We start from the raw sequence: 288358 nt of genomic DNA on the forward strand, positions 1-288358 counted from the left end.
AAGATTGGATAGGCTGGGGTTGTTTTCTTTGGAACAGAGGAGGCTGAGGGTGAGATCAAATTGAGGTGTATAAAATTATGACGGGTCTAGATAGAGTGGATAGGAAGGACCTATTTCCCTTAGCAGCAAGGTCAATAACCAAGGGGCATAGATTTAAAGTAATTGGTCGGAGGTTGAGAGGGGAGTTGAGGAGAAATCTTTTCGCCCAGAGGGTGGTGGGGGTCTGAAACTCACTGCCTGAAAGGGTGGTAGAGGCAGAGACCCTCATCACATTTAAAAAGTACTTGGATATTTACTTGAAGTGCCGTAACCTACAAGGCTACGGACCAAGTGCTGGAAAGTGGGATTAGGGTGGATGGCTCTTTTCGGCCGGTGTGGACAAGATGGGCCGAATGGCCTTCTTCTGTGCTGTAAAATTCTATGATTCAACATTTATATTCTCTTTCGGACTTTCCTACACTTAAAGAAATTTTGGGTATATCTACAGTTTAAGTTACAAGGCCATGTCTCACTGTAGTTTTAGTGTAACTTATTGTTTTCACCTGTCATGCCTTTTTTTCAGGCTGTTTTAAAGTTGATAGTTTTGGGGGGTTTTCTAGGTTGGCATGTATGTGAAAAACAGGAAAGAGGTGGAGGTAAGAGAGGCAGGAACGCAACACTTTTTTCGCCCTGTGAGAAGTCTTGTAGCCAGATGAAAAGAATACACTCCAGAATTCTGCACACCTCCCCAAAATGATAATTAATGGACTGGCTTACCACTCCCACTCTGCAAGACTTCCACAACCCTCTAGCAAGATTACTGGGACCACTTGGCCCCATTTAAATACTGGAACTGGCCCTGGTATTTCCTTGCTCACCCCTCAGCTCTACACATGGTTGTATCTCTGCTCCAAACACCTTACTGTCGATTCACCGGGAGACTTGGGTTTGTCCCCAATTGCCAATCATTATGCACAGTCTTCCAATAAAGGAATCCATGCATTTAGGAATTTATCCTAATGTAAAAGAGGAAATATATCCATCCCTGAACTAATCTATGTTCAGGGTATCTGCATCCAGCAGATTGTGTTGATAATACTGTGGCACCACCAGGCTAGGATCGATTCTCATTAAGTATATAAAAGCTGCTCAATAAGTCAGCCCATGCGTCATCTAAATAACTAATTTTATTAGCCCTTTTTATTATAACCGCAACTTAGACTTCATCCTTCCTCAGCACTGCACAAAGTACCACCCTGGATTATGTGTTCAAGTCTCTGGACTTTACATTGAAGTTTTTTATAAACGACCTAGACTCTGGTGTAGGGAGCAGCATTATAAAGTTTGCACATGATATGAAACTTGGCAAAGTAGTAGATCATGATGAGGATAGTTAGAGGCTTCAGGCTGACATAGACAGGATGGTGAAATGGGCAGAATCATGGCAGATGGAGTTCATTGCGGAGAAGTGTGAAGTGATGCACTTGGTGAGGACTAATATGGAAAGACGGTGGCATAAATGGCATGTTTTTGAAAAATGTAGATGAGCAGAGAAACCTTGGTGTCCATATACACAAATCCTTAAAATGTGGCAGGGCAAGTTGATCAGGTGGTCAAAACCTTGGTTTTATAAAGAGAGGGATAGAATATAAAAGCAAAGAGATCATGCTAGAACTTTATAAATCACAGGTTAGGCCTCAGCTGGAGTATTGTGGATAATTCTGGGCACGACATTTCAGGAAAGCTGTAAGGGTTCAGAGGAGGTTTACCAGGATGTTGCCAGAGATGAGGGACTTCAGTTAGGAGGAGAGGTTGGAAAAGTCAGTCTGTTCTCCTTGGAACAGAGAAGGTTAAGAGGTGACAAAATAGAGGTTTTCAAGATAAGAGGTTTTGATAGAGTAGATAGAGAAAAACACTTCCCTCTGGTGAGTGGATCAATAACTAGAGGTCATAGATTTAATATCAACAAAAGATCTAGAGGGGAGATGAGGAGAAAGGTTTAGAGTTGTCAGGATCTGGATGCTTTACCTGAAAAAGTGGTGGAAGCTGATTCCATAAATTTTAAAAGGGAGTTGGACAGGTACTTAAGGATGAGGAACTTACGGGGTTACAGACAGAAAGCGGGGATGTGGGACTAAGCAGTTCTTTCAAAGAGCCAGCACAGCCACGAAGGGCCGAACGGCATCCTTCTGTGCTGTAAGTTTCTATGAAGCTTGTTGGCCAAAAAAACTGCACAAAGAAATTTGAAAAGGTATCTTTTTAAATCAGTGTTGTAATCCCATGGCATTGCCCTGTGTTGTAACTGAAGTGAATTGGGGACTCGTAATTGGGAATGACACTGGCCAGTTGCATTGCGCTCTCTCTCTCTGGTACCGCCGGCCTGCTGGGGGCGCTGTTTTCACTTGAATTCGCAGCGCGCGCCCAACCGTTAATCGCTGGTTTCCGCCCTGCCCGCGCGCGTCGCGCTCCCGGCGGTTCGTCAGCCGCACGTCATCAGTGTGGGCCATCCGCCGCTGATTGGTCGAGAGCCGTAGCGGGAGGTTACGGCGAAATCCGATCGAAAAAAACGACGCGACTTGAGAAAAAGTGAGGGGGCAGAGAAAGAGAGAAGGTACATACCGACATCTGCAGCAGTATAGGCCGGCCTTCTGTAAACCTACTCAAATCTCAGGATCGGTTGACTTGGGTCAGTCAGTTAGTCCACCAGAGAGCTGCGAGGATCCCGTCTCGCCGTCAGGTGACACGGCATAAAATATACCGACCCTTTCTCACATACACCCTGAGGGAGACATTTGTACGCGGCTGGAAACCCGAGGCAACGTCTGTCAACTGGGGACAATAGGATGGGAGGCATTCTGATCTAGGCGCCTGCCACCTTATTATGTGATTATTTTCCTATTATTACTTTCCTGACCTATTATTATTTGGAGGGTGTTTGGTGACGTCCTGAAATTAAGCCGTCATTGAGGTCACAATAAGCACGGTGCCCTCATCTTTCCCCGTTGATCTCATAATGCGATTTTAGCTCCTCCCCCGGGTCTGTGTTACCCCCAATCACAGGGCAGACAGGGGGAAGGCTTGTGTACAGGTGCCTCACTTTATAACTTTGCAAGTGATAATATTGTATCCGATTATTGTCTTGTAACCACTCCAACTGTAGTCTTATAGAAACATAGACTAAGCTGGGGGGTGCCCGGCGGTGCCGAGGCTTTTTCGAGGGCATGTTGTTGGAAGAGAGAGAGAGCGCGAGAGACTGGGGGTAAGAGAGAGAGCGTGAGAGACTGGGGGTAAGAGAGAGAGCGCGAGAGACTGGGGGTAAGAGAGAGAGCGCGAGAGACTGGGGGTAAGAGAGAGCGCGCGCGAGAGACTGGGGGTAAGAGAGAGCGCGCGAGAGACTGGGGGTAAGAGAGAGCGCGAGAGACTGGGGGTAAGAGAGAGCGCGAGAGACTGGGGGTAAGAGAGAGCGCGAGAGACTGGGGGTAAGAGAGAGCGCGAGAGACTGGGGGTAAGAGAGAGCGCGAGAGACTGGGGGTAAGAGAGAGAGCGAGTGGGGGTAAGAGAGAGCGAGTGGGGGTAAGAGAGAGCGAGTGGGGGTAAGAGAGCGAGTGGGGGTAAGAGAGAGCGAGTGGGGGTAAGAGAGAGCGCGAGTGGGGGTAAGAGAGAGAGCGAGTGGGGGTAAGAGAGAGCGAGTGGGGGTAAGAGAGAGAGCGAGTGGGGGTAAGAGAGAGAGCGAGTGGGGGTAAGAGAGAGAGCGAGTGGGGGTAAGAGCGAGTGGGGGTAAGAGAGAGCGAGTGGGGGTAAGAGAGAGCGAGTGGGGGTAAGAGAGAGCGAGTGGGGGAAGCGAGAGAGCGAGTGGGGGGGGAAGCGAGAGAGCGAGTGGGGGAAGCGAGAGAGCGAGTGGGGGGGGAAGCGAGAGAGCGAGTGGGGGGGAAGCGAGAGAGCGAGTGGGGGGAAGCGAGAGAGCGAGTGGGGGGGGGAGCGAGTGGGGGGGAAGCGAGAGAGCGAGTGGGGGGGGAAGCGAGAGAGCGAGTGGGGGGGGAAGCGAGAGAGCGAGTGGGGGGGGAAGCGAGAGAGCGAGTGGGGGGGAAGCGAGAGAGCGAGTGGGGGGGGAAGCGAGAGAGCGAGTGGGGGGGAAGCGAGAGAGCGAGTGGGGGGGGAAGCGAGAGAGCGAGTGGGGGGGGAAGCGAGAGAGCGAGTGGGGGGGGAAGCGAGAGAGCGAGTGGGGGGGGAAGCGAGAGAGCGAGGGGGGGGGGAAGCGAGAGAGCGAGTGGGGGGGGAAGCGAGAGAGCGAGTGGGGGGGGAAGCGAGAGAGCGAGTGGGGGGGGAAGCGAGAGAGCGAGTGGGGGGGGAAGCGAGAGAGCGAGGGGGGGGGGAAGCGAGAGAGCGAGTGGGGGGGGAAGCGAGAGAGCGAGTGGGGGGGGAAGCGAGAGAGCGAGTGGGGGGGGGAAGCGATGAGAGCGAGTGGGGGGGGAAGCGAGAGAGCGAGTGGGGGGGGAAGCGAGAGAGCGAGTGGGGGGGGGAAGCGAGAGAGCGAGTGGGGGGGGAAGCGAGAGAGCGAGTGGGGGGGGGAAGCGAGAGAGCGAGTGGGGGGGGGAAGAGAGAGAGCACGACGGGGGGGGGGAAAGAGAGAGCGCGACGGGGGGGTAAGAGAGAGAGCGCGACGGGGGGGGAGGTGGCCCGATGGACCCCTGCGAAGGAAGGAAGAAGGTAAGCTCTCCCACCCCCTCACTCTTTCCCTCCGTCCCACCCCTTCACTCTTTCCCTCTCTCTCCCTCCCCCGTCTCTCCCTGCTTTACTCTCCCTCCCCCTCTCCTCACGCTCTCCCTCACCCTCTCTCTCCCTCCCCCGTCTCTCCCTGCTTTACTCTCTCTCTCTCTTCTCCCCCACCCTCTCTCTTCTCCCCCACCCTCTCTCTCTTCTCCCCCACCCTCTCTCTCTTCTCCCCCACCCTCTCTCTCTCCTCCCCCACCCTCTCTCTCTCTCTTCTCCCCCACCCTCTCTCTCTCTCTTCTCCCCCACCCCCTCTCTCTCTCTTCTCCCCCACATCCTCTCTCCCTCTCTTCTCCCCCACCCTCTCTCTCTCTCTCTCTCTTCTCCCCCACCCTCTCTCTCTCTCTCTCTTCTCCCCCACCCTCTCTCTTCTCCCCCACCCTCTCTCTCTCTTCTCCCCCACCCTCTCTCTTCTCCCCCACCCTCTCTCTCTCTTCTCCCCACCCTCTCTCTCTCTTCTCCCCCACCCTCTCTCTCTCTTCTCCCCCACCCTCTCTCTCTCTTCTCCCCCCACCCCCTCTCTCTCTTCTCCCCCACCCTCTCTCTCTCTCTCTTCTCCCCCACCCTCTCTCTCTCCCCCACCCTCTCTCTCTCTGTCCTCCCCCACCCTCTCTCTCTCTGTCCTCCCCCACCCTCTCTCTCTCCCCCACCCTCTCTCTCTCCCCCACCCTCTCTCTCTCCCCCACCCTCTCTCTCTCCCCCACCCTCTCTCCCCCACCCTCTCTCCCCCACCCTCCCTCCCTCCCCCACCCTCTCTCCCTCCCCCACCCTCTCTCCCTCCCCCACCCTCTCTCCCTCCCCACCCTCTCTCCCTCCCCTCCTCACCACCTCCCTACCCCCTCCTCCTCCCTCTCACCACCTCCCTCCCCCCTCCACCTCCCTCCCTCCCTCCCCTCCACCTCCCCCCTCCACCTTCCACCTCCCTCCCTCCTCCCTCCCTCTCCCTCTCCGCTGCCCGAGCCCTCATCCCCCGCTCCAATCCCTCTTTCCGCCCCGGGGCCCGGGCCTCGGCACCTGGATGAACGCGTTCCCTCGGCCGTCACCCTGATGCCGTTGGCCGTGAGGCAAAGACATGGCGCAGCCGAGTCCAGCGCCCCGGTCAGCTGGAGGTCCGCAGTCGTTGTTCGTCCGCAGGCCACAAAGCACCCGAGCCCAGCGCCGGCGATGTCTCCACGGAGCTCCGTGCCGCCCCACGCACTGACATGGCCCCGCCCTCCGAGAGCCCCCGCCCGAGCCGAGCGGGGAACAGAGTGACCTGATGGCTTTGGGTCGGGCTCTGGGGCGGTGCTGTAGACGCCGCAGGGAGGTTTTGTGCGCGGCAGTTGCTGCACGGCCCGCAACTCAAGGCCCAGGCTTACCGGGCTGCTAGGCCGCTCAAAACGGCCGTCAAAGTAGGCGAGCCTCCAGGAGAAGGGCAGGGGATCACTTCAGTTCCTCCTGTTGCTAAAGACAATTTAAAACACAAATAAATTGTTATTTAATTCCCTAACACATCATTAAAATATTTACCTTAGTTCCCTAACACACAGAAAGTGTGGGGGAAAAAATCATGAAAAATCAAGATGGCGGCCACTCACCTCGGTTCAGAAGGATAAGGCCCGCCCACACACGCACCGATTGGTCGACCGGTCAGGTCACCGAAGCGTAGGATTGGTCAATCGTCGAGTCACTTGACACTCAACTGTAGGACGGCACGCGCCAGGAACCCGCCGTCCGATTGGTGGACCGCGACGTCACACGGTCGCTAATGAGATGCTAATGAGCGGAACGCTGAACGTTTTTGGGATACCGCGGGCGGGATTTTTGTCCGGCTGAAACGTAAATACGCCTATGACCGGTCCGGAATCGCAAGCTTTCTTTTGAGGCGACGCGCGCGTCGGTACGCTCTGTAACTTTCAAACGTATAGAGAACGGACAGACAGACATCGGGACAGACAGAAGAGCCGCTTTATATATATAGATAGGAGCAGGAGTAGGCCATTCGGCCCCTCGAGCCTGCTCCGCCATTCAATGCAATCATGGCCCATCATCCAAATTCAGTACCCGATCCCTGCTTTCTCCCCATACCCCTTGATCTGTTTAGCTTTAAGAAATATATCCAACTCCTTCTTGAATATATTTAATGAATTGGCCTCAACTGCCTTCTGTGGTAGAGAATTCCACAGGTTCACCACTCTCTGGGTGAAGAAATTCCTCCTAATTTCTGTCCTAAATGGCCTATCCCTTATCCTTAGACTGTGACCCCTGGTTCTGGACTCCCCGACCATCGGGAACATCCTTCCTGCATCTAGTCTGTTGAGTCCTGTCAGAATTTTGTAAGTTTCAATGAGATCCCCTCTCATTCTTCTAAACTCCAGCGAGTACATCAGCCTGGTGAATCTTCGCTGAACTCCTTCCATGGCAAGAACATCCTTCCTCAGATAAGGCGACCAAAACTGCACACAATACTCAAGATGTGGTCTCACCAAGGCCCTGGACAACTGGAGCAAGACATCCTTGTTCCTGTACTCGAACCCTCTCGCTACGAAGGCCAACATACCATTTGCCTTCTTAACCGCCTGCTGCACCTGCATGCTTACCTTCAGCGACTGGTGCACAAGGACACCCAGGTCTCGTTGCACTTCCCCTTCTCCCAATCTATTGCCATTCAGATAATAATCTGCCTTCCTGTTTTTGCCACCAAAGTGGATAACCTCACATTTATCCACGTTATATTGCATCTGCCATGCTTCTGCCCAATCACCCAACCTGTCCAAATCATCCTGGAGTTTCTCGGCATCCTCCTCACGGCACACACGCCCACCCAGCTTTGTGTCGTCTGTAAATTTGGAGATATTGCATCTAGTTCCCTTGTCTAGATCATTAATATTAATAGGACTGATCCCTGCGGTACCCCACTAGTCACTGCCTACCACTCAGAAAAAGACCCGTTTATTCCAACTCTTTGCTTTCTGTCTGCCAACCAGTTCTCTATCCAAGTCAATACCTTGCCCCCAATCCCATGTGCCTTAACTTTACACGCTAATCTCTTATGCGGGACCTTATCGAAAGCCTTCTGAAAGTCCAAATACACCACATCCACTGGTTCTCCCTTATTTATTTTACCAGTTACATCCTCAAAAAATTCCAGTAGATTAGTCGAGCACGATTTACCTTTTGTAAATCCATGTTGACTTTGTCCGATGCTGTCACTGTTTTCCAAGTGTTCTGCTATTACATCTTTTATAATGGACTCTAGCATTTTTCCCACTACCGATGTCAGGCTTACTGTAATTCCCCGTTTTCTCTCTACCACCTTTTTTGAATAGTGGGGTAACATTAGCTACCCTCCAATCCATGGGTACTGTTCCAGATTCCATCGAATGTTGGAAGATGATCAGCAATGCATCTACTATTTCTAGGGCCACTTCCTTAAGTACCCTAGGATGTAGATTATCCTCTTTAATACATACATGATTGACCCTGTAATTTTCTGTAATTAAAAGCATATGCTCATAAAATTGTTTTTATATGGGCAGTGAAAGGGAAGTTTGTGGGAGGGTGGCAGGCGACAAACCTAGACAATCATCATGGTTTTTAATCTTTGAGTTTCCTGCTTGTTGACAGTAGTTTTGGCGACACCAGCGCCTCCAACTGGGGAGAGCCCGTTCACCTGCTCTGTGCGTGGGAAGGGTTTCACTCAGTCATCCCACCTGCTGAGACTCCGAGTTCACCCTGATGAGAAACCCGTGAAATGTTCTGACTGTGGGAAGAGCTTTAAAAGCTCTAATAGCCTTAAGAGACACCAGCGTGTTCACACTGTTCGTAGAATCTTACAGCACAGAAGGAGGTGATTTGGCTCATCGTGTCTGTGCTCTGTGCACAGTGTCAGCTGTGGCTCAGTGGGTAGCACTCTCGTCTCTGAGTCAGAAGATTCTGGCTTCAAGTCCCACTCCAGGGACTTGAGCGCATAAATCTCGGCTGACACTCCAGCTGCATTGTCGGAGGTGCCGTCTTTTGGATGAGACGTTAAACCAAGGCCCTGTCTGTCTCTCAGGTGGACGTAAAAGATGCCAAGGCACTATTTCGAAGAAGAGCAGGGGAGTTGTCCCCAGTGTCCTGGCCAATATTTATCCCTAATCAACATAACAGAAAAAAAGATTATCAGGTCATTATCACATTGCTGTTTGTGGGAGCGTGCTGTGTGCAAATTGGCTCCCGCGTTTCCCACATTACAACAGTGACTACACTTCAAAAAGTACTTCATTGGCTGTAAAGCGCTTTGAGACGTCTGGTGGCCGTGAAAGGCGCTATAAAAATGTAAGTTTTTCTTTATAACCCTGCAAACTAGTCCTCTTCAAGTACATGTCCACTTGCCTTTTGAAAGTTCCTATGGAATCTGATTCCACCGACCTTTCAGGTGGTGCATTTAAGATCTTAACAACCCTCTCTGTGGAAACAATTCTCATTTCCCCTCTAGTTCTTTTGGCAATTATTCTGAATCTATGACCTCAGATTTCTGCCCTTGCCACAGTACCAAAATGGCTCTCGTCAAAGTCATAAATTGCATCCTTTGTGACTGTGACAAAGGTAAACTGTCCCTTCTCGTCCTTCTTGTCTTGTCTGCAGCCTTTGATACGGTTGATCACTCCATCCTCCTCCAACGCCTCTCCACCGTCGTCCACCTGGTTGGGACTGCACTCACCTGGTTCCATTCTTATCTATCTAATCGTAACCGGAGAATCACCTGCAATGGCTTCTCTTCCCGCTCCCGCATCGTTACCTCTGGTGTTCCCCAAGGATCTATCCTTGGCCCCCCTCCTATTTCTCATCTATATGCTGCCCCTTGGCGACATCATCTGAAAACACAGTTTCCACATGTACGCTGACACCCAGTTCCACCTCACCACCACTTCTCTCGACCCCTCCACGGTCTCTAAATTGTCAGACTGCTTGTCCGACACCCAGTTCTGGATGAGCAGAAATTTTCTTCAATTAAATATTGGGAAGACCGAAGCCATTGTTTTCGGTCCCCACCACAAACTCCGTTCCCTAGCCACTGACTCCATCCCTCTCCCTAACATCTGTCTGAGGCTGAACCACACTGTTCGCAACCTTGGTGTCATATTTGACCCTGAAATGAGCTTCCAACCACATATCCGTGGCATAACTAAGACCGCCTATTTCCATCTCCGTAACATCGCCCGTCTCCGCCCTTGCCTCAGCTCATCCGCTTCTGAAACCCTCATCCATGCCTTTGTTACCTCTAGACTTGACTATTCCAATGCACTCCTTGCTGGCCTTCCACGTTCTACCCTATGTAAACTTGAGGTCATCCAAAACTTGACTACCCGTGTCCCAACTCGCACCAAGTCCGGTTCACCTGTCACCCCTGTGCTCGCTGACCTACATTGGCTCCCGGTTAAGCAACACCTCGATTTCAAAATTCTCATCCTTGTTTTCAAATCCCTCCATGGCCTCTCCCCTCCCTATCTCTGTAATCTCCTTCAGCCCCACAACCCCCGGAGATATCTGCGCTCCACTAATTCTGCTCTCTTGAGCATCCCTGATTATAATCGCTCAACCATTGGTGGCCGTGCCTTCTGTTGCCTAGGCCCTAAGCTCTGGAATTCCCTGCCTAAACATCTCCACCTCTCTACCAGTCTTTCCTCCTTTAAGACACTCCTTAAAACCTACCTCTTTGACTAAGTTTTTGGTAACCTGCCCTAATTTCTCCTTATGTGGCTCGGTGTCAATTTTTTTGTCTTATAATACTCTTGTGAAGCGCCTTGGTACGTTTTACTACGTTAAAGGCACTATATAAATACAAGTTGTTGTTGTTCTTGGTTACCAACCCACTTGCCAGAGGAAACATAGAAACATAGAAGATAGGAGCAGGAGTAGGCCATTCGGCCCTTCGAGCCTGCTCCGCCATTCAATGAGATCATGGCTGATCATCCAAATTCAGTACCCTGTCCCTGCCTTCTCCCCATATCCCTTGATCCCTTTAGCCTTAAGAAATATATCCAACTCCTTTTTGAATATATTTAATGAACTGGCCTCCACCGCCCTCTGTGGCAGAGAATTCTACAGGTTCACCACTCTCTGGGTGAAGAAATTCCTCCTCATTTCAGTCCTAACAGTTTCTTCCTACTTGCTCTATCAAAACCCCCTCATAATTTTGATACAGGTAGACTATCCTTTATCCGCACTTCCGAAAACCTCTAAAAACCGAAAGTTTTTTCGTGGAGCATAAGTCGTGCGCACGACATGACCCGAGTGGCGCCAAACATGACAGGAGTGGTCCGGGAGCTCTGCCTTTCCCTGTGAGCAGGGCAGAGGGTCACAGAGTTCCCTCCTGGGTAGGAGATTGCAGGCCGAGCTGGGCAGTGTGAAGGAGGTACCGGGAGAGTGAACCCAACAATACAGCGGCCCGTCCGATAGCTGCAGCGGCCCGTCTGATAGTCTTTTCTTCCCCCCCCACCCCCCCCGACCTGATTTGCGGGCCAGCTTAGTGTAGGAGTCAGCCGATATCCGGCTTTCCCACAACTGGCGGCGGCAGTCAAGCCCCAGACCCCCGCTAAGTCAAGGAATTCAGATACGGAGCAGGGGGAGCCGGAAACCTCGATCTAACGGCAGAAATCAGCAGCTGTTTTGTTCGTTTTTTTTTCTTCCCGTAGCATTTTTTTAAACAGTTAGGCTGTGGAAAGAGTCTCTGTAGCTTAGCAACAGCTTCAGAGACGCTTCCAAGGCAGGGCCCGAGTGTTTACAAGCTGTTGCTAAGCAACAGTGTTTGTTGTCAGATACGGAGATGAAAACCTTCTGAAATCCGAAAAATTCCGAAAACCGAAACAGCTGGTCCCAAGGTTTTCGGATAAAGGATAGTCTACCTGTACCACTATTAGGTCTCCCCTTAACTTTCACTGCTCTAAGGGAAACAATCCCAGCTTCTCCAATCTCCATGTAACTGAAGTCCCTCATCCCTGGTATCGTCTTGGTAAACCTCCTCTGCACCCTCTCCATGGCCTTGACACCCTTTCTAAAGTGTGGTGCTCAGAATTGAACACAATACTCCAACTGAGGCCTAACCAGTGATTTGTAAAGATTTAGTGTAACTTGTTTTTGTCTTCAATGGCCCTATTTGCAAAGCCAAATGTCCCATATGCTTTCTGAACTGCTTTATCAACTTGCCGTGGCACCTTCAAAGATTTGTGAATATGCACCCCAGGTCCCTCTGCTCTTGCACTCCACTCAAAATAGTACCATTTTGATTATACTGCCTCTCCATGTTGTTTCTCCCAGAGTGCATCACTTCACAGTTATCCGCATTAAATCGCATCAGCCGTGGCTCAGTTGGGAGCACCCTCGCCTCTGAGTCAGAAGGTTGTGGGTTCCCACTCCAGGGACTTGAGCACAAAAATCTAGGCTGACACTCCAGTGAAGTGCTGAGACAGTACTGCACTGTCGGAGGTGCTGTCTTTCGGATGAGGCATTAAACCGAGGCCCCATCTGTCCTCTCGGGTGAATGTAAAAGATCCTATGGCGCTATTTATCCCTCAATCAACATCACTAAAACACATTATCTGGTCATTATCACATTGCTGTTTGTTTGAGCTTGCTGTGTGTAAATTGGCTGCCATGCTTCCTACATTACAATAGTGGTTACACTCCAAAAAGTACTTAATTGGCTGTAAAGCGCTTTGGGACGTCTGGTGGTCGTGAAAGGCGCTATATAAATGCAACTCTTTCTCTTGTCTCCGTACTGATCTACAAAACTGTACTACCAGTTGCATATGTTGCATACTTGGCCTGTACCATGTTTTTCAGAGTTTGGCCAGCTCCACTAGGCCAGTCCAACATTGTGGTGTCCATTAAAAATCTTCCTTTATTTTTTATAAACATTGTGCAGTACTTTGACAAAGTTTCCATCTACGTTTTTTTTAAAGTTTTGCAAAGAGCTGAATTACGTATTGGGATACCTGCAGACATTAGATGTTTCCCATGTTTAATGTTGGAGTGATGTGTTGCCAAAAAATGACGGGTGAATAATCAATTTGCGTGCGGAGCTGACCAAAAACTGCCCTCGTAGCATGTGATCCTTTTTGCACTAATTCATTGTTTGCATTTGCAATAATCATGCTTCGTTATATGCTTAGTACAAAATATTTTAACATTAGTATTCCATTTCAATTTCTCTTTACTACAATATCTATTCAATATTTTCCCATTCCCAAAGTGTTTACTGGGTGTCATCTGCCCTGTCTCTTACGGCCATAATTTGTGAAAATCAGTGAAAATATTGTCAAGAAGACTCTGCTAAACTTTGCTCACCAAAATATCTTGAAGGTGAAATTCCTCCTGTTGATAATTTTAATGTAAAAGTTTGCTTGCTCCAATTTTTTTGATAAAACTACCAATTTGAGGAATTTCAATCCCGGTGGTTCCTCCCTTGCTACTTGTTTCTCTGGAGAATTGGTATAATCAGCTTGCAATCTGCTCCTCCAACCTTAGTCTTGTATGTTTTTTTTCCTAGAATGCTCATTCCTACCAAAACAGAATGTGTATTTTGAGGAGCTTCTGGAATCTCTTATGTTCAGTATATCAAGCACTGTAGACAGTTCCAAAGGAGGTGTACGAAGGTAATAAAAACAGAAAGTAGTGGAAATACTCAGCAGGTTATGCAGCATCTATGGGGAGAGAAACAGAGTTAACGTTTCAGGTCAATGACCTTTCATCAGAACTGGAAAAGTTAAAGATATAAAAAGGTTTTAAGCAAGTACAGAGGCAGGGAAAGGGGGGAGGGGAGGAAAGAACAAAAGGGAAGGTCTGTGATAGGGTGGAAGGCAGGAAAGATTAAATGACAAAAGGTATGATTGTACAAGGCAAAAGGAGATGGTAATGGGACAAGTAAAGAAACAAAAGATGGGTCTAGAAGAGGTGAAAATGGGAATAGCAGAATCATCAACAGCCGCCATCTGAAAATATGGGGGCAGAGGTTCTGATCTGAAATTGTTGAACTCGATGTTGCGTCCAGAAGGCTGTAAAATGCCTAATCGAAAGACGAGGTGCTGTTCCTCGAGCTTAGTTTGAGCTTCATTGGAACAGTGTAGGAGACCGAGAACAGAGAGGTTAGAGTGGGAGTGAAGCGGAGAATTAAAGTGACAGGCGACCGGGAGCTCGGGGTCACGCTAGCGGACTGAACGGAGGTGTTCCGCAAAGCGGTCACCCAATCTGCTTTTGGTCTCCCCAATGTAGAGGAGACCACATCGTGAGCAGCAAATACAGTATATTAAATTGCAAGAAGTACAAGTAAATCGTTGTTTCACCTGGAAAGAGTGTTTGGGGCCCTGGATGGTGAGAAGGAAAGAGGTAAAAGGGCAAGTGTTGCATCTGCTGCGCTTGCACGGGAAGGTGCCGTGGGAAGAGGGGGGTGGTTGTTGGGGGTGATAGAGGAGTGGACCAGGGTGTCGCAGATGGAACAGTCCCTTCTGAATGCTGAAAGAGGAGAGATGGGGAAGATGTGTTTGGTGGTGGGATCATGCTGAAGGTGGCAGAAATGGTGGAGGATGATCCGTTGAAGTTGGAGACTGGTGGGGTGGAAGGTAAGGACAAGGGGAACCCTATCGTGGTTCTGGGAGGGAGGGGAAGGGGTGAGAGCAGAAGTGCGAGAAATGGAATGGACATGGTCAAGGGCGCTGTCAACCACGGTAGAGGGGAATCCTTGGTTGAGGAAAAAGGAAGACATAATGGAAGCATTAGTATGGAAGGTGACATCGTCAGAACAGATGCGATGGAGACAGAAAAACTGGGAGAATGGACTAGAGTCCTTACAGGAAGCAGTGTGGGAGCAAGTGTAGTCAAGTTAGCTGTGGGAGTCAGTGGGCTTATAGTGGATGTTGATCGATAACCTATCCCCAGAAATGGAGACAGAGAAGTCGAGGGAGGGAAGGGAAGAGTCAGAGATGGACCATGTGAAGGCGAGGAAGGTGTGGAAATTGGTAGCAAAGTGAATGAAATTTTTCAGTTCAGGGCGATAGCTGGAAACGACACCGATACAGTCAACAATGTACTGGAAAAAGAGGTGAGGGAGGGTACCTGAGTAGGACTAGAAAAAGAATGTTCAACATATCCCACGAAAAGGCAGGCATAGCTTGGACCCATGCGGGTTCCCATAGCAACACCTTTAATTTGGAGGCAGTGAGTGGAGTCAAAGGAGAAGTTGTTCAATGCGAGAACAAGTTCAGCCGGGTGATGGTGGATGGGGACTGGTTGGGCCTCTGTTCAAGGAAGAAGTGGAGCTCTGTCCTGGTGGGGGATGGAGGTGTAGAGGGATTGGATGTTCATGGTGACGGTTAGGGCCAGGAAACTGTTGAAGTGGCGGAGGGCATCGGAAGAATCGCGGATGTAGGTTGGAAGAGACTGGACAAGGGGAGAAAAAATAGAGCCGAGATAGGAAGAGATAAGTTCCGTGGGGCAAGAACAGGCTGAAACGATGGGGCTACCAGGGCAATCCTATCTGTGGATCTTGGGAAGGAGGTAGAAGTGGGCTGTGCAGGGTTGGGGGACTATTAGGTTGGTGGTCATGGAGGGAAGATCTCCAGAGGAGATGAGGTCAGTGACAGTCTTGGAAATGATGGCTTGATGTTCGGTAGTGGGGTCATGGCCCGGGGGATGTAGGAGGAGGTGTCAGAGAGTTGGCGTTCAGTCTCTGCAAGGTAGAGGTTAGTTCTCCAAAAACAACAGCACCCCCCTTGTCAGCAGGTTTAATGACGATGTTAGAGTTGAATCTGAGAGAACAGAGTGCTGCAAGTTCAGAGGGAGGTAAGTTGGAGTGAGTGAAGGGAGCAGAGAAATTGAGACGGTCGATGTCATGTCGGCAGTTAGCAATGAAAATATCTAGAGAGGGTAAGAGGCCAGAGGGTGGGGTCCAGGTAGAACGAGAATTCTGAAAATGGGAGAAAGGGTCCACTGTGGTGGTGGGGGGGGGGGCGGTGGTGCTAAGACTCCTGGCCAAAAAAGTGAGCACGGAGACGAAGGCGACGGAAAAAGAGCTGTGCATCGTGCCAAGCTCAATTCATTGAGGTTGGTATGTAAGGGGATGAAGCTCAGGCCTTTGCTGAGGACTGATCATTCGGGGTCAGAGAGGGAGAGGTCAGAGGGGATAGTGAAAACACGGCAGGGAGTGGGATTGGAAGAAGGGATGGGGTCAGAGGAAAGTGAAGGGGAAGAAGGTGGGCATTGGCATCCAAGAGTTGTTGAAGTTTGCGATCCTTGATACCTGAAAGGAAGAAAAAAAGTTTTTTGTGTATTAAGGTAGCTATCTCACCCCAGCATTTCTATAGACATAAGTGTCTGCAATCCATATTGTTCTCAGTTTAGTTAACATTTGTTATTCCTATGTAAGTTATGGGGATCAATTTGAAAGTTCCTGTGCTGGGATAAGTCATAAATATGATTTTTGTGAATCTTCCCTTTAGTCATCACAAAAACGTAAAAGACAAGGATGAGGAAAGCTCATCTCCCTAAGCTTCTTGCTGTCCCAGACTAGGATCCAGATGTGTTTTGAGCTTCCCTGAAGATTGTAGCTCTATTACCCTGCCTGGCACATTATTCTAGACATTTGTCATTAACTTCTGGTATCTTATCTAAATTTATTCTTCTCCGGTTTATATTTATGACCTCTGTTGTGCCTATTATTTTGAAGTAATGTTCAGGTTAAAAATATCAACCAAGTTGTACAATGTATTATATACTTCAATGAGGCATATGTGTAGCTGCAGATTATTCCTCAATAAACCCAAAACACTAATGAAATAATTGTTACGAAGAAAGTACAGTCTACTTTTGCCCTAGATTCATAAATGTTATAAAAGGAGATTGATATCTGTAAACTCTCTCAGACCCTCATGTTATCATCATATTTGCTTTAAAACTGCTGCTAGAGTCTCTCAGAACAGAGGTTTTCTGTAGAACTCTACTCCTTTAACATTGTCAAGTTTAACTCCTTTGAGGGACATTGAAGTATGGGCAGCTTTTTTCATTCATGATGTCACTGGAGTCAAACTTTATGTTGTCACAGGAAGGGAGTTCTACATAGAATATCTGTTCCAAAGTAGCTGCAGCCAGCAGTTCTAAAGCATACAACAGGGTAACAAAAGGGTGAGTTGAGAAAATACCGGTAAGTGTAAAAAATATCTATCTCTCTTTCTGACATATAGAATTTTGTGGCATTCAGTCAACTATACCTCCCCTTTAATCCTACTGTGTAAACAGCATGAAATGCAATGACTGATATCTATCTACATTGTAGCCATTACAGAGACATGGTTGCAAGGTGACCAAGGCTTGGGAACTGAATATTCAGGGGTATTTGACATTTTGTAAGGGTAGGCAAAAAGGAAAAGGAGGTGGGGTAGCTCTGTTAATAAAGGATGAGATCACTGCAGTGGTGAGGAATGATACTGGCTCAGAAGTTCAAGATGTAGAATCAGTTTGGATGGAGATAAGAAATAGTAAGGGTAAGAAGTTACTGGTGGGAGTAGTATATAGGCCCCCTAACAGTATCGATACTGTAGGACAGAGTACAAATCAAGAAATAATGGGGGCTTGTAAGAAAGGTACTGCAATAATCATGGGCGATTTTAATCATCATATAGATTGGACAAATCAAATTGGCAAGGGTAGCCTTGAGGATGAGTTCATAGAATGTATTCGGGATAGTTTCTTAGAGCAATACGTTGAGGAACCAACCAGGGAGCTGGCTATTTTAGATTTGGTATTGTGTAATGAGACAGGATTAATTAATGATCTCATAGTATAGGATCCCCTAGGAAAGTGTGATCATAGCATGGTAGAATTTCAAATTCAGTTTGAGGGTAAGAAACTTGGGTCTGAAACTAGTGTCCTAAACTTAAATAAAGGCAATTACAAGGGTATGAGGACAGAGTTGGCTAAAGTGGACTGGGAAAATAGATCAAAGGGTAAGACAGTAGATCAGCAGTGGTAGACATTTAAGGAGATATTTCATAAATCTCAGCAAAGGTATATTCCAGTGAGAAAGAAAGGCTCTACAAGAAGGATGCAGCATCCATGGCTAACTAAGGAAGTTAAGGATGGTATCAAATTGGAAAAAAAAGGCATGCAATGTTGCGAAGATTAGTGGTAGGCCAGAGGATTGGGAAATTTTTAGAAACCAGCAAAGGATGACTAAAAAAATTATAAAGAGGGTGAAGATAGAGTATGAGAGTAAACTAGCAAATAATATAAAAACAGACAGTAAGAGCTTCTACAGGTATATAAAAAGGAAGAGAGTAAACGTTGGTCCCTTAGAGGATGAGACTGGGGAATTAATAGTGGGAAATAGAGAAATGGCAGAGACTAAACGGCAGAGACTAAACAATTATTTTGGATCGGTCTTCACGGTAGAAGACACTAAAAACATCCCAAGAATAATAGATAATCAAACGGCTATAGGGAGGGAGAAACTTAAAACAATCTCTATCACTAGAGAGAAAGTACTAGGCAAACTAATGAGGCTAAGGGCCAACAAGTCCCCTGGACCTGATGACCTGCATCCTAGGGTCTTAAAAGAAGTGGCTGCAGAGATAGTGGATGCATTGGTTGTAATCTACCAAAATTCCCTGGATTCTGGAGCGGTCCCAGCGGATTGGAAAACCGCAAATGTAACGCCACTATTCAAGGAAGGAGGGAGACAGAAAGCAGGAAACTATAGGCCAGTTAGCCTAACATCTGTCATTGGGAAAGTGCTGGAATCCATTATTAAGGAGGTAATAGCAGGACATTTAGAAAATCATAAGACAATCAAGTAGAGTCACCATGGCTTTATGAAAGGGGACTCGTGTTTGACAAATTTGCTAGAGTTCTTTGAGGATGTAACGAGCAGGGTGGATAAAGGGAAACCAGTAGATGTAGTGTATTTGGATTTCCAGAAGGCATTCGATAAAGTGCCACATAAAAGGTTACTGCACAAGATAAGAGCGCACGGGGTTGGGGGTAATGTATTGGCATGGATAGGGGATTGGCTAACTAACAGAAAACAGAGAGTCGGGGTAAATGGGTCATTTTCCGGTTGGCAATCAGTAACTAGTGGGGTGCCACAGGGATCAGTGCTGGGGCCGCAACTATTTACAATCTATATTAATGACTTGGATGAAGGGGCCGAGTGTACTGTAGCCAAATTTGCTGATGACACAAAGATAGGTGGGTTAGCAAGTTGTGAGGAGGACACAGAGAGGCCCAGAAATTCGGGTCCCCACGCGTGAGTACGCACTGGGTACTCGCGTAGGCCCAACGAAAGTGCCGGTTTCGTGCATGCACTGCACATGCGCGGGAAACCGGAACTTCCGTTCCCTTGAAAGAAGGGGTTGACAGGTGGAACGCGTGCGCCGGAGAGGCAGCCCGTGCGCATCGAACTTACATTTTTTTTTGCAGGTTTCTCCGAGAGGGTAAGTCTCCAGCAGTTACACTTTTAAACAGCAGGCACAAGGCCTGCTTTTAACAAGGTAAGTGGCGAATTAATTAAAATTAAAACATTTTTTCCACAGGTTTATTATTTTTAAATACTTTAAAGAAAGGTAAGTTTATTTTTAGCCCCGTTAGAAAATGTAATTATTTTTTTCAAAAATTTAAATTATTGTTTAAAATAGTTATTTCATGTAATTTATAGTTATTTTAAAAATGTGATGTTTTTTTAAAAATTTATTTGAAGTTTTAATTATGTTTTGGGGCTTATAGTATTTATAGGTTTGACAGCTCTTCCCGTCAAATTTATGAATGAAGCATTCCCTGCTACCATTGGCTCTCCATGGCCCACGTGATCCCAGGGGATGATTCGAACTAACTGCAACCCTGGGATACGCAAGCACTGCGCGCCGGCAGTTGGAGTAGGCCCAGGATCGGAATCCCACGCGGGCCCACAGCTCAACGGCTGGCGCGCAAGATAAGTGCAGGTCGGGGGCTTGCACCCGCGGGAAGCCCCCGACCCGAATTTCTGGGCCAAAGAGCCTGCAAAGGGATATAGCTAGGTTAAGTGAGTGGGCAAAAATTTGGCATATGGAGTACAATGTGGGAAAATGTGAGGTTATCCACTTTGGAAGGAAAAATGAAAAAGCAATGAATTATTTAAATGGAGTGAGACTACAAAATGCTGCGGTACAAAGGGGTCTGGGGATACTAGAACCACAAAAAGTTAGCACGCAGGTACAGCAAGTAATTAGGAAGGCTAATGGAATGTTGGCCTTTATTGCAAGGGGTATGGAGTATAAAAGTAGGGAAGTTTTGATGCAACTTTACAGGGCGCTGGTGAGACCGCACTTGGAGTACTGCGTACAGTTTTGGTCTCCATATTTAAATAAGGATATATTTGCATTGGAGGCAGTGCAGAGAAGGTTCACTAGGTTGATTCCTGGGATGAAGGGGTTGACGTATGATGAAAGGTTGAGCAGGTTGGGCCTATACTCATTGGAGTTTAGAAGAATGAGAGGTGATCTTATTGAAACAAATAAGATTCTGAGGGGGATTGACAGGGTGGATGCTGAGAGGATGTTTCCCCTAGTCGGGGTATCTCGAACTAGGGGGCATAGTTTCAGAATAAAGGGTCGCCCATTTAAGATGGAGATGAGGAATTTCTTCTCTCAGAGGGTCGTGAATCTTTGGAATTCTCTACCCCAGAGAGCTGTGGAGGCAGAGTCATTGAATATATTCAAGGCGGAGATTGACAGATTCAAGGCGGAGATTGACATACATTTGAACTACAAGGGGTATGGGGAGAGAGCGGGAAAGTGGTGTTGAGGCCAAGATTGGATCAGCCATGATCTTATTGAATGGCGGCGCAGGCTCGAGGGGCTGATTGGCCTACTCCTGCTCCTGTTTCTTATGTTCTTATGTTGCCTACAGCTGTCAGCAAAAGAACAGTGAAAACTAAATTTTTTAAAACGCATAAAATATTTTTTTTAAATACCAGGGAGGGAATTTAGCGAGTAATCTAACTGAGAGTTCGAATTACATCATAAACCACAAGCTAATCAAATACAGGAAACTTTCAATTTACCGGCACCTAAATAACCGGAAATCTCGGTTAACTGGCAAAATTCAGGAGTAGGTTCAGGTAAGTTTTACTTCATATTGTACTTGCCTTCCTCGATCTGTTGCTGTGCAAGGGTGTGGCTGCAGCTGTTGCTAAGCTACAGAGACACTTGGACCTTGTGGCCATTGTTCTGCACCTGTTGCTAAGCAACAGGGTTTGTTGCTTTATACGGAGCTCTCAGCTCTCCATATCTTTTACTATAGCTCTCGGTTATCCGGAATTTTTGATGAACCGACACCACGTCGATCCCGTCGGTGCTGGATAAAAAAATGTTTCCTGTAATATCTTTGCTTAAAAACTTTCAACATAGCAATAAAGAGAAAACATTTGCCATCTAAACATACTAGTTTGAAACAAACTCTTAAAGTTTACTTTTTTCTGTCAGTGTTGTTTCTGCAATTCACTATGTTGGATCACTTATTTCACACCTAATTTATGTTGCCAGATAAGCGAAGGTGTCTTATACCAACTACATTGCCTCCTCCTCCGAACACAAACAACATGTATTCGTAGTAAAATGTCTCAAGGCGCGTCACAGTAGTGTTATCAAACAAAATTTGACACTGAGCCACATAAGGAGATATTAGGAAAGGAAAGGGGTTGGTTTTAAGGAGCTTCTTAAAGGAGGAGAGAGAGATAGAGAGGCGGAGAGGTTTAGGGAGGGAATTCCAGAGCTTAGAGCCTAGGCAGCTGAAGGCAGGGCTGCCAGTGGTGGAGCGATTAAAATCAGGAATGCACAAGAGGTGCAAGTTAGGATATGGGTAGCAGAGATTCGGATGAGCTCAGGTTTATGGAGGGTCGAAAATGGGAGGCCAGCCAGCAGAGCATTGGAATAGTCACGTCTAGCGGTAACAAAGGCAAGGATCAGGGTTTCAGCAGCTGATGAGCTGAGGCAGGCTCGCAGATGGGCAGTGTTACGGAGGTAGAAGCAGGTTCTTTTGGTGATGGTGTGGCATATGTGGTCAGAAGCTCATCTCAGTGTCAAATGACACCAAGGTTGTGAACGATCTGTTTCACCCTCCAACAGTTGCTAGGGAGACGGATGGAGTCGGTGGCTAGGGAACGGTGTTTGTGGCATAAAAAATGTTAAATTTCAGGCAGACAGCACATCTTTTGTGATGCTGCAAGTCTGATTGAGGCAAACCTTTTTTTCTTTCGGAGTGACTGAACAACATGGCCAAACTGCATCATCGGCGACATTGCAATGACTGTTGACACCACAACCATATTAACAACACGGCCAACCTGCACCACGTCAATAGATGCGTCCTATTTCTGAACACTTAACTCTGAAATCAGAGCTACACCAATTTACTTCCACTTATAATGATTGGAATTGAAGACGTGCATTATAGAAAACACTATCCTGTGTTTGCCTGTATATTTGTCAGTAGCGGTTTCTAACCCTAACTTGAACGACTGATCCCTAACCCCTAATTATAAATCCTAAATTGTGTAGTTTCTAAACCTAGCCCTAACACTCTAACCCCCTAATCCTAAATCGCAGAGTGTCAATGTGCCATCATCGATGGTGCAGGTCGACTGTATTTATACTTTTTTCTCTGCAGATTTAGATACAAACAAAACAGCAAATATGTAATCAGAATACAGAATGTTACTGTCTCTCTTTTCATTATCTGAAAATCAGGACTGTCTTATTTGTCATTACAGAACCAACTGCACGATTTTTAGATTCACATTTATTTCCTTCTAATCTCTATTAATTGCAGTGTTCAAAAAGAAAGTCTCTGGGCAGCTACTAGGCAGCTGTGATCACAGTAGCTTATATTTTTCATATAAGAACACTGTTTAATTGCCTATCTTTAGTGCTTGGAAGTCACATCTGGTCAGCTTTCCAACCCTATTGTTTAAACCTGAGGAGATTCTGCCAGGGCCACTCGGCTCCAGACCTAATTTCAGCCTTGGTCCAAACTTAGACAAAAGAGCTGAATTCCAGAGATAAGGTGAGAGTGACTACCCTTGACATCAAGATACCATTCAAATGAGTATGGCACCAAGGAGCCCTAGTAAAACTGAAGTCAATGGGGATCAGGAGGAAAACTCTCCACTGGCTAGAGTCATACCTGGCACAAAGAAAGATGGTTATGGTTGTTGGAGGCCAATCAACTCAACCCCAGGTCATCGCTGCAGGAGTTAGTCATGTCAGAAGTGGAGCTGTTTGCTGATGATTGCACAGTATTCAGCTCCGTTTGCAATTCCTCAGATAATGAAGCAGTCCATGCCCACGTGCAGCAAGACCTGGACACCATTTAGGCTTGGGCTAATGCATGGCGTGAATGCTACTTGCCACTTAACTGTCAGGCAATGACCATCTCCAACAAGAGATAGCCTAACCACCTCTCCTTGATATTCAATGGAATTACCTTCGACAAGTCTCCCACCATCAACATTCTGGGGGTCACCATTGACCAGAAACTCAACTGGACCAGGCACGTAAATGCTCTGGCTACTAGAGCTGGTCAGAGGCTGGGTATTCTGCAACGAGTAGCTCAGCTCCTGATTCCCCAAAGCCTTTCCACCACCTACAAGGCACAAGTTGGAACTGTAATGGAATAGTCTTCACTTGCTTGGATGGGTGCAGTTACAAAAACATCAAGAAGCTTGGTACTATCCAGGACAAATCAGTCACATGATAGGCACCTCATCCACTAGCTTAAATGTCCACCCACTCTACCACTGGCATACTGTGGCAGCTGTGTGTACTAGCTACAGCAACTCGCCATGGCTTCTTTGGCAGCACCTTCCAAACCCGCAACCTCCACCTCTAGGACAAGGGGGGCAGGTGCATAGGAACATCATCACCTCCCAAGTTCCCCTCCAAGTCACACACCATTCTGACGTGGACATATATCATTGTCCCATCAACCATCGTGGTTGAAAATCCTGGAACTCGCAACCTACCAGCATTGTGGGAGTACCTTCACCACACGGCCTGCAATCAAATAAAGCAAGCATGTTGATAGTCCATTACCAAAGAGTGTGTGCATAACACATCTGGAGAGCAAACGGGCCCAGAAATTGTGGGAGGATTGTTACTTTGTTAAAACAAATCCTGTTTCCATTATAAATTATCAAAAGCATGTTTTAAGCTGGATGGTGCACTGTGCAGAATTTTTGGAACTGACATTCTGACCCATAAAAGTGGTGACTATGAATAATTGTGGGTTGACACTTAGCTTAATTGTGTCAGCCTTGGCTCAGTGGTAGCACTCTCAACTCTGAGTCAGAAGGTCAAGACCAGCCATAGTGTACAGATCATACACCCGTTGACCTCACATATGCATAGTTGCCAACTGTTCACTTTTGGAGCAGACATTCATCTTTTCCAATCCCAGTTTATGTGGGGGGCTGGAAAATAGGTAATTCAGGGGACTACTTTTATACTCAGTGGCTCGCTCACTTCAGCATTGTTATTTTTGTTTTTGCTTCTGGCCAGGCTGCCAATTATCTTGGCTTGTGTGTGTGCGATAGCACAGGACAGGCTTGCACTCTCCTCCCTGCACTGCAATTCCGAGAGCAGCTACATAGGATTACATAGGATATATGGCACAGAAACAGGCCATTCGGCCCAACCAGTCCATGCCGGCTTTTATGCTCCACATGAGCCTCCTCCCGTCTTTCCTCCTCTAAATCTATCAGCATAACCCTCTATTCCCTTTTCTCTCATATGCTTGCCTAGCCTCCCCTTAACTGCATCTATACTATTCACTTCAACCACTCCCTGTGGTAGCGACTTCCACATTCTCACCACTGTCTGGGTAAAGAAGTTTCTTCTGAATTCCCTATTGGATTTCTTGGCGTCAATCTTATATTGATGGCCTCTAGTTATGCTCTTCCCCACAAGTGGAAACATTCTCTTTATATCCACTCTATCAAAACCTTTCATAATTAAAAAAAAACCTCTATTAGGTCACCCCTCAGCCTTTTTTCCAAGAGAAAAGAGACCCAGCCTGTTCATCCTTTCCTGATATGTATACCCTCGCACTTCTGGTATCATCCTTGCAAATGTTCTCTGCACCCTCTCCAGTGCCTCTATATCCTTTTTATAATATGGCGACCAGAACTGTACGCAGTACTCCAAGTGTGGTCTAATCAAGGTTCGATACAGATTTAGCATAACTTCCCTACTTTTCAATTCTATCCCTCTAGAAAGAAACCCTAGTGCTTGGTTTGCTTTTTTTATGGCCTTGCTAACCTGTGTCGCAACTTTTAGTGATTTGTGTATTTGTACTCCGAGGTCCCTTTGTTCCTCTACCCCACCTAGACTCGCACCCTCCAAGTAATAAGTAACCTCCATTAACTTCCTACCAAAATGTAATACCTCACATTTATCTGTGTTGAACTTCATTTGCCAATTATATGCCCATTCTGCAAGTTTATTAATGTCCTCCTGTAATTTGTTGCAGTCCTCCTCAGTATTGACGATCCCTCCCAATTTGGTGTCATCCGCAAATTTAGAAATTGTGTTTTTGATTCCAAAGTCTAAATCGTTAATGTAAATTGTGAACAGCAGTGGTCCCAGCACTGATCCTTGTGGAACACCACAACCCACCTTTTGCCACTGTGAATAGCTACCCTTTACCCCTACTCTCTGCTTTCTGTCTTGAAGCCAGCCAGCAATCCATTCTACTACTTGTCCCCTGACTCCGCGTTCTCTGACCTTGTTCATCAGTATTATGGGGTACCTCATTGAAGGCCTTTTGAAAATCTAGATAAATTACATCTACTGCATTACCATTGTTTACTCTCTCTGTTACCTCTTCAAAAAATTCAGTGAGGTTGGTCAAGCATGATGTTCCTTTCTGAAATCCATGCTGAGTATTCCTTATTATATTTTTGGTTTCTAGATGTTCTTCTGTTTTCTCCTTTAGTAGGGATTCTGTTATTTTTCCTACCACCGATGTTAAGCTGACTGGTCTAGAATTCCCTGGACATGTTCTATCCCCCTTAAATATAGGTATTACGTTAGCTATCTGCCAGTCCTCTGGCACTACACCTTTTTCTAACAAATTATTAAATATGTGTAGTAATGCCCCTGCTATCTCTTCCCTAGATTCTGTTTAAATGCGTGGATGCAATCCCTCCGGACCAGGGGTTTTATCCTCTTTGAGTTTGATTAGTTTATTTAATATATCTCTTTCTTTAATTTTAAAGGCACTTACCTCATTACTCATCACATCATCCAATGTCATGTCCACCTGTTCTATCTCCCTGGTAAATACTGAAGCAAAATAATTATTTAATATATCCCTATCGTTACCTGTGGTCGTTTCCTGTCTATCCCTTAATGGCTGTATTCCCATCCCAACCTTTTTTTTATTGATGTGCCTGTAAAATATTTTACTATTTGTTTTATGTTCCTTGATAATTTAATTGCATAGTTCCTCTTTGCCTCCCTAATTGTTTTTTTGACTTCTCTCCTAATCTTTTCGTATTCTCCCTTATCATGCACTCCCCTGCTGTCTATGTACTTAATGTATGCCTCTTTCCTTACCCTCAATTGTTCCCTTATAGCTTTATTCATCCATGGATTCTCATTATTGTTTAGTTTGGTCTTTCCTTTCAGCGGAATATATTTTTCCTGCACTCTGTTGAACACCATTTTAAATGTTTCCCATAGCTAGTGTGTGTGGGCATGAATGTGACAGAGGGCTGTGCACAGCTACTGTTTGCTTAGGGGGTGCTCTGTAAATCTGGTGGCCACTTGCAACATGATGGATTGAACTGTGCCCATCTCTGCGGTTCTGTGACGGAGAACAACATGGAAGTGATGCGCCCACTCTTTTAATTCATTTTTATGGGATGTAGGCATCGCTGGCAAGGCCAGCATTTATTGCCCATCCCTAATTGCCCTTGAGAAGGTGGTGGTGAACCGCCTTCTTGAACTGCTGCAGTCCGTGTGGTGAAGGTACTCCCACAGTGCTGTTAGGTAGGGTGTTCCACGATTTTGACCCAGCGACGATATACTTTCAATTCGGGATGATGTGTGACTTGGAGGGGAACTTGGAGGTGGTGGTGTTCCCATGCGCCTGCTACCCTTGTCCTTCTAGATGGAAGAGCTTGCAGGTTTGGGAGGTGCTGCCGAAGAAGCCTTGGTGAGTTGCTGTAGTGCATCTTGTAGATGGTACACACTGTAGCCACGGTACGCCAGTGGTAGAGGGAGTTAATTTTTACGGTGGTGGATGGGGTGCCAATCAAGCGGGCTGCTTTGTCCTGGATGGTGTCGAGCTTCTTGAGTGTTGTTGGAGCTGCACTCATCCAGGCAAGTGGAGAGTGTTCCATCACACTCCTTACTTGTGCCTTGTAGATGGTGGAAAGGCTTTGGGGAGTCAGGACGTGAGACACTCGCTGCAAAATACCTAGCCTCTGACCTGCTCCTGTTGCCACAGTAGTTATGTCATAGAGTTATGACAGCACAGAAGGAGGCCATTCGGCCCATCAAGTCCGTGCTAGCTCTCTGTAGAGCAATCCAGTCAGTCCCATTCCTCCGCTCTATCCCTGTAGCCCTGCAAGTTTATTTCTCTCAGTGCCTATCCGGTCTCCCCTTGAAAACATTGAGGCCTAGAAATTCAGTGCCCTTAGCACCGATTTTGCGGCGCTAGAGGGCCTAGCGCTGCAATTGGCGCCGGTTCCTAAATTGCCTGGCGCCCTTCCGCGGCGGTAGACCGGTAGCGCTGCGCCGGCACCGATGACGTCATCGGTGTGCGCAGCGTCCCGGTTGCCGTGGTAACCCGGCCCCAAGCCGAAATTCAGTTGCGGCCGCCTCGCCAGTGGCAGCCGCAACTAAGACTCCGGCAAACGAGTGTTGCCGGAGTCTGCGCCGGCGCTTTAAGGAGGCGCGGCGGCCGGCCGCTTTCCCGCCGGCCGCCTGCCCGCAGCTCCCTCCCCGGACTTCCCCCCCCCCCCCCCCCCCCCCCCCCGCCCGGAACAGATGCAAGCCCGGCACTTGTCCGAGGTGCCGGGCTCATTTTTGATGAGATTTGCGCGGGCCGCGGCCGGGTGCAGGCAGCTCCTCCTTAACGGAAGGAGGAGGCCTGCACTTCCCGAGCCTGCCGCACCGCAGCGGGCGCCGCAATGCGGCGCGTTGCGCCAGTTTTCAGGCGCTAAAACCCTTCAGTAGCGCCGGCAGCCGTTTGGGCGCGGCGCTACTGAATTTTTGGCGCGCGCAAAGGGCTTTAGCGCCGGCGCTAACTTCCGGCGCTAAAGCCCTGGCGCAGCGCAAACTCAATTTCTAGGCCTGAGAGTCTCCATTTCCACCACTTCCGTTGGCAGCGAATTCCAGGTCCTCACCACTCGCTGTGTAAAAAAAGTTTTTCCACATGTCCCCCCTGTATCTCTTGCCCAAAACCTTAAATCTGTGTCCCCTAGTTCTTGTACCATCAACTAGAGAGAACAGCCTTTCGCCATCTAGACTATCCAGATCCGTTATAATCTTGTACACCTCTATCAAATCACCCCTCAAACTCCTTTGCTCTGATGAAATCAAATCCAGCTTCTCCAACATGTCCTTGTAGCTAAGATCCCCCATCCCTGGAACCATTCTGGTAAGTCTCCTCTACACCCTCTCAAGGGCCTTCATATCCTTCCTAAAGTGTGGTGACCAGAACTGGACACAGTGCTCCAGTTGTGGCCTAACCAGCATTTTATAAAGGTTCAGCATAACTTCTCTACTTTTGTACTCAATACCTCTATTTATGAAGCCAAAGATCCCATATGCTTTGTTAACCACCCTCTCAATATGTCCTGCCACCTTCAGGGACCTATGCACATCAACTCCCAGGTCCCTCTGTCCCTGCACACTCTTTAAAACTGTGCCATTAAGTGCATATTGCCTCTCCCTGTTCCTTCTGCCAAAATGCATCACCTCACACTTCTCTGTATTAAATCCCATCTGCCCATTCTGCTAGCCTTTCTATGTCCTGTTGCAGTCGATTGGTTTCATCCTCACTGTTTGCCACACTCCCAAGTTTGGTGTCATCGGCAAATTTAGAAATTCTACTCTGTATTCCAATATCCAGGTCATTTATATATATCAAAAAAGCAGTGGCTCCAGCACTGACCCTTGGGGAACACCACTGTCTACCATCCTCCAGTCTGAAAAACAGCCATTTACCACAACTCGCTGTTTTCTGTCCTTAAGCCAATTCCTTATCCAAGCTGTCGCTGACCCACCTATTCCATGAGCCTCAACTTTGTTAACCAGCCTTCTATGTGGTACTTTGTCAAACGTCTTCTGAAAATCCATGTAGACAACATCCATTGCATTCCCTTCAACAATCCTCTCTGTTACTTCATCAAAAAATTCAATTAGATTAGTCAAACACGATCTGCCTTTTACAAATCCGTGTTGGCTCTCCTTAATTAGCTTAAACGTCTCGTTTCTAAAACTTTACCCACCACTGATGTTGAACTGACTGGCCTGTAGTTACTAGGATTGTCCTTACACCCTTTCTTCTTTACCCACCACTGATGTTGAACTGACCGGCCTGTAGTTACTAGGATTGTTCTTACACCCTTTCTTCTTTACCCACCACTGATGTTGAACTGACCGGCCTGTAGTTACTAGGATTGTCCTTACACCCTTTCTTGAACAATGGTGTCACATTTGCCACTTTCTAATCCTCAGACACCTCCCCCGCATCTAGGGAAGATTGGAAAATTATGGCAAGCCCTTCCACTATCGCCTCCCCCAGTTCCGTTAGCAACCTGGGATGCAAGCCATCTGGACCAGGCGACTTGTCCACTCTAAGCATACCCAGCCTTTCTAGTACATCCTGTCTATCAATTTTCACCCCTTCCATTGCTTCTACCTTTTCCACTTCTGATATTTTGTCAGCATCCACCTCCTTAGTAAATACCGATACAAAGTACTCATTGAGTATTCTAGCCTTTCCCTGCGCCTCTAAGCATATATCACCTTCTTTGTCTCTAATAGGCCCCACCCCGCCTCTTACTACCCGCTTACTGTTTACATGCCGGTAGAAGATTTTTGGGTTCCCTTTTATGTTAACTGCCATTCTACTCTTATATTCTCTCTTTGCCAGTCTTATTTTCATCTTCACACCCCCTCTCAACTTACTGCATTTGGTCTGGTTCTCCCTTGAAGAATTCACCTGACATTCATCATACACCCTCTTTCTTTGTTTCATCATCTTCTCTATCTTCCTCGTCATTGAAGGAGCCCTTGCTTTGGTTCCCTTACCTTTCCCTCTTGTTGGAACGTACCTAGCCTGTACTTGGAACATCTCCTTAAAGATTACCCATTGTTCCGTTACAGTTTTTCTTGTCAATCTTTGGTTCTATTTTACCCTGGCTAGATCCTTTCACATCCCATTGAAGTTAGCCCTATTCCAGTTTAGAAGCTCCAGTCTAGATTGTTTCTTGCTCCTCTCCGTTGCTAATCTAAATCTTACGATACGATGATCACTCGTACCCAAGTGTTCCCCCACAGACACTTGGTCGACCTGGCCGACCTCATTCCCCAGCACCAGATCCAGCAATGCCTCCTTCCTAGTTGGACCAAGAACATATTGATCAAGGAAATTCTCGTGAACACATTTCAGAAATTCCTCCCCCTCCTTTCCCTTTACCCTAGCATTATCCCAATCGATATTTGGGTAATTAAAGTCCCCCAATATCACCACTCTATAGCTCTTGCATATCTCTGCGATTTCCCTGCAGATTTGCTCCTCTATCTCCCTCTCACTATTTGGAGGCCTATAGAATACCCCCAATAGTGTGATCATACCCGTTTTGCTCCTCAACTCTAGCCAAATGGATTCTGTCCTTGTCCCCTCAAGAACATCCTCCCTTTCCAACAATACAATGTCTTCCTTAATCAGCACTGCCACCCCACCTCCCTTTTTTCCTTCCCTATCTTTTCTGAACACCTTGTACCCTTGAATATTAAGTGCCCAGCCCTCACCGTTTTTAAGCCATGTTTCCGTTATTGCCACAACATCATATTGCCACACAGCTAATTGTGCTTGTAGCTCACCAACCTTATTCACCACACTTTGTGCGTTTACGTACATGAATTCTAAACCCATTTTTTGTAGTCTTTCTTTGTCTGCTCCTATCTAATATGGTACTACTTCCGCCTCTAGTACTACTTTCTTCTCTAGTACTATCCAACACGCTCACTCTTTTATGCACCTTATTCCTCTTTTCTGCTCCTATATGCTGGTGCCCACGCTCCTGCTAAGTTAGTTTAAACCCTTCACAACAGCACTAACGAACCTCCCCGCGAGAATATTGGTCCCGGCTCTGTTGAGGTGTAACCCGTCCAGCTTGTACAGGTCCCACCTTCCCCAGAAACGGTCCCAATGCCTCGGGAATCTAAAGCCCTCCCTCCTGCACCATATCTCCAGCCACGCATTCATCTGTTCTATCCTCCTATTCCTGTAATCACTAGCATAGAAACAGAGAAGATAGGAGCAGGAGTAGGCTATTCGGCCCCTCGAGCCTGCTCCGCCATTCAATGAGATCATGGCTGATCATCCAAATTCAGTACCCTGTCCCTGCCTTCTCCCTTTAGCCTTAAGAAATATATCTAACTCCTTCTTGAATATATTTAATGAATTGGCCTCAACTGCCTTCTATGGTAGAGAATTCCACAGGTTCACCACTCTCTGGGTGAAGAAATTCCTCCTCATCTCAGTCCTAAATGGCTTACCCCTTATCCTTAGACTGTGACCCCTGGTTCTGGACCCCCCCCCCCCGCCATCGGGAACATCCTTCCTGCATCTAGTCTGTCTAGTCCTGTTAGAATTTTATAAGTTTCAATGAGATCCCCTCTCATTCTTCTAAACTCCAGCGAGTATAAGCCCAATTGACCCAATCTCTCCTCATACGTCATTCCTGCCATCCTAGGTATCAGCCTGGTGAATCTTCGCTGCACTCCCTCCATGGCAAGCACATCCTTCCTCAGATAAGGCGACCAAAACTGCACACAATACTCAAGGTGTGGTCTCACCAAGGCCCTGTACAACTGCAGCAAGACATCCTTGTTCCTGTACTCGAATCCTCTCGCTACGAAGGCCAACATACCATTTGCCTTCTTAACCGCCTGCTGCACCTGCATGCTTACCTTCAGCGACTGATGCACAAGGACATCCAGGTCTCATTGCACTTCCCCTTCTCCCAATCTATTGCCGTTCAGATAATAATCTGCCTTCCTGTTTTTGCCACCAAAGTGGATAACCTCGCATTTATCCACATTATACTGCACCGGCCACACATCTGCCCAATCACCTAACCTGTCCAAATCATACTGGAGTTTCTCAGCATCCTCCTCACAGCACACACGCCCACCCAGCTTTGTGTCGTCAGCAAATTCCCCATTTTCTCTGTACCACCTTTTTTAAATATTGGTGTTACATTAGCTACCCTCCAATCCATGGGAACTGTTCCAGAGTCTATAGAATTTTGGAAGATGACCAACAATGCATCTACTATTTCTAGGGCCACTTCCTTTACATTATTGTCTGCTACCCTCCTTACCATTCCCACCTCCAGCACTACTGAGATCCATGCAATGTTTTTGCTACCTTGACTCTCCAAAGCCTGCCTCACTTGCCTCTTGAGCTCCACACTATACAAACTCCCGAAGTCAAATTTCCACCACTTAAACTCTGTTCTGTTTGGCTATCTCCCTGTCCTAGCACATTGAATCTGAATGATCATTGTAAGACGTTCAGATTAGAGTCATAGAGAGAGTCATAGAGTAATACAGCACGGATAGAGGCCCTTCGGCCCATCGTGTCCGCGCCGGCCATCAAGCCCTGTCTAATCTAATCCCATATTCCAGCATTTGGCCCGTAGCCTTGTATGCTATGGCATTTCAAGTGCACATCCAAATGCTTCTTAAATGTTGTGAGGGTTTCTGCCTCCACAACCCTTTCAGGCAGTGAGTTCCAGACTCCAACCCACCCTCTGGGTGAAAAAGTTATTTCTCAAATCCCCTCTAAACCTCCCGCCCTTTACCTTGAATCTATGCCCCCTAGTTATTGACCCCTCTACTGAGGGAAAAAGCTCCTCAGCATCCATCCTATCTATGCCCCTCATAATTTTGTACACCTAGATTGTCTGACAATTTATAGAGTTCAGACCCATGGAACAGACAACTCGAAACAAAGGGCAGGATTTTCATTCTGCCGTGGAGTCGGGATTGGAGGCGTGCGGGGGGTTAAAATTCCGAAATCAGGGGTCCCTTTATCTGAATGCATGTAGCATTCATAACAAAATGGACGAGTTAACGGCACAAATAACTACATATGGGTATGATCTTGTGGCCATTACAGAAACATGGCTGCAGGGTGACCATGACTGGGAATTAAACATACCAGGGTATTTAACAATCAGGAAGGACAGGCAGGAAGGAAGGGGAGGTGGGGTGGCTATGTTAATAAAGGAAGGAATCACTGTAATACAGATAAATGATATTGGGTCAAAGGATCAGGATAGTGAAACAGTTTGGGTGGAGATAAGGAATAATAAGGGGAAAAAAACACTAGTGGGCGTAGTCTATAGGCCTCCTAACAGTTGTAACTCTGTTAGACGGAGTATTAATCAGGAAATAGTTGGGGCTTGTAATAAGGGAACAGCTATAATTATGGGGGATTTTAACTATCATATTAACTGGACAAATCAAATTGGGCAGGGCAGCCTTGAGGAAGAGTTCATTGCATGTATTAGGGATGGGTTTCTTGAGCAGTATGTAACTGAACCGACCAGGGGGCAAGCAACCTTAGATCTGGTCCTGTGTAATGAGTCAGGATTAATTAAAAATGTCCTAGTAAAGGATCCCCTTGGAATGAGTGACCATAACATGGTTGAATTCCATATTCAATTAGAGGGTGAGAAGGTTGGATCTCAAACAAGCGTACTGAGCTTGAATAAAGGAGACTATGAAGGTATGAGAGCGGAATTGATTAGAGTGGACTGGGAAAATAGATTTAACGGGTAAGACGGTACATGAGCAGTGGTGTACATTTAAGGAGTTATTTTACAACTTTCAAAAAATATACCACTGAGGAAAAACGGGTGTAAAAGAAATGATAGCCATCCGTGGCTAAGTAAAGTAATTAAGGATAGTATCCGACTAAATACAAGGGCATATAAGGTAGCCAAATCTAGTGGGAGGATAGAAGATTGGGAAGTCTTCAAAAGACAGCAAAAAATAACTAAAAGATTAATTAAGAAAGGGAAGATAGATTATGAAAGTAAATTAGCAAAAAATATAAAAACAGATAGCAAGAGTTTCTATAGTTATATAAAAAGAAAAAGGGTGGCTAAAGTAAATGTTGGTCCCTTAGAGGATGAGACAGGGAAATTAATGGTGGAAAACATGGAGATGGCAAAAACGCTGAACAAATATTTTGTTTCAGTCTTTATGGTAGAGGACACTAAGAATATCCCAACACTGGACAAACAGGGGGCTCTAGGGGGGGAGGAGCTAAATACGATTAAAATCACTAAGGAATTGGTACTCGGTAAAATAATGGGACTCAAGGCAGATAAATCCCCTGGACCTGATGGCTTACATCCTAGTGTCTTGAGGGAAGTGGCGGTAGGGATTGTGGATGCATTGGTAATAATTTTCCAAAACTCCCTGGACTCCGCAAAGGTCCCGGCAGATTGGAAAACTGCTAATGTAACACCCTTATTTAAAAAGGGTAGTAGGCAGAAGGCTGGAAACTATAGACCAGTTAGCCTAACATCTGTGGTTGGTAAAATTTTGCAGTCCATTATTAAGGAGACAGTAACGGGGCATTTGGATAAACATAATCTAATAGGACAAAGTCAGCATGGTTTTATGAAGGGGAAGTCATGTTTGACAAATTTGCTTGAGTTCTTTGAGAACGTAACATACAGGGTGGATAAAGGGGAACCAGTGGACGTAGTGTATTTAGACGTCCAAAAGGCATTTGACAAGGTGCCACACAAAAGATTATTGCTCAAGATAAAAAATCACGGGATTGGGGGTAATGTTCTGGCATGGGTGGAGGATTGGTTATCTAACAGAAAGCAGAGAGTTGGGAGAAATGGTTCATTCTCAGACTGGCAATCAGTAACTAGTGGTGTTCTGCAGGGGTCAGTGCTGGGTCCCCAACTCTTTACAATCTATATTAACGATTTGGAGGAGGGGACCGAGTGTAACATATCAAAGTTTGCAGATGATACAAAGATGGGAGGGAAAGTAGTGAGTGAGGAGGACATAAAAAACCTGCAAAGGGACATCGACAGGCTAAGTAAGTGGGCAGAGATTTGGCAGATGGAATACAATACTGGAAAGTGTGAGGTTATGCACTTTGGCAGGAAAAATCGTAGAGCAAGTTATTATCTTAATGGCAAGAAACTGGAAAGTACTGAAGTACAAAGGGATCTGGGTGTCCTGGTGCACGAAACTCAAAAGGTTAGTATGCAGGTGCAGCAAGTGATTAAGAAGGCCAATGGAATGTTGGCTTTCATTGCTAGGGGGATAGAATATAAAAATAGGGAGGTATTGCTTCAGTTGTACAAGGTATTGGTGAGACCGCACCTGGAATACTGCGTACACTTTTGGTGTCCATACTTAAGAAAAGACATACTTGCTCTCGAGTCAGTACAAAGAAGGTTCACTCGGTTAATCCCGGGGATGAGGGGATGGACATATGAGGAGATGTTGAGTAGATTGGGACTCTACACATTGGAGTTCAGAAGAATGAGAGGCGACCTTATTGAAACATATAAGATTGTGAAGGGGTTGGATCGGGTGGATGCGGGGAGGATGTTCCCGATGATGGGTGAAACTAGAACTAGGGGGCATAGTCTTAGAATAAGGGGCTGCTCTTTCAAAACTGAGATGAGGAGGAACTACTTCATTCAGAGGGTGGTAGGTCCATGGAATATGCTGCCCCAAAAAGCTGTAGAAGCTACATCATTACATAAATTTAAAACAGAAATACACAGTTTCCTAGAAGTAAAGGGAATTAAGGGTTACGGGGAGCGGGCAGGAATTTGGACATGAGTCTAGGTTCGGATCGGTCATGGCCCTGTGGGTAGCGGAGCGGGCCCAGGGGCCGTGTAGACTGATCCTGCTCCTATTTCGTGTGTCTAATTCTGTTAGATTCAGGAGATGGTTCTGTGATAGTAGATTGGCGGTTAGGATCAGATCAGCCATGATCTTATTGAATGGCGGAGCAGGCTCGAGGGGCCGATTGGCCTACTCCTGCTCCTATTTCTTATGTTCTTATTCCCGACGGCTCCAAACCACGCCAAGTTAGAGGAGGCGGGCCGTCGGGTTGAAGGACTTGGAGGGGTCGCGATGTCGGTGTTCAGGTGAGTGATGTGTGCATGAGTGCAAAGGTGAGTGTGTTTGGTGTGTCTAAAGTGATTAAATAAGTTTTACATACCTTTTCTTACCTTTTCAGCCTTCCTTCCTTTAGGTTCCGGGAGTCCCTCATCTCACCGGCACAGAAAGCAGAATGGCTGCGAACTGTCAAAAGTGACAGCTTGCAGCTTTCTGTGCAGGAGAGCTTTCTAACTGAGTCTGTGGAGAAGGACTCGGGTTAGAAGTAAGACTGTCAGTGTTTGACAGCTTCAAACAGCTGTGAAACACTGATATTTCATCTGTCAAAAGCTCTTGACAGATGAAATTTCAGTCTGTGACGTCACCTGTTGCCGGGTGGCCCTTAATTGGCCTGCTGAGCCCGCTAGGCGGGCTCAACAAGGTCAATCAAGTTAAAATCACGTGGATTGGCCGCATCTCGATGGAGGCGGGACAACAACCCCTTAAGTTGTAGTCCCGACTCCTGAGTTAAATTCCTGCCCAAAGATTTCAGGGTAAACTTTTCTTTACTTAAATTAGCAAGAGGTTACACGTAAGTACCAAATACAACCCGTACTCAATTCATTTACTTATTACAAGTAAGCACGCACAAATCTAAATCATTTACTTTAAGCTCAAGTGATCATAAGCAACCACATACATACTAACACCAGTGAGAGGTCAAGTCAGCGATGACTAGACATATGACATTAACTGGCAACTGACCACGTTGCCCTTGACTGCTGCAGCGAGTGGTCAATTTACAGCATCTTTTATACCCCAAAACTTGGCAACTCCTCCACCGCATTCATGTCCCGAACTCTCTGAATAGCGTTCTTTTCACTCTCTCAGTTTGCTATCTGTTTTGACACTTAGTTAACCAAAGCCAGGGGTTGGGAAAAGTCCTTGTTTTTGCATCTGAAGGTTGACTCCTTGTTCTCTCAGAACTTTTCAAGATCTTATCTTTTGGAGGGAAAAATAGCTTGCACATTTATTTTACAAATGTTTAGCCAAGAAGTCTTGCCCTCAAAAGCTTGTCAGTACATCAAATTTGGTCACTTTAGGTTCAGTCAAGTTTACCGTGAATGGTGTATTCTTACATCCTCATTACAAATATCTGCATGCCCTCATTTCCCCTCGACCTCTACAACTTCTCACAACCCATGTTCCTTGATCCTTTTAACTCTGGCACCCTGAGCACAACCTCATTCCCTCCATTCACCATTGATGACAGGACTTTCAGCTGCTTCAGGCCTGTTGTTTGTAATTTTATTACATAGAAATACTAAGAAGTTACAACATGGAAACAGACCACTCGACCCAATCAATCTATTGTGACTGTTTACCCTTCACATGAGAAAATAGCCCTAATCACATATACCCACCCTTTTCCCTTCATTCCAATTTCTTTCATCCATCTATCCAATCTATTTTTGACTGTTGACAAAGTTTGTGCCTCTATCACTAACTCTGGAAGTGAATTCCACAGTCTCATAATGCTGTGTAAAGAAATTTCTCTCGGTTTCTGTTCTAAATCTCTTGCATTTAATCTTATATCTGTGGCCCCTCATTCTTGACCCCTTGAGTACTGGAAATAATCTGCTTCTATCTACCCTGTCCCATTCTTTTATAATTTAAAACACTTCTATCATATCGCCCCATAACCTGCGTTGTTCTCACACAAAAAAAGACCCATTTTTATCATCTTTTCTCGCATTTGTATTTCCTCATACCAGGCAGCATCCCAGTGAATCTGTGTTGTACGCTGTCTGAAGCCTCAATATACTTCCTATAGTGTGGAGCCCAGTACTGCACAGAGTACTTTGAGCCCACAGGTTATATTAAGATCTTCTATCAGCTCATCATTAACTCTTGGCTTTTATATTCTGTATCTCTTGTGATAAAACCTAGAATTCCATTTGTTGTTTTTACAGCCTTAACAACCTTTAAATTCATGTGAGCCTGTACCCCAAATTTCTCTGCTCTTCCATGGCACTGAGCCTATTTCCATTCAGAATATAACTGCTGCTGTTATTTTTTTTCTTGCTAAATGCCATGACCTTACTACCTCTCTTCATCTTTAAAAGCTTCCTCAAAACTTAATTTTGTGATCATACTTTCACTTATCTCTCATAACTCTTCAATTACTGATTGCCATTCTTTACTCCTTTATAAAGTGCCTTAGGATATTTTCTACACTAGAGGTGCTATATAAATGTTATTTCTAGGCCTTTTCTAAATTTGCTTTGGCGTTTCATTATTTACTATTTGGGGAAAAAATTATATGATCCTTGTATTTAGGATGTTCCGAGGTACCTGCATTGTGGCAAAGTAGACCTGGTGTAACAGCACTATATTGTAATTACAAATTCTTTTTGCAGCCCATTGTGATACTGTTACCCTCCCAAAAGTACTTTGTGCCAGTATATGTTATCGAGAACTTACTCATAAATCAAATATTCTATACTGTATTGTGTTACCACAGCTTGTATAAAAGTGCATTTTATTGAAATTTGAAATGTTGAAAATCCTTTTCTCATGGGAACTATTAGAGAAGTCGCATCGTTATCAGTTTAAAAGAACCTTTGTTGTAGTAAGAATAAGATTTCCTTTAAAAAAAAAAATTAAAAAAAATTTTTCCTTCCCATTTCACTCAGTTGGATCTTCTGTACCATTCCCAGCTGAGAGGGTTGACGTATTTCCAGGTAATCATCTATGCCATTGTCAAATTGGTTGTTAGCTGTCCGATGATTTGTTTTCACTCCTTTCCCAGGGACAAACACCTGCCTCTTCAGCACTACCCCAGCTTGATATGGGTGAAAAGTTGTATCATACTGCTATGGTGCAGTGTGCTGACTTTCCAATGCATCAATTTACATTACAAAAAGCTGCATTATTGCAAATTAAAAAGTAATGGGGTAGAGTTTCCGCTTTAGGCACAGTCGGGAAATTGCGGTCAAAATGCGCTGGTGAGGTTAGGCTTCAAGTTTCCGCTAAAATTCATCTGCATAATCACAAATTAAAAATCTTCCATGAACCAGTGCAATCGGGCAGCGTAATAGAATGTAATCATTTCATATTTTTAAATTTCCATTAAAAAGTATTCCTTGTTATATTTAAGAGTGGAAACCTGGTGCAGTGTTATTAATGCAGCTGAAAATGGGTTTATCAACAAAAATAAACATTTTTAATAAGGGTGTGCAGCAGCGTTCCCCTTAAGTTGCATGGTCGCGCAGCGCTCCAGGGATCCCGTGCAGCAACTCACCAAGGCTTCTTCGGCAGCACCTCCCAAACCCGCAACCTCTTCCACCTAGAAGGACAAGGGCAGCAGGCGCATGGGAGCACCACCACCTCCAAGTTCCCCTCCAAGCCACACACCATCCTGACTTAGAAGTATATCGCCGATCCTTCATTGTCGCTGAGTCAAAATCCTGGAACTCCCTACCTAACAGCACTGTGGGAGTACCTTCACCACACGGACTGCAGCGGTTCAAGAAGGCGGCTCCCCACCACCTTCTCAAGGGCAACTAGGGATGGGCAATATATGCTGGCTTTGCCAGCGACACCCACAACCCATAAACGAATTTTTAAAAAAAGCCGGCTTTTCAATGCAAAAACCGTGCATTTGCGATATTTTGAATGGCCCGTGCAGCCCCCGCGGGTTCCAAATAATATTAGAGGGAACATTGGTCTGCAGCCTTCCACCTGTGAGTAACCTGATTTAAAATCACTGAAAATTACTTAAAAAAAACGATACTGAACCATTCGCTAGTTTAATTGGTGTACACGAGCCAGTTTCTTAGTAAATTAAATATTTTTTGATGTGGAAAAACGTTTAAAACATGCTTACTAGTACCTGTGCGCCTAAGAAAATGATTGCAATTTGAAGAGCCTTCCCGAATCAGCAGAATCTCGTAATTTTGACCTGGGGACATGGACAGTTTTCTGGGCAGGGTCTGGTTCAGGCAAATTGAATCTTGAACCAGCGTAAAAGATCGCAGAACACACGAGCGTAAGAGGTTTTGGGCGTAACTCACTTGTGTTTCAATTTCCCCGATCTTTTGTGCTGGTTCAGCTAATTCAGCCTGAATTCAGCTGATATGACCAGCGGAAATTCGATCCCAACAATTTTTAAAATTAGTAGCTACTTCAAACTGGTTTCTCATTAGTGCATTCTCAGTCATAGAGTTATACAGCACAGAAAGAGGCCCATCGCGTCCGCGCTGGCCATCAGGCCCTGTCTAATCTAATCCCATTTTCCAGCATTTGGTCCGTAGCCTTGTATGCTATGGCATTTCAAGTGCTCATCCAAATGCTTCTTGAATGTTGTGAGGGTTCCTGCCTCTACCACCCTTTCAGGCAGTGAATTCCAGATTCCAACCACCCTCTGGGTGAAAAAGTTCTTCCTCAAATCCCCTCTAAACCTCCTGCCCCTTACCTTGAATCTATGCCCCCTGGTTATTGACCCCTCTACTAAGGGAAAAAGTTCCTCTCTACCCTATCTATGCACCTCATAATTTTATACACCTCAATCAGGTCCCCCCTCAGCCTTCTCTGCTCCAAGGAAAACAACCCCAGCCTGTCCAGTCTTTCTTCATAGCTGAAGCGCTCCAGCCCAGGTAACATCCTGGTGAATCTCCTCTGCACCCTCTCCAAAGCAATCACATCCTTCCTATAGTGTGGCGACCAGAACTGCACACAGTACTCCAGCTGCGGCCTAACTAGCATTTTGTACAGCTCCATCATAACCTCCCTGCTCTTATATTCTATGCCTCGGCTAATGAAGGCACGTATCCCATATGCCTTTTTAACCACCTTATCCACCTGTTCTGCTGCCTTCAGGGATCTATGTACATGCACACCAAGGTCCCTCTGATCCTCTGTCTTTCCTAGGGTCTTGCCATTCATTGTGTATTCCCTTGCCTTGTTACTCCCTCCAAAATGCATCACCTCACACTTTTCAGGGTTAAATTCCATTTGCCACTGTTCCGCCCATCTGACCAACCCATCTATATCGTCCTGCAGACTGAGGCTACACTCCTCGCTATTTACCACCCCACCAATTTTCGTGTCATCTGCGAACTTACTGATCATACCTTTTACATTCACATCCAAATCATTAATGTAGACCACAAACAGCAAGGGACCCAGCACCGATCCCTGCGGTACCCCACTGGACACAGGCTTCCAGTCACAAAAACAACCTTCGACCATCACCCTGTGCCTTCTGCCACTAAGCCAGTTTTGTATCCAATGTGCCAAGGCACCCTGGATCCCATGGGCTCTTACCTTCTTGACCAGTCTCCTATGCGGGACTTTATCGAAAGCCTTACTGAAATCCATGTATACCTCATCCACACACCTAGTCACCCCCTCGAAAAATTCAATCAAATTAGTCAGACATGATCTTCCCTTGACAAAGCCATGCTGACCATCCCTGATTAATCATTGCCTCTCCAAGTGGAGACTAATTCTGTCCCTCAGAATTTTTTCCAATAATTTCCCTACCACTGATGTTAGGCTCACTGGCCTGTAATTCCCTGGTTTATCCCTACTACCCTTCTTGAATAATGGTACTATGTTAGCTGTTCTCCAGTCCTCTGGCACATCCCCTGTGGCCAGAGAGGTTCTGAAAATTTGTGTCAGAGCCCCTGCAATCTCCTCCTTTGCCTCACACAGCAGCCTGGGATACATCTCGTCCGGGCCTGGGGATTTATCCACTTTTAAGCCTGCTAAAACCGCTAGTACCTCCTCCCTCTCGATGCTAATATGTTCAAGTATATCACAGTCCCCCTGCCTGATTTCTATGTCTACATTGTCCTTCTCCATAGTGAACACAGATGCAAAAAATTCATTTAAAACCCCACCTACATCTTCTGGCTCCACACACAGATTGCCACTTTGGTCCCTAATGGGCCCTACTCTTTCCCTAGTTATCCTCTTGCCCTTATATACTTATATAAAACACCTTAGGATTTTCCTTTATTTTGCTCGCCAGTGTTATTTCATGGCCCCTCCTCGCTCTCCTAATTTCTTTTTTAAGTACCCCCCTGCACTTTTTATACTCCTCTAGGACTTCCTCTGTCTTTAGTCCTTTGTATCTGCCAAAAGCCCCCCTTTTTTTTTGCTATTCAAAGACTGACGGCGAGACTGTCTTTTAATAGATCACATTGCATCATGCAAAATAATTATCTGAAACTCGTGATTGCATGAAATAAAACTACATTGCCAATCTGATGGTTTAAAATTATTTATTGAAAATTAGTTACCAGCTTATACAAGTAATCAAAGTACACGGGACATTTATTAGTCTTGCCTAATTCTACGTCCATCTTGAGATTTCATAAAGCTTGATTTCTTAATTTTCTACAGTTACAGTATAATACTCTTAAGTATATTATTGATTTATCTGAAAGTAAGAGTGAAGACTCCTTTCTTTGTGTGTGATTTGGACCAGTTCACCAGGGACATTTCATCATGGGAAGAAGTTACGTCATTGGGGAGTACAGTGAGAAGTATCTGAAGAAGCTGAAGGCAGAAGAGCGATATGGGACAACTGGTATTTTATTGGGGCAGGTAAGCAAACCTAACCATATTCTGTTGACATGTTAAAAGTGATTACGTGGTTTTAAAACTCGAATTTATTGAAAGATAGAAAAAGGAATGAGCTTGCATTTATTGTCTAAACAAGATAAACAATTTAAACATATCGTAGTGAGTTTTTAGTTTTCCTTTATGACTAAAAATACTTGGGCTGTACAAACACGATTGTCATGGATACCAGTCCAATAGCCCCTCTGCCCTTTAGAGATGTGCTTCACCAGCTGTATTTAAGTGCATTTGCATGAACCTGTGCTCAGTCTCTGTTCGTATGTATTCCAAATGTCAGTGCTTGAATGAAGGAAAGTAACATTTAAACTTTTTAGATTGGCATTTTTTTAATACTTATACATAAGCAATACTGTATCCGAGTACTTCATTATTTAAAAAAACTGGTGCAGGACAGCAATGTCTTGCAGCTTTCTTCTTATGTCTGACATTGTTGCAAATAGAGTGATTGTAACCTCATTCTGAACACTAATTCTTAAACATACAGTTTTAACCAAATCATTTTGTGGTGATCAAACTGTGTGAAAGCATCATGTGCCTTTATACAAGCCCTTCTAGAATGGCAAAACTGAAACATCTTCAAGCTCCTTCAAGAAGAAATGGAGAGAGAATCGGAATGTTCTGGAAGTTGATTTGGAAGGATTACAGTACAGGTAGACTATCCTTTATCCGAAAACCTCGGGACCAGCCGAGTTTCGGATAAAGGAGAATTTCGGATTTCGGAAGGTGGGTCGGCGGGGGTCCGCGGGGGGGGGGTCGGCGGGGGGTCGTGCGCACGACTTACGCTGACGCTCAGCGTAAGTCACTCGGGGTCGGCGGGGGTCGGGGCCGGCGGGGTACGCGGGGGGGGGGGGTGGGGGCGGTCGGCGGTTGTCGGGGCCGGCGGGGTCCGCGGGGGGGGTCGACGGTTGTCGGGGCCGGCGGGGGGGGTCGGGGCCGGCGGGGTCCGCGGGGGGGTCGGCGGTTGTCGGGGCTGGCGGGGTTGTCGGGGCCGGCGGGGGGTCGTGCGCACGACTTACCCTTTATCCGAACTTCCAAAACTGGAACCCTCTAAAAACCGAAGGTTTTTTCGTTCGTACGCACGACTTACGCTGAACGAAAAAACCTTCGGTTTTTAGAGGGTTTCGGTTTTCGGAAGTCCGGATAAAGGGTAGTCTACCTGTACTTGCAATAATCAACACCCTTTTGTTGGAAATATTTCAAAAAGCTATCAAAAGAAACCATTGTAAAGTCTGTGGGTTGTGCAGTTAATAAATACACAGACTTCAGAAGTAACAAACAAACAGGTCTTTACTATTCGAAGGTCCGGGCGAATCTGCCCCAGCAATCCTGCCACAACACTTATATCCTGGTGTGGTCACTATCGGTATTACAGTATACAGAAGCCAAACAAATAGTGCCACACCTAAAGTAGTTCTCTTAAAGGTGAACGGTTACATTCAATAGTTCCCTTAAAGGTAGACGGGTACATACACTACAATCCTCCCTTTTTAGCTTATTACTTACAGAGTCCCCGTTAAACATACATATCTTCAACTTCCTATAAAACAAATTACAGATATAATCTCGGTGGAGTCAATGTCATATAAAACAATTTACAGATATAATCTCGGTGGAAACAGTTCACAGGTTCAGTCTCTGCGGAAACAGTTCATAGATTTAGTCTCTGATCTTGACTCGTTCTGAACAACATTTCTTTGGTGTAGCCGGTTCACCTGGCTCGCGTGACTCCTCCATAGCCTTTTTCTTGACGTAACAGCTTGGACTTTCGTCCTGTTGAACCAGCAGGGCGGACCTTTACAACCAACTGGCTGTCTTGACATTTTCCAGTTTTTCAACTAATTAGCTCCTTTCGTAATGTCCCGCCTGGGATGGTAGAAGTGCTAATATTTTAGACAGTTATTATCTTCTGCTTCTTCTTTTTCTTTTCTGCCTTTTTGAAACTCTCGGAGCTCCTTTCTCGGCTGCCAGCTGTAGCGCCACCAACTCTCTATGTTCCTTAGACCTTAAGTGCTTCATCCGGATTTCAGCACTTTGGGAGTTTTCATCACAAGCTGGGCAGACCACATCCTCGTAATATTCAGTGTCACTCAACAGGTCATGGTAATATTCGGGTTCGTCCTGAGTTAGGCCAGCGAGAGAGCCTTCTTCTTCCTCCTCACCCGTCTGGACGTTAGCTGACGGTGGTTCCTTCCCTAGACATCTTTCTTGAAAAGACTTCTTCATGCATTCATATTCATCCCACTCTTCCTGGGTTATCTGCCATTCCTTCACGACGGACCTCATTTGTGAGTTCAATACCTTCCCTTCCATCGGGAATTGCGTTATCAGGCTATTTAAACCTTCTACTGAAGTAACGGTTTCCACATTCTTCTGTTCACCTTGACGTGATTCAACGTACTTTTGGCATCCTTGTAAAATTTGTGTTGCCACCTCAGCTATCTCCGTGACTTTTGATAGCTCCGAACTCGTTCCCCCTGAAGATTGAAGCCCGTGTTCAGATTGTTCCCCTTGCAGAGTCTTGTCCTTCAGCATATGAAGGAGTTGGCTGACCGTTAACTCTTCCCTGGGAACACGGTGGATCAGAGTCTTCTCCATTTCATCCACCTCTTTCTCCAATACTTCCACCTTACGTTCCTCTTGAACTTTGGCTTTCAGCGCTAGGAAAAGTTGCGCCCTGATGCTCTCTAGTTCATGTTCAGGGACCATTCTTACAGTCTCTGAGTTTCTTACAGTTTCCTTTTCTTCCACTGCAAGGATTCCCAGTTGAATCTGTTCTTCAAGTTGTTGAACCTCGGTCATTGCCGCCTCATATTTGTCTTGGGTGTCCTTCAATGTTTTTATGAGTTCTTGGACATCCTGTCTTTCATGCTCTGCCATGTTTTTCACCTCTAATTTCTCATCTATGGATGGAACTTCTACCGATGAGTCTGTCTTGGCCTTGAGCTCATCAAGAATTTCCTGCAGCCTTTGGACTTCTTGCTCATGTTCAACCTTTAGTTGTTCATATGCTTCTACTGAAACTAGCTTTTCGGAGGCTGCCGAGTTAACCCCCTCCAGAATTGTAGCCTGGGCCTGTTCATACTGTTCTTTCAACTTCTCACACTCTGCTTGTAAGGAGTCGTAGAGAAGAACTGGAATAAAATCCTGGCTTCCTGAAGATTCCTCTTCCTTTGGTTCATTCTGTAAATATTCTAGTTCCTGAACAGCATCAGGGGAATGTGATTGGTATTTGGCCACGATGGCTCTATGGTCGCTCTCTGCTTGAGCTAGCTGTCTCTGTTGTCTTTCCAGGTTCTCCCATTCGGTGTCCCAGAACTTTTCCATATTTTTCATCTCTTGTACGAGACGGTCACTCAACTGTTCTAATTGTTGTCGTACCTTGACATAAGTTTGCGTCCGAGCTCGGTGTTCTTCCGTCGTGGACGAATCCTTTGCTTGAACAGGCTCAGAATTCTCTGTCAACCTGGAGTTCTGCTCTGCAGCTTTATTCTTCTTGGTACCATAAGTCCTTCTGCATGTCTTCGTTTTCTTCCCCATCGTCGGCAAGTCCCTTTTAGCCTTGTCTTCCATATTCGACTTGGTCTTATCATCATCCATTTCAGAATCTGAGCTAATAGCTTGCACCGAGTCCTCCCTCATTATGCAGAACATTCTGGAGGGGGAGGGGGAACAGCCAGTTGTCGTGATACATGTTGGTACCAACGACGTAGCTAAAAAAAGGGAAGAGGTCCTACAAGTAGAATTTCGGGAGTTAGGAGCCAAGCTAAAAAGTAGGACCTCGAAGGTAGTAAGAGTACAGAGAACAGGATAGTTAGGCTAAATACGTGGCTTGAGCAGTGGTGTAAGAGGGAGGGTTTTAAATTTTTGAGGCATTGGAACCAGTTTTGTGGTAGGTGTGACCTATACAAAAGGGACGGTCTACACCTGTGCAGAGATGGAACTGATGTTCTCGGGGTAATTTTTGATAAAGCAGTTCGGGAGCATTTAAACTAGTATGGCAGGGGGCTAGAAACCTATGTAGTGAAATAGAGGAAAGTGAAAGGCAGACAGAAATAAATGATAAAAGGGTGAGGAACAAAAAACAAAGGGCCAAACTAATTCATAAAAAATGTGAGCATAAAAAAAGCCTGAGGGTTTTATACCTTAATGCGAGAAGCATCAGGAACAAGGTAGATGAATTAGCTGTGGAAATAGAGGTTAATAATTATGACCTAATTGGGATTACGGAAACATGGTTGCAGGGTGAGCAGGGCTGGGAGCTTAACATACAGGGGTATTCAGTATTTAGGAAGGATCGACAAAAAAGAAAGGGAGGAGGGGTAGCATTGCTAGTAAAAGAGGGGATAAATGCAATTGAAAGGAAGGATATTAACTCAGTTAATACAGAATCTATATGGGTGGAGCTAAGAAATAGCGAGGGGCGAAAAACATTAATAGGAGTGGTATATAGGCCTCCAAATAGTAAAATAGAGGTTAGGGAGGGCATCACGAGGGAAATTAGAGAAGCGTGCAATAAGAGCACAGCTGTCATCATAGGTGACTTTAACTTACATATAGATTGGACTAGCCTAATCAGTAAAAATAATGAGGAGGAGGAATTCCTTGAGTGTTTGAGGGATGGTTATCTGGATCAATATGTCGAGGAACCAACTCGGGAACAGGCTATATTGGACTGGGTACTGTGCAATGAGAAGGGACTAATCAGTAATCTTGTTGTACGGGGACCCTTGGGTCAGAGCGATCATAACATGATCGATTTCTCACTCGAAATGGAGAGCGAAGAAATTGACTCAGAGACTAAGGTCCTGAATTTAAACAAGGGGAATTATGATGCCATGAGACGGGAACTGAGTAGGTCTGATTGGACAACGTTCCTGGGAGGACTGGAGGTAGATAAACAATGGCAAACATTTAAAGATAGAATGACAAAATTGCAAAAATTGTTTATACCAATCTGGCATAAAAGGAAATCTAAAAAGGTGACTCAACCGTGGATAACAGGGGAAATTAGAGACAGCATAAAATCCAAAGATAGGGCGTATAAAATAGCCAAAAAAAGCGCCAGAGCGGAAGATTGGGAACAGTTTAAGATAGAGCAAAGGAGGGCAAAGGGCATAATCAAGAGGGGCAAAATAGCTTACGAAAACAAGCTGGCGGAAAATATAAAAACTAACTCCAAAAGCTTTTATAAGTATATCAAAAGGAAAAGACTGGTGAAAACCAAAGTTGGTCCATTGCAGTCAGATACGGGGGAATATATAATGGGAAATAAGGAAATGGCAGATCAACTAAATGCATACTTTGGGTCAGTCTTTACGAAGGAAGACACAAAAAACCTCCCTGGGATATCGGGAAAAATAGGGACATTGGCAAAGGAGGAACTGACGCAAATCAATATCTCTAAGGATATGGTGTTAAGGAAGCTAAAGGGATTGAAGGTGGACAAATCCCCAGGGCCTGATAACATGCATCCTAGGGTACTGAAGGAGGTGGCCCTAGAGATAGCGGATGCACTAAGGATGATTTTTCAGAATTCATTAGACTCGGGAACAGTGCCGATGGATTGGAGGGTAGCTAACGTTACCCCACTATTCAAAAAGGGGGGTAGGGAAAAAGCAGGTAATTACAGACCTGTAAGCCTTACATCAGTTGTGGGCAAAATGCTGGAGTCCATCATTAAGGATGAAATAGCGGAGCACTTAGCAAATGGGGACAGGATAGGACAGAGTCAACATGGATTTACAAAGGGTAAATCGTGCTTGACTAATCTATTGGAATTTTTTGAGGGAGTAACTGGTAGAATAGATGGGGGAGAGCCAGTAGATGTGGTGTACCTGGACTTCCAAAAGGCCTTCGATAAGGTCCCACATAAAAGATTAGCATGGAAAATTGAGGCTCATGGGATAAAGGGGAAAGTTTTGGCGTGGATAGGGAACTGGCTGTCAGATAGAAAACAGAGAGTTGGAATAAACGGCTCATTTTCTGAATGGCAGGCAGTAACAAGTGGGGTACCACAGGGATCTGTCCTGGGCCCCCAGCTGTTCACAATTTACATTAATGACCTGGATCAGGGAGTCGGATGCAGCATTTCCAAATTTGCAGACGACACTAAACTAGGAGGGGGGGTGGGCTCAGAGGAAGAGACCAGGAAGCTCCAGAGCGATTTGGACAGACTGGGCGATTGGGCGGATAAATGGCAGATGCACTATAATGTGGACAAGTGCGAAGTTATCCACCTTGGGTGCAGGAACGGGAGGGCAAATTATTATTTAAATGGCAATAGATTGGGAGAGGGGGAAGTACAGAGAGACCTGGGTGTTCTTGTACACCAGTCACTGAAGGCGAGCATGCAGGTGCAACAGGTGGTCAAGAAGGCAAACGGTATGCTGGCCTTCATAGCAAAAGGGTTAGAATACAGGAACAGGGATACCTTGCTGCAGCTGTACAGGGCACTGGTGAGACCACACCTCGAGTACTGTGTACAGTTTTGGTCGCCTCATCTGAGGAAGGATGTTCTTGCCATGGAGGGGGTGCAGCGGCGATTCACCAGGCTGATACCAGGAATGGCGGGAATGACCTATGAGGAGAGACTATGTAGTTTAGGGATGTACACACTGGAGTTTAGAAGATTGAGAGGGGACCTCATAGAAGTGTATAAAATTCTGACAGGTCTAGACAGACTGGATGCAGAAGGAATGTTTCCCTTGGCGGGTGAGAACAGAACTAGAGGACATAATTTAAGGATAAGGGCTAAACCATTTAGGACAGAGATGAGGGGGAATTTCTTCACTCAGAGAGTGGTGAACCTGTGGAACTCATTGCCACAGAGGGCAGTGTACGCCAGCTCATTAAATATATTTAAGAGGGAATTAGATATATTTCTACGGGCAAAAGGGGTTAAGGGTTACGGAGAGAAGGCGGGGACGGGATACTGAATTAAAGGATCAGCCATGATCTCATCGAATGGCGGAGCAGGCACGAAGGGCCGAATGGCCTACTCCTGCTCCTATCTTCTATGTATCTATGTATCTATGTATTATGGCTTTTAGGTAATGCCATTCCATGTCTATTTTCTTAATCCACTCCCGTCCTAGAAGTGGTGGTCCTCCCTCAGGTAATACGTACAAGTTCATTCTTGGGTGTTCTTTACCCCTATCTCTCACCTTGACTCTTATTTTCCCCACGGGGTATACGTTATGCCCCGTGTATGTCTGTAATACGAACTTGGTATTTCTTAAAGGTATGTGAGAGAATAGCCGGTGGTAGTCCCTTCGGTTGATGACTGATAGAGCTGATCCAGTGTCCAGCTCCATTCTTACTTGGACTCCAGCTATTTTTAGTATGACCCAGATGGTCTGTAGATCCGTTTCTTTACCCACATTGTGGATTCTCAGACTACCCAGCTCCTGGTTGTTTGGGTCTGAGTCTGAATTCTGTTCGTCTGAACTCTTCTCAGCCACCTTGTGTACCTTGTACTTTTCTTGTGGTGGCTTCCTTTGATTGTTGGTCTTTTTCCCGGACCGGCATACCTTCGCGATGTGACCCAGTTTGCCACATTTCCTACACTCTTGGTTCTTAAACCAGCATTGATTCTGGTCATGCGTTGTCTTCCCACAACGGTAGCATTTTGTTGTGCTTGAAGTAATTTGGTCCACCCCGAGTGCCGCCGCCTTTAGTTGCATTTCCGCCGTTCCTTTCGCTGCGGCTTCGTGCGATGCAGCTATAAGGACAGCCCTGTCCAGTGTGAGGTCGTTCTCTTCCAGTAGTCGCTTCTGCGTCCCTTCTTTGGACAATCCGCATACGAACTTGTCCCGCAGCGCTTCTGTCAGATTCCCTCCGAACTGGCAGTATTTCGCTAGCCTACGCAGTTCGACCAAGTATTCCGCATTGCTTTCGTCTTTCTTCTGCGTTCTTGCGTAGAATTTGAATCGTTCAGCCAGCATCAACGGTGTGGGGTTCAAGTGGTCCTTCAGCACAGCCACAATCTCTTCGAAGGTCTGATCCGCTGGTTTATTTGGTGCTATTAGATGCTTCAAGAGCCCGTATGTTTTTGCCCCCATCGTGTTTAGCAATGTTATCGCCTTGTCGTCTTCCTCTATTTTGTTGGCTTCGCAATAGATCTCTATGCGTTCCACGTACGTGGCCCAGTCTTCTATTTCAGAATTAAAGTCGTTAATATTCCCTCGCTTAGGCATCTTTCTTCCCTTGGGAGCAGCACCAGTATTTCTTTAAGTATTCTTATTTATTTGTTTGTTTCTAAGATGGCGGTTTTCCCGCGAAATCGGCAGTTTCCCGCTCTTTCCTTCTCTCCCCGCCCACTTCAATGGCGGTATGTCAGTTAAGATGGCGGTTTTCCCACGAAAATGGCAGTTTCCCGCTCTTCCTTTCTCGCCCCGCCCACTTCAATGGCGGTTTCCCGCTTCTGGCGTCTTCTCCGCCTAATGGCGGCTTCCCGCGTTTCTTCCCGGTGGAAGGGGTACGCTTCCCCCACAGCGGACAGGTTCAGCCGCTGGCTGGCTTCCGCACAGCTCCCCTTACTCGGCTCTGTCTTTTCCTCCCGCCCGCACGGCTCTACCGGCGCTGGGTACACCCCGTTAACGGAGGACAGTTCAGCCGCTGGACTGGCTCTCGCGCAGTCTCTCCGTACCCGGCTCTGTCGCTCTCTCTCCCGCACGTTCGGTGCTACCGGCCCTGGGTACCCCGTTGGTGGAGAACAGTTCAGCCGCTGGACTGGCTCTCGCACAGTCTCTCTCCCCTTGCTCGGCTCTGTCTCTCCCTCTCCCGCACGTTCGGTTCTACCGGCTCTGGGTACCCCGTTGGTGGAGGACAGCTCAGCCGCTGGACTGGTTCTCGCGCAGTCTCTCTCCCCTTGCTCGGCTCTGTCTCTCTCTCCCACCCGCACGGTTCCTGTTCGCCTCCCAGCCCTCTCGCAGACCGGTGTTTCCCTCCCCGGCTGCGGCTGGGTTTCTCTTCCCGCGCCTACTCACAGTCTCAGCGCTGCGGTCGCTGCCCGGTTTTCCCGCCAATCGAGGTCCGACTGTCTCACGACGCCGTTGGACCCGACTTTCTGACCGGCTCCGTTCCCCCCCTCGACCGTGGTCGAGTGCACAGCCCTTATCCTCCGGATATTCTCTACACCTTCCCCTACTCACAGTCTCCGCGGCCGCCTTGATTCCAGCTGATCGGCTCACTCCGCACCGTGGTAGAAGGGTAGTCAGTGCCTGTTGCAGATGGAAGCTTTTATTGCTAAAGTCTTCCTCCTTCCTCCGGCTGCAGCCTCGCGTTTTCTTTCAGCAGCACGCCGAGGGCGGTTGCCTCTCTTTGACGCTCTTCGTTGCTTTGGTAGTCTTGCCGCAGGGTACGATCGGACTCGTCGCCACTGTAAAGTCTGTGGGTTGTGCAGTTAATAAATACACAGACTTCAGAAGTAACAAACAAACAGGTCTTTACTATTCGAAGGTCCGGGCGAATCTGCCCCAGCAATCCTGCCACAACACTTATATCCTGGTGTGGTCACTATCGGTATTACAGTATACAGAAGCCAAACAAATAGTGCCACACCTAAAGTAGTTCTCTTAAAGGTGAACGGTTACATTCAATAGTTCCCTTAAAGGTAGACGGGTACATACACTACAACCATAACTTTACTTGGCCAAGTATATTCCATTGACTGTTCTATAATATTGTGAATTTTTAAAAATTAATCTTAATCGCTTGCCTTAGGCCAAAAATGTGAAGGTAAGAACTATGTGTGTATCCACTAACCCTTTACTTGTACTCAAAAGTGTATTTCAAATGAGAGCACAAGAACATTGGAGCTGGTTTTTTTTGAGGGGTGGAAATCACTATATTCATGGTCAACTGAATAGGATTTTCAGAAATTGTGTGCTTTTATTCGTAAATTAATGAGTAATTGTAAGCAGTGGCCAGATTTAATTCTCATATGGTGATAACCCCGTGCTCCACTCAAGTGAGCAATATAGAGCCCTGATCTGTGAAGTGAAATTACAGAATACCTTTTTATTTCGTAGTTGTGCATTCAGATGCATTTGTGTGACCAGACTTTCTACCATTTTTCAGATTACGCCAATGAAAACCTATATAATATTTGCTGCTCGAACCCCACTTAAAGATCAGGCTGAACTTCCACCAGAAAATCCAAATGAAATGAATGCAAATGACATTGAGTGGGTATCTGAGCATGCTCGACAGGTCAGTGCTACATTAAAATAATTTCTGTTATTTAAAGGGAGTAAAAGGTTCTCAGATTTATATTTAAGCTATTTGATCTCCTGTAATGTTGCATTACAGGACCATGTTTTGTCTTCAGATCAAGCAGGGTTGGGGCGGGAGAAAAGGGGAGAGGGAGGGAGTCAAAGAACAGGGAGAGGAAGGCAGTGGGGGGAGAAGGGGACAAGGAGAGGAAGAGGTGGGTAAGAGGCCAGGGGGGACTATTTCAGTGGAATGAGGGAGAGGGTTGGATAAGTACCCCAGTGGGAGTTTTTAAAAAATACAATGGAAGATCAACTGAACATGTACACTAAGATGGTATGCAAAATGCACCAATTGGAGGTAGATGCCCAAAATCAAGAAAAATAATTTCTTTTAAATGTGGAGAAGCCAGTGAAAACTGGATTTCCTAAATTTGTCTCTCCCAAATTAAACAGGTGACTGTTTGCTTTGGTAGCTGTGTTGTCCCTTAGAGATGGCGTGGGTGTCAGGGAATTCTCTTTTCCTCAAAAGTAATATCAATATTGAATGGTCCCAGAATGGGCTGTGGACTAGAATAACAAATCAGCAGGGAGGGGAATGGCAGTGACTGACAACTGGTCCAAGGCAGGTGGAGAGCAGCAATTGATTTCTGAGGGTGCACTGACAGTGGGCTCTGGAAGCAGAGGCCTATAATGGCTGGAGACAGAAGCGAGTAGGGATTAGAACTGGCCCAGAATGGGCTGGCGGTATTAAATAAATCAAAATAGAGGCTCACCAGAAATTCTGCTGGGAGAAAGATTTACAAGAATGATTCCAGGGATGAGGGACTTCAATTACGTGGATAGACTGGAGAAGCTGGGTTGCTCTCCTTGGAGCAGAGAAAATTGAGAGGAGATTTGATAGAGGTGTTCAAAATCATGAGGGGTCTAGACAGAGTAGATAGAGACAAACTGTTGCCATTGGCAGAACAGTCGATAACCAGAGGACACCGATTTAAGGTGATTGGCAGAAGATCCAAAGGCGACATGAGGGGAAAAAAATGATGCAGCGAGTGGTTATGATCTGGAATGCAATGCCTGAAAGGGTGGTGGAGGCAGATTCAATAGTGGCTTTCAAAAGGGAATTGAATAATTACCTTAAGGAAAAAAAAAATACAGGGCTACGGAGAAAGGGCGGGGGAGTGAGACTAGCTGAAGTGCTCTTGCAGAGAGTCGGCACGGGCTTAATGGGCTGAATGGCCTCCTTCTGTGCTGTAACGATTCTCTGATTCTATCTTGTGGAGAGGGGGAGGGAAGAGGCAAACCTCAGACGTGAAGGCTACATAATTTGCAGCAGCCAGAGCACGTGTCCAGATCAATAGGGGCAGTGGACAAAATACCAACATGCAATGGGCAAGTACCCTTTTTCAATTGAACCTGCAGCAAGAGTGCAAAAGTAACAGGGCAGTATTGTGGAGTAAAATTAGGTGGGGATTCAATCAGATTGCATCAGTCCATTGGGTCAGTACAAAGGGGCTATCACATTGGCCCAGAAATTCAGGTCGGAGGCTTCCCCCGACCTGCACTTACCTTGCGCGCCGGCCGTTGAGCTGTGGGCATCTGGGGCCTGGACCAGCTGCCGGCGCGCAGTGCTTGCGTATCCCAGGGGTGCAGTTAGTTCGATGCGTCCCCATGGATCACGTGGGCCATGGAGAGCCAATCGGAGCAGGGAATGCTCCATTCATAAGTCTGACAGGAAGTGCTGTCAAACTTAGAAATACTATGGGCCCCTTCTTCTTACAAAACATCACTAAATCTTCAAATAATTTTTTTTTTTAAATAAACGATAAATTACATGAAATAACTATTTTAAACAATTTTAATTTTTGAAAAAAATAATTTTATTTTCTAACGGGACTAAAAATAAACTTACCTTGCTTTAAAGTATTTAAAAATAATAAACCTGTGGAAAAAATGTTTTAATTTTAATTAATTCACCACTTACCTTGTAAAAAGCAGGCCTTAGGACTGCTTTTTACATGTCTAACTTCTGCAGACTTACCCTCCCGGGAAAACCTGTTTAAAAAAAAAAAAAAAATGAAGTTCGATGCGCACGCACAGCCTCCCCCGCGCACGCGTTTGACCTCTGAACCCCTTCGTTCAGGGGAACGGAAGTGCCGGTTTCCCGCACATGCGCAATGCATGCAGGAAACCGGCACTTCCATTGGGCCTACGGGTGAGTACCCCGTGTGTACTCACCCGTGGAGACCCGAATTTCTGGACCTATATAATGTTAGCTGCAGCCACTATACTTAATGGCCGAGAAATTGGGTTGGGGCGCCAAAGTGACGCAAAAGTCACCTGAGCGCAGGATTTAGCGCAGCGATCGGAGTAATACCGATCGCCAGAAATTCAGTTCCAGTGCCGCTCGAGGGACACGGGGCGAGGCTCGAGGCGCTCTGCGTACCTCTTAGGGCGCTGAAACTGATTATCGCAGCGCAACGTGCCGCAGCACCACACGCTGCGGCACGGCATGCTGCGGTACTGCAGGCCTTCCTCCCACTGTTAAGGGGGAGGTGCCTGCAACAGCGCGATCCCCGCTTGCGAGTGCCGGCAAATGAGCCCGGCACCAAGGAGAAGTGCTGGGCTCTCGGGAAACAGCCGGCAATGCCGCGGGGGGGAGGGGTGGTTAGGAGGCCGGGGACGGAGGTGCTGGCAGGCGGCCGCCCCGCACCTCCACCTTAACTTGCGCCGCTGCCGGCACAGTAAGGCCCCGTGAACCGGGCGCGGGTAGCGAACGGCGCAACTGCGGCGTTCGCTACCAAATATCGCGAATGGGGCGCTGCGCACACCGATGACGTCATCGGTGGCGGCGCAGCGCAAATGCCTAACGCCACCATTAGCGCCCCTACTGAATATCGTGGGAGACGCAGCCAGTGGCGCTACAACCACTGACTGCCTCTTTAGGCGCTAACAGGTGGCGCTACTCACCCAATGTCTCCCCCAATGAGTCATGTAACATTGCGCTCACAATGCCATCTACAGGTGTGATACCATTAGAATTTTGAGACCACGTACTATTTTATAATATACTATTTGATGTCTCTGGGTGTTACATATGGGTAGGAAAGACCAATTAATTTTTTTAAGCAAAGCAGAGTTAGAGACTAGAGGATAACAGATCTAATGTAGGGGAGAGGAAAGGGGGTGGGTGAGGCAATTAGAAGGGGGAGAGGATGAGAGGTGGTGGGGGGAACAGGAGGAGCAGTGGGAGAGGATTGGAGAGGGAGAGGAAGGGAGTATTGAGAGGAATTTAGATTAGTGGGGGTAGGGAATTGAGGAATTGGGGAAGGAGAAATATAACCCATTCAAGGGGGTGCTGTGGATGGAAAATGCAGGTGGGGGGAGGAGGGGGGGCGTTACTGTAAAAGTGGAAATAAAGCCGGGTAGAGGTAGCCTGTGAAGGGCAACCGCAGCCACTGGGGGATTGGTTTGGAATGGGATTAGCAGTGAGTAGAAGAAATCTTGCTCATTAATGAGGGGAGGGGCTGAAATCTTGCCAGTAGTGGGAGGCCAAAAATTTCCATGTGGGGCGTTGTGTTAGCCTAAGTGTTGCTCAGTGTTTGAGGGGGAGGGGGGATTTATGGCCAAGTCACGTACAGCTGTAATGGTGGAGGTCTAAGGCCGAACTCTACAATACCATTAGAATCTTGAAACCACTCACCGTCTTTAATATATTAAAGATTAACTCAATTACATTGAGGATAACATTGGCACAAAACTTGCTGAAGACACACACCATTCTAATGGCACAAAATTCCCAGGAAAGTATGGTGTAAGTGGCTCACTCCACTATTACGCAGCGCCATAATTTCCTGCAAATTATGTGCCGCTCTGCTGTTTACCCTGCCAAAAAGGTTGGAACAGCAAATGTTCATAGCTCCGCCCCCCCCTTTAAAATCAGTGGTGATCACAAGTTTGCTGAACTAACACCTGCAATTACCACGGCCACTTAGACCGTTAAAGAATGGTGCTGGTGGGCTTTCTAATTTAAACATCTATTGCTATTTCATCTCTATTATTTTCATTCCACTGTGAGTTTAAACTTTAATTACATATAACGCTTTCTAGAATCAACTGAATGAATCAATTAGTTTTCCATTTTAAAATAAGTTTTCCATTTTAAAATAAAACAGTACTCTGTTCACTAATGACCCTTTTTACAATCAGGTATGTTATGTTTTTATTTAAGTAATATAAGAACATAAAATATGGCAACAATGCAGAAGGTGCAATTATGTTTGACCCAGAGACGAGAGGCAACGCAAAAATAAAGCTTAACCTCGAAGACCTGTTCATTAATTTGCCTGTATTTTAATTCAGTGTTTGGTTCAAGAATACATCAGCATTATGGATTTAAAGATCAGGCATGATCTAATGAAATGGCGGAACAGGCTCGAGGGGCTGAATGGCGTACTCCTGTTCCTATGTTCCTAAAGGGATGTCAGTTTTGTGGGTTTTAAGGAGATGTTAGGGATACTTTGTGACTATTCCAACCTGTTATTTCTATAGTATGACTACTCACTATAGGAACAGAAAATAATTTTCCAGTCCAAAGTTCACAAAATATATGAGCAAGCCAGGACTAAATGGCAGCAGATCGATTTTAGCACAAGCCTCAACCTTTTATACAGTTGCTAATTACATGTCTGAAACCAAAGGGAAACTATATTTTTACTCTTCATTAAAGATATAAACAGTTCACATTTAATCAGCATTTTTTAAGCCAGGATCAGGTACCTGGCTAATTTTTTTCAAGCCTTTTGCTGTTAGATTTTTCTTTGCCCAAAAACTAATTTCACTTTCATGTTTTGAAAGTTCTCATACCCGTGCTATTAAATCTTTTAACTATAATTCAATTACTGGGACTATCCATTGGCCGTGCCACTTCTGATTCGCTGTTATGCTTGCTGTTACGTATTCTAATCAGTTCTCCAGCAAATTTTGCCATAAATTTGCCACTAGAAGATAATGAGCACAATGGTCTAACTTATGGCTCTTGTTGCCATTGCAGCAAATTCCAGGTCATTGTCTTTCTTAACTTAATGCACTTTCAGCAGTTTATTGGACACAACAAAAGCAACAACAGGTGTACAATCAGTCGTTTGTCTCACTCACATGCACATAGTCTTTTTTTAATATAAATTTTACCTGATTATGGATTTTAAAATGTGTCCTCTAGTTTTCTTCACATCATTTTGAAGCATATTTGAGCAGAAGCTACTAGACTCTTCCATCAGGACAGCTGATTGATTGTAGTGATGCATTTTGGGAAATATGCACTGCATGCGCCAAATTCAGCTCAGGGTCACAGCTTTAGTCAAGAATAACAAGTCCAAGCCTAGGCTTTTGGGAGAGGCTGAGGTCTTCAAGTGAAAAGTTTAATTAAAGCATTAAAAGACAAGACAAGTCAGTGGATAAACTTAATCATATATCATGGTGAATGTCATTTTTTCATTTTTTTTTCAATTTGGGACTTTAGAAGCTCAGACTGAAAAATAAAATGAATAGTGAAACATTTTTCAGAATGCATTTAAACTATTTGTGGGAACCAGGTAGCCAGATTACCAAAAGGTGATATATTCTCACTATAAAAAAGTGAAATGCCACTAAACCTCAGGGCTGCTATATTTTCATAATTTTAACAAGGCATGCTAGACTATCACCATTTTTCAGTTTACTCAAAAAATCACAAGTTTTATTCTGATTTAAATTAGGACATGGTACCTTCATTGTTTTCAGGATTTTGTTTTTTGCTTTTATTTACATATTTGATTTACTGATAAATATAGAATATATATATAAATATATACATTATCCAATTGTTCCCCATGTACTCCAGACTTCCAGGATGTTGCCAGGAGGGATATTGGTACTTGGAGTGTTTCTTATCAGACCTCCAAAAATGTCAAAAGAGGAAGCTCAGGATATTTTTTGGAAAGTGAGTACAAGGGCCGTAGCCATTTTGTTTTGCTATCATTAGAAGCTTGTATGTGCTTTCTATATTATGGAATGTAGATCGAAGGGAACAAGTGTTCATGACAAAGTTTTCAACTGCAGTATTGCCTGGATATATAAAAAGTGTTTAGCATATTTAGGGAAATATTGTTATAAAAATTCTTCTTTTCGGTATCTTCTATATACTACAGAGATAGGTTAGAATGACCCAGATTCAGTCTTTCTAAGGTGTTTTTGATTTTGTGTGCTGGCATATAACTCCTGTAGGGTTTATGAATATTAACATAAAAATAGCTAACATACAGTGACATAAAATAGTTGATATACAGGAAACTTTCTGGTATCCGGGACCGAGCTGGTGCCGTTAGTTCAAAACTGCCGTAGAAACCAGCGCTAATGTTAAAACATACGGAGCTCAGAGCTCCGTGTGAAGCAACAAACCCTGTTGCTTAGCAACAGCTTCAAAACAGTCGGGGCAGCTTGCAAGCATCTAGCTGAAGCTGTTGCTTAGCTACAGAGACGCTTGCAGAGCCAGGACTGGAGAAAAGAAGCAACGAAAAGAAAAAAAATTATCTGAACCGACTCCTGAATTTTGCCGGTAGATAGAGCTTTCCGGACATTTAACCTCCGGATAAACGAAAGTTTCCTGTATTATGCATTATGTGAAAGTGGAGTTAGCCTAAGTTAGAAATTCAGACATTCAGTGCAGACAGGTTGTCAAGGCAACAATGATGAGACATTTCACAGGATCAGGTACAGGAAACTTTGGTTTATCCGGAGGTTGTATGTCCAGAAACCTCGATCTACTGGCAGAAATCAGGAGCCGTTTTGTTAGGTTTTTTTTCTTCTCGTGGCTTTTTTTCCAACAGTCAAAGTCTGTAAAGTCTCTCTGAAGCTGTTGCTAAGCTACAGAGGTGCATCTAAGGTACGGGCCGACTGTTTAGAAGCTGTTGCTAAGCAACAGTGTTTGTTGTCAGATACGGAGATGAAAACCTCCGTATGCTTCAACATTAACGCTGGTATGTCCGGCAGTTTTGATAGATCAGCAACAGCTCAGTCCCGTCGGTGCCGGATATAACAAAGTTTCCTGTAGTTGGAACATAAAAAGATAAGGAGGAAGAACAGGCTTTCTCTTGTTTTTAACCACAATATAGGCTTAAGCAAGAATTAGTGATAGAATAGATTAGATTATAATATGTGATGTTTATACCCTTAACTGTGAAATTAAGAAATAACATAATTAAGTAGGCAAATTAGTTCAGGGATAATGAGAAAATTACTGAAGGAAAGCAACTGAATACTGCTAGGTATCAAGGAATATGTCTTAAATCACAGATTAGAAAGGTTGCAGTTGTCTTTTGCTAGCTTCCTACCAAAATCCAGCAGAGAAGTGAAATAGATGATCACTACAGGATATAATAAGTGAGGGTATACTGATGTAAATGGGCAGCTTGAACATAAGACACCAAGGAGGAGAAATTCACTATTGAAGTATTTGGGGGAATTAACTTTTAAAAGTTTGAAAAGTTAGCGCCAGGCGCTAACGATTTCAAACTTTTGAAAAATTCGCCGTTTGCACTCCAAGAAGGAAGTGGAGCGCTAAAGCGCTCCACTTCCTTCTTGGAGCGCAATTGACAGCAGGCGGGGCGGAGACTTCAGCAGCGCTGCACACTGGGCTGTGCAGTGCTACCGCGTTCAAAGGCTCCTTCCCTCCCTTAAAGGGAACAAAAGAGCATAAGAAATTAGAGCAGAAGTAGGCCATTTGGCCCTTTGAGCCTGCTTCGCCATTCAGTAAGATCATGGCTGATGTTTTACCTCATCTCCACTTTCCTGAACTATCCCGATATCCCTTGATTCCCTTAATATTCAAGGACCTGTTGATCTCTGTCTTGAATATACTCAACGACTGAGCCTCCTCAGCCCTCTGGGGTAGAGAATTCCAAAGATTCACCACCCTTTGAGTGAAGAAATTTCTCCTCATCTCAGTCCTAAATGGCCGACCCCTTATTCTGAGACTGTAACCCCTGTTTCTAGACTCCCCAGCCAGGGGAAACATCCTCCCTGCATCTACCCTGTCAAGTCCTGTATGGTTTGTATGTTTCAGTGAGATCAACTCTCATTCTTCTAAACTCCAGAGAATATAGGCCTAGTCTACTCCAATCTGTCCTCATAGGACAATCCCCCCATCCCAGGAACCAGTCTGGTGAACCTTCGTTGCACGCCCTCTATGGCAAGTATATCCTTCCTTAGGTAAGGAGACCAAAACTGTACACAGTACTCCAGGGTGTGGTCTCACCAGGGCCCTATATAATTGCAGTAAGACGCCTTTACTCTTATATTCAAATCCTCTTGTAATAAAGGCCAACATACCATTTGCTTGCTGTACCTGCATGTTAACTTTCAGTGATTCGTGTACAAGGACACCCAGGTCCCTCTGAACACCAACATTTCCTAATCTCTTGCCATTTAAAAAATGCTCTGCTTTTCTATTTTTCCTACCAAAGTGGATAACTTCACATTTCTCCACATTATATTCCATTTGCCATGTCCTTGCCCACTTACTTAGCCTGTCTATATCCCCTTGAAGCCTCCTTGCATCCTCCTCACAACTTACATTCCGACCCAGCTTTGTATCATCAGTAAATTTGGATATATTACATTTGGTCCCCTCATCCAAATCATTGATGTAGATTGTGAATAGCTGAGGCCCAAGCACTGATCCTTGCGGTACCCACTAGTTTCAGCCTGCCAACCCGAAAATGACCCGTTTATTCCTACTCTCTGTTTTTTGTCTGTTAACCAAGCCTGAATGCATGCTAGTATATTACCCCCAATCCCATGAGCCCTAATTTTGTTTAATAACCTCTTGTGTGGCACCTTATCGAATGCCTTCTGAAAGGGCCATCGCTGCAGGCTCTGCAATATAAAAAGTACCTACCTGGACCACCAAGGCAGTTGCGATCCGCCCGGCACTCAAATTACATAGATAAACTGAACGCAGATTTTTACTTCAAGGTAAATTAGGCCAGTAAAACAAGAGGCCATAAGTTTAAATTACTGAAAATTAAATTTGAAGATCTTAGAAAAAATGTATGCTCATAAGTGGAATAACCTACTGGGGAAGTTAGTTGAGTTACATATCAGAGGAGTTCATAATGCAGTTGGAGTACTAGAGGGGCAAAGTTGATGGCTGAGTGGTCGTTTGCACTCTTATGATGGCGCTGTGTAGGGTGGATGAAAATGAGTTGACTTCTATATGCACTCCAATGCACTTGTAAGTATGTATACAGGCACATTAGCGTTGTCAGGGTAGAACTTGTAGCATAAGGAGAATGCATTTTCTTTTGATGCCAAGAGCTTCTCTTCTGCTGCATTCGTTATGTTGACATCGACTAACGTATCTAGCTTCCAAGATCAATCTGATCAAATTCAAATTGACATCCTGTATGACCTTTCTGCCTCTTTGACACTATTTATGAATCCATTTTTCTCCACCCACTCGCCTTACAGTTGACCTAGGAGGCATTGCACTCATGTAGTTTCAATGTCTTCACCTCATCTTCTCAAACAGTATTTCCTCTCACACTCACATGGCTGCCTCAGTAGTGTCCCAGGGATCCATTCTTGGTTCACCCCATCCATAATTGGCAAACTATCACGTGGCAACAAAATCTACCAGTATAGAGTCACCTTTCACAGGTATGCCAGTGACACCTAACTCTGCCACAAATGTTGATTCTAGACTGTTGCTGTACTATTGGACTGCCTACCCAAGATCAAGTCCTGAATGAGTTGAAATTTCCGACAGCTCAATGTGGGCAAAGTTGACGTTTTTCTTTTTGGCCAGCACTTACGTGCCTTTAGCTTTAACCCAACAACTTTCCTGGCTGCCCACTCAGTCTGGACTAGGTGGAGTGCAATCTTGCTGTTCGTTTGACCCTGAAGTAAGTTTTCAGCACAGCATATAGTCTGTCATCAAGGTCACCATTTCCCCCCGCACCCCTACCACCACCCCCCCCCCCGCATTGTTGCTGAAATCTCACGAACAGCATCATCACCTTGAGGATCAACTTCTTTAACGCTCTTCTTACTGGCTTCCACTCTTCTGTAAAAGCTTTTATAGATATGTGAAGAGAAAAAGATTGGTGAAGTCAAGCGTAGGTCCCTTGCAGTCAGAATCAGGGGAATTTATAATGGGAAACAAAGAAATGGCAGACCAACTAAATTCATACTTTGGTTCTGTCTTCACAAAGGAGGACACAAATAACCTCCCAGAGATGCCGGGGAACATAGGTCTGATGAAAGGGTGGAACTGAAAGAAATCAGTATTTGTAGGGAAATGGTGTTAGGAAAATTGATGGGACTGAAGGCCGATAAATCCCCAGGGCCTGATAATCTACATCCCAGGGTACTTAAGGAAGTGGCCCTAGAAATAGTAGATGCATTGCTGGTCATCTTCCAGAACTTGATAGACACTGGAACAGTACCCATGGATTGGAGGGTAGCTAATGTTACCCCACTATTCATAAAAGGTGGTAGAGAAAAAGCGGGGAATTATAGACCGGTAAGCCTGACATCGGTAGTGGGGAAAATGCTAGAATCTATTATAAAAGATGTAATAGCAGAGCACTTGGTAAGCAGTGACAGGATCGGACAAAGTCAACATGGATTTACAAAAGGTAAATCATGCTTGACTAATCTACTGGAATTTTTTGAGGATGTAACTGGTAAAATAGATAAGGGAGAACCAGTGGATGTGCTGTATTTGGACTTTCAGAAGGCTTTCGATAAGGTCCCACATAAGAGATTAGCGTGCAAAATTAAGGCACATGGGATTGGGGGCAAGGTATTGACTTGGATAGAGAACTGGTTGGCGGACAGAAAGCAAAGAGTTGGAATAAACGGGTCGTTTTCCGAGTGGCAGGCAGTGACTAGTGAGGTACCGCAAGGATCGGTCCTAGGACCCCAGCTGTTCACAATATATATTAATGATCTGGACGAGGGAATTGGATGTAATATCTCCAAATTTGCAGACGACACAAAGCTGGGTGGGAGGGTAAGCTGTGAGGAGGATGTCGTGAAACTCCAGTACGATTTGGACAGGTTGGGCGATTGGGCAGAAACATGGCAAATGCACTATAATGTGGATAAATGTGAGGTTATCCACTTTGGTAGCAAAAACAGGAAGGCAGATTATTATTTGAATGGCAATAGATTGGGAGAAGGGGAAGTGCAAAGAGACCTGGGTGTTCTTGTGCACCAGTCGCTGAAGGTAAGCAAGCATTGCTGGATCCCTGTGCCCTAGTGAATCAATTTCAAGATCCTCATCCTCATTTTCAAATGCATCCAGTGCCTCATCCCATCTTATTTGAGTAATCTTTACCAGTCAGACATCTGTCCATACCATCTGCTCCAGGAATACTGCTTGTTCCCCACCTTCTGCTGATCTTTGAGCCATCATGCTCCATCCCTCTGGAATTTTCTTCCAAAACTACTCTACCTAAAAATGTGTCTTATTGGCCAGACCTTTAGTCTCCCTATCTGCCTTCTGTTGCCTAGGCCCTAAGCTCTGGAATTCCCTCCCTATACCTCTCCAGCTCTCTACCTCTCTTTACTCCTTTAAGACGCTCCTTAAAACCTATCTCTTTGACCAAGTTTTTGGTCATCTGCCCTAATTTCTCCTTATGTGGTTCGGTGTCAAATTGTTGTCTTATAATACTCCTGTGCGGCGCCTTGGGACATTTTACCACATTAAAGGTGCTATATAAATACAAGTTGTTGTTGTTAAATTGATTCACTTCCTGCATAATATCTGTCCTCTCTAAATCATTCTGAGATATTCTTTTAACTGAAAAGTGCTATATAAATATGTGTTGTTGAGCAACTGAAATGGAAATCCACAGAAAAATCTGGAGTAATAGGCCTCCGATTTTTATTTATATTTATTTGTATTTTTACAAATAAAAAAGATCATAGTATTCCATCTTCCATAGGAAACATTTCATCTATTTCTAATCCAGAAAAAAAAATTAGATTTTAAACATTGGGAACAACCTGTGGTATAAACAGAACATTGTGTAATAGTCTGATAAATATGACCTATGGAGGTGACCTCTACCACCTAAATGTATTACCATGCAGCAATCCTTTACTGATGTGCAGGTTTATACTCTAGCATTCTGTGGTCCATCATGCAACCCACCGTATTATTCCTTGTTGAAAGAAAGAACTAACATTTGCATTGCACTACAGCATGTCTGTCAGTCTATCCTAAAACACTTCACAGCCAATGAATTACTTTGAAGTGCAGTTAACTGTTGTTATGTGGGTAACCATGGCTGGCAATTCAGATGCAATCAGTTCCACACTGTAGTGATGTGGTTGTTCTCATCAACATACAAAATTTTATAACATCAGCAAAACCACTAATGTTCCACAAATCCATACCTCTTTGTTAATGACCTTAAATGATCAGTTACAAACTAAGGGGGAGAAATTCAGTAGAGCCCCGTTTGGGGCGCTAACTTCGCCGGGGCGCTAAAAGTAGTGCCCTGGAAAAATTAGCACCCCCGCGTCGGAAATTGGTCGGTTGTGCCCCAAAGGGAAGCAGGGCGCTACTGGAGGCGCCCCGCCTCCCTCTTGGGGCGCTGCAAGTGAACATCATGGCGCTACGTGCCGCAGCGCCACACGCTGCGGTATTGCAGGCCTTCCTCCCCTTCTTAAAGGGGAGGGGCCTTGTGCAGCGCGATCTGGGTCCCCGGGGATCGGGAGTGCAGGCAAAAGAGCCCGGCACCCAAGAGAATGTGCCGGGCTCTTGGAGCGCAGCCGGCACTCCGCGGTGGGGGGGGTGGGGTTCCGGAGGCCGGGGACAGGAGCGCAGGCAGGTGCTGGCAGGCGGCCAACAACAAAAATGGCCGCCCCGCACCTCGCCTTTAATTTGCGCCTCCCCGGCCGCAGGTACGCCACCCTGACCCTGTCGGACATAGTGTCCGGCGGTAAATCAGGGGGCGCTCCTGAAGATCGTGAGTGGGGCGCTGCGCACACCAATGACGTCATCGCCAGTGGCGCAGCGCTAACGGTTAGCGCCACCACTAACCTCCCGCTGAATTTGGCGGGAGGCGTGGGCAGTGCCGTGCCCGGGCGCTAGTTAGTTTGCGCCCCACTTAGCGCCCTCTTAAGGTGGCGCAACCAACTGAATTTTTCCCCCTAAGTATTTAAAAGGTGAATGTTCATTTTAGCTAAGTAGTATAATTGTTTCTAACTTTTCTGCTACAGTTGGCAACTGCTGTTGAGGCTGCTGTCGCAAAGGAAAGACTCTGGAGCTTTTCAGAGGAGGAACCACCTGAGCGAGTTGTTCTCCAAGTCTATGCTGATTCAAAAAAGTATCCTTTAATGGTTAAACTGAGGGACACAGCATTTTATGTAGTAAAGTGTACTACTGTCACAACATAAGTAAGTAAAACCATACTGAGACAACTTATTTTGCAGGTGCTTCTCGATGCCCATTTTTTAATTTTCAGGAGGGGGTCTTGAGTTTCCTGCCACAGGTTACTGCCATTTTCAGGAGTCCCTGTGTCAGCTGGAACCAAAATAAAATCCCTTTTAAGTGACAGCATGTTGTTCTTATAAGGAAACAGGAAAAAATACAATCGGTAGGGGTAGGGGTAGGAAGAGAAAGGGATTAGCGGAGATCCTCTGGAGGGACAAAAGACAGCTTCCTCGGGGAATGTGTGAGAGGGAGAAGAGATGCTTTGTTGAGGAGAGAGAGAGAACATATAAGGGGAAGAAAGAGAATGACCCTATTCGGGAAAGACAGAGAAGTCCTGCTGATTGGGGAAAGTGATAGTGGGTGAGTCACCACGTTCATTGGGGGAGTGAAGAGAATGGAACAGAATGCTTATTGAGGGGGGAGAGAGAGGAGGAGATACAAACCATTATTAATTTGTGTCCGCCATAGGTACCTTCTCGGGTTTAGTGGCATCAGACTCTGCCAAAAGTGGATTCCACGTTCCAAAATTCACACATACTGCCAATATCTACTTCTATGGTAGTATAACTCAGAGAATGTAACATGTCTCCTTTGACATACAAACTGGATATCATGTCTTTCATATGTGCCCTGAAGTGTGTTTCTGCAGTCTTTCAGGAGGTGGCCTGTTACATTTTAGTGAGATAAGGCCAGAACGAAATGTTAAGTTGTTTGATTTCTCAGACAACATGTGAACATATAGAGAAACACCTATGATTGGACTCACTTAATTCAATCAGGACAACTTGCCCTCATATGATAATGCAAAATAATGAACATGTGATGCATGCCCAGGTCAGCTTGAATTAAACTCAATGAAATCAAACCAGCCTCCTGCATCCTATCCTTCTGACTCTGGGTGAAAACTTTCTTCTTAAAAACCCAACTCTCAGTGTGTGCTTCTGTCCCTATTTTACCTCCCTGTGTTCGCTCCAGAGGGAAGGGCCTGTGCCAGACAATCCCTACCAAGTGCTTTGCAACGCAATGTGTATGAGATGTTCATCAGTTACCAAGACAGCCTAATGAATTGCTTATTGTTTTTTAGAGAAACTCATTCGTATTTTAACAACTTTATGTCTCCATGCTTCTTAAAAAAAAACTTCTGTGAATACACTTTTCTTTAAAAACCCAACATTTGAATGTAACTGTTACAAATCCTTTTTGTGGCAAAATGATCAAATAATCCTGAAACATAACACAGACCTTGTTGCAGAAGGGAGTGAATAGAGGGAAACACACTATTGCTGGAAGATAGAGAGGTTCCCGTTACTGGAGGAGGGAATTGGATATTTTATTTTTAAACGAGCCTCCATTAATACTACTTTTCATCCCCAGTCCCTCAATTCCTTGCCAGCCCAGGAGTGGGCAAGTTTTCCTCTTATCACCCAGACATCTTTCAGCAGCTAAAGGATGGTTTCAGACTGCCTAGCCCTGGCACTCACTTCTGACCCACTACACATTAATCCATATTTTGCTTGGCCCTTTCAATTGAGTCAATTAGTTGAGGAACATATGTGAGAGGTTAACAGAGAGAATAGCAAATAAAGAGGGTGGAGAGGTGGCAGAGGAAACAAGAAAAATATAGAAATGGGGAGAGGGAAAGAACAAAAATAGGATTCGGAAGAGAAAAACTCACAGTGAAAGAAAAACAGAGAGGGAGGTAATGAATTACTGAGTGGGAGAAGCAGATACTGGAAGAGAGAGAACTTTTTTTTAAATGGCCATGAGTAATGAGATCAACTAATTTGTCTGAAAGATATATGTGGAGGATCCAAAAACCTGGATTATAGATAAAATGTCTACCTATATCAAAAGGCAACCAGAAGAAATAATTATAGCTTTAGATCTCAGTAACAAATAAATTATACAATTTAAGAGGAATCTGCTCTAGTTGGGTAAAAAAATGAACTTTTCCTGAGCTCATTATATACAGGATGAAGTTACGAACCTATGATCTTCACAATCCACAGGTAATAATAGTGCGATGCAGTCTACTCAATTTGAAGTCACTTAATTCAAATTATGTGATAGTTACAATTTTTAAGCACTAAATTCCTGTGTTATTTCTGTTGCTGAATTCAACTTATTGGATTATCTCATTTTTTAATGCAAAAACAACTTTGAATTATCAGGAGTAGACTAGCTTTAAATTTTCTTAAATTTAAAATTTCTGTCTGATGTGGATGCATATCATTAGAAATTTAGGGGGTAAGTGGGAGGCTTTGTAGTCAGTGTGGAAACTTGGTAGATGCGAGCACAAGTTCTGCACTGGCATTCGAGCTTTCAAAATTACCCCTGTAATGTCTTGTATCATTACATAACTTAGTATTCTATTATTACTAATAAAGATTTATATCATGGCTCTGGTTTGTAGAGTGGAGGCACAAAATTTGTTGAATAACACCTGGGCCACAGTATTTATAACAGGCCAGATATGGGACACTAAGTGCAGTGTGTAGTTGCGGTATGAACTCACATGCCTTAACAATAGTACTACATTTGGCATTTCTTAAACTGCAACCACATGTAAAACTTTTATTTCATACACCTACAGAACGCTTAGAGCAGTAATTAGCACACTTTCTGTTCATCCGGCTTAGAATCCAGGTCAGGCAAATTGCTGAAAATCTCTCTGATAGACATGTGACATGCAGTAAATGAGTTTGGGCAGCTTCAGTACAAATTTTGATATAGTGACAATAACAGAGACCTGGCTCAAAGAAGGGGAGGATTGGGAACTTAATGGCCCTGAATTTGCGGTCGGAGGCTTCCCATGGGGAAATGCCTCCGATCTGCAAATAAAATGCCCGCGAACCTGGTGGTCCGGGAGGTCCAGAGACTCATGGCCCTGGGCCTATCCGGGTACGCGCGGGCAGAGGCCCTCGTATTCCAGGGGCGCATGCAGTTCACAAGCACCCCAGGATCACGTGGGCCGGCCCAACCAATAAAAGAAGGGAATCCCCATTCATGGGATTCCGTATGTACAGAAATCCCATAAGCATGAATGGGAATACCCCAAAAAATACATGTACACATCAAATAATTATTTTTTTATATTACATATTTAAAATTTAAAATGCCATTTAATTAAATATTTAAAACAAAAATTTAATTTTTTGAAAAATAAATTTTAATGAGGTAAAGGAGCTAAAAATAAACTTATCTTATTGCACAGGTTTTTTAATGAATAAATGATTTTAAATTTTTTTAAAAAAATTTCCAATTCTTACGCTGGTAAAAGCAGGCCTTACGCCTGCTTTTACCAGGCATAAGAATTTCACGGACATTTGCTGGGCAGAAGTTGGGCAAATAGCCCAACTCTCCACCCGCGATGCCCTTTTCCCAGGGATGAATTGGATCTATCAACAAGATTCTTGACAGAACGCAAGTTCCAGATTTTTTCGCGCATGCGCTTTCCGCACAAAAATCTGGAACTTGTGCGGCCCTTAGGCGCGTACACGCCCGTAGTGGCCGCAAATTACGGCCCAATGTTCCTGGCTACAAGGTATTCAGGAAAGACACGGAAGGACAAAAAGAAGGGGAGTGGCAATATTGATCAAAGGAACTATTATAGCATGGAAGAGGGATGATGTATGTGAGGAGTCAAAGACAGAATCTATTTGGTTAGAATTAAGGAACAATAGAGGCGCTATTATGCTATTGGGTGTATACTATAGGCCACCAAATAGTGAGAAGGAGATAGAGGAACACATTTGCAGGCGAATTACAGAAAATACAAGAACCATAGAAGGCTGGTTAACAAAATTGAGGCTCATGGAGTAGTTGGGTCAGTGGCAGCTTGGATAAGAAATTGGCTTAAGGACAGAAAAAAGCGAGTTATGGTAAATGGCTGTTTTTCAGACTGGAGGATGGTAGCTAGTGGTGTTCCCCAAGGGTCAGTGCTGGAGCCACTGCTTTTTTTGATATATATAAATGACCTGGATATTGGAATACAGAGTAGAATTTCTAAATTTGCTGGTGACACCAAACTTGGGGGTCTGGTACCAATCGACTGCAACAGGACATAGAAAGGCTAGCAGAATGGGCAGACAAGTGGAAGATGGAATTTAATACAGAGAAGTGTGAGGTGATGCATTTTGGCAGAAGGAACAAGGAGAGACAATATACACTTAATGGCACAGATTTAAAGAGTGTTCAGGGACAGAGGGACCTGGGAGTTAATGTGCATAGGTCCCTGAAGGTGGCAGGACATATTGAGAGAGTGGTTAATAGAGGTATTGAGCACAAAAGTAGAGAAGTTATGCTGAACCTTTATAAAGCAGTGGTTAGGCCACAGCTGGAGTACTGCTTCCAGTTCTGGTCACCACACGCCAAGAAGGTTGTAAAGGCCCTTGAGAGGGTGCAGAGGAGATTTACTAGAATGGTTCCGGGGATGGGGAATCTTCGCTACAAGGACAGGTTGGAGAAACTGGATTTGTTTTCATTAGAGCAAAGGAGGTTGAGGGGTGATTTGATAGAGGTGTACAGGATTATGACGGTTTTGGATAGGCTAGACGGGGAAAGGCTGTTCCCACTAGTTGATGGTACAAGGACTAGGGGACACAGATTTAAGGTTTTGGGCAAGAGATACAGGGGGGATGTGAGGAAAAACTTTTTTACGCAGCGAGTGGTGAGTACCTGGGATCTGCTGCCGGCGGAAGTGGTGGAAGTGGAGGCACACAATGTTTTCAAGGGGAGACCGGATAGGCACTTGAGGGAAATAAACTTGCAGGGCTACGGGGATAGAGCGGGGGAATGGGACTGACTGGATTGCTCTACAGAGAGCCGGCACGGACTCGATGGGCCAAATGGCGGCCTCCTGTGCCGTTATGACTCTATGGCCTAGAAATTCGGTTGTTTGCGCCAGCGGTTAGCGCCTAAAGAGACCGAGAATTGGGGCGTTACCTAATGTTGGGGCGGGCGCAATGAAGATAGCGACAACTCCCATATTGACTATACATTTAACGCCTGCGCGCGCAAGCACATAATGACGTCATTTCATGGTGCAACGCCTTTTAGGGGCGCCTGAGTGGATATTGGGTGGCGCCCGGAGCCTTAACGCCTAGCGCTATTAGTGACAGTTCGAAGGAGCGTTAGCAGGCCCTTCTCGGAGTCGGGGGGGCGCTATTTAAAGGGGACAGCTCTAGTATAGAAGCTTCAGCCACTTGGCCTGTTCATTGCGATCATTGGTGGAGAGAGTTGGGGAGCTACTGTGGAGCAGAGTTTTTGGATTTTAGCATTAGAGTACTTGGGACCCTCAAACCTGTCCGGAGCAGTTGGACCACTAGACCTGCATCGGAATGGGAGATGCTTTGGAGGGCGTCGGGCTCCTGGCCGAACACTATGAAGGGGCAGAAAGACGGCGGGAGAGAGGGCCGGGATTGGCCAGAAGGAGGAGGGGCAATGGAGTTTGCCCAATCTGAGGGTATGCTGCGAGGGTCTTTAGGGGTCATACCTTAACATGTCGGAGGAGCAGTGTGTGCGAAGGCTCTGAATCGGGATGGACGTTGTTACTGAGCTGTGCCACCTGCTTACTGAGGATCTGCAGCCGCGTCAACGGTGCATGACCTCTCTGTCGGTGGCCTCTAAACTGACTGTTGGCCTCAATTTTTATGGCAACGGATCCTTTCAGTGAGCCATTGGGGACATCGCGAATATCTCTCAGGTTGCAGTCCACTGCTGCATCCGGCAAGTTACAGCTGCCCTTTATAGGCGAAGGCCTCAATTCATCACCTTCCCTCTGACCCTGGAGAAGCAGGCGGAGGAGGAGGAGGAGCATGCGGACGAGGAGGAGGAGGAGCAGGAGGAGGAAGATGGAAGGGCTCCTGAAAGTGGAAGGGCCATCCGTCACTGGCTCATGAGGAGTCGTCTCGAGGCCCCTCTAGCGGAATGATGAGTGTCTTAACTGCTGCGCACTTGGATGTTTGAAAGCATCTGAAGGCCAGCATCACTGTAATTATTCACATACACCATAGCACATTTAAACTTCTCTTTATTGTCACAAAAGTCTTTCATTACAGCAAAACAACGTCATGTCAACAGAAACCATAACAAACAAAATACAGTAAACTCTTCGGCAAAGCCGCCAAACTGAACAAACTATTTCCAACAATTCCAACAGGTGAGGGTCTCCTTGAGTTTGGCCAAAGAAACGTCTCAGGACCTCCCTCTACCGCTGGCCCCTTGATGGAGAACGACTTCTCTTTCGCGCTCGGCCCCTTCCCTCCCTGCTGCTCCTACGTAATTGAACCCCAGTGGCGGGGTGAAGGCTGGGGGACGCTTGCCGACTGTCTGGAAGCGCAGAAGCCCCTGAGGGACGGCCTGGCCGACCTCTGGGCTTGGCGGGTGCGGACGCAGGATGCTTGATCTGAGCATGGCTGGAAGCAGTGTGCACTGCAGGTGGTGGCAGCTGCACTGCAGACGTGCCAGCGCTGGCATGTGGAATGGTCATCTGCCGAGAGAGGACACCTGCACCATTGTCAGATGACACACTGGCTCTCTGAGGGGACCGGCTCGGCTCATCCGCCACAATCGCATGCGCCACTGATTCCTGGCCTTGTATGGGACTGGAAGGGCCCGGGGTGATCCTAGCTGATGCAGATAGGGTGGCTGCAGTGAGAGTTCACGTTGCCTCAATCTGGGTGTGGACGAGGCCGGCAAGTGACTGCGTGGCAGCAGTGAGGACCTGTGAGCCAGGTGCCAGTGCTTCGGAGAAGCCCTGGACAGTTCTTTCCATTGCTTCGGACAAGGCCGGTGCTGACCGCTCCACTGCCTCAGACAAGCCCTGGACAGACCTTTCCAGGGATTGTCCGAAGCCCTGAACAGTCCTTTCCATAGCGGCCTCGAAGCCCTGGACAGTCCTCTCCATTGTTGGTCCAAAGCCCTCGACAGACCTCTCCATTGTTGCCCCGAAGCCCTGGAGAGTCCTGTCCATTGTTGCCCCGAAGCCCTGGAGAGTCCTGTCCATTGTTGCCCCAAAGCCCTGGAGAGTCCTCTCCATTGTTGCCCCGAAGTCCAACACACTCTTTGCCAGTGTATCTATTGACTGAGGCATCCTCCCCACTGCAGCCATCAGCTCAGTGTGCCTGAGCCGGGCCTGGGTGCTCATTTCAGCCAGGCGACGCACCTCCTCTGCACTCTGTGCAGCAGTCATCACTACCTGCCTTGCCCTCCGGGGAGACGGTGGCCGAACTTGCCTACCCCCCTTGCGTTACTGCATGCCGCTTGGTCCGGCAACTGCCTGATCATCAGAGCCCCCCCCCCCCCCTCCCCTCCAGAGAACTACTATCCCCAATCTGTACATGTGTATGCTCCTCTGAGATTGGAGCGGATGGTCTGGCTTCCTCCTGATCCTCACCTCCGGAGGCACTGGCACTGGCAGCTTCAGGGTGTGGAGCCCCAGTTGGTGATGCATCATCTGAAAGCAGGGAGGTGGAAGAGTGGCTTTAGCAAAAGGACAGGTTGGCGGAAAGGCATGGCAGATTGCGGCACACTGAGGAAGCATGCTGGCAGGGGGACCAAGTGGAAGGAGACAGTTGCAAAAGGTGAGAGCCTTACCCTCGCTGTCGAGAATGGGGTCGGCAGCTGCAGTGGTAACAGGACCAGACAGACGTCCTCCAAGAATCTGGTGCACTCCTCGAGATCCGTGAGAGTGACCACTTGTGGAGGTCCGCCACCGGTTCGACGCTGCTCCTTCCGCATCGTCGCCAGCTTGGACTGCAGGGGAAAGAAGGGGAAGTTCTGTAACATGATGCCTTGAGAGATCATCTCATGCCCCCCATGGTGCAAGGGCCCTTACATGATGCCTTGAGAGATCATCTCATGCCCCCCATGGTGCAAGGGCCCTTACATGATGCCTTGAGAGACCATCTCATGCCCCCCATGGTGCAAGGGCCCTTACATGTGGCCTTGAGAGATCATCTCATGCCCCCCATGGTGCAAGGGCCCTTACATGTGGCCTTGAGAGAAATGTCCATGTGTGTGCCCAGAAAGGGCCATGGGTGCTTGCTGACAGATGGCCATTGGGGCATCATGGCAACAGGGTCCTCGAAGTTAGGTGCAGATGGAGGGAATCAGAAGTTTGCATAACCAACACTCACCCTAACGACCAGAGTGAGGTCGTTGAATTTCTTCCTGCACTGAACAGGGGTCCTGGTCGCCAAGCTGTTGGAGTTGACCCTCTGAGAAACCTCCCTCCAAGATCGCCGGTAAGCCTTTTGATTCGGCCTCTTGCCATTGTCAGGATACAGAACATCTCGACGGCGCTCAACTGCAGACACCAAGTGGTCCAGGGCCTCAGTGCTGAAGCGCTCTGCTCTCTGTCTCACCTTCTCCATCCTCACCAGGTTTCTTGCGCCAGAGAAGGGCGAGCGCCGATTCTGAGGCCTACAGGGCGTTGAGTGTAGCAGCTCAGGCTGACTGACCCACCCCTTTAAGAGCCGGCCGGCGCCTGGAAGTCTCGTGGTTTCCGGTAATTGAGATCACCTGCGCTGCGCCCGTCCGCGACGATATTGGGTAGCGCCTGAACTTTTGCGCCTTAGGAGCCCCGTGCAACGTCTGAGTTAGCGCCTCAATCCCCTTTGGGGGCGATGCAACCCAATATCTCGCCAGGCAGCGATAAGTTTCGTCTGGCTATAAACTTTGCGCAGCGCCAGTTCTAACGCCTCAAGCGGGGCTATACCCAATTTCTAGGCCTATGTCTATAACTACAAAGTAGTGATAATGAGGGACTTCAATTATCCTAATATTAATTGGGATAGTAACAGTGTAGAGGGCAAAGAGGGGGAGGAATTCCTGAAATGTGTACAAGAGAGCTTGTTTGATCAGTGTGTTTCCAGCCCAATGAGGAAGGAAGTAGTGCTGGATCCATTTCTGGGAAACCAAGTGGGGCAAGTTTCAGTGGGGGAGCATTTGGGGAAACACTGGTCATAATATCATCAGGTTTACAACAGTTACGGAAAAGGACAAGGAACAATCACGCGTAAAAGTACTTAACTTGGAGGAGTTTGGAATTGGAATCAAAAATTGGTAGGTGAAACAGTAATTCAACAAACGGAGGCCTTCAAAGAGGTGATAGTTCGGGTACAGACTAGTCACATTCCCATGAGGGGGAAAAGAAGGGCATCCAAAGCTAGAGCTCCCTGGATGACAAAAGATATAGGGCTAAAAGGTCTATAGCCCCCGAAAACAGGCGCAGGATCGCGATGCACGATTAACCCGCGCCCATTCAAAGTAATGCAGGCAGCATGCAGACTTGGTGCTGCCTGCTAAATTAAATGATAGTGGCATGCAGCCCAGCGCTAAACGTGCTGCTGAGAGGCTGCACGTTCTGCAGGGGGCCCAAATTTGTGTGAGGCTAGCACCAATTAAAGCTAACCTGCACTTCTTAAAGCCAGCCTGTACCTCTTAAAGGGGAGGTGCAGTTTGACAAGACTGGGGTGCTGGAAGTGATTCCAGAAGGCAGCTTCAACTGGGAAACATTCAGCAATGGCACAACAGACCAGAGCGAGGTTGCCAAGGTTCTAAGACTGGTGGTCTTAGTACGGGAGGTGGAGAGGAGGAGAGAGGTTCTATTTCCACAGGAGGCTGTCCAGACAGACTCTGCAAAGGCAGTGGGAGCAGATAGCCATGGAGGGTCAATGCCAACAGTATTGCCCCGAGGACCTGGCTGCATTGGCAGAAGAAGTTCAATGACCTCACACCAGTGATCAAGGTTAGTGAATACATCTTCAAATGCAATATCCCACAAACTGCACTACTAGCCTCACACACTGCTCAATTCACCACATCCCCATCACTCACCTCCCAACAATTTCTTATCAATCAAGACTCATATGCTCCATCTCACCCTCACACACTTAAACTGCTGCGAGCTTCACACCCACATCTCACAGCTTGCACACTCTGCCAGCTATTCAACCATAACAGCCATGTCAGCCAAACACATTGAACCACACTCACTGACACACTTCCCTCTCACTTGCAGGACAAGGTGGAACACAACTGTAGCGAGCGACAGCTAACTGGAGGGGGAGAGGCGCACCTCCATATCCTGACCCCACTGGAGGAGACGGTGCTCGGCATAATTGGAGTGGCTATGACTGAAGCCATGGCCAGCGACAGCGCTGAAACCATTGAAGATGACGGTATGCTCATACCTAATCCTCCTTCTCACATCCCACTTCCCCCTCATCCCACAATCTCTTCTGACTTAAAGCTGCAGATGGTGTAAGCATGCACCTCTTGCTTTCCCCACCCCCTCCTCTCACCACAACCCTACCCTTGTGCCTTTCTCATTTCAGAGACCCAAGAAATCCAACCTGGCCAGGCAGTGGTGGAAATGGATGAGAAGAGTGACGAAGAAACACCGTCACTCAATCTGACACTCAGCCACCAGCTCAGATATTGCACTGCGCGGACTTTAGAGGGTAGCTTAGAGGCAGGATCTGCACATGGTGAGTCACCAGGCACAATTGGGCTGCAGCCAGGGCAGGGGGAAAGGGGAACACAGGTGCCAGCTCCCCGGAGGGTGAGGTTGCACACGAGTTCTGTTGCACAGGACTCAGATGAGGACCTCGATGGGGCGGCCTACAGAACAAAGCTGATGGGTATGCACAACAAAATTCTGGGTGCAATGGCAGGCCTGCCAGAAAGCCTGAATGCAATATCAAGGAGCATGGAGGAGTCCAGCTCCAACCTTGCACAGGACTTTGCACAGAGCTCGGAGCCCATCCTTTCCAATGTGGAAGAGGTGCGCAGATCCATTAGTGCACTTCTGGACCCAACCATGATGCAGCGTCTGATGGCCAATGTCTCAGCTTCCATTGCTGCACAAGTAGAAGCCACCCAACATCTCTAAGTGCTGGAATGGAAGCTCAGACTGGTCATGCAAGCTCAGCTTGTTACCACGCAAGCACAAACTGCTGCAGCATAGCTGCGGTTAGCAGTGTTGAAAGGGGTTTACAGGGTGTTCCAGCAATCTGTCCTCCAGCAGATTACTAGGATTGCTGAGGCGCCGCCCCGGGGGGAGTGGCAGTGGCACCGTGGATGACGAACTTGCTGTCCTCTGTCAGGGTGACAGCATTCATCCTCCCACCACCGTCACTCCACCAGTGTCCTTGCTGTTGCATGTCAGCCAGCCAGACTGCTGCCGCCCATGCCGAGGTAGTGCAGCGCAAAGCCGGGCCTACTAGGCCCAGACCTGCTCGAGGTCGTCCTGCAAGGCCATCTGCAGTCTCCCCCACTGAAAGTCAGCAAACTTCCACCAGCCATGCTGCAGCCACTAGGGTAGCACTTCGTAGGGGCGCTAGGATAGGCAAATGCACACGGAAGACAGGCACTAAGGGAACGCACAAGGGATCTTTTAAATGAAATATTGTAATGGTTTGATTCATAAAATTGTTTTGGAATGTTTTTGTGGTGGCTTTTATGGTAGCATTGTGGCCAAGAGAACATTGTGATGGTCAGTAACAGAGGGAAGGGAAGGTGTGGGACTATTTGTGAATGGGGAATTGGAGTTGTGTTTACTGGTACCGCAGTCGGATGAGTCGGTCACAGACAGCCCGGGCAGAAAGGGGCTGCCTGGATTGCCTCCTCCCTTCCTTCTCCTCCTCTTCTACTTCCTCTTCCTCCTCCTCCTCGTCAGCTGGTCAGCATATGCCTGGTGGCAAGGGCTGTGCCCTCATGATGGCGAGATTGTGCAGCATGCAGCAGACCACAACGAATCTTGAGACGCTCTCTGGCGAGTACTGCAGAGCTCCTCCAGTGTGGTCCAGGCAGTGGAAGCGTTGTTTAAGAATGCCAATGGTCTGCTCTATCAGATTCCGTGTGGCAGCATGCCTTTCATTGTATGCATGCTGCCCATGTGTGCGTGGGTTGCACGGTGGAGTCATGAGCCAGGTGACCAGCGAATAGCCCTTGTCGCCCAGAAGCCACCCTCTGGTTTGTCATGGTGGCTCAAATGCTGATGGTGCTGCGGACTGTCACAGAATGAAGGTGTCATGACTGCTTCCAGGATACCGAGCATTGACCTGCATGGTTCGCTGAGTATGGTTGCACACCAGCTGGACATTGAGAGATTGGAATCCCTTCTGGTTGTGGTACATCTCCAAAATGAGATGCGGTGCCCACAAAGCGACGTGTGTGCAGTCAATGGCACCCTCCACCATGGGAAAGCCTGCTGTCTTGGCGAAGCCGCGAGCTCACTCCACCTGCTTCTCTCTGGCAAGAGAGAATGAAATGTATTCACCTCCCTTATACAGGAGTGGACGGCGAACTGGGAGATGTTACAGATGTCGCCTGCTCCAGCCTGGAAGGAGCCCGACTTGAAGAAGTTCAAAGCCACAGTCACCTTTACAGCCACTGGCAGTGCCATTCTCGCCCTGGACTGAGGCTGCAGGTCTGCCTGCAGCAGGTGGCAGATTTAAGTGAGCACCTCCTTAGTACATCAGAGACGTCGCATGCACTGTTCATCGCTGAAGTTAAGGTAGGAGAATTGCTCCCGGAAGACCCTGGGTGGAAATGGCCTCCTGTTGAGAGCCCTTCTCCCCCTCCGCCTCCTGCTGCTTCTAGCAGCTTGTCCTGCTCTGGGTCGCCTCTGCTCATTCTCCCTGTCACGCTGCAGGCCAAGAGGGATGAAAATACTGCATCCATGTCTGGGAGCAACTGGTCTGAGCAGCCCCCTTGCAAGTTAGTACCAAGTCCCTGAGCACGTGCCACACCACTCCTTGTAGGCTTTAGGCAACTTTAAAGAAGTCTAGAAAGTGCCAAACACTTCTACAATCAAACAGCAACTAACCTGTAAGTAGGTGATGATCTCTTTAAATAGCGCTGGTGGGCGTCCTTCTTGCAGCTGAACGCATGTTCCACTCTGCGAGGTTAAGAGAGGGCGTTAGTTCCAGTGCTGACGTTGAAAATGGCAGCACAGGCGTCAAATCAGTGTTACACGCTGATTGACGTCATGATCTGCGTATTCTGCATACTTCTGGCTTACGCTCCCAGCGCTGACGCTAACACCCTCACCAAAATGGCTTCCGGCGTGGCCCGCATTATAAGTGTGCATGTGCTACTCAGACACCATTTCGACCCAAAATGGCGCCCGTAGCGTCCAAACACTGGGCGCTACACAACTGAATTTTTAGCCCATAGAAATTAAAATGAGACAGAAAAAGGAGGCTTATGACAAATGTAAGGTACGTAAGACAGGAGAGAACAAAGCTGAATATAGAAGAGAGTGTATGAGAATAGATTAGTGGCTAAAATAAAAGGGAACTCAAAAGTCTTTTATAAACATATAAATAGTAAAAGGATAGTGAGAGGAATGGTGGGGCTGATTAGGGACCAAAAAGAGATATTCTTGTGGAGGCAGACGGCGTGGCGGAGGTATTAAATGAGTACTTTGCATCTGTCTTCATTAGAGATGAGGATGCTGCCAATGTAGCAATAAAGGAGGAGGCAGTAGAGATATTGGATAGGATATAAAAATAGATAAAGAGGACGTACTTAAAAGGTTGGCTGTCTTCAAAGTAGAAAAGTCACCCAGTCCAAAAGGCTTTCGATAAGGTCCCGCTTAAGAGATTAGCGTGCAAAGTTAGAACACATGGGATTGGGGGTAAGGTACTGACTTGGATAGAGAACTGGTTGGCAGACAGGAAGCAAAGTTTTAGAATAAACGGGTCTTTTTCCGAGTGGCAGGCAGTGACTAGTGGGGTACCGCAGGGATCGGTGCTAGGACCCCAGTTATTCACTATATATATTAATTAATGATCTAGACGAGGGAACTGATACGCTTATCAATTACTTCATAAAAGGTGATGAGTCGAAGAAGAGATGATGAGTCGAAAGAAGAGATGAATAAGGCTTTTATTAGCTAAGAAGAGACCATGCTTCTTCGTGAGTGACTGAACAAGTCTGAACGAAACCCACACAGTGGTGGGTGGAGTCAGCTGAGGCATGCCTCCATACACAGCGCCACCCAGAGGTGGCAATATACAATACAGTGGTTTACCACATTCACCCCTTGTTTAATGTGAAGTCCGGCGGGGTGAAGGGTACTACAAGTTAAGTCTATCAGGAGGCCTTGTCTGACGTCCTGATTGTCGTGGTGGCGGCGGTGGTGTTGCAGCATCCGACGTCGGGTCTGGTGTCTGGGTGGTTGGCGAATATTCCTGGGGCTTTGGCATGCCGTCTGCGGGGGTTGGGTTGGGAGGGGTGGTGGGGGATAACAGTGGTAAGGGGGATAACGGTGGTAATTCAGGGGTACCCGAGGGTGCGAGATCTCGTATGGAGACCGTGTCCTCCCGCCCGTCTGGGTATGTCACCCAGGCATACTGGGGGTTGGCGTGTAGGAGGTGCACCCGCTCGACCAGGGGGTCCGTTTTATGCGTCCTCACGTGCCTCCGCAGTAGGACGGGCCCAGGAGAAGTCAACCATGCCGGTAGCGAGGTTCCCGATGTAGACTTCCGGGGGAAAACGAACATTTTCTCATGAGGGGTCGCATTAGTGGCAGTACAAAGCAGTGACCGAATGGAGTGAAGCGCTGCAGGGAGGACCTCCTGCCAGCGGGAGGTCGGAAGGCCCTTAGATTTTAGTGCTAAGAGGACTGCCTTCCAAACCGTCGCGTTCTCCCTTTCCACCTGGCCGTTCCCCCGGGGGTTGTAACTGGTGGTCCTGCTCGTGGCGATACCTCTTGTTAGCAGGTACTGCCGAAGTTCGTCGCTCATGAACGATGAGCCCCTGTCGCTATGTATATAGCTGGGGAACCCGAACAGAGCGAAGATGTCATTCAGACACTTGATGACCGTGGTACTGGTCATGTCTGGGCAAGGGATGGCAAAGGGGAAACGGGAGTACTCATCAACTATGTTGAGGAAGTACACATTGCGGTCAGCGGAGGGGAGGGGCCCTTTAAAATCGACGCTCAGGCGTTCGAAGGGGCGGGTGGCCTTGATCAGGCTTGCTCTGTCCGGCCTATAGAAGTGCGGTTTGCACTCGGCGCAGATTTGGCAGCTCTTGGTCATGGTCCTGACCTCCTCGATGGAGTAGGGCAGGTTACGGGATTTGATAAAATGGAAAAACCTGGTGACCCCCGGGTGGCAGAGGTCATTGTGGAGGGACTGCAGCCTATCACTCTGCGCGTTGGCGCATGTACCACGTGATAGGGCATCTGGGGGCTCATTGAGTTTCCCTGGCCGATACAAGATATCATAATTGTAGGTGGAGAGTTCGATTCTCCACCTCAAGATCTTGTCGTTCTTGATTTTACCCCTCTGCTTATTATTAAACATAAAAGCTACTGAACGCTGGTCAGTGAGCAGGGTAAATCGTTTCCCGGCCAGGTAATGCCTCCAGTGACGCACCGCTTCTACAATAGCCTGGGCCTCCTTTTCGACGGAGGAGTGTCTCGTCTCGGGGCCCTGGAGGGTCCTTGAGAAAAAGGCCACGGGTCTGCCCGCCTGGTTAAGGGTCGCGGCTAGGGCGAAGTCGGAGGCATCGCTCTCCACTTGGAAGGGGATGGACTCATCCACCGCGTGCATTGCGGCCTTCGCGATATCGTTCTTGATAAGAGTGAAGGCTGCACACGCCTCTGGTGTCAGGGGGAAGGAGGTGGCTTTGATGAGGGGCCTGGCTTTGTCTGCATAGAGGGGCACCCACTGGGCGTAGTAGGAGAAAAACCCCAGGCATCTCTTCAGTGCTTTTTGGCAGTGGGGAAGGGGTAGCTCCATTAGGGGGCGCATTCTGTCAGGGTCGGGCCCGATGACTCCGTTCTCCACCACGCAGCCGAGGATGGCCAGGCGCTTGGTGTGAAACATACATTTTTCCTTATTGTACGTTAGGTTCAGCCGTTGGGCCGTACGGAGGAAATTTGCTAGATTAACGTCGTGGTCTTGCTGGTCGTGGCCGCAGATGGTGACGTTATCCAAATAGGGGAAGGTTGCCCGCAGCGCGTTCTGGTCAACCATTCGGTCCATCTCCCTTTGGAAGACCGAAACCCCGTTGGTGACGCCGAAGGGGACCCTAAGGAAGTGGTAGAGGCGGCCGTTTGCCTCGAAGGCAGTATACTGGCGGTCCTCATGGCGGATGGGCAGCTGGTGGTACGCTGACTTAAGGTCGATGGTGGAGAATACTTTGTATTGCGCAATCTGATTGACCATATCAGATATGCGAGGGAGGGGGTACGCGTCCAGCTGGGTGTACCGGTTTATGGTTTGGCTGTAGTCGATTACCATGCGGCGTTTTGCAGTGGTTTTAACGACTACAACCTGGGCTCGCCAGGGGCTAGTGCTACCTTCGATAATGCCCTCCTTCAAGAGCCGCTCCACCTCAGAGCTGATAAAAGCTCTGTCCCCGGCACTGTACCGCCTGCTTTTGGTAGCGATGGGTTTACAGTCGCGGGTGAGGTTAGCGAACAGGGGAGGGGGGGGGACTTTTAATGTGGAAAGGCTGCAGGTGGTTTGCAGCGGGCGATTTAAAAGTTGTTGGTTGCAGACTGTGAGTGGGGGGAGGGGTCCACCGTATGCTAGTGTGACACTCTTAAGGTGGCACTGAAAATCCAACCCTAGCAGGACGGCAGCGCAAAGACGGGGCAGGACTAGCAGTTTAAATTTTTGATATTCAGTGCCCCCTACTGACAGGGTCACCACACAGTAGCCGCTGATGTCCATTGACTGGGACTTGGACGCCATAGAAATGCGATGGTGCGTTGGCAGAATCGTGAGGGAGTGGCTACGTACCGTGTCGGGGTGGACGAAACTCTCTGTGCTCCCGCTGTCGATCAGGCAACTGGTGGCGCGGCCGTTTACCGCGATATCCATCATGGAGCTGGATAGATGGTGAGGGTGGCCTTGATCCAGCGTCACGGAGGCCAGTATGTGGCTTAGTGAGTCACTATAGTCATCCGCCGAGACGGTGGTCGGTTCCGGTGACGAAATGGCGGTTGAGTGCGTTGGATACGATGGCGGCGGATGCCATGCGGCCGGGGGTACACAAAATGGCGGATAAGATGGCTGCTCCCACGGCTCGCACGCTGCGCTGCTGGCTGGCTTCCCTTTGCAGGCGTTAGCGTAATGGCCTTTCTTCCCGCAGCCCGAGCAGGTAGCTGTCTTAGCTGGGCAGTGCGCTCTGGGATGTTTTAACTGGCCACAGAAATAGCATTTTTGGGCCTGGTTACTGGGCATCGAAGCAGTTCTTACCGGAGGCTGCTGTCTCGGTTGGGTCGCTGCAGCGGTTGGTGCCGGGGGCGGCGGTCCCGTGTCCCACGGTTTCGATTGCCATGTCTCGGCGCCGTTACGGGGGTATGCCTCGAGGTTTCGGTGGGCCTCCTCTAACGAGAGCGCAAGGGCAATGGCCGTCTTCAGGTCGGGTTCCTTGCTTTCTAGCAGTCTCTGCCGGGTGTGGTCTGACTGGAGGCCCCTGACGAAGGCATCACAGGCGAGTCCCTGCGCGTGCTCCACAGCCGTTACCGCTTTACAATCGCAGTCTCTGCAGAGTGCCAGTAGCGCCCGTGCAAATGCCCCTACCGATTCTCCCGGTTGCTGCCTGCGGGATCCCAAGAGGTGTCGGGCGTAAATTGTGTTCACTGGGCGCGTATATTGCCCTTTTAGTAGCTCGAGGGCCGCCACGTACGTATTAGAGTCCCGGATTAGCATATATACTTGATGGCTCACCTGGGCGGTCAAAATTTTCAGTTTGTGATCCTCCTCTGTAACCTGTGAGATTGCGAGGAAGGATTCAAAGCAGCTCAGCCAGTGTTCAAACTTGGCTGATGCACCCACATCTTGAGGGTCGAGGTCCAGGCGTGGTGGTCTGAGGGCTCTCAGCAATGTCTGCTGTATCCGTTGCTGTTGTTGCTCCTCAGGTGTCGCCATTTAACTTTTAGCTAATAAAATTGATACGCTTATCAATTACTTCATAAAAGGTGATGAGTCGAAGAAGAGATGATGAGTCGAAAGAAGAGATGAATAAGGCTTTTATTAGCTAAGAAGAGACCATGCTTCTTCGTGAGTGACTGAACAAGTCTGAACGAAACCCACACAGTGGTGGGTGGAGTCAGCTGAGGCATGCCTCCATACACAGCGCCACCCAGAGGTGGCAATATACAATACAGTGGTTTACCACAGGAACTAGATGTAATATCTCCAAGTTTGCAGACGACACAAAGCTGGGTGGGCGTGAGTGCTGTGAGGAGGATGCAGAGAAACTCCAGTATGATTTGGACAGGTTAGGTGATTGGGCAGATGCGTGGCAGATGCAGTATAATGTGGATAAATGCGAGGTTATCCACTTGGTGGCAAAAACAGGAAGGCAGATTATTATCTGAACGGCAATAGATTGGGAAAAGGGGAAGTGCACCAGTCGCTGAAGGTAAGCATGCAGGTGCAGCAGGCGAATAAGAAGGCAAATGGTATGTTGGCCTTCATAGCGAGAGGATTTGAGTACAGGAGCAAGGATGTCTTGCTGCAGTTGTACAGGGCCTTGGTGAGACCACACCTTGAGTATTGTGTGCAGTTTTGGTCGCCTCATCTGAGGAAGGATGTTCTTGCCATGGAGGGAGTGCAGCGAAGATTCACCAGACTGATACCTGGGATGGCAGGAATGACGTATGAAGAGAGGTTGGGTTGATTGGGCTTGTATTCGCTAGAGTTTAGAAGAATGAGAGGGGATCTCATTGAAACTTATAAAATTCTAACAGGACTAGACAGACTAGATGCAGGAAGGATGTTCCCGATGGCGGGGGGGTCCAGAACCAGGTGTCACAGTCTAATGATAAGCGGTAAGCCATTTAGGACTGAGATGAGGAGGAATTCCTTCATTATTATTATAGAAGATAGGAGCAGGAGTAGGCCATTCGGCCCCTCGAGCCTGCTCCGCCATTCAATGCGATCATGGCTGATCATCCAAATTCAGTACCCGGTCCCTGCTTTCTCCCCATACCCCTTGATCCCTTTAGCCTTGAGAAATATATCCAACTCCTTCTTGAATATATTTAATGAATTGGCCTCTACTGCCTTCTGTGGTAGAGAATTCCACAGGTTCACCACTCTCTGGGTGAAGAAATTCCTCCTCATTTCTGTCCTAAATGGCCCACCCCTTATCCTTAGACTGTGACCCCTGGTTCTGGACTCCCCAACCATCGGGAACATCCTTCCAGCGTCTAGTCCTGTTAGAATTTTATAACTTTCGATGAGATCCCCTCTCATTCTTCTAAACTCCAGCGAGTACAAGCCCAATCGATCCAATATCTCCTCATACGTCATTCCTGCCATCCCAGGTATCAGCCTGGTGAATCTTCGCTGAACTCCTTCCATGGCAAGAACATCCTTCCTCGGATAAGGCGACCAAAACTGCACACAATACTCAAGGTGTGGTCTCACCAAGGCCCTGTACAACTGCAGCAAGACATCCTTGTTCCTGTACTTAACCCCTCTCGCTACGAAGGCCAACATACCATTTGCCTTCTTAACCGCCTGCTGCACCTGCATGCTTACCTTCAGCGACTGCTGCACAAGGACACCCAGGTCTCGTTGCACTTCCCCTTCTCCCAATCTATTGCCATTCAGATAATAATCTGCCTTCCTGTTTTTGCTACCAAAGTGGATAACCTCACATTTATCCACGTTATATTGCATCTGCCATGCTTCTGCCCAATCACCCAACCTGTCCAAATCATCCTGGAGTTTCTCGGCATCCTCCTCACAACACACACGCCCACCCAGCTTTGTGTCATCTGCAAATTTGGAGATATTACATCTAGTTCCCTTGTCTAGATCATTAATATATATTGTGAATAGCTGGGGTCCAAGGACCGAGCCCTGCGGTACCCCACTAGTCACTGCCTGCCACTCGGAAAAAGACCCGTTTATTCCAACTCTTTGCTTTCTGTCTGCCAACCAGTTCTCTATCCAAGTCAGTACCTTTCCCCCAATCCCATGTGCCTTAACTTTACACGCTAATCTCTTATGCGGGACCTTATCGAAAGCCTTCTGAAAGTCCAAATACACCACATCCGCTGGTTCTCCCTTATCTATTTTACCAGTTACATCCTCAAAAAATTCCAGTAGATTAGTCAAGCACGATTTACCCTTTGTAAATCCATGTTGACTTTGTCAGATCCTGTCACTGTTTTCCAAGTGCTCTGCTATTACATCTTTTATAATGGACTCTAGCATTTTCCCCACTACCGATGTCAGGCTTACCGGTCTGTAATTCCCCGTTTTCTCTCTACCACCTTTTTTGAATAGTGGGGTAACATTAGCTACCCTCCAATCCATGGGTACTGTCCCAGATTCCATCGAATGTTGGAAGATGATCAGCAATCATAATCTAGGGTCACTTCCTTAAGTACCCTAGGATGTAGATTATCAGGCCCTGGGGATTTATCGGCCTTCAATCCCATCAATTTCCTTAACACCATTTCCCTACAAATACTGATTTCTTTCAGTTCCTCCCTTTCATCAGACCCTATGTTCCCCGACATCTCTGGGAGGTTATTTGTGTCCTCCTTTGTGAAGACAGAACCAAAATATATATTTAATTGGTCTGCCATTTCTTTGTTCCCCATTATAAATTCCCCTGATTCTGACTGCAAGGGACCTACGCTTGACTTCACCAATCTTTTTCTCTTCACATATGTATAAAAGCTTTTACAGACAGTTTTTATGTTTCCCTGAGGGCTTACTCTCATTCTATTTTCCCCTTCTTAATTAATCCCTTTGTCCTCATTTGTTGAATCTTAAACTGCTCCCAATCCTCAGGTTTACTGCTTTTTCTGGCCAATTTATATGTCCTCTCCTTGGATCTTATGCTATCCCTAATTTCCCTTGTTAGCCACGGTTGAGTCACTTTTTTTGTTTTATTTTTATGCCAAACTGGGATGAACAAATTCTGCAGTTCATCCATTCGATCTTTGAATGTTTGCCATTGCCTATCCACCGTCAACCCTTTGAGTGACATTCCCCAATCAATCCTACACAATGCACGCCTCAGACCATCGTAGTTTCCTTTATTTAAATTCAGGACCCTAGTCTCTGAGTCAACAACTTCATTCTCCATCTTAATGAAGAGTTCTATCATATTATGATCGCTCCGACCCAAGGGGCCTCGTACAACAAGATTGTTAATTAATCCTTTCTCGTTACATAATACCCAGTCTAAGATGGCCTGATCTCTGGTTGGTTCCTCGACATATTGGTCCAGGAAACCATCCCATAAACACACCAGGAATTCCTCCTCCACAATATTGTTACTAATTTGGTTAGCCCAATTTATATGTAGATTAAAGTCACCCATGATGACTGCTGTGCCCTTATTGCACGCTTCTCTAATTTCCCTTTGAATGCCATCCCCAACCTCCGCATGACTGTTTGGAGGTCTATATACCACTCCCACTAACGTTTTCTGCCCCTTGGTATTTCTCAGTTCTACCCATACAGATTCCACATCATCAGAGCTAATATCCTTCTTTACAATTGTGTTAATCCGTTCTTTAACCAGCAAAATGCTACCCCACCTCCTTTTCCTTTTTGCCTATCTTTCCTGAATATTGAATACCCCTGGATGTTGAGTTCCCAGCCTTGGCCACCCTGGAGCCATGTTTCCGTAATCCCAATCAAATCATAATCGTTTACCTCTATTTGCGCAGCCAATTCATCCACCTTATTACGAATGCTCCTCGCATTAAGACACAAAGCCATCAGGGAGGGGGAGAGTTACCTGGACTCTGTGTATCACGAGGTATTCACACCAATTAGATTAATTAATTCAGATGTAGTCCGTGGCCAGGGTCAGGATGGTGTGACTAGAAGTGAGGCAGGTACGGGGATCCAGGAGGTAGTGTTGGAGGAGCCGCAGCCCTTGCTCTTGTCCAACAGGTTTGAGGCTCTTACTCCCTGTGAGGATGGGAACAGGGACTGCGGGGAGGATGAGCAACTTGGCCACAGCACCGTGGAGCGGGGGGGCCATTCAAGTGGGGGGAGTTAAAAGAAATGTTGCAGTGTTAGGGGATAGTATCGTTAGGGGGATAGATAGAGTTCTTTGCAGCCGAGAGCGAGAGTCCCGAAGGCTGTGTTGCCTGCCCGGTGCCAGGGTTAAGGACACCTCATCTGGGCTGGAGAGAAACTTGGAGTGGGAGGGGGAGGATCCAGTTGTCGTGGTCCATGTTGGTACCAACGACATAGATAGGACAAGGAAGGAGGTTCTGCTGAGGGAGTTTGAGCAGCTAGGAGCCAAATTAAAAAGCAGAACCACAAGGGTAATAATCTCTGGATTACTACCTGAACCACGTGCAAATTTGGCTAGGGTAAATAAAATTAGAGAGTTAAATGCGTGGCTCAAAGACTGGTGTGGGAGAAATGGGTTTTGCTTCCTGGGACACTGGCATCAGTACTGGGACAGGAGAGAGCTGTTCCGTTGGGACGGACTTCACTTGGCCAGTGCTGGGACTAGAATCCTGGCGAATCGAATAACTAGGGCTGTAGAGAGGGCTTTAAACTAATTAGTGGGGGGGAGGTTTTAAGAGAGCGAAAAATAAAAATGACAGCGGAGAAGGCAATAGAGCAAGGTAGCAGTGGGGGAATTAAAAACCAGAGCGTGTCAGGAAGGGACAGAATGTATAATGATAAAGGTAAAGTAGTAAAAGGGGTAAAAGCAGGAATAAATTGTCAGAAAACATATTTGAAAGTTCTTTATCTGAATGCACGCAGCATTCGTAACAAAATTGACGAGTTGACAGTGCAAATAACTACACATGGGTATGATCTGGTGGCCATTACGGAAACATGGCTGCAAGATAATCATGACTGGGAACTAAACATACAAGGGTATTTGACAATTAGGAAGGACAGACAGGAAGGAAAGGGAGGTGGGGTTGCTATGTTAATCAAGGATGGAATCACTGCAATAGTCAGAAATGATATTGGGTCAAAGGATCAGGATAGTGAAACAGTTTGGGTGGAGATAAGGAATAATAAGGGGAAACAGTCACTAGTGGGCGTAGTCTATAGGCCTCCTAACAGTTGCAACTCTGTTGGTCGGAGTATAAATCAGGAAATAGTTGGGGCTTGTAATAAGGGAACAGCTATAATCATGGGGGATTTTAACTTTCATATTGACTGGACTCATCAAATTGGGCATGGCAGCATTGAGGAAGAGTTCATAGAGTGTATTAGGGATGGGTTCCTTGAGCAGTATGTAACTGAACCAACCAGGGGGCAGGCAATCTTAGATCTGGTCCTGTGTAATGAGACAGGATTAATAAAAAATGTCCTAGTAAAGGATCCCCTTGGAATGAGTGACCATAATATGGTTGAATTCCAAATTCAGTTTGAGGGTGAGAGCGTTGGATCTCAAACCAGCGTACTAAGCTTAAATAAAGGAGACTATGAAGGTATGAGAGTAGAATTGACTAAAGTGGACTGGGAAAACAGATTAAAGTGTAAGACGGTACAAGAGCAGTGGCCTACATTCAAGGAGATATTTCACACCTTTCAAGATAAATATATTCCACTGAGGAAAAAGGGGAGTAAAAGAAAAGACAGCCATCCGTGGCTTAGTAAAGTAATAAAGGATAGTATTCGACTGAAAACAAGGGCATATAAATTAGCCAAATCTAGTGGGAGGATAGAAGATTGGGAAGCATTTAAAAGCCAGCAAACAATAACTAAAAGATTAATTAAGAAAGGGAAAATAGATTATGAAAGTAAACTAGCAAAAAATATAAAAACAGATAGCAAGAGTTTCTACAGCTATATAAAAAGAAAAAGGGTGGCTAAAGTGAATGTTGGTCCTTTAGAGGATGGGACCGGGAAACTAGTGGTGGGGAACATGGAGATGGCAAAGACGCTGAACGAATATTTTGTATCAGTCTTTATAGTAGAGGACACTAAAAATATCCCAACACTGGACAAACGGGGGGCAATGGGGGGGGGGGAGGAGCTAAACACGATTAAAATCACTAAGGAGATGGTACTCAGTAAAATAATGGGACTTAAGGCGGATAAATCCCCCGGACCTGATGGCCTACATCCTAGGGTCTTGAGAGAAGTGGCGGCAGGGATTGTGGATGCATTGGTGATCATTTTCCAGAACTCCCTGGACTCAGGAAAGGTCCCGGCAGATTGGAAAACTGCTAATGTAACACCCTTATTTAAGAAGGGAAGTAGACAAAAACCTGGAAATTATAGACCAGTTAGCCTAACATCTGTGGTTGGCAAAATGTTGGAGTCCATTATTAAGGAAACAGTAACAGAGCATTTGGATAAACATAATTTAATAGCAGAGTCAGCATGGTTTTACGAAGGGGAAGTCATGTTTGACAAATTTGCTCGAATTCTTTGAGGATGTAACATACAGGGTGGATAAAGGGGAACCAGTGGATGTAGTGTATTTGGACTTCCAAAAGGCATTTGACAAGGTGCCACACAAAAGATTACTGATCAAGATAAAAAAAATCACGGGATTGGGGGTAATATACTGGCATGGGTGGAAGATTGGCTATCTAACAGAAAACAAAGGGTTGGGATAAATGGTTCGTTCTCGGGCTGGCAATCAGTAACTAGTGGTGTTCCGCAGGGGTCAGTGCTGGGACCCCAACTCTTTACAATCTATATTAACGATTTGGAGGAAGGGACCGAGTGCAACATATCCAAGTTTGCCGACGATACAAAGATGGGAGGGAAAACAATGAGTGAGGAGGACATAAAAAACCTGCAAAAGGACATAGACAGACTAAGTGAGTGGGCAGAGATTTGGCAGATGCAATATAATGTTGGAAAGTGTGAGGTTATGCACTTTGGCAGAAAAAATCAAAGAGCAAGTTATTATCTAAATGGAGAGAAACTGCGAAGTGCTACAGTACAAAGGGATCTGGGGGTCCTGGTGCATGAAACACAAAAAGTTAGTATGCAGGTGCAGCAGGTGATTAGGAAGGCCAATGGAATCTTGGCTTTTATTGCAAGGGGGATGGAGTATAAAAACAGGGAAGTCTTGCTGCAGTTATACAGGGTATTGGTGAGGCCACACCTGGAATACTGCATGCAGTTTTGGTTTCCATATTTAAGAAAAGATATACTTGCTCTCGAGGTGGTTCAGAGAAGGTTCACTCGGTTGATTCCAGAGATGAGGGGGTTGACGTATGAGGAAAGGTTGAGTAGGTTGGGACTCTACTCATTGGAGTTCAGAAGAATGAGAGGCGATCTTATCGAAACATATAAGATTGTGAGGGGGCTTGATCGGGTGGATGCGGTGAGGATGTTTCCACTGATGGGTGAGACTAGAACTAGGGGGCATAATCTTAGAATAAGGGGCTGCCCGTTCAAAACTGAGATGAGGAGAAACTTCTTCACTCATATGGCCTACTCCTCCTATTTCTTATGTTCTTAATTGGAAAATTATGGGCTAATAAATGAAAGTCAGCATGGATTTGTTAAAGGCAGAACGTGTTTGACTAACTTAATTGAGTTCTTTAATGAAGTAACAGGGAGTGTTAATGAAGTTAGTGCGGTTGATGTTGTGTATATGAACTTTCAAAAGGCGTTTAACAGTGTACCATATAATGGACTTGTTAGCAAAATTGAAGCCCCTGCAATTAAAGGGACAGTGGCAGTGTGGATATGAAATCGGTTAAGAAACAGAAAGCTGAGAGTAGTGGTGAAAGGTTGTTTTTCAGCCTGGAGAAAGGTATACAGTGGGTGTTCCCCAGGGGTCAGTATTGGGACCACTGCTCTTTTTGATATATATTAATGACCTAGACTTGGGTATATAGGGCATAATTTCAAAGTTTGCAGATGAGAAAACTCAGAAATGTAGTAAACAATGAGGAGGATAGTAACAGACTTCAGGAGGATATAGACAGACTGGTGAAATTGGCAGATGAAATTTAACGGAGAGAAGTATGAAGTGATATATTTTGGTGGGAAGAATGAAGAGAGACAATATAAACTAATTGATACAATTTTAAAGTGGGTGCAGGAACAGAGAGACTTGGGATGTTTGCACATAAATCTTTGAAGGTGGCAGGATGAGGTGAGAAGGCTTTTAGAAAAGCATGTGGGATCCTTGGCTTTACTAGTAGAGGCATAGAGTACAAAAGCAAGGAAGTTATGTTAAACATTTATAAAACACTGGTTCGGCCTCAACTGGAGTATTGTGCTCAATTCTGGGCACCACACTTTAGGAAGGATGCCAAGGCCTTAGAGAGGGTGCAGAGGAGATTTACTAGAATGGTACCAGGGATAAGGGACTTCAGTTATGTGGAAGACTGGAGAAGCTGGGGTTGTTCTCCTTAGAGCAGAGAAGGTTAAGAGATTTGTTGACGTGTTCAAAATCTATATATTGATAGAGTAAATAAGGAGGAACTGTTTCCAGTGGCAGAAGGGTTGGTAACCAGATCACAGATTTAAGGTAATTCACAAAAGAACCAGTCGGATAGCTCTACCAAAGAGCTGGTACTGGCACGATGGGCCATATCCTTCTCTGCTGTATCATTCTATGATTCCTCTATGATTCTATATAAATACTAGAAATCATTGGAACTACACTACCATTATCTACCTTAAAGTTTAATTTTTACAAAAAGAAATGTAAAATGCTCTCAAAATTGTACAAACCGCCACCAATGACAGTAAATGGAGGATAAATATTAAGATAATGGTGAATTACAGAAAACAGTTGAATGCCAGACACATGGCATGATGTATGTGTGAATGACTGGTTAATTTTCCATGAATTACTGGCATCCATGGTATATTTTGTTTAAATCACATGTTCATCACATTAACTGCTCGCTTTGTCAAAACAAACGCATTAGAAAATGGGAAACCACTAGGGACTGTACATCTTGAAGATGTTTTTATCTCCAGGACACCCATGTTTTTAATATTCCCTCACAATATAAAGGCCACGCTCAAAGAAAACCAATTAATTTTTCCACAAGTGTTATGAACAATCCCCTACATTCCAGTTGCGCATCATTCAATATTTTGTAATTTTCTGAATTGCACATTGCTTTATTCATTTGATAGTTTACACTCTTATTCAGCCTTGGCTCAGTTGTTACACTCTCGCCTCTCAGTCAGAAGGTCGTGGATTTAAGCCCCATTCCAGAGACTTGAATACAAGTTGACAATTAAGTACAATGCTGAGGGAGTGCTGCACTGTCACAGGTGTCACCTTTCGAATGAGATGTTAAACCGTCTTCCCTCAGGTGGACGTAAAAGATTCCATGACACTATTCGAAGTTTTCCTGGTGTCCTTACTGATATTTATCCTTCAACCAACAATACTAAAACAGGTTATCTGGTCATTATCTCATTGATGTTGGTGGGATCTTGCTGTGTGCAAATTGGCTGCTGCGCTTCCCTACATTATAACGGTGACTACACTTCAAAAGTACTTCATTGGCTATAAAGTGTTTTGAAATGTCCTGTGCGCACGAAAAGTGGTAAATAAATGCAAATCCTTTCATTTCCTTTCCATTTACTGGTTTATTGACCTTGAACTATTTTTTGCAGTTGTGATATTTTAATTGTATTGTTACTAATTGACACCAACCAATTTTATGAGTTTAAAATAGGTCTCTTATTGTGTGTGAGCTCAGTTTCACCTCGCACTAAGCCATGTTCAAAGCAGTTCTCCAGCACTCACTGGTGCTGACAGACCCTTCAACACCAAGGTGTTGTCAAGTGCTTTCCTCTTAGAGACTGAACTTAAACTGGCCAGAGACATTGAGGATGTTTTTTTTGCTCATTACTAGATAACTTTCCTTCTGACCCCTCTATCCCTCGTTTTTATTCTCTCTGGTTACCATTGCCAGTACAGGTGCTGAGGGATATGGGATAGCACCAGCTGAGTTGCACAGTCTTGAGTTGAAGTTTTGACTCATTAGTTCTTCACAGTCTGCAACCCTTATTTAGTGAACTCCCATATTCTTCTGGCTCCTGAATATGTATCAAAGTCAGTCTCACCTCAACTTCAAAATCCTCCTTAAAACCAGCCTCTCTCATATCTCCTTTGGCTACCTCCTATTCCTGCACTGGTCTGACTGCCAATTTTGTTTTGCCACATTAAAGGCACTTTATAACTGCAAGTTATTGATTTAGCTGTGGATTACCCAATGCAGTTCCTTCATGGCAAGACCATAGCTCAAGAATCGAACCCTAGTTTGCTCATCTCCCTATCTCGCAGACCAAACAATTTCCGTTATGGTCAGGCAGATCTTTGTGCAATCACAAATGTGAATAGCTTATCATCAAATCCACTGGGCTTTTTTCAAGACTTAATGCTGCATTGTTTTCCAGATTATGAATTAAACTGGGGCCATCTCTGCCTGTTTAAGTTTATGCAAAAGATCCCCCATGATGCTATTTAAAGAGTAGCAGAGCGTTTTCCTCAACCAGTACCACCAAAAAACAGTGAATTCATTTGCTGTTTGTGGGACCTTGCAGTGCGCAATTGGATGCCACATTTGTCAACCAAGCAGTCACTGCACTTCAAAATGTATTTGGTTGTGAAGCTTTGAGATGCTCTGAAGATGTGATAAGGAATTATATAAATGCAAATTAATTCCTTTGTTTTTTTTTCTGGGTTGTGATTCCGTCAGGCTAAAATAATTTCAGAGAGCAGCAGGCTGATGTGAACACTACTTGGTATAGGAGTCTAGTTTGTTACAGAGCGTGTTGTAACACAGTTGGGGTTTGGGGAGGGGTTGAGGTAGGGGGAGAGGGGAAGGGTGGACCCAGGGCTAGTGGACTCGTACTCTGAATGGTGTGGTTTGGTCTGGCCCACTTTCATGCTCTCGTGTAGAGCCAATGAGTGCATCTCTGAAAGAACATTACAACAGTAGGCCAGTATCTCAACTAACAGGACAGGACCAGAAGTTGGCCGCTCTGCCAGAACAGAATACTGATGCCCATTCGTGCAGGAGTCACAGAGCGACGTTGGGCAGGAATGTTTGGAATGTGCTATTGCTGCTGCTTTCTTTTCTGAGATATCTGAGTGATGCATGCCCATTATACAGGGTAATCACAAGCACAATGTTCCACTGTAGTGGATATCAAAAATGCTTTAAAGGAAAGTTGTCCCTCTTTCCTTTCCCAACTTTTTGGGGCTATTCCAGCAACCCAATCTGTGTGTAGAGGATACCTCTATCCATTGAATGGAGAAGAATGAAAAAGGTAGGTAATCCATTTTACTCCATGGGCCCCGAGTTTCCTTGGACTTTCTGCCGCCGTGTTGCTGTAAGTGCAGCACTGTTTACACGTGTAAACAGGGTTTCCGCCACATTTCTGACAAAGTTAAGGTGCCGCAGCAGCAGAAAATTCGAGGGAATCCAGGGCCATCGTGACACATGGTGAAAACAAGTCTTTGAGAGGAAAGTAACAAATTATATTTCACATGCACTTAACAGTTTTATGATGCGCTTGTTGGTATTCAGCTCTATTTCAGTTGAACTGTTAGAAGCTGCAATTTGTAATCTCACTAATTCTTATCTTTTCCAGCTGCTTCTTTCACAATAAAGGTCAAATGATAAATCGAAATTAGGATCTTTAATGCCAGCTTGGCTCAGTTCCGGCGCTTTTGCCTCTGAGTCAGAAGGTTGTAGGTTTAAGTACAACTCCCGGATTTCAGTACTGAGGGAGCACTACATTGTTGGAGTTGTGCTGTCTTTCAGATGAGAGGTTAAACCAAGGCTCTGTCTGCCTGTTCATATGGATGGGACCGATTCTGTGGCACTGTTTGAAAAAGAGCAGTGAGTTTTTCCAATGTCTTGGCCACTGTTCCTCCCTCAGGTTAACACCACTAAAAACGCAAATTAACCAGTCATTCATCTCATTTGCTGTTTGTGGGACCTTGCTGTGTGCAAAATGTTTGTTGTGTTTGCCTACAAAACAACAAGTGACTGCTCATCAAAAGTAATGAATTGGCTGTGAGTTGCCTTTGGAATGTCCTGAGCATGTGAAAGATGCTGTGTAAATGACAGTTCTTTTTTTCTTTAAAGACCTTAAAATACATTTGTAAGACAGTTGCAGGGCATAAACTGTTTTTTGAGATAATACAAGCCAGAAAACAACCAGCGGTAAATGTCTCACAATAGAGCAATAACTGATGGATGCACAGAAACTGATTTTAAATATTTTGCTTTAAAACTTTGACCTTGGAGTATTAAATAGAAATGTACAAGGACTATTTGGACATTTTTAACAGCAGATATAATACTACTTATGCCAAATATTCATATAATTCCTGTCAGAAAATATAGTATTTGCTAATGAATCCTAATTTCCTGTATTTTCAAGACTCCTATTAAATTGGTAGAATGTAAATCCAGCAGCCTGACATCTACCTGGCAACTCGTGGAAGCCACCATCAACGTGGATATTCATATCCCTATACCAGCATCTGCGGAAAATCAGTTTGACAAGGGTTCATTGGTATGAGTTACTTATCTTGTTTTAAATTACTTTTCATTTTTGCACTGAATAGGGTCAATCAGTTAAAAATGATTCTGTTATATTGGATTCCCCCACTGTTCCTGAAGTTTGTGTTGAGCTTGGTTGGACAGTGTAAGAAGCAAAAAGTGGATAAGTTGTGGTGAAGGGTGAGAGATACATGGATGTTTGCCAAAGCAATCACCTAATCTCCATTTAATATTGTCACTATAAAGGAGGCAGTGAATACAATATATTATATTGATGGAGGTACTCATAAATTACTTTATGACCGAGAAAATGTATTTGGAGAAGTAGTGAATAATGCAGGCCCATTGCACATGCTGAAGTTAGAGGTGAAAGAACAGCTGGTGCTTGGGTAATGGAAGAGTGAACAAGAATGTTGTGGAGACAGCAGTGCCTCTGGACAGGAAAGAGGGAAGCAGCAGATACATGAGGAAGAGCGAATGCAGTCAAAAATGCAGAAATTATTTTGGTGTGAGATGAAAATGCTGAAGCGGTTAGTCTCCCAGGACAGTCTTGTTTGAATCTTGGGCAGAGGATAGAGATGAACAATGAGCTTGGGGGAAGGGAGAAGAACATCTTCAGAAGAACAGTGATCATCTTGGAGATGATTCTTTCTTATTGGACAAGAGAGAAGTAGGAAAAGGAGTCCAACAGTTGCTGTTTCGCCTCGACTAAATATCGCTCTTTGGGCTGAACTGTGGCATGAACCTTGTTGGTGGGTATGACTGAAGTCAGTGTTTTGATGGATAGGCAGCCAGAAGAGGTGGGTGGTTGAATGTGACTTAGTCTGAGATAGGATGGAGTAGTCTAGTTCGACTTGGTGTAGGTGAGGATGAGAGGGCCAGCTAGAAGTCGAGTCTAGAGGTGACAACGGTGTGCATGAGGGTTTCCGCAGTGGTAAGGGTCAAATCGAAGTAGACGTTCAGAGGGAGATAGATTGGAGAGAATTGGTGCTGAGTAATCAAATGGTCAATTGGTGAAAAATTCAGGAAGCCAGAAGAAGGTTTCCAAAAATGCAAGAAGGCCTCCTGCCAAAGAAGAAGATGAAGATGGTGGAAAAAGATCTCAACATTGTATTTGTTTTACATTCAAAGAAGTTTTACGTTCATTGAGGCAAGGTAAAGGGGGATGATTGTGATTGCTAAGAGTCAGAAAGGGGAAGATTGAAGGGTGCGGTGAAAGCTTGACAAACAGGAATCGGAAAGGAATGTGATTGACATGGAGATGAGAAGTAAAAACCTTGATATGACACACCAGTCAATTTTTTCTTGCTCTTTGGACTTTTGTGGCAAATTGAACTGAAGTCTTATGATCAGAGCATACCCTTTATACAAGTAAACAGAAATGCTTATGTGATTAACCTGCTGACATCACAACATCAGTGACATCAAAATGTCCTGGACATTTAGCAAACTTCCTTTCTGAAATGGTGATGACTTGCCAATCTCCTAAGATTTGTGGGGCAAGATCTCTAATCAAAGAAAGAACATTCAAAGAAAGAACTAGCAAAGTTGATAACCTTTATTTACTTATTTTATCAGATGTTTCTGTTCCTTATTTTGTATTTTCATTGCTATAATCTTTTTTACTTTCATTGATATCTCAGTTTTTGTGTTTAATTTATCTTTTGTTTCCTGTAACACTGATCAAAAAAAAGTTCAGACACTTTTACAGAAATTAATTCATTTTAAATGATTTTGTTGAAAATTCAAAACTGAATTACAGCAACTGTCTGAAGTATGAATTGATAATACAGTTACTTACTGTTGTTATTCTATGTTCTGCCACTGACCCACCTTCTGGCAGATATCCAGTACAGCAGCCACATAATGTAAGTGCAGTGATGTAGGTCTCTGAACTCCATACCAGTGGAATTTTGACTCCCCAAAATTTCATTTCATAGTTAGTATATTCCTTATAATACAGTATTCTTGAAATTATGGTTTCTTTCAAATGTAGCTCAGTCATGTTATGTTATGATAACACTTTGGGGGGAAATAGTTAAGGAGAGAATAAGCTATGTAGTTATCTTTGCTGTTTGTGTAATTTTTATTTTGTATTTTCTGTTCTCTTTCCTTCCACCATTCCCCCTCCCCCAGAAAGGTCTGAATTCCTGGGCAAAACAAATACTGCAGAGCAGTTACCTGATAAATGGACACTTTAAAGAACCAGATAGCGTAATAGGTGAAGGATCGGTAAGGAAGCTTAATCATGATCTTGGATTTGTTCTTTTTTAAAAGAGTATTTAATGTAGAAATATCTGTCTAACTGATTTATAATACCAGAGTTTCTGACCAAAACATTCCTTTTCCATTTATAACTTATACCACTCCTAAAGTCATCAGAGTACTTCATTTATTTTAAAGGAAGTAAACATTATTCTTCATGAAATATTTACTGTGACCCGATATATTAGAGTGCATCATCCATTATTTACTGTTCGTTAACCTTTAAATCTATACTGAATCTTTTTTGTTCTTTTTATTGCTTCCACAGAAGAAAACATCAGTGGAAGTCCAGCTCCTGTCTGCTCCTGTTAGTTCTCTCACTACTAATTTTTAAAAGTTTAATTATTTTTTCCATATGACTAGTTATAAATATTTATTAAATGTGGTTGTTTTCTTTGTTAATTATATTGAAAATTTTAATATGTTGTGGATTTAGTTTTATTTCTTATTATTTTTCAATGTATTTTTTACCATACAATTCACAGAGTCTGTGCTAAGTAAATAGAGTTTTTATTAATCCTTGTATATACACACACTAGTAGGGTATGATATAAAATGAAAATAATCTATTTGCGCTATGCACACTCCGCCCAGTCATACTGGGCAGAGTAGAGGAAGGTAAGTGCAAAACAACTTTTGTGGGACAGGGAGGAGCATGGAATGCGACCCTGGGCTCTCTGCCTCCCACACTGTTAGTTCGTCCCCTTCCCTGCCTGACGGCCAGGCCGACCTCCTGTCTGCCCAATATTGCGTCAGCCTGGAGGCAGCGAGCTAAAGGGTGGCATGGTAATGAGGCCCAGCCCGCAAAATGGAATGGGCCTCCAGCCAACAGGAACGAGCGGCCGGCCTGCAAGATCCAACTGACTGCCCGTCCAAGAGTTATAACCACCCTATTGTCCTTCTTCAGAACGTTTTGATGACCAATACTGTCTAAAATGTTAACCTGTCTCTTTTTTTCTACAGGTGCTGACTGACCCAGCTGTGTGTTTCTAGCATGTTCAGTTCTTGTTTTAAAAATAATAAGTTTTGATGTAGTCTACTGTATATAGTAATACATTACAAGTGACTTATAAATGAATGTTTTTTTTAATTCATAAAATCTTTTTGTTTTAAGGTTCATACCTCTGCGAATGAGACTGACGCTTTAATAGAAGGCTGCGGCAGCTCTGTTACTGTGAGGGGTACCATACGCTGCAGAGCTTATCTCCATGGCAGTAAAACAAAAGTAAAAGATGCCATACAGGTACGGTATCTTTAGGCAAGATGATTTGTGTTCTTAGAAAGGAGTTTTTCATCCTCAACTAAAACATTCTTAACAATGTAAAATATAAATGCAGGCAAGGTCTTCTGTGCTTTTAAATTTGTTGCTTGATGTAACATAATTTTACAATTGCAGAGAATGACCTGGATTTGAGTTATAGAAGAATGCAGTTTACACAGATTAATTTTATAACCAGTATAGGCATTCTGTAAATGGCGATGCACAAAAGGTTTACATTGGGCATATTCAAAGAACATTTATAGTGATATTTTGAGGTTGAAATTTTTCCGATATTTCTTTTATTATATTACATGCTCCATGGGTATACCAACAGGAAAATAAAAGTGATTTGTGTGCCATTAAGAGTCTTCCTTTACTTTTGTATTGTCCTGTTCATTTGTCAACTTTCTTTGGTGTAAGGTGCAAGTGTCAGGTTGTGAACTTGTTGCCATATGAGAGAAGTAGAAGTAGCCAAAAACAAAGAAACTGCATTAATCTTATTTTGTTTCTGTTTCTTCTAATTTTGGTGAAGCCCTTTTTTGCCTGAGGCTTGCTTTCTGTCTTCAAATTCTGAGCTGCAGAAACATCTTCCTTTCTACCCATACTTCAGAATAACACTATAGCCTCTTGGTAAATTACAATTTTATGGTTTGTGAAAATTAAATAATTGCAGTTTACAGCATAGAAAGAGACAAAGCTGAGGAGAACGCCACATTAGGTACATCACAGACTTTTTTGTAACATACATCTACATTGACATGTTGCCTCAACCTGATGTGCTTAACCAGGAGCAAATTGTAAGAGCTATTGCATCCAATCTTCCTATGTAATAATAACAACTTGTATTTATATAGTGCCTTTAACGTCCCAAGGCACTTCACAGGAACGTTATAAAACAAATTTTGACACCGAGCCACATAACGAGATATCAGAGCAAGTGACCAAAAGAGGTAGGTTTTAAGGAGCGTCTTAAAGGAGGAAAGAGAGGCGGAGAGGTTTAGGGATGGAATTCTAGAGCTTTAGGGCTTTGGCAGCTGAAGGCACGGCCACCAATGGTGGAGCAATTAAAATCGGGGATGCTCACAAAGCGAGAATTAGAGGAGCGCCGATATCTCGGAGGGTTGTGGGGCTGGAGGAGATTACAGAGATAGGGAGGGGTGAGGCCATGGAGGGATTTGAAAACAAGGATAAGAGTTTTGAAATTGAGGCGTTGCTTAACTGGGAGCCAATGTAGGTCTGCGAGCACAGCGGTGATGGGTGAACAGGATTTGGTGCATGTTAGGACACAGGCAGCAAAGTTTTGGATGATCTCAAGTTTACAGAGGGTAAAATGTGTGAGGCCAGCCAGGAGTGCAATGGAATAGTCAAGTCTAGTGGTAACAAAGGCCTGGATGAGGGTTTCAGCAGCAGATGAGCTACGGCAGGGGTGGAGTCGAGCGATATGGGTTTTTTGAGAATTCAAAACTAAAAAAGGTGTCAATTGTAAAACTTTGGGGGCCAACTTGAGCACTGGTGATATCCTAATTTTCAGAGGTTTGGTGGTCACAGAGATTGTCACTAATGGGATCACGGATCAGAAGAGGTCCTCTCTCCCTCCCAAATGTTCAGACTGATACTTTTCCTCAGATGTTCACAAGCCCTTCCATAAAATCCATAGATTCATGTTAGAAACATGGGCCTAGAAATTGAGTTTGGGGCGGCCAGCTCGCTCGCGCCCAGAAATTACCGCTGCGCGCGGTGCCACTTGCGCCCGCCAGAAATTCAGTTTCAGCGCCCCAAGTCGAAGCCGGCCGCAAATCAAGGGTTTCGGCGCCCCCGCTTGGGGCGCTGAAACTGAATATCGGCGCGCTAAGTGCCGCAGCGCCACCCGCTGCGGAGCGGCAGGCTGCGGTACTACAGGCCTTCCTCCCTCTCTTAAGGGGGAGGTGCCTGCAACAGCGAGATCGCCGCTTGCTAGTGCCGGCAAATGAGCCCGGCACCACGGAGAAGTGCCGGGCTCCCGGAAAACAGCCGGCAATGCCGCGGGGGGGGGGGGGGGGGTGGGTGTGGAGGAGGCCGGGGAAGGAGGTGCGGGCAGGCGGCCACCGAAAAAGCGGCCGGCCGCACCTCCGCCTTAACTCGCCCCACTACCGCATCAGTTCGGCCCCGTTTTCTGGCCGCTGTTTGCGGCCGCCGCGGAAGAGGCGGCTGCAACTCAATATGGCGGTCGGGCCGGTAGCGGGGCACTGCGCACACCGATGACGTCATCGGTGGCGGCGCAGCGCTACTGGCTAACGCCGCCATTACCGCAGCGCTGAATATCGGGGAAAGCTCAGCAAGTGGCGCAAAAGCCCTCTTTGGGCGAAAACTGGGCGCAAAGCCTACTGAATTTCTAGCCCATACTTCCTTAACCATAATAAGATGACCAGTGGGATGACACACCAGCTTCCTCATCAGTAGGTATGCATATACTTTTCAAGTAAGACCTATAGGGCTGAGATACATCCCTTGAAGAATCCTTTTCAGGAGAGGAATAAATTAAATTAAAGGGCGTTGAACCCGGCAGAAGTAGAAAATACTGGATCAGATCCTGGGTAGATTTAGCATCCTAAAAATCTCAGATAAGAAGCCTGCACCTAATCCTCAACAGGGCTTCAGGTGTCAACCATTTCTATGGGCAAAATCCAACACATGGTTGTCTACCATCAATAAGTAATCTCCTGCCTATCGGAAAACATGAATTGTATCGAGCATAAGTTTACATTAATGTTTTACAAAGCACTCTATTGAATCTATAGTTTCATCCCAGATGTGGACTTGGATAGCTGCATAAGTGCACTTTCTAGCGGTCTGGAATAAAGAACCTTATGCCTGCAAACTGGACGGTATCAGGTTTTGCCTTCATAAGAGAAGCCTGAATTGCCACATACGAGGTGTACTAGGAAGCTTTTGCCCACCAACAAATAGGATTGCTCTGTATCTTAGTGCAAGAACCCCACACACAAATGCAAGAGACTTACAGATAAATGCTCCAAATAGTTTGCCTGAACATCTAGCGGCCTCACCTTATTGAATGGGGATCGAGGTCTCGCATAATACTGCCTACATGAAAGTTCTGGCTTAAAATATCAGAAGTGCTACTAACATTCAAAACTTCTTGTCCAGCTTGCCCTTTGATAGTTAAAAAAAACAATCATGGGCAAATGCCGACCAACTGTGAAAAGAGATTTTGGTCTGACTACCTTTAACAATACATTGTTGAAGTCACAGTGCTGTTCTTTTGTCAAACTGAGTTAAGCACAGTGAGTAAATAGGACTATTTAATCACATTACAGTACTTGATAAACAAGCACAAATACTAAAAATTGTAAGCATTTTAAGGCATAATTCAACATCATTAATAGACTACATTTCTTCCCTTGCCAAAATGTCGAGACTAAATGATTGATGAGCTCCGCTCATAATGTTATCCTCTGGTCATCAGTCACCAAGCTATTCTCAGTTAAGTTACCATAAACAAAGCTTACATTCATGCTTAATTGTAAAATAATTTTCAACAGACTTATTTCAACTGCAATACCTGCTATATATGTTTTACATGGCTTCATTTTTCTAAAGATACTTCCAATTAACTTTATGTAATTTTGTCCCCAGTCCTTAAGAACTGATGACTTCAGAAAAAGTGGACTGAGATAAAGGTTGTATTGTGGTATGATGCTTGCCATTTGATCAGATTGCAATATTTTTGTTTTTAAGCACAGAATAACAGATGAACTTTATTAACTATTTTATTACTTTGTTGAAAAATAGAGTGCTGTGTATTTCCTATAATGCCATTTAAAATGTAATAGCTAATCAAAACAAACTCATTTTTTTTGCAGGCACTAAAAAGAGATGTGCTGAACACTGTGTTTATCCGCTGTGAAATGGTATTTGAGGATCAAATTCTGAACAAAAATGTTGGTAAGTAACTGATAGCCCATTGTTTTCTCCCTATCTTCTTTAGTGTAGTAATGTCTGTAGTAGATTTGCACCATTTTTTTATATGTTGCGTGACCAGAGTAATATTCAGGAATATTAGTGGTGTTTTGACATCTGTGATGAATAGTTGAGATTTTACTAATGCATTATATCTGCTTAACAATAATGGCCCAGAAATTTGGGTCGGAGGCTTCCCGTGGGTGCATGCCCCCGACCTGCACTTACCTAGCGCGCCGGCCGTTGAGCTGTGGGCCCGCGTGGGATTCTGATCCTGAGCCTGCTCCAACTGCCGGTGCGCAGTGTTTGCGTATCCCAGGGGCGCAGTTAGTTCGATGCGTCCCCTGGAATCACGTGGGTCATGGAGAGCCAATGGTAGCAGGGAATGCCCATTCATAAAATTGACAGGAAGAGCTGTCAAAACCATAAATACTATAAGCCCCAAAACATCACTAAAACTTCAAATAAAATTTTTAAAAAACATCACATTTTAAAAATAACTATAAATTATATAAAATAACTACTTTAAAGAATAATTTAAATTTTTGAAAAAATTAATTACATTTTCTAACGGGGCTAAAAATAAACTTACCTTTCTTTAAAGTATTTAAAAATAATAAACCTGTGGAAAAAATGTTTTAATTTTAATTAATTCACCACTTACCTCGTTAAAAGCAGGCCTTGCGCCTGCTGTTTACATGTGTAACTCTTGGACACTTACCCTCCCGGAAAAACCTGGAAAAAATCTGTAAGTTCAATGCGCACGCGCTGCCTCTCCGGCACACGCGTTCCACCTCTGAACCCCTTCTTTCAAGGGAATGGAAGTTCCGGTTTGCCGCACATGCGGAGTGCATGCACGAAACCGGCACTTTCGTTGGGCCTACGCGTGAGTACTTAGCGCGTACTCACGCGTGGGGACCCGAATTTCTGGGCCAATGTCATACAGTGGGATATCAGGAACTCCTCATGGGCAGCATAATTAGCAGCACAACACACCCCATTTTATGATGAGTTATGCTGCTCTTGATTTCCTAGTGTTTGCTGCCCTCCTAGTGCAGACTCAAATTTATACTTCTCAGTTGTTTAATGATTAACTGGCTGCCACCCCTCTGGTGGATCGTGCAGATAAGATCTCTCTTCAGTCACGTTGCCTGCAAGGTAACACGCTTAACAGATGGGAGATTGGGACTGAGCCAACCCTCGGTGGTAGGCCCTGTAACCTGATACCTGAGCCAAGCAGCTCTGCAATATTCCAGGGCACTGTTGATAATTGATCAGCCACCCTGACTCATTAATGAGCCTTGGAGCATAAATCTGACACTTGGGGGTGGCATCCTTTGCATTCAGCTCCAGATAACCCTGCAAGCCAATGCCCCAACAGCTAGGATAGAAGCTTACCAGTGCTGTGTGGTGAATTGTGCCATTCCAGCTGATTAAGCTCCAGCAATACTACTGTGCACAGTTGGGAATCCTTAAGCCTTGGCTGTTACCAAGTTGCTCCTATGCTCGCTAAATTCAGGTAAGTCTGGTGTATCCTTATGGGAGAGATTGATCTATTTCAGGCAAACAAGAACTCTACCTGTATGAATTTCTCAGCCGGTTGGTTTGGAACTCTCATATATAGTGATAGGTCTATGCACGTGTCAGGCACTTGGCTAAGCAGAAAAAAATGAATATTGTAACTCAGAAGGTGTGTGGTTATACTAGGACTGGGAAGACAGACCATCTGATGGTAGTAATGAAAAGTTAATGAATTTCAATTACAGGGATCTAGATAATTTACATAGGGTGAACCATATAAGGTATATACAGATTTTTTTTTGAAATATGTTTATGCATTGCAAGAAATATTAGAAATAAAATCCTATATTTACAGACATATGTTTCCATAGAAATTTAGATGTAATTGGTATCTCTGAAATCTGGTTGGATAATAGTGATGGATCAGAAGTGCAATTCAAAGGTTATGTAAGGATAGGTTGGGTCACAAAGGAGGATGTATGGCTTTATTTGTAAAAGAGGAGATTCTATAATTGAGAGGGAGAATATTAGTTATCAAGAGGGAGTTGAAGTGGTTTTGGAACAGCTAGAGCATGAGGGTGGTTCAAGGTTGATCTGCCATTGCCATCCTTTCCCCTTTCTCCTTCAATCTCCTCTCTTCCACTGTTTAAGTTACCGTCTCTAATAGTGGGTGCATTTTACCCCAAATGACAAGTTCAAGCTGTAAGTTTAAAGTTACCCATGGTTAAAGTTACCTGTGGTGAACCCATGGCCCATCCACTGACCCTGCTTGTTCCTTGTTTTCACTGAGCCCTGGAAATCTGCTCAAATTTGGCTTCCCAACTCCTGGGCATTAGGACGATGCTGCTCCACTCGACTACTGTGACTCTGATGTGTTATTCAGTTGCTTCAAGTTTTACGATAACTGTCTAGCCTACAGCCCATCCTGCTGCTATTACCTGCTCAGATTCTGACTATTTGAAAAAAATCTGTATATCTGACTGTCCTTCAGTGCACTACTGGTTTTCAGCTTTAATTTGCTGCTATATGGGTCCTGGTCAGAAATTCACTTCTCTTGGGCCAAAGTCCATTTCTCCACTACTTCTAGATATTATAGAAACCTCCAACTTCGCTGCCATTTTCTACGGAGTCTGTATTCTCTGCTGGGTCGTCTCAATTCAATTATCTTGTCTGCTATTGCGTCCTCGGTTTTCTGCTCCTCTGACGGGAATTTTTCACTCTACGTTGAGCTCGCTCTGATCTGTTTCTGCTAGTTCATGCTCCAGATTCTGCTCCACTGCTGCCAAATGACCTTTGCTCTACCACTTTCAGCCTGCTTCCCACTGTCGCTGACTCCATTTCATCTCTCCGCTGCTATACTGGATCCGTTGGTGTGTACTACTAATCATCGAGGCCACTACTCAACTCTACTGGATCAACCTCTGCTGTCCCACGACCGATTCTCCACACCTCCTTGGCTCTTCATTTTCCATGGGTATACCTCTAGCAAAGCGTCCTTCGATACTCTACCCTTCAAATAGCTCCTGGACTCACTCGCCCTCCACACTTGCCTCCGAACCTGGACAATAGTTTGTTGATACCTATATCAATTTCACCCCACCACGGGACCTCTGACTTTAACTTTGGACTGCTTCCTATTGTCTCCTCTCTATTCTCCATTTACTACAGCACATCTCCATCCTAATCTTTGTCATGCTTATATAACCTGAGCTTCCCCATGTCCATTTGCCTGTGCATTTTGGCTGCTGCTCCAACCCGAGCCCATCACTTCTATCTTTTTCTTCTTTTCTCTTTACGCCTCAGGCCCTCTCTCCTGTGGTAATGCCTCCTTTCATTTCTCCCCTCTCGGATTCTTTGCCCTCCCCACAAATTCCTAAACCAACCTTTCACTACTCCTCGACCTTCCACCTCTCCAAATCGCTCTCCTCCTTAACGACCTTCCTTAAAATCGACCTCTCTGACCTAGTGTTTGGTCACCCCAAATAATATCACTTTCAGTGACTCAGTTTCCATTTTTTCTTCACGCCTCAGAACTACCGTGGAGCATTGTTTTTCACATTAAGGCATTATATAAATGCAGGTTGTTGTATAAAAGATTCAATTGTCAAGAAAATACAAAATTTAAAAGTAGTTGAGGATAACTAAAACCAATATTAGGAATTATAAAATGTCACGAGAGACCCAATTTTATAAATGTGCTACAGCACTGAAGGAAGGGGTAATAGCTTTATCCTCTAGCCACACACATTGGGAAATCACAGGTGTGTTGACCACGATTTTCCAACCTTGAATTTTAATGAAGGGAAAGTGTGAGCTGTGCACCCATGCTTTCCCAGTATGTGCTGCCAACGAGCAAGGCTCCCCACCAAAGTACACATTTCTAAGTTTGACCTTTAGAAAAAAGGACACTCCGCAATTGCAGTAGAGATGGCGAGGCTTTTTTTAGCTATGTTAGTAGTCAGTGAATAATAATCGACCACATTGGTCATTTGGAGGATTTTTCAAGATAAGTTATCTATGAGGATACAGACATGGTTGATGAGCTAAATCATTATGTTGCATTATTTTTCACTACTGAAGATAGTGCCACGGACTCAGTTTTACAGGATAAATGTGTAGAAAAAATTCTTCATTAGAAGTAGCCACAGAAATGGTTTTAAGATTAAGGTGCTTAAAATTTATCGTGATACAGGACCCAATTTAATTTACCCCAGAGTGTACAGGGAAATGGGCGAGGTCATATGTGCAATACCTCGTTGTGGGTTGTTTCCCACAGATTGGAGAGTGGCTTATTTGGCCCTATTGTTTAAGTGGCGATAAATCGAACCATGGAAATACGCCCTTTGAGTTTGACTTTTGTGCCGGAGAAGCTGTTGAACAGCATTATATATAATCATTTTTAATAATTAGGGTTATTTGGAGAAACAGATATTTAGTTGGGGATATGATTGAAGATTTTAAAATGATGAGGGGTTTGATAGGTTAATAAAAGATACCCAACATAGCTTTAGGAAACCGAGGTCCTACTTCATTAGCTTGATTGTGTTCTTTGAAGAAGTGACTCGAATTATGGATGAAGATAGTCTGGTTGGTGTTCCACACCTTAACTTCCAAAAAGCATTTAATAAGATGTTGCATAGTTGGCTATTAGAACAAATGGCGTCTCATGGGATTATTGGGCAGTTATTATATTGTATAGGTAGCTGATTGAAATCATGCAAGCTGAGGGTTGTTATTAATGGGAGTGGATCTGATTGGGGCACAGTTGCGAGTAGAGCAGGACTTTGATTTGGGACCTTTGCTGTTCATCATTTTCATTAATGATCCAGAGGAGGGCCAAATGGAACCATTCATAAATTCACGGATGATACAAAAATGTTCCAGGCCAATTTAGTTAAGTTAGGTGAGTGGGCCTTTGTGTGCCATTTAATGTGGACAAATACACTTTCGTGGACTTGGTGTTGGGAAACTCCAGGCATATCTTTACTCTGCCAGGGTATCTGTTAAAGGGAACTGATCAAGAAAGAAACCTGAGGTTAGTAGTTGTTCACTTGTTAAAGATGCCCAAGCAGTGCGAAGTGGCAATAGGGAAAGCAAATAAGATTTTAGTTTATATTACTAAAACCATTGAGTACAAAATGAAGAGCACTATACTTGGCCTATATAAGACTCTGATACAGCCACACTTGAAGTATGTGTCCAGTTTTGGTTCCTGCATTTGATGAAGGATACTGAGACTCTGAAGAAGGTGCAGAGGAGGGCAACTAGAATGGCCCCACATTTTGGAGCTTTTTAGTACGAGGATAAAATCCAAGAAATAGGATTATTTACTTTGGATTGAAAACATGGATTTAAGGGGTTACAACACTGGGGAAACTCCCTTCCACTTCTACAAAAAGTGCCATGTTTTTTACCTCCATCAGCGAGGGAAGACGGGGCCTTGGTTTAACGTCTCATCCGAAAGAAGGAATCTCCGAAAGTGCAGCACTCCCTCAGTATAGCACTGGAGTGTCAGTCTGGATTATGTGCTGAAGTCTCTAGAGTGGAATTTGAACCCGTGACCTTCTGACTCAGAGCCAAGAGATCTACCACTGAGCCACAGCTGACAGCTTTTAGTTTTCTTTTGGTTCCTCATATTCTGTTTCCTTCTCACACTCTTTATCTCCCACTCTTCTTCACCTTCTTGCATTTAGGTCTCATCTTCTGGATATGTTTATCCATTTTCTCTCTCTGCTACATTTATACAGTGTATCGCTCTCACTGTCCCTGGGTATGTGCTCCTCTGCACTCTCGGTTTTTGTCTTGTTGCTTCTGCTGTTTCTCAATCCTGCAGACTCACTCAGTCTTTCTCCTGCAGACCCCCCCCACCCTACCCCCCCCACCCTCATTCCCCACCCCACCCACCCCCCACCCCTACATGCATGGACGCAACTGCTGCCAAGGAATTGGAAGCTGCATAGAAGTGCTTTGCGCATGCGTGCTTCCGGCTCGTTACGGGAGCGGGCTTATTCAAAAAAATGTAAATGCCGGGGAGGGAGTGAGTTCTGGGGAAAACTGCCAGGGAGGGAGTGGGTTCTGGGGAAAACTGCCAGGAAGGAAGCGGGTTCTGGGGAAAACTGCCAGGAAGGGAGCGGGCTCTGGGGAAAACTGCCGGGGAGGGAGCGGGCTCTGGGGAAAACTGCCAGGGAGGGAGCGGGTTCTGGGGAAAACTGCCGGGGAGGGAGCGGGCTCTGGGGAAAACTGCCGGGGAGGGAGCGGGCTCTGGGGAAAACTGCCGGGGAGGGAGCGGGCTCTGGGGAAAACTGCCAGGAAGGGAGCGGGCTCTGGGGAAAACTGCCAGGGAGGGAGCGGACTCTGGGGAAAAATGCCGGGGAGGGAGCGGGCTCTGGGGAAAACTGCCAGGGAGGGAGCGGGCTCTGGGGAAAAATGCCAGGGAGGGAGCGGGCTCTGGGGAAAACTGCCAGGGAGGGAGCGGGCTCTGGGGAAAACTGCCAGGGAGGGAGCGGGCTCTGGGGAAAACTGCCGGGGAGGGAGCGGGCTCTGGGGAAAAATGCCAGGAAGGAAGCAGGCATGCATATACTGCCTTTCTCAAGTAAATGCTACATGATCTCTGTTGCATGGATTAATTGGCCTGATGAGTTTTTTAAACTGTGAAGAATTATTGGAACGTGAATAAACTATTTCCTCTGCTTGGGCAGTCATTCAAAATTGTCACTAAGAGAGTGAGGAGAATTTTCTTCTAACAGAGAGTTGTTGGGGCATGGAATGGTTTGCTGCAGGGAGTGGATGGGTCATTATTTAAGGGAAAAATTAATAAATGTTTGTAGCAGAGGATGGTTCAGTGCTTTGGGGAGAGAGTAGGATTCATTTTGGATTGCTCTAGCAAAGAGCTGGCACAGACACAATGAGCCAAATGGCCTCCTTGTTTGTTGTATAGTTCTGTGGCCCCATCCCGTTAAATTTCACTTACATACTATTTTCCACTCCCACTACTAGTGTGCTGCCTACATCGACCTAATCTGCATCTGAAGTTACATTAATGAGCTGACCTTGGAAACTGAGTGCAAACAACACACTTCTACCTAAGTGTTTCTAAAGTTTGATAGCCATTTGGGCCTAAACTATGCCAATAGCAGAAAATCTAGGCCATTGTGTCATGCATGCACACGCTTAAACACTTGGACACGTGAGTTCCGTCTCTCCTTGCATTTGCACTCTTGTTCACTTTTGCCCAGAGTTCATGCTCATTCCTTTGCACTTGTTCTTGCACATGCATTTTTCTGTACTCCCTATGCTGTCTGCTGCATGGAGTTGATCTCTTCTTGCATTTGTATGTACACACTTGCACCCTTTTGCACTCACATGTGCTGTCTGTCTCCTGTGCATGCTGGTTCCCTTTCTTTTTCACTCATCTATATATATAAATAAAAGGATCCGTCTGTCTGTATGTCTGTCTGTCCGCTATACATGCAAAAGTTATAGAGCGTACCTACACATATGTTATATCAAAAGAAAGCTTATGATTAGGGGAGTCTCATAGGCGTATTTACTTTTTGGTCAGACAAAAATTGTTCGGACAGTATGCAAAAAACGTTCAAAAATCCACTCATTAGCGGTTGACCAATCCTACCGCTCATTAGCGTTGAGTGACGTGATGGTTGACCAATCCTACAGTTCAGTGACCTGATGGTTGACCAATCGGTGCGTCACGGGGAGCATTTCATTCCGTGTGTGGGCGGGACCTAATCCTGCAGCCTCCCGAAACGTAGCCGCCATTTTTTTCACTGCTTTTACTCAACAGCGAGTGGGGCAGCTGCGGCGGCCCGCCGGAGCGGGAGGTGAGTTGGGGTCACTCAGGCCGGGCCGGGCCTCACAACCGCTCGGCCCGAGACACAGAGCAGGGGAGCGGCAGCGGCCGGCCGTCAACTGCGCGGCCCTGTAAACTGCCGTTTTACAAAAAAACCTTGGCAACGCCGGGCCCCCCCAGCTAGTACAGTATATAGCACTCGTGCCTTTGTGCTCTTTGTATGCTGCTTGCTGCATGGGCTTGCTTTCTAGTCTATGCTCAATCTCTGAGCATGTGCTCTCTTGTATCTCTGAACTCCTGTGCAAAATCAATCAGTTTGTCTGTCTGTCTCTCTCTGTCTGTCTGTCTCTCTCCAAACCCCCACCACCCCCCCACCTCACTCCCTATGTATCTATATCTCTTTGTCGTTGAACTGTTATAGTGTAATTTGAAACAGAGAAATTCAAATGCAAAGTTAGCTATTGCTTGTTGAACTGGTGTTGTTGCAGCACCCATTAGATTATGTACTTTGCTTCATTAGTCTTAAGTATTGTCTGTGGTAAAAATATAACACAATTGTCTCATTTAAACATTAATTCCATGTCCTGTTCTTCACTAGGTGGTGATTCTGCAAGCCACAAAGCTCCACATAGGGTGTTTGCCTCAATCTTGCCTTCCAGTGTTGCTCTCTGTGATTACGGGTTTTCAGATGAGGGAAGTAAGGACCTGGAAGAGCGTTATAAGGAGCTGTTGGATTATGACCTACACCCAGCACAGTTGGATAGGACAGAGGAAATCTTGTTGGGTGAGTCATTTATCTTTCTTTACCATGCAAATATATTGTGGACTGTATTCCTTTAAAATGTAGATATATTGTGGACTATGGTTATAACAACCCGCAATTACATTGTTGCATGTATCATATTAAAAAGATCTGTTAAGGTCCTGAAATAAAACTCCACTCAAGCATATGGTTTGAGCGAGTTGAATGGCTTAATTGATAATAGTGATGCCTTTCTTATTATAGCATTTGATTGAGCAGTAGGAAATTAAGTAATCGTTAAGAAGTTTGCAGAGGTAGTTACAGGGGTCACAGTCTCAGAATAAGGGGTCGGCCATTTAGGGCTGAGATGAGGAGAAATTTCTTCACTCGGAGGGTGGTGAATCTTTGGAATTCTCTACCCCAGAGGGCTGTGGAGGCTCAGTCATTGACTATATTCAAGACAGAGATTGATAGATTTTTGGATATTAAGGGAATCAAGGGATATGGGGATAATGCAGGAAAGTGGAGTTGAGGTGGAAGATCAGCCATGATCTTTTTGAATGATGGAGCAGGCTCGAAGGGTCAAATGGCCTACTCCTGCTCCTAATTCTTATGTTCTTATATTACTTATTATAAAACTTGATTGTGGATAATCTGTGCAGATAGGACAGATAGACTTATCAGTTTACATTAATTTGGCTTTCCATAGGTGACTTGGGAGATTCTTATGGGAGCACTGCAACTTTATTTTTTCACGTCAGCATCCAGTGTTAGTGATTTTAAAATGCTGTTACAGATGTCTTATCCTTAGGCAATTTGTCCAGATTAGCATGGGTAAGGTAAGAAATGCAGCCAAGAAAATTTGAGGTGATTTTCTGAGAAGAATGGCAGTGCATTGCTATAGTGATGGTAGTCATGTTCAAACATACATCAAAACTGCAATAACATATTAACAGGCATTGAGCACATCTGTTGCACCCCAAGTGGTCCACTGGTTCCCAATAGTGTGTTATTCGAGAACCATATCCAGTTATTGGGTGTGAGATAATGGGAGGGTACAGCTTGGTCAACTAAGGGGAAACTTTTTTTGGAAGTGATAGTGATGGGGATGAGCAGTGAATTATGTTAGATTATGTCAAAGTATTAGAAAAGCAATCTATAGCCTTGAAAGGAAGCAAACAAGAAAGGAGCAAATAAAGATATATGACAAGTGCAATAAAAAAAATCTGGAGCACTATTTCAAGTTCAATTATGACTGTAAGAAAGGCGACAAAGGTACAAACTATGGAAAGGCATGTTCAGTACTGTTGTTAGAAAATAATTCTTCTTGCAGAATACCTGAAATAGTATTCTGGGAAGCAGAGGCATGTCAAGATTTCTAAGGAAGAGCAAGCTAGATGGACCAAATGGCTTCCCTTATCTGTACTTATCTTTGATGTCTAATGTGTTATACAGTGTAAGTTTTGGATTTCTATCTCACAAGTTGTGGTTTGTTGATTCTTTCTGATCAGAAGTCTAGCCATAGGCATAGGTAGTTATGTCTTTAGGTAAACTGATAGTTATTTATGCATTTAGATCATAAATATATATTATTTAACTCAAACAGTTTTGGTCTTCAGGCTAACTTGTCCTATAATGATGTTGTAGCCTCTGTGAGAATTATTCTGAATTGCACAGGTAGTGATTAAGGCTATTTGTACTCATGATTTTCTGTCTTGATGGGACGATTACAAACTCTGGCCTGTACCAGATATATATCTTGTGCTGTGTGCCAATGATCATTCTCATTATTGAGTCTTTGCTTCCTATTTGCTGAAGTGTGTTCATATATGTACTGTACCTAGTAAAGCAGCATTGCCCAGGGTTAAACAGAACATCCTTGTTTCTATCATTTACTGACAGGAAATGACATGAGTGCCCACATACCCTCCTAGTCTTTGAATAATGGGAGGATAATTGCTCTGTTCGACCATGTAGCTCAAGGTATAACATACAAATCTGTTTTATTCAAAGTATAAAGGCCAACACAACAGATTCCACTCGATTACAACATTAAACTTACAGCTCCTTGGTTCACAAAATAATAACCCTAAACATTGACCAGCTCCCATAACACAAATCTTATACATGAGGTTAAGACTACCATATTAAACCTTCATGAGGTCACTTTCACATTGATCAAAATAGTAGAGCTAACGAGCAGAGATTTGTTCAGAATTATAGCTCTTGCTGCTGCTTTGTTCTGAGAAGACAAGCGATCGAGATGTTGAAAGATCCTGTTCATAGGCCATTGTAAGACCTTGCTATGTAGCTAGCGATTGCTGCCAGTTCATTCAGCAGGACACAATCCAGGCAGCACCTCTGATTCTGGTTCACGGCTCTAAAACCTATTTGTCTAAATGGTTTGACACAACAAACAAGCATCTATATATATAAAACGGTATGTCGCTCTGTCTGTCTTTCTGTCTCTCTGTCCGGCTATACAATCAAAAGTTATAGAGCGTACCTACACATACGTTATATCAAAAGAAAGCTCATCATTAGGGGACTCTTGTAGGCATATTTACTTTTTGGTCGGACAAAAATTGTTCCAACGGTATCCAAAAAACGTTCAAAATTCCGCTCATTAGCATCGAGTGACGTGAAGGTTGACCAATCGTACAGTCGAGCGACCCGACGGTCGACCAATCGCTGCGTCACGGGGGCGGGTTCATTGCGTGTGCGGGCGGGCCATCCTACAGTCGAGTGACAGGACGATTGACCAATCCTACAGTTCAGTGACCTGATGGTTGACCAATCGGTGCGTGTGTGGGCGGGCCTTATCGTTCTGAACCAAGGTGAGTGGCCGCCATCTTGATTCGAAACTGTTCATTTCTTTTTCCCGCTTTCTGCGTGTTTCTTTTCAAATCTACATTTCCAGCAAAAAAAAAGTTGCTTTTAAAACACAAATTGTTTTTTAAAAAAGTTAATTAATTTGTAAATCTTTTCTCTAACCTCTATAATTTTCCTACCTTTCACCGTTTTTCCAGGCCCGGGGCCTAGGCTTCTCCAACTGCCAGCAGCGCAACTCTAGTCCCAGGCTCCCGGCCTAGACAGAGACAAACACTGGCAGAGGGGAGAGGGTGTGCTGCCTCAGCTCCATTCCCGGGGTCAATAGGTGGGGAGGCTTCATAAGCAACTGGGGTAGGTCGCAAGCCCCGAATAATAATCTGAAGATCCTGTGTTTGCAGCTGAGGAAATTTCTTCTGCTGACAGCCCCAGGTTAACGGCAGCCATCTTTGTCAAGGAGGGCAAAAAGTTTCAGTGCGACGCCATTTTGATTCAGTGTGTAACAGAGTGCATGCGCAGCCATCTTAGTACAGGAACATAGAGTGGGTGGGGCTTCAGTGTTCCCAATCGGGTCCTGGTGACCGAGACAGACAATCGACTGTGTGGGCGGGGCCTAATCTTTCCAACTGAAAAGCAAGCGGCGGCCATTGTTTGTGATACAACACACTGAGAGGTGATGACCCCTTTTTTAATAAAAAGATTGGTGAGGTTGTAAAGTGTATGTTATAGAAAGATTTACCAAAAATGTTTTATAAGTACTTTAAGTTTCATGTTTCCCCACCACTTGCTCCCCCACCCCTTGCCATGTCAGTACAGGGTCCCGAGGCCTAGGCTTCTCCAACGGCCAGCAGCGCAACTCCAGTCCCAGGCTTCTGGCCCAGACAGGGACCAACACTGGGAGAGGGTCTGCTGGCTCCCCACCCCCCCCTTCCCCCCCCGCCCACACACCCCCACCCCCCTTCCCCCCCCGCCATCCCCCCCACCCCCCCTTCCCCCCCCACAGCCCCCTTCCCCCCCCACACCCCCCTTTCCCCCCACACCCCCCTTTCCCCCCACACCCCCCTTTCCCCCCTTCCCCCCCACACCCCCCTTCCCCACACCCCCCCACCCACCCCTTCCCCCCCACCCACACCCACCCTTCCCCCCCCCACACCCACCCTTCCCCCCCCCCCCACACCCACCCTTCCCCCCCCCACACCCACCCTTCCCACCCCCACACCCCCCCCACACCCCCTTCCCCCCCACCACCCTCTTCCCCCCTCCCCCCCACCCCCCTTCCCCCTCACACCCCCCACACCCTCTTCCCCCCCCCCACACCCCCTTCCCCCCCCACACCCCCTTCCCCCCTCCCCCCCACCACCCCCTTCCCCCCCCACACCCACCCTTCCCCCCCACCACCCCCTTCCCCCCCACACCCACCCTTCCCCCCCACACCCCCTTCTCCCCCCCACACCCCCTTCTCCCCCCCACACCCCCTTCTCTCCCCCCCACACCCCCTTCTCCCCCCCAACCCCCTTCTCCCCCCCAACCCCCTTCTCCCCCCCAACCCCCTTCTCCCCCCCCACACCCACTTCCCCCCCACACCCACTTCCGCCCCCACACCCCCTTACCCCCCACCCACCCCTTTCTCCCCCCACCCTTCTCCCCCCCACCCACCCCACCCTTCTCCCCCACCCCACCCTTCTCCCCCACCCCACCCTTCTCCCCCACCCACCCCTTTCTCCCCCCACCCACCCCCCCGTTTCTCCCCACCCCCCGTTTCTCCCCACCCCCCGTTTCTCCCCACCCCCCGTTTCTCCCCACCCCCCGTTTCTCCCCACCCCCCCCGTTTCTCCCCACCCCCCCGTTTCTCCCCCACCCCGTTTCTCCCCCACCCCTTGCTCTCCTTCCCGCTCTGTCTCTCTCTCTCCCTCCCTCTGTCTCCCTCTCTCTCTCTCTCATTCCCTCTCTCCCTCCTTTGCTTTCCCTCTCTCTCTCCTTCCCTCTCTCTCCTTCCCTCTCTCTCTCTCCTTCCCTCTCGCTCTCTCCTTCCCTCTCGCTCTCTCCTTCCCTCTCGCTTTCTCCTTCCCTCTCGCTCTCTCCTTCCCCCTCTCTCTCTCCTTCCCCCTCTCTCTCTCCTTCCCTCTCTCTCTCTCCTTCCCTCTCGCGCTCTCCTTCCCTCTCGCGCTCTCCTTCCCTCTCGCGCTCTCCTTCCCTCTCGCGCTCTCCTTCCCTCTCGCGCTCTCCTTCCCTCTCGCGCTCTCCTTCCCTCTCGCGCTCTCCTTCCCTCTCGCGCTCTCCTTCCCTCTCGCGCTCTCCTTCCCTCTCGCGCTCTCCTTCCCTCTCGCGCTCTCCTTCCCTCTCGCGCTCTCCTTCCCTCTCGCGCTCTCCTTCCCTCTCGCGCTCTCCTTCCCTCTCGCGCTCTCCTTCCCTCTCGCGCTCTCCTTCCCTCTCGCGCTCTCCTTCCCTCTCGCGCTCTCCTTCCCTCTCGCGCTCTCCTTCCCGCTCGCGCTCTCCTTCCCTCTCGCGCTCTCTCTCTCTTCCCCCCCCAGTCGCTCTCTCTCTTCCCCCCCAGTCGCTCTCTCTCTTCCCCCCCAGTCGCTCTCTCTCTTCCCCCCCAGTCGCTCTCTCTCTTCCCCCCCCAGTCGCTCTCTCTCTTCCCCCCCCAGTCGCGCTCTCTCTTCCCCCCCAGTCGCTCTCTCTCTTCCCCCCCAGTCGCTCTCTCTCTTCCCCCCCAGTCGCTCTCTCTCTTCCCCCCCAGTCGCTCTCTCTCTTCCCCCCCCAGTCGCTCTCTCTCTTCCCGCCCAGTCGCTCTCTCTCTTCCCGCCCAGTCGCGCTCTCTCTTTCCCCCCCAGTCGCTCTCTCTCTTTCCCCCCCAGTCGCTCTCTCTCTTTCCCCCCCAGTCGCTCTCTCTCTTCCCCCCCAGTCGCTCTCTCTCTTCCCCCCAGTCGCTCTCTCTCTTCCCCCCCAGTCGCTCTCTCTCTTCCCCCCAGTCGCTCTCTCTCCCCAGTCGCTCTCTCTTCCCCCCAGTCGCTCTCTCTCTTCCCCCCCAGTCGCTCTCTCTCTTCCCCCCCAGTCGCTCTCTCTCTTCCCCCCCAGTCGCTCTCTCTCTTCCCCCCCAGTCGCTCTCTCTCTTCCCCCCCAGTCGCTCTCTCTCTTCCCCCCCAGTCGCTCTCTCTCTTCCCCCCCAGTCGCTCTCTCTCTTCCCCCCAGTCGCTCTCTCTCTTCCCCCCCAGTCGCTCTCTCTTTCCCCCCCAGTCGCTCTCTCTCTTTCCCCCCAGTCGCGCTCTCTCTTCCCCCCCAGTCGCTCTCTCTCTTCCCCCCCAGTCGCTCTCTCTCTTCCCCCCCAGTCGCTCTCTCTCTTCCCGCCCAGTCGCTCTCTCTCTTCCCCCCCAGTCGCTCTCTCTCTTCCCCCCCAGTCGCTCTCTCTCTTCCCCCCCAGTCGCTCTCTCTTCCCCCCAGTCGCTCTCTCTCTTCCCCCCCAGTCGCTCTCTCTCTTCCCCCCCAGTCGCTCTCTCTCTTCCCCCCCAGTCGCTCTCTCTCTTCCCCCCCAGTCGCTCTCTCTCTTCCCCCCCAGTCGCTCTCTCTCTTCCCCCCCAGTCGCTCTCTCTCTTCCCCCCCAGTCGCTCTCTCTCTTCCCCCCCAGTCGCTCTCTCTCTTCCCCCCCAGTCGCTCTCTCTCTTCCCCCCCAGTCGCTCTCTCTCTTCCCCCCAGTCGCTCTCTCTCTTCCCCCCCAGTCGCTCTCTCTCTTCCCCCCCAGTCGCTCTCTCTCTTCCCCCCCAGTCGCTCTCTCTCTTCCCCCCCAGTCGCTCTCTCTCTTCCCCCCCAGTCGCTCTCTCTCTTCCCCCCCAGTCGCTCTCTCTCTTCCCCCCCAGTCGCTCTCTCTCTTCCCCCCCAGTCGCTCTCTCTCTTCCCCCCCAGTCGCTCTCTCTCTTCCCCCCCAGTCGCTCTCTCTCTTCCCCCCCAGTCGCTCTCTCTCTTCCCCCCCAGTCGCTCTCTCTCTTCCCCCCCAGTCGCTCTCTCTCTTCCCCCCCAGTCGCTCTCTCTCTTCCCCCCCAGTCGCTCTCTCTCTTCCCCCCCAGTCGCTCTCTCTCTTCCCCCCCAGTCGCTCTCTCTCTTCCCCCCCAGTCGCTCTCTCTCTTCCCCCCCAGTCGCTCTCTCTCTTCCCCCCCAGTCGCTCTCTCTCTTCCCCCCCAGTCGCTCTCTCTCTTCCCCCCCAGTCGCTCTCTCTCTTCCCCCCCAGTCGCTCTCTCTCTTCCCCCCCAGTCGCTCTCTCTCTTCCCCCCAGTCGCTCTCTCTCTTCCCCCCCAGTCGCTCTCTCTCTTCCCCCCCAGTCGCTCTCTCTCTTCCCCCCCAGTCGCTCTCTCTCTTCCCCCCCAGTCGCTCTCTCTCTTCCCCCCCAGTCGCTCTCTCTCTTCCCCCCCAGTCGCTCTCTCTCTTCCCCCCAGTCGCTCTCTCTCTTCCCCCCCAGTCGCTCTCTCTCTTCCCCCCCCAGTCGCTCTCTCTCTTCCCCCCCAGTCGCGCTCTCTCTTCCCCCCAGTCGCTCTCTCTCTTCCCCCCCAGTCGCTCTCTCTCTTCCCCCCCAGTCGCTCTCTCTCTTCCCCCCCAGTCGCTCTCTCTCTTCCCCCCCAGTCGCTCTCTCTCTTCCCCCCCAGTCGCTCTCTCTCTTCCCCCCCAGTCGCTCTCTCTCTTCCCCCCCAGTCGCTCTCTCTCTTCCCCCCCAGTCGCTCTCTCTCTTCCCCCCCAGTCGCTCTCTCTCTTCCCCCCCCAGTCGCTCTCTCTCTTCCCCCCCAGTCGCTCTCTCTCTTCCCCCCCAGTCGCTCTCTCTCTTCCCCCCCAGTCGCTCTCTCTCTTCCCCCCCAGTCGCTCTCTCTCTTCCCCCCCAGTCGCTCTCTCTCTTCCCCCCCAGTCGCTCTCTCTCTTCCCCCCCAGTCGCTCTCTCTCTTCCCCCCCAGTCGCTCTCTCTCTTCCCCCCCAGTCGCTCTCTCTCTTCCCCCCCAGTCGCTCTCTCTCTTCCCCCCCAGTCGCTCTCTCTCTTCCCCCCCAGTCGCTCTCTCTCTTCCCCCCCAGTCGCTCTCTCTCTTCCCCCCCAGTCGCTCTCTCTCTTCCCCCCCAGTCGCTCTCTCTCTTCCCCCCCAGTCGCTCTCTCTCTTCCCCCCCAGTCGCTCTCTCTCTTCCCCCCCAGTCGCTCTCTCTTCCCCCCCAGTCGCTCTCTCTCTTCCCCCCCAGTCGCGCTCTCTCTTCCCCCCCAGTCGCTCTCTCTCTTCCCCCCAGTCGCTCTCTCTCTTCCCCCCCAGTCGCTCTCTCTCTTCCCCCCCAGTCGCTCTCTCTCTTCCCCCCAGTCGCTCTCTCTCTTCCCCCCAGTCGCTCTCTCTCTTCCCCCCCAGTCGCTCTCTCTCTTCCCCCCCAGTCGCTCTCTCTCTTCCCCCCCAGTCGCTCTCTCTCTTCCCCCCCAGTCGCTCTCTCTCTTCCCCCCCAGTCGCTCTCTCTCTTCCCCCCCAGTCGCTCTCTCTCTTCCCCCCCAGTCGCTCTCTCTCTTCCCCCCAGTCGCTCTCTCTCTTCCCCCCCAGTCGCTCTCTCTCTTCCCCCCCAGTCGCTCTCTCTCTTCCCCCCCAGTCGCTCTCTCTCTTCCCCCCCAGTCGCTCTCTCTCTTCCCCCCCAGTCGCTCTCTCTCTTCCCCCCCAGTCGCTCTCTCTCTTCCCCCCCAGTCGCTCTCTCTCTTCCCCCCCAGTCGCTCTCTCTCTTCCCCCCCAGTCGCTCTCTCTCTTCCCCCCCAGTCGCTCTCTCTCTTCCCCCCCAGTCGCTCTCTCTCTTCCCCCCCAGTCGCTCTCTCTCTTCCCCCCCAGTCGCTCTCTCTCTTCCCCCCCAGTCGCTCTCTCTCTTCCCCCCCCAGTCGCTCTCTCTCTTCCCCCCCCAGTCGCTCTCTCTCTTCCCGCCCAGTCGCGCTCTCTCTCTTCCCCCCCGTCGCTCTCTCTCTTCCCCCCCAGTCGCTCTCTCTCTTCCCCCCCAGTCGCGCTCTCTCTTCCCCCCCAGTCGCGCTCTCTCTTCCCCCCCAGTCGCGCTCTCTCTTCCCCCCCAGTCGCGCTCTCTCTTCCCCCCCCAGTCGCTCTCTCTCTTCCCCCCCAGTCGCTCTCTCTCTTCCCCCCCAGTCGCTCTCTCTCTTCCCCCCCAGTCGCTCTCTCTCTTCCCCCCCAGTCGCTCTCTCTCTTCCCCCCCCAGTCGCTCTCTCTCTTCCCCCCCAGTCGCTCTCTCTCTTCCCCCCCAGTCGCTCTCTCTCTTCCCCCCCAGTCGCTCTCTCTCTTCCCCCCAGTCGCTCTCTCTCTTCCCCCCAGTCGCTCTCTCTCTTCCCCCCCAGTCGCTCTCTCTCTTCCCCCCCAGTCGCTCTCTCTCTTCCCCCCCCAGTCGCTCTCTCTCTTCCCCCCCCCGTCGCTCTCTCTCTTCCCCCCCCGTCGCTCTCTCTCTTCCCCCCCCCCAGTCGCTCTCTCTCTTCCCCCCCCCAGTCGCGCTCTCTCTTCCCCCCCAGTCGCTCTCTCTCTTTCCCCCCCAGTCGCTCTCTCTCTTTCCCCCCCAGTCGCTCTCTCTCTTCCCCCCCCCCAGTCGCTCTCTCTCTTCCCCCCCCCCCAGTCGCGCTCTCTCTTTCCCCCCCCAGTCGCTCTCTCTCTTCCCCCGCCCCCCCAGTCGCTCTCTCTCTCTTCCCCCGCCCCCCCCAGTCGCTCTCTCTCTTCCCCCCCAGTCGCTCTCTCTCTTCCCCCCCCAGTCGCTCTCTTTCTTCCCCCCACAGTCGCGCTTTCTCTTCCAACAACAACATGCCCTCGAAAAAGCCTCGGCACCGCCGGGCACTCCAGCTAGTTCCAATATATTACAATCACAGTTCTCCATATGTGAGAGAGACTCCTTCAAGAAAGTCACAGAAACTTGGTAGTGCTTCTTATTTTTCACGCAGGTTGTCTCACATCTAAAGAACGATCACTGATATCCATATTAGGCACAATGTAAAAAAAAAACAAAGTGAATACACCCCGTGCAATACTTTCTCTTGTATTTTAAAGATTTACCAGTTTCATTCCAGGATTTGATGGTGGTTTACCTGCTATTTTCTGTACAATGTTATATATATATAGTTTTGACAGAAAAGAAAGTTGTTATGGATATTTTATTGCACTGTTCTTCCCCACTCCCCCCACCCCCATCAGTTGTAGGGATAATAAGTCCCTAAGTGATTACATGCTGTTGGCATGAAGTTCCTGTTAACTGTTTTAAACATCTAAATGTGTCATCTTAGAGCTTCAGAGGCCCTGAATGCCTCCTCCCCAGTAGGTGATCAATAGGTATCTGAACCTAGACCCCCGATCAGCCATCATTTTTCTTCACGTGAGTCTTCCTGGAAGGCCGAATCTGAGCAGTATGGTGTCGAGCAGAGATCATTCGCTTACTTAAGCCAAGCAAGGACCCAGAGTTATTAGCGAGCTACCGACCAATTCACTCCTCAGTGTTTGCTATTAGATGCTCAAGCGACTGGTTCGCCAGTGTATGTCTCCAGTTAATGCCACGCTGAGCTCAGACCAACTGATTTCCACCATGGCTGCAGCAATTGTGACCAATTGCTATCCCTAACCACCATCATTTGAAATGGCTTTCAGAAAAACCTTAAGACTGGAACAGCAGCCTATGACACACACTGTCTGGCATACTAGTCTTCTGATGACAATATCTAGGGGGAGAAATTGGGTGAGTAGCGCCACCTGTTAGCGCCTAAAGAGGCAGCCAGTGGCTGTAGCGCCACTGGCTGCGCCTCCCGCGATATTCAGCAGGGGCACTAATGGTGGCGTTAGCCTGTTGCGCTGCGTCGCCACCGATGACGTCATCGGTGTGCGCAGCGCCCCGATCGCGATATTTGGTAGCGAATGCCGCTGTTGCGCCGTTCGCTGCCCGGTTCACGGGGCCTTACTGCGCCGGCAGAGGCGCAAGTTAAGGTGGAGGTGCGGGGCGGCCGGTTTTTTCGGCGGCCGCCTGCCAGCACCTCCGTCCCCGGCCTCCAGATCTCCCCCCCCCCCCCCTCGCGGCATTGCCGGCTGTTTCCCAAGAGTCCGGCACTTCTCCACGGTGCCGGGCTCTTTTGCCGGCACTCGCGATCGGGGTTCGCGCTGCTGCAGGCCCCTCCCCCTTAACAATGGGAGGAAGGCCTGCAGTACCGCAGTGTGCCCGCTGCGGCACGTTGCGCTGCGAAATTCACTTTCAGCGCCCTAAGAGGGACGCGGAGCGCCTCGAGCCACGCCCCGTCTCCCTCTAGGGGCACTGAGGCTGAATATCTGACGATCGCTACTGCTCCGAACGCTGCGCAAAAATCTGCGCCCAGGCGAACTTGGCGCCAGTTTGGCGCCTCACCCCAATTTCTAGGCCCTAGAGTCCTGCCATACTCCTTGGTTAAATTACTGCTACGGGGCCGACGTTTTAGAGTACACGTGGCCAATCGAACCAGCTCATGGAGATACCAAAACAGTAGCCTTCCTCAGTGATCAGTTCCAGCACCACTTCTTTTTAATCTGTACATAAATGACCTGCCTGTGACCAGGTCACAGAAATCCATCTATTCTGATAATGGTGCCTTTGCTACTCAAGCTAGTGACCTTTCTGCCCTGGAAACCACACTCGCTAATAATATGAAACTTCAACCAAGTATCACAAAGACATCCAATCCCTCACACCCCTTATGTTAGGTAGTGGTACAGGTCTGGTTAGTGGTCAGGTACAGGTGGGTGTGACTGCAACTCAGGCAGGTAAGGGGACCCCCAGGTGCAGTGCTGGAGGAGCCTCGCCTTTGCTCTTATCCAACAGGTATGAGGTTCTTGTTGCCTGTGTGGATGAGGACAAAGTCTGCAGGATGGATGAGCAAACTGACCAATGTGGTACAGGAGGCCATTCAGGTGGGGGGAGTGAAAAGGAATGTTGTGGTAGGGGACAGTATCGTCTGGGAATTGATCCTGTTCTCTGCAGCCGCGACTGGGAGTTCCGAAGGCTATGTTGCCAGCCAGGGTTAAGGATATCTCCTCGCGGCTGGAGAAGAATTTGGAGTGGGAGGAGGAGGATCCAGTGTCATGATCCATGTAAGAACCAACCACATAGGTAGATCTAGGAATGAGGTTCTGCTGAGAGAGTTTGAGGAGCTAGGGTCCAAATTAAAACGCAGAACCTCACAGGTAATAATCTCTGAATTGTTACTTGAGCCACATGCAAATTGGCATAGGGACAAGCAGATCCGAGGTTTAAATGCGTGGCTCAGAGTGGTGTGGGAGGAAGGGGTTTTGATTTATGCGGCACTGGCGCCAGTACTGGGGAAAGAGGGCGCTGTTCCGTTGGGATGGGCTCCACGTAAACCGGGCTGGGACCAGTGTCCTGGCGAATCTAATAACTAGGGCTGTAGATAGGGCTTTAAATTAAAGGGGGGGGGGTCAGGTGAAGGGAAATTTAGAAATCTAAAGAGAAAAGTCAAGGCAATGGAGCAGTGTAGTGAATTGGGTAAAGATAAGCAGAGTGTGACAGGAAGGGACAGAGAGTTTAACGGTAATAGTGCTTCAGCGAATATGGTGAAAGCAGGGAATAATGGTAAAAAGTTAAAATTAAAGGCTCTTTCTCTGAATGCACGAAGCATTTGTAATAAGATAGATTAATTAATGGCACAGATAGAGATAAATGGCTTTGATCTAATAGCCATTACAGAGACATGGCTGCAAGGTTAGGAACTAAATATTCCAGGGCACTTGATGTTTCGAAAAGACAGGCAGAATGGAAAAGGAGGGGGTGTAGCCCTGATAATAAAGGATGACATAAGGACAGTAGTGAGAAAAGAACTTGGCTCGGAAGATCAAGAAGTAGAATCAGCATGGGTGGATATAAGAAAGAACAACGGGCAGAAAACACTGGTGGGAGTAGTTTATAGGCCTCCAAACAGTAGCTATACCGTTGGACAGAGTATTAATCAACATAGAAGATAGAAGCAGGAGTAGGCCATTCGGCCCCTCGAGCCTGTTCTGCCATTTAATGAGATCATGGCTGATCATCCAAATTCAGTACCCGGTCCCTACTTTCTCCCCATATCCCTTGATCCCTTTAGCCTTAAGAAATATATCTAACTCCTTCTTGAATATATTTAATGAATTGGCCTCAACTGCGCTGTGTGGTAGAGAATTCCACAGGTTCACCACTCTCTGGGTGAAGAAATTCCTCCTCATCTCAGTCCTAAATGGCTTACCCCTTATCCTTAGACTATGCCTTATCATACTCCTTAGACTATGACCCCTGGTTCTGGACTCCCTAGCCATCGGGAACATTCTTCCTGCATCTAGTCTGTCTAGTCCTGTTAGAATTTTATAAGTTTCAATGATACCCCTCTCATTCTTCTAAACTCTAGCGAATATAAGCCTAATCGACCCAATCTCTCCTCATATGTCATTCCTGCCATCCTAGGTATCAGTCTGGTGAATCTTCGCTGCACTCTCGCCATGGCAAGAACATCCTTCCTCAGATAAGGTGACCAAAACTGCACACAATACTCAAGGTGTGGTCTCACCAAGGCCCTGTCCAACTACAGCAAGACATCCTTGCTCCTGTACTCGAATCCTCTCGCTATGAAGGCCAACATACTATTTGCCTTCTTAACCGCCTGCTGCACCTGCATGCTTACCTTCAGCGACTGGTGCACAAGGACACCCAGGTCTCGTTGTACTTCCCCTTTTCCCAATCTATTGCTGTTCACATGGAACATAAAAACTGACTGTAAAAGCTTTTATAGATATGTGAAGAGAAAAAGATTGGTGATGTCAAGCGTGGGTCCCTTGCAGTCAGAATCAGGGGAATTTATCATGGGGAACAAAGAAATGGCAGACCAATTAAATACATGTTTTGGTTCTGTCTACACAAAGGAGGACACAAATAACCTCCCAGAGATGTCGGGGAACATAGGGTCTGATGAAAGGGAGGAACTGAAAGAAATCAGTATTTGTAGGGAAATGGTGTTAGGGAAATTGATGGGATTGAAGGCGGATAAATCCCCAGGGCCTGATAATCTACATCCTAGGGTACTTAAGGAAGTGGCCCTAGAAATAGTAGATGCATTGCTGATCATCTTCCAACATTCGATGGAATCTGGAACAGTACCCATGGATTGGAGGGTAGCTAATGTTACCCCACTATTCAAAAAAGGTGGTAGAGAGAAAACGGGGAATTACAGACCGGTAAGCCTGAAATCGGTTGTGGGGAAAATGCTAAGAGTCCATTATAAAAGATGTAATAGCAGAGCACTTGGAAAACAGTGACGGGATCGGACAAAGTCAACATGGATTTACAAAAGGTAAATCGTGCTTGACTAATCTGCTGGAATTTTTTGAGGATGTAACTGGTAAAATAGATAAGGGCGAACCAGTGGATGTGGTGTATTTGGACTTTCAGAAGGCTTTTGATAAGGTCCTGCATAAGAGATTAGCATGTAAAGTTAAGGCACATGGGATTGGGGGCAAGGTATTGACTTGGATAGAGAACTGGTTGGTAGACAGAAAGCAAAGAGTTGGAATAAACAGGTCTTTTTCCGAGTGGCAGGCAGTGACTAGTGGGGTACCACAGGGATTGGTGCTAGGACCCCAGCTATTCACACTATATGTATAAATGATCTAGATGAGGGAACTAGATGTAATATCTCAAGTTTGCAGACGACACAAAGCTGGGTGGGCGTGTGTGCTGTGAGGAGGATGCAGAGAAACTCCAGGTTGGGTGATTGGGCAAAAGCATGGCAGATGCAATATAACGTGGATAAATGTGAGGTTATCCACTTTGGTGGCAAAAACAGGAAGGCAGATTATTATTTGAATGGCAATAGATTGGGAGAAGGAGAAGTGCAACGAGACCTGGGTGTCCTTGTGCACCAGTCGCTGAAGGTAAGCATGCAGGTGCAGCAGGCGGTTAAGAAGGCAAATGGTATGTTGTCCTTTGTAGCGAGAGGGTTTGAGTACAGGAACAAGGATGTCTTGCTGCAGTTCTCCAGGGCCTTGGTGAGACCACACCTTGAGTATTGTGTGCAGTTTTGGTTGCCTTATCTGAGGAAGGATGTTCTTGCCATGGAAGGAGTTCAGCGAAGATTCACCAGGCTGACACCTGGGATGGCAGGAATGACGTATGAGGAGAGATTGGGTCGATTGAGCTTGTACTCGCTGGAGTTTAGAAGAATGAGAGGGGATCTCATTGAAACTTATAAAATTCTGACAGGACTGGACAGACTAGATGCAGGAATGATGTTCCTGATGGTCGGGGAGTCCAGAGCCAGTGGTCACAGTCTAAGGATAATGGGTAGGCCATTTAGGACAGAAATGAGGAGGAATTTCTTCACCCAGAGAGTGGTGAACCTGTGGAATTCTCTACCACAGAAGGCAGTAGAAGCCAATTCAGTAAATATATTCAAGAAGGAGTTGGATATATTTCTTAAGGCTAAAAGGATCCAGGGATATGGGGAGAAAGCAGGTACTGAAATTGGATGATCAGCCATGATCAGATTAAATGGCAGAGCAGGCTTGAAGGGCCGAATGGCCTACTCCTGCTCCTATCTTCTATGTTTCTATGTTCAGATAATCTGTCTTCCTGTTTTTGCCACCGAAGTGGATAACCTCGCATTTATCCTCATTATACTGCATTTGCCATGCATCTGCCCAATCACCCAACCTGTCCAAATCATACTGGAGTTTCTCTGCATCCTCCTCACAGCACACACGCCCACCCAGCTTTGTGTCGCCTGCAAACTTGAGATATTACATCTAGTTCCCTCATCTAGATCATTTATATATATATTGTGAATAGCTGGGGTCCTAGCACCGATCCCTGTGGTACCCCACTAGTCACTGCCTGCCACTCGGAAAAAGACCTGTTTATTCCAACTCTTTGCTTCCTGTCTGCCAACCAATTCTCTATCCAAGATAGTATCTTACCCCCAATCTCGTGTGCTTTAACTTTGCACGCTAATCTCTTATGCGGGACCTTATCGAACGCCTTCTGAAAGTCCAAATACACTACATCCACTGGTTCTCCCTTATCTACTCTACCAGTTACATCCTCAAAAAATTCCATTAGATTAGTCAAGCATGATTTACCTTTTGTAAATCCATGTTGACTTTGTCCGATCCTGTCACTGTTTTCCAAGTGCTCTGCTATTACATCTTTTATAATGGACTCTAGCATTTTCCTCACTACCAATGTCAGACTTACTATAATTCCCCGTTTTCTCTCTACCACCTTTTTTAAATAATGGGGTTACATTAGCTATCCTCCAATCCATGGGAACTGTTCCAGTGTCCATATAATTTTGGAAGATGACCAGCAATGCATCTACTGTTTCTAGGGCCACTTCCTTAAGATGTAGATTATCAGGCCCTGAGGATTTATCGGCCTTCAATCCCGTCAATTTCCCTAACACCATTTCCCTACAAATACTGATTTCATTCAGTTCCTCCCTCTTATTAGACCCTATGTTACCCGACATCTCTGGGAGGTTATTTGTGTCCTCCTTTGTGAAGACAGAACCAAAGTATGTATTTAATTGGTCCGCCATTTCTTTGTTCCCCATTGTAAATTCCCCTGATTCTGACTGCAAGGGACCTATGCTTGACTTCACCAATCTTTTTCTCTTCACATATCTATCGAAGCTTTTACAGTCAGTTTTTATGTTCCCCGGAAGCTTACTCTCATAATCTATTTCCCCCCTCTTAATTAATCCCTTTGTCTTCCTTTGCTGAATCCTAAACTGCTCCCAATCCTCAGGTTTGCTGCTTTTTCTGGCCAAATTATATGTCCTCTCCTTGGATCTTATTCTATCCCTAATTTCCCTTGTTAGCCACGGTTGAGTCACCTTTTTGTTTTATTTTTATGCCAAACAGCGATGAACAAATTCTGTAGTTCATCCATGCGATCTTTAAATGTTTGCCATTGCCTATCCACCGTCAACCCTTTAAGTAACGTTTCCCAATCCATCCTAGCCAACTCGTGCCTCATACCATCGTAGTTTCCTTTATTTAAATTCAGGACCCTAGTCTCTGAGCCAACGACAAGAAGATTGCTAATTAATCCTTTCTCATTACATAATACCCAGTCTAAGATGGCCTGATCTCTAGTTGGTTCCTCGATATTTTGGTCCAGGAAACCATCCCGTATACACTCTAGGAATTCCTCCACCACAGTATTGTTACTAATTTGGTTAGCCCAATCTATATGTAGCTTAAAGTCACCCATGATAACTGCTGTGCCCTTATTGCATGCGTCTCTAATTTCCCATTTAATGCCATCCCCAACCTCAGCATTACTGTTTGGGGGTCTGTATACAACTCCCACTAACGTTTTCTGCCCCTTGCTATTTCTCAGCTCTGCCCATACAGATTGCACATCATCAGAGCTAATATCTTTCCTTACAATTGTGTTAATCTCCTCTTTAACCAGCAATGCTACCCCACCTTCTTTTCCTTTTTTCCTGTCCTTCCTGAATATTGAATACCCCTGGATGGTGTATTCCCAGTCTTTTGTCACCCTGGAGCCATGTCTCCGTAATCCCAATTATATCATATCCGTTTACATCTATTTGCGCAGCTATTTCATCCACCTTATTACGATGCTCCTCGCATTAAGACACAAAGGCCTAGAAATTCAGTATAGCCACTTTTGAGGCGGTAAAGTCGGGCGGGCGCTAAAGTTTGCGCCCGCCGGAAAGTGGAGGCCACTTCGCCGATATTCAGTAGCTTTGGCCAAGGAGCTTGCTCGAGCGCTAAAACTGGCGTTGCACCCCTATCTTTAGGCGCTAAGCCGGCGGTGCAGACTGATACCGCCGAGGCCGGGCGCAGCGCAGGTGCGGTCATGTTTTGATTGACAGCAGACACCCTGGCGCCGGCCAGCTCTTAAAGGGGGAAGGGTCGACTTGGTCTGCTGCCACGCCCTGGATACTGCAGCCCTCCAGCTAGGCCTAAACACTGCTGCTGGAGAGAAATAGCGCCAGCAAGGATGCAGAGGGCCCGTGAGCGAGCGCAGCGCTTCTCTGCCCATGATTTGAAGGTGCTGGTTAGGGCTTTGGAGAAGAGAAGAGATATCTTGTGCCTGGACAGTGGCAAGAAGGCTCCCAAGAGGGTGTACAGGAGAGCCTGGAGGGAAATCGCCCAGAGGGTCACAGCCAACAGCGATGTCCCCAGGACTGGTGACCAATGCCGGAAAAAGTTTAACGACCTCACTCGGTTGGTCAGGGTGAGTACCCTTTCCAGTGTCCTCCTCATCCTTGCGTGTGCACCTCACATTATGGGCAAAGGGACCTCAAAGGCCTAATGGCCAGCCCTCCTCCAGCAGCTATGGCACTGGCATGAACATCAATAGCACTTTCTGCACTTTACACACTGGCCAAGCTATTCGACCATGGGAGGCAGTGCACACAACAACAGGGCACCACACTGGCCAAGCTATTCCACCATGGGAGGCAGTGCACACAACAACAGGGCACCACACTGTACTTAGAGGCCGTCCTTTCTCTTGCAGGCCAAGCTGGCCCAGAATCTGAAGAGCCGGACTGTCACCGGGGGAGGCCGTGCCCAGTTCCAGGAGCTCAGTGACCTGGAGGAGCGCGTGGGTCGACTCATGGGTGCCCGGGTGATTGGCCCCGTTGCAATTGGAGATGCCGACCCTGTGCTGGGCCCCAATGGTAAGGACATGACCGTTTGGACCTCTCTCGTTCCCCTTGCGCTTCAGATCTACATCCTTTGCCACTGTCCGACCAATGCGCATAATGCCACCACTCATGCCTCCCTCGCTGACGCCCTGTCCTCACTCTAAAGCTACTCTTGTGCCTTCCTACTTTCAGCTGGTGAGGAGGAGGTCCCTGAAGCTGCGAGTGTCAGTCCCTCGGAAGAGGAGGACGACGAGGAGCAAGAGGAAGGCGGCACATCGGGGGAACCCTCATCCGCGCCAGGGGATGGCAATGGAGGGGACACGTCTTGCCTGGAGGAGAGCCAGGGGGAAGTGTTGCAGGGGGGTGTAGCTCCTGTGCCCAGTGGCATCCAGCCACGTGGGAAGGGTCGGCCAGCTCGGCGGCCTTCTCCCCAGAGGGGGGAAGTGTTGCAGGGGAGTGCAGTTGCTGGGCCCAGTGGCGCCCAGCCACGCGGGAAGGGTCGGGCAGCTCGGCGGCCTTCTCCCCAGAGGGAGAGTCCGGCCTCCAGTCCGGAGACGGTCCTCGCCCAGGAGGTGCGCCTCCTTGATCAAATGTCCGCGGACTCGGATCGTCGCCACACCGAGTTCATGGGGGTTGTGGCACGGTTGCCTGAGGCCATTGAGTCCCTGGCTCATAGTGTGGCCGATTTCGGGGCCTCACAGGCCAGGGGTTTCGAACAACTCGCGGCAGCACAGGCCAGGGGTCTCGAACAATTCGGGGCATCACAGGACGCGAGTCGGGCAGAATTCAGGGCATCACAGGACGCGAGTCGGTCCGAATTCAGGGCAGCACAGGCAGCGAGTGGAGAGTTAATGAGTGGTGCCGTGCAGTCACTGGCTGGTCTGATGCGGGCACAGACCAGGGCAGTACGGGCACTCACTGCTGCCACACTCGCTGTGTCACGCACGCATCGCCAGGGCACCCGCCGCGCTGCTGCAGCACAGCGGTCTGGCCTTCACCAGATTGCTGCGCTTGCTGCAGTGCCAGCCCGGCCGACTGCCAGTGTCTCTGGCGACCAGCGAGCGCCTGGCATCAGCCAGCTTGCCCCCATTGCTGCAGCCGCCACTGCCACTCCCCCAGCAAAGCTGCGACGAGCTGCTGGAGAGACTGATGCTGCCCAGCCACAGCTGCAGCAGTCAGCAGCCGGCCCCTCCAGGGCCGGAGCTCGTCTAGGCTGACCCCCAAGGGCATCTGCCGTCACGCATTGTGCCCCTCAGGAGCCTTCCCCCAGCCTTGCAATACCCACAGGGCCCAGGTTGAGGCGGAGCAGCAGGTCGGCCAGGGGCCGGAAAAGCCTGGACAAGGACTCGCCCTCTCGGCACACAAAGTAGAGTGTGTTGCCAAATGTTTTTTTATATGGGGGTGTTTGTGTTCTGTATGGCGGGGGTTTATTTTGGTAAGGCCGAAGATGAAGGCAAATGTTTTTTTATATGGGGGTGTTTGTGTTCTGTATGGCGGGGGTTTATTTTGGTAAGGCCGAAGATGAAGGCAAATGTTTTTTTATATGGGGGTGTTTGTGTTCTGTATGGCGGGGGTTTATTTTGGTAAGGCCGAAGATGAAGGCAAATGTTTTTTTATATGGACGCTGCTCCTGCCTCTCTCGGGTCATGGGGAAGGAGATGAATTGGTATCTCCTTGCGAAAAGGGCATCGGTGACCTGCCGGATGCAGCGATGCACGGCGAACTGGGAGATGTTCGCTATGTCCCCAGCAGCGGCTTGGAAGGAGCCGCTTGCATAAAAGTTCAGAGCCACCGTGACCTTCACTTCCACCGACAGAGACGTCCTGCACATCAGCTGTGGACGCAGATCTCTGTGAAGCAGCTGGCAGATCTCTGCAACCACCTCCCTTCTGAAGCGCAGCCTTTTAACACAATGCGCGGCAGTCATGGTGAGATAGGACACCTGCTGGCGGTATTCCCTGAGTGGGTAAGGCCTACGTTGCCGACGCCTGATGGCCCCTCTGCGTCTAGGCATGGCTGCCCCTCTCACACAGCGTCTGCGAGCCCTTCGCACATAATGCTGGAACTGAGGGTTGGAACCCCATGCAGCCCCCATAATATACTTGCAAACAGTGAAATCACAATGAGTCAAATTTCCAAGCTCTGGCCAGAAGCCAAAAATACCTCTCCTATGTTGGCCCAAATCAGTAAGGTCTCTTCCTTGGTCTCTGTCCAGAAATCTGTTGCACTAAAGTCATTGCAGCAAAATGGCTGGCCTTTATAGTTCAGTCTAAGTGCCCTTTAATTAGCGCTCCCCGAGGCCCGCAGGGCCTCTGCTGCGTTCCACTTCACAGTTCTTAACAGCGCCACGCCCACATTGGGCGGGTGCCACTGAAGTTCCGGTTTGGGGCGCACAAACAGCGTTGCACGACGAAATGATGTCATAAGTTGCGCGCGCAGCTGAGCGCGCGCAAACACTTTGCGCCGGCGCTAAATGTCAACTGAAGTTGGGCGTAGGCGCAGATCGTTCTGCGCCCGGGCGCTAAGTGCCTAGCGCTCGAGATCTACTCCTCTTATGGCGCTAACGGCTGGCGAACGCAACTGAATTTCTAGGCCAAAGCCTTCAGGCTTGATTTTTTAACACTCTTAGTCCTTTTAGAATTATTATTTACTGTGGCCCTGTTTGATTTACACCCTTGATTTCTCTGCCTTCCACTTTTGCTTTTCTCCTTCCTGTCTTTTGTTTCTATCCTTGCTTCCCTTTCCTCTGTCTCCCTGTACATTTTAGTTTAAACCCTCCCCAACAGCACTAGCAAACACTCCCCCTAGGACCGGTTCCGGTCCCGCCCAGGTGCAAACCATCCAGTTTGTACTGGTCTCTCCTCCCCCAGAACCGGTTCCAATGTCCCAGGAATTTGAATCCCTCCCCCTTGCACCATTCCTCTAGCCACGTATTCATCTGAAATATCCTTCTATTTCTACTCTGACTAGCACGTGGCACTGGTAGCAATCCTGAGATTACTACCTTTGAGGTCCTATTTTTTAATTCACCTCCTAACTCCCTATATTCAGCTTTTAGGACCTCATCCCGTTTTTTACCTATATCGTTGGTACCTATATACATCACGCCAACTGGCTGTTCACCCTCCCCCTCCAGAATGCCCTGCAGCCACCCCGAGACATCCTTGACCCTTGCACCAGGGAGGCAACATACCATCCTGGAGTCTCGTTTGCGGCCGCAGAAACGCCTATCTATTCCCCTTACAATAGAATCCCCTATCACTATAGCTCTCCCGCTCTTTTTCCTCCCGTCCTGTGCAGCAGGACCAGCCATGGTGCCAGGAAGTTGGCTGCTGCTGCCTTCCCCTGATAAGCCATCCCCCTCAACAATATCCAAAGTGGTATATCTGTTTGAAAGGGGGATGGCCACAGGGGACCCCTGCACTACCTGCCTGCGCCTACTACTCTGCCTGGTGGTCACCCATTCCCTTCCTGCCTATGCAGCCTTTACCTGCAGTGTGACCAACTCCCTAAACGTGTTATCCATGATGTGCTCAGCATCGCGAATGCTCCAGTATGTATCCATTCACAGCTCCATCGCCGCAATGCGGTCTGTCAGTAGCTGCAGCTGGATACACTTCCCGCACACATGGTTGTCAGGGACACAAGAAGTGCCCCTGATTTCCCACATAGTGCAGGAGGAGCAAGCCACAGGGCCGAGCTGCGCTGCCATGACTTACCCTTTAATTAATTCAAATTAAATTAGATCAAATCAATACCACTAATTACACTACAATTAAATGATATACTCAAGGGCCCTTGTTTACCAGCACTCCCTGCTACACAACAGAGACCCTAGAAACTATAAACCACAATAATTAAGTATGGAAGAAAGTGAGAAATACTCACCTACTAATCACTTACCTGCTTTCTGGTGATGCCACACTTCGATTACTTTTGACTTCTCTCTCCTCTCGCTGACTCTGTGCTTCTCGCAGGTCCGCCACTCAGCTCCGATCCCAGGCCTCCTCTCCGCATTCTTTTTATCCTCCTCTCGCTGACTCTGTCTCTCGCAGGTCCGCTGCTCAGCTCAACAAATAATAGGAGTTTGTAGTAAAGGTAATGCAATAATCATGGGGGACTTTAATCTTCCTAAAGACTGGGGAAATCAAACTGGCAAAAGTAATCTGGAGAACGAGTTCATGAAATGCATTTGCGACAGTTTCCTAGAACAATGCATCATGAAACCAACCAGGGAACAGGCTACTTTAAATTTTGTTTTGTGTAATGAGACAGGGTTAATTAGTAATCTCATGGTAAAGGATCCTCTGGGGAAAAATGATCATACATGATAGAATTTCACATTGATTTTGAGAGTGAAAAACTTAAAATATGAAACGGGAGTCTTAAACTTAAATAAAGCCAATTACATAGGTATGAGGGGTGAGTTGGCTAAGGTAGATTGGAAAATTAGATTCAAAGGTATGACAGTAATTAAGCAGTGGCAAACATTTAAAGAAATATTCCAAAATTCTCAACGAATATACATTCCATTGAGAAATAAAAACTCCATGGGAAAAGTGATTTATCCATGGCTAACTAAAGAAGTTAAGGATAGTATTAGATTAAAAGAAGAGGCTTATAATGTTGCAAAGAATAGTAGTAAGCCTGAGGATTGGGAGAAAATAGAATGTGAGAGTAAACTAGCAAGAAATATAAAATCAGATTGTAACAGCTTCTACAAGTATGTAAAAAAGAAGAGAGTAGCAATCTTTGATCCGTTAGAGGCTGAGACAGGTGAAATTATGGTGGGGAATAAGGAAATGGCAGAGACTTTTTAAACAAATATTTTGTATCTGTCTTCACAGTAGAAGACACAAAAAGCATACCAAAAATAGTGGGGAACCAAGGGACTAATGAGAGTGAGGAACTTAAGATAATTAATATCAGTAGAGAAAAAGTACTCAAGTAACTAATGGGACTAAAAGCCGACAAATCACTGGACCTGATGGCCTACATCCTCGGGTTCTAAACGAGGTGGCTGCAGAAATAGTGGATGCATTGGTTGTGATCTTCCAAAATTGACTAGATTCTAGAATGACCACAGCAGATTGGAAGGTAGCAAATGTAACCCCGCTATTCAAGAAAGGAGGGAGAGCGAAAACGGGAAACTACAGGTCAGTTAGCCTGACATCAGTCGTCAGGAAAATGCTGGAATCCATTATTAAGGAAGTGGTAACAGACCACTTAGAAAATCATAATATGATTAAGCAGAGTCAACATGGTTTTATGAAAGGGAAATCATGTTTAACAAATTTGTTGAGTTTTTTGAGGATGTAACTAGCAGGGTAGATAAAGGGGAACCCGTGGATGTAGTATATTTGGATTTCCAAATGGCATTCGATAAGGTGCCACTTAAAAAGTTGCTACGCAAGTTAAGAGCTCATGGGATTGAGGGTAATATATTAGCATGGATAGAGGATTGGTTAACGGAAATAAATCAGAGAACAGGGATAAACGGGTCATTTTTCAAGTTGGCAGGCTGTAAATAGTGGGGTGCCGCAAGGATCAGTGCTTGGGCCTCAGCTATTTACAATCTATATTAATGACTTTGATGAAGCGACCGAGTGCAATGTATCCAAGTTTGCTGATGATACAAAGCTAGGTGGGAAAGTAAGCTGTGAGGAGGACACAAAGAGCCTGTAAAAGGATATAGACAGGTTAAGTGAGTGGGCAATAAGGTGGCAGATGGAGTATAATGTGGGGAAATGTGAGGTTATTCACTTTGGCAGGAAGAATAGAAAAGCAATATTTTTTAAATAATGAGAAACTATTAAATGTTGGTGCTCAGAGAGATTTAGGTGTCCTCATACAGGAAACACAGAAAGTTAGCATGCAGGTACAGCAAGTAATTACAAAGGCAAATGGCATGTTGGCCTTTATTGCAAGGCGTTGGAGTACAAGAGTAAGGAAGTCTTGCTACAATTGTACAGAGTTTAGAAGAATGAGAAGTGATCTTGTTGAAACAGATAATATTCTGAGGGGGATTGACAGGGTAGATGCTGAGAGGTTGTTTCCCCTGGCTGTAGAATCTAGAACTGGGGGGCATAGTCTCAGGATAAGGGGTCGGCCACATAAGACTGAGATGAGGAGGAATTTCTTCACTCAGAGGGTTGTGAATCTTTGGAATTCTCTACCCCAAAGAGCTGTGGATGCTGAATTGTTGAGTATATTCAAGGCTGAGATAGATAGATTTTTGGACTCTTGGGGAATCAAGGTCTATGCGGATCAGGCAGGAAAGTGGAGTTGAGGCTGAAGATCAGTCATGATCTTACTGAATGGCGGAGCAGGCTCGAAGGGCCATGTGGCCTACTCCTGCTCCTAATTCTAATGTTCTAGGCTATCGACCAATGTCCACTATAAGCCCACTGACTCCTGTAGTTACCTTGACTGCACTTGCTCCCACCCTGCTTCCTGTAAGGACTCAGTTCCATTCTCCGTCTCCGTCGCATCTGTTCTGACAACGCCACCTTCCATACCAGTGCTTTTCGATATGTTTTCCTTTTTCCTCAACGGAGGATTCCCCTCCACTGTGATTGACAGCGTCCTCGACTGTGTCTGTTCCATTTCCTGCACGTCTGCTCTCCCCCTTTCCCCTCCCTCCCAGAACCATGATTGGGTCCCCCTTGTCCTCACTTTCCACTGAACCAATCTCCACATTCAACGGATCATCCTCCGCCACTGCCAGCCACCACCACCAAACACATCTTCCCCACCACTCCCCTTTCAGCATTCCGAAGGGACCGTTCCCTCCGCGACACCCTGGTCCACTCAATCACCCCCAACAGCCCCTCCCCTCCCCATGGCACCTTCCCGTGCAAGCGCAGGAGATGCAACAGCTGCCCTTTTACCTCCTCCCTTCCCACTGTCCACAGCCCCAAACACTTCTTCCAGGTGAACCAGCGATTTACTTGTACTTCTTGCAATTTAGTATACTGTATTTGCTGCTCACGATGCGGTCTCCTCTACATTGGGGAGACCAAACGCAGATTGGGTGACCGCTTTGCGGAACACCTACATTCAGCTCACAAGTGTGACCCTGAGCTTCCGGTTGCCTGTCACTTAATTCTCTGCTCCACTCCCACTCTGACCTCAGCCTCCTTCACTGTTCCAATGAAGCCCAACATAAGCTCGAGGAACAGCACCTCATCTTTCAACTAGGCACTTACAGCCTGCCGGACTCAACGTTGAGTTCAACAATTTCAGATCAGAACCTCGGCCCCCATTTTTTTGGTCAGCAGCTGCTGATTCTGCTATTCCCATTTACACCTCTTCTAGCCCCATCTTTTGTTTCTTTACTTGTCCCATTACCACCCCCTTTTGCCTTGCACCATCATCCCTTGTGTCATTCGATCTTACCCGCCTTCCACCTTATCACAGACCTTCCCTTTTGTTCTTTCTTCCCATTCCCCCTCTCCCTGCCTCTGTACTTGCTTAACACCTGTTACATCTGTAACATTTTCCAGTTCTGACGAAGGGTCGTCGACCTGAAACGTTAACTCTGTTTCTCTCTCTGCAGATGCTGCCTGACCTGCTGAGTATTTCCAGCATTTTCTGTTTTTATTATCACAAAGACTGTGTTCTCCGCCTCTTGAACTCTCTCTTCCCCTTTAAGACACTCCTTATAACTTACTTCTTTCCTGTCCTAATATCTCCTTATGTGGCTTGGTGCCAAATTTTGTTTGATAACGCTCCTATGAAACACCTTGGGACGTTTTACTACGTTAAAGATGCTATATAAATGCAAGTTGCTGGAATCGCCAAACGTACCGGCTCTACTTCTAGAGCAAATGCCTCCACTTTACGTTCATCTGCTCTCACTCTCTGCGATTCAGTTGCAGAACATTGCGCTCCAATTTGGGTTCGCTAACCATGCATTAAGCTGGTAGATGCTAAACTGCATGCTACAGGAAACTTTGGTTTATCCAGAGGTTGTACGTCCGGAAGCCTTGATCTACCGGCAGAAATCAGGAGCCGTTTTGTTAGGTTTTTTTTTCTTCTCGTGGCTTTGTTTTCAACAGTCGGGCTCTGGAAAGTCGCTCTGAAGCTGTTGCTAAGCTACAGAGACACTTCCAAGGTACGGGCCGACTGTTTACAAGCTGTTGCTAAGCAACAGTGTTTGTTGTCAGATGCGGAGATGAAAACCTCCGTATGCTTCAACATTAACTTTGTATGTCCGGCAGTTTTGATAGATCGGCACCAGCTCGGTCCCGTTGGTGCCGGATATAACAACGTTTCCTGTACTATGTGCCTTGTGTCATGTACGTTGCACCCTACTACCCTCTCATGGTTACCAGTTCTCTGCAACAGAGCTTTCCACATCTTTGTCAATTAGGTACAGTAGCAAAATTGGTGAATAGATTTTGTGACAAAATCATGTTGCCAATTCACTCTGACTTGTTCTACCACCAATAGAAATGTGCACCTTGAGACACCCAGTATGGTCAACCTTTCCTGATCCCTTTGATTTTTTTCCTTATCAACTTGCTGACGTGAAGAGTAGACAACAGATGCTCCTATAAATCACTATATCATTTCCACCCCCACAGACCGTCAACCAGGATTCAACTGGCCACGTCATAATTGGGCGTTTCTCAACCACTTTTGAACTGGGCAGGGACAATGCATCTCAAATCTTCACCTATGGGTCCTTTGTGACGACAACAAAAACCCTTGGGGACAAGTACAAGCCATGTCCCACATCATTGAATCATGTCCACTAACTAACTGTTGACCTATGCACTTTGCATGCTGGTGATGGTAATGCTCTAAGATGGCTGGAATTATACATCGAGTTTACATATGTTAAATAATTTGCAGCAGCTCCAGGTTGCTCTGAAAAGGCTTCAAGTATTGCTTTGAATGCCCTTTGCTTTTGCTTATCAGCACTACTTCCCTTTGCAGTTACTTCAACAGAATGTTACTTAGTAGGCTCTAGCTTTAGTATGTTTTTATTTAAGCTGCAGAGGCAAGAAATGATTGGCTGTGTCATCTGCCATCAAGTCTTTCCTATCAGTAGTTGCACAGGCTTATTCCCAGGCATTGTGGCTGATCACCTTGACCTGAAATTTGAAAAGGACTGCATCATTATTCAAGTTTGGAAGGACATTCTGACTTTAAATATATTTATTTAAGCAACATTTAATAACACTAAGTACTGTTGCAGCGATATCTGGCAAAGAAGTCAAGATAACATTTTGCATATTTCTTGGCCTCCCCTATTAAAAACCAGACACTTATCAGATGCTAATGCTAAAGAGCTGTTCCTCATGTATATGCGGAATTGGTTTTCAATAAGGTTTACTTTATTTATTTACTTGCAATGGATAAGAAAAACTCTTGGTAGTTATTTTCCAGAAACCAGTCAAAAACATTTACTTCACTGTCTCTTTCAATGCAGATCCCCACCTTCACTTCCACTCCACAGCACCCTCCTCTGTTACATCATAACTCTGACTTACCGTGAGGAATGCAACAACATTTGCTAGTATTGATTATATAAGGGTAGCTATGATGGAAATGGGGATACACCCCACTGGAAGTTATTAAAAAAAAATCATATAATGTTTCCATTATAAATTCAACAACCCCACTCTCCCAGCTTTGAACTTTGTACAAAGGGAGTGCAAATTGGAGAATTAAGGCTACAACACAATTAGGACTATTTTTGGCCCTTTATCTGACCCACAATCCCTTTGAGTACTCCACCTAACAGACAATGGCCTGTAATTTCTGATCTGAGGCTTCCTGTGTGCAGATGCCTCCTATCGGGGAAAAAATCTACACCCTTACCTGAGGGCTCTCGAGGTCCGGCCATTTCCACTCCTGGGCCTCTCCACAGTTGAAATGTGCAGGGCCCACGTATCCCAGGGGTGCAGGGGGTTCGCAAGCGTCCCTGGGATCACGTGAGCCAATGAAAGAAGGGAATCTGATAGACCTGTCAAAAGTATGAATGGGGATCACTGAAAAAAGACATCAAAACATTAAATACATTTTTTAAAAACCATCACGTTTTTAAAATGAGTAAAAATTACATTACATTAAATATTTTAAACAAACATTAAATTTTTTGAAAAAAATTATTAAAGTTTTTTAGGGGCTAAAAATAAACTTAACTTTTTTAGAAGTATTTTAAAATTATAAATGAGTGAAAAAAATAATTTAAAAAACTTTTTTAAACTCTTATGCTGGTAAAAGCAGGCCTTACGCTAAGCTTTTACCAGGCTTAAGATTTCTAAGGGTTTTCAGCGGGCGGAGGGTTCTGCAGAACCCTCCCCCTGCAGAGGCCCTTCTCCAGGGCAGGCGTGCGACCTGTCAAGATCGGAAATGCCGGTTTTCAGCGCATGCGCTTTGCATGCCTGAAACCGGCATTTCCGATGTCCCTTACGGGCGTGTACACAGCCGTAGTCATCGGAAAATACAGGCCATTATTCATTATAAAAAATGTGTACCTGCCTATTGAGAACTGACCTATGACTTCTTCAAATAAACTTGCTTAGTGAGGAAAAATATATATTTTTTATGAGGTATGAGTAGCTGTCTGGACCAGCTATATGCATACGACAGACCTAGGTTGTTGAGTTCATTCAGATGTGCTGTATTTTCAGATCACTATAGCTTGACAGAACTCGTTGAGTGCAAAGGGATGTGCTAACATATAAAAAACAAAGGACTCAGTTTTAATGAGGCTCTGATAAAAGACCTAGGGCTAGAAATTCATTATAGCGGTATCATTAGAAAAGTTTGAGAATTAGGGCCAGGCTCTAATGCTTTAGACTGCGTGCAAAATTCATTCTCACTGCTCAAAGAAATGATTGGAGCGCTAAGTGAAGTCTTAAAGGCCTAGCTTATTGGTATTACACTTAAAGGGTGGACCAATATCGGGTGCAGTCATATCGCAACTCATCATTGCCACAGGCTTTTCCCAGTACTTAAAGGGGAGATTCTTTGATACTGCAGCCCCTCAGTCTCAGCATTGCTGGCTGTGCAGCTGCCTCAGCAAGGAAAAGCACAACAAGGAGAAGGAGCCGGAGGACTGAAGCAGGTGTGTTCATGGCAGATCCACCTCGGGGTGATTGAATGCTTCAACAAATGCTACATACCACCATCTGTACCACAGTCTTCACACACTGCCCAAAGCACCTGATCCCCAGCACTTATCCACCTACAATCTCTACCTACCAACACTCACACCCACATCTCACATCTTGCACACAATGACAGCTATTCAACGGGTCATTAGTTATTAGAATGAATGTGATATGTGTGATATGTTTATGCATAAATGTATTCATGGAATTTGCAATATTTTGTGGTCTCTCGCATTTCACCTTTGCGCCCAGGGGGACGCTGTGATATGGCATGACACAGGAAAGGTACGATGGGGATGTGGTGAGCAAAAGGGATCTGGGGTTTAAGTCATCCTGGTGTGAGGCTGGCGGTCTGTTTGGAGGAGGTGGCACAGTTCTGTGACCACCATCTTGGTGATGCGGAGCCATCTAATACAATGCTCGTCACTTAATTAAAGGTAGGAGAAGTGCTGTTGGAATACCCTCGGAAGGTAAGGCCTCCTGTTGAGAGCCCTGATGTCCCTCCTCATCTCTCTGTGCACATGTTCCCGTGTTTCTCACTGCCTACGCTCCCTCCAACGTAGACCCTGGAGGGTGAGTTGGCATGCCAGTACAGCCCCATTAATGTTACCAAGTGTAGCAGTTTGAATCTTTGAACAATAAATGTAGATACTTTGTAGTTGCCAGCAGACTGCTGATACAAAGGAAGCTTGAAATTACTCATAGGAACTGCTCTAGTGGGTGAAACTGACAACAAACCACTGAAACTAACCTGCCCTGACAGCTGGGAGTGATTAATGCTGATGCCTTTAAATAACGTCGCTGGAGCTGGCTTCCTGCAGCTGCATGCCAGCTCTCACTGTCGTTGTCTGGTCGAGGCGCTAAGGTCGCTCACTGCCGTCACAATCTGCCTGGTGTTGAAGTCCCCGGTGGTACCTCATACCGGCAGCACAATGGGGGGGCCGGATTTGACGTGCGTCATTGGATTCGCTTCACCCCAGCGCTACTGCATCCGTGCCCCGTTAGCGCCATCTGCTGGCGCTAACGGGAGGCACTAAGGTACTGAATTTTCCCTCCCTAGAATCCCAAAATGATTTGTTACATTAGATTCAGAAAATAATTTATTAGAAGTATCCATGCAAGTTAAGTGCTGTAGTGCTTTATTTGCTTATTTTACTTGCATTTGTATATATTTCTTTCTCAACGGGGTTAGACAAAGTCAACATGGATTTATGAAAGGGAAATCGTGTTTGACAAACCTACTGGAGTTTTTTGAGGATGTAACTGGTAGAATAAATAAGGGAGCGCCAGTGGATGTGGTGTATTTGGATTTTCAGAAGGCCTTTGATAAAGTCCCACATAAGAGGTTAGTGTGCTAAATTAAAGCACATGGGATTGGAGGTAATATACTGGCATAGACTGAAAATTGGTTAACAGACAGGAAACAGAGACTAGGAATAAATGGGTCTTTTTCGGGGTGGCAGGTGGTGACTAGTGGGGTACCGCAGGGATCAGTGCTTGGGCCCCAGCTTTCACAATATATATCAATAATTTGGATGAGGGAACCAAATGTAATATTTCCAAGTTTGCTGACGACACGAAACTAGATGGGATTGTGAGTTGTGAGGTGGATGCAAAGAGGCTTCAAGGCGATTTAGACAAGTTGAGTGAGTGGGCAAATACATGGCAGATGCAGTATAACGTGGATAAATGTGGTTATCCACTTCGGTAGGAAAAACAGAAAGGCAGAGTATTATTTAAATGGTGCTAGATTGGGAAATGCTGATGTACAAAGGGACCTGGGTATCCTTGTACACCAGTCACTGAAAGCAAACATGCAGGTGCAGCAAGCAGTTAGGAAGGCAAATGGTATGTTGGCCTTCATTGCAAGAGGATTTGAATACAGGAGCAAGGATGTCTTACTACAGTTGTACAGGGCCTTGGTGAGACCACACCTGGAGTACAGTGTGCAGTTTTGGTCTTACCTAAGAAAGGATATACTTGCCATAGAGGGAGTGCAGCGAAGGTTCACCAGACTGATTCCTGGGATGGCAGGACTGTCGTATGAGGAGAGAGTGGGTCGACTAGACCTGTATTCACTCGAGTTTAGAAGAATGAGAGGGGATCTCATTGAAACGTATAAAATTCTGACAGGGCTAAACAGACGATGCAGGGAGGATGTTTCCTCTGGCTGGGGGGTCTAGAACGAGGGGTCACAGTCTCAGGATACGGGGTAGGACATTTAGGACTGAGATGAGAAATTTCTTCACTCAGAGGGTGGTGAACCTGTGGAATTCTCTACCACAGGAGGCTGTGGAGGCCAAGTCACTGAATATATTTAAGAAGGAGATAGATAGATTTCTAGACACAAAAGGCATCAAGGGGTATGGGGAGAGATCGGGTATATGGTATTGAGATAGAGGATCAGCCATGATCATATTGAATGGCGGAGCAGACTCGAAGGGCCGAATGGCCTACTTCTGCTCCTATTTTTCTGTTTCATAATAAATTTAATTTGTAGTTTAGTCTAAAATATATGGTCTAGTAATGTGGTGTTTTTCTGCCTATTGGAGAACCGTATGTAATGGACATTCCATATTATTTCTGATATAAACCCAGTGGTAAAAGGGTAGATTGTTAGTCTATAGGTGCATTACATCCCATTCAGTGCATGCATAAGGTTAATGTTCAGTTCGTAAGAGGTACAGGTCAAAATATTGTAGTTGTCTTAAGTGGTGAGCGTGGGAAAAGAATACAGGAAACTGTGATATCCAGCACCGACGGGACCGAGCTGTTGCCGTCCCAACAAAACTGCCGGACAAACCAGCGCTAATGTTAAACTCCGTATCTAGCAACAAACCCTGTTGCTTAGCAACAGCTTCTAAACAGTCGGCCGTACCTTGCAAGCATCTATGTAGCTAAGCAACAGCTTCAGCTAGACCTTGCAGAGCCTGACTGGTGAAAAAAAAGCAACAAAAAGAAAAAAAACTAACGAAACGGCTCCTGATTTTTGCCGGTGGATCGAGCATTCCGGACAGTTAACCTCCGGATAAACCAAAGTTTCCTGTATTTGGAAATGACCTGAGCTATAAAGATATCAATTAGCTGTTCTTCATATCCATTGTATTTTCTACAAAAATGTCTCAACAGCTTTCTTTATTACAGTTACTTGTTAATACATAAAAGGACCGTGAAGTTAAATGTCAAAAAGAACAGTTGTTTTTATTTAATCCTTTATAAATGTACAAAACTCTCCAAATAAACATGTCTTTCATTGTTCATAGAAATATTCGTCAGAACTTTCAACTTCAGCAAGGGCATAAAACGCGCGATATCGGATCAGCTGGCCATTACACCCCATTGGGGAAAGAAAAATCAGATGGGTATATAAAACGGACGGCAGATCCCAGATGACCCGTTTTACACCCTCACCAAAGTTGAAAGTTCCAACCATTACCTAATGTATTTAATGTTTATTTTAATTTGTAGCTGTCCATGAATAGAGCATATTTCTTTTTCCTTTGCTAGTACCCACTTGTCTAACATTTTGTTTAATTTTATTTTGTTTTATACTTGGATGGAACAACTATAGAAGAGCTGGGGGTCGAAGCAAGCCAAGGTAAAATGAGAGAGAGTGTGGTTCAACAAATGGGAGATTATGGGTACATAATTTTAAAAATGTGAAGAATTAGAGATATATGTCTAGATTTTCTTCACATTCCTAGACAGTGGGTGGAAAATGTAGCCCATAGTGACGACGTTGAGGTGGTTATAATTAAGACTGCATATTGAAGGTACAAAATGCAATGTATTGCAACAGAGCTGGTATTTTCATGTAATTTGATGTTTGGCCTAGAATATAACTTAAAAATGATCTTTCTTACGGTAACATACCATCACCTGGTGTAATATTGCATTAATGGGTAGTGTTGATCAGTGACTTTTTGAAAGGGTCACAGAGTGAAACAGTATTTCACTTGAGAACCAATCTCCAACATTCTGCACCATAGAGTGATGTGATTCCTTCCATTGTGGGCTCCTGGTTTTAATCAAGCCACCATGGTAGGTTGCGATTTGGGGAGATGGCACCTCCTCATCGGAGAAAGGAGGGGGAAATAAAACCACAAGATCAATAGCACTATAGATTTAAAACTACTCTTTCACTTGCTGTATGGATGCAAGGATAGCCCTGTTTCCTAATGCGATTCCAATGCTTTACTTTTCTGGAGAGCCAGAGAAGGGAAGAGAGTGCTGCTGAATCCTATGGCCAGGTAGGCCAGGAATGACAATCTGGAGATTAGCAAGTTTTCCGAGGGCCACAGATCAAGGGGAAGTAGAACACAGGTGACCCAAAGGCTGTACTATGAGGACCACTAGTTTCAAATTATTGCAGAACACTAGTGCAGCTAAACTGGCAAAAAATAGTGCTCCAAATCACAAAGTAAATAGTGATTTACAATTAATTCTATGATTCTCAATCTCCGTACATTGACATTTGCTACATCTACATAGTCGATATGAAAGGAGAAAAGCTGTGCCATTGCAACCTTAGAACAAGGCAGATCTTTTAATTGATATTGTGCCTTTAATTAAGGTAAGTCATGTGACACCCCACCTTATAAGTCACTTACGATTTCATTTTGCTCCCCATCATTCACTACAGTTTCCAGTACATTCTTATCAAAGTAAGTCCTTTGCAGTTTATGTAGTTATTTATCAGACAGCAACTGCATACTTTATTAAGTCTGCATCAGAATGGCAGCTAACTTTTCCACAGCCAGGAGCAGTTTCCGAGAGTATCTCAAGTTTGAGGGTTAATGTCATGTTCCCCACTTGGTTTTTTTTACTTTGTGGCTTGCTAGTTATGAGTCTTAGTTCTTTGTTGTTAAAATCATAAAAGTGTTTTTGGAGTTTAAAATGGAGTTGTTCTTCATGAGTTAACTAGTTTGAATCACTTGTGAAAGTTTCATTGTGTTTTATTGTTGTCAATAACATCCTGTGTATTTAATACTCACCTGGCATGCATAGATTATCTATAGATAAGAGATTTGAGACATAATTCTATAGGGAAGAAAGTTAATTTTGGCTAATCAGAATTCTATTTTCTTTGTTTAAAGAACAAGATCTATCATTCAAAGACGAGGAGGAAATCATAGACACTGGGTTTAAATACAAGGGTAAGTTACATATAACTGGGTAGCATTCCCAGTTCTGTTGAAATTGGTACTACAAGTACCTGTTGGACTATTTCCTGTGTTTCTGGAGTTGTTGCCGTCCTGTTTTCTGGAGACAGGCGGTGATACCATCTCACTTGACATTCAAGGAATGACTATGGAAGAGAGCTTAATCTGAAGGAATTATGTCTTCCATTTATCTGTCTCAAGCTTAATTATTTGCGTACAGTCTCCCTTTTTGAAGTATTGAACATGAGAAGGGATCGGACTGTGCTTATCCTAGTGTTCTCAGTTGAATCTATTCTGGAGCTGGACTTGATAGTGCAAGGTTTTGGAGGGCTCTAGCAGCTTTCTATTTCAAAGGGATGACTGCCTGTGTCTCTATCTCACAGCCCAAAAGATGCCTCCCTGCGGAGCCCTCATGACCAGACAAGGGGCGGCGGGATTTACATTAGTATATTAACCACCGTTTGTCTCGATGTAGGGAGAACGGACATGGGATCATGGTCCGCGATTAACCCATGCCTGATAATTGCCATGCAGGCAGCATGTAAACTCCATGCTCCCTGCTGATTATCATAATTGCTGCATTCATCCAGTGCTATCTGTGCTGTTCATTGTCTGCACACAAGAGGAGGGTGCCTGATATCGGGAGTCCAAGACGCTACTTAAAGGCAGCCGGTACCTCTTAAAGGGGAGTTGCTGTGGCTGCAAATCAAGTGGAAATCATCTGTGAGGTGAAATGGCTGAAGCTGGCAGAGAGTGGACACTACGGGCTGGATTTTGATACTGGAGGCGTGTAGGAGGCGGGACTACAACTTTTGGGGTTGTAGTCCCGTCTCCATCGACTTGTGGCCAACCCATGCGATTTTCACTTGATTGACCTTGTTGAGCCCGCCCAGTGGGCTCAGCAGGCCAATTAAGGGCCACCCGGCAACAGGTGACGTCACAGATTGACATTTCATCTGTCAAGAGCTTTTGACAGATGAAATATCAGCGTTTGACAGCTCCTTGAAGCTGTCGAACACTGACAATCTGTAGACTAAGTTAATTCCTTCCTCTCAAGCTGATTTAGAGATCTCTCCAGAACAGAAAGCAGAATGCTGCAGATTTTGACAGCTCGCGGCCATTCTGCTTTCTGTGCCGGTGTGTTGAGTGACTCCCGAGACCTGAAGGAAGGAAGGCTGCAAAGGTAAGTAAAACTTAATTAAACACTTTACACACACCAAACACACTTACCTCTGCACTCATGCACACATCACTCACCTGAACACCGGACATCTCGAACCCTCCAAGCCCTTCAGCCCGACGGTCCACCTCGCTAACTTGGCGTGGTTTGGAGCCGTCGGGAATCCCACACTTCAGGGATAAAAATAGGGATTAGGCTAAAAACTGCCTGTTAACTATCTGTTAACAGGCAGTTAATTGGCACTAATCCCCTTCCCGCCTCTGGGAGGCGGGTCCCAGCACAGGTCGGGTATCCACCTCCTTTGAAACTGGCATGGAGGCGGGATGGGTTCGTACCCCCCGATTTCACCATTTTAACCCCCCACACGCCTCCAATCCCGCCTCCACGGCCCAATGAAAATCAAGCCCTACGGTTCTCAAGTGCTTCACTGGAGACCTTGGTGCAGGAGGTAGACAGAAGGAGGGACATTCTGTATCTCCTGGGGGCAGGAAGCCTTCCAGGCATCTGATGGCAGACAGTGGGAGGAAGTTGAAGACAAGGTGATTGCAAGGAGCATGGCTTTTCAGACATGGATGCCGGAAGAAGTTTAATGACCTGACAAGAATTGTCACGGTAAGAACAGTCTTCAAATGGCATTTGATAACATAGCCTCATTAACTGCCAAATTCACTCCACCTCCCTCCCCCACCAACGTGCAATCTGCAGCAATCAGTACAACACAATTCAATTGATATCCTTCACCTCACTCTCACACACTCAGCACTATTACAAACTTCACACCCACAACTCACATCTCACACACACATACTGGCAGTTATTCAATGATGATAGCCACATTACCCAAACATGTCGCAAGACTCTCACTAATACACTTCCCTCTTGCAGGAAGTGGTGGCGTATAATATTAGGCAGCAGATTGCCACCGGTGGAGGAGCAGTGTAAGTATACACCCTTTCCCCCATTGAGGAGACGATGCTGGCAATAATGAGACGTGGCCACTGGCAATGCTGGAGGACACACCGAGCAGGGTTTCTTCATACCTAATGCTCCTTCTCTCTTCTCACTTCTTCCTCACCCCACACGCAAGCATGACAAGCTGCAGATGCCCTCAACACATACACTTCTTCCTCTCTGTTCTCCCCACACCACAACCTAATGCTTGTCCCTTTTTCATTTCAGCTCACTAGGATGTGGAAGTCCCTCAGCCAGTGGAGGAAGATGACGAGTGATAATGAAGATGCACTGTCACTTGATCTCACTCTCACAGCCACCAGCTCAACTACTGAGACTACGTGGAATTTATGGGCTAGGTTAGAGGAAAGATCTGCATGTGGTGAGCCACCAGGTACAAGTGCATAAGAGCCAGGGCAGAGGACCAGGACGCCACAGGTGCCAGCTCGCTAGAGGGTGAGGTCAGATAGTAGTCCTGCTGCAGAGGAGACCGCACTTCAGGAAGGATGTGAAGGCTTTAGAGAGGGTGCAGAAAAGATTTACAAGAATAGCTCCAGGAATGAGGGACTTCAGTTATGTGGACAGACTGGAGAAGCTGGGGTTGTTCTCCTTAGAGCAGAGAAGGTTGAGAGGAGATTTGATAGAGGTGTTCAAAATCATGAGGGTTCTAGACAGAGTAGATAGAGAGAAACTGTTCCCATTGGCGGAAGGGTCGCGAACCAGAGGACACAGACTTAAGGTGATTGGCAAAAGAACCAAAGGCGACATAAGGAAAAACTTTTTTGCGCGGCAAATGGTTAGGATCTGGAATTCACTGATTGAAAGGGTGGTGGAGGCAGATTCAATTGCGGCTTTCAAAAGGGAATTGCATAAGTACCTGAAGGGAAAAAATATGTAGGGCTACGGGGAAAGGGTGGGGGAGTGGGACTAGCTGGAGTGCTCTTGCAGAGAGCCAACACAGGCTCGACAGGCCAAATGGCCACATTCTGTGCTGTAACCATTCTATGATTCTATGAGATGTGAACTTCGATGCGCCGGGCTACCAAAGAAGGCTAATGGGCATACACCAAGAAATGCTTGGTACACTGGGAAGCCTGCTAGAGAGCTTGCATACAATGGGCCAGAAATTCGTGAACGGGGCTTGCCACGCGTGCAAGCCCCGTATATGCACTTACCCGACGCTCCTGCCGATCACCTCCAGGGACGCCTGGAATTCATGTTTTAAAAAGAAGAATCCCGGGCAGCGTATGACGTCACGCCGCCCAGGAGTGCAGCCAGCGCGAAGCCTGTAGCGCGCTGTGCAACTGAGACACGCCCCTTGAGGTTTCAGTTTCACAGGACACGCCCCCAATGTTTCTGCCAAGCTGCTAAGCATTTTTACATGCAAAGCAGCAGTTTAAATTGGTTTTTGGAAGTTTTTTGAAGATTTTGGTAACTTTTATAAACTTTTTAAAATGTTTACATTATTTTGAAGAATCTGAAGTAGTTTTAAACAGAATTAAAGCAATTTAAAGACTTTTAAAAGCCCTAAAAGAATATTTTTAATTCCATTTATTTATTTAGCAATGTCGTTGTCATACGTGTCTTCACACTGTTCCCTTTGGGGAACTGTATGAAGTGGTGGAAGGATTTATGGCCATGATTAACGCTCATTCCGTGACCGTAACCATCTTTGAACCAGCCATTAGGGCGGTTAGTCCTATGGCGGGAGGGTTTTACGGGCTCCCACAAGCTATACAAGGAGGGGGGGCCACCCACACCCACGGACGCAAATATCCCGCTGGATGTCAACCCAGAATTTAGAGCCGGAGCTCCGACTCCACTTGCCGGGACTGTCTGGAGCGGGATTCGAAACCCTACCCTGATCTGGCCCAGCGGCGGGGATCCTACCGCTATGCCAAAGGCCCAATCCGATTAGCAACATGAAATGGCTGGAATGAGCACAATTCACGGCATTAAAAGAACTCACAATTGAACTGATGATGACCTCAGCAATCTCCTCAAGGAGGTGGAGGCGCAGCGCCTGCTCATCATTGGTAATGAGAAGTCAAAGGCGCCGCAAAAAGGGCAGATGATAGCTTGGTCTTTCAAGTGGCAGCATAGGGCTCCAGTCACGGGGAGGGAAAAGGCGCAGGAAACGTATGGGTGTCACCCTTTGTGCGGAGTGGGCCTTTTGCGTAGCAGTAAACATCCCCGCCGCTGGGCCAGAAGGAGTAGAGTTTCGAACCCTACTCCAGACAGTCCCGGCAAGTGGAGTCGGAGCTCCAACTATAAATTCTGGGTGGACATCCAGCGGGATACTTGCATCCGTGGGTGTGGGTGCCCCCCCCCCCTCAGATGGGTTGTGGGAGCCCGTAAAACCCTCACGCCACAGGACTAACCACCCTAATGGCTGGTTCAAAGATGGTTACGGTCACGGAATGAGCGTTAATCACGGCCATAAATCCTTCCACCACTTCATACAGTTCCCGAAAGGGAACAGTGTGAGGATACGTACGACGATGACCTCTTGCGCAATGCACCTCCTTGGACCCTCAGTCGCAGATGCGAGGGGGCAAATCGTGCAATTGTTAAATTTTTCATTTTTTTTACATGTAAAATGTTGGCCCAGTAATTCCCTTCCAAATGCGCGAGTACGGTCGGGGTACTTACGCGTCTGGCCGGAGGAAATGCCGGTTTTCAGCATGCACAGCGCATGCAGGGAAAACCGGCATTTCCTGTCCTCTGAACGAAGGGGTTCAGAGGCAGAACGCGTGCGCAGTAAAATTCGCCGCTTTCATTCATGCTTTCAGTGAGGTCAAGTCCTTACAACTTACACATGAAAAAAGCATGGGTACAGTTGCTCCAGAGGCTGCGGAGGAAGATATTTCTTATCGTGGAGCTTCTGAAAGTATGTATGTCTGTATATATTCCTTTGCGTGTTATGTATATATTCCTTTACTTATGTGTATAAATGTATTATTTAATTATGACTTTCAGAGAAAGTAACTTATTGGAAAATCATAATTAAAAACATACATTCATACACATAAGTAAAGGAATATAAAACATACATACATATACGTAAAGGAATATATGCGGACATACATACATAATTACTTATTACTGATGAAAAGTTTCTTTCTTAAAAGTGCTGGAAATGTTACATTACTCATTTTAGAACACTCATTTTCACATTCCATTCACACAGCCACAATTGCTCCTTCTACCTACCGTTCTGAAAACCCGTTTAAAAAAAAAAAATAAAAAAAAAATTTTAAACTTTAAAACTTACTTAAAATTTCTTAAAATAACTTCCCTCCCTTTCCCAAACAAAAATATTGCCTTTCAGAAGCTCCACGATAAAATATATCTTCCTCCGCAGCTTTGGAACAACTTTACACCTGCTTTTTTCAAGTGTAACTTGTAAGGACTTACCCTCACTGAATCCATGAATGAAATCTACGAAGTTCACTGCGCAAGCGCTGCCTGTGCAGTCGCACGCGCTGTGCCTATGAACCCCTTCGTTCCGAGGACTGGAAATGCCGGCGTTCCCCGCATGCGCTGTGCATGCTGAACGCCGGCATTTCCAACGGCCAGATGCGTGAGTACCCCGACCGTACTCACGCATTTGCTCACGAATTTCTGGCCCAATGTCACATAGCATGGAGGTGTCCATCTCCAACTTTGCGCAGAACTTAGAGCCCATCCTTTCCAACATGAAACGGTTGATCACCTTAATCAGCACCGCAGTAGAACCCACCAGGAGCCACTCAAGGTGAATCTGACCGTCCATCGGAACACTAAATGCCGCCACAGAAGCCTAGATAACTGCCAGCTTGGCTCTGGGTGCCACTGTTGAAAGGGGCTTCGAGGGCGAATCAACAGTCCAGCACTCTATTCTCCAACAGAGCACTAGGTGTGCTGTGCTGCCGCCCCAGGAGAGTGGCATTGACCCCATGGAAGAGGAACCTGCTGTCCTCTCTTAGGAGGACAGCATACCTGCTTCCGCACCTGCCACTCCGTCAGTGCCCTTGCTGTTGCCTGTCAGCCATCCGGCCCAGACTGCTGCAGCTCAAGCCGAGATGTTGCAGTCTGCAGCCGGCCCCTCTAGGCCCAGAGCTGCTCGAGGTCATCCTCCAAGGCCATCTGCAGTCACCTCAATTGAAACTCAGCAGCCTTCCTCCTTCCAAGCTTCAGCCACTGGGGAAGCACCTCGTAGGATCACCAAGATAGGGAAAGGAACATGAAGGACAGGCACAAGGTAATACACAAGGGTGATTAGTTTTTGTGTAAAGTGTAAGATTATTGATTTGATAAATTTGGTTTTGGATTTGCATTTGGTGTTGGCTTTTATATTTGCAGTCAATTGAGGGAAAAAAAGATAATGGCCATGATTTACCCTACCTCGGCAGGTCCGAGACGGGCGATGTCGGTGGTGGGTCTCGGCCCCGCTGCTGGCTCTATCCCGGCTTCCAAAATTACTTTCCGATGATTGGGCTTGTTAAGCCCGCCCAGCATGTTTCCTGGCCAATTGAAGGAAGCCGGTCTGATGACGCATCATCAGCCGGTTTCCTTAAAGGGACCATGCCCAAATTTAGTTTAACATTTGTGCTGTCAGTGTTCTACAGCATTGAGGTGCTGCAAACACTGACGAGCACTGCGCAGAGGTGCACGGCTGCACCCCTCTATATGTTTATAGAGGGAGTCACAGCACACAGGGAGGTCCTCTTCCCTTCCCATGGGCAGAAGAGACCTCCCCAGGAAACCAACGCAACCTGATTGCACAGGAAGGCACAAGCAGGGATGTCATCAGGAGGACCTGGCTCCAGTTGCACAAACCTTTCAATGATCTCAGTAGATCACGAAACGTTACTGCAAAGCCACACTCAACCTCATCCTGCTGTGCCACTGATCATATCCCCATCACTCTGCCTTCCCTACCCTATTCCTGCATATCCTTACTCACACTAACTTACCTTGCACCTCCACCCATCCCTTTCTATCTACATTATCACATCCCCATCTCACTAGCCACCCCTCACACTCACCCTCATCCTAATGCAATCATACGAACTTGCAACACACAAGGGTAGGCACTTGGGTGTTTTAGCCAATGTTCATATGAAGTTTCTGATAATGTGCTGTCAAACATTAAATTCTTTATTTTCAACAATTTGCGTTCTTGGACAGATTTGTGTGCACCTTTGGAAGTGGCTTAGTGAGTTGCAGTGAATGGTGAGACATAACAGTACCACCTGCAATGGTGGTGAGTGTGAAAGGAATGGCTTGGGCATTGTAGGGATACTTTATGTTGTTGGTGTGGGGTGGTGCCAACCTAGTGTATCATGTGGCAGCCAGGGTGTACAGCGTCAAGTGAAGTAAATGTGGCCATGGTGAGGCCATCCTGGCTTCACGGGCAGCAATGTGGTCGGGTGCTGATGCCCTCTGTTCTGTGCAGCATCAGGTGATTGCGGAGAAGGTTAGTGTTGTTGTTGGTGCTGCTGGTGTTGGGGCTGATCGTGGTGGGATTCTGAGGACCAAGGTGAGAGAGTTTCAAGGGCACCCATGCTGATGGAATAGATGGCAGGTGAAGTAGAGATGACAGAGCGATCTGTCAATGGTGGGAGAGGTAATGAGGTCAGCCTGGATGGAGACTTGTGTAAAGACTTGCAGCATCCTGAATCTGTAGTGGAAATGCAGTTTTCAGAAGTTAGTGGTTAAGGGAACATGTCTCAATCAGCTGGGTGCTTTGACTTGACATTTGAAGCTGTCAGCTCATTAGCTGATTCAATGGCCACTGATCTCCCACCTAAGCTTCACAGACGAGGTCTAGGCACAGCAGGAAAGTGGTGGGCGACCTGTCAAATCCAAAATACTGGGGGGAAAAAACCATTGATAAGAGGCTGTAAACAAGCCACTAATGATTTTAATTGCCTCCCCTGCCACTGCCTGTCGGGTCTGCTCAGCGCTGGCAGACCCGACATCGGGAAAGTCCAGTGTGCGCGTTTTGACAGCGGGTTCCCGACCTGCTGTCAATCATTTTAAATTTAACAGCTGACCCGCCACCCATCTCATCTGCTGAGCGCCGGCAAAATTCCGGCCAATGTGTTGAATAAAAGAAGAGACTGTGATGGTGATTGAAAGAAGAAAAGTAAGGAGTGTGGAATGCTGGTAAATGGGGACTTGGAATTATGGTTAGTGGAATGGCTCCTCAATCAGCTGATCTCAAAGCTTCAGTGGAATGGGTCTCTCTTGGTCGCTGCCTCTCCTCCTCAATTTGTTGGGGTGCAGGTGGTGGTAAGGGCTGATCTCTCCTGATGGCAAAGTTGTGGAGCATGCAGCAGACGACCATAAATCTGGATACCCACTCAGCAGTGGATTGCAAGGCTGCTCCTGAATGGTCCAGGCAGTGGAAGTGTTGTTTGAGGACGCCGATTGTCTGCTCAGTGATGTTCCTTGTGGCAGCATGGATCTCATTGTAGACCTGATTTGCCGCCTCTTTGCGAGTTCCTAACTGGAGTCATGAGGCATGTGAGCTGGGGATAACCCTTGTCACCCAATAGCCAGCGTTTAACTAAGAGGCCTGGTTGGAATAAAAGCGGCACAGAGGACTGGCACAGAATGAAAAAGTCGTTACTGCTGCCAGGATAGTGGGCACAGACCTTCATGACGCACTGTCTGTGGTCACAAACTAGTTGCCAGCTGGGGAAGTGGAATCCCTTTCAATTGATGAATATTGCAGGGTTCTGATGGGGAGCATGCAAGGCAATTTGCTTGCAGTCAATGGCACCTTGCACCATTGGGGAAGCCTGCCATGCAGACAAAACCTTGTGCTGTCTTCTCCTGCTTCTCTGTCAATGGGGAAGGAGATGTAAGTGTTTCTAGAACATAAGAAACAGGAGTAGGAATAGGCCATTAGGCCCCTCGAGCCTGCCCCACCATTCAATAAGACCATGGCTGATCTGATCTTGACCTCAACGCCACTTTCCTGCCCGCTCCCCATAACCCTTGACTCCCCTGTAGCTCAAATATCTGTCTATCTCCACCTTGAATATATTCAATGACTCCGCCTCCACAGCTCTCTGGGGTAGAATTCTAAAGATTCATGACCCTCAGAGAAGAAATTCCTTCTCATCTCCATTTTAAATGGGCGACCTCTTATCCTGAAACTATGCCCTAGTTCTAGATTCCCCCACGAGGGGAAACATCCTCCCTGCATCTACCCTGTCGAGTCCCCTCAGAATCTTATATGTTTCAATAAGATCACCTCTCATTCTTCTAAACTCCAGTGAATATAGGCCCAACCTGCTCAACCTTTCTTCATAAGGCAACCCCTTCATCTCAGGAATTAACCTAGTGAACCTTCTCTGAACTGCCTCCAATGCAAGTATATCCTTCCTTAAATAAGGAGACCAAAACTGTACGCAGTACTCCAGGTGTGGTCTCGCCAGCGCCCTGTACAGTTATAGCAAAACTTCCCTACTTTTATACTCCATCCCCCTTGCAATAAAGGCCAACATTCCATTTGCCTTCCTAATTACTTGTACCTGCATGCTAACTTTTTGTGTTTCATGTACGAGGACCCCCAGATCCCTCTGTACCGCAGCATTTTGTAGTCTCTCTCTATTTAATTTGCTTTTTTACTCTTCCTTCCAAAGTGGATAACCTCACATTTTCCCACATTATACTCCATCTGCCAAATTTTTGCCCACTCACTTAACCTTTTCAGATTCTTTGTGTCCTCCTCACAACTTGCTTTCCCACCTATCTTTGTGTCATCAGCAAATTTGGCTACATTACACTCGGTCCCTTCATCCAAGTCATTAATATAGATTGTAAATAGTTGAGGCCCCAGCACTGATCCCTGTGGCACCCTACTAATTACAGTTTGCCAACCTGAAAATGACCCATTTATCCCGACTCTTTGTTTTCTCTTAGTTAGCCAATCCTCTATCCATGCTAATATATTACCCCCAACCCCGTGAGCTCTTATCTTGAGCAGTAACCTTTTATGTGGCATCTTATCGAATGCCTTTTGGTAATCCAAATACACTACATCTACTGGTTTCCCTTTATCTACCCTGCTCATTACATCCTCAAAGAACTCTAGTAAATTTGTCAAACACGATTTCCCTTTCATAAAACCATGTTGACTGCTTGATTGTATTATGATTTTCCAAATGTCATGCTATTACTTCCTTAATAATGGATTCCAACATTTTTCCAATGACAGATATTAGGCTAACTGGCCTATAGTTTCCTGCTTTCTGCCTCCCTCCTTTCTTGAATAGGGGCGTTACATTTGTGGTTTTCCAATCCACTGGGACCTCTCCAGAATCCAGGGAATTTTGGTAGATTTTACCCAACGCATCCTTTATCTCTGCAGCCACTTCTTTTAAGACCCTAGGACCCTTCTCTTGGTGGAAAGAGCCTCGCTGACCTCCCAGCAAGATGTTGCTAATGTCACTTGTTGCAGCTTGAAAGGAGCCCGTGGCATAAAAGTTGTGAGCGACGGTGATCTTAACAGCCACAGATAGTGCCCTGGTTTGAGGCTGCATTTGTGGCAGCAGCAGCTGACATAGCTCATACACTGCTCCTCAGTGAAGGTGAGGTAGGAGAAGTGCTCCCTGAGACCCTCTGTGGACATGGCCTCCTGTTGAGTTCCATCTTCCTCCCTCTTCTGGCAGCTTATCCTGCTCTGTGGTATCTTCCTTCATGCTCCCAGTCATGCTCTATTCCCAGAGGTAGCTTTACCTGGCCACCCCCAGCTCTTGACTTTCCATATGTGACAGGAGCAGCCATGTGGAAAGCATACTCCATAAATAAGCTTTTTTTAATAAGAATACCATTTCATGATTAAAATGTCATTTGCTGGCATAGATAATGTGTTTTGATAATTTGGTTTGATCTAAATTCCTCAATTTAAATTACACCCCTAAAATGTCCAAAAATCCATTATTCTGGGAATGCTTCTAATTATAGCTATTCAGGATCATGGTGCAAACCAATGTGCTCCATCTGCTCCATACCCCACTCCTCATAAAATCTGTTTGTGCTTTGTGTCTTAGGTGTGGCAGCAGCAGCAGGTGTCGGAGTCATCGCAGTAGCAGTCTCTGTGATTTATTTTGGGAACTTCATTGGTGTAAGTCTAGCTTAACTGTTATGAATGAAACTATATAAAAAAATGCTTTCATACTTTTCTGTATGAATCATTCATTTGTTTTACCAAGTTTGCCCTTGCTAATGTCACTAAGACTATGCTGTCCTAATACCTTCTGAAACGGAGCAGCACTTTGTCTTTTTTTTGGACCCATAATTAGCCATCAAACTAAAGATCAGCTGGTTTAATACATGTTAACAGAAATTTCCAATTCCTAATGTTCCTTGTATTTTGATATGGCTGTATTATATCAATGGCGTATTACTGAGATTCAGCATGAATGCATGTTAAGTTCAGGTGAAGACATGATTTAAACACTACAAGGGTCCAATAATGAATTCAAGCCATTTCTGTGTGTTTTTATTTTGATGACATTATCCTATACAGAGCCAAGTTTGTGTTAATTACTGTATGTGGTAAATTAAACTCCCCTAAGAAATAGTTCGATAACAGTTTTTTCCTGCTCTCCACCTACAGGACTTTAAAAAAGGCATGTGTCAAGACAGTTAATTCTTTTGTAAGGAGAAAAATTAAGACATGAACAAAATTAGCATCTATCAGGCTTTCATTGCAAATTTGCTTATTTTTGGAATTGCATTCTTGTAAATCTCATTATAGAAAGCCCATTAATGAATTTCCACTATTGATGCATACATATTGTACGCATACCTCTCAACCTCTGAACCAGCCTCTCATAAAAATTCAGGACTAATGATCAAAGTGAGGGACCTTTGCTTTCACTGTGTGTTTGTACCTTAAGCCTGTCTTCAACCCTAATTTTCACCTCTGCAGAGTACAGTATCCTACCTCTTAAATCCAGAAATGCTACTTGTTAAGTCATTTTGATGATACTTTTGCTGTTGGTGCCTTTTTGGGTGTAGCACCAATGAGCAAATGCGTACCAATGGCCAGATATTTCCTCGGAGCTGCTCCTGCTCTGCCGCTGTAAACAAGGTTTCTCCTGCACTTCCTGCAGAGTGGGAGCAACCATGAGGAAATTCCCAGCCAGTGTACTGTTTATGAAGCCACCTGAAAGAAATGAGGGGTCATACCAGAAGGGTTGGATTAAACCAGCTGGCACATAGCCCTGCCCATTGAAAATTGAAAACAAACTTTAGTGCCACTGTTTTAATGATTGAAGAGTCAACTTTTTCAGTTTTTTTAAATCATTAAACATCCCTCTGGTGGTGGTAGTACTCTTTGCATGCATTTGACTATGCATGCACGAGACTCCATCTGTAGTTTCACCATGAGATAAGCAGCAGTGGGAATATTGCTTCCTGCTTACATTGTCAGCCTTGGCTCGGTGGTAGCATTCTTGCTTCTAAGTCCGAAAGTCATGTGTTCAAGCCTTACCCCAGAGACTTGAGCACATAATTGAGCTGACACTTCCTATCTGCCTGTTCAGATGGATGTAAAAGATTCCATGTCACTATTTGAAGAAGAGTAGAATACTATTGATGCCCTGGCCAACATTTATCCCTCAACCAACACCACTAAAACAGATTATTTGGTAATTTATCTCATTTTTGTTTGTGGAAGATCATGAGCATAAAGTCATTTTATTTTTCTCCCTCTTGCTTCGCAGGCTGGCTTTGCCTGAGGAATTTCCCAGTGCTGTAACATAGCACTCTTTCTTTCTCATGCTCTCCTGCAAGAGAAAGCTGTGGAGGTAGGGCTATGCCAGTATTGATAGCACGATTGAATGTGCTATATGACCCATAGTATTAACACAAAAGGGAAGTCAAACTGACAAAATCAAAGATTCATGCATAATTTTACTTTGAAGTCCCAACATTGCCCACATATTGAAGCTACATTCTTTAAATAAATACTATGACCTGATTACAACATTTAAGGTTTGCACCACCTGACAGCATTCAGCATAAAGCTTAACAGGTTTCTCTGCACACAGCTAACTGAAATTTCAGGGAATGGATCTCCTGGTACATGGCTGGGACTGATGGGCAATAGTCCCAAACATGCAATGTTAGCAAAGTGATACTGTTTTATTAAAAGCGTTAAAATTATGCAGTTTTACAAAAAAGTGTAACAAGCATAAGGAGAACTTTGAACTCACCTGCTTTTATTCTATTACAGGGATCAGCTTGAACAGTGATTATCAGCAATCCAACTCCTTTTTCAAGGAACATACAAGATCCAGTTCCCATGCTTTTTTGACTGAAATTGTATTCTCAGCTCCATTTGAATAAAAGCATTACACAGAGAGAGAAATAATAGATTTTGTTGCAATTTGTAGTCGTAGTATTACCAGAGAAATGGAGACCTTTTTTTCAGCATTATTGACTGTGATAGTTGATACCAAATCTGCACATATATAAAAATTGTGACCAATTTGATATTGTTCTTGGAGCTGCTGAAATTGTTGGAGAATTATAATTACAGTATAAATCAAGCATTTGTATCTCTCTTTGCCTGACCACAATCTTCCATCTTTTTTGGGTGGGAGAGGCTCCAAACTATACTTAACAAGAGATAATCAGAAACGACCCATGGGGATATTACGTTTACAGATTCAGGCTAACCTATTTCTCCGTTAGGTGTTCTGAAAGGACATTAGATTTGTCCCTTATGCAATCCAAACTCAGCCAGTGTACTTTGGCTCCAAGTTGCATGAGACCCACTTCAACTGTAGATCAGCAGAGCAGCTCATAACTCAGCAATCACTAATCAGGTATATCAATGTCGCTTGTAAAGTCCATGTACCCAAAATTATTGTCTCCATTTTCCTGATATCTCTCCCAGATAAAGCACACCGACCCAGTGCTTTCCCCTTACTTGGCTGCTGCATGGTGACCAACTGGAGGAATTTAAAGCCTTTTTTAAAAAAAAGCTCTCGGGTCTGCTGAGGTTGTTGATTTCATTCAGGGCAGCGGTAGTGGAGCTAGGCAAGGGAAAGGTTAGAAAAGGACTCCTGATCCTGATCATTCATCAATGAATTCTGCTGCAAAGCATGGGTTTACAGACATCAGGTGAGGACAGCTTTGCCTCCTCCTCTAGCTGCGTAAAGAAAGAAAGACTTGCATTTATATAGCACCTTTAACAACCACCGGACGTCCCAAAGCGCTTTGCAGCCAATGAAGTACTTTTTTTTTTAAAGTGTAGTCACTGTTGTAATGTAGGAAACGCGGCATCCAAGTTACGCACAGCAAGCTCCCACAAACAGTAATGTGATAATGACCAGATAATCTGTTTTAGTGATGTTGACTGGGATAAATATTGGCCAGGACACTGGGGTAACTCCCCTGCCCTTCTGCGAAATAGTGCCACGGGATCTTTTACATTCACCTGAGAGTAGACGGGTCCTGGGTTTAACGTCTCATCCAAAAGACGACACCTCTGACACCCCCTCAGTACTGCACTGGAGTGTCAGCCTAGATTTTTGTGCTCAAGTCTCTGGAGTAGGACTTGAAGCCACTACCTTCTGACTCAGAGGCAAGGGTGCTACCAACTGAGCCACTGGCTACATAGCCTGCTGACACTATGCTCACACTTGAAGAATTAATAATTTGGCAATTATATTTCATTGTGAGTTACCAGTTTCAATAGCAGAGCAAATTGGTAATACAAAAATGATTTTTTTTAATCAATTACTGTGCATGCATGTGCACTATGTGTGGAAGTGCATGCACTTTTTTTAAAACTGTACCTTCTGATTTCTCACATAGCCACGGTCAGTAAAACTCCTGCTGAGAGATGCTGCCAGCCATAGCAAAGCAGGAATGGGCTGGGAAGATCATTGTCTACCATACCTGTTATCCAGTGAATTTTGTCTACAGAATAAATGTACATATGAGGATAGTAAATTCGACAGAAAATGCAGCAAAGCCATTGTTTAATAATAAATTAAACACTGTTGTGTGCAACAAGCATTGGTGGTTTGGTTGCCTGGGGTCCAAATTCCAACATGTGGGCTATAGACTAGAATTATCTCTGTCTACACCCATCAGATTTTGAAGAAGATAGCTTCATGTCTGTAGGTATTTTTAGCAAGGCATCCCAGCAGCAGCAATGAAGTTTTTTTTTTAATGTTTTATTTTTTTGTAAATTATCCCACATCTATAGCCTGCCTTGCAAAGGCACCTCTGGTGCCAAGGAGAGTAGGTAAGTCAGCCTGTACCCAGATTGCCACCTGGGCCCTCTGAAGTTGACTGTCAAGAGGCACAAGGGACTACTGTAGGGAGAGACTGCAGGAGGAGAGAAAGGGTCGGCCCTGCTTTACGTGGCTCAGATCAGAAGCCGAGTAGAATGAGATTGGACCTTCATTTGTCCCTCACTCTGTTTTGAGTGTTTGTACTCTTGAATCATAGATTGTAGATGGTCAACTGACCCCTTTTCTACACATCTGCAGGGTGAGGGATTGCTAATGTGTGTTCTGCCATTCATTGGGAACTCCAAGCAGATCACATTGGCAATCTTCCAAGAAGATCCAACTGAGCTGGCACAAAAATTTGCTCCAGAGCCATCCATGATTGTGCAATCAGCGTGACAAGTTTACACAGGCAGTTTCCATTATAAATATTACCACAGGAATTAATAATGCAAAAAGTTGATGCAAAAAGTGACAAAAATATAACAGGAAGTTACATAAGAAAGGAGCAGGAGTAGGTCATTTGACCCTTTGTGCCTGCTCCGCTATTCAGTAAGATCATGGCTTCTACCTCAACACCACCTTCTCGCACTATCCCCAGATCCCTTGAATTCCTTAGTTTCCAAAAATCTATCAATAGCCGTCTTGAATATACTCAACGATTGAGCATCCACAGCTCTCTGTGGTAGAGAATTCCAAAGAGTCACAAATCTTTAAGTGAAGAAATTTCTCCTCATCTCAGTCCTAAATGTCTGACCTCTTATTCTGAGACTGTGACCCCTAGTTCTAGACTCCTTAGCCAGGGGAAACATCCTCCCAGCATCCTGTCAACATCTGTTATCAGGAATTTACTAGAGTCTATAATTAAGGATACGGTGACTGAACACCTTGAAAGTTTTCAGCTGATCAGAGAGTCAGCATGAATTTGTAAAAGGTAGGTCATGCCTGATGAACCTGATTGAGTTTTTTGAAGAGGTGACTAAAGTAGTGGCAGGGGAATGACTATGGATGTTATATGGACTTCCAGAAGGCATTTTATAAAGTCCCTCATAAGAGATTGTTAAATAAGGTTGAAGCCCATGAAATTGAAGGCAAATTATTAGAACATAAGAAATGGGAGCAGGAGTAGGCATTTCGGCCCGCGAGCCTGCTCTGCCATTCAGTAAGATCATGGCTGATCTTCTACCTCAACTCCACTTTCCTGCACTATCCACATATCCCTTGATTCCCTTCATGTCCAAAAATCTATCGATCTCTGTCTTGAATATACTCAACGACTGAGCTTCCCTCCACAGCCCTCTGGAGTAGAGAATTCCAAAGATTCACCCCTCTCTGAGTGAATACATTTCTCCTCATCTCAGTCCTAAATGGCTAACCCCTTATTTTGAGGCTGTGTCCCCTGGTTCTAGACTCCCCAGCCAGGGAAAACATCCTCCCTGCATCTATCCTGTCAAGCCCTGTAAAAATGTTGTATGTTTCAATGAGATCACCTCTCATTCTTCTAAACTCCAGAGAATACAGGCCTAGTCTACTCAATCTCTCCTCATACGACAACCCCCCACCCCAATCCCAGGAATCAGTCTGGTGAACCTTTGTTGCACTCCCTCGATGGCAAGTATAGCCTTCCTTAGGTAAGAAGAGCAAAACTTTACACAGTGCTCCAGGTGTGGGCTCGCCAGGACCCTATGTAATTGCAGTGAGACATCTTTACTTATACTCAAATCCTCTTGTAATAAAGGCCAACATACCATTTGCTTTCTTAATTGCTTGCTGTACCTGCATATTAACTTTGTGATTCGTGTACAAGGACACCCAGGTCCCTCTGAGCACCAACATTTCCCAATCTCTCACCATTTAAAAACTGCTCTGCCTTTCTATTTTTCCTACCAAAGTGGATAACTTCACATTTCTCCACATTATATTCCATTTGCCATGTTCTTGCCCACTCACTTAGCCTGTCTATATCCCCTTGAAGCCTCTTTGCATCCTCCTCACAACTTACATTCCCACCTAGCTTTGTATCATCAGCAAACTTGGATATATTACATTTGGTCCCCTCATCCAAATCATTGATATAGATTGTGAATAGCTGAGGCCCAAGCACTGATCCTTGTGGTACCCCACTAGTTACAGCCTGCCAACCCAAAATGACCCGTTTATTCCTACTCTCTTTTCTGTTTGTTAACCAATCCTCAATCCATGCTAGTATATTACCCCCAATACCATGTGCCCTAATTTTGTTTAATAACCTCTTGCCTGGCACCTTATCAAATGCCTTCTGAAAATCTAAATACACCACATCCACTGGTTCCCCCTTATCTATTTTGCTAATTATTAATCTAACTCTAACAGATTCGTCAAACGTGATTTCCCTTTCATAAATCCGTGTTGACTCTGCCCAATCCTATTATTATTTTCTAAGTGCCCTGTTACCACGTCCTTAATAATAGATTCTAGCATTTTCCCTACTACTGATGTCAAGCTAACTGGTCTGTATTTCCCCGTTTTCTCTTTTCCCTCCTTTCTTAAATAATGGGGTTACATTTGCTACCTTCCAATTCGCGGGAATCATTCTAGAATCAGTGGAATTTTGGAAGATGACAACCAATGCATCCACTATCTCTATAGCCACCTCTTTCAAAACTCTAGGATGTAGGCCATCGGGTCCAGGGGATTTATCGGCTTTCAGTCCCATTCATTTCACCAGTACTATTTTTATACTAATACAGGGTACTAATTTCTTTCAGTTCCTCATTCTCGCTTGACCCTTGGTTCTCCACTATTTCGGAGAGGTTTTTTGTGTCTTCTTCTGTGAAGACAGACACAAAGGGCTGGATTTTCATTCAGGTGCGGGTTGGTGTCGTGTAATCCGCATTTCGCGTTATCCACACGAATCTAATTCGATGTGGGAGATTGATGCTATTTTAACTAAATTGCCCAATTGAGTTCCAGCGTGTGGGAACCCATGGCAAATGAGTTTCTCCAGTCTGAAAATCACCTCCGATGATGTCATCATTGCAGCTACATTTAAGGTCTGCAAGAAGCCTTGCTTCTTCTGCAGACTGCCAACCTTTTGGCATTTGCTGATGCACTGAGCTGGAAGCAGAATGGCCAGAGAAAGACAGAGGTCTGCACCCCATTTTGACGACGTTGCCCTGCAGGCATTAGTGGAGGGAGCAAGAGCTCACAAGGAGGTGCTCTTCCCTTCATCAGGAAGGAAGAAGCCTCCCCAGCAGACAAAGGCTCCGTGGCTGCAAGTGGCAGAGGAGGTCGACTCCTTATCGGCTACCCGCAGAACCTGGATACAGTGCAGGAAGAGATTTCATGACCTTCAGCGCACTGGAAAAGTGAGTATGAATTTCCCATCACTCTCAATCTGATCCCCATTGCCTTTCCTCACCAGCACTCAGCTTTAGCAATCTCTTCCTCCACATCCCACTTGACACTGACATCCATGCACCCTTACCCATTCCCTCTCTATGGTCACATTCACCTAACTATTCGACTATGCAGCCCTCACACTCCCTATCACTCTGATGCTATGAAAACAACTGACAACACACAGGGAGGGCCCTTGGTCTTGCCACCTCACCCCATCTTTGTCTCCTTCTAAGGATCTATGCTATGGATTCTCTACACTCACTCCTTCATTCTCACTCAAACTCCACTTGTCTCCCCCATTGCAGGAAAAGAGCTCACAATAAAAGAGAATGAGCGAGGACAGGAGGAGGGCCACCGTCAGTTGCCCACCTCACCCCCTGGGAGGAGGCAGTCCTGGAGATCATAGGAGTGGAGGACGATGCGCATGTGGGGAACGGACAGACGGGTGCATCACACCAAGCTGGTGGCAGAATAGTTTTCCATCTCTCTCATTGACATTGCATGAGTTACTGATAATGTTTTGGAAGCTGTAACATTGACTAATGATCATCTGCAATATGCAATGTGCATGTAACCTTGGCACCACATCTCTGACTCTTTACTCCCCCACAGGACCATCGCAAGCACCCATCCCCACTAGCCAGGAGGAACAGGCTGAGCCTCCAGACTCCTCAGGAAGCTGCAATCTCTGAGGGTGCAGCATCAGCAGAATTCAGCACACCCAGCACCAGCGCAGACACTTGCACCTCGGTGGGGCCTTCGGGACATAGAGTAGTGTTGTCACCTGGTGTATCACAGCTCACAAGTGGACGTCAGCAGATTGTGGAGACAGGGACAGCAGTGGAGAGTCCTATTCAGAGGGCGCAGGACTCTGCCAGCTCGGCTCAGCTGCATGTCGACCCTCTGCCTCTGGGTCCATCCACAGTATCAGCGGTGATGGCACTCCAGGGAAAGATGCCAGAGTCTCTGGCAGGTTTTGTCTCCAGGGTTACTGCAAGTGTGGGGTGAATGGAGGAGTCCCTCGCTAACATGAGCAGAGCCTTTGTGAAGTTATTGGCGCATGAATGCATCACCATGGAAAGGATGGCAACCTCCATGGAGGTGCTAAGTCACCAGAGTGTTGAAAACACGGTGAGTGTTCAGAATAGACTGACATCTCTGGAGGAACGATGGTCAGCTATTGAACAGAGAAACCAGACCTTCATGGCAGTCTCTCTGAGTAGGACTGCCAGTGCAGATACGGGTCCCCATGCCCCCCCTGATGTGCAGCAAGGTGCTCTCAAGCCACTTGCAAGCGCTGAGGGGGACCTGACCCATGAGAGGGAAGTTGGTGGCAGACATCAAGGAAGTGGGGGCTCCTCTCCAAGCGCTCACACTTCCATGCCACTGCAGAGCCCCACCAGAGTCCACACCCAACTGAGATCGGCGTCTCAACCCCTGCACAGCCGCAGGGGCAGCAGACTGTTGATGAGCCCTCACAGGTTCACCACCCCAGAGGACGCCCGCCAAAGGTGTCGAGACAGGAGCAGCAAGAAACTGAGCAAGGAGCCTCCACATCTGCTGAAGCCACAGGGGAAGCACCACGTAGGAGCACGCGTAAGAGAAAGATACTGCACAAATAGTCACAAGGGTAGTCACTTGGGTGAAATTTGATGTTTTATGTGTAAAAGCCATCATCTGAATCATGTACATAAAAAATCTGATGGCTACTGCTGTAGTTCTGGCGTGTGTCATTTCGCAAATGGGACTTCGACATTGAGGGCTTAGGATTACTTGCAATTGTCAGTATGGTGGTCAAATTGCTAGGAATCTGCTGGTTCGTGGCCATTGTCAATGCTCAGGTAAGAGGATGCGAGGCAAAAGTGCTTGAGTGGCTAGGCTAAGCAAATCTGTCCAAGATGAGTGCGTTCCTTGCATCCCAGGCAGCTATGTTCTCGTGTACTGCTGCCGCTGGTTGATGGGCCTCTGCAGGATGTTTGTTTTCGCTCTCCTCCTCCTCATTTGAGGAACATAAGAACATAAGAAATAGGAGCAGGAGTAGGCCAATCGGCCTCTCGAGCCTGCTCCGCCATTCAATAAGATCATGGCTGATCTGATCCTAACCGCCAATCCACTATCCAGAACCATCTCCTGAATCTAACAGAATTAGACACACAAAATAGGAGCAGGATCAGGCTACACGGCCCCTGGGCCCGCTCCGCTACCCACAGGGCCATGACCGATCCGAACCTAGACTCATGTCCAAATTCCTGCCCGTTCCCCATAACCCTTAATTCCCTTTACTTCTAGGAAACTGTCTATTTCTGTTTTAAATTTATGTAATGATGTAGCTTCTACAGCTTTTTGGGGCAACATATTCCATGGACCTACCACCCTCTGAGTGAAGTAGTTCCTCCTCATCTCAGTTTTGAAAGAGCAGCCCCTTATTCTAAGACTATGCCCCCTAGTTCTAGTTTCACCCATCATCGGGAACATCCTCCCCACATCCACCCGATCCAACCACTTCACAATCTTATATGTTTCAATAAGATCGCCTCTCATTCTTCTGAACTCCAATGAGTAGAGTCCCAATCTACTCAACCTCTCCTCATATGTCCATCCCCTCATCCCCGGGATTAACCGAGTGAACCTTCTTTGTACTGACTCGAGAGCAAGTATGTCCTTTCTTAAGTATGGACACCAAAACTGTACGCAGTATTCCAGGTGCGGTCTCACCAATACCTTGTACAACTGAAGCAATACCTCCCTATTTTTATATTCTATCCCCCTAGCAAATGAAAGCCAACATTCCATTGGCCTTCTTAATCACTTGCTGCACCTGCACAAGGATATGTGAGGAGCCACTTGGTCCTCAGGAATCTGCAAGCCACGACGCTGTGCCATGTTGTGAAGTGCACAGCAAACCACGATGATTCTGGAGACCCTGGCTGCTGAGTACTGCAGGGCTCCACCTGATCTATCCAGGCATCTGAAGCGTATCTTCAGCAAACCGATAGTTTGCTCGATTATGGCTCTGGTGGACATGTGGCTGGAGTTGTAGGTCTCCTCAATGGCGTCATTAGCCACGTCCTCAGGAGATAGCCCTTGTCTCCAAGTAGCCATCTGTTAAGTTAGTCTGGCGGACTGAATAGTGGAGGCACACTAGACTGGCGCAGTATGAAGGAGTCATGGCAACTGCCAGGGTACTTGGCACAAACATGCAAAATTTCATTCTTGTGGTCACACACCAGCTGAACGTTAAGGGAGTGGAAGCCCTTGCGATTGACAAAAATACCTGGATTGCGATGGGGTGCCTTAAGGGCCACATGTGTGCAGTCAACGACGCCCTGCACCCTTGGAAAGGCTGCCAGATGAGCTAATCCAACCGCACGCGCTGTGACACTTGCTCGATCCTTGGTGAAATGGATGTGATTGTGCGCGAGGGCAAAGAGGGCATCGGTTACCTGCGTGATACAAGTGTGTGCGGCCGCCTAGGAGATGCCGCTGGTGTCTGCTGCTGATCCCTGGAATGAGCCTGAGGCAAAAAAGTTGAGTGCGGTGGTGACTTTGACGGCCACTGGCAAGGCTTGTCCACCTGGTCCTCTGGCCTGCAGGTCTTGTTGCAGCGTTGCGCAGATGTCACCCACTACCTCTCTCAAAAGTCGGAGCCACTTTTGGCACTGCTGCTCAGACATGTTGAGATAGCTGACCCTGTGTCTGTAGACCCTGTTAGGGGGGTATCTCCTGCGCCGACGGGCTTCCATGCGCTGGCCCCTTCTGGCCTGTGCATCTTCAGGTGGGTGAACAGCAGCTTGGCGTGCCTGTTGTTGCTGCTGCTGCTGCTGTTGTTGCTGCTGCTGTTGTTTGGCCTCATCTAATATCCAGAAGGGAAGGAAATAAATGGCTCCCATGCTTCTGGTAGATGCCTTAGTTGAGGAAGCGCTCAGTGACGGTGGCGAGAGGGGTTTCCCAGGAGGTCACACAGGAGATGGGTGTCAGGCTCCAAACTTCCACAGCTGTGGTTATGCCTTCTAAAAGTTCCCCCAGACCTGAGACTACAAAGTCCTGCCACCTGCAAATGATGGCTGATCAAATCTCTTTAATAGTCAGTAATCCAATTGTGCTCCCGCCAGGTTTCACCGTCGTGTTTCAGAACAGGCGTGTTTCACATGGGAAAAGAGTTAAAATCGCAATGGCCATTGCGGTGGCATAGTGGTTAGCACTGTTGCCTCACAGCGCCAGGGACCCGGGTTCAAATCCGGCCTCGGGTGACTGTCTGTGTGGAGTTTGCACATTCTCCCTGTGTTTGCGTGGGTTTCCTCCGGGTGCTCCGGTTTCCTCCCACAGTCCAAAGATGTGCGGGTTAGGTTGATTGGCCATGATAAAAAATTAAAAAAAATTGACCCTTAGTGTTAGGGGGGATTAAATACGTGGGGTTACGGGGATAGGGCTTGGGTGGGATGGCTGTCGGTGTAGGGACCGGGTGCTAGGGTTTGGATGATCAGCCATGATCTCGTTGAATGGCGGAGCAGGCTCGAGGGGCCGAATGGCCTACTCCTGCTCCTAACTTCTATGCTTCTATGTAAAATGGCATTATAGAGGCAATTTAGTGCTTGTTAAGGGCCTTAACGGCCTATCCAGCCTCTTGGAGGTAGGACGAGACGGGACCATCAGACACGAATTTTTGAAAATTGCGTGGAGGCAGGATGGAGACGGGGTCGGGCTCGCCCGCCAGTTTTTGCAATTTTAACCACCCGCACGCCTCCAATCCCGCCTCCACGGCTCAATGAAAATCCTGCCCAAAGTATTTGTTTAACTTCTCTGCCATTTCCTTATTCCCCATAATAATTTCTTGTGTCTCAACCTGTAAGGAACCCACGTTTACTTTTGCTGATCTTTTCCTTTTTACATACCTAGAGAAGCTTTTACAGTCTGTTATTGACTTAGTTAGGAAATTGGCTGAGCAGCTGGAGACAAACAGTAGGGATAACGGGCAGGCAGTCTAATTGGCAGGATGTGACTAGTGGTGTCTCCGCGGAGCTGTGTTGGGGCCTCAACTATTCACTGTATTTATTAATGGCTTAGAAGATGGGATAGAAAGTTACATATACAAAGGTGCTGATGATACAAAGATTGTAGGCAGTGTAGATGAAAGCATAAAATTACAAAGGGATATCGATAGATTAAGTGAATGGGCAAATCTGTGGCAAATGGATTTCAATGTAGGCAAATATGAGGTCTTCCACTTTGGACATAAAAAGGATAGAACAGGGTACTTTCCAAATGGTGAAAAGCTAAAACAGTGGAGGTTCAAAGAGAGTTGGGGGGGGGGGGCGCGGGGGGGGAGGTCCAGGTACATAAGATCATTAAAATGTCATGAACAGGTACATAAAATAATCAAAAAGGATACTGGAATGCTGGCCTTTATATCTAGAGGACTAGAATGCAAGGGGGTAGAAGTTATGCTGTAGCTATACAAAGCCCTGGTTACACCACACCTAGAATACTGTGAGCAGCTCTGGGCACCACACCTTAGGAAATGTAAGCTCGAGGAACAGCACCTCATCTTTCGATTAAGCACTTTACAGCCTTCTGAAATTAACATCAAGTTCAACAATTTCATACCATAACCTCTGCCCCTAACATTTTTTTTCTCTCTCTCTCACATGACAGCTGTTGATCATTCTACCATTGACATTTACACTTCATCTAGAGTCACCTATTGTTTCTTGACTTGTCCCATTACCATCTCCTTTTGCCTTGCACCATCATCCCTTTTGTCTCTTAATCTCTCCTGCCTTCCATCCTATCTCAGACCTTCCCTTTTGTTCTTTCCTCTCCTCCCCCCTCTCCATGCCCCTACACTTGCTTAAAAATCTGTTACATCTCCAAATTTTTCCAGTTCTGACGAAGGGTCATCGACCTAAAATGTTAACTCTGTTTCTCTCTCTACAGATGTTGCCTGACCTGCTGAGTATTTCCAGCAATTTCTGTTATTATTTTAGGAAACATATATTGGCCTTGGAGGGAGTGCAGCATAGGTTTAAAAAGAAAGAAAGACTTGCATTTATATAGCACTTTTCACAACCACCGGACGTCTCCAAGCGCTTTACAGCCAATGAAGTACTTTTTGAAGTGTACCCATTGTTGTAATGTGGGAAATGTATCATTACCAGAATGATACCCGGACTCCAGGGGCTAAATTACGGGGAGAGATTACACAAACTAGAGTTGTATTCCCTGGAATTTAGAAGTTTAAGGAGTGATTTGATCGAAGTTTTCAAGATATTAAGGGGAACAGATAGGGTAGATAGAGAGAAACTATATCTGCTGGTTGGGGAGTCTAGGACTAGGGGGCATAGTCTTAAAAATTAGAACCAGACCTTTCAGAGGTAAAATTAGGAAACATTTCTACACAATTGACCGCAAGTTCGACCAAAACTGTCTCCTTAAGTTAAGTGATACAGTCAAGAAATGTATATTGCAGATATAAAGGGCTACTCATTTGCGGTTTTCACAGATTAGGACAGAGTTATGAAATTCAAGTCCCAAAGCGTGATTCTACCTCTTAACTGGCAATGAGGGATAACTGAGGATGGCTGAAAGTCTGGTCAAAAATAAATCAATGAAGCACATTCAAAACTTGCTCAAGAACATAGATGCTATGTAGGGTGCATCATTGACCATTATGTGACGTAGTATCAATGCTGTAACGCTGAACACATTAATACTGGTTAAAGGCTTGTTGTGTTGGAATATACCAAGTTGAATTATCCCAAGGTGACCATGCCTGATGCAAGCACAGGACACTGACTGGGATCTGTGAATTTCTGAGTATCTAATCTACACCTGTTTAGACAATGATGTGAAAGTTAGTTTCCCTGAGGAAGGGGAGAGATGATTTTCAAGGCCAAATTGATTTACAAGCCTTCCAAGTACTTTTGGCTTTGAAACATTGAAGGACAAATTAGAGAACAAGAAGAGGCTGATCAACTGTCTGATCAATAACTATTTTAGAAATATTTTCTCTGACTGAAATATCTCTCATCAATTAGAGGTGGACATGAGGGGACGCAGCCTCTGAGACCCACACATCAGCTTCTCTACTGGTACTGGTAACAGGATTCTGGTTATCAACGATTAGTGAGGGAATGGACCTCATGGAATTAGAAAGATCCTTCAATTCCTGACAGTGAACCAGTTGACAATGACTTCTCCATATGGTCCCCCAAAACCTGCAGTGCTTCATTCAGTGCCTCAATGTTGAGTTGACTGACTTGCCTGAACCTCTCATGAAGTGTGGGTGAAAGGTTTGCAGATGCTCTAGCACCTTCCAGCTTCTCCCGGCTTCCCTGAAATTAATTGAACCCCTATCTGATGTTGGCACACAGCAGGCCAGTGGACTCCACCGCTATTCCAGCCATTTGCCACATCTTTTAGCCACATAGAACCTCCATATGTGCCTGATGTTCTGCTAGCATCCTTGTTTACATGGCAAGACTCCCGAGAGCATCATCTGTGTGCTCCGCACATGCCTTGAACATCCATTCAACTACATCAGACTCCACTCCACTTCTGCATCTTTTTAAAAATTAGTTTTTATGGGATGTGGGCGCCGCTGGCAAGGCCAGCATTTATTGCCCATCCCTAATTGCCCTTGAGAAGGTGGTGGTGAGCCGCCGCCTTGTACCGCACCGCTGCAGACCATGTGGTGAAGGTACTCCCACAGTGCTGTTAAGGAGGGAGGTCCAGGATTTTGACCCAGCAACGACGAAGGATCGGCGATGTACTTCTAAGTCAGGATGGTGTGTGACTTGGAGGGGAACTTGATGGTGTTCCCATGAGTCTGCTGCCCTTGTCCTTCTAGGTGGAAGAGGTCACAGGTTTGGGAGGTGCTGCCGAAGAAGCCTTGGCAAGTTGCTGCAGTGCATCCTATAGATAGTACACACTGCAGCCACGGTACGCCGGTGGTGGAGTGAGTGAGTGTTCAAAGCAGTGGATGGGGTGCCAATCAAGTGGGCTGCTTTGACCTGGATGGCGTCGAGCTTCTTGAGTGTTGTTGGAGCTGCACTCATCCAGGCAAGTGGCGAGTATTCCATCACACTCCTTGTGCCTTGTAGATGGTAGAAAGGCTTTGGGGAGTCAGGGGTGAGACTCGCTGCAGATTACCTAGCCTCTGACTTGCTCTTGTTGCCACTGTATTTATGTGGCTGATCCAGTTAAGTTTCTGGTTAATGGTGACCCCCAGGATGTTGATGGTGGGGATTCGGCGATGGTAATGCCATTGAATATCAAGGGGCGGTGTTTAGACTCTCGCTTGTTGGAGATAGTCATTGCCTGGCACTTCTGTGGCGTGAATGTTACCTGCCACTTATCAGCCCAAGCCTGAATGTTGTCCAGGTCTTGTTGCACGTGGGTACGGACTGCTTCATTATCTGAGGAGTTGTGAATGGCACTGAACATTGTGCAGTCATCAGCGAACATCCCCATTTCTGACCTTATGTTGGAGGGAGGGTCATTGATGAAGCAGCTGAAGATGATTGGGCCTAGGACACTGCTCTGAGGAACTCCTGCAGCGATGTCCTGGAGCTGTGATGATTGACCTTCAACCACCACAACCATCTTCCTTTGTGCTAGGTATGACTCCAGCCAGTGGAGAGTTTTACCCTGATTCCCACTGACTTCAGTTTTACTAGGGCTCCTTGATGCCACATTCGGTCAAATGCTGCCTTGATGTCAAGGGCAGTTACTCTCACCTCACCTCTGGAATTCAGCTCTTTTGTCCATGTTTGGACCAAGGCTGTAATGAGGTCAGCAGCCATGTGATCTTGGCGGAACCAAAACTGGGCATCAGTGAGCAGGTTATTGGTGAGTAAGTGCCGCTTGATAGCACTGTTGATGACACCTTCCATCACTTCGCTGCCTTCCATGTGCTCTGTGTCTCACTACATCTTGATTCCTCATCTACACTATCTGTACCCCCTCGATTGGGTGTCTCAGTGCTTCTGAGTGCAAAGAAGAGAGTGAATGATAGGGTTGGGGATTAGTCGCCAGATAGGACTACAAGATCTTGTTCATCAGCAATGTTCTCTGTCTCCTCTGGAGGAAATAAACAGTACTGTTAACTTTGGTGTCCTTGAGCTGCATTCTATCTTAGTCTGCTACTTCAAATTTCTTCTGAAGAAAGCAGTAGCTAGTGAAGAGATTGAAGTATATACAAAACATTAAAAAAAGGAAAGATATACATTCTCACAAACCAGCTGAAGGCAGAGACTCCCATATCTCCACCCCCAGCTGCCAGGCTGTCTTCTCTTGCCGGATGAATGCATTGTGTTAATTGTCTTCTGCGGTCTCCAGATCCTGCAGTCACAAGCAGTGAGGATTCAGGGAATGGATAGTAGTAATGGTTGGCGTCAGGAAGCAAGGACCTAAGTTGTGACACTTCAGTGTGCTAGCATGCATTACAGGATAAGACACTTAACATGATTTCTGCCAAGTGACTTTGCTTCTGGAACAAGGGACATGGTGCCATGTAATACCTTAGGGCACAACTTGATTATTACATAGACTTTACAACACAGAAATGGGCCATTCGGCCCAACAGGTTTATTCTGGTGTTTATCCTCCACACAAGCCTCATCCCACCAGTATTGTGCTTAGCGAATACCCATGTGTCCTAGAAATAGTAGATACTTTGCTGGTCATCTTTCAGAACTCAATAGACTCTGGAACGGTACCCATGGATTGGAGGGTAGCTAATGTTACCCCACTATCCAAAAAAGGTGGTAGAGAAAAAGCGGGGAATTACAGACCGGTAAGCCTGACATCGGTAGTGGGGAAAATGCTAGAGTCCATTATAAAAGATGTAATAGCAGAGCACTTGGAAAGCAGTGACAGGATCGGACAAAGTCAACATGGATTTACAAAAGGTAAATCATGCTTGACTAATCTACTGGAATTTTTTGAGGATGTAACTGGTAAAATAGATAAGGGAGAACCAGTGGATGTGGTGTATTTGGACTTTCCGAAGGCTTTCGATAAGGTCCCGCATAAGAGATTAGCATGCAAAATTAAGGCACATGGGATTGGGGGCAAGGTATTGACTTGGATAGAGAACTGGTTGGCAGACAGAAAGCAAAGAGTTGGAATAAACGGGTCATTTTCTGAGTGGCAGGCAGTGACTAGTGGGTTATTACAAGGATCGGTCCTAGGACCCCAGCTGTTCACAATATATATTAATGATCTGGACGAGGGAATTGGATGTAATATCTCCAAATTTGCAGACGACGCAAAGCTGGGTGGGAGGGTATGCTGTGAGGAGGATGTCGTGAAACTCCAGTACGATTTGGACAGGTTGGGTGATTGGGCAGAAACATGGCAAATGCACTATAATGTGGATAAATGTGAGGTTATCCACTTTGGTGGCAAAAACAAGAAGGCAGATTATTATTTGAATGGCAATAGATTGGGAGAAGGGGAAGTGCAAAGAGACCTGGGTGTTCTTGTGCACCAGTCGCTGAAGGTAAGCATGCAGGTGCAGCAGGCGGTTAAGAAGGCAAATGGTATGTTGGCCTTCGTAGCAAGAGGGTTCGAGTACAGGAACAAGGATGTCTTGCTACAGTTGTACAGGGCCTTGGTGAGACCGCACCTTGAGTATTGTGTGCGGTTTTGGTCGCCTTACCTGAGGAAGGACGTTCTTGCCATGGAAGGAGTGCAGCGAAGATTCACCAGGCTGATACCTGGGATAGCAGGAATGACGTATGAGGAGAGATTGTGTCGATTGGGCTTATACTCACTGGAGTTTAGAAGATTGAGAGGGGATCTCATCGAAACCTATAAAATTCTGACAGGCCTGGACAGACTAGATGCAGGAAGGATGTTTCTGATGGCCGGGGAGTCCAGAACCAGGGGTCATAGTCTAAGGAGAAGGGGTAAGCCATTTAGGACTGAAATGAGGAGGAATTTCTTCACCCAGAGATTGGTGAACCTGTGGAATTCTCTGCCACAGAGGGCGGTGGAGGCCAGTTCATTAAATATATTCAAGAAAGAGTTGGATATATTTCTTAGTAAGGCTAAAGGGATCAAGGGATATGGGGAGAAGGCAGGGACAGGGTACTGAATTTGGATGATCAGCCATGATCTCATTGAATGGCAGAGCAGGCTCGAAGGGCCTAATGGCCTACTCCTGCTCCTATCTTCTATGTCTATGTTTCTATGTTTCTCCTTGATTCATTTATCTGGCCTGATATTCATCTGAAAACAGTCTTACCTTCACTGACCTAATGAGATCCTTAAACTTCTTCCAATACTGCAAGGAGGAATTTGGTATTATGAAGGTTCCATCGCAGCCACAGCCACCTCCTTCCACATGGCCCATGCAGCTCCATGTGATGACATTTTCCTTGGTTTTCCAACAATGCATCCCTCCATTCTCTGATTTGGGCCAGCAGCATTTCGGCATCAGCCTCAGAAAAAATAGAAGCTTGCCTTTTTTCCTTCTTTAGTTCCAGCCCTTTCATTACCTTGTCCAAACGCCTGCTCAGCCTTTTAACTGCATGGAGCCCTTTAAATAGGGAACTCACGCCGTTGTTCTGCCCTCTGCCTGAATTATTCTGGGTTTGTCCAGTGTTTCCAACTTCCTGCTGGTGGCCTTGTCCAGTGTATCCGGCCTCCTGCCGGTGCCCTTGTCCAGTGTATTTGGCCTCCTGCCAGTGGTTTTGTCCAGTGTATCCGGCCTCCTGCTGGTGCCCTTGTCAGTGTATCTGGCCTCCTGCTGGTGGCCTTGTCCAGTGTATCCGGCCTCCTGCTGGTGCCCTTGTCAGTGTATCTGGCCTCCTGCTGGTGGCCTTGTCCAGTGTATCCGGCCTCCTGCTGGTGCCCTTGTCCAGTATACCTGGCCTCCTGCTGGTGCCCTTGTCCAGTATATCTGGCCTCATGCTGGTGCCCTTGTCCAGTATATCTGGCCTCCTGCTGGTGGCCCTGTCTAGTATATCTGGTGTCCTGCTGGTGCCCTTGTCCAGTATAACTGGCCTTCTGCTGGTGCCCTTGTCCAGTATATCTGTCCTTCTGCTGGTGGCCCTGTCTAATATATCTGGCCTCCTGCTAGTGGCCTTGTCCAGTGTACCTGGCCTCCTGCTGGTGACCTTGCCCAGTGTTTCTGGCCTCCTGCTGGTGCCCTTGGCCAGTGTATCTGGCCTCCTGCTCGTGGCCTTGTCCAGTGTATCTGGCCTCCTGCTCGTGGCCTTGTCCAGTGTATCCGGCCTCCTGCTGGTGCCCTTGTCCAGTGTATCTGGCCTCCTGCTGGTGGCCTTGTCCAGTGTATCCGGCCTCCTGCTGGTGCCCTTGTCCAGTGTATCTGGCCTCCTGCTGGTGCCCTTGTCCAGTGTATCTGGCCTCCTGCTGGTGCCCTTGTCCAGTATATCTGGCCTCCTGCTGGTGCCCTTGTCCAGTATATCTGGCCTCATGCTGGTGCCCTTGTCCAGTATATCTGGCCTCCTGCTGGTGGCCCTGTCTAGTATATCTGGTGTCCTGCTGGTGCCCTTGTCCAGTATAACTGGCCTTCTGCTGGTGCCCTTGTCCAGTATATCTGTCCTTCTGCTGGTGGCCCTGTCTAGTATATCTGGCCTCCTGCTAGTGGCCTTGTCCAGTGTACCTGGCCTCCTGCTGGTGACCTTGCCCAGTGTTTCTGGCCTCCTGCTGGTGCCCTTGTCCAGTGTATCTGGCCTCCTGCTCGTGGCCTTGTCCAGTGTATCCAGCCTCCTGCTGGTGGCCTTGTCCCACTAGCATTAATTAAATTAGCAGAGCCTTGTATTTCTGGCGGGTCAGCATCCTTTAATTTTGATGGATGTAAGTTCCACTTTGCCACACTTACGCCAGCGGAGTGGAACCCCAGGAATTTTCAGGCTTTGTTCCATCTGACGTGGTGCACTTAATCAATGAAGCACTAGGGGAAGTTATCGAGGAAAAACATAACATTACAATGTTATTATTTGAAATTTTGTTTCACATGAGCCGCAGTGTGAAGAAATAAAAATGCGCATACATGGTGAGGTTTCCGTCTTTCAAAATGTATGTTTTTGTTTCGGCAAAACCAAAACTGTATCAGAGGACCTTTGCCTAAAAGTTGCAAATCAGTTTGAAGCAGCTTTTTCTCATAGCTGTAGTCAATGGTAAGGTCACTCCTAACCAATTAGAGTGCAGAATGGCTCCAGCTTTATTTTTTCCTCTTGAATGTCGGCCTCTTGTTTTGTGCTTTTAGAGGTAAGAGAAACATTTAAGGGGGAAAAATTTGGTTGATTTGCGCCTCCCATTATGGGGCGCAAAGCAACAAGCACCTGGGCGCGGCGCCGTTAATGCCTCCCGTGCAATTCAGCGGGAGGTTAGCGGCAGCGGTAACCGCTAGCGCCCTGCGGCACTGTGCCTCCAGCGATGACATCATCGCTGTGCACAGCGCCCTGGCTGCGATCTTCGGTAGCGCCCCCTGACTTCCCGCCGGACACTCTATTCGACAGGGTCAAGGGGGCCTACCTGCGGTTGGGGCAGCGCAAATTAAAGGGGAGGTGCCGAGCAGCTACCTTTGTTGCTGGCCACCTGCCAGCACCTGCCCCCGTTGCTGTCCTCGGCCTCCTGTGCAGCCCCCCCATGGGGTATCAGTTACGCTCCGTGAACCCGGCACTTCTCTTGAGTACCAGGCTCTTTTGTCGGCACTCCAATCCCTGGTGGCCCAGCTGGGCCCCGGGTTGCGCTGCGCTCGGCCCCTGCCCTTTAATAAGGGGAAGAAGGCCTGCAGTACTGTGGCGCGACGTACCGCAGCGCGTGGCGCTGCTGCACATAGCATTGTGATATTCACTCGCAGCGCCCCAAGAGGGAGGCGGGGTGCTACCAGTTGATTTCGGGCGCGGGGATGCTAACTTTTTCGGGGTGCTACTTTTAGCGCCCTGGCGAATTTAGTGCCCCAAAGAGGGCGCGATCCAATTTTGCCTCCAATTAGTCCCAGCGCAGATTTCAATGCGGAGGATCTAAATGTGGGGTAAGATTTATGGGCCTAGAAATTGGATAAGGTCCAAAAATGGGTGGTGTCACGGGCCAGAGCTATTTGCCTGCGCCCGTTCTAAGTGGTGCAGGCAGCATGCAAATTCATGCTCTCTGCTGATTGTAATGATTGGAGGGCTGATCTCAGCAATAAAAGTGCTGCCGATTGGTTTAGCACTCAATGGGTGGGCGGGGTGGTGCAATATCGGGTGCAGCCTAATGGCCAATAAAGTTTGGCCTAGACTGTCTGCACTACTTAAACGGGAGGTGCTTTGTTGCAGAAGCACTTCATGCTCACTGTAGAGAAAGCCATGGCACAACAAGGGAATGAGCTAGAAGGTTTTCAGATGCTGCACTGGAGGCCTTGGTCCTGGGGGTGCAATGAAGGCGGGCTGTCTTGCGTGTCCTCTACCTATAGGGAGGCTAGAGACCATCCAAGGCTATTTGCAGAAGGTTGTGGGAGGTACATGGGTGACCAAAAGGCAGAGCAAGGGCAGGAAGGTAGTGCAGAAATCCCCTGGGGTTGTCTCCCTTAGCAACAGGTTCACCGTCTTAGGTACTGTTGTCGGGGGGGGTGACGCATCGGGGGAAGGCACCAGCAGCCAGGCTCATGGCACCATGACTGGCTCTGTTGCAAAGAAGGGAGGGAAAAAGAGTGGCAGGGCTATAGTAATAGGGGATTCGATTGTAAGGGGAATAGATAGGGGTTTCTGTGGTCGCGACCGAGACTCCAGGATGGTATGTTGCCTCCCTGGTGCAAGGGTCAAGGATGTCTCGGCGCGGGTGCAGAACATTCTGGAGGGGGAGGGGGAACAGCCAGTTGTCGTGATACATGTTGGTACCAACGACGTAGCTAAAAAAAGGGAAGAGGTCCTACAAGTAGAATTTAGGGAGTTAGGAGCCAAGCTAAAAAGTAGGACCTCGAAGGTAGTAATCTCTGGATTACTACCAGTGCCACGTGCTAGTAAGAGTACAGAGAACAGGATAGTTAGGCTAAATACGTGGCTTGAGCAGTGGTGTAAGAGGGAGGGTTTTAAATTTTTGAGGCATTGGAACCAGTTTTGTGGTAGGTGTGACCTATACAAAAGGGACGGTCTACACCTGTGCAGAGATGGAACTGATGTTCTCGGGGTAATTTTTGATAAAGCAGTTCGGGAGCATTTAAACTAGTATGGCAGGGGGCTAGAAACCTATGTAGTGAAATAGAGGAAAGTGAAAGGCAGACAGAAATAAATGGTAAAAGGGTGAGGAACAAAAAACAAAGGGCCAAACTAATTCATAAAAAATGTGAGCATAAAAAAAGCCTGAGGGTTTTATACCTTAATGCGAGAAGCATCAGGAACAAGGTAGATGAATTAGCTGTGGAAATAGAGGTTAATAATTATGATCTAATTGGGATTACGGAAACATGGTTGCAGGGTGAGCAGGGCTGGGAGCTTAACATACAGGGGTATTCAGTATTTAGGAAGGATCGACAAAAAAGAAAGGGAGGAGGGGTAGCATTGCTAGTAAAAGAGGGGATAAATGCAATTGAAAGGAAGGATATTAACTCAGTTAATACAGAATCTATATGGGTGGAGCTAAGAAATAGCGAGGGGCGAAAAACATTAATAGGAGTGGTATATAGGCCTCCAAATAGTAAAATAGAGGTTAGGGAGGGCATCACGAGGGAAATTAGAGAAGCGTGCAATAAGAGCACAGCTGTCATCATAGGTGACTTTAACTTACATATAGATTGGACTAGCCTAATCAGTAAAAATAATGAGGAGGAGGAATTCCTTGAGTGTTTAAGGGATGGTTATCTGGATCAATATGTCGAGGAACCAACTCGGGAACAGGCTATATTGGACTGGGTACTGTGCAATGAGAAGGGACTAATCAGTAATCTTGTTGTACGGGGACCCTTGGGTCAGAGCGATCATAACATGATCGATTTCTCACTCGAAATGGAGAGCGAAGAAATTGACTCAGAGACTAAGGTCCTGAATTTAAACAAGGGGAATTATGATGCCATGAGACGGGAACTGAGTAGGTCTGATTGGACAACGTTCCTGAGAGGACTGGAGGTAGATAAACAATGGCAAACATTTAAAGATAGAATGACAAAATTACAAAAATTGTTTATACCAATCTGGCATAAAAGGAAATCTAAAAAGGTGACTCAACCGTGGATAACAGGGGAAATTAGAGACAGCATAAAATCCAAAGATAGGGCGTATAAAATAGCCAAAAAAAGCGCCAGAGCGGAAGATTGGGAACAGTTTAAGATAGAGCAAAGGAGGGCAAAGGGCATGATCAAGAGGGGCAAAATAGCTTACGAAAACAAGCTGGCGGAAAATATAAAAACTAACTCCAAAAGCTTTTATAAATATATCAAAAGGAAAAGACTGGTGAAAACCAAAGTTGGTCCATTGCAGTCAGATACGGGGGAATATATAATGGGAAATAAGGAAATGGCAGATCAACTAAATGCATACTTTGGGTCAGTCTTTACGAAGGAAGACACAAAAAACCTCCCTGGGATATCGGGAAAAATAGGGACATTGGCAAAGGAGGAACTGACGCAAATCAATATCTCTAAGGATATGGTGTTAAGGAAGCTAAAGGGATTGAAGGTGGACAAATCCCCAGGGCCTGATAACATGCATCCTAGGGTACTGAAGGAGGTGGCCCTAGAGATAGCGGATGCACTAAGGATGATTTTTCAGAATTCATTAGACTCGGGAACAGTGCCGATGGATTGGAGGGTAGCTAACGTTACCCCACTATTCAAAAAGGGGGGTAGGGAAAAAGCAGGTAATTACAGACCTGTAAGCCTTACATCAGTTGTGGGCAAAATGCTGGAGTCCATCATTAAGGATGAAATAGCGGAGCACTTAGCAAATGGGGACAGGATAGGACAGAGTCAACATGGATTTACAAAGGGTAAATCGTGCTTGACTAATCTATTGGAATTTTTTGAGGGAGTAACTGGTAGAATAGATGGGGGAGAGCCAGTAGATGTGGTGTACCTGGACTTCCAAAAGGCCTTCGATAAGGTCCCACATAAAAGATTAGCATGGAAAATTGAGGCTCATGGGATAAAGGGGAAAGTTTTGGCGTGGATAGGGAACTGGCTGTCAGATAGAAAACAGAGAGTTGGAATAAACGGCTCATTTTCTGAATGGCAGGCAGTAACAAGTGGGGTACCACAGGGATCTGTCCTGGGCCCCCAGCTGTTCACAATTTACATTAATGACCTGGATCAGGGAGTCGGATGCAGCATTTCCAAATTTGCAGACGACACTAAACTAGGAGGTGGGGTGGGCTCAGAGGAAGAGACCAGGAAGCTCCAGAGCGATTTGGACAGACTGGGCGATTGGGCGGATAAATGGCAGATGCACTATAATGTGGACAAGTGCGAAGTTATCCACCTTGGGTGCAGGAACGGGAGGGCAAATTATTATTTAAATGGCAATAGATTGGGAGAGGGGGAAGTACAGAGAGACCTGGGTGTTCTTGTACACCAGTCACTGAAGGCGAGCATGCAGGTGCAACAGGCGGTCAAGAAGGCAAACGGTATGCTGGCCTTCATAGCAAAAGGGTTAGAATACAGGAACAGGGATACCTTGCTGCAGCTGTACAGGGCACTGGTGAGACCACACCTCGAGTACTGTGTACAGTTTTGGTCGCCTCATCTGAGGAAGGATGTTCTTGCCATGGAGGGGGTGCAGCGGCGATTCACCAGGCTGATACCAGGAATGGCGGGAATGACCTATGAGGAGAGACTATGTAGTTTAGGGATGTACACACTGGAGTTTAGAAGATTGAGAGGGGACCTCATAGAAGTGTATAAAATTCTGACAGGTCTAGACAGACTGGATGCAGAAGGAATGTTTCCCTTGGCGGGTGAAAACAGAACTAGAGGACATAATTTAAGGATAAGGGCTAAACCATTTAGGACAGAGATGAGGGGGAATTTCTTCACTCAGAGAGTGGTGAACCTGTGGAACTCATTGCCACAGAGGGCAGTGTACGCCAGCTCATTAAATATATTTAAGAGGGAATTAGATATATTTCTACGGGCAAAAGGGGTTAAGGGTTACGGAGAGAAGGCGGGGACGGGATACTGAATTAAAGGATCAGCCATGATCTCATTAAATGGCGGAGCAGGCACGAAGGGCCGAATGGCCTACTCCTGCTCCTATCTTCTATGTATCTATGTATCTATGAGATTGCTGACTCCGTCACGGCCACCAGTGTAATCCCAAAGATCTGGATTCAGTGCCAAGAAAAGTTTAATGACCTCACACGGCTGGTCAAGTTGAGTGAAGGCTTCAGTAAATGCCATATCCCACCATCTGCGCCACAAACCTCACCCACTGCTCAGTGCACCACACCCCCATCACTCACCTACCAACAATCTCTAGCTATCACCACTCATACCTCACAATCATAGCTTCACCTCACCCTCACAACCTTACCACTGCTGCAAATCTCACACCTTGTACACACTGACAGCTATTAAACTATGGCAGGCACATCACCCAACCACATTACACTACACTCACTGACTGACACACTTCCTTTTCTCTTGCAGGCCAAAGGTGGCACATAACAGGAGGGAGCAACAGCAGATGAGAGGCGGCCAAGCCTCAATAGAGAATCTGACCGACCTGGATGAATCCGCGCTTGAAATTATTGGAGGGACAGTGACGGAGTCGGTGGCCAGCAGAGAAGTTGAAACCATTGCTGACGATAACGGTATGCTCATACCTAATCCTTCTTCTCACATCCACTTCCCCCTCATCCTGTGGCAGAGCCACCAAGGGACTCTTATATCGATGTACATAGTTATCTGTAACAGAATGAATCTGTACCTGTATTTGTTTTACTACATGTAAATAGCGCGGTCCCTAGAGGGTTAAGACCAAACGCGATGACGTCACCACGTGGGTCACGTGACGTTCCCAATGGCGGGAAATGTGATGACTGTTGTGTATGTACCTTTAAGAGAGAACTGTTTTACAGCTCCTGTTGTGGCGGTACCACTGGTTGTCCCTTACATTGAGACACATAATTCCCTTTAACTTACCTTACTGTGGCCTAGAAATTGAGTGGGCTTAGCGCCCATTTTGCGGCGCTAGCGGGCATTGCGCTGGACTTACAGCCGGTTTTGAAATTGACTAGGGCCCAACATCGGCGTTACACCGGTAGCGCTGCGCCGGCACCGATGACGTCATCGGTGTGCGCAGCGTCCCGGTTGCCGTGGTGACGGGCCCCAGCGCCGAAATTCAGTTGCGGCCGCCTCGCCCGTGGCAGCCGCAACTAAGACTCTTGCAACAGAGTCTTGCACGACTTTGCGCCGGCGCATAAAGGTGGAGCGGCGGCCGGCCACTTTCCCGCCGGCCGCCTGCCCACACCTCCCTCCCCGGACTCCCCCACCCCCCCCCCCCCGCGGAACAGATGCTTCTCGGCTGCGAGCCCGGCACTTCCCCGAGGTGCCGGGCTCATTTTTGTGGCGATTTAACCGGCCAGCGGGCGGGTGCAGGCAGCTCCTCCTTAACTGAAGGAGGAGGCCTGCACTTCCCGAGCCTGCCGCACCGCATCGGGCGCCGCAGCGCCGGAATAGCGCCGCATTGCGGCGCGTAGCGCCAGTTTTCAGGCGCAAACAGCCTTCAGTAGCGCCGGCAGCCGTTTGGGCGTGGCGCTACTGAATTTTTGGCGCGCACAGCGCGACTTAGCACCGGCGCTAAATTTCCGGCGTTAAGCCCCGGCGCAGTGCAAACTCAATTTCTAGGCCAGTATGTTTAACTTACCTTTTGGGGCCGTTGCCCTTTTAACTTACCTGCTGGGGCCATTGCCCCTTTAAGACGTGCCCTGACGTCACATCACGTACAACGTGATGTGCGTGCGCCGGCAAAGCCCAGCCTAGCATCTTCGGCATCAACGGCCAGCCGACGGGAGTGACGTGATCTTCCGCTCCCGCGGCAAGCACCGGCACAACCCGGCCTAGCGTCTTCGGCCTCAACGGCCAGCCGACGGGAGCGACTCAATCTTCCGCTCCCGTGGCAAGCACCAGCATAGCCCGGCCTCGCGACCTCGGCCTCAACGGCCAGCGACGCAACGACACGCATCACATGACGCCCTAAGCGCGGGAAACGCGAGCAACGTGATGACGTCACAACACAAACGCGATGACATCATCACGCTCACCACAGAACTGCGAACTCAGTCCTCGTGGAGTCCCCGCTGGGACAAGACCTACACCACGGCGCTCCTACAGTCAGCCATCTTACCTGCTATCTTACCTGCTGTAATTAGCCTGTTCCTGTAAATAAACAACTTATTTATAGTTCGTCGAAGTCAAACTCTCTTATTTAGTGGCGATCTACACGAACCGCTACATTGGTGACCCAACGACGTGAGTACGGGAGTTCATCAATTCCAACGCTACAATTGGTGAACCCGTATCCGTGAACGATTTTCACGGTAGCAACGCGCAGCCTGACCCTCGTCTTCCCACAAGACGACCAACGCACAACCGACGAACAACCACGGAACAGCAACCGCCTAACACCGATTCCACCAAAAGCGACCCCGTCTTTGCGAACGTCTTCGCAAAGGAAGCACAGCTTGGAGGTGAGCCCGTTTTTCACGAACAATTTCACAGAGGTAGAGCACGACCAACGGCAACCATCGTCCACCAGCGCTACAATTGGTGGGTTTGTGAACGTCTTTCACAAACGAAGAATGCTATGGAAGCATCAGCCGTTCTGCTGTCGCTACCGCAATCCAGGGAGCCACGGTCTCCCTCGTGCTTTATGACGGTAGAAGCCCCGTTCGCCGAGAACATCGATGCGGCACAGACCACGCACGTGCTCACGGTCTCCGCATTCGACTCTTCTACCGCCACACGAATCGTCCGCCTCTACATCCAAAGCAACAGCAAGTATACATCTCTCCAAGCGCGGGGTACAGCATGTTCGGGCCCACAGGATCGGAGCGCGCCCCGCGGGGATACCACGAGGACTCACCCCCGCAAAACACGAGGACGCACTCCTCGCGCACGAGGACCCATCCCTCACGAACCACGAGAACCCATCCCTCGTGAACACCGACGACTCCTTCCCCGCCGCCGACGCACCAGCCCTTCAGCCTGCTGGTTGTGTTACCTACTACACGATTCGGCGTGAACAAAAGGCGTGCCGCCCTCCCGGCTGTTTTCTCCTAAATCTACAACAGTTTCAAGTGTTGCCGCCCTCCAGGCAGAGGTTACCCCGCCCGAAAGCAACAACAACCTGGACCGTTGCTGCCCTTTATCCAGTTTTCCCTTTAGCAAACGCAAACGTCTACTGAAGCTGTACACATCGAGGACGGGTCCAACGGGCATCCTGCGGCCGCGATCAGCCATGTGAAAGTTGCTGGCTTCACTGATCACTGATCAACGTAGCAACTCTTCACCCTCCGTTGTGTTATCATCGTAGCACTATGGCACGCACCGTTCCGTGCGTTCCAGCTTCCCGAAGGTTTCGCTCACCTGTCGGCGAGTTCACCGACCTCACCAGTCAAGTCCTCCTGGATCGCCCGTCGGCGTTCCTGCAGATTTCGTCGGAACAAGGACTTGTTTCAACATCAACGGAGACATCGCCCGCGTCCGCCCAACCTGCCCGTCACTCTGACAAGGCCTGCTGTTTCGCACGTCTCCACGGTCCTTCGCCTGACGGATACGTTTTATTCGCCACGACGCGCGTAAGGATCCGCTCACGAGCAGCATCTTCATACCTCGCCTACCAAGTCGAGACAGCACGACCGCCATGACCACCAGCTCGTCAGACCATCTCATCCTTGGTCTTTCGTTAAAGCGAATTCTGGGGGGGCCAATGTGGCGGTACCTCTGGTTGTCCCTTACATTGAGACACATAATTCCCTTTAACTTACCTTACTGTATGTTTAACTTACCTTTTGGCGCCGTTGCCCTTTTAACTTACCTGCTGGGGCCATTGCCCCTTTAAGACGCGCCCTAGCGCGCTGACATCACGTCACGTACAACGTGATGTGCGTGCGCCGGCACAGCCCGGCCTAGCGTCTTCGGGCTCAATGGCCAGCAGATGGGAGCGATGCGATCTTCCGCTCCCGCGGCAAGCACCGGCACAGCCCGGCCTCGCGACCTCGGCCTCAATGGCCAGCGGCGCAACGACGCGCGTCACGTGACGCCCTAAGCGCGGGAAACGCGAGCAACGTGATGACGTCACAACACAAACGCGATGACGTCATCACGCTCCCCACAGGACTGCGAACTCCGTCCTCGTGGAGTCCCCGCTGGGACAAGACCTACACCACGGTGCTCCTACAGTCAGCCATCTTACCTGCTATCTTACCTGCTGTAATTAGCCTGTTCCTGTAAATAAACAACTTATTTATAGTTCGTCGATGTCAAACTCTCTTATTTAGTGGCGATCTACACGAACCGCTACACTGTATACTGTAGTACCGGCAGTAACTACACCTGTATATAAAGCCGGAGCAGGCTTCTGTACTTCAGTCGTGAGACTACTCTACTCTAGTAAACACCTGTTGATTGTTAAGTCACAGCCTCCATGTAGTTCTTGGGGAAACATCCTATTTAAAGAATCACGGATCTAACAGTGGCGACGAGGTTGATTCGAATCTGCCTGCAACTCTGCATTTCCCGTCAAGGAGTCGCTCCTGGAGGACGGTGGAAGAAAGTCGAGGCCAGAAGCACGGGCATCAACCACGAGCAACCACCCAGTCATCCGGCAGCAAGTGAACATCGCAGGAGTGGCTGTTGAGAGCCACGATGATCCAGCAACAGACTGGCAACAGGTGCAGCGCACACCCTTCCCGGACAGCGGCGGCAGGAGCCGACCGACGGCGTAGAAAAGCCGAGCAGCGTCGACGGGGTAAGAGAGAGGGTGAAGCGCACAGGGCGCGGCCGGGGGTTAAAGAACTGAGCGGTGTCGAGGAAAAACAAGCAGAGAGAGAGGGTAAAGCAGCAGCTGGGTTCAGGACCGAGCGACGGCAACGGGAAAGGCGCACAGGAGAACGCACAGAGCACAGCCAGGGTTCAAGGGCTGAACCGCGTCCGCGGGGAGAAGAAGGGGGAGCGCGGGAGACGCCATTGAGCTGCGGAGAAGAAGGGAGAGCACAGGAGATGCCATTTTTTTTTGAAGCCGCAGTGGAGAAGAAGGGCGAGCGCAGGAAGAAAGGAAAGTGCGGGAGACGCCATTTTGTTCCAGCGGAGAAGAAGGGAGAGTGCGGGAGATGCCATTTAGACAGTTAAATTACACCCAGGGATGGCGAAGAATGGCAGTATCACGGCGTTCGACAATGAAGTCGAAGATTGGGCGATATATGTGGAACGCATTGAGGTGTACTGCAGGGCAAATGAAGTGCCAGATGCTAGGAAAGCACTGGTTTTGTTAAATTCCATGGGTGCAAAAACTTATGGCTTACTTCGAAACCTGATAACCCCAGAGAAGCCCGTGGAGTAGAATTTTGAAAGTATAGTAGAAATCCTACAGGACCATTTAAGCCCCACACTGCTGCTGATAGCAGAAAGATTTAAGTTCCACAAAAGGAACCAGCATAAAGACGAAAGTAATGCTGAGTACTTAACGGAACTGCGCAAGTTATCGAAACACTGCCAGTTTGAAGTGGGACTATCAGATACGTTAAGGGACAAGTTTGTGTGTGGGCTTCAAAGTGAAGGAACCCAGAAACGGCTTTTATCAGAAAAGGATCTTACACTGGACAAGGCTTTCAGCATGGCAGTATCACACGAAGCAGCCGCATGGGGCGCTGCAGAGATACAACGGAGACCGCAAGAATACGGCACCAATGAAATGTCATATGGAGCAGGGAAGTGTTATTGCTGCGGCAGAACAACACACGATCAGGAGGATTGTTGGTTCAAGGACCAAGTGTGCAGACAGTGTGGAATAACAGGACACATAGCAAGAGTCTGCAGGCCAGGGAAGAAAACCAACAGCAAGAAATCTCCACAGGAGAAGTACAAAAAGGTACATAAGGTGATGGACAGTAGTTCAGACGAATAGGGAAATGATACAGACTCTGGAAGCAAGGAGCTGGGTTGTCTGAAACTACATAAGGTAACCAAAATGGAGGATCACCAGACTATCTGGGTCACACTCAAGATAGACGGAGTCCAAGTGAAAATGGAATTGGACACTGGATCAGCCCTAACAGTCATAAACCAAAGGGACTACAAGCAGCTATTTCCACATATACCCTTGAAAGCTACAGAGATTGTCTTGAAAACGTACACGGGGCAAAAAGTCTACCCCAAAGGAAAAATAAGGGTGAAAGTGATATACAAAGGCCAGGAAATACCTAAAATGGACCTATATGTATTGCCAAATGGAGGACCACCACTACTAGGACGTGAATGGATCCAGAAGATACAATTAGATTGGCATTCCATACAGGCACTGAAGGTTGAGGCCAAAAAGGATGACGACGCCACACCTGGACGACTGTCAAAAATGCTAACTGACGCAAAAGAAGTGTTCCAGGAGGGACTCGGAACACTAAAAGGCATAACAGCAACGATTAAAATAGAGGAAAATGCAAGCCCAAAGTTTTTTAAGGCCAGACCAGTGCCTTATGCGATCCAACCAGCCGTTGAAGCAGAGCTGGAAGGGTTGGAACGTTCAGGAGTACTGTCCAAAGTAGACTGGAGCGAGTGGGCTACACCCATCGTCCCTGTAATGAAGAAGTCGTTGAGTAATACGCCTGGGGAACCAAAGAAGGTCCGCATCTGTAGGGATTTTAAGGTGACAGCGAACCCAGTCCTTCACACGGTACAATATCCGCTTCCACGGATTGAGGATATTTTCACCTCGCTATCTGGAGGTAAACGCTTCACCAAAATTGATCTGGCCCAGGCGTACTTGCAAATGGAGGTAGAAGAAGCCTCGAAACAATACCTCACGATCAACACTCATAAAGGTCTCTACCAATACAACCGACTGGTGTTCGGGGTAGCATCGGCTCCGGCTATTTGGCAAAGGGCAATGGATCAAGTCCTGCAAGGGATTCCAGGGACTCAGTGTTATTTGGACGACATCTTGGTCACGGGCGAAAATGACAGTGATCACCTCGCCAACCTGGAGAAGGTACTCACTAGATTAAAGGAATATGGGCTACGAGCTAATCGCCACAAGTGCGAGTTTTTCCAGAAGCAGATCTCGTATTGTGGCCACATTATTGATGAAGAAGGGTTACATAAGCCCCCTGAGAAGATTGAGGCAGTAGTCAAGGCTCCAGCACCGGAAAATGTGTCACAACTGAGGTCGTTCCTCGGGCTGGTAAACTACTACCATAAGTTCTTACCAAATTTGTCTACAGCACTACACCCACTGAATACCCTACTGAAAACGGGGGTACCATGGAAGTGGAATGACAAATGTAAACGAGCTTTCCAGAAGTGCAAAGAATTGATCACATCAAAAGAGGTGTTGGCCCATTTCAACCCAGCACTACCAATTTGGTTGGCATGTTGTAAGGGGTTTCTCTTGCTCGTTCTGGCCTCCTACCAGGCTTCGTGCAATAATTACCCTTGAGTGGTTCGACCCACTCTCCCCTACGGTTCTAGACCTTGGACTTAGGTGCAGGGAACTGTAGTGCAGAGAAAGACTCAATAGACCAGGTTGAATAGCACGAAATGGATGCTTTTATTATTAAACAGTTTGCAGCATTATAAAATACATGTCATAAGCACAAATTAAAGCAACTACAAGCATGCATATATCTATAAACTTAATTCCATGGAAATGGGAAACACACGGCACATCGAAAAAGGGGGAACACATTACGATTACCCTTACTCCCTCCCCTATACCTAGACTAAGTTTCGACCTGAGGAACTCGGAATCATGCTCACCACTTTCAGATTCGCAAAATAGGGGGTTCGCAGCCTTTTGGCACAGCTTTCCGTCGTCACGTGGATTTGGAAACTTCTGGCGCAGCTTGTTTTTCTCTCTCTCTCTCTCTCTCAGACGAGGAGGCAGTGGACACAGCCTTGATGAGTGCTCGTCATGACTGAAATCAGTTGAAACCTGCTGAATAACTGGATACACATGGGAGAGTCCGTTTATTTCTCTTTCCCGCCTGGCTTAGGCTTTTCCAGAGGGTGTCTTCTCCTTCGGCCTGGGTCGTCGATGATCTCCCGACAAAAGTACCCGGGCCACCCTCCTTCGTCTTCCCGTTGTGGCTGAACCTTGCCTGGCCGAACACCGACCACGCTGCCTTAACCGAAGAGTCCGTCCCGAAACGTGAATCTGAAGCGAAGCGCCGAAACGTACTCCCAAGCGTTGAAGAAGATGAAAACCGAAGTGAAGTCCGAAGCGAAGCGTAGCGTCGAGGTGAAGCGTACTGATGGACTTTTCAATCCATAGTTATACCCTTTTGGGACAGTCTTATCTCCCGCCAGATCATAGTCCAGTCTTTGTAATATTTTTGGCGGGCAGAAATCTCTGCAGGGGCGCTTTGTCTTGTAACAGGAGCCGGTGATAGCTTAACTGGCCTTTCTGGCCGATAATGTCTTTTACTTTGTCACCGTAACTCGGCTCGCATATTAATCGGTCTGGAGATTGCCCTTGATGGCTGTTAAACGGTTTTTCCTTTGTACAGTAAATGGGTTTAAGTGTTCATTCAATTGTCCGCCCATATCTTGATGGGCCCCATCCTGTTGCCTGAAACTGTCTTGTACTTAGAATCCAATTGAATATGTATGCCCATTTCCCTGAGTTTCGGTTTCCCGATACTGGCTTTCGCGGGCTTACTGTTCTCAATCCACAAGCCTGTCTGGCTTGCAGTAACAGAAATCAAATGGTCCAAGAAACTGATCACGAGGTCCGGCGGCCATTTTGTATGCCCCTTTTTATCAAAGGGTTTTCTGTATAAGCTTCTTTTGGTCAATAAAGCTGTATTATTAATCCTGTTTTCTTGCGTGATTATTTAATGAAAATTTCCGAATCTTACAATGTGATGCATCACCCTATGGTATTGGAGCGGTGCTGTCGCACAAATTCCCAGTCGGGTTGGAGAGGCCAGTAGCCTTTGCGTCTCGGTCACTAACCTCAGCCGAGCGCAACTATGGCCAGATCGACAGGGAGTCCCTCAGCCTATTATGGAGAGTAAAAAAATTCAACCACTATCTGCATGGGCAGAAGTTCACCTTGCTGACTGACCACCAACCACTTGTCTCCATCTTTAATCCAAAGAAGGGCGTTCCAGTGATGACTGCACAACGGTTACAAAGAGTTTCTAGGGGCGAACCAATATGAAATAGAATATAAAGGCACGAAACAGCATGGAAACGCTGATGGGCTATCACGCCTGCCACTGCCTACTGTGGAGGATGCACCAGCAGTGGACCCTATAGAGATATTTTATTCGTCAATAATTGAACGATTGCCAGTAACTAACGCGGATATAGAGAAGGAGACCCGCAATGATCTGACACTGTCTCGGGTATATGATTTGACGGTGAGGGGATGGCCAACACATGGCGACTCACTGTTGCCAGCATTCTCATCCAGAAGAGAACAGCTGTCAGTATGCCAGGGAACAGTGATGTGTGGATCCCGAGTGGTAATTCCACCCAAGTTAAGGGAGAGAGTGCTCAATGAGCTTCACGAAGGTCATCTGGGAGGAGTAAAAATGAAAAGCCTTGCTAGGGCTTATGTGTGGTGGCCGGGAATTGATCAACAAATCGAGGACCTAACCAAGAGCTGCTCAGGATGCCAGAAGGTCCAAAATGCACCACCACATGCTCCTCTACACCCATGGGAGTGGCCCTCCTCTCCATGGCAACGGGTGCATATTGATTTTGCTGGTCCATTCATGGACTCAATGTTCTTAATAGCAGTGGATGCGCACTCGAAATGGCCTGAGGTGATAAATATGTTCTCAACCACTACAGAGAAAACGATTGCAGTCCTACGGACCATATTTGCCAGGAACAGCTTGCCAGAGCAGATTTGCTCTGATAACGGACCACAGTTTGTGTCCGAAGAGTTTCGGAAATTTATGAGAAGGAATGGGGTAAGGCATTACACATCCGCCCCGTATCATCCAGCCACAAATGGATTGGCTGAGAGGTTCGTACAAACCTTTAAAAAGGCGATAAAGGCCATGTGCGATGATGAAATTCCACTACAGCATAAGGTGGACAATTTCCTGTTAGCCTACAGAAATGCGACACATGCAGTTACCAACCAGACCCCGGCCATGATGTTCTTTAACCGAAGGTTGAGATCTCGTCTGGATTTGCTCAGACCAAATGTGCGAAGGAATGTTGAGGATAAACAATTCCAGCACATCAATGAGAAGCTGACAAGGAGCTTCAATGTAGGACAACCAGTCTTGGCCCGTGACTACCGAACAGAGAAATGGCAACCCGGAACGATATGCACACAGCAGGGGCCATTAATGTACACAGTCGGGGAGAACATTGTGAGATGCCACGTCGACCAGATCTTAGCGTCACAGGAACGAGTCAACCCCATGTCTCGCGTACCTGGGGATGAACCCGACATACCGGTAGCATCTACCTCAGAAACAGTAGCAGTGGAAACTGATGAACTAACCGACGAAAGGGGGCCAGAATCGCCTCCGCACCAAGAACAAGAACCTCAGGGAAGGCGCTATCCAGAAAGGATCAGGAAGCCGCCCCAAAGACTGAATTTATTAATGGACTATTTTCAGTTAATGTTGCATGTTAATTGTTAAATGAATGTTATGGTACTGTTAATCTAAAAGGGGAGGAATTGTTGTGTATGTACCTTTAAGAGAGAACTGTTTTACAGCTCCTGTATACTGTAGTACCGGCAGTGACCACACCTGTATATAAAGCCGGAGCAGGCTTCTGTACTTCAGTCGTGAGACTACTCTACTCTAGTAAACACCTGTTGATTGTTAAGTTACAGCCTCCGTGTAGTTCTTGGGGAAACATCCTATTTAAAGAATCACGGATCTAACAATGATGTCATGACGTCAGAGGGAGGAGCTCTCTCTCTCAGTCCTTGTGGAGCCAGCATTGAGCATAGACCTGTTTGTTAGTTCTCCTGCGTTTGATTGTTACTTCTGCAAAACAGTATTAAACTTCGTTTGGTTAACAGACTGACTCGATCTCAGTCTTTTGATTAGGAATCTGACAATTCCTACAGTGGTGACCCCGAACTTTCGCAAACGATCTTCGCGGAGGAAGCGACGCGCAACGAGATGATGGAAGCGAACGTGGTGGCTTTGAAGCTCCCTCAGTTCTGGGAACAACAGGCGGCCTCCTGATTTGTGCAAGCGGAAGCTCAGTTTGAACTGCGAAACATCGTGGCGGATCAGACCCGTTACCTCTACGTGGTCTCCGCACTCGACGGCTCCACGGCTTCAAGGATCATCAACCTGCTTGAAAACCCCCCGGTCGACAGCAAGTACGAAATGCTAAAAGCGTGGTTAATTCAGGTTTTCGGCCTCACGAGGGCGGAACGCGCACGCCGTTTACTTACGCTGCCTGGGTTAGGCGACTCCAAGCCATCGGAGTTAATGTGCCAGATGCTCACACTCCTTGGCTCCGAACCGCAATGCTTCCTCTTTCGAGAGTTATTTTTGAGCCAATTGCCCGAGCAGGTACAGGCAGCCCTCGCAAGATCGGATGCTACGGATTGCGTCGCACTTGCCGCTGAGGCAGACACCATTTATGCGGTCACGCAGCATTACTGCGCCGCCACGAGGCGACCCCCCCTCACGGATCCCGCCCCGACTCCTCCATCGCCCGGCTTGTGCTTTTACCACGCCATTTTTGGCACGAGAGCCCGATGCTGCCGGCCTCCCTGCAGTTTCACGCCTCAACCGAAGAAAAAACACCAGTGCCAAGTCAGGGAAAGGAAGCCCGAGCCTGAGGGATGTCCCACAGCCGCGATGGCGATCGGCGATTCCGGGAAGCTCCTTTATATTACTGATTCCATCTCCGGCCGACGGTTTTTATGCGACACAGGGGCGCAGTGTAGCATCTTGCCCGCCTCCGTCCTCGACATCCGGACTGGGAGGCGTGGTTTTCTCCTCCAGGCCGCCAACGGCGGTGCTATCCGTACTTTCGGTAAACGGCGAGCCCAGGTATGTTTCGGCGGACAGCGTTTTCAATGGGACTTCATCACTGCCAAAATCTCGCAAGCCATCCTCGGCGCAGATTTTTTATGCGCCAACAGCCCTTTGGTGGACGTGAGAAATCGCCGCCTGATTAACGCGGCCACTTTCAACTCCACCCCTTGTTTCCGCAGCACAGTTGTGTCGCACACGGTCTCCTGTGCTATGCCCACACCTAATGAATTCACTCGCCTGCTCGGGGAATTTCCGGAGCTAACCAAGCCTACTTTCCTCATCCACCGCCAAACACGGGATGGAGCACCACATCGCAACGACCGGCTCTCCGGTTTACGCACGAGCTCGGCGCCTGGAACCCACCAAACTCGCGGCTGCTAAGGCAGAATTCACCACAATGGAGCAGTTGGCGATTATTCGCCGGTCGAATAGTCCCTGGTCCTCGCCACTCCATATCGTCCCGAAACCTGGTGGCGGCTGGCGGCCATGCAGTGACTACCGACGCCTTAATGACGTTACAACTCCCGATCGGTACCCAATACCGCATATACAGGATTTCTCCGCGCATTTGGCGGGAAAGTCAATATTCTCGAAGGTCGACCTCGTACGGGGATACCATCAAGTGCCTGTACACCCCCAAGACATCCAAAAGACGGCGGTCATTACTCCTTTTGGCCTCTTCGAGTTCCTCTGGATGCTGTTTGGGCTTAAGAATGCGGCGCAGGCGTTTCAGCGTCTGATGGATTCGGTGCTGCGGGACCTTCCCTTTTTATTCGTCTACCTTGACGATATTCTGATCGCCAGCTCCACCAAAGAGGAACACATCTGCCAGTTGCGCACCCTCTTTCGCCGCCTCCATCAACATGGTTTGATAATCAACCCGGCCAAATGTCAGTTCGGCCTACCACATATCGACTTCTTGGGCCACCGCATCACTTCGGAGGGTGCGATGCCGCTTCAGTCGAAGGTAGAGGCGATTACAGCGTTCCCACGGCCGCAGTCCATCAAGGCCCTCCAGGAGTTCCTGGGTATGGTAAATTTTTACCACCGTTTCGTTCCCAGGGCTGCTCAACTTATGCAACCACTCTACGAGGCTCTCAGGGGAAAGCCGGGTAAAGGGCCCGTGGTTTGGACGCCCGAGATGGACTGCGCCTTCAGCGACATGAAGACCGCTCTTGCAAACGCAACTATGTTGGCACACCCACTGCCGGGTGCCACTATTGCTCTCACGACCAACGCTTCTGACTACGCCATAGGCACCGTGCAAGAACAGTGGGTCGGCAGCACGTGGCAGCCACTGGTGTTTTTTAGTCGCCAACTATGACGTAATGAGCGCAAATACAGCACGTTTGACAGGGAGTTGTTGGCGCTGTTTCTGGCTATCCGCCATTTTCGATTTTTATTAGAGGGACGCCACTTCACCGCGTTTGTGGATCACAAGCCACTGAAGTTTGCTATGGCCAAGACCGCCGAACCGTGGTTGGCTCGACAGCAGCGACAACTTACCTTTATTTCAGAGTTTACTACCGACATCCAGCACGTGGCCGGAAAGGACAACGTGGTGGCTGATTGTCTTTCGCGTGCGACCGTCCAAGCCGTTCCGCTGGGGATCAACTATTCCCAACTGGCTGCCGACCAAGCCACCGATCCCTAAACACGGGCGTTCTGTTCCGACTCCTCCTGCCTCCAGCCAGCAGATGTGCAGTTCCACTCAGCAGGCACCTCCATGCTCTGCGACGTCTCCTTGGGGGATCCCCGCCTGATCGTTCCGACCTCCTGGCATCGCAAAGTTTTCGATGCCATACACGGACTTTTGCATCCTGGCGTGAAGGCATCTCAAAGATTACTGGCATCTAAATTCGTCTGGAGAGGGATGCTTAAAGATGTTCGCAACTGGGCTAACACCTGCGTCATGTGTCAAAAATCTACGGTTCAACGGCATGTAAAAGCCCCCTTGGCCACTTTCAAAGTGCCAGAACGCCATTTCGACCATGTCCACGTAGACCTCGTTGGCCCGCTTCCGCCGTCACAAGGGTTCACACACCTCCTGACCATGGTCGACCGCACTACAAGATGGCCAGAGGTGGTTCCTTTGGCGTCTACTACCTCCGCTGATGTCGCCAGGGCTTTTACCTCCTCGTGGGTCGCACGTTTCGGTGTCCCGTCAGATATTTCATCCGACCGCGGTCCACAGTTTTCATCTGAACTTTGGAACGCTGTAGCCTCAGGTTTGGGCACCAAGCTCCATCACACCACGGCCTACCACCCGCAGGCGAACGGGTTGTGTGAGCGTTTCCATCGGTCGCTAAAAGCGTCGCTAAGGGCCACCCTTCAGGGCACTGCATGGGTAGATCGACTCCCGTGGGTTCTGCTTGGTTTGTGCACGGCGCCTAAAGAAGACCTGCAGTCATCTTCCGCGGAACTGGTGTACGGCCAGCCACTCCGGGTGCTGGGCGATTTCTTGCCATCGCCAACTAAGCCGTGGTCCGCGGCAGATCAACTCAGCACCCACCGAGAAACGGCCGACTCCTTTAAGCCGATTCCGATGTCGCACCACGGCCTTCCTTCCTCTCATATTCCAACGGAGTTAAGGCAGGCTGAGTTTGTCTTCGTTCGCCATGATGCCCATCGCGGTCCACCCCAGCCTCCTTATACGGGCCCCTTCCGGGTGCGGGAGGCAGGCGACAAGAGTTTTTTGGTTGACATCGGGGGCAAACCTGACTACATTTCGATTGACCGCCTCAAGCCCGCGCACCTGGACCTCGACCAGCCGGTCGAAACTGCACAGCCACCACGCCGTGGTCGACCGCCCGCTGCTACTACGTCCGAACGGATCGTTCCACCTGTCAGCCCATCTACCGCTCAACAAATTCCTCTCCGGGAAGATAGTCGTTCGAACAGACTTATCCGACCTCCTCTTCGATTGACTTTCACTGTTAAAGACAATTCTGCGGGGGGCGCATGTGGCAGAGCCACCAAGGGACTCTTATATCGATGTACATAATTATCTGTAACAGAATGAATCTGTACCTGTATTCGTTTTACTACATGTAAATAGCGCAGTCCCTAGAGGGTTAAGACCAAACGCGATGACATCACCACGTGGGTCACGTGACATTCCCAATGGCGGGAAACGTGATGACGTCATGACGTCAGAGGGAGGAGCTCTCTCTCTCAGTCCTCGTGGAGCCAGCATTGAGCATAGACCTGTTTGTTAGTTCTCCTGCATTTGATTGTTACTTCTGCAAAACAGTATTAAACTTCATTTGGTTAACAGACTGACTCGATCTCAGTCTTTTGATTAGGAATCTGACAATTCCTACAATCCCACAATTGTCTTCTCAATGTAAGATGTTCAGTTCCCTTGTGCCTTACAAGGATTTTTGGACTTGTGGCGACACGCCACCACTGGACATAATCCGCTCACGGCGGCACAGACAGTCTAAGCAGAAGCCCCCAGCTGGGGGCCCTTTCCTCCAGCAACTTGTTTCCCGCAGGGACAGGCTGCCAGGAGCACTTCCCGTCTGGGAAGTATTTAAGTGGATGCGCGGGCTTTTCTAGTTCCTGTTTGTCATGTGGTTGGAATAAAGCAGTTGAGTTTTCAATAGCTCTGGTCTAGACTCCCACGTTTGCCGCGGTATCTCAACACTGGTGACCCCGACGCTCAGGACGAATCCTAAGCTAGCATGGCGGATACAAACGCAGTCACGGTTAAATTACCAGACTTTTGGGAGAACCTCGCCGAAGCCTGGTTCGTTCAAGCTGAGTCCAGATTCCGGCTGAAAGGCATTACAGTCGACGCCACGAAGTACGACTACCTCGTCGCCTCGCTCACCTACGCTACAGTCCCCAAGGTTTGGGCAGCGCTGCAGAATCCACCAACGGAGGGCAAGTACGAACATCTGAAGGCTGCGCTACTTAAAAAATTTCAAACGTCCTCTTACCAGCGCCACTGCCAACTCCTGGACCTCCCCGGCCTTGGTGACGCTTCACCATCAGACCTGCTTTCCCACATGCTGTCCCTCTCAGACGACAAAAATCCCGGCGCCCTTTTTCGCACGCTTTTCATTCGGCAGCTCCCCGCCAGCATCCGCCCGCTCATTGTGGAGTCTGACTCCACGGACCTGAATGATATAGCCGAAAAGGCCGACCGGCTGCTCTCTGCACAGGCCGCTCGCGACGTCGCGCCCGACCTCACGGCAACGACCACGCGGTCTCCCCGGGCCGCTAGGCCCAACCGCCCTACCACTCCGGGTCACTGCTACTACCACACCCGTTTTGGCGCTAGGGCTCAACGCTGCACGCCACCGTGTACCTTCAAACCCCCCCCACACCGGCCCCCGCGATGGCCGCGGGGCAGAAGGAGCCCTTACTGTACGTCACTGACGACAGAACCAACCGCCGATTTCTGTGCGACACAGGGGCCCAGCACAGCATCACCCCCGCCTCCGCCCTCGAGATCCAACGCAGCACACGGGGTATCACACTGGCTGCAGCCAACGGCTCTGAAATCCGCACATATGGCACCCGCATGGTCATGCTCGACCTCGCGGGCCGCCGCTACCGCTGGGAGTTCCTCACAGCCAAGGTCCTCTGCCCACTCATCGGCGCTGACTTCCTACGCGCCCACGGCCTCCTTGTCGACATTCCGAGGCACCGCCTCGTCGACATCAACACTATGGCCCCCATCCCCGGCGCCTTTACCCCGGCCCGTTCGGCCGGCCTGATGACCCACTGCCTCGCCAGAGCCACGGATGACTACTCGGCACTCCTAGCTGAGTTTCCCGCCCTCACTAACCCGACCTTTTCGGCCAAAGCCGCCAAGCACGGTGTGGAACACTATATCCCCACCACCGGCCCCCCAGTTTCTGCCCACGCCCGCAGACTCAACCCGGCCAAGCTGGAAATCGCGCGGGCCGAGTTCACCAACATGGAACAACTCGGCATCATCCGCCGCTCCAGCAGCCCTTGGGCCTCGCCCCTCCACATCGCCCCCAAGCCCGGCGGAGGCTGGCGCCCTTGCGGGGACTACCGCCGCCTCAACGACGCCACCACCCCCGATCGATATCCGGTGCCACACATCCAGGACTTCTCGGCCCGACTGGCCGGACGAACCGTCTTTTCCAAAGTCGACCTGGTGCGCGGTTACCACCAAGTCCCCGTACACCCCGCGGACATCCCCAAAACGGCCGTCATCACCCCATTCGGCCTGTTCGAGTTCCTGAGGATGCCCTTCGGCCTCAAGAATGCAGCACAGGCTTTCCAGCGCCTTATGGACTCAGTCCTCCGGGACCTGAACTTCCTATTCGTCTATCTAGACGACATTCTCGTGGCCAGCTCCTCCAAACAGGAACACCTCGAACACCTTCGCATCCTGTTCGGGCGCCTAGCCCAACACGGGCTCATCCTCAGCCCGGCGAAGTGCCAATTCGGCCTAACCGAGATCGATTTTCTCGGTCACCACATCACCCCTGCTGGGGCCGTCCCCCTGCCCAACAAGGTGCAGGCCGTCCAGCAATTCCCCCACCCCACAACCATCAAGGGCCTCCAGGAGTTCCTCGGGATGGTGAACTTCTACAACAGGTTCATCCCCAGAGCCGCAGCCCTCATGAAGCCCCTATACGACTCCCTCCGAGGAAAATCCAGCAAGATGGACGTAGCCTGGACCACTGACACGGCAGCCGCCTTCGACGCCACCAAAAACGTGCTCGCCGACGCCACTCTGCTCGCGCACCCGAGGGCCGATGCCCGGGTCGCGCTCACCACCGACGCCTCCGACCACGCGGTCGGGGCCATGTTCGAGCAGTGGGTCAATGGCGCGTGGCAGCCACTTGCCTTCTACAGCCGCCAACTGCGCCCCCCGGAGGTCAAATACTCCACTTTCGACCGCGAGCTTCTCGCACTCCACCTGTCGGTCCGCCATTTCAGGTTCCTCCTGGAAGGCCGCCCCTTCACCGCGTATGTGGACCACAAGCCACTCACATACGCGATGGCCAAGCACACCGAACTCTGGTCCGCTAGGCAGCAACGCCAGCTCGCGGCCGTCTCCGAGTTTACTACGGACATTCAGCACGTCTCCGGTAGAGACAATGTGGTCGCCGACTGCCTTTCCCGTCCCGCCGTCTGTGCGAATCACCTCGCGGTCAACTACGCACAACTAGCAGCGGCCCAGCTCACGGACCCAGACCTCCTCTCGGCGGCTACCAGCCTGCCAGGGCTCCGCCTAGCCAAGGTCGCGCACGGGCCCGAAGCCACGGCAGTCACGTGCGATGTCTCACTCGGCCAACCCAGGCCGGTCGTCCCTGAGACCTGGCACCGCCGCGTCTTCGACGCGCTCCACGGGCTCTCTCACCCGGGTTCCCGCGCATCCGTCAAACTCCTCTCCAAGCGCTTCGTCTGGCGCGGCCTCAGCAGAGATGTTCGGACTTGGGCCACCTCCTGCCTCGCCTGCCAACGGGCTAAGGTACAGCTGCACACCAAAGCACCCCTGGGAGACTTCGAGGTACCCAGCCGCCGCTTCGACCACGTACACGTCGACATCGTCGGTCCCCTGCCGCCATCGCAAGGCCAAACTTATCTCCTCACGATGGTCGACCGCTACACACGCTGGCCTGAGGCAGTGCCGCTGACCTCCACCACCACAGCCGACATCGCCAGGGCGTTCGTTAACACCTGGGTTGCGAGGTTCGGCGTACCGGCCGACATAACCTCCGACAGAGGCGCCGAGTTCACCTCCGAACTCTGGACGGCCACAGCACGCAACCTCGGGGTGACGCTCCACCGCACCACGGCGTACCACCCGCAGGCCAACGGACTTTGTGAACGCTTCCACGGGTCACTCAAGGCCTCACTCCGCGCCGGCCTGCAGGACAGTACCTGGACTGCGCCTACCATGGGTGCTACTCGGCCTATGCACCGCGGTCAAGGAAGACCTCCAGTCCTCGGCAGCGGAGTTAGTCTACGGACAACCGCTGCGCGTCCCAGGCGAATTCCTTCCGGAGCCTACCAAGCCTTGGTCGGCCGAACAGCAGCGGCTCGACTCTTTCTCTTCCGCTCAGCAGTTCGCCCCACTTCCGGTCAACCGACACGGCGAACTCGCACCTCACGTCCCGCCAAATTTACAGCAGGCGCGCTTCGTCTTCGTGCGACACGACGCGCACCGCGGGCCCCTGCGACCCCCGTACGACGGTCCGTACGAGGTACTACAATCCGGGGACAAGGTCTTCAAGCTGCGACTCGGCGACAGGGTCGCGACAGTCTCCATCGACTGGCTCAAACCAGCACACACAGAACCAGGGGAACAGGTCCCCGTGGCCCAGCCTCCAACTAGAGGCCATCCCCCCGGCAAGCCAGCACAGCCGGCGGTGAACCGCCCGACCCAACCAACCAGACCAGCGACCACTCAGAGCCGCTGCGGCAGAACCATTAGACTACCGTCACGACTCGTCCACTCCTCCTAAGCGGATTCTGGGGGGAGCTCTGTGGCGACACGCCACCACTGGACATAATCCGCTCACGGCGGCACAGACAGTCTAAGCAGAAGCCCCCAGCCGGGGGCCCTTTCCTCCAGCAACTTGTTTCCCGCAGGGACAGGCTGCCAGGAGCACTTCCTGTCTGGGAAGTATTTAAGTGGATGCGTGGGCTTTTCTAGTTCCTGTTTGTCATGTGGTTGGAATAAAGCAGTTGAGTTTTCAATAGCTCTGGTCTCGACTCCCACGTTTGCCGCGGTATCTCAACAGACTCTGGATTTACAGGAACAAACTATACACGACACAAAGGTTTAGGCTCAACCCAAAACTGTTAGTTTATTAAACCAACAAATCACAGACAAAAACTCCTTAGAGATTTAGCTGAAACTTACAATCACCCATGCAGCTGGTCATTACAGATGTTGATTGTAGGCCTGGATCTGGAGATGAGCGGTTCCTGTCCTTCTTCACCTGACTGCAGGAGTATCCACGGGGCGATGTTGTTCCTTCTTATAGTTCTTCAGTCACCTAGTCCCATAGCTGGGCCTCCCCCAACCAGTTTTGGTTGTTGGTTTGCTGAACTGCCTGACATTCACACCTCATCAACCTGTAATTCAATCACCGGAGGTATACAGAGCTGTGAGATTGAAGATAATTCCTTTTCTCCTTTCCCACTCTCTTTAATGCATATACAATGTGATTTCTATTACTGTTGATGGGCGGTTAGCTGACGGTCTGCTCAGGACTAGTATGCCTTCCATTCATGTCAGAAAGTCAATCATGACCCCCATTATTTCAGTTAAACTCAGAGCATTGTCCAGATGTTAATTTTTCCCATCGAAACTAATCATGATTCAAGGCCTCACAGTTCAATGTCAATGTCCTTTTCAGAGTTAATCATGAGTCAAAGCTTTCATTGTCCAATGTCAATGTGTTCTCCAAGAACTGATCATGATTCAAACTTTAGATGACTGGCACCTTATCGGTGCCTCGAAGTTTAACTGTTTCATGCGCTTCAATGCTGGGGCCAAACTGTTCCATGAAACTTATATCAATTACAAGCTGCTGATGGTGTATGCATGGATATCTTGCTTACCCCCTCCCCTCACCATAACCCAACCCTTGTACCTTTCTGCTTTCAGATACCCAAGAACTGCCAGCAGCCCAGCCTGTCCCTCATCTTGAGAAAACTGAAGGAGGAGACGAACAAGAAGAAGAAGAGACATTGGCACCGTATTTGACACTCGCAGACACCAGCTCAGAAAATGGCACTTCATGGACTTTAGAAGGTAATATAGAGGCAATGATCTGCACATGGTGAGTCACCAGGCTGCAGCCAGGCCAGGGTGCCAGCTCCCTGGAGGGCGAGTTCGCGCATGGGTTCTGTTCCACAGGACTCGGATGATGACCTCGATGGGGCGGCCTTCAAAAGAAGGGTGATGGGCATGCACACAGAAATGCTAGGTGCAATGGCAAGCCTGCCAGAGAGACTCTTGTCAGTGTCAACGAGTATGGAGGAGTCCAGCTCTAACATTGCACAGGGCTTTGTGCAGAGCTTGGAGCCCATGATTTTCAGGATGGAAATGATGGACAACTCCAAAAGATACCTTGTGGACCCAGCCATGATGCTGGGTGTGATGGGCGCTGTCACAGCTTTCATTGCAGCAAAGGCGGAAGCGACCCAACATCTTACTGCTGCAGTGGAAGCTCAGACTGCTGCTATCGTGGCTGGGTTTACGAGTCTCGAAAGGGGCTTGCAGGGTGATGCAGCAGGCCAGCAATCTGTCCTGCAACAGATTGCTAGGAATGCTGCGGCGCCACCCCAGGGGAGTGGCAGTGGGTCTGTGGAGCAAGAACCTGCTGTCCCCTCTCAGGATGACAGCATTCCTACTCCCACCACTGCTACTCCACTATTGCCCTTGCTGCTGCCTATCAGCCAGCCAGCCAGCCCAGACTGCTGCTGCCCATGCTGAGGTGGTGTAACCTACAGCCGGGCCTTCTTGGTCCAGAGCTGCTTGAGGTCGTTGTGCAAGGCCATCTGTAGTCTCCCCCATTCAAAGTTAGCAGACTTTCACCAGCCATGCTACAGCCACTGGTAGAAGCACCAGCGTAGGTAAAGGGACATGAACGACAGACACTAAGGGAATGCACACGGGTGAATAGTTGACATTATCATTGTGATTGCATTTGAGTAAATTTATGAATTTTGTTTGGAATGTGTGTTTTGTAGTGGCTCTCATTTCAGCTTTGTGCCCAGGAAGATGCTGTGATATTCCCTGACAGAGGGATGGTATGATGGGGATATGGTGAGCAACTGGAATCTGTGGTTTCATTTACTCAAATCGGAGTCTGATGAGGTGTTCACAGACAGCCCATCTGGAACAGGGATTTGTTGCCAACCTCATCCCTGTAATGTATTATCACAAGGTTTGTCACATGGTTTAGTATGAGAATGCTCAGTTCGCTCTGGCCTAGTAAACAAGCACCTTGACTAGCAACTCATCTTGTCTCTGTCCTTCATTTGTTCTACCCACATATATTACATTTTTGGTGACGAGGATGGGATTCTAAAGCCATTTTTAGGGATCATGGAAGGACACAGTGTTCAACTTTCGAGTGGAAATGTTTAAGGTGAATTTGTGACACCTAAATTGATTTTTTTGGCAATGTTTTACTGTTAATGCTGATGCAGAATTGTCTGTGCTTCACCTTCACGTGTATGTATACACAGCAACAGCGGCGTTGATCCTCACAGGTACACAGGTAGCGTGCTGAGTTACTGTTCAACGGGATCGGGACAATCATGGCCGCGCCTACGGGATTCATCGGAAGCCTCGGCATGTATGACCGAGCTCGCGAACCATTCAGTTCTTACATTGAGTGGATGGAAATATTTTTTAGGGCCAATAACATTACTGAGACCAAAGGTGCAGATGAGAATGTTCAAGCTCAAAATAAAGTAATTTGTGAATGTAAAAAAGCAATTTTTCTAACGGTGATCGGGCCAGATGTCTGTGGAACGTTGACAAACCTATTTGCGCCAGGGAAAGCGAAGGATGTGTCATTTGAAGACATTGTCGAGAAACTCGAGGACTATTTCGACCCAAAACCATTAGAAATAGCAGAGAGCTATAAGTTTGGTACCAGAAACCAAAAACAAAGTAAAACCATCAGTGAGTACATTGTAGCTCTTAAAAACCTGTCTTTGCATTGTAACTTCGACACATTTTTGGATCGTGCGTTGCGAGATAAATTTTTGTGTGGACTGGTGGATGAGTGCACACAGTCCGAATTACAGGACACTCCCAACTTAACGTTTGACATAGCATGCAAAATTGCCCTATCTATGGAGATGGCATCTAAGAATGCTAGGGAGCTCCGTCCAACTCAAGTGACTAGTGCAGCTGAGGTCTACAGTCACAAACCCACCGCCAAACCTAAAGTTGTGAGACCAAGTCAAAAGCATGTCGGTGAGAGCAGTTCAGTGAATTGTTATCGCTGCAATGGAAATCACTCACCACAGTCCTGCCGATACAGAAATGCGAAGTGTTTTCACTGCCAGAAGCAAGGCCATATTTCAACAGCTTGCAGAGCTAGATCTAAAGCAGGAAGTAAGAACCATTCTAGTGGCAATGCAAAGCAGTGACAACAAAGGGAGGAATTCACAATATTGAAGTGAACACACCTGATGTTGAATAACTAGGCATCTACAGTATCTATGCCACTAGTGGCAATGCTAGCAGTCGAGAGAAAGACTTCCGTACAAAACGTTTGATCAATGACCAATATATTGATATGTATATCGACACAGCGGTGGACTGCTCTGTCGTGAGTAAGGACACATTTGAGAGTAAGTTTAATCAAATACCACTTACAAAGAGTATTGTAGAGTTAAAAACCTACTCTGGAGAAATCCTAGAGACATGTGGAAAAATGGAATGTACAGTTCAACACAATGGCCAGTCAGTAAAGCTGCCTATTATTGTAGCGAGCTACAACAACAGTCCAACCCCCATGGGCAAAGACTAGTTGAGAAAGTTAAAACTAGGCTGGAAAAACATCTTCAGTGTAGATGCTTCAAAGAAGCGACTTGACACAATGCTGAACAAGTATAAAAGCACGTTCACAGACAGTTATGAGGCCATCACTGGGTATGACTCGCATATCCACATCAAGTCCAACGCGAAGTCTGTCTGCTGTAAGGCAAGGCCGGTCCCTATGCGTTGAAATGTCAGGTGGAGAAAGAGCTAGAGAAACTGAGAGAGAATGGAGTGCCAGTAAAAACTGACAAAAGTGAATGGGCTACCCCGATTGTGGTAGTGCCCAAAGCAGACAAAACTGTATGCTTGTGCGGTGACTACAAAGTTACTACCAACCAAGCAGTTGACGATGAGCAGTACCCATTACCTACATCGCAAGATTTGTATGCAGCACTCTCTGGGTCAAAGGTTTTCTCTAAGCTTGACCTGTCGCATGCTTACGCTCAGCTGAATGTTGACCAAGAGAGTCAACAGTATCTCACTATCAACACACACACAAGGGACCTCAGCAATTTTAAACAAGTTTAGAAAGCTCTAAGAGTTGCAGAAACTTAGACAGAGCCAGTAAAACTGAGAAACCATGGCAGCAGCAAGTTGTTGCTGATGATCCCTTTAAATAGCACTGCAGAGGGCTCCTTCCTGCTGCTGAACGCTTGGTCAGCTGGTCGTGATTAAGAGAGGGCGGTAATTGGAGCAGCGACGTCAAAAATGGCAGATCATGCGTCAAATCAGCATTGCACATTCATCGATGTCATGATCTGCTTCATTTCCATTTCTCTAGCGAGTGCTGGCAATGGCGCTGCTACCAACGCCCCCAAAATGGCGGCCGCCACAGGACCTGCCAGAAGCGGGTGGAATCGAGTTGGCCACCATTTTTTCACCTTAACGGCTGGCACTAAACCCCTGAATTTCTAGGCCATGCTCCCCGGGGCCTGTGGATTGCTGCCCAGAAAGGCAGAAAGAGGGAGCAGGACCAGAATGTGTGGAACAATATGCCCCTCTGGCTGCAGCTTCATCCACCAGGCAGGGGTGGGCAGCAGAAAGCTCAATTAATTATGCTGAGCTGGTCCTCGTGTTGCAGGTAGTAGTTGTGTCAGCTTTCATCCTTATCTCCATTCGTCTTCTATGACCTGGACAGCCCAGGTCTCACTCCCAAGCCTCTTTTGAAACATTCTGTGTTGAACTTTTACCTTGAAGTAAGCATGGTATAGAGGATGGTGATATGTTTGTGGGGATTTGTTGTGAGTGGAGGTACAGTTCCACGGGGTTCAGCTTATATTGGAGTTTTTATAGCATGGTTGGGTTTTGGAGGAGCTGTTTAATTTGGAGGTGACAGAAGAGGTGGAGCAGGATTAGATGAAGTTTGTCTGGCAGTTGATGGAATGGCATAATCTGGCCCTTGCTGAGATATTGACATTGTCTGGTGATGCCTCTTTCCTGCCAAGTTCAGAATCCATCTCTGGTAAATACATTTGGGAGCTAACCCTTATGCTTGATTGAAGAAAGGACCAAAAGGCCCTGAGGGATTTCCTGGGAGCTGCAGAGCTTTTTATAGGCACATAGCATTGGCATTATTATCAGACGTTCCTGGATCTCCATCAGTCTTTTCTGGTAGTCCATGAAGGGTAGATTGCTTAGGATCTCCATGCCCAGCCAAGGATTGTAGGGTAGGATGAGTTCCAGGCCAATATTCCCTAGAGTTGGGCTGCCAAACAGTGCCTGACATTTTCGAGGCTGAGTCCTCCTTCATGGTTGGGAAGCTGCAGGTGTCTGAAATGTATTCACTGCTTCCTGCCTGCCCATAGCAACCTGTCAAGCTCTCAGACTAGCAAGTGTGGAACTCTGATTGACAGCATCTGGTAATGGTGAAAGAGATGAGTAATTTTAGTTGTACTTAACTTTCTCAGAAAAGATTTTGGATAGGTTCTTCCATCTGTTCACGCTGACCACATTGGAAAAGGTCAGTAAGCTTGATGGGTTATTGCTACCCCATGGTATTTGAAGGCTGATCCTTAACATGCAGTATTTTTGATTTTTGTCTTGCTAATTTATGTGCGAGTTATGTCCATAACTGCATGGAAAATATCATAGAGCATACACAATAGCACATAAGCATTGCTCGCTTGAACAAAGGGGAAAAGTGGTGGCAGAATAATGAACTCTGAAAAACAAAGAGGAAGTTCATCATCGGAATTTAAAAAAATGAATAGCTGTTAATTTCTTGTGGAGGAGAAAGTTGGATGTGAGCACTGATCAAAAGTTATTGATTGATATTGGCACTACGGCTTTTTGTGGCCAATTTTTAAACAAATCACTGTTATACTCTAGTTGCATCCACATGCAGGCTCAATGGGCAGAATGGCTTACTCCTGTTCATATGTTCCTCCTACAGAACCTGGCATGCTTAGTGATACTGCACTCCTGGTCCAGGTTAGTGTAAAATTATCAGCAGCTCTTCTAGTCTTGTAGAAGGATTGAAAGTAGACCCACTAACCCACCTGAACAAACTGCAGCATTTCCAACCTGAGTGAAAGAGTCTCTAGCCTCTGATTGACTTCCATGGTGGTCCGACCAAGTTCAGAAACTTATCCTGTCCACTTTCCTACCACTTGTGGTACAGTCTACGATTACACCGCCAAGCTATGCCACCTGTCCATCAATACATTTCAACTATGTTTACAATGTGCCTTTTGTTTTTCACCTGGACTAAATCATCACATGTTGTTTATTTTAATTGCTTCTTGGAATATTGATTTCATTTTTTATTGGTAACATCACAGGTTTGACACAAGTGCAATTAATCTTTAACTGAGAGGTAAATATTTAACCCAAGATGTGTGCAAACTCCTGTTGTAAATAGTCTCATTCACAGAGCTCTTCCATGGAGTTCTGTTGATCCTCCGTTTCCTAAATCAGCAGGAATATTCTGGATTCTCTTGGAGCACATCCACTTGCAAACATTGGTGCCTGTGTGCTCAGTCTGTTTTCAAACCAATTGGAAGCTTTTCTTCCTCACTGCTAGAATCACAACATTTTATAGATGGAAAGGTGGCCATTTGGCCCATTGTGCCTGTGCTGATTCTTTTAAAGAGCTATCCATTTAGTCTAATTTTCCTTCTTGTTCAACATGCCCTATTAAAATGTTCTTTTTCCATTTTTTTAATTCATTTTCATTTTGAAAGGTATTATGGATTCTGCTACCACCACTCTTTCTGGTGGGGCATTCCACATTCTAACAACTTTCTGCATAATGAAAAGTCTTAAATTTATGCCCTCTAGTTACTGACTCAAAGACCAGTAGAAATGGGTTTCCCTATTTACATTCTCAACGCCTTTTATAATATTGAATGCCTCTTCTTCACCTTTTCTGTTCCAATGAAAAGAGCTCCAGTTTCTCTTGTCTCTCTTCATAACTAAACTAGTTGTCCCATCTCCAATGAGCTTTCTCTATGTTTGCTATGTCCACGGAAGGCAGATTTCCATTATATTTACCAGGTTTCTGCACCAGTGCTGATCTGTCACTCGGAAGTGGGATAATTGCTGTGGGTGGATTTTCTCTCTTCCTCATTTGGTACCACATTAGGAACTTGCCGTGCTGGGAACTGTAGTCACAAATGATCTACTTTGATTCTGGCACATGAACACACTGTGCTCCCGGGGCTGCTGTTCAGTGGATTACAAATATGTACCACAGATAACTCCTTAACTCTCTTCTAATCTCCAGTCTGGTGTGAGGCCACATTATCCTTCTTCATCACTTTCAGCATTTTCTTGGAACAAAAAATGATGTATTTAAAAATAAAAGCTCAGGCATATATTGCTGAAAGTATCACCTTTATTAAATTACTGTTTGTATTCAGAGACCCTTAATGTACAAGAAAAAGAAACTTCACAAAAACATTTTCCCTACAAACAGAGCAATAGTTTTGCAGAAATCATATATTTATGCAACAAAAAAATGAAAATCTGTTGGAACAGTACAGTGTGATCATTTGTCACAAAATATTTGATTCTTTTATGACAGATATTTGGTATTATCTTTCGAGAGTGTGGATTTCAAAACTGGGCCTAAGAGAACAGGTAACTGCTAGCTTTGATTGTCTCCAGAACGTGTGAAATGATTCTTGGTTATTTTACTCGATTTTGATCTATTTCAACTTTCTAATACACTGGTATTAAAGCTAAATTGCATGTTCTGTTAAACCACATCCAAATAAGTAATAAAGCTTAAATGATCATTGCATCTCCAGCATGCAATGCTTGCGGTACCTACGAAGGCAGGTCTCATCTTCCTTGTCCTGGATCATTTCATATTCCTGCACACTCATCTGTATTTTGGGATTTTTTAAAAGAAAACAATTTTAAGGGTTTTCAATTAGAAAGTTAATCTATCGTGGGAAGACTAAGCACATGCACTGACATGATTCATTTATTCTGAATTGCCTAAAGCATTGCTGTCCTTCAAAAACTAATGGTGGGAAAATAATCTATCTAACTGTTCTAAGTTTGACTTGCCCAATTAAAGAGTGTGTTGCACATTATTTCCTGCATTTTCCATTTGCACGATGTCCAAAGATGAAAAGTTATATAGTAATACAACACATCATTGAGCAGCACCACTATGTCAATCACACTTACAAAAGCAAAAGTTGCACCTTTTCTATCAGACATGGGCATGACGATTATTTCTTGCTAGTTAGTTATTGGCTGAGTCATAATACAGTATTTTTTCTACTGCTAATACTGTAACTGTTTACAAAATTGAACTAGTTTTTGCATTGATGCAAATCAGTGTAGTGCCATGATGTGTAATGCCAGTGTAAAAGGGAAATTCGGGCATTACAATTGAAAGAGCTTTAATTTTCAAAGGTTTCCCAGTGTTCAGAATTGAGGCCTATTCTTTGCCAATGTTATCGTTCTGACTCAGGCCAAAGAGGCAGAAGTAAATTGATGAACATATGTATCACAATTTCATTATCAAGAGCATGCTTGGTGATGTTTGTTAATAACTATAAGGTTGCTGACCTTTGAATGACAAAGTGTGAATGGATAACTGTTGGGAGCTGGAGTGAGAACTTGAGAAACTGAGTTGTACAAATGCGGTCTGTTTCAATTTACTTGAACCCTGCGAGACCAGATTTCACAATGACGGGAACTCCAAATGGTAACATTTTGAACTGGCTAGTCCACTCAAACGTTTGACATTTGGCAACCCAACATGTACTTTGATAGCCTAGGCTACTCCGAATACTACCCCGGTCAATGAGCAGTTCACATGCTGATGGGTGTAAAAAGCTTTAGTCAGTGTGTCAACACTAGAGAAATATTAGGACCAGGATTTATAAAGAGTGAGATGGGTCGCAAACCTATTGAAACACGGGGGTAGAGTTTCTGTTTTGGGCGAAACGGGCGCAAATTGCACCCAAAATTGCACCCATTTTGAAAAGAGTTTTTTTTCTCCTATTTACGCTCAAACTCATTTGCATGTTGCCAAATGCAAATTTTGCCATGAACCAGTGCAATCGGGCAACGTTATAAAACATAGTTTTCAAAAATATTTTGCTTTAAAAAATATTCCTTGATATATTTAAGAGTGGCAACGCGGCGTAGGTTGATTATTACAGCTGAAAATGGGTTTATCACAAAAATAAGCATTTTAAATCAGAGTGTCTAATCCACCACTCGCGAGTAACCCGATTTTAAATAACTGAAAATGACTTTTTAAAACTATACAGAACCATTTGCTAGCTATATTGGGGTACAGTAGTCAGTTTCTTAGTAAATTAAAAAAAATTATATTCAAGCTCTTTTAAAACATGCCTATTAGTGTCCTTGCGCCCAAAAGAACCAGCTTATTTTTTTTAGAACCTCCTCAAAGGCCCGCAAATGAGTGCAATTAGCGGAAATTCCTGATGGTGATTAATTCATCCTGGAGCCGTGGCCAGTTTTGTGGGTGGGGCCTGCGTCTAGCGTGGTGATTTTTAAACTAGCGCAAAAGATCGCAAAACTTGAGTTGCGCTGAATGCAATTTGCGCTTAAAATTCTGCGATCTTTACGCCGATTTCAGGTGAATTGCACCGAAAAAAACCCAGTGCAACCAAGCGGAAGCTCCAGGCCTGTACAGTATTTATCTTTAAGAGGGAGATGCAGCAAATGAAGTTACATTTTTGGTGTAAAATGAATGAGTTTCACTCCAGGTGAATGACTCTTGTTTGTCTAGCTTTACTGCACTGGTACAATTTTATTGGCTAATCCCTTGCCATTAAATCGTAACTGAAAAATAAAACTGTTATCACATAGAATTACATAACATTACACGGGAACGGTAGCAGAGTGGTTATGTTACTGGGCTAATAATCCAGAGGCCTGGACTAATGATCCAGAGATGTGAGTTCAAATTTCACCATGGCAGCTGGGGAATTTAAAATTTGGAATAAAAAGCTAGTATCAGTAATGGTGATCATGAAACTATCGGATTGTCGTAAAAACCCATCTGGTTCACGAATGTCATTTAGGGAAGGAAGTCTGCTGCCCTTACCTGGTCTGACCTATATGTGACTACAGACCCACAGCAATTTGGTTGACTCTTATCTGCCCTCCTAAATGGCCTAGCAAGCCACTCAGTTGTAACAATCCGCTACGAGGAACAATAATAAGAATAAAACCGGAGGGCCCAGCCGGCATCTGACCACCTGACCAAGGCACTGGCTTCGGACCCAACAAGGGCACACCCAGACCAGTTGAGCCTGCAAACTCCTCCTTACTGAGATCTTGTGTGAGCTGCCCCACAGACTAGTCAAGCAACAGCTTGACATAGTCACACTCACAGAATCATACCTTTCAGCCAATGTCCCAGGCTCCTCCATCACCATCCCTGGGACAGGACATACCTACAGGACGGGGCGGCACAGTGGTATACGGGAGGGAGTGGCCCCGGGAGTCCTCAACATTGACTCCAGACCCCATGAAGTCTCATGGCTTCAGGTCAAGCATGGGCAAGGAAACCTCCTACTGATTACCACCTACCGCCCTCCCTCAGCTGATGAATCAGTACTTTTCCATGTTGAACACCACTTGGAAGAAGCACTGAGGTAGCAAGGGCACAGAAGGTACTCTGGGTGGGGGACTTCAATGTCCATCACCAAGAGTGGCTCGGTAGCACCACTACTGACTGAGCTGGCTGAGTCCTGAAGGATACAGCTGCCAGACTGGGCCTGTGGCAGGTGGTGAGAGAAACTCGTCCTCACCAATCTACCTGTCGCAGATGCATCTGTCTATGACAGTATTGGTAGCAGTGACCACTGCACAGTCCTGTGGAGACGAAGTCCTGTCTTTACACTGAGGACACCCTCCATCATGTTGTGTGGCACTACCACCGTGCTAAATGGGATAGATTCAGAACAGGTCTAGCAACTCAAAACTGGGCATCCATGAGGCGCTGTGGGCCGTCGGCAGCAGCAGAATTGTATTCCACCACAATCTGCAACCTCATGGCTCGGCATATCCCTCACTCTACCACTGCTATCAAGCCAGGGGACCAACCCTGGTTCAATAAGAAGTGCAGAAGAGCATGTCAGGAGCAACACCAGGCGTACCTAAAAATGAGGTGCCAACCTGGGGAAGCTGCAACACAGGACTACATGCATGTTAAAAAGTGGAAGCAACAATTAATAGACAGGAGTAAGCGATCCCACAATCAATGGATCAGATCAAAGTTCTGCAGTCCTGCCACATCCAGTCGTGAACGGTGGTGGACCATTAAACAACTAACTGGCGGAGAAGGCTCCATGAATATCCCCATCCTTAATGATGGTGGAGCCCAGCACTCGAGTGCAAAAGACAAGGCTGAAACGTTTACAACCATCTTCAGGCAGAGGTACCGAGTGGATGATCCATATCGGTATGCTCTTGAGGTCCCCACCATCACAGAAGCCAGTCTTCAGCCAATTCAATTCACTCCACGTGATATCAAGAAATGGCTGTGCACACTGGATACAGCAAAGGCTATGGGCCCCGACAAAATCCCGTACTGAAGACTTGTGCTCCAGAACTAGCCGTGCCTCTAGCCAAGCTGTTCCAGTACAGCTACAACACTGGCATCTATCTGACAATGTGGTAAACTGCCCAGGTATGTCCTGTCCACAAGAAGCAGGACAAATCCAATCCGGCCAATTACTGCCCCATCAGCCTACTCTCAATCATTAGCAAAGTGATGGAAGGTATTATCGACAGTGCTATCAAGCGACACTTACTCACCAATCTTCTTCTTCTTAGGCAGTCTCTCGGAACCGAGGATGACTTGCTTCCACACTAAAAATGAGTTCTCAGGTGACTGATGAGTCCAATGCGGGACCTACAGTCTCTGTCACAGGTGGGGCAGACGGTGGTTGAAGGGGCGGGTGGGTGGGGTGCTTGGGTTGACGTGTGCTCCTTCCGCTGTTTGTGCTTGGCTTCCGCTTGCTCCCGGAAAAGAGACTCGAGGTGTTCAGCACCTTCCCGGATGCTTCTCCTCCACTTTGTGCGTTCGTGGTCAAAGCTTCAATGCTGGGGATGTTAGCCTGAGTGAAGACACTGACGTTGGTGCGCCTATCCTGCCAATGGATTTGCAGGATCTTGCGGAGGCAGCGTTGGTGGTACCTCTCCAGTGCTTTGAGGTGCCTGCTGTACATGGTCCATGTCTCTGAAGCATACAGGAGGGCGGGTATCACTACTGCTCTGTAGACCATGAGCTTGGTGCTGGGTTTGAGGTCCTGGTCTTCAAACACTCTCTTCCTCAGGTGACCGAAGGCTGCACTGGCACACTGAAGGCAGTGTTGGGCTTTGTCATCGTCGTCTGCCCTTGTTGACAGTAGGCTTCCGAGGTATGGAAAGTGGTCCACGTTGTCCAAGGCCTCGTCATGGATTTTGATAATCGGGCAGCAGTACTGTGTGGTGGGGGCAGGTTGGTAGAGGACTTTTGTCTTACGGATGTTTAGTGTAAAGCCCATACTCTCGTACGCTTCGGTGAAGGTGTTGACGATGGTTTGGAGTTCGATCTCAGAGTGTGCGCAGACACAAGCGTCTTCTGCATACTGTAATTCAATGACAGAGGATGGGATGACCTTGGATCTGGACTGGAGGCGATGGAGGTTGAACAGTTTCCCGTTTGTGCTGTAGATTAGCTCCACTTCTGCGGGGAGCTTACTGAGGGTAAGATGGAGCATTGCAGCCAGGAAGATCGAGAAGAGGGTTGGTGTGATGACACAGCCTTGCTTGACCCCGGTCCATACGTCAATTGGGTCTGTGGTGGATCCATTGGTCAGGATCACGGCTTGCATGTCGTCGTGAAACAGGCAGAGGATGGTGACAAACTTTTGAGAGCAGCCGAATTTGAGGAGGACACGCCATAATCCCTCATGGTTGACGGTGTCGAAGGCCTTTCTGAGGTCAAAGAAGGCCATGTACAGCGGTTGGTGCTTTTCCCTGCATTTCTCTTGTAGTTGACGCGCGGTGAAGATCATGTCCAATGTGTGCCTTAGTGGGCGGAATCCGCATTGTGACTCTGGGAGGAGCTCTTCAGCCACTGGGAGAAGGCGATTGAGGAGGATTCTTGTGATGACTTTCCCTGTGACAGACAGCAGGGAGACTCCTCTGTAATTACCGCAGTCGGACTTGTCACCTTTCTTGAAGATGGTCACGATTACGGCATCTCTGAGATCCCCTGGCATGCTCTCCTCCTTCCAAATAAGAGAAATGAGTTCACGTATTCCTGTCAATTGTGCTTCTCCGCCATGTTTTAGCGCCTCGGCAGGGATTCCATCTGCTCCTGAGGCCTTGTTGTTCTTCAGTTGTCGGATGGCCTTTTCCACCTCATGCCGGGCTGGGGTTGCGCTGAGGTGGTGGCGGGTAGCATGCTGCGGGATGGAGTTGAGGGCACTTGCGTCGAAGACAGAGTCTCCGAGACAGAGACTGAGACTCACCAATAACCTGCACACCAATGCCCAGTTTGGGTTCTGCCAGGACCATTAACCCCTCCAGACCTCATTACAACCTTGGTCCAAACAGAGACAAAAGAGCTGAATTCCAGAGGTGAGGTGAGAGTGACTGCCCTTGACATCAAGGCAGCATTTATAGGAACATAGGAACAGGAGTAGGCCATTCAGCCCCTCGAGCCAGTTCCGCCATTCAATGAGACCATGGCTGATCTGCGACGTAACTCCATATACCTGCCTTTGGCCCATATCCCTTAAAGCCTTTGGTTAACAAAAAGCTATCAATCTCAGATTTAAAATTAACAATTGATCTAACACCAATTGCTGTCTGCGGAAGAGAGTTGCCAAACTTCTACCACCCTTTGTGTGTAGAAGTGTTTCCTAATTTCACTCCTGAACGGTCTGGCTCTAATTTTTAGATGATGCCCCCTCGTTCTAGAATCCCCAAACAGCGGAAATAGTTTATCTCTATCTACCCTATCTGTTCCCCTTAATATCTTGAAAATTTTGATCAGATCACCCCTTAACCTTTTAAATTCTAGAGAATACAAACCTAATTTGTGTAATCTCTCCTCAAAACTTAAGCCTTGAAGTCCAGGTATCATTCTGGTAAACCTACACTGTGTAATGATCAGTAACATGTCATTCTAGAATGGTACACTAGGTGGAGCTGTATGTTTAGTAGTGGGCTACCCACAAGGCAGTAATCAAGATGGATGCTGTAGACTAGTCCACATGGCTGAATAAATGACTAGCACAAGCTAGCTGTTCATAATTAAAACGTCTTTATTTATGAACATAACATGGTACCAGGATTGGTAATATCTGCTGAATATTGTGAAACGCGACATGGAGAATTTGAAGCCACCGGAGGGTTTGAAACTCACGGGGAATGTCGACTGCAATTGGTGGACTTTCAAACAACAATTCAAACTCTACATTGCCGCCACGGGTTCAGTACGAAGCCAGGCGCAAGGAAAATAGCGTTACTGCTCACAGTTGCAGGCCCGCAGGCGATAGAGGTATTTAATACGTTTGTATTTGATCAAGAGGAGGACAGAGAAAAAATGGACAATGTGCTAAAGAAGTTTGATACACATTGTTCTCCCAAAAAGAACGAGACTTATGAGGGGTACGTGTTCCGTTCACGGACACAGCAGCAAAATGAGACTTTTGATAGCTTTGTGACCGATCTGAAACTGAAAGCACAGACATGTAATTTCTCTGAACTGAAATCATCCATGATTCGTGACCAGATTGTGTTTGGTATTCATGATAAAAAAGTCAGGGAACGTTTGTTGAGAGAAACCAAACTAACATTGGAGGATGCTGTGAAAATATGCCATGCCAGTGAGCTAGCTCAGCAGCACGCAAAGACTTTCAGTGAAATTAATAATGATGCGACTGTAATGAGTGACTGTGCTGCTGTCGGTGCTGTGTCCTACGAGGGGAAGAAACATGGGCAGAGCAGAAATGCAAAGCAATCGGAGGATGGAATTTTTAAATTGTAAATGCTGTGGGTACCAGCACCAGTTAAGACAATGCCCAGCATTTGGGAAAATGTGCACAAAATGTAATGGAAAGAATCACTTTGCCAAACAATGCTTTTCAAAAGTAAAAACAAAGAAAGGGCAACAAGTCAATGTGATTGAGGACACTGATTTAAGTGAGACATTTTTTGTAGGAATGGTGTCATGTGACAATATAGAAAAGGATACAGAAAATGTGAAGCCCTCAGGAATGGACAATGCTGAATATAAAGTTAATGCAGTAAAAGAGGACAAATGGATAATGCCACTGCAGGTAAATGGAGCATTAGTTACATTGAAACTAGATACTGGGGCAAAAGCAAACTTAATCAGTATGAGTGACATTAAAAATATGAAAGAAAAGCCCAAAATACAGAAAAAGTCAGTACTACTGAAGAACTATAATGGACAGAAAATAAATAGCTTAGGTGTATGCAGACTTAAAGTGACAGTCAAAGGCAAAGTGCATCATCTCATGTTTTCTGTTGTGGCTGAAGGACTTGATTCACTACTAGGTGACAAAGCTTGTGAGGACTTAGAACTGGTCAAGAGAGTCTACCGTATAAACTGTGCCATAAGCAGACCAGATGACTCAATGGATTCTGTAGTGAGTAATTTCCAGGATGTGTTCAAAGGATTTGGAGTTCTACCATTCACTTATAAGATCCAGCTAAAGGAGGATGCTCAGCCAGTGGTACATGCTCCACGGAGAGTCCCAGCACCGAATTGGCTGAAGAATGGCTTCTGTGATGGTGGGGACCTCGGGAGTAGGCCGATATGGATCATCCACTCGGCACTTCTGGCTGAAGTTGGTTGCAAATGCTTCAGCCTTATCATTTGCACTCATGTGGTGGGCTCCACCATCATTGAGGATGGGGATATTCTTGGTGCCTCCTCCTCCCGTTAGTTGTTTAATGGTCCACCACCATTCATGACTGGATGTGGCAGGACTGCAGAGCTTTGACCTGATCCGTTGATTGTGGGATTGCTTAGCCCTGCTATATCATGGAGCTTCTGCTTTTTAGCATGCATGTAGTCCTGTGTTTCAGCTTCCCCAGGTTGGCACCTCATTTTTAGGTACACCTGGTGCTGCTCCTGGCATGCTCTTCTACACTCGTTGTTGAACCAGGGTTGGTCCCCTGGCTTGGTGGTAATGGTAGAGTGAGGGATATGCCGGGCCATGAGATTACAGATTGTGATGGAATACAATTCTGCTGCTGCTGATGGCCCACAGCGCCTCATGGATGCCCAGTTTTGAGCTGCTAGATCTGTTCTGAATCTATGCCACACAACATGAGGGTGTTCTCAGTGTGAAGACGGGACATCATCTCCACAATGACTGTGTGGTGGTCACTGCTACCTATACTGTCATGGACAGATGCATCTGCGACAGGTAGATTGGGGAGGATGAGGTCAAGTAGGTTATTCCCTCTTGTTGGTTCACTCACCACCTGTCACAGGCCCAGCCTGGCAGTTATGTCCTTCAGGAAAACTGTAAAAACTCCAGTCCCTTTTCTCCCTTCGCTACTTCTTCCTGCCAGATTATTTCGGGATAGTTGAAATCTCCCATGATTATTATTCTATGCCTGCTACTCACCTCATAGATTTGTCTATATATTTCTTCCTCCAATCCCCTTCCACTATTTGGTGATCTATACTGTTAGTGTGATGGATCCCTTCTTATCTCTTAACTCAATCCATATTGATTATGTATATATCTTAATGCTAGGTACCTGTACATCCTTTTTTCAACTTCCATTATATTATCTTTAACTAGTACAGCTACTCCACCTCCCCATCTTCCTTCCCTTTCCTTCCTAAATGTGTTATATCCTGCAAAATTTATTTGCCAATTGTCTTCTCTACGTAACCATGTTTCAGTCATCCCTACTATATCTGGATCCTCTCCATAAATTATTGCCTCCAGTTCATCCATTTTGTTTTGAATACTACATATATTGCTGTACTTATTGTCTTGCTTGTTTTGGCTTACCTTACGACTGAATTTCTCACGTGTTTCTTTGTCCTCCTGACTGAGAGATTGGTATGGTGATGACAGTTGTCTAAGGAGTTGCCTTTTGTTTGAAGGAGTAGTTTCATGGTCCTTGCTCTCCAGCTTAAACTTTCTCCAGTCATTTATCACCCCTTTCGGACCTGGAAACACAACTGTTGGGTTTAATGTTACTCCTTCCATCCATGTGCACACTACAGATCAACTAAATAACATAGCTCCAACGTAAAAAATACATCGAATTTTACAGCACAGAAACTGGCCATTTGGCCCATCAGGTCTATGCTGGTGTTTATGCTCCACACGAGCCTCCTCCCACCTTACCTCATCTCACCCTATCAACATATCCTGCTATTCCTTTCTCCCTTGTACTTACGTCAACATAACCTCTGGTGCCTATGTACTGATCTTTCTTTATTGTAGATAAAGGGCCGAATCCTCAGTGCAGGACATCACCAAGGGTTGAAGAGAGCAAGAGTAAAGGTGAGATAAAGCTTGAGTTTTAAAAACCTGTAGATGCAGGGTGTCCAAACTACCGCCTGCAGGCCACATGCTATCCACAAGCCCTGACTATTAGTCCGCCAAACCTGAGTGACTCAGTCTCTTTTTGCTCTTGTATTTTGTTTGTCACTTGCTCCCCATGTCGGAGCAAAAGGTCTGAAGTCAAAGCTGCTTTCTGATTGGTGGATAATTCCTAAATCTGAAAACCCAAAGTCTGCTAGTATTGGCAGCTTAAATTAGATGTAAATTAACGGGACTTACATTTTAACGGCTCAGTACTCCATAGTATATAGTTAAGTGGCCCAGAAAGATAAAATAGTTTGGGCACATGCTGTAGATTGTAAGAAGGAAGGAAAGACTGGGGAGGATAAGGAATACCATTATTTTAAGGTCTTGGGAAAGAACGAGTAAGAACTATTCAATTAACAATAGGATAAACATTTGGTTAGCAATGGGACTATGGTTACGACCTAATATCATATAATAACCGTTATATTTTGTGTACTGAAACGGCTCTTACCAAGGTCACAAATGATATCCTAATTGACTGTGACAAAGGTAAAAAATCCCTCCTTGTCCTTCTCAACCTGTCTGCAGTCTTTGACACGGTTGACCACACAATTCTGCTCCACGCCTCTCCACCATCATCCAGCTGGATGGGACTGCACTCGCCTGGTTCCAGTGCTATCTTTCCAGCTATAGCCATAGAATCACCTGCAATGGTTTCTCTTCCCACTCCCTCTGGAGTCCCCCAAGGATCTATCCTTGGTCCCCTCTTATTTCTCATCTACATGCTGCCCCACCGTGACATCATCCGACAACAAAATGTGAGTTTTCACATGTATGCTGATGATACCCAGCTCTATCTCTCCTCCACCTCTCTCGAACCTTTCACTGTCTCTATACTATCAGATTGCTTGTCGGACATCCAGCACTGGATGAGCAGAAATTTCCTCCAATTAAATATTGGGAAGACCGAAGCTATTGTCTTCAGTCCCCATCACAAACTTTGTTCCCTTACCATCAATTCCATCTCTCTCCCTGGCAACTGTCTGAGGCTGACCCAGTCTGTTTGCAACCTTGGTGTTATATCTGACCATGTGTTCAGCTTCCTACCTCATATCCACGCCATCACCAAGACTGTCCATTTCCACCTCCGTAACATCGCCCGTCTCCGCCCCTGCCTCAGCTTATCTTTTGCTGAAACCCACATCCATGCCTTTGTTACCTCTAGATTTGACTATTCCAACTCACTTCTGGCTGCCCTTCCTAGTTCTACCCTCTACAAACTTGAGGTCATCCAAAACTCTGCTGCCCATGTCCTAACTCGCACCAAACCCTGCTCACCCATCTCCCCTATGCTCGTTGACCTACATTGGCTCCCGGTTCAGCACGCCACGATTTAAAAATTCACATCCTTGTTTTCACATCCCTCCATGGCCTTGCCCCTCCTTATCTCTGTAATCTCCTCTAGCCCTACAATCCCTCGAGATCTCTACACTCCTCCAATTCTGGCCTCTTGAACATCCCCGATTTTAATCGCTCCAGCATTGGTGGCCATGCCTTCAGCTACCTAGGCCCTAAGCTCTGGAATTCCCTCCCTAAACCTCTCCGCCTCTCTTTCCTCCTATAAGACACCTTAAAATCTATCTCTTTGACCAAGCTTTTGGTCATCTGCCCTAAAAACTCTTTTATATGGCTCTGTGTCAAATTTTGTTTTGATAATGCTTCTGTGAAGCGCCTTGGGACACTTTACTATGTTAAAGACACTATATAATTTGTATTTTAGCTTATTTCCACATTCTTTAGATTATGTTCATGTAGAATTCCTGGCACTTACTCCTTCAGGAACAAAGGAGATCATGTGAGAGTGCTTGATAAAGCCAGTAACTGAAATAAACTGTTCTTTGTTCGTTCCCTGGGCACACTCTGAATTCAGGTAAGCGAAAACACTCTCTGGAACATAAGAGATTTAGGACTCACCTACGGGAGTAGCCTGAAACATGGAAGTCAAAAATATCTTGAGTAAAGAAATTCCCCAAAAAAACACACGTACTCAGCTCTCTCCTTAACTATTCAGAAACAAACCATAAGGAAATGTGTAAGAGTGGTTTTGCCTGTGATTTGTACCTCCCTTCCTCAGGGGGAGCACTTGGCCCCAGTTTAAATAAGGAACTCTTGGGCCTCAACACACCCTTGATCACTTTGTGACATGATCTGTTGGTACAGCAGTGTATTTTGCAACTCTTATTTGATTACCTGTGTTTGTAGCTGACAATTCATGATTTGAATCAGATTCCACATCTTCATCCCAGCTTTGTCCACGGTTCATTCTGGATAGGTATGCAATGAAAGGTATCTGAAAATGGGAAACCAGCAAGATAAGATAAGGTTTGGACTTTAGGTGTGTCTGGGTGTAATGTGGCAATTGCAAATTATTACTTATGGTTCCTTTATAAAATGCTTTACAGCTGTTGTTTGTGATTTAAGGTTGTTGTTTTGTTCCTAAAAAAAAAAACCTTTTATAAGTAAGCACCACAGAAGGTGGATGGGAATCTCTAATAGTAGAGTGTTAGAATTCCAGGGCATTGTGGCCGAGAAAAAACAGATTCATTTGAACTACTCCACCATCACTTGGCAAGATTTTCTAGTTTTTGGGCAGGCCCCAAGATGGAACACTGTTTGACACTAGGCAGAGGAAGGTGGAAAAACTAAGCGATCTAGTCCTGCCCTGCAGGACTGCGCCACACTTGGTCAGTCAAGGAGTAGCGAATTCTGCAGCTTAGACAATCTTAGTATTCCAATTGAAGGATTAAACATGGTATTTGGAGCAGGGTTTTCATCAAGAACTTTATATACTTTACTTCATTAATGGCCTTCACGGAAGGAAACCTGCCACTTCTGTTGGATCCGTGATTCTTAGAGTATGATGTTTTCCAGTAACTACACGGAGGCTGTAACTTAACAATCAACAGGTGTTTACTGGAGTAGGGTAGTCTAAAGACTGGCAGTACAGAGGCATGCTCAAGGCTTACATACAGGTGTGGTCACTGCCGGTACTACAGTATACAGGAGCTGTAAAAGTAGTTCTCTCTTAAAGGTACATACACTACAATTCCTCCCCTTTTAGATTAGCAACCTATAATATTCAAATAACAATTAACACTTTAACATGCACATTAAACAGAAATAGTCCATTTATAGATTCAGTCTTTGGGGCGGCTTCCTGATCCTTTCTGGATAGCGCCTTTCCTGAGGTTCTTGTTCTTGGTGCGGAGGCGATTCTGGCCCCCTTTCATCGGTTAGTTCATCAGTTTCCACTGCTACTGTTTCTGAGGTAGATGCTACCGGTATGTCGGGTTCATGCCCAGGTACGCGAGACATGGGGTTGACTCGTTCCTGTGACGCTAAGATCTGATCGACGTGGCGTCTTACAATGTTCTCCCCGACATCCACTGTGTACATTAATGGCCCCTGCCGTGTGAATATCGTTCCGGGTTGCCATTTCTCTGTTCGGTAGTCACGGGCCAAGACTGGTTGTCCTACATTGAAGCTCCTTGTCGGCTTCTCATTGATGTGCTGGAATTGTTTATCCTCAACATTTCTTCGCACATTTGGTCTGAGCAAATCCTGACGAGATCTCAACCTTCGGTTAAAGAACATCATGGCCGGGGTCTTGTTGGTAACTGCATGTGTCGCATTTCTGTAAGCTAACAGGAAATTGTCCAGCTTATGCTGTAGTGGAATTTCATCATCGCACATGGCCTTTATTGCCTTTTTAAAGGTTTGTACGAACCTCTCAGCCAATCCATTTGTGGCTGGATGATACGGGGCGGATGTGTAATGCCTTACCCCATTCCTTCTCATAAATTTCCGAAACTCTTCGGACACAAACTGTGGTCCATTATCAGAGCAAATCTGCTCTGGCAAGCCGTTCCTGGCAAATATGGTGCGTAGGACTGCAATTGTTTTCTCTGTAGTGGTTGAGGACATTTTTATCACCTCAGGCCATTTCGAGTGAGCATCCACTGCTATTAAGAACATTGAGTCCATGAATGGACCAGCAAAATCAATATGCACCCGTTGCCATGGAGAGGAGGGCCACTCCCATGGGTGTAGAGGGGCATGTGGTGGTGCATTTTGGACCTTCTGGCATCCTGAGCAGCTCTTGGTTAGGTCCTCGATTTGTTGATCGATCCCCGGCCACCACACATAAGCCCTAGCAAGGCTTTTCATTTTTATCCCTCCCAGATGACCTTCGTGAAGCTCATTTAGCACTCTCTCCCTTAACTTGGGTGGAATTACCACTCGGGATCCACACATCACTGTCCCCTGGCATACTGACAGCTGTTCTCTTCTGGATGAGAATGCTGGCAACAGTGAGTCGCCATGTGTTGGCCATCCCCTCACCGTCAAATCATATACCCGAGACAGTGTCGGATCATTGCGGATCTCCTTCTCTATATCCGCGTTAGTTACTGGCAATTGTTCAATTATTGACGAATAAAATATCTCTATAGGGTCCACTGCTGGTGCTTCCTCCACAGTAGGCAGTGGCAGGCGTGATAGCCCATCAGCGTTTCCATGCTGTTTCGTGCCTTTATATTCTATTTCATATTGGTTCGCCCCTAGAAAAAGGGACCATCTTTTTAACCGTTGTGCAGTCATCACCAGAACGCCCTTCTTTGGATTAAAGATGGAGACAAGTGGTTGGTGATCAGTCAGCAAGGTGAACTTCTGCCCATGCAGATAGTGGTTGAATTTTTTTACTCCCCATACTAGGCTGAGGGCCTCCCTGTCAATCTGGGCGTAGTTGCGCTCGGCTGAGGTTAGTGACCGAGACGCAAAGGCTACTGGCCTCTCCAACCCGTCTGGGAATTTGTGCGACAGCACCGCTCCAATACCATAGGGTGATGCATCACATGCCAACCGAATTGGTAGTGCTGGGTTGCAACGGGCCAACACCTCTTTTGATGTGATCAATTCTTTGCACTTCTGGAAAGCTCGTTTACATTCGTCATTCCACTTCCATGGTACCCCCGTTTGCAGTAGGGTGTTCAGTGGGTGTAATAATGTAGACAAATTTGGTAAGAACTTATGGTAGTAGTTCACCAGCCCAAGGAACAACCTCAGTTGTGACACATTTTCCGGTGCTGTAGCCTTGACTACTGCCTCAATCTTTTCAGGGGACTTATGTAACCCCTTGATGTGCCAAATAACTGCCTGAACCCGTGAAGTTAAAGTTTAAGACTGAAGGCTTTTATTAAGTAAGAATCATGGCAGAGTTAACAGAGTTCATCATCGACCGAGCCCTTGGTAGAACATACCAGAAGAGGGGCGGGACCAGGGAGGAGCATTAGTGGTTCCCCCCAGTGGAACATTCCAGACATTACAAGTACAAGTACAAATATCAGAACACAGAGTTATTTCATCACATTCACCCCCTGCTATAGATTCAGTCTGTCAGGAGGTCTGATAATCCTCTGGAAATGACGTAACTCTTGCTGAGGCTCCTCCCGGAGTACTAACTCCGGTTCATTCGAATTCCCAGAATCATCAGTATTTTCCACACTGAGGGTTTGTGTCTCTGAAGGTCCAATACCACGATTGAAAACTCTACTCTCAGAGTCGAACTCTTTTCAAGCTCCAGCAGGTGCAAGATCTTTAATAGAGACCGTATCCTCTCGCCCATCCGAATATTGAATATACGCATACTGGGGATTAGCATGGAGGAGTTGTACTTCCTCCACCAGTGGATCAGTCTTGTGGCCTCTCACATGTCTGCGCAACAACACAGGGCCCGTGGTCGTCAACCATGTGGGTAACGATACTCCATTAGTAGCTTTTCTTGGAAAACTAAACATCCTTTCATGAGGGGTGGCATTCGTCACTGTACACAAAAGAGACCTTATGGAATGCAGCACGTCTGGCAGGACATCCTGCTAGCGAGAGGTCGGCAGGCCTCGTGACTTCAGAGACAGTACGATAGCCTTCCACACTGTCACATTTTCTTTCTCGACCTGCCCATTACCACGAGGGTTATAGCTGGTAGTTCTACTCGTTGCAATCCCCTTTGATAGCAAAAACTGTCGTAATTCTTCGCTCATAAAGGAAGAACCCCTATCACTATGTATATAGTTAGGCATGCCGAACAAGGAAAACAGTTGTCAGAGGCATTTAATTACAACAGCACTAGTCACATCCGGACAGGGGATAACAAAAGGGAACCGAGAGTACTCGTCTATAATATTAAGAAAATAGACATTACGGTCGCTCGATGGAAGGGGACCTTTAAAATCGAGACTCAAACGCTCAAATGGTCGAGTTGCTTTAATAAGATGAGCTGGCTCGGACGGCTTATAGAAGCGGGGTTTGCATTCAGCACAAACATGACAGGTTCTGGTCATTGTCCGGACCTCCTCAATAGAGTAGGGTAGATTGTGGGACTTAATGAAGTGGTTCATTCTGGTAACCCCAGGGTGGCAAGTGCGTCGTGGAGACTTTGAAGCTTATCTGTACCTAGACTAGCACATACTCCTTGTGACAAAGCATCCGATGGCTCATTAAATACTCCAGGCCTGTACTGAATATCATAGTCATATGTTGACAGTTCTATTCGCCATCTTAAAATCTTATCATTTTTGATCTTGCCTCTCTGCTTAGTGTTGAACATAAAGGCCACAGATCACTGGTCAGTAATGAGCGTAAAACGTTGGCCAGCGAGATAATGTCTCCAATACTTGACTGCTTCAATAATTGCATGTGCCTCCTTTTCCACTGAAGAATGTTGAACTTCTGGTCCTTGCAATATACGAGAGAAGAAGGCTACTAGTCTACCAGCTTGGTTAAGAGTTGCTGCCAACGCAAAATCAGATGCATCACTTTCCACTTGAAAAGGGATCTTCTCATCCACGGCACATACCACTGCCTTCTCAATGTCCCTTTTGATATTAAGGAAAGCCTCCTGAGCTTCCGCCGATAGCGGAAAAGACGTCGACTTAATAAGAGGTCGAACTTTATCTGAGTAGCTAGCCACCCACTGGGCATAGTACGAGAAGAATCCCAGACACCTTCTTAAAGCTTTTACAGTGTGAGGTAAAGGTAATTCCTTAAGTGGGCGTAATCTTTCAGGGTCTGGCCCGATTACCCCATTCTCCACAACGCAACCAAGAATACACAAACGTGTAGTATTGAAGGTACACTTGTTTTCGTTGTAGGTCAGGTTTAACCTCTTTGCAGTCTCTAGGAACTTCGCGAGATTTTGATCATGCTCCCGTTGGTCACGCCCACAGATGGTAACATTGTCCAGGTACGGGAATGTTGCTTCCAACGCGTATTCATCCACCATACGATCCATCTCCTGTTGGAAGACGGATACCCCATTCGTCACTCCAAAGGGCACCCGAAGGAATTGGAACAGGCGCCCATTAGCTTCGAAGGCCGTATAAGGTCGGTCTTCTATTTTGATGGGGAGTTGATGGTAGGCAGACTTTAAATCAATGGTGGAGAACATGCAGTACTGAGCTATCTGGTTCACCATCTCAGAAATACGAGGCAAAGGATAGGCGTCTAATTGGGTATACAAGTTTATAGTCTGGCTATAATCGACCACAAGTCTTTTCTTCTCATTAGTTTTAACCACCACCACCTGGGCACACCACGGGCTACCACTGTGTTCGATGATTCCCTCCCGTTGAAGCCTTTCCACTTCCTCTTTTATAAATGTTTTATCTTCTGAACTATACCGTCGACTCTTAGTCGCTATAGGTCTACAATTAGGAGCAAGGTTCACAAACAAAGAAGGCGGACTTACGTTTAAAGTAGAAAGGCCGCAGACTGTGAGTGGAGGCTGAGATCCACCATACTTAAGGGTAACGCTCTCATGCTGACACTGGAAGTCCAAGCCTAATATTAAGTTCACACACAACTGAGGTAATATGAGGAGTTTAAAGTCCTTATACTCCGTATCCTTAACGGTCAATGTGACTTTACAATATCCAGTTACCTCCGAAGTAAGGGATTTGGACGCCATCACAATTTCACTTCGAGTAGGATACACCTTCAATGAACAGGAGTTAACAAGGTTGGGGTGTATAAAACTTTCAGTACTGCCACAGTCTATCAAACACCCAGTAGGACGACCATTAATCTTGATGTCCATCATAGATTTTGACAAGGAACACGGTATGGTCTGGCCAACCGTAGCCGAGGCTAGAGTAAAACGATAGGCGGCAGCAGAGAAGACCTCGGGTACAGGATTACCCTTACACACTTTACTAAAATGTCCCCGTTTCTTACATTTAAAACAGGTAGCCTCGCTGGCTGGGCAACTTTGCCTGGGGTGTTTAGATTGGCCACAAAAATAACACTTAGACCCATGGGGCACAGCCGCAACAATAGGATTAAGTGGGGGCTCCATTGGTGTTATGGATGCCTCCATACTTGGAACACACGAGGCTGAGAGAGAGATGCATGGGCTGATGCATACACTTCTGAATTCTTCTGGGCTACATCTAACGATCGAGCAGCAGCGACGACCGTTTTTAAAACTAACGAGTCGTTCTCGAGGAGTCTCTGTCTAATATAATTAGATCGGAGGCCAGATATGAAAGAATCGCGGATGGCTTCTTCCTGATACACTATGGCAGAGACAGCCTTGTAGTTGCAACCCTTAGCCAAAGCCTTAAGGTCCTGCAGGAAATCGTCCAGAGATTCCTCGGGTAATTTCCTGCGAGTAGACAGGAGATACCTGGCGTATACTTCGTTAACCGACTTAAGGTACTGGGCTTTAAGAGCTGCGAGGGCCTCTTCATATGTAGTAATATCTTCAATTATAGAGTAAGATTGATGACTTTACCAAGTTGGTTAGAAGACCCAACTTGTTAACCATCGAATTGAACGATGCGATGAAGTGTTCAAAACATCGCAGCCAATGCGTACATTTCTTCGACGCATCTGCCGAATGCGGATCGATATCCAGACGCTCTGGTTTCAAAAATCGATCCATCTTCCAAAAGTTGTTACTTAATAAAATTGATGTGCCAAATAACTGCCCGAATCCGTGAAGTTAAAGTTTAAGACTGAAGGCTTTTATTAAGTAAGAATCATGGCAGAGTTAACAGAGTTCATCATCGACCGAGCCCTTGGTAGAACATACCAGAAGAGGGGCGGGGCCAGGGAGGAGCATTAGTGGTTCCCCCCGGTGGAACATTCCAGACATTACAAGTACAAGTACAAATATCAGAACACAGAGTTATTTCATCACACCCCTCTTCATCAATAACATGACCACAATACGAGATCTGCTTCTGGAAAAACTCGCACTTGTGGCGATTAGCTCGTAGCCCATATTCCTTTAATCTAGTGAGCACCTTCTCCAGGTTGGCGAGGTGATCACTGTCATTTTTGCCCGTGACCAGAATGTCGTCCAAATAACACTGGGTCCCTGGAATCCCTTGCAGGACTTGATCCATCGCCCTTTGCCAAATAGCCGGAGCCGATGCTACCCCGAACACCAGCCGGTTGTATTGGTAGAGACCTTTATGAGTGTTGATCGTGAGGTATTGTTTCGAGGCTTCATCTACCTCCATTTGCAAGTACGCCTGGGCTAGATCAATTTTGGTGACGCGTTTACTTCCAGATAACGAGGTGAAAATATCCTCAATCCGTGGAAGCGGATATTGTACCGTGTGAAGGACTGGGTTCACTGTCACCTTAAAATCCCCACAGATGCGGACCTTCTTTGGTTCCCCAGGCGTTTTACTCAATGACCTCTTCATTACAGGAACGATGGGTGTAGCCCACTCGCTCCAGTCTACTTTGGACAGTACTCCTGAACGTTCCAACCCTTCCAGCTCTGCTTCGACGGCTGGTCGGATCGCATAAGGCACTGGTCTGACCTTAAGAAACTTTGGGCTTGCATTTTCCTCTATTTTAATCGTTGCTGTTATGCCTTTTAGTATTCCGAGTCCCTCCTGGAACACTTCTTTTGCGTCAGTTAGCATTTTTGACAGTCATCCAGGTGTGACGTCGTCATCCTTTTTGGCCTCAACCTTCAGTGCCTGTATGGAATGCCAATCTAATTGTATCTTCCAGATCCATTCACGTCCTAGTAGTGGTGGTCCTCCATCTGGCAATACATATAGGTCCATTTTAGGTATTTCCTGGCCTTTGTATATCACTTTCACCCTTATTTTTCCTTTGGGGTAGACTTTTTGCCCCGTGTACGTCTTCAAGACAGTCTCTGTAGCTTTCAAGGGTATATGTGGAAATAGCCGCTTGTAGTCCCTTTGGTTTATGACTGTTAGGGCTGATCCTGTGTCCAATTCCATTTTCACTTGGACTCCGTCTATCTTGAGTGTGACCCAGATAGTCTGGTGATCCTCCATTTTGGTTACCTTATGTAGTTTCAGACAACCCAGCTCCTTGCTTCCGGAGTCTGTATCACTTTTCTGTTCGTCTGAACTACTGTCCATCACCTTATGTACCTTTTTGTACTTCTCCTGTGGAGATTTCTTGCTGTTGGTTTTCTTCCCTGACCTGCAGACTCTTGCTATGTGTCCTGCTTTTCCACACTGTCTGCACACTTGGTCCTTGAACCAACAATCCTTCTGGTCGTGTGTTGTTCTGCCGCAGCGATAACACTTCCCTGCTCCATATGACATTTCATTGGTGCCATATTCTTGCGGACTCCGTTGTATCTATGCAGCGCCCCTTGCGGCTGCTTCATGTGATACTGCCATGCTGAAAGCCTTGTCCAGCGTAAGATCCTTTTCTGATAGAAGCCGTTTCTGGGTTCCTTCACTTTGAAGCCCACACACAAACTTGTCCCTTAACGTATCTGCTAGTCCCACTCCAAACTGGCAGTGTTTCGATAGTTTGCGCAGTTCCGTTAAGTACTCAGCATTACTTTTGTCTTTATGCTGGTTCCTTTTGTGGAACTTAAATCTTTCTGCTATCAGCAGCGGTGTGGGGTTTAAGTGGTCCTGTAGGATTTCTACTATGCTTTTGAAATTCTTATCCACGGGCTTCTCTGGGGTTATTAGGTTTCGCAATAAGCCATAAGTTTTTGCACCCATGGAATTTAACAAAACCAGTGCTTTCCTAGCATCTGGCGCTTCATTCGCCCTGCAGTACACCTCCATGCGTTCCACATATGTTGCCCAATGTTCGACTTCATTGTCGAACGCAGAGATACTGCCACTCTTCGGCATCCCTGGGTGTGATTTAACTGTCAAAAATGGCGTCTCCCGCGCTCTCCCTTCTTCTCCGCTGGCACAAAATGGTGTCTCCCGCGCTTTCCTTTCTTCCCGCGCTCGCCCTTCTTCTCCGCTGCGGCTTCTAAAAATGGCGTCCCCCGTGCTCTCCCTTCTTCTCTGCGGCTCCTGTTCAGCCCCTGAGCCCTGGCTGTGCTCTGCGCGTTCTCCTGTGTGCCTTTCCCGTTTCCGCTGCTCGGTCCTGAACCCGGCTGCTGCTTTACCCTCTCTCTCTCTGTTTTGTTTTTCCTCGACGCTGCTCGGTTTTCAACCCCCGGCTGCGCCCTGTGCGCTTCACCCTCTCTCTTACCCTGTTGACGCTGCTCGGCTTTTTCTCTGCTGTCGGTCGGCTCCAGCCGCCGCTGTCCGGGAAGGGTCTGCGCTGTACCTGTTGCCAGTCTGTTGCTGGATCGTCATGGCTGGGGAACCAAGCCCGGCTCTCAACAGCCTCCCCTGCGATGTTCACTCTCTGCCGGACGACTGGGCGGTTGGTCGTGGTCGACGCCCGTGCTTCTGGCCTCGACTTTCTTCCAGCACCCTCCCGGAGCGAATCCTTGAAGGGAAATGCAGAGTTGCAGGTAGATTCGAATTGACCTCGTCGCCACTGTTGGATCCGTGATTCTTAGAGTATGATGTTTTCCAATAACTACACGGAGGCTGTAACTTAACAATCAACAGGTGTTTACTGGAGTAGGGTAGTCTCAAGACTGGCAGTACAGAGGCATGCTCAAGGCTTATATACAGGTGTGGTCACTGCCGGTACTACAAGTATACAGGAGCTGTAAAAGTAGTTCTCTCTTAAAGGTACATACACTACAACTTCTATCAGGTCTGGTCTACACATGGCTCTAGCCCCACACTATATGGTTGATTCTCCATGTCCTCTGACATGGCCAGCAAGCCATTCAGTTGTACAAGCAATCACTATGAATTCAAGGAGATGGCACACTACCATCACCTCAGCACAACTAGGTACCGGCAATAAATGTGGTAGTCAGTAATTCCCACATCCTGAGAATTAATTTTTTTTTTTTAAATGAAAAGAGTCTTGATTGCAACACAGGGAGCAGGAAAAGCATGTAAGACAACATATTTGGAGCTTAGGACAAACAAGAGATTAACGTTTAGAAGAGTGATGACCTTAGTAGGACTAATAAAACAAACTACCAGCTTAGCTTTGAGAGGTGGAAAGTATTTGGCCCTCTTGTGGTCACTGATAAGCACAGCAAACATTTACAATATACTGACATAGAATTACATAGAAATTACAGCACAGAAACAGGCCAATCGGCCCAAATGGTCCATTTATGCTCCACATGCGCCTCCTCCCACCCTACTTCATCTAACTCGATCAGCATAACCACCTATTGCTTTCTCCCGCAGATGTTTATCTAGATTTCCCTTAAATACATCTACGCTATTTGCCACAACTACTCCTTGTGGTAGTGAGTTCCACAGTCTATCCAATCTCTGGGTAAAGAAGTGTCTCCTGAATTCCCTATTCGATTTATTAGTGACTATCATTTATTTGACCTCCAATTTTGGATTGGCATACAAGTGGAAACATTTTCTCCATGTCTATCCTATCAAACCACTTCATAATTTTAAAGACCTCTATTGGCTCACTCCTCAGCCTTCTCTTTTCTAGAGAAAAGAGCCCCAGCCTTTATTGATGGCTCAGTTAGTAAGTGCCCTGTCCAGAGTAACATTGAGCCATATAGTCAGGGACGTTCCAGTTTCAATCCTTGCTCTGTACAGGTGCTATAATTCAGCAGAACCCTATCTGATTTCCTCCCAACCCCAATCCATTGCCAAGCCAGGATTCCCACTCCTTATCACTATCCAGTAATTCCTGCTGGAAAGTTCACTCGCGGTGAGGTCAGAGTTGGCCTCAGCTGTGAAGCCCTCCATGGGCAAACACTCTAGTGACACTCGCTGTCTTATCTCATAGAATGGCCACTTGGGCAAGGTACCAGAGGTACTACCCGAACCCAAGTCAACGGATGCATGAGAGTAGGAGAGGGAAAATAACTTTCTACTTGCTTTGCATTTGCCTGCAATTGACACACCATAAAATCTGACGTATACATCACTCCCACATTTAAGCAAAAAGCCTTAAACGTTGCATTGCTTTATTTCATCGATGTAATACATGAATATGTAACTTGCATCACAACATAATGGCCCAGTAATTCCGAGCACAACGCGTGAGTACGGACGGGGTACTCACGCGTGTGCCCGGAGGAATTGCCAGTTTTCAGCATGCACAGCGCATGCGCTGAAAACCGACATTTCCTGTCCTCTGACCCAAGGGGTTAAGAGGCAGAGCGCGCGCGACTGCACAGGCAGCGCGTGCACAGTGAAATTCCTTTTTTTTCCCCAGAGTTGCGCGCGTGTAAAGGCCTCCGATCTTTACGCGTGGAAAAACAAGACGTAAGTATTTAGTTTTTCAGGTAAGTAGGCTTTTAGTACAACGTAGAAATTTATTTTCCACAGGTTTGTTATTTTTAAAGAATTTACAGGATGGTAAGTTTAGTTTTAGACCCTATTTTTTAAAAATGTATTTTTTTCAAAAAATTGATTAATTGTTTAAAACATTTAAAAAAACTTATTTATAGTTAATATAATCAGTGGGATGTTTTTTAAAATTTTATTTAAAGTTAAAGTAGTGTTTTGGCAGCCCATACTTTTCATGAGTTTGACAGCTCTTATTGTCAAATTCATGAATGAGTTTCCCCTCCCCTGATTGGCTGCACAGTGCTCACATGATCCCAGCCGGCACATCGCACTAACTACGCCGCTGGATCAGGTAAGCACAGTGCGCCGACATCTAAACTGGGCCAGTGACAGGAAATGCGAGCAGGCCCGGGCTTCAGATGTCGGCGCACAGGGTGAGTGCACATCGGGGGCTTGCACGCACGGCAAGCCCCCGATCCTAATTTCAGGGCCAATAAGTGAACATACTATACACTGAAGTGAACATACAATACACTGATACAATAGCAAAATACTGTGGATGCTGGAAATCAGAAACAACAACAGAAAACGCTGGAAAAACTCAACAGGCCAGGCAGCATCCGTGGAGAGAGAAACAGGGTTTTGGCCCAGTAATTCCTGTCACAACGCGTGAGTACGGACGGGGTACTCACGCGTGTGCCAGGAGGAATTGCCGGTTTTCAGCATGCACAGCGCATGCGCTGAAAACCGGCATTTCCTGCCCTCTGACCCAAGGGGTTAAGAGGCTGAACGCATGCGCGGTATTGGGCAGCGCGTCCGACTTGGATTTCCTGTATTTTTACAGATTTGCGCATGTGTAAAGGGCTCCGGTTTTTACGCATTGAAAAACCACACGTAAGTACTTAGTTTTACGGGTAAGTGGGAACCTAAGATGGCATGTTACTTAATACCTTTGCTATTGTCAGGCTCAAGCAGAATCTTACACTATTAGGACAGATTATTTTCTGGTATTGGATCAGCAGTAAGTAAGCTGGAAAATTACTTGTTGACATCAGGAACCTTATAAGTCAGTTCATCCAGTTATCCATTATCCTAGTATAGGGACAAATACACTTATTCTTGTCAGGTTGTCTTCCTCACTGCTGACCGAATGTGTGCCAGTCCAAATTTATTTTTAGGTACAAAGCTTATCAGGATTTTGCATGGCATGGGCTTCAGAGCTATAGTCTCACTAAATGCCACTAGCAGCTGACAGTCATGCCATCTGCAGTATTGATGCCCTTATATGCTATGCCATACTGCTACAATGTGGGCTCATCCTGTGAATTCCGTGAGTTCACAATCTGGGCCAGACTGTTAAAGAGATCACTCATACTGCCAGTGCATGACGAGATCATAATCTCTGCCAGTCTGTTAAAGGGCTCAGTTTATACCTCTACCTTTGCATTGCTTCAAAGCGGTTTTGGGCACATATTGATGTGAAACTAGCACTATTACTCATAAATCCTTTTCTTGATCATCTCAGTGCAAGAGGCAGTCAGGGGTATATCTCTGGTCTGCTAACATCATACTCTATAATCCCAGCTTGAGACTGGTTAGAAAACATGCAAAAACTAGCAGAGGTTGTTAGAGCATGGAATCCTTTAGCTCAAGTGATTATTAAGACAGACTATAACTTCATTTAAAGATGAATTGGATAAGTATTTGAAAATGAGGCAGGAAAAGGAATTGGGCAGATCCAATTGACGAGCTAGCACTGGCACTAGTCTTCTGTGCTGATACTTCTATGATTTAGGTTTGAGATCCACAAATAACACTGGCCTCAGGATGCGGTCTAGCTTTTTATGCTCAATCATTTAAAAAAAAATGTAATTCACTGGCACATTTCACTATGCAGCTCAGCCGCACATTTTACAAAAATAAAACTTTGTTGTACTTGTGTGTGGCAGCAGTCCACTGTTGTGAAGTCTTATTCACAAATCATTAAATTACAATTCAGATATAAAGTTTATTAATAGACTCATCAGATGTATTTATCAATGAACTAATGCCACCAAAGACATCATAGCTATCACAAATAAAATTTAAATTAACATGTAATGTAATGTCACCGTTCCTGTCACAAAAGTGCAAATCGCACTGCTTGTTCAAGATATAGCTATGATCTGTCAGCAAACAATAATTTGAATTTATAATAATTTAAAGAAAACATTTCTGAGTATGTAATATGGCTTCACATTCAGGGAAAAGAAAGGGAAGATAATGTCAATGAAAAGTGTTTTTAGGAGTCTTTTGAAAGCAGGGGGGGAGACAGCAAGATGGGGTGGCTTTGAGAGCAGGCTTCAGAGGGCGGGTGAGTCATGATGGCGGAGAGAAGAGCGAACAAGTACTAATCCAGTAGCACAGGAGATTGTGCGTAGGGACTTAGAGCTGGAAAAGGTATTAGTGGTGGGAGAGATGCAGGGGGCAGAAGCAGACAATGTTTTACTGGTGGAAGAAAGTGATCTGGGCAATAGACCAGATGTGGAGTGAAAAGCTCAGCTCAGGGGTTGCTTTGTCCTGGATGGTGTCGAGCTTCTTGGGTGTTGTTGGAGCTGCACTCATCCAGGCAAGTGAAGAGTATTCCATCACACTCCCTACTTGTGCCTTGTAGATGGTGGAAAGGCTTTGGGGAGTCAGGCGATGAGACACTTGCCGCAGAATACCTAGCTTCTGACCTGCTCTTGTTGCCACAGTATTTATGTGGCTGGTCCAGTTAAGTTTCTGGTCAATGGTGATCCCCAGGATGTTGATGGTGGGGGATTCGGTGATGGTAATGCCATTGAATGTCAAGGGGAGGTGGTTAGACTCTCGCTTGTTGGAGATAGTCATTGCCTGGCACTTCTGTGGCGTGAATGTTACCTGCCACTTATCGGCCCAAGCCTGAACATTGTCCAGGTCTTGTTGCATGTGGGCATGGACTGCTTCATTATCTGAGGAGTTGTGAATGGCGCTGAACACTGTGCAATCATCAGCGAACATCCCCATTTCTGACCTTATGTTGGAGGGAAGGTCATTGATGAAGCAGCTGAAGATGGTTGTGCTGAGGGAGTTTAACATCCAGTTAAAGTCAAAATTTTAACACCAAATCTATCCTGATGCAATGTTACAAAGTTTGTTGTTAAACCTTCTCTGGTGACAGGCTTGAGAGGTGATCTGATGCGCAATTATTGAATATACAAACTGTGATTGATTCAGTTTGATTTCGATTAACTGTTTCTTCTTTGAATTTGAGTTTCCAAAATCTCTGAAGTTCCAGTAACATTAATCTGGGATGTAAAAATACCTGTTCTGATCAAGAGCAGTTTGAAAATCCTATGAGAAAGGAGGTTCTTGAAAGGTCAGAAGTAACCAGCGATAGTTTAAAATGCATTGACAGTGAAATTCCTGGAAGTTAAGAGAGACACTGTGCCTACTTAAAAGTCAACATTAGATTTGTTTTTGATTTTCAACCTGTAAATATATAACTAATATATCACTGTTAGATTATATGGTTGTTTATTTGTGTAATACATTCACTTCATATTTTAAACTTTTAAATGAGGTTTGTTGTTGTACCAGTTTCAAAGACTAAAGTGAAATCTTCTGGAGACATAAAATAGTCAAATACCTCAAAACAATGACCATTCAGGGCTTGCTGTCTGTTTAACCTGGCACATTACCAAAAACTTACCTAGATCTCAAGGTAAGGACAGACACTTTGAAGGTATGGTAAGTTAGGATGCACCCACGAGATTGAGCTAAAATTCGAGAGCCAAAATTATCTAGGATGAAGTGGTTAGAAAAGACCCAAAAACATAATACAGGTAGTGACTTTGAGCAGTGCAGTTTCAATGCTGTGGGTGGGATGAAAACTGAATTGGAGGGACTCAAAAATAGATTGGTGGGAGGAATGGGTGCATATTTGGGTGGCAATGACTTGTTTAAGGACTTTGGAGAGAGAGGGTATGTTAAAGATAGACTTGTGGTTGAGTAAAGAAAGTCATGGATTTATATATAACCTTTTCACAACTGTAAGAAATGTTTCAGTGCTTCACAATGAGATACAATGACTGATGTTATGCAGGTAAACACGGCGTAATGTCCAGTTGATCTGTTTTTGGTGATGTTGATTGAGGGAAGTCTGTTGACAAGAAATTCCTGCTTCCCTTCTACTAATGCCGTGAGATCTTTAATGTGTACCAGAACTACTGAAGAATGTGGGCACTTAGATTATATTCTCTAATATAAAAAGGTGATAATTTTGAAAGGGTGAAGACTGTACTGGAGGCTAGAGAGAAGTGGAGAGGTGGGAAATATGGGCACAGGAACTGGGTTAGGAGCACATAGTGGGATTCATGGAGAAGATGAGCTTGAGAGCTAGGGGTGGAAGATGGGTGAGACACTTCAGTGTGCAGAATGAATCAGAAGGAACTAAGAATGAGGAGTGGAGTAGACGACTGGGAGAGACATTGGAATTTTGGACACCAGGAAGGTCTATGAGTTCCTCAAATTTAGTATCAGAGCTGAGTATGGAGAAAGGTAGAGTTTCAGATTTCCATTACCTTTTGTGTGAAAAAATCTTTCTGATTGCACTTCTAACTGGCTTAGCTCTAATTTTAAGATTATCCCCCTTGTTCTGGTTTCTTCCACCAGAGGAAATAATTTTTCTGTATCTAACATTTGGAATCAATTATCCTTTTCAACACCTTGATTATATCACCCCTCAACCTTCTAAACTCAAAAGAATGCAATGCAAGCTTATGCAACCTGTCCTCATAATTTAACCCTTTTAGGCCTGGTATAATTCTGGTGAATCTGCACAGTACCACCTCCAAGGCCAGTATATCTTTCCTGAGGTGCGGTTCCCAAAATTGAACACAGAATTCCAGCAGGGGTCTTGACCAAGGTTCTGTACAACTAAAGCATCACTTCTTCACTTTTTTTATTTCAACCCCTTTGAGATAAAGGCCAACATTCGATTAACCTTTTAGATTACTTTTGTACCTGCCTTCTAGATTTTAGAGATTTGTGTACTTGGACACCTAAATCCCTTTGCTCCTCCACACTCCTGTTGAGGACATTTTCCGATTTGTCTTTCTCGGATCCACAGTGGATGACCTTCACCTCATTGAACTCCATCTGCTGTAGTTTTGGCCACTCACGTAAACTGTTTGTATCCCCTTGTAACTTTCAGCTCCCATCCATACAACTTACTATGCTTTCTAACTCAGTGCCATCTGCAAACTTGGATATAACTTGTATAAAAGAGGAATGCTTCCTGCCATCTGTTCTAAATGTACTTTTCACAACCCTGAACCTGTGCGCTCTCGTCCTGCAGTCCTGGCGTATCTGGAAGTATTGTTCTAGGTTTATTAAACAATATGGCTTAGAAATTCAGTGGGCTGCGCCACCCGTTAGCACCCTAAGAGGGCACTTAGTGGGTTGTATGCCACTGGCCATGCCTCCCGCTAAATTTAGCGGGACGCTAATGGCAGTGCTAGCGCTGCGCCGCTACCGATGACGTCATCGATGTGCGCAGCGCCCCGATCGCGAAATTTAGTAGCGCCCCCTGCTGTAACGCCGGTCGCAATTTGCGACCAGTTCAGGGGGGCCTACCCGCGGCGGTAGAGGCGCTCGGCGGCCATTTTCTTTGCTGGCCACCTGCCAGCACCTCTCTGCGCCACCGTCCCCGGCCTCCTGAGCCTCCCCCCCCCCCCCCCCCCCGCGGAGTGCCGGCTGTGTGTGTCCCAAGAGCCCAGCACTTCTCCTCGGTGCCGGGCTCTTTTGCCGGCACTCGTGCTCTTCGAGTGCGCTGCAGCAGGCCCCTCCCCTTTAAGAAGGGGAGGAAGGCCTGCAGTACCGCAGCGCACGCTGCGGCACGTTGCGCTGAGATCTTCAGTTGCAGCGCTCCAAGAGGGATGCGGGGCGCCTCGAGTAGTGCCGCGCTTCCCTCTGGGGCGCTGAAAGTGAATTTGCGGCGGGCGGCCGCGACTACTTCCGGGGCGGTACTTCTGGCGAGGCGCCACTGAATTTCTAGGCCTATATCTCTTATAAGTCCACTAAATGAAATGTCTGAGGCTGAAAAGACCTAATTTATGAAGAAATGCCTCAAACGTTTTCCTTTCTTAATGTGGGTACATATATTTTTTGGCTATTTTAATATATTTTAGAAATCTATTAATGACCAAATCTGTTCAGAAAATTTAAGGTAATTTTAACCCTCAGCAAGTATTCGAAGGACATTAGGGAAAGCAGTACATTGTGGGAATGGGATTACACATGACTACACGCAGCACATGTCCAGCGATTTGTGGTTTAACGAGAAGAGACACCGCAACGTCACTTGTATAAGGATTTGAAATTGATCAGTCTGATTGGAGAATGCTGTAAACTAAGCTGCACCTATTGACGTATGCACCTGTCAGATGTATTGAAGTGTATGTAGGTTGATGAGGTATTAATGGATTAGCAGAATATCCAATTTATTCATTGTGCGGTCACAGAAACAAGCTGATATGACACTAGTCCCCCAGTGACGCCTGTCTCTCCATGCATCCATTTTGTGTGTGCTTGTGTGTAACTCTTTCTCTCCTCTCTCGTTCTTTTCTCTTTTTTTACTTTTCTCTCACCTCCCTCTTCTTTTCTCCTGCTCTTTTCTCCCTTTTTACTCTCATTCGTCTTTTGTTATTTGTTTTTAATCTCGCTTTTCTTCTCCTTCTCTTCTTTTGTCATTCCTCTTGTTTTCTATTTATTCTTCTCTGTATCTTTCTCCTCTTCTCTTTTTACTCCTTTGCTCTCCTGTTTTCTCTCTCTCTCGCTCCCGTTTTCTCTCTCTCTCTCTCGGGTTTTCTCTCTCTCTTGCTCCGGATTTCTCTCTCTGTTGTTTTCTCTCACTCCTGTTTTCTCTCTATATACTGTTGTCTCTCTTTTGCTCATGCCCTTTATCTCTTTTTCCTCTCTTTCTCTCTGTTTGTTTCTTTTTCACTTTTCTCTTTCCTTTCACTTCCCTTTCTTGAGTGTTGTCTTTTTCCTCACACTCTCCTCCATCCTTCCCCCGTTGTCTCTGTCTTCTCCCCCTCACTCATTCACTATTATACTCTTGCATTTTCTGTACTTCAATGACAAAAGTTCAATTTTTTTCAGTTCCTTGCTCATATATTTCTAATCATGCCTATTTCCTGTTGCTATTGTTGATTTAAAAAATAACCTATCAGCTCTAACCCGTACATGCCCACCTAATCTATTGTTCTCACTTTGACTGTTGCTGCTGCTTCTGTTGTCACTACAGCAACTACTGTCAGCATTCATATTCTGCATCACTTGCACTGAGTTCAGTTTTGAAGCCAACCACTTATTTAATTTGCAAATTACTTGACACTGTTACACATATAACTGTACTTAGACAGAGTAACAGCTGCAGATCAATACAGTACTTGGCTCTTTTCGTGCTATACTACCAGCAAAAGAGATGGTACATCTTGGGAAGGGAATATACTTCTCTCAAACATCTTAACTATCATTCAAAGATGCAAAGCCTAAAATCTGTTTGCCAATACTGAGTAACATATAATGGGACTGCACTTTAGAGTTGATTGGCTTACCCATGCAATAATATGGCTTACCCACACAATAATAGCAGTTTAATAGCTCCCAGTAAACCCCTTTTCTGAAGGGCAATTCATGCCAAAAGTAGTTAATTTACTTCCTACTAGTGATTGTATAATGCAGATGGTGTTGGAGTATTGTATCTGGTTTGGTCCCTGTATCTTGTGCTCAATATTGAAGCTTTATAGAGGGTGCAGAGGAGGACAACAGGAATAATACCTAGCACAAAAGCATAATACTGCGGATGCTGGAAATCTGAAAGAAAAACAGAAAATGCTGGAAATACTCAGCAGGTCAGGCAGCATCTGCAGAGAGAAACAGAATTAACCTTTCAGGTTGCTGATCTTTCATCAGAACTGGAAAAGGCTAGAGTTGTAACAGATTTTAAGCAAGTACAGAGGCAGGGATGATACCTAATCTTGGATTAGGAGAGTAACCTTAAAAGATTAGGGTTCATCACTTTGGAGAAATGTAAGCTCGGGTTGTATATGAACAAGGTTTTTAAGTTCTAAAAGGATTGGATATAGTAGATTTGGATAAAATACTCAAATGTATAGTGACAGTCAAACTAGAGGGCCGATAAAATAAACAGCGGTGTCAAGTTAGATGTTAGGAACTAATTCTTTTCTCGGAGGGTTGTTACTGGTGGAAGTGGTAAGTATGGGGGACTTGGCAAGATCTGGGCACTGGTCAGATATGAATTGTGTGAGTTAGTTAAATTCTCCTAGTGATGCATCGTGGTCTAATGGAGCTTACTTGATCGCCTTTAGAGTCGTGGAAGAATTTCCTTGAAATTCGCAGCAGATTTTTCTCCCCATTTGCCTCCCCTAGGAATTAGCATTACTAGAGCTGATGGATGCAGTTGCGCACTGTCTAGTGGGTAGGGTGAACACTGATGCCCTTCTTGCCTCCTTGTCATAGTTTATGTTGAGTCTGTCACTTTTTGGTACAGTAACTGCCCTGGGCTGACAGCAGCCATCTACTGAAAATCTAAAGGACCTTCATGATATCGCAAAACCACATTGATCTATTTGAATCTAATTTCAGTCACATTTTCAGGAAAACATTTGAATATGAAGGGGGATTAAAGATAAAGACCGAACACCCTGTGTGGTGTATGTAACTTGTTCCACCTTAAGAGAACTTAAACCTGTTCCACCTTAAGAGATGTACTACTTTCTCTGGCTGCTGTATATGGTAATACCGGTGGTGACCACACCGGTATATAAGTGCTGTGTAGTAATTTGCTGGGTAGTACAGCCCTAACCTCCGAATAGTAAAGACCTATTGAAAAGTTATTCTTGTAGTCTGTGTCAGTAATTGACCTTAAATATAACTGGAACACACAGACTTAACAGTGGCGACGAGTCCGATCTTACCCTGCGGCAGTTTACATCCACGGCAGCTTCGTCCTCAGAACGGGCGTCGAGAAGAGGCATCCACCCTCATCATCCTGCTGAACAGCACGTCGCGCGGGAGGCATTGAGGACCCGGAGTGAAGAAGAGAAATTCTGAACTCGAAGCCCCCATCAGCGGCAGACAGCTATCTTCCTTCTACCACGGTGGTGGGTAAGCCAATCAGCGAAAGTCGGCCACGTTGGCTGTAGCGAAGGGGAGGGAAGACGGAGGAAAGAGGGCTGTGAACTCGACCGCGGCCGGTGAAAAGGGCCGGGCCGCATTCGGGCCGAAAGGCGCAGCGACTGGGGCAGCTGAAGGCGCGAGAGCCGCGGTGAATTCGAATGCAGCGGGTGCACATAACCGGGCTGCAAGAAGGGCTGCGAGGCACGACGGCAGGGAAGCGCGAATGCCCACGGGAACCGCGGTGGAGTAGAAGCAGCGTCGGGGGAGTTGTTAACCACTGGGGAGGTGAGACCGGCAGCAGCACAGCAATTGCCATTGCAGCCAGCGGGTGAAGAAGATGAGCGCGGGAAAGACCGCCAAGCGTGGGAAGCCGCCATTTTGGAAAAAAAAAAATTTGCAAAGATGCCTAAACATGGGAACATTAATACTTTTGATAGCGACATCGAAGATTGGACCACGTATGTAGAACGCATAGAAGTTTATTGTAGAGCAAATAAGATACCAGATGGGGAGAAAGCACTAACCTTATTAAACTTAATGGGTGCGAAGACATACGGGCAATTGAAACACCTTCTATCATCAGAGAAACCGGCGGATAAGACTTTCGCGGATATTGTTACCGTCCTGAAAGATCATTTAAGCCCCACGCCGCTGATGCTAGCGGAACGATTTAAATTTTACAGCAGAAAGCAGCTGAAAGATGAAAGCAATGCTGAATTTTTAATTGAATTGCGTAAGCTAGCAAAGTACTGTCAGTTTGGAACAGGACTAGCAGATGCGCTGAGAGATAAATTTGTGTGTGGATTGTTAAAAGAAGAGACACAAAAGCGACTGCTTGAGGAGAATGAGCTGACGCTTGATAAAGCTGTCACTATGGCAGCATCGCACGAAGCCGCAGTGAGAGGCACGGCGGTAATGCAGCTACGGTCACTGGAACTCAGCACAAATCAAATGGTCTTGGGTACAGTAAAATGTTATCGTTGTGGAAAGACAACGCACGATCAGAACCAGTGCTGGTTCAAAAATAAGGAATGCAGAAAATGTGGCAGGCTTGGTCACATAGCTAAAGTGTGCCGGTCAGGAGAGAAGACCAGCAACAAAAAGTCACCGCAGGGAAAGTACAGAAAGGTACACAAGGTGACAGAGAACAGTTCGAACGAACAGAAGTCAGATTCAGACGCCAGCAGTAATGAACTGGGTAGCTTAAGAGTACACAATGTTGGTAAGGAAGCAGACCTCCAGGCAATTTGGGTCACACTTCAGATAGCAGGAGTCCAAGTGAAGATGGAATTGGACACTGGATCGGCATTGACGGTCATGAATAAGAAAGATTACAAAAAGGTTATTCCCACATATTCCCCTACGGGATACGGAGATTGTATTGAAAACAGACACGGGGCAAAGAGTATACCCCATCGGAAAGATAGAGGTAAAGGTGGTCCACAAGGGCAAAGAAAGCCGAGGAATGGACTTATATGTGCTACCTGAAGGAGGTCCACCACTACTGGGACGGGAGTGGATTAGAAAAATGAATATGGACTGGCATTCCTTAAAAGCACTAACGGTAGATGCCAGGGAAACAGATGTCAAACCTAAACGATTGTCCAGAATATTGGACGATGCTAAAGAGGTGTTCCAGCAGGGGCTGGGAACACTGAGAGGAATTACGGCAAACATCAAGATTGAAGAACATGCACAACCAAAATTTTTCAAAGCCAGACCGGTACCCTATGCGATACGACCTGCTGTGGAAGCGGAGCTGGAAGCGCTAGAACGTTCAGGAGTACTGTCTAAGGTAGACTGGAGTGAGTGGGCTACGCCCATTGTTCCCGTGATGAAACGTCCTTCGAGCAACAAGCCGGGAGAACAGGGAAGGTTCGCATCTGTGGAGATTTCAAGATCACTGTTAATCCGGTGCTTCACACGGTGCAGTATCCGCTTCCGCGGATTGAGGATATCTTCGCTTCATTGTCGGGCGGGAAACACTTCACCAAGATAGACCTGGCGCAGGCGTACTTACAGATGGAAGTTGAGGAAGAGTCACGCCAGTACCTCACGATCAACACGCATAGAAGCTTGTACCGGTATAATAGACTGGTTTTTGGAGTGGCATCGGCTCCAGCAATTTGGCAGAGGGCCATGGAGCAGGTAATACAGGGAATTCCAGGCATACAATGTTACCTGGATGATATTCTAATTACAGGAGATGGTGATGAGGAACACCTCACAAATTTGGAACTGGTGCTCATCAGATTGAAAGAATATGGACTTCGAGTTAATCGGCAGAAATGTGAGTTCTTTCAGAAGCGGATCTTGTACTGTGGCCATGTCATTGACCAGGAGGGACTTCATAAGTCTCCTGACAAGATCGAAGCGGTTGTGAAGGCTCCCGCTCCGGTTAATGTATCTCAGTTGAGGTCGTTCCTAGGATTGATTAACTATTACCATAAGTTTCTGCCAAATTTATCCACGGTACTGCACCCGCTGAACGCTCTTTTGCAGAAGGGAGTACCATGGGAGTGGAGCGAGGACTGTAAGAAGGCCTTTCGCAAAAGCAAGGAATTGATAACCTCAGAGGAAGTGTTGGCTCACTTCAACCCAACACTGCCTATTCATTTGGCGTGTGATGCTTCTCCATATGGTATTGGGGCAGTACTCTCACACAAGTTGCCAAATGGCACGGAGAGGCCAGTTGCGTTCGCATCCAGATCATTGACCTCCGCTGAGCGCAACTATGCTCAGATAGATAGGGAGGCTCTCAGCCTTGTGTGGGGAGTAAAGAAGTTTAATCATTACCTGCAGGGCCAAAAGTTTACACTTCTGACAGACCATCAGCCGTTGGTATCCATTTTTAACCCTAAGAAGGGTGTGTCGGTGATGACAGCACAGAGACTCCAGAGATGGTCCCTTTTCCTAGGGGCACATCAATATCAGATAGAATTCAAAGGTACAAAGCAGCATGGTAATGCTGATGGGCTGTCGCGCCTGCCACTACCTGAAGAAGAGGAGACAATGAAGGTTGACCCTGTTGAGTTATTTCACTCGACCATCATCGAGTGTTTACCAGTCACCAATGCAAGTATTGAAAGAGAAACCAGGAACGACCCGACACTGTCCCGAGTCTACGAGGTGACAGTGAAGGGATGGCCAGCACATGGTGATTCTCTGTTACCGGCATTCTCGGCAAGACGAGACCAGCTGTCCGTCTGTCAAGGAACATTGATGTATGGAACGAGAGTGATTATTCCTCCTAAGTTAAGGGAAAGAGTTCTAAAGGAACTGCATGAAGGTCATCTGGGGGGAGTCAAGATGAAAAGCCTTGCTAGGGCTTATGTGTGGTGGCCGGGTATCGACCAACAGATAGAGGAGCTGATGAAAAGCTGCTCAGGGTGCCAAAAAGTGCAAAATGCACCTCCAATTGCACCGCTGCATCCATGGGAATGGCCTTCAGCCCCATGGCAACACGTACATATTGACTTTGCTGGTCCATTCATGGACTCCATGTTTCTAATTGCGGTGGACGCACGTTCTAAATGGCCAGAAGTGATTAAGATGACTACCACTACTTCAGAAAAGACAATTGCGGTGTTAAGAACGATATTCGCAAGGAACGGATTGCCAGAACAAATATGTTCCGACAACGGACCACAGTTCGTGTCAGAAGAATTCCAAAAATTCTTAAAGAAGAATGGGGTGAAACATTATACCTCTGCCCCATATCATCCGGCTACAAATGGGTTGGCCGAGAGATTTGTACAAACATTCAAAAAGGCAATAAAGGCCATGAGCGAAGATCAGATTCCACTACAACATAAGGTGGACAAGTTTCTACTGGCATATCGAAACGCCGCTCATGCAGTGACAAACCAAAGTCCTGCCATGATGTTTTATAACAGGAGGTTGCGGACAAGGTTGGACTTGTTAAAACCAAATGTGCGGAGGGAAGTTGAAAACAAACAGTTCCAGCATATAAATAACAAGACCACTCGGAGTTTCGAGGTAGGACAACCAGTGTTGGCCAGGGACTATGGAAACGAGAAATGGCAATCCGGAACAATTCGGGCCAGACAAGGACCCCTGATGTACACTGTAGATGTTGGTAAAAATGTAATACGGCGTCATGCTGACCAACTGGTAGAGTCGAGAACAAGGGTCGAACCCATGGTTACGACAGAGACAACCGTGGAAGAAGTTAGTGAACCTGAAGCATCTACCTCGGCAGTGAATGTACCTGATGATGATGTCCAAGACATAAGAGACCAACTAGAGGAGTCACCTCAGCAACAAGAATCAGAGACCCCTGAAAGGCGTTATCCAACTCGAATCAGGAGGCCTCCTGAGAGACTGAACCTTTGAACTGTTTCTACATGAAGTTGTATATGTATATATGTTATTATGTTATGTTAAATGGGGATATAACTGTTAAGCTAAAAAGGGAGGATTGTGGTGTATGTAACTTGTTCCACCTTAAGAGAACTTAAACCTGTTCCACCTTAAGAGATGTACTACTTTCTCTGGCTGCTGTATACGGTAATACCGGTGGTGACCACACCGGTATATAAGTGCTGTGTAGTAATTTGCTGGGTAGTACAGCCCTAACCTCCGAATAGTAAAGACCTATTGAAAAGTTATTCTTGTAGTCTGTGTCAGTAATTGACCTTAAATATAACTGGAACACTCAGACTTAACACCCTGTAGTGTGTGCCAGATGTGGAATCTGTAACAATGGAAGAAGACGGTCGCTTCATTTCTCTTATTGGCCTAGAAATTGCAGTCGGAGGTGTACCTCTGGAGTACGCCTCCGATCCGCGAAACAGTTACGAAATTACCTCTTGGTGCCCAGGCTGCGAAGAGTTGCAGTCTCAGGTCTCGAGGCGGAGGGCAGCGTAATGGCCCACGGATCCCAGGGACGCAGGTGGTTCGGAAGCATCCCTTGGATCATGTGGGCCCCGTCCTCCAATGACAAAGGAAAATTCCATTGCAATCATTTACAAAGGGTATTCCCTAATGATATGCAATGGAATCCACAAATAATTATAAAATGTACAGAATTCTAATAATTATACAATGTACAGAATTGCAATTTTATTTATAAGTTCCTTCATTGCACCAACCTCAATAAAAATTTTAATTTTTTTGATAATTTTAAACATCATTAATCCAGACCAATATTTGCATAAACTCATTTAAAGTGTGTATGCCTAATTTTTGATTTTTAAATGTTTTATTTAAGCCTTGTATCTACGCTTACGCTGTAGGCCCTACACTTGCATCAACTGTAATACTTACCTGGGCAAATAGCCCAACTCTGCACCAGCAATACTCCGTTTTCAGGCGGTTCAGATGATCTGTCAAGGTGTACTTTGACAGATCGCAAGTTCCATATTTTGCACATGCGCATGTGGAAATCTGGAACTTGCGTGCCTTTCAAAGGGATTACGATGACTGACTTTGAGAGTGTGCCATCGCAGACATTGCAATTTCAGGACCAATTCTTCCTGTTTCAAAATGTGCACCCTGAAAAACGCCTCAAAATGTTAAGCCCTGGTATAGGAGAATTTGAGTAGAATCTCTTTTCTGGGTAATCTGTTTGCTGTATAAACACACACAAAACTAGAAAGTTAGGCCATATTATTGTAAGTGTGTCTACATTTCATCACAGGTATTTTCTATCTTTTGTTACTCCTTTTAAAGAAGAAAACTCCAGCTAGATAGAAACAGCTCAAGAATATTTAATCGCTACTGATAGTCCCACTTTATTTTTAATTGTCTTCCTTGGAAATGTGATTGCAAATTAATTGAAGTATATCAATGCTGAAGATTGTAAGACAAGAACTTTGAGGGACATGACTATTAAGTTCAATGAGCCTTTTTCATAGATTTTAATCCAATCTATTGGCCTTACATCCATTTACTCCATTATGTCTTGAATAAATCTATGCTTCATTGTCAGCCACATATCTCTCACCCTGAGTTAAGTGGCTCTCTGTGATGTCATGAAGGTGCTACCTTATGTTGTGAAATAGCTGCTGTAAAATACAAATCCAGAGCACTACTTCAAGTAGGCTAAGGGACACAGTTCAAACTAGGAAAGGCAAATTTAGAACTTCTCTTCATACTTACTTCTTCACAAAAAAGCATGATTAACACATAGAATGGACTCCTGCATGGGGCAGTGGAGACAAAACCCTGGAAATCATGTAAAAAATAGTTGGATGGTATAATGAGGGGACGGTAAGAATTATTTTCTGAATGGATGAGATAGATTAGGCCAAATGGCTTTTCTCATCCATATCTATCTTATACTTTGGTATTCATGTTTTTAATAGTAGTGCTTTTTGTTTAATATGTTCAATGCCAGCTATCTGCAGTCTTCGCCAGAATAACATCGTAAGAACATTAAAATAAGAATTGTTGGGAACAAGAGAGGATCATTAGGCTAACAGGCTTGGCCCTTTCATCCCCTTCATAATCTTAAACTTTAGCCAGATCTCCTTGAAGTCTCCTCTTGCCAAGCATCCAAGAACATGAAAAAATTAAATTAAAAACTGCAAATCCTGAAAACCTGAAATTAAAAAAAAAAAGTAATAGCTTGAAAAAATGCAGCGGGTGAGTCAGCATCTGTGAAGAGACAATATCGGTTATGGTGTATTGGGTGTGTGCCTTTCATCAAAACACAATACGTCATAACCTGTCTTTTCTCGTTACAGATGCTGACTGACTGGATTTCTAGCTATTTCTGTTTTTATCTTAAGAACATGACAGTCCCTTTGGCTGGAGGTAAAGGCCAGCATGACTGTGCATTTGTTTTTCCTGGAACTTGTAAACCATGTGGGGCTGGGTCTAACAGTTAGACAACTTTGAAAACCCATAACATGGGAACTCATAGTATAGTTAGTATTTTATAATATCTATATATATAAATCGGTACTTCTGTCATTCTGTCTGTCTATCTGTCTGTCATCGCGTGTGCTTATGGGTATGCACTCGAAAGTTACAGGGCGTACCTACGCGCGCGTTACCTCCAAAGAAAGCTTACGCTTCCGAGACGGTTTTAAGCGTATTTACGTTTCGGCCGGGCTAAAATTGCGCCCGCGGTATCCCAAAAACCTTCAACATTCCGCTCATTAGCGACAGAGTGACCTCAGGCTCGACCAATCGTACGCCGGGTTGCTGGCGTGTGCCGCCGGGCCAATCGGTGCGTGTGTGGCCGGGCTTTATCGTTCTGAACCGAGGTGAGTCGCCGCCATCTTGATTCCAAACTTTTCCTTTCTTTTTCCCGCTTTCTGCGTCTTAAAAAAAAACGTTGCTTTTAAAACACATATTGTTTTTTAAAAAAATGATTTAGAAAGTAATTAACTTATCTAATCTCATTAATTTTCCTACCTTTCCCCGTTTTTCCAGGTAGGCCTAGAAGCCTCGGCGTCTCCTCCGCACCCACGCCCGAGCTAGGCACCTCCCGGCCCCACTCGAAGGCTGGAGGGCCGAGCCTCAGCCCAGCGCCGCTAGGGTGCGCGCGCAGCAGGAGCTGAGATGCGCTGTCTCTCTCTGGCTGGCCGGGGGGCGGGGCTTGCTGAGCGTCCAGCGTTACCCTGGCAACCGGGCCCGCCGGACGTCTCCCACAGCCGCAATCAGCGGTCTTCACCTCGGGGGGGGGGGGGCCGCGACCCTCGGGGGGGCGGGGGGGGGGGCGCGACCCTCGGGCGGGGGGTGGGGGGCCGCGCGCGCAGCAGGAGCAGCTGAGACGCGGCGTCTCTCTGGCTTGGTCAGCGTCACGGTTACCCTGGCAACCGGGCCCGCCGGCCGAGAGAGACGCCGCGTCTCAGCTCCTGCTGCGCGCGCAATCGGCGGTCTTCACCTCGGGGGGGGGGCCGACCCTCGGGGGGCGGGGGGCGGGGGGCGCGCGCAATCGGCGGTCTTCACCTCGGGGGGGGGCGACCCCCGCCCTCCCTCTCCCCCCCTCCCTTCCCCCCCCGCCCTCCCTTCCCCCTCCCTTCCTCCCCCCCACCCTCCCTTCCCCGCCCTCCCCCTCCCCCCTCCCTTCCCCGCCCTCCCCCTCCCTCCCGCCCTCCCTTCCCCTCCCCCCCGCCCTCCCTTCCCCTCCCCCTACCCTCCCTTCCCCCCCTGCCCTCCCGTCCCCCCTCCCTTCCTCCCCCTCCCTTCCCCGCCCTCCCCTCCCCCTCCCTCCCCTCCCCCTCTCCCTCCCCTCCCTCCCCTCCCTCCCTCCCCTCCCCCTCCCTCCCCTCCCTCCCCCCCCTCTCTTCCCCCCAGTCGCTCTCTCTCTTCCCCCCAGTCGCTCTCTCTCTTCCCCCCGTCGCTCTCTCTCTTCCTCCCAGTCGCTCTCTCTCTTCCCCCCAGTCGCTCTCTCTCTCTCCCCCCAGTCGCTCTCTCTCTCTCTTCCAACAACAACATTCCCTCGAAAAAGCCTCGGCACCGCCGGGCACTTCAGCTAGTATTGACATATATATTTTGTGACCCTCACTTTTAGTTGATTAATAATAAAGCAATTAACTTGGACATTTTGAATGGAGCAAAAATAATTTAATTTGTGGTATCGAGAACACACAATATTAGTGAAGAGTTTTGGAGTGAGCGTTCCACACTGTAGGAGGCATGGTGGCTAAAAAATGGCATGAGCCAGCCCAGTACATAATTGCTGAACCCTATTATGCCAGGTGGATGTGCGGGAAGATGTTCCATTTCCCTACAGGTGCACCCCTCATTTACTTCAACATGAACACAACTGAATGTAATGGAAAGTGCCAGCTCCTTTTTTGGTGCAGAGAGAGGAAGTATTTTATAATTTTACTCTTCAATAAAGATATTTAAAAAGAAAGCCCCTGTTCACAAAACAGGAATGGTTTGTTATAAAAGTCTGTGGCCTAGAAATTCATTGACGCCACTTTTGGGGCGCTTGTAAAGTCTGTGGGTTGTTCAGTTAATTAATACACAGACTACAAGAGTAACTTAAAACAGGACTTTACTATTCGAAGGTCAGGGCGAATCTGCCCAATAAATCCTGACACAGCACTTATATACCGGTGTGGTCACCGTCGGTATTACAGTATACAGAAGCCAACAAAGTAGTGCAACACCTAAAGTAGTTCTCTTAAAGGTGGGCGGTTACATACAATAGTTCTCTTAAAGGTAGACGGGTACATACACTACAATCCTCCCTTTTTAGCTTACAACATACTTAGTCCCCCATTAACATAACATATATTCAACTTCATGTAAAACAATTCACACATATATTCTCTGCGGGAAACAGTTCACAGATTCCGTCTCTGCGGGAACAGTCACAGATTCAGTCTCTGGTCTTGACTCGGTCCGAACAACATCTCTGTGGTATAGCCGGTTCACATTTCTAGCGTGGCTCATCCAATAGTCTTTCCCTTGACTTCACAGCTTAAACTTCCGTCATTGCTGAACCAGCATTGTTGCCTTTTCCCAAACAGTTGGACTGCCTTGGTAATTTTTTCTATTTTCCAACTGATTTGGCTCCTTCGTAGGGACCACGTGCATGATCTGGTAGAAGTGATAATGATTTAGAATGTTATTATCTTCTGCTTCGTCTTTTCTTTTTTTTTTGCTTCTTGGAGACTCTCGGGGCTCCCTTATCAGCTGCCAGCTGTAGCGCCACCATCTCCCTATGTTCCTTAGACTTTAAGTGATTCATCCTGATTTCTGCACTTTGAGAGTTTTCATCACAAGCTGGGCAGACCAGGTCCTCGTAATATTCAGTGTCACTCAACAGGTCATGGTAATATTCGGGGTCGTCCTGAGTTAGGCCAGCGAGAGGGCCTTCTACTTCCTCCTTACCCATCTGGACGTTAGCCGACTGTTGTTCCCTCCCTAGACATCTTTCTTGAAGAGACTTCTTCATGCGTTCATATTCATCCCGCTCTTCCTGGGTTTCCTGCAAATCCTTCACTAATGACCTCATTTGTGATTCCAATACTTCCCCTTCCATCGGGGATTGATTGATCAGGCTATTCAATCCTTCTACCGGAGCAGCTGATTCAACATTCTGCTGTTCACATTGACGTGATTCAGCGTACTTTTGGCATCCCTGTAAAATCTGTGTTGCAACCTCAGCTATTTCCATAACTTTTGAGAGCTCCGCACTCCTTCCCTTTGAAGATTGAAGCTCGTGTTCCGATTGTTCCCATTGCAGAGTCTTGTCCCTCAGCATCTGAAGGAGTTGGCTGACCGTTAACTCTTCCACGGGAACACTGTGGATCAGAGTCTTCTCCATTTCATCCACCTTTTCCTCCAATGCTTTCACCTTCTTTTCCTCTTGTACTTTGGCTTTCAGCGCTCGGAGAAGTTGCGCCTTGATGCTCTCTAGCTCATGTTCAGGGGCCCTTCTTACAGTCTGTGTTTCTTACAGTTTCCTTTTCTTCCACTGAAAGGATTCCCAGTTGAATCTGTTCTTCAAGTTGTTGAACCTCGGTCATTGCCGCCTCATATTTGTCTTGGGTTTCCTTCAATATTTTTATGAGTTCTTGTACATCTTGTCTTTCATGTTCTGCCATGTCTTTCACCTCTAATTTCTCATCGATGGATGGAACTTCTACCGATGAGTCTGTCTTGGCCTTGAGCTCATCAAGAATTCCCTGCAGCCTTTGGACTTCTTGCTCCTGTTCAACCTTTTAGTTGCTCATATGCTTCCACTGAAACTAGCTTTTCGGAGGTTGCCGAGTTAACCCCCTCCAGAATTGTAGCCTGGGCCTGTTCATACTGTTCTTTCAGCTTCTCACACTCTGCTTGTAAGGAGTCGTAGAGAAGAACTGGAATAAAATCCTGGCTTCCTGAAGATTCCTCTTCATTTGCTTCTTTCTGCAAATATTCTAACTCCTGAACATCATAAGGGAGATGTGATCGGTGAATCACAGAATCACAGAATCTACAGTGCAGATAGAGGCCATTTCGGCCCATCGAGCCTGCACCGACACATATCCCACCCTATCCCCGTAACCCCACGTATTTAATCCCCTAACACTAAGGGTCAATTTATCATAGCCAAATCAATCTAACCTGCACATCTTTGGACTGTGGGAGGAAACCGGAGCACCCGGAGGAAACCCACGCAGACACAGGGAGAATGTGCAAACTCCACACAGACAGTCGCCCGAGGCCAGATTTGAACCCGGGTCCCTGGTGCTGTGAGGCAATAGTGCTAACCACTATGCCACCATGCCCCCCTGGTCACGTGGCCACCATAGAGTCATCGTGGCCATAATTGGTCACGATGGCTCTATGGTCGCTCTCTGCTTGAGCCAGCAGGTTCTGTTGTCTTTCCAGATTCTCCCATTCGCTGTCATAGAACTTTTTCATTGTTTTCATCTCTTGTACGAAACGGTAACTCAATTGTTCTAATTGTTGTCGTAATTTGAAATAAGTTTGAGTCCGAGCTCGGTGTTCTTCCGTCATGGATATGTCCGTAATTTGAACAGGCTCAGAATTCTCTGTCAACCTAGGTTGTCGTTGTTTGGTGGAGTTCTGCTCTGAAACTTTGTTCTTCTCTGGAGCATAAGCCTTTATGGATGCCTTCGTTTTTCCAACCTTTGTCGGCAAGTCCATTTTAGCCTTGTCTTTCATATTTGGGTTGGTCTTATCGTCATCCGTTTCAGAATCTGAGCTGATTGTCTGCACCGAGTCCTCACTCGTTATGGCTTTTAGATAGTGCCATTCCATGTCTATTTTCTTGATCCACTCCCATCCTAGAAGTGGTGGTCCTCCCTCAGGTAGTACGTATAAGTTCATTCTTGGGTGTTCTTTACCCCTATCTCGCACCTTGACTCTTATCTTTCCCATGGGGTATACTTTATGCCCCGTGTATGTCTGCAATACGAACTTGGTATCTCTTAAGGGTATATGTGAGAATAGCCGGTGGTAATCCCTTCGATTTATGACTGATAGAGCTGATCCAGTGTCCAACTCCATTTTCACTTGGACTCCAGCTATTTTTAGCATGACCCAGATAGTTTGTAGGTCAGCTTCCTTACTCACATTGTGAATTCTCAGACTACCCAGCTCCTGGCCGTTTGGGTCTGAGTCTGAATTCTGTTCGTCTGAACGCTTCTCAGCCACCTTGTGTACCTTGTTGTACTTTTCCTGTGATGGCTTCCTTTGGTTGTTGGTCTTCTTCCCTGACCGGCATACCTTAGCTATGTGGCCCAGTTTGCCACATTTCCTACATTCCTGGTTCTTAAACCAGCATTGGTTCTGGTCGTGTGTTGTCTTCCCACAACGATAGCATTTTGTTGTACTCGAGGTAATTTGGTCCACACTGAGTGCCGCTGCCTTTAGCTGCATTTCCGCAGTTCCTTTCGCTGCGGCTTCGTGCGATGCTGCTACAAGGACAGCCCTGTCAAGTGTAAGGTCGTTCTCTTCGAGTAGTCGCTTTTGCGTTCCTTCCTTGGACAACCCGCACACGAACTTGTCTCGCAATGCCTCTGTCAGATTCCCTCCAAACTGGCAGTATTTCGCTAGTCTACGCAGTTCGACCAAGTATTCCGCGTTGCTTTCGTCTTTCCGTTGCGTTCTCGCATAGAATTTGAATCGTTCAGCCAACATCAACGGTGTGGGGTTCAAGTGATCCTTCAGAACAGCCACAATATCATCGAAAGTCTGATCCGCTGGTTTAGCTGGTGATAGTAGATGCTTCAAGAGCCCGTATGTCTTTGCGCCCATCGAGTTTAGCAAGGTTATAGCTTTGTCATCTTCTATTTTATTGGCCTCACAATAGATCTCAATGTGTTCCACGTACGTGGCCCAGTCTTCTATCTCGGAATTAAAATCGTTGATGTTACCACGCTTAGGCATCTTCCTCTCTTTCTGATAAACACCACGAATTATTTCTTTAAATTATTATTATTTTTTTCCTAAGATGGCGGTTTTCCCGCGAAAATGGCGGTTTCCCGCGCTTATCTTCTCTCCCCGCCCACTTCAATGGCGGTTTCCCGCTTCTGTCTTCTTTCCCGCCTAATGGCGGCTTCTCGCGTTTCTTCCCTGGCGGGAGGGGTACACTTTCCCCACAGCGACGGCCGCTGGCTTTCAGGTTCACAGCCTGCGCGTCGGCTTCAGGGCTTTCCCCTTTTCTCGGCAGGGCAACTGGCGCTGGGTACACCCCGTTGACGGCGAACAGGTTCAGCCGCTGGGCTGGCTCTCGCACAGTTCCCCTTGCTCGGGCTCTGTCTCTCTCCCGCTCGCTCGGCTCTACCGGCGCTGGGTACACCCCGTTGACGGAGAACAGTTTCAGCCGCTGGACTGGCTCTCGCGCAGTCTCCCTTGGTCGGCTCTGCCTCTCCCGCTCGCTCGGCTCCCAATCGCGCCTCCCAGCCCTCTCGCAGTCCGGTGCTTCCCTCCCCGGCTGCGGCTGAGTTTATCTCTTCCCGCGCCTACGCTCCCGGTCGCAGCGCTTCGTGGCTTCGGTCGCTGCCCGGCTTTTCCCGCCGGTCGCGGTCTAGCTGTCTCACGACGCCGTTGCGTCCCCCAGCCTATTAGTACCGCGGCTTCCTTGCTCCACGCTGCCCCAGTCTCAGCGCCTCTGGACCCGACTTTTGCCCGGCTCCTTTCCCCCTCGACCGTGGTCGAGTGCACAGCCCTTATCCTCCGGTTATTCTTTTCACTTTCCCTTACTCACAGTCACCGTGGCCGCCTTGCTTCTCTTGCTGATCGGTTCACTCCTCACCGTGGCAGAAGGGACAGTCAGTGCCTGTTGCTGATGGAAGTTTTTGTCGCTAAATTCTTCCTCCTTTCTATTGCTGCAGCCTCGAGTTTTCTCCCAGCAGAACGACGAGGGCGGTTGCCTCTTTTCGACGCTCGTTAGTTGCTTCGGAAGTATTGTTGCCGCAGGGTACGATCGGACTCGTCGCCACTGTAAAGTCTGTGGGTTGTTCAGTTAATTAATACACAGACTACAAGAGTAACTTAAAACAGGACTTTACTATTCGAAGGTCAGGGCGAATCTGCCCAATAAATCCTGACACAGCACTTATATACCGGTGTGGTCACCGTCGGTATTACAGTATACAGAAGCCAACAAAGTAGTGCAACACCTAAAGTAGTTCTCTTAAAGGTGGGCGGTTACATACAATAGTTCTCTTAAAGGTAGACAGGTACATACACTACAGCGCTAAAGTGGGGCGTCCGCTAAAGTTTGCGGCCGCCGCCAAATCTAGGCCACTTCTCCGATATTCATTAGCTTCGCCCTACTAGTTCGGGCGAGCGCTAAAACTGCTGTTGGACGCCTCTCTTTGGGCACTAAGCCGGAGGTGGTGATCGATAGCGCCGAGGCCGGGCGCAGCGCAGGTGCGGCCATCTCGTGACTGACAGCAGACACCCTGGCGCCGGCCAGCTCTTAAGGGGGAAGGGTCGACTGTGTCTGCTGCCACGCCCTGGATAGTGGAGCCCTCCAGCTAGGCCTGAACACTGCTGCTGGACCCAAATAGCGCCTGAAGACATGGAGAAGGCCCGTGAACGTGCGCAGCGCTTCTCAGAGCGTGATCTGAGTGTGCTGCTTGCTGCTGTGGAGAAGAGGCGCCATGTTTTGTACCCGGACAATGGCAAGAAGGCGACGGTCCGCGTCTACAGGAGAGCCTAGAGGCATGTCGCCAGCAAGCTGTCAGCCAACAGCGACGTCCCCAGGACCGGTGCCCAATGCCGCAAAAAGTTAAATGACCTCACGCATTGTCAGGGTGAGTACCCTTTCCAATGACCTCCTCATCCTTGCATGTGCACCTCACATTATGGGCAAAGGGACCTGAAAGCTCTAATGGCCAGCCTTCATCCAGCAGCTATGGCACAGGCATGAGCATCAATTGCACATTCTGCACTGAACACACTGGCCAAGCTATTCCACCATGGGAGGCAGTGCACAGCAGTTCATGGCGACACACTGGCCAGGCTATTCCACCATGGGAGGCAGTGCACACCAGATCATGGCGACACACTGGCCAGGCTATTCCACCATGGGAGGCAGTGCACACAAGATCACGGCGACACACTGTACTTAGAGGCCGTCCTTTCTCTTGCAGGCCAAGCTGGCGAATAATCGCAAGAGCCGGACTGCGACTGGGGGAGGACGACCCCATATCCAGCCACTCACCGACCTGCAACATCGCGTGGAGCGCCTCATGGGTCGCCGGGTGATTGGGCCCGTTGCATGTGGAGATGCCGACCCTGTTCTGGGAAGCAATGGTAAGGACATCACCTTTTGCACCTCTCTCGTCCCACTTGCGCATCAGATCTACATCCTTTGCCACTGTCCGACCAATGCGCTGAATGCCACCACTCATGCATCCCGCACTGACGCCCTCTCCTCACTCTAAAGCTACTCTTGTGCCTTCCTGCTTTCAGATGGTCAAGAGGAGGTCCCTCAACTTGCCAGTGACAGACCCTCCGAGGAGGAGCAGGAGGAGGAGCAAGAGGAAGGCGGCCCATCAGGGGAACCCTCAGCCGCGGCCACCCAGGCCAATGTAGGGGACACGTCTTCCCTGGAGGGCAGCGTGGCGGAAGTGTCGAAGGGGAGGGGAGCTCCTGGGACCTGTGTGCTGCAGAAAGGTGGGAGGGGGGTGGAAGCTCGGCGGCCTTCTCCCCAGAGGGGGGATGCGTCGGAGGGGAGTCCAATTGCTGGGCCCAGCGGCCTCCAGCAACGCAGGAAGGGTCGGCCAGCTCGGCGGCCTTCTCCCCAGAGGGAGAGTCCGGCCTCCAGTCAGGAGATGCTCTTCGCCGAGGAGATGGAACGCCTCGAAGACTTGTCCGCGGACTCGGAGCGCCGGCACACGGAGCTCATGGCAGCAGTGGCACGGTTGCCTGAGTCCATCGATTCCCTCTATCGGAGTGTGGCCGAGTTCGGGCCCTTAGAGGCCACCAGTCGGGCGGCATACCGGGCAGATCTTTCAGCGACTGGCCAGGTGATTAGTGGTGCCGTCCAGTCACTGGCTGCTCTGCTGCGGTCAGTGAACAGGTTAACACGGGCACTCACTGCTGCCACACTCGCTGTGTCAGCCAGGCTTCGCCAGGGCACCCGGCGCGCTGCAGCAGCACATCGGTCTGTCCCTCGGCAGATTGGTGCGCATGCTGCAGTGCTGGCCCGGGCGAGTGCCAGTGTCTCAGGCGACCAGCGAGCGCCTGCCATCCGCCAGCTTGCCGCCATTCCTCCAGCCGCCACTGCCACTCCCCCAGTGGAGCTGCCAGGAGCTGCTGCAGCGACTGATGCTGGCCAGCCACAGCTGCAGCAATCAACAGCCGGCCGCTCGACGCCCAGACCTCGACTAGGCCGACCCCCAAGGGCATCTGCCGTCACGACATGTGCCCCTCAGGAGCCTGCCCCCAGCCTTGCAGCAGCCAATGGCCTTACTTTGAGGCGGAGCAGCAGGGCGGGCAGGGGCCACCCAAAGATGGCCAAGGCATCGCCCTAGCGGGCCAAATAGTCGAATGTGTGGCCATTTGTGTTTGTTTCTTGAGGCCGAGAATTGGATGTTTGTTTTTTGAAGGCCGATGATGTGATGTTTGTTTTGGACGAAGGCCGAGAATGACGGCCATTTTAGTTGCCCTATTTTGTTAATCCTCCCCAGGTTGTGGGAGCGAGTAATGTGTTTGAGTGTTTTTTGGGGGTTTCCTCTGTTTTTGGTTTTCATGTGGGAAGGGCCCAGAGTTTGTACAATAAAGCATTTTATTTATTCACATTGTCCATGTTTGATCTTTGAAGTGTTTGTTGCCTTAACCGGCTGAGGGCTTGCGGAGCGGCTGCAATCATGTTCTATCATTGGCACAAGCCATTCCCTGACAGGGGGCCTAGAAGTGACGTTCAATAAGCCGACGATGGGCGGCCCTTGGACCTTGTGCGTCCCTCCTAGGCTGGTACTCCTCCTCCTGAGGTGGTGGTCCAACGTGAGGTGGCAGTGCCCGAGTCCTGCGGATAGCCAGGTTGTGCAGCATGCAGCAAACGACGACGAATTGGGAGACTCGATCCTGCGAATACTGGAGGGCTCCCCCGGAGTGGTTGAGACAGCGGAACTGTTGCTTGAGCACGCCGATTGTTCTATGAGGCTCCTCGTCGCTTGATGGCTCTCGTTGTATGCCTCTTCAGCAGGGGTCGTGGGCGCGCGGAGCGGGGTCATGAGCCAGGTACACAAAGGATAGCCTTTGTCCCCGATAAGCCATCCTCTTGGGGGAGGCTGTGCCTGGAACATGTCAACCACAGTTGTCTGTCGCAGGATAAAGGCATCGTGGCTGCTGCCTGGAAAGCGGGCATTGACAGCTAGGATGCGCTGCCTGTGGTCACACACCAGCTGTACATTGAGGGAATGGTAGCCCTTCCGGTTGCAGTAATCCTCGGCATGCTCAAGAGGTGCCCGCAAAGCCACATGCGTGCAGTCAATGGCGCCCTGCACCATGGGGAAGCCCGCTATTCTTGCAAACCCCACTGCACGCTGCTGCTGCTTGTCCAGGGTCATGGGGAAGGAGATGAATTGATGTCTCCTTCTGAAAAGGGCTTCGGTCACCTGGCGGATGCAGCAATGCACGGCGAACTGGGAGATGTTAGCTATGTCCCCAGTAGGGGATTGGAAGGAGCCGGAGGCATAGAAGTTGAGAGCCACCGTCACCTTCACTGCTACCGACAGAGACGTCCTGCGCATCAGCTGTGGCTGCAGATCTCTCTGAAGCAGCCGGCAGATGTCTGTAACCACCTCCCTTCGGAATCGCAGCCTCCTAACACACATCGCGGCAGACATGGTCAGATAGGAGGTCTGCTGGCGGTATACCCTGCGTGGGTAAGGCCTCAGTTGGCGACGCCTGTTGCCCCCTCTGCGTCTAGCCAGGGCTGCCACTCTCTCACGGCGTCTGTAAGCCCTTCTGGCATAAGGCTGAAATTCAGCGTTGCCACCCAATGCAGCCCCCATTATATGCTGGCAAACACGGAGCTCTGAATGAAGGCTAAGATAATTGGTAAGCTCTGGCCTGAGCCAAAAATACCTGTCCAAGTGTTGGTCCAAAGCAGTAAACTCTCCTCCTTGGTCTCTGTCCAAAAAACCGTTGCACAAGAGTGAATGCTGCAAAATGGCTGGCCTTTATACTGCTGGGTAAGTGCCCTTTAATTAGCGCTCCCCCTGGCCCGGCTGGCCTGTGTACCGTTCCACTTCACAGTCGCTCAGGACGCCCGGCGCACAATGGGCCGGCGCGAGTGAAGTTCCGGTTTGGGGCGCACAAAGGGCGTTGCACTATTAAATGACGTCATGATCTGCGCGCGCAGCAGGGTGCGCGCTAAGACTTTGCGCCGGCGCTAAATGTGTCCTGAAGTTGGGGAGAGGCGCAGATCGCGCTGCGCCCGGGCGATAAGCGCCTAGCGCTCGAGATCTACTCCCCCTAAGGCGCTAACGGCTGGCGCGCCCAACTGAATTTCTAGGCCTGTGTGTCTTCAGATGCTCTTACCTGCACTGATGTAATGTAACTTCTCGCAATCTCCTGTGTAATGAAGTTGTCTTGTTGACCCTTTTCCGTTCAATGTCACAGGTCTCCGCCAGGTAACGCTACAGTGAACAGAGGCAAGAAGCAAAATGATTCCCGAGTACCACAATTGATTAACTTCTCAGAATTAGACTAAAACCAATCCTGTTGCTGACATTTATTTTTCCTGGCTTGTGACCCCATTTTCCTCATTCTTAAACCAAATAATTTTTAACCTTGATAACTGGATTATTAAGCACTAATATATCTCAGTTGGAGACAGTGTGACATTTGAAAGATTCTTTAAATGCCCTAAATTTTCACTTGATAGTCACATTTTTTTAACATGTAAGTATTGCAACTTTCAATAAAAATAATTTTGGTAATACAAAATTCTCTTAAAATGATAAATCCAAATATTAAGATGACTCTATACTTTAATATCATTTTGTATACTGCAGAAACTCAGTAAAGAGTGGAGCACGTTAGTAACAACATTGTCCAAATGGCATTGAGCCCAATGCTCTGACTTGAGAGAGTTATTCTGTTTAATGATAATCCAAAGTAGTAATTAGGGAAAATTAAAAGTCTTGCGTAACAATGCCTCAGTTATATAAAGCTTATTCTTACAGCACAGTGCTGCAATTACTTTAATAAGCATGATAAATATATCTTGCAAAATCATAGCCTTAAGCTTTTTTTCCTCTGTTCAGTAATCATGTTGCTTCAGAAAGCAATAAATTGCCCAGATGGGAGCAATGTAGAGATTCCTGTTTAAATCAGTAGCAAATGATCATATCTAACTTTCAACTTTGTTAGTCCATTGGGAACGACCAGAGCCCAAGTAACACATCCACTCAGTTCTGTTCCTTCTGGCATTGTTTTGAAAGCTGGTAATGACTTGTACAAACTTGAAATGTTTTGCTTAGTCTCCTTCCTAGAGATTTACAAATCATTACTAAGGCAGCAAAAGTCTGCTTCACTTGTCCTGTGTTAACCATATTGAGGTCTAATTCTCCATCAGTCAACATTCCACATTGTTAGAAATGAGAGACAATTAGGCTTTCAATTCTGTTGCGCGTGTGTCTGTGTGTGTATGTGTGTGTGTGTAAGAAAAACAGGGTTAGTGTTCTTTAGGTGCCAAGACACCATGACCCAGGTAAGAGGACAGATGTACACCAGTCACCTTCCAATGCTGCTCTGTAGTTATGTGTAAGAATAGACCACCAGCTTTTCCCCCATGCTGGTGAAGATTTGCCTAGATTTTGTTAATGGCCCCTCTGAAAACATGACTTGGCTCATCATGTGCGCAATAACTGACACCACCTTGGTGTCCTTCCACTCCCTGGTATGGCTTATTGGAATCACAACAAGCTGACGGCTATGTTGCTGGGTATCTAACTTTTTAAAATTCCATTCCCACAGTCAAAACTTACAAAACCTGGAGCTACCAGACCTACTTTGATCTTTGGGTGAGGTATAATGCATAACTGCTAGGTGAATAATATTTTCCAGTGCAGCACAGAAGCATGGCAATTTTGAGTTTAGAGAACTCTGCACTTGACTAGGTCTGGAGGTTTTTCCCCCAGATCTAGAACTTCAGCCCAGTTGACTCATTTCTAACCTGGTGAGGAAGAATTAGATCTTGGATTGATGAGTGCCAGAATATCACAGGGCAGCAGCCTTGGATTATCTCAGTGATAACTAGATATTCACATGGTTGGGACAGATGTGAGCATAAAATCTTCTAAAATTATGTAGGTTTAAAAAAAAATCAATATTAATGGAAAATGGAAGATTTTTTGCTTACCTCTCCCCTTGGTGAACTGAGGGTCAGTACAAATCTGCAGAGTAGACTTGCTGCAGAAACTCTGAATCAACAACTCCTTCATGGAATTCACCTGATCAGTAATCAAGATTTTAACTTTTTAAATACACTTAATCAACCCCAAAATTATTAAAGCTTTTAAAATGGTTGCCTGGCACAGAGGAAGGATGAGATCCTGAAACAAGCATTTGAGGGTTAACAAATACATGTGTTTTTGTTTCCCCTTGGGCTGTTGACATTGGTATGTTTTGATTCCTATAAAACCCTACATTAAACAACTAATGCTGTTGAACTGTTAGTAGAACAGAGCGTCCTGTAGTGGTAAACTGTAAAGAACAGTTAAAGAACTATAAAGAAAGAACTTGCATTTATATAGCACGTTTAGTGTCCTCGTGATGTCCCAAAGCATTTCACAGACAATGAAGTACTTTATAACTGTTGTAATGTAGGCAAAAGCAGCAGCCAATATGAGCACACCAAGCTCCCACAAACCGCAGTGAGATAAATGACCATATAATCTGTTATTAGTGATGTTGGTTGAGGGATAAATGTTGCCCAGAACACCAGGAGAACTCCCCTGCTCTTCTTTGAATAGTACGATGGAATCTTTTATGTCCACCCGAGAGGGTAGACAGAGCCTAGATTTAGCATTTCATCAAAGAGGGCACCTCCGACAGTGCAGTACACCCTCAGTAACACATTGAAATGTAGATGATGTGCTCAAGTCTCCGGAGTGGAGCTTAACCCACGACCTTCTGACTCAGAGGTGAGAGTGCTACCACTGAGTCAAGGCCAACACTAGTTGTGAAAAGACTCTAAAATCTCTAGTTTGTGATGGAGATTCAGCAGAACAGCTGATTGAACATTCAGCATGTTCAATCAGCATGGTGACATCACACACCAAAATGACACAAAGAGCTCGACCCTGACTGAAACTCTTTTTCCCTCTTTTAATTTATGTTGCATGTTTAGATTGGAGATTCATAAAAGTGGTCAACACAGCCCAGCTAATTTAAGAAAGAAAAGGAATGTATTTCATTGTAAGAATCCTGGACATTAGTCTTACCACTTTGTTTATTTTAACAACAGTGAATAACAATGCTAATTACTTCTGTTTTCCAGTAGGTGAATTTATTCTATAGGATTTTACTAGCCTTAATAACAGAAACTTGGTCATTCAGGCATCTTCTGCAAGAATAGGAAAGTAATCAAAGTAGCAAAACTGCACAGCCCCTTCCATAGAAACATAGAAGATCGGAGCAGGAGTAGGCCATTCGGCCCCTCGAGCCCGTTCCGCCATTTAATGAGATCATGGCTGATCATCCAAATTCAGTACCCTGTCCCTGCTTTCTCCCCATATCCCTTTAGCCGTGTAGAAGTGCCTTACTTCTTAGCTCTGGGTAATGACTCAATACACACTTGGATTCGTCAGACGGACAGGCCTTTTATTTTCTCTTCTTGCAAGGGGAATCAGCACCTCTACTCAAGGGGTGAGGCTACTATTCCAATGATACAGCGTAAGCGTTCCATATTTATACAGTGTAACAAACAAGTTTGATTGACATTCCTTTGTTCCTCTATCAGGATACATTTTAGATTAATCATCAGGTAGAAATAACATATTGACAGAAGGATCCTGGACACATAAGTCAACCGTTAATCTATAACAGGGCATGAATCGTGTAACCGGAGGTCCTCTTTAATCATATATTGGGAGGCTAGCTTTGCTTACGGTCACAAGTTATCAGGTCACTGGTTACATCAAAGGAACTCATTATTTCACTTCTACATTCTCATTAGGTGGGCAGACATCTGTTCTTGGCTGTAGTCCGAGTACGTGCAATAGCTCTAGTTACACATCGACACTTGCCCAGTGTCAAGTCTGAAAACTTTTACCCAGCAAGCACTTAAAATTAACCCCTTATATCATGTAGATTTCCTCATTCCCCCCTTTTGTCCTTTCTAAGGACAATCTATTTCGCTAAGTTTAAGAAACTCTACATCAAAGGTCTCACCCTTAATATCCTCATATTCAGACATCATTGGTACTGGAGGAGTTGACGTTAATAAGGAAAGGACTTTTCTACACAATTTTAAACAACCAATCAATAAACTAACTAAAATTATCATCACAATTGCGATTAAGGCTTCCAAAATTTGCTTTCCTAGTGCTCCTCCCCATCCTGAAATCCAATCCCACATGGACCATGGTTCAGGTTGACGTAGTTTCTCTACAGCCTCCTTTATGTGGTTTACCAGATTGGTGATATTCTCTGAGCTATCTGGGATATAGGTGCAACATTCGGTTTTTATGATTGCACATGTGCCCCCTTCTTTTGCCAACAAATAGCCCAGAGCCATGTGGTTTTGTAAGGCAACAGTGCGCAAAGCCACCATTTCTGCGTTTACATCACTAAGAGCATCAGCAGTATCATTGGCTATTTGTTCCAACACTGCTGCCATGTTTATAGATTCTCTTGCTAACTTCCCTGTTCCATACCAGGGAAATGCTATAGCAAAGAACTTTTCAGTTTCTGTAATGGCTCGTTTTGCTCGTGTCCCAGGGTGGCTATCCAAAGATGAAATGTGATGTATATAAGGCACTACATATCCCAAATAACATGACCCAGTCCAATTTTGTGGTAACCAAGGGTATGCTCTATGCCCACAGATGAAATAGGTGTTATTATAGGCTTCAAATTTGTTCCATATCTGGTGCATCATTCCTATTCCTTGTTCTCCTTTCCAGATTTTTTTACTAGTCAAATTTTGTACTGTGGACAGGTTCCACCGTCTCCAATAGGGCCATTCGACTGCACCCGGTGGTTTAGTAGTAGTTTTAGTCAAAGTGTAGTTACATTTGCACTCACTCCATCCAACCATCAATCCTTCTCCATTGTCGTTTACCAGACAGACTTCTTTTGTTTTATTTACGGTTCCCATTGACGTCACTAATAGACTCTCTGGATTCCTTTGATTATCATATTGGGGATGAAACCATCCTTCGAATTTCGTTAGGTTATATCCTGCTCCCTTCCACTCATCTTCTAGTTGTTCTGGATCTGTCTTAAGTTTTCTTTTCTGAGTGGCTAATGTTGAAATAAAGGGCTCTGTAACTGGATTGTTACAAAACATTGGCCTGGCCGTCAGGGCCAGTCCTCCCTTTGGATTACCACTACAGATAACTCCTTCATTCACAATTCTTTCACTTGGTGACACAGTATCGGGGCATATAACCCATAGCTTATCAAGCTTCTGTCCACTATCTTCTTCTACTATCTTATTCTGCCTAATCCTAAGACTCAGGGGTTGATACGGGGGTACCTGCATAGTGTGATCCTGAAGCTGAACCTTCATAGTCTCGTTATAGCATATAATATAAAAGAAATCACTGTTTAAAAGTACACATTCTTCTATGCATGGTTTGCCCTTCAGGGGATCTGGGTAAATCAATATGGCAGTTTCAATTATCGTTGACAAAGAGAACAGTCTTGTTAAAGTCCAAATCCAGTTCATCTTGGCAGCGTATTGTCTTCAACTGATGCCTTCTTACAATGGGACGCATGTATCCATGTTGGTCGCTCCTTTACTTTCACAGCGGTGTTTGTGGTCAGGAGTACTTGGAAGGGTCCCTCAAATCTGGGTTGAAGGCTATTCTTTCGCTTGAAGATTTTTATATAGACGTTTATCTCCTGGCTCGAAAGTATGGCACTTTCCTTCAGCGGGATCGACCTGGGCTTCCTTCACCTGTTGATGGAAACTAGGAATGCATTTGGTTAGTGCAATGCAATAACTCAACATATCTTCCTCCATTTTATGAATGTCCATTTGTTTAGCTGTTAAAGGTGCCGAAAAGGGCAATCTTTGTGGTCTTCCCATGACGATCTCGTGAGGCGACAATCCTGTAGTTCTGTTGGTAGCAGACCGCATTGTCATTAAAGCTATGGGTAACAGATCAACCCATTTAAGTCCAGTTTCTTTACACAGTTTTGCAAGCTTGTTTTTCAGCATCCCGTTATATCTTTCCACTAGTTCAGCCGACTGTGGATGATAACTGCAATGGAGGTGCTGGTTAATCTGTAAGGCTTTGCATAGTTCCTTAATCACTGTTCCCGTAAAATGGGACCCATTGTCACTTGACAGTTTTGCTGGTATCCCAAAGCGAGGTACAATGTCCTTCAATAAACATTTAGCAACAGTGGTAGCGTCATTCTTTCTGCAAGGAAAAGCTTCAATCCATCTTGAAAACATATCAATAATAACTAATACATATTTAAAGCTCATACATACAGGTAGTTCAATAAAATCCATTTGCAAGTGTACAAAAGGGCCCATGGGGTTTGGGTGGGATGCGGGCTGTACCTTCTTTATTTTCCCTGCATTCATGGTCTGGCAGATAGTACAATTTTCACATATTTGTTTTGCCAACTTTGAGATTCCTGGTGCATACCAGGTCTTGAGGATATAGTCCGCCATCCCCCCTTTGCCCGCATGGGTGAATTTATGAACACATCGGGCAATTGGTGATAGTAATGATTTGGGTGCCACCATGCGGCCGTCATGATGAACCCATAAGCCGTCAGTGTTTTTTAAAACAATGATTAACAACCCATTCCTTTACTTCATCAGAACTGGCCCTATCTTGATGGATCAGCACATCATCTAAGGACGGGGGCTGCGGTATCTCTGGCTTTTCCCTAACAGGGAAGGCTGAAACTTGTCGTTCAGTACTTGATATAGCTACTGACTTAGCAGCGCTATCTGCAGCAGCGTTTCCAAGCACAACCTTGTCCAAATGCCCCGTGTGCGCTTGGCACTTAATAATTGCAATCTGTTTACGTCTCTGAATAGCTAGTAAAAGATTTTGCACTTCTTGTGCATTTTTAATCTGGGTTCCCGAGGAAGTCAGGTAACTGCGAATTTTCCAAATTTGTCATGCTCATGTCTGGTTATTTCTGAATAGTTCAATATCCATTGTCTACAATAGCCAGTCATTCCTAGAAAATGCTTCATTTCTCTTTTAGTTTTTGGCAACGATGTGTTGCAAATGACCTTTATTCTATCCGGCGTTAACTCCCTGTTTTAACAATGATTCCATCACTGGCTCAATTCCTTTTTCTGCTTTCTCTGACAATGGATACTGTGACCTTTTGGGTAATGGTGCAGCTGGATTAATTGTAATTTTATAGGGCTGTGCAGTCTAATAGTTAGGAGGTATTTTAAATCTTGTCCTGTTTTGTCATAGCAGGCCGTGCAGTGCAATTTTCAATGCCATTTCCCTAGTTTCAGGGATTCCTGGTATTGTTTTATGGAGCTTGTCCCCACGCTCCTAACAGACTGACAAGTTTGGGACTCAAACTTGGGTCGGCAATTTCCCATGCATAAAGAACAGGGTGTTTTATTTCTGTTACTGAGTACGCATATGCCTTATCTACTTGGATTTCTACCGTTACTCCTGATGGGGAGCGAATGATTGTAGCATTCATTTTGCACAGCAAGTCTCTTCCACATAAATTCATAGAGACATCTCCTGATAACAGAAAGGAGTGTTCTTCCTCAAATTCTTCTACTTTTACTGTGGGGGGAGTCGATTGATTCAAGCATTGTAGTATTCCAGCCAATCCAGCTATCGGGGTCTTTTCCCCATTAATAGGCATTCCTTCAGAATATCCTTTCCCTAACACCGAAAAGGTTGCTCCTGTATCTACTAAAATGACATAGGTCTCCCAGCTATTTGCATTTTAACTTCAGGTTCGCTGCGTGAATTTAAAGAAACAACCGGCATTTGGTGGTCTGTGGCGCCTGGGGCTGCTGGTGTCAGTCAGTAATTCTGATCTCTTTCTCCTAAATCCCTGTCCGTTTGTAGGGTAACCTCCTGACTGGTCCGAAAAAGGGTTATGGACAGTGAAATTAGGGCCTTTATTCTCCAACGGAGGTCCATTATTGGAGGTTTGGTTCTGACAATTTTTCGCAGGGCATTGGTTTGCCCAATGTCCGGGTTGTCCGCAATTGTAACAATTACCAGATCGTCCATACCCTCTTATTCTACCACGTCTTCCTCTATATTCCCCTCTATTCATCCTTCTATAGTTACCTTGTTATCCTACCATAATAGAGGAGAAAGGTGTTTCTTCAGGGTAATTTTTTTTTCTTCTGACTCAACAAACAGAGGCAGTCTTTTTATCTGGCTGTTCTCTATTTCTCTCTTGTCCGTTAAACATTCCTCGAGGCAAGTAATTCTTTCTATGTTAAATGACTATCTGAGGGAAAGGGTCTAGTCTTATTTACAGTCCATTTGGACCAATTTGGTAGGTGATCAATGGATGATTGACCAGTTCTTTAACATAAAGGCTGCTGGCGTGCCTTTCTCGGGTGGCTTACTGGTGCTAGCACCCATTTTAGCAGCTTAAATGGTTCACTTAAAACAATCTAAACTCCCGTGACAATCCATGATCTGCGTTGTACGCCCCTACAGATCAGATTAATAAACTATACATACGTATAAAACTCGAGGGTTCTCAACCCTCGTGGAAGGTATTTCTAACTGGGGAAAATACTGAATCCACAATAGCTTAGTGTATCATGTAAAAGACATCACTATTTTCTCAATAATACATTCCGCCGCGGGACTCACTTCCCCGGCTTGGGTTTTTTCCAACCCCTTCTGCAGTTTTTTTTTCAGCTTAAATATTTTAGTTAAAACATACAACAATTCCGTAACACTCTATGATCTGCGTGGGACGCCTCTACAGATCAGACATGACTAAACATTAATACATATAACAATAAACAATAAACAATACACTTGTTAAACAACAACCAAAGTGTTACTAAATCCCCAACCTATGCAGCCTTACTGGACAAAGCTGCAAAGTTGATTGATAATAACAAGTAGTTAAATACTCACTCTCAAACATTAAACATTGACACTGTGTTTCAGACAACCGCCCACTCTTCTCTTTTTTTTAACCCTATTCCCGTTAGCCAAATCTTTAGCAAAAAGGGCCTTCAGTTTGTCCCAGCTAACTTCAAGCTCTTCTCTCCTTCTACCCTACTCCCTTTAGCCAAATCTTTAGCAAAAAGGGCCTTCAATTTGTCCCAGCTAACTTCAAGCTGGAACCTTGCTAGTTCAATTTCCAGTAAATCGCTAGCTCCTTAGTTAATCAAATTCCTGACTTAACCTTCTCTCTCAGCAAGCTGGAACCTTGCTAGTTCAATTTCCAATAGATCGCTAGCTCCTTAGTTAATCAAATTCCTGACTTAACCTTCTCTCTCTGGTACCTTTATACAGTCCTTTTCTGCACGATCCTGTTCGCGGGGCGTCAGCGCCTCATGGCTGGTCCTCAGTTCCGTTTCTGAAAGGGAAGCAGTCACAACGGCAGTTTAACCTCCGAACCTTGAGAGTCAATTACCCGATGGCAGTACTGTCCAATGGAATAAACAGACTATGCGCAGCTATGCTTCTGGCAGGGAAAGTCCCAAAAATGTGGCAAAACACCACCTTCGGCCGATGGGATTTTCCCAACCGAGCAACGTACTCGGCGTCTGTTAACTCACCAATTGGTACAGCAAGCCATCTCGGTGGAACCTCCAAATTGTAGAAGTGCCTTACTTCTTAGCTCTGGGTAATGACTCAATACACACTTGGATTCGTCAGACGGACAGGCCTTTTATTTTCTCTTCTTGCAAGGGGAATCAGCACCTCTACTCAAGGGGTGAGGCTACTATTCCAATGATACAGCGTAAGCGTTCCATATTTATACAGTGTAACAAACAAGTTTGATTGACATTCCTTTGTTCCTCTATCAGGATACATTTTAGATTAATCATCAGGTAGAAATAACATATTGACAGAAGGATCCTGGACACATAAGTCAACCGTTAATCTATAACAGGGCATGAATCGTGTAACCGGAGGTCCTCTTTAATCATATATTGGGAGGCTAGCTTTGCTTACGGTCACAAGTTATCAGGTCACTGGTTACATCAAAGGAACTCATTATTTCACTTCTACATTCTCATTAGGTGGGCAGACATCTGTTCTTGGCTGTAGTCCGAGTACGTGCAATAGCTCTAGTTACACATCGACACTTGCCCAGTGTCAAGTCTGAAAACTTTTACCCAGCAAGCACTTAAAATTAACCCCTTATATCATGTAGATTTCCTCAGCCGCAAGAAATATATCTAACTCCTTGAATATATTTAATTAATTGGCCTCAACTGCCTTGTGTGGTAGAGAATTCCACAGGTTCACCACTCTCTGGGTGAAGAAATTCCTCCTCATCAGTCCTAAATGGCTTACCCCTTATCCTTAGACGGTGACCCCTGGTTCTGTCCCGCCATCAGGAACATCCTTCCTGCATCTAGTCCTGTTAGAATTTTATAAGTTTCAATGAGATCCCCTCTCATTCTTCTAAACTCTAGCGAAGCCTAATCGACCCAATCTTTCTTCATACATCATTCCTGCCATCCCAGGTATCAGTCTGGTGAATCTTCGCTGCACTCCCTCCATGGCAAGATCATCCTTCCTCAGATAAGGCGACCAAAACTGCACACAATACTCAAGGTGTGGTCTCACCAAGGCCCTGGAGAACTGCAGCAAGACATCCTTGCTCCTGTACTCGAATCCTCTCGCTATGAAGGCCAACATACCATTTGCTTTCTTAACCGCCTGCTGCACCTGCATGCTTACCTTGAGCAACTGGTGCACAAGGACACCCAGGTCTCGTTACACTTCCCCTTTTCCCAATCTATTGCCGTTCAGATAATAATCTGTCTTCCTGTTTTTGCCACCAAAGTGGATAACCTCGCATTTATCCACATTATACTGCATCTGCCATGCATCTACCCAATCACCCAACCTGTCCAAATCATACTGGAGTTTCTCTGCAGCCTCCTCACAGCACACACGCCCACCCAACTTTGTGTCGTCTGCAAACTTGGAGATATTACATCTAGTTCCCTCGTCTAGATCATTTATATATATTTTGTGAATAATTGGGGTCCTAGCACCGATCCCTGCGGTACCCCACTAGTCACTGTCTGCCACTCGGAAAAAGACCCATTTATTCCAACTCTGCTTCCTGTCTGCCAACCAGTTCTCTATCCAAGTCAGTACCTTACCCCCAATCCCATGTGTTTTAACTTTGCACGCTAATCTCTTATGTGGGACCTTCTCGAAAGCCTTCTGAAAGTCCAAATACACCACATCCACTGGTTCTCCCTTATCTATCCTACCAGTTACATACTCAAAAAATTCCAGTAGATTAGTCAAGCATGATTTACCTTTTGTAAATCCATGTTGACTTTGTCCGATCCTGTCACTGTTTTCCAAGTGCTCTGCAATTACATCTTTTATAATGGAACTAGCATTTTCCCCATTACTGATGTCAGGCTTACCAGTCTATAATTCCCTGTTTTCTCTCTCTCACCTTTTTTGAATAGTGAGGTTACATTAGCTACCCTCCAATCCATGGGAACTGTTCCAGAGTCTATAGAATTTTGGAAGATGACCAGCAATGAATCTACTATTTCTAGGGCCACTTCCTTAAGTACCCTAGGATGTAAATTATCAGGCCCTGGGGATGTTTCGGCCTTCAATCCCGTCAATTTCCCTAATACCATTTTCCTACAAATACTGATTTCTTTCAATTCCTCCCTCTCATTAGACCCTATGTTCCGACATCTCTGGGAGGTTATTTGTGTCCTCCTTTGTGAAGACAGAACCAAAGTATGTATTTAATTTGTCTGCCATTTCTTTGTTCCCCATTATAAATTCCCCAGATTCTGACTGCAAGGGACCTACACTTGACTTCACCAATCTTTTTCTCTTCACATATCTATAGAAGCTTTTACAGTCAGTTTTTATGTTCTCTGCAAGCTTACTCTCATTCTATTTTCCCCCTCTTAATTAATCCCTTTGTCCTCCTTTGCTGGATCCTAAACTACTCCCAATCCTCAGGTTTGCTGCTTTTTCTGACCAATTTATATGTCCTCTCCTTGGATCTTATGCTATCCCTAATTTCCCTTGTTAGCCATGGTTGAGTCTCCTTTTTTGTTTTATTTTTATGCCAAACAGGGATGAACAAATTCTGTAGTTCATCCATGTGATCTTTAAATGTTTGCCATTGCCTATCCACCGTCAACCCTTTAAGTAACATTCCCCAATCCATCCTAGCCAACTTGCACCTCATACCATCGTAGTTTCCTTTATTTAAATTCAGGACCCTAGACTCGGAGTCAACTACTTCACTCTCCATCTTAATGAAGAATTCTATCATATCCATTCGAAAGACTGATTTATGGATAAAGAAAGACTCAGGACGTCGCAAGGTGCTTTACAGCCAATGAAGTACTTTTGCAGTGTAGTCACTGCTATAATGTAGGAAATGCAGCAGCCAATTTGTGCACAGCAAGGTCCCACAAAATAGCAAAGTGATAATGACCAGATAATCAGATCCATTGTAATAGAAGGAAATTGTTTGTCTTTGTGTGCAATCAATTTTGAATCAGAAGCAAAGATTGAAATACAATACAAGTTCCAAAATTGTATGTAATGGTAGCTTGTGTAGATTGTATTGAACATTATATTTGCATTCATTTCTTGGTTAGTTCTGGTCTTTTTTATTTGAGTGATTAATTTAAGCATCCAAGGCATGAGATTTTTGATCTTCCCTGAGGCGGATTGGTGAAAAGTTGGGATGTGCTCCTTAGTTGTAGAAGAGTTTACTCTTCGCCTGTTTAAAGGTGCTCCTGGGCGGAGCACTACTCGGCTCAAGTGCAACAGTGCAGTTGAAACACTCGGTGGTAATGGCTGGGCTGGATAGTCAGTCCCCAGGGAGCCTGCACGGCTACACTCTCTGCTCCCATCAGCAGCAGCACTGAACCAGTTACAACTGCAGCAAAATGCACTTTGGAGAAAAGATGCTCTTCCAAAGAGTTTAGCTGCTCCACTGTTAACCCCAGCTGAGTGAGTGAACTAACTGCTGTGCGATGTCTTTCATTTCCCCCAGCTGAAACTACTGCATTTTCTGCAAAGCTCATTGGCAAGACTTTAATAGGCAACAGTATACATTTTTAAAAAAACATTGACAATTTTACCCTTACTTCTGGAAAATGGTTTGCAGTGCAGAAAAGGAAAACAAGTAGCTGGTGGTTTCAATTTATTTCCTATTGCTTTACCATCAGTTTTAACATCCATTGCCATTAAACAAATGGAAAATATCCCCATAAACGGCAACCCTCGTAACATTTCATCTAGATTTCCAAATCACATTTTTATTTGTGAGCTAAATTATCACCAAATCTACCTTTCAATGTGATGTAAACCTTTACTAGTTGCAAAATGTTTGTGCCCAATGAAGTTTGCGTGAATTCTGTTTTGAACAGAAATACATGAAGTATCTTCTAGGCCTGCAACGCCCATTGTGAAAATTGAGATAGAAGTTGTCAATCTAATGTTGGTTCTTTGTTTTATTGGACACTACAGAAGAGCTGAGAATTGAATTGTTCTTCTGGCAATATAAAATGCAATGCTGTTTTTTTAAAACTTTATTTTCCTAATTGGTGGTGAACTTCTTGCTATAAAGGAAAAAAATCCCTAAGATTCGTAGCATTAGATTTGAGAAATCATATTAAGGAACGATGGTCTGAAATTACTTGAACTCTCACGATTATGTTGGAATTAACAAGAGGCTGAAGTCACTCATGAATATTCCCCAATCCTTTGGTAAAAGGATTTAGGAATGGGATTGTAGAGTTATGGAGAGGACCTCACAAAAACTCAGTAACTAATGACAGTACCAAACCACCCTACCTTTAGAAAGTTGGGCAGCATTTCTAGTAACTGTTGCCATAATTTGCAGACAACTATGAATAATTATGCAAATTAGTTGAATCTGCAAAATTGCAAGCAGTCAGTAACTGAGGTGCTGACTCGTGTTGTACCAGGCATTCAAGCCTAAACTTCAACCTGATCTTACATTGGCACTATAGTCAACACTAAACCCATTTTTACTGGGTTAGGTAACTAACCATATCTACTTCATTAACAGATCAGTATTTAACCTATGGTATGGACGCAATATGTAGTGAAACCCGTGGGATATGATTTATTTACCACTTGCAGCAGTGGCTGGAACACCCTTTATAGACTTTGCAGCTCGTAAGTTATCAGATCAGCTCATTCAGGGGATTTAATTCATACCTCCTCGATCTTCATAATGTAAAGGTAAAATTACTCTGGTTTCCTCTCTAATTAATGATCGTGTAATGAAACTGCATTCTCAGAAATCACATAGTTCAAAGCCATGTGTTCTTTTGATTTCATTAGTAGGACATTCATTATGAAGAAAAACAGGAGATCTCCCATTTTGCACAAAATGGAATTTTGGCCCCAGGTGTTTTTCCTGAGAGTATTGTAATCATCATAGAATCATACTAATACAACACATCTAGACAGAATACCTTTTAAAAAAATACTTAACTAGGTAATTTGACCCTTACAAAACAAAACCCCAGTACAACAAACAAATAAATTTGTGATTTACAGGAGAAAAAAGGAAATAGCTTTTTTTTTTTTATTAACCTCTTTAAATTGGAAGATGTTTTAAAAGTACATTTAACTGAGAAACAAATAGCTGCTCAAGCAGCTTTAATCTCACTTTTGTTTGCCTCACAGAAAAAATACATAAACTGATTTGAGAAATAAAACTCTTCTCTATGTCGACCGCAGAGTCAAAAACTTTGAATACAGAGTGCACGTGAACTGCACGGTGAAAGGAAAGAGGCCTACCTGCTCTTTACAGCACCAGTGTTCCAGCTAAGTGGCAGTGTCCTTGAAGGCAGCAGAAAATGATTCATGCACAGGATAGCTGCTCAGGCTGGACTGCCTTGAGGTTTGAAGTTCCAGATCAGGGCGATGTGTACAAAAGTAGCTGAAGAGCAAGAGGATTGAGCTGAAAGAATTAGGAACCTTTTCTCATTAGTGTGAGCCAATCAGATTGCAGTGACAGTTAGTTGCCGGAGTCTCAGTTCTGGGATGTAACTAGCAAAATCTGACTAAAGTGATGATGGTGGAATGCAACAAATCAACTATTTTGGGAATAGTGGGAAAAAATTGGGGAATACTTATGGATTCACTAGATCACAAGATTTGAAACAAGATGGCTGTTCAGTGCATTTGACCTTATCCTTACAGAATACTCGCCCTTGTGCTCTCCTTTAACAGTAGTGAGCTATTTCATAAATGAGTTCAGCGCCTTGGCCTCAGCCATCCTTCCTAGAAACCCATTCCAGCTGTTGCTCACCATTTGTAAAGAAATAATTCTTGGACTCGGTCTCAAACTTTCACAGCCCTGAACCTGTGACCTCTCATCATGCTACCTTTGCATATTTGAAAGTGGTTCGGTTTGGGGCCCCTACCTTTTACTAGGCAATGATACTAAATACTACCTACTGGTGTCAGATTCACAGACGTATGATTGTGAAAATGCATATTTGCAATAGGTAATATCAAAATAGATTGATTTAGCTCAATGCTTAAACTTAACAGTGAATCTGCTCAGGGCCCCGGACAGGCTCAGGGTCTCATGTAGTTACACGGTCCGGACGATGCTCCTGCAGGAGCCGTCGGGGGACTGGGGAATGATCCAGGAGTCATCAGAGGAGCAAAGTATGGATAAGACCAAGAAGGTTCCTGGTTTGTTTCCTGATCTGTGCGAAGTTGGTTGACCTCAGCCAAGCAGCTGGTAGGGGTACCACAATTGGGTTTGGCATCACTGAGTTAGGGCAGGGGGAAAGTGGCCAGAGTTACCACTCTTAGTTAGTATACAGTGGCCTTGAAGTGTGGATGTTGGGCAAAGACCTAGATGCCTCCCTATGCAAAGTGTCTTGGCTTCACTAATGAAGGGGTTGTAAGTGAGACAAGAGGGCTCCTGGTGCATCTGGAATTGGACCCTAACAACAAGGGAGACAATTGGTGAAATAAAACCTAGCAATGTCTCGGCACACCAAGCTTTATTTAGGCAGGTTCACTGTAATTAGTTACACAAATGATTTTTCTACCAAAATCATATTTTCAGAAGAATTGTGAATGTAATAAAAACCTAGTGAGAAGAAAAATATGACACTTCATTAAATGTTTTGCTGCTTGAAGAGCTGATCTGCATGGCTATGTTGGCGAAGCAGATCACGATCTTCTGAACCAGTAGTTGTTTGTTATTTACTGGCACAAGTAAGCGGTAACCCCATCATTGGGACCCTTTTTAAAATTCAACTAGCTGAAGAGAATTAGGATCAGCCTTCACTTGGTTCATTTTCTTGTTGGTTCTGTGAGTTCTTTGTTGAACTTGTTGCCTGGAACAGTGAGAACAGATAACCTCATCAAGGGAAATGGCTTTCAGACTTACCGAAGCCGATGGGTGAGTGACCTAAAGCTGAAACACACCAAGCTGGTGTTGGTATTAATATCTAATTCAAATCCCTTACACTGTCAAAATCAATAAATTCTCCAGGCCAGTATTCACAGTCCTCCTGCCACCTCCTCCACACAGATTGACAGTGGGGCTCACAATTCAGACAAAACAACAGATGAATGAAAAATATCTAAAGGGTGTTTGAGTTAATCATGATTCTTTGTAACAGCCCGTTTTTTTCCCTTAAATGGGATCCAGATGGTGAAGTTGTTTCACTTGGCAGTTGGTTTGGAGAAGGGGGGATGCTGGTGTGAAATTGGAATACCTTCCTCTCTAATTTTTTTGTATAATGTTGGCCAGCTCTCCCCGATGGCTCACTGGGGAACATTCACCACTCGGTGAGATGCAGGGCCCTACAGACCAAGAAGACCCAAGTTACAGTCTGTCGTCTGCACTGAGTTTACTGTTTCCAGCTGGTGTGGTTGGGATCCAGCAGTTGGCCTCAGTGCCCTTATCATGAGTGCTTGTGTATATGTGTGGTGTGGATGGAGCTGGGGAAGAGAAATCGGCCATGGTTCTTGCTCCTGGACGAGGACAGAATATGGCTGATGCCTGCACAGAGGCACAACTGCTACCTCTCGCTGTCTAAGCTCACATGTGAAGAATGACCACCTGAGGGACCACGCCATTCAGTGCCACACTAGTGTGTCAGCCTAAATTATACACTCATCTCTGGAGTGGGACTTGAACCCATGACCTTCTGACTCAGAGACGAGAGTGCTATTACTGAGCCACGGAAAAACAGTGACAAAACAGTGAATAATTAAATACTGATGGGACTGAATTGCCTGTGCTTTGCAGGCCGTAATCCCAGGGGTCAAGACTACATATAGCCCTACGGCTGCAGTTTGGAGGTCACAGCAATATCATATTCCAGCGTGAGTCACTGACTTCAGGAGAAAAGGGCAAGAATTCAAAAAGAGGGTTAAAATTATTGAAGAGTTCATTTAAATGTAACTAAATGAGGATTGTTGAGCTGGAACACTCAGTCTTAGTAGGAACTAATCGTGCCACTAAGAGAATGGCCATTTTTATAATCACCTCTGGAAAGTAGCAATCAACAAAGAAGGTTGAATTGTATAACCAAAACAGTAGATTGCACATCAGATGCAGTGCTTTTATCAGACTAGAACTAGAGGCATATGCCATTTTTGGCCAGCAATGCACCAAGACGTTCAAGGCCTGATCGCGGTACAGCTAAGAGCCATGTGACTGATGCCTAGTGTCAGAGGACAGAGTTATGACAAAAGACTGGACAAACTTGGACTTTTCAGCCTATAGAAGAGGTAGACTGAGAAGTGATCTTCTTGAGTTATATTACAACAACAGCAGCAACAACTTGTATTTGTATACCACCTTTAACATAGTAAAATGTCCCAAGGCGCTGCACAGGAGTATTTTAAGACAAAAAATTTGACACCGAGCCACATAAAGATAAATTAGGGCAGGTGACCAAAAGCTTGGTCAAAAAGGTAGGTTTTAACAAGCATCTTAAAAGGAGGAAAGAGAGGTAGCGAGGCAGCAAGGTTTAGGCAGGGAATTCCAGAGCTTAGGGCCTAGGCAATCAGTATATTAAATAGCAAATGATATAGAAAATGTAAATCTAAGACACTACTTAAAGTTAAACTGTGACGGTAGGATAAGGGGGCATAGTCTTAACTAGCAAAAGACAAACAGGACCAATGTCATGAAGTTGTTCTTCACAAAGAGTGCTTAACATGCGGAATGGCTTTCCATGGTAAGGCACTGAAATGATTTAAGAAGCAGCTGGATGCCGGGACTGTAGGTTCTTTCTGAATGGATGAGCCAAGAAGTGTCAAATGGTCTTTCTCATTGTTATCCACCTTGTGTGACAAATCTTTTTAATCCCTCGAATCACTGGCTCAAAATAGAGTCACAGAGTTATACAGCACAGAAAGAGGCCCTTCAGCCCATCGTGTCCATACCGGCCATCAAACCCCGTCTATTCTAATCCCAATTTCTAATTTCCAGCACTTGGTCCGTAGCCTTGTATGCTATGGCGTTTCAAGTGCTCATCTAAATGCTCCTTGAATGTTGTGAGGGTTCCTGCCTCTACCACCCTTTTAGGCAGTGAGTTCCAGATTCCAACCACCCTCTGGATGAAAAAGTTTTTCCTCAAATCCCCTCTAAATCTCCCGCCCCTTACCTTGAAACTATGCCCCCTGGTTATTGACCCCTCTACTAAGGGGAAAAGTTCCTTTCTATCTACCCTATCTATGCCCCTCATAATTTTGTACACCTCAATCAGGTCCCCTCTCAGCCTTCTCTGCTCTAAGGAAAACAACCCCAGCCTGTCCAGTCTCTCTTCATAGCTGAAGTGCTCCAGCCCAGGTAGCATCCTGGTGAATCTCCTCTGCACCCTCTCCACTGTAATCACATCCCTCCTATAGTGTGGTGACCAGAACTGCACACAGTATTCCAAGGCCTAACTAGCGTTTTGTACAGCTCCATCATAACCTCCCTGCTTTTATATTCTATGCCTCAGCTAATGAAGGCAAGTATCCCATATGCCTTTTTAACCACCTTATCTACCTGTCCTGCTGCCTTCAGGGATCTATGTACGTGCACACCAAGGTCCCTCTGTCCTTCCTAGGGTCCTACCATTCATTGTGTATTCCCTTGTCTTGTTAGTCCTTCCAAAATGCATCACCTCACACTTTTAGGGTTAAATTCCATTCTGCCACTGTTCTGCCCATCTAACCAACCCGTCTATATCATCCTGTAGCCTGAGGCTTCCCTCCTCGCTATTTACTACTCCACCAATTTTCATGTTATCTGCAAACTTACTGATCATACCTCCTACTTTCATATCTAAATCATTAATGTACGCTACAATCTGCAAAGGACCCAGCACCGATCCCTGCGGTACACCACTGGACACAGGCTTCCAGTCACAAAAACAACCTCCAACCATCACCCTCTGCCTTCTGCCACTAAGCCAATTTTGGATCTAATGTGCCAAATTGCCCTGGATCCCATAGGCAGTCTCCCATGTGGGACTTTGTCAAAAGCCTTACTGAAGCCCATGTAGACTACATCAGCTGCACTACCCTCATCCGCGTACCTAGTCACCCCCTCGAAAAATTCAATCAAATTGGTTAGACATGATCTCCCCCTGACAAAGCTATGCTGATTATCCTTGATTAATCCTTGCCTCTCCAAGTGAAGACTAATTCTATCCCTCAGAATTTATTCCAATAATTTCTCTACCACTGATGTTAGGCTCACTGGCCTGTAATTCCCTGGTTTATCCCTACTACCCTTCTTGAATAATGGTACTACGTTAGCTGTCCTCCAGTCCTCTGGCACCTCCCCTGTGGCCAGAGGGGTTCTGAAAATTTATGTCAGAGCCCCTGCAATCTCCTCCCTTGCCTCACACAGCAGCCTGAGATAAATCTCGTCTGGGCCTGGGGATTTATCCACTTTTAAGCTTGCTAAAACTGCGAGTACCTCCTCCCTCTCAATACTAATTTGTTCAAGTATATCACAATCCCCCTGCCTGATTTCTATGCCTACATCATCCTTCTCCATAGTGAACACAGATGCAAAATATTAATTTAAAACCTCACCTACATCTTCCAGCTCTTTTGGTCCCTAATGGGTCCTACTCTTTCCCTGGTTACCCTCTTGCCCTTAATATACTTATAAAACACCTTGGGATGTTCCTTTATTTTGCCCGCCAGTGTTTTTTCATGCCCCCTCTTCGCTCTCCTAATTTCTTTTTTGAGTACCCCCCTGCACTTTCTATACTCCAAGGGCTTCCACTGTTTTTAGTCCTTTGTATCTGCCAAAAGCCTCCCTTTTTTTCCTAATCCATTCTTGTATATCCCCTTGACATCCAGGGTTCCCTGGGATTGTTGGTCCCACCGTTGACCTTTACGGGAACATATTGGCGTTGTACTCTCTATTTCCTTTCTGAAAGACTTCCACTGCTCTGATGTGGATTTTCCTACAAGTAGCTGATCCCAGTCCACTTTGGCCAGATCCTGCCTTATCATATTAAAATTAGCCTTCCCCCAATTTAGAACCTTTATCCTTTTCCATGACTACCTTAAATCTCACTGTCACCAAAATGCTCTCCTACTGACACTTCTACCACTTGCCTGGTTACATTCCCTAGAATTAGGTCCAGTAACGCCCCCTCTCTTGTAGGACTTTCTAAATGCTGACTCAAAAAGCTCTCCTGGATGCACTTTAAGAATTCCACACCCTCTAAGCCTTTCACACTCTGACTATCCCAGTTAATATTGGGGAAGTTGAAATCCCCTATTATTACCCTATTATTTCTACACTTGAGCGATTTGCCTACCTATCTGTCCCTCTATCACCCCCTGATTGTTTGGGGGCCTATAGTACACTCCCAGCAAAGTGCTTGCCCCTTTTTGTTTTTAAGTTCTACCCATATGGCCTCTTAGAGGAATCACGATGTGGTCTCCTCTACATTGGGGAGACCAAACGCAGATTGGGTGACCACTTTGCGGAACACCTCCGTTCAGTCCGTAAGGGTGACCCCGAGCTTCCGGTCGCCTGTCATTTTAATTCATCGCTCCATTCCCACTCGGACCTCACCGTCCTCGGCCTCTTGCATTGTTCCACGGAAGCTCAACGTAAACTCGAGGAACAGCACCTCATCTTCCGATTAGGCACTTTGCAGCCTTCCGGACTCAATATCGAGTTCAACAATTTCAGATCATAACCTCGGCCCCTATTACTTTTTTACTTATATTTTTTTCCACCCCTTTGTTTTGGGTCCTCCTTTCCCCCCCCCCCACTTTCCTTTTTTTTCTCTCTCCCACCTGGCAGCTGTCTCTTATCCTGCCAGTACACTTCACACCTAATCTCAGCTGTCTTTTGTCTCCACTGGCCTATTACCATCTCGTCTGGTTTTGAATACCTTTTAATGTCTCTTTTACTTCTTTTGTGTTCGATCGCAGCCCTGCCTTCGATCTATTTTATTTCCTTTCCAGTTTTGAAAAAGGGTTTCGACCCGAAACATCAACTCAAATTTCTCTCCACGGATGTTGCCTGACCTGCTGAGTTTTTCCAGCATTTTCTGTTGTTATTTCGGATTTCCAGCATCTGCAGTATTTTGCTAAAGTACTAAGATATCATCCCTCCTTACAGCAGTAATTGACACCTTCAATTCATCTGCCTTACTCACAAGACTCCTTGCATTAAAATAAATGCCATCCAGCCTTGCCATACTCCCTTGTGCCATTACATATTTGCTCTGCCTTCCAGGCTGACTTGTTTTTTTCTCTATATTTGGCTGTGTATACCCCTCTACTATAGCTCCACTCCGTATCCCATCCCCCTGCCAAGTTACTTTACCCCCCCCCCCCCAACAGTACTAGCAAACCTCCCCGCAAGGATGTTGGTCCCGTTCTGGTTCAGGTGCAACCTGTCCGACTCGTACAAGTCCCACCTTCCCCAGAAGCAGACCCAGTGATCCAGGAAACTAAAGCCCTCCCTCCTGCACCAACTCTTTAGCCACGCATTCATCTGCTCTATCCTTCTATTCCTATACTCACTAGCACGTGGCACTGGGAGTAATCCAGAGATTACAACCTTTGAGGTTCTGCTTTTTAATCTGCTACCTAGCTCCTTAAATTCTTGTTGCAGGACCTCATCCCTCTTTCTACCCATGTCGTTGGTACCAATGTGATCCACGACCTCTGATTGTTCACCCTCCCCCTTCAGAATACCCTGCAGCTGTTCAGTGACATCCTTGACCCTGGCACCAGGGAGGCAACAAACCATCCTGGAGTCACGTCTGCGGCCACAGAAACATCTATCTGTTCCCCTTACGATAGAATCCCCTATCACTATTGCTCTCCACTCTTTTCCCTCCCCTCCTGTGCAGCTGAGCCACTCGTAGTGCCACAGACTTGGCTCTTGCTGCATTCCCCTGAGAAACCATCTCCCCACAGCAGTATCCAAAACGGAAAATCTGTCGGAGAGGGAGATGGACCCAGGGGACTCCTGCACTACCTTCCTAGTTCTTTTACTCTGTTTGGTGGTCACCCATTTCCTATCTGCCTGTGCACTCTTTACCTGCGGTGTGACCACCTCATTAAACGTGCTATCCACGAAGATCTCAGCTTTGCGGATGCTCCACAGTGACTCCAGCCACAGCTCCAGTTCCGAAATGTGGATTTCGAGTAGCTACAGCTAGAGTCACTTCCTGCACATGTGTTCGCCCTGGACACCTAAAGTGTCCCTGACTTCCCACATAGCACAGGAGGAGCACTCCACACAGCCGAGCTGCCCTGCCATGTCCTACCCTTAATTTACTCCCTTTACTTCCTTTAAATTAAAGAATATTAAATACACTAGGGACCTTACTTCCCTTTAAACACTACTTACTCTAAACTAGAGACATTACTTTGACTTTAACGACTGGACTGTAGAAATACTCACCAGGTCCTACTTACCAATCAGCTCCTTCCCTGGTTGTGACGTCACTTTAGCGGTTTCGCAGTTGTGGTTGTTTGACTGCTCCCGCTCTCGGACTCTTTCCTTGGTGTAAAGTAAGAACCAATTCCTACAGGGTGAAAAGTTAGGAAAAACAAAGCCGAAGCAAGGGAGCTTCTCCTATCACTCCTCACCTAATTCCCTGACTCACCCAACTCGCAGCACTCTGTTTAAACTGCACTCAATGCAAAATCGCACTTCAAAGCCTGTTTTTATAGGCCTTGAAACAAAGGAGCTTGCTGGGCCCTGCCCTGCTACAGGAGAACCAGTTTAATTTAGTTCCCCTAATTAACTGCCTTCAGCTGCTCTGAATTGTAGGCCTTGTATATCCCTTTATAACCCTGCTTAAAGCTGGGAAATTTAGATTTTAAACAGTAAATGTGAAACAAACAAAAGTTTGATTTTAGCAAACAGTTAAGACTCCCTGACTCACCTAACTCGCAGCACTCTGTTTAAACTGCACTCAAAATGTAAAAAGAAAGTTTCTATGCTTATAAAAATGGTTTCGTTAAAGGCTCAAAATTCCTGGAATGTTATGTCATTAAAATAAACTAACTTTCTCACTATTGTCAGCCTCTCTCGTGCAGCCATCTGAACTTTTCAAGTCCCTGTTGTGAAGTTATGTGTCTGACACTGCCCAGTAATTAATGCAATTATGAATCCCTGGAGCCAAAGCAACAAATATATTTTGAAAGAAGGCAGAAGGCATTTACAACCTACTATGACTTGCAGGTACATAAATTGCTTTGATAGCTGCAGGGGATAAGTGGCACACAGGAAGCACTTTGAGAAACAGGCTGCTGACCCACATGCTTGAAACTGGTCTACACTGACGGGTGAATGTAACGCATAATTTAAATATTTCAGCCAGGGTTAAAGATTTCACTTATTGTAAAGCTATATTCCAAGATAGTTGGAGAGACCAATCAATGAGCTCCACTTTGTAAGATCAAATTAAGGATGAGAGACACTAGGGCCGTGTTTTTAATTCCTGAGGCGGGTTGGAATCGGGTTGTGTTGTGGGCGAGTTCAGGAGCCGCTTCCGGTGGGAACAGCTGCAGAGTTGTGATTTTTATTAAACTAGTGTAGGAACTGGGGTTCCTAGCTGAAGAATTGAGATCGACTCAGAAAATCAAAAACAATAAAATTTAATGAACAAACGAAGCTGTACAGGAAACGTTAGGATACAATGCAAATAGGTCTGGTCTGCTTGAAAGCCTCTCTGGAACTGCTAGAAGGTTCTGAGCTCAACTGCTAGCAGGTTCCGAGCTCAACTGCTAGCAGGTTCCGAGCTCTACTGCTAGAAGGTTCCGAGCTCTGACGTCATGACATCATCACGTTCTTCCCGCCGTTGAGAGATCACGTGACGGACGGCATGACGTCATCACGCGGAGTACAGGAAAGAAGCCCTAGTACAGTTAATAGATACATTAAAGGTGCAGCCCCCAGCTGTACTACATTGCTGTAAAAGGAATTATATACAATTGTCCGTAATCCTCTGGTGGTTCCGCCACACTAGCTTGTTAATTTCATGGCGGCGCTGGCTGGTCCAGTGAGTGGGATCGGGTCGGCTGGCCATCTCTGATGATGTCATAATAGCAGCTGCTTTTAAAGCTGCCATCCAGCCTGAGTCTTTCTATTGTGGTTTAAACGCTACGACTTCTTCCAGAGACAAGGCAGCTCCTTGTTTTAATGAGTCCCTCCAAGTTCTTGTGGATGCTGTCAGCGGGCGCAGGGAGATTCTCTTCCCTCCTGATGGCCGGAGGAAGCCTCCTCAGCAGACCAAGGCAGTCTGGCTGTGCATTGTTCAGGAGGTCAGCACAAGGTCCATTTATACACGGTCATGGATCCAGTGCCGCAAAAGGTTTAATGATCTTGTGAGAACATCAAAAGTGAGTATCCCATCACATTTGCCTTCAATCTGCTTCCCTTCTCTTCTCATCACCAGCACTCTGCGTTGTAAACCTCCTCCTTCACATCCCACCTTACCCTTACTTCCCTTGCACCCTTACCTAT

General features: G+C 46.6%; 2 protein-coding genes across 13 annotated transcripts; one reads left to right on the plus strand and one right to left on the minus strand.

Moving 5' to 3' along the window:
• Window positions 1–2458: 2458 nt before the first annotated feature.
• Window positions 2459–161249, plus strand: LOC147083068 (protein odr-4 homolog). 9 transcript variants are annotated; one of them, XM_085980289.1, is made up of 19 exons: window positions 2460–2590; window positions 13262–13367; window positions 16808–16906; window positions 38822–38869; window positions 42622–42740; window positions 52857–52988; window positions 58869–58967; window positions 66260–66366; window positions 68446–68482; window positions 96800–96934; window positions 99058–99153; window positions 99455–99493; window positions 100301–100429; window positions 104308–104389; window positions 112831–113016; window positions 146159–146185; window positions 147684–147743; window positions 158931–159004; window positions 161123–161249. In XM_085980289.1, the coding sequence occupies exons 5-19, from the start codon at window positions 42642–42644 to the stop codon at window positions 161132–161134; spliced, it is 1314 nt and encodes a 437-aa protein (XP_085836415.1). In that variant the 5' UTR covers window positions 2460–2590; window positions 13262–13367; window positions 16808–16906; window positions 38822–38869; window positions 42622–42641; the 3' UTR covers window positions 161135–161249. The 9 variants fall into 9 exon arrangements, with proteins under 9 accessions (XP_085836419.1, XP_085836421.1, XP_085836415.1 ...); XM_085980290.1 differs by having other exon boundaries at window positions 16808–16887; XM_085980287.1 differs by lacking the exon at window positions 16808–16906.
• A 50754-nt stretch (window positions 161250–212003) lies between these two features.
• Window positions 212004–278325, minus strand: LOC147083069 (phosducin-like). Of its 4 annotated transcripts, none has more exons than XM_085980299.1 (6): window positions 278167–278325; window positions 265356–265446; window positions 263531–263628; window positions 224427–224526; window positions 221649–221809; window positions 212004–212483 (listed from the first exon to the last, which is right to left on the minus strand). In XM_085980299.1, exons 4-6 carry the CDS (start codon window positions 224497–224499, stop codon window positions 212391–212393), a joined length of 327 nt encoding a protein of 108 aa, XP_085836425.1. In that variant the 5' UTR covers window positions 224500–224526; window positions 263531–263628; window positions 265356–265446; window positions 278167–278325; the 3' UTR covers window positions 212004–212390. The 4 variants fall into 4 exon arrangements, with proteins under 4 accessions (XP_085836425.1, XP_085836423.1, XP_085836422.1 ...); XM_085980297.1 differs by lacking the exon at window positions 265356–265446 and adding an exon at window positions 272655–272728; XM_085980296.1 differs by lacking the exon at window positions 265356–265446.
• Between the last annotated feature and the right edge of the window lie 10033 nt (window positions 278326–288358).

Source organism: Somniosus microcephalus, unplaced genomic scaffold (genome assembly GCF_052327205.1).
Source record: "Somniosus microcephalus isolate GS21.2 unplaced genomic scaffold, FLI_Smic_1.0 scaffold105, whole genome shotgun sequence".
Lineage (NCBI taxonomy): Eukaryota > Metazoa > Chordata > Chondrichthyes > Squaliformes > Somniosidae > Somniosus > Somniosus microcephalus.

Coding starts and splice junctions, on each gene's coding strand:
- LOC147083068 (XM_085980289.1), top strand. CDS start 42,642: ATGGGAAGAAGTTACGTCATTGGGGAGTACAGTGAGAAGTATCTGAAG. Junction 58,968..66,259: donor CTCAGGATATTTTTTGGAAA/GTGAGTACAAGG, acceptor TTTCTGCTACAG/TTGGCAACTGCTGTTGAGGC. Junction 147,744..158,930: donor CACTGGGTTTAAATACAAGG/GTAAGTTACATA, acceptor TTTGTGTCTTAG/GTGTGGCAGCAGCAGCAGGT.
- LOC147083069 (XM_085980300.1), bottom strand. CDS start 224,499: ATGAACCGTGGACAAAGCTGGGATGAAGATGTGGAATCTGATTCAAAT. Junction 221,810..224,426: donor ATTGTCAGCTACAAACACAG/GTAATCAAATAA, acceptor TTGTGTTTCCAG/GTCCGAAAGGGGTGATAAAT. Junction 212,484..221,648: donor GTGAGAAATTCAGTCGTAAG/GTAAGCCAAAAC, acceptor CCCAAAATACAG/ATGAGTGTGCAGGAATATGA.